This window comes from Sorex araneus, chromosome X (genome assembly GCF_027595985.1).
Source record: "Sorex araneus isolate mSorAra2 chromosome X, mSorAra2.pri, whole genome shotgun sequence".
Lineage (NCBI taxonomy): Eukaryota > Metazoa > Chordata > Mammalia > Eulipotyphla > Soricidae > Sorex > Sorex araneus.
The window spans coordinates 317765922-318054279 of record NC_073313.1 but is presented as its reverse complement, the minus strand read 5'-3'; the positions used below and the strand labels follow the sequence as shown (position 1 = coordinate 318054279).

At 41.5% G+C, this 288358-nt stretch overlaps 2 protein-coding genes and 2 pseudogenes across 2 annotated transcripts; 2 read left to right on the top strand and 2 right to left on the bottom strand.

Moving 5' to 3' along the window:
* Window positions 1–4955: 4955 nt before the first annotated feature.
* CNGA3 (cyclic nucleotide gated channel subunit alpha 3) lies at window positions 4956–52109 on the bottom strand. The gene is made up of 9 exons (XM_004609292.2): window positions 51972–52109; window positions 31271–31405; window positions 25556–25669; window positions 22659–22838; window positions 19183–19236; window positions 13275–13346; window positions 11973–12074; window positions 9859–9965; window positions 4956–7724 (listed from the first exon to the last, which is right to left on the bottom strand). The coding sequence occupies exons 2-9, from the start codon at window positions 31369–31371 to the stop codon at window positions 6319–6321; spliced, it is 2136 nt and encodes a 711-aa protein (XP_004609349.2). The 5' UTR covers window positions 31372–31405; window positions 51972–52109; the 3' UTR covers window positions 4956–6318.
* Window positions 52110–71217: 19108 nt separating this feature from the next.
* On the bottom strand, window positions 71218–269248 carry VWA3B (von Willebrand factor A domain containing 3B). The gene is given in 27 exon segments (XM_055121327.1): window positions 71218–71569; window positions 81643–81743; window positions 83794–83931; window positions 84739–84863; window positions 90126–90237; window positions 120033–120234; window positions 124818–124868; window positions 127741–127859; window positions 138930–139086; window positions 139344–139431; window positions 140754–140870; window positions 146271–146428; window positions 147444–147446; window positions 148183–148310; window positions 160423–160605; window positions 167635–167733; window positions 174072–174203; window positions 174968–175106; window positions 189386–189540; window positions 194084–194280; window positions 209132–209257; window positions 239007–239122; window positions 242557–242723; window positions 247656–247815; window positions 250296–250546; window positions 252950–253044; window positions 269053–269248. Coding segments are annotated over 27 exon segments (3867 nt in total).
* Window positions 228143–228219, top strand: LOC129400324 (U2 spliceosomal RNA; annotated as a pseudogene).
* A 5325-nt stretch (window positions 269249–274573) lies between the features above and the next one.
* Window positions 274574–274714, top strand: LOC129400313 (U2 spliceosomal RNA; annotated as a pseudogene).
* Window positions 274715–288358: the final 13644 nt, after the last annotated feature.

Sequence of the window (288358 nt, the reverse complement as noted above, 5' to 3'; positions counted from 1 at the left end):
AATGTTAAATACTGTGCCACCCTTCCAGACTGCAGCCTCAGCGCCAGCGTGGCTTTGCCAAGGAGCACACTTCCCTTTTCTTGCCTTCCCACCCCTACCCCCTGCAGCCTGCTGTGACAAGTTTTCACCAGCACAAGTGAGGTGTCTGGATGCTCAGGAAGCAAACATGCTCTATCTCCCTTGCCCCATTTGCAGTCTTCAGAACTCCAAGAGCCCCAGATGGACAGTGCTCAGGTCCTGCCAGCTGGGCGTTCCCTCATATTCCATTACAGAGAAAGAAACTTGTATGGCATCAAGTCCTCAAACACTGGGATTGATTTACTACAGCAGCGAGCATAACCTCAATTAGTACATAAGTTATTAGTTATTGCATTTTGTCTGCCAGTAGGAAAAAAATCTGGCGGTGGGGGGGAGGGGAAGGTTTCAAAAATTATGTGACATTTAAGTTGCTGTTTTGTTTGTGGGCTACAGGTGGCAGTAGAATGGTGTTCAGGGACCATGTGGTGCTGGGACTGAACCTGTGGCCCCCATGTGCAAAGCCTGTGCTCAGGCCACTGAGCATCTCTGCAGCCCTCAGCCACCTTTATGGATGAGACATTAGCACATAATACCTTTCCTGTTTATTGGTAAAGAACCTCCTTGCTAAATTTCAGCAAAATATGAGTTTAGTTCACAGATGTTCCTTGGGAATTACTCTGAGAAGGCCTAGAGAGCTTCTTGGGGGGAGATGGGGGGTAGGACTCATCTGGTTATGCTCATAGATTACTCCTGGTTCTTTGCTCAGACATCACTCATGGTGGGACTCAAGGGAACATATTCAGTGCCCTGGACCAAACCTGGGTTGACCTCATGCAAGGCGTCACCTAAACTAAAGTACCACTTCTCTGACCATACATTAACCTTAGAAGCCTAGATTAAAATGACCATCTTAACTTTCCTGCAACTTGGCTTTAATTTCGAGACATCTTCCATAAGTATTTAAAGGTATCAAGGGAAGTTCATCTTCTAATTTTGTTACACTAAAATGAAGCTGTTCCTGGCACTGTTAGAAATCACAGTGGAACATATCAGTGATCTGAGCAGGCTCCAGGACTCGAGCGGTCTAAAGCACACTGATCATAGCTGTTTTACATTCCTGGCCCGAGAGCTCCAATATACTTGCCATGCCTGGGTTCTGGCTTTCACTTTATGTTCTTCAAACTGGTTTCTTTGTTTGATGTTTGCCTTTAAGTGAGATTTTAAGTTGTTTTTTGATAGCTGGGCATATGTGCTAGATTAAAGGATTGGCTGTAGGAGCTGGAGCAATAGTACAGTGGGTAGAGTATTAGCTTTGCATGTGGCTGACCTGTTAGATCCCTGGTATCCCATAAGGTCTGAGAGCCCTGCTAGGATACCTGAGAACAACTGAGTGTTGTTCCCAAACAAAAATAAACCAAAGGAACAGCTGTACAGAGGCCTGTAGTAACATGGTGAGCGACAGGAGGTGGCATTCTGAGTGTTCTACAGCCATTGCTTTTACTGTGCCTATCCTCTGCATGGAAGCCCCCAAATGTTTCCTGGTTCCACACTCACCTTCAGTTGGTGAGAAGTGATGGCTGGAATAAAGAGGAATTGGGTGCATCCACAGGGTAACTGGGCTCTGATAATACCCCAGCAGGTTTGGCTCTGGTTGATAAGTTTCTGCTAAAGGCAGCTTTTTTTTTAATTTTTGCTTTTTGGGTCACACCCAGCGATGCACAGGGGTTATTATTACTGGCTTATTCCTGGTGGTGCTCAGGGGACCATATAGGATGCTGGGACTCGAACCCAGGTTGGCTGAGTGCAACGCAAATAACCTGCCTGCGGTGCTATCGCTCCAGCTTTGCTAAAAGCAGCTTTCCTTTTTGTTTGGGGGCCACACCTGGCTGTGCTTATACCAAGGCTTGTACCTGGCTCTGCAGTCAGGGATCACTCCTGTTTGTTTGAGAGGCTATATGGTGGTACAGGTATGCTGTTGTTTTTCAATTTGTTTACCTATTGAGTGACATGGTTGTTTCCAGGTTTTTGGTGATCATGAAAAAGATGCTATAAGCATTGAAAAACAGGTTTTCATGTCAGAATGTTTTTATTATAATGGGTAGATGCCTAGGAATATTTCATGGAATCATATGTAAGTATTGTTAATTTTATAAAATACACCAAGCTGTCTATAGAAGGAACTGTTCCACTTTGAGTTTACCTGTAAAGAATGAAAGCTCTTATCTGCTTATTTATCTCTTATCAGATATTTCATATCTGCTCAAACATTGTCAGTATCTAGCCATTCCTATATAAAATATATTTCTTTTGTGGTTTTTGAGTCACACTAGGCAGTGGTCAGGTGCTATTCCTGGCTACTCAGGAGTGATCTCTGATGGTGCTCAGGGGACTATATGTGGTGCTGGAGATTCAAACCAGAGTTGGCCACGTGAAAGGCAAGTACCCTAACCTCTATGCTATCTTTCCTGTACCATCTCCTCTTTAGTTTTTAAAAACAAAACTATCAACGTTGCTGTAAACATCTGTATACCTCTGGAACTCCTGTGGTGTTCCTACAATGTGGAGCTGGAAGGAGAATTGCTATGTCTCGAGTCAGAGCAGCTTCAGTTTGACTGGAAAAAATTCTTCTCTGCACTTGAAAGAGGCATGTTTCACTTATTTAGTTCATCACTATTTGCATCTCAACTCTTCATTCTTGTACATTCTTGTGGTATCCTGGTTAGCCCTGAATCCTAGAGAAGGAACTGCTTCAGCTTCTATTTGATAAAAATCCTGGCAAAAGTGTCTGAGATGGACCCACATTAGCCGGATAGAGTAGTTGTTATTGTATCCCTGGTCCTGCTTGAACCTGAGGGTTGGTAGCGCAGGTCTTTGGGGAATGTTTCACGGGGATTGAGCAGGCTTCTCTTTGGCTGCACCCTGCTCTCTCAGAAGTACTTTCAGACACTCTGTATCTGCTATCACCAAGATGTCCTTCCACCTGATTCCTTGTGGTCTGTCAGTGCTCAAGCTTCAAGCACTGAAACCTTTGCCATCCTGATTTGCATAAAGTCAGTTTCTGCCCCCTTGTCTTTGATCCTGCCACTTCCCACCTTTCTAGAATTCCAATGAAAGCTGCATTGGCTCATCACTGTAATCACTGTCATCCCGTTGCTCATAGATTTGTTCGAGCGGGCACCAATAACGTCTCTCATTGAGAGACTTATTGTTACTGTTTTTGGCATATCCAATATGCATGGGTAGCTTGCCAGGCTCTGCCGTGCGGGCTCCATACTCTCAGTAGCTTGCCGGGTGGAGGAATCGAACACGGGTTGGCCACGTGAAAGAGGAACGCCCAACCCCTGTGCTATCACTCCAGCCCTCCCTTATTCCCATCTTTTTCCTCTTCCAGGGGACTTTCTATTGGGCCAGGTCAGGGGTTGGGGTGGGTTTGCGCCTAACCACAGGTGCTTAAGGCCTATTCTTGGCTCTGTGTTTAGTAGTGACCCATGGTGGTACTTGGAAGAATGATGTCATGTGGTACTGGGGTTGAAACAAGGATCAGCTGCATTGCAAGGAGGGCACCTTATCCACTGAACTAACTCTTGCCCATCCAGGACTCTTTACACACACACACACACACACACACACACCCCACACACACCACAAACAACAAAGTAGCTGTCTCCCAGCATGGCCACCCCAGTGTAGAGAATGCAGGGCCTCCAGTTACAGTGACCTGAAGACCACAAACCCAGTCTCAGATGCAATAAAATGTAATTTACCAGTACTTTTAGAAGTTTCAAGTGGGCTAGAGGAAACTTTATTCATTTATTTCTCCAGGAAAACACTATAGGGTTTCCTGTACCCAAGGAATCTAACACACTGTCTCCACCTCCACAGTCTTACTGAAAGGCTGATTCACAACTCTTTGAGAGTATCAGCATTAAGCCCACTTTTCTTTCCTATTCTGGGTTTGTGAGCCACCCCCAGTAGTACTCAGGAACTATTTCTGGTTCTGTGCTTGGTTGTGATGCAGCGGTGCTCAGGGGACCAGATGTGATACTGGGAGTCAAACAAGGATTGATACCACTGCAGCCATATATACGTACCTTCCCTCCTGTACTGGCTCTAATTTCCATTTTTTCAAGTGATAAAATTCAGGTTTAGACAGGTAGAATAGCTTTGGGTACATCTGGAATAGGGTGCCCGATGCATGGAAGCCTGAATTCTAACATACATGCTCGTTGGGCATAATCAGTGGGTAAAGCTGGGGCTGTACTTATCCCAGCTGCTCCCATCTCCTACGGAGGTGTGCCTTCTGAAATGCTTAAATACCTTCCAGTGACCCTGGACAAATGACACCACAAATGACACAAGGGTTCAGCATGCTGCCCAGAACACATTCCCTGTCTTTTAATGATCTATCACTGTCAAGTGTTGAGGCTTTTGCTACATCTTGTCACATTTTGGCCAGGTACATCTCCTCCCCTGGAGTAGGGAACAGCCTCTATTACTCTAAGAAAACCAAACTTTAAAAATGACTCTAGACATCTAGAAATGTCTAGAGTCTAAATTACATTCAGACTCTAGAAATGACCCTCAGACTGACTCTTTCCTTATAATAAAATCTGAATCAGGGGCTAGAGTGATAGTACAACAGGTAGGTTATTTGCCTTGCATGTGGATGATCCGAATTTGATCCCTGGCATCCCATATAGTCCAGGGAGTGTGCCAGGACTGATTCCTGAGTACAGAGTCAGGAGCAACTTCTGAGCACGACAAGTTTAGCCAAAAAACAACACAAAACAAAAAATCTGAAGCTGGAGTCATTTGTCTTTAGTCACCCAGGTCTTTATTTTTCCTGTGCAAATATGAATGTAGGCATAATAGTTAAGGCTTTTAAAATATGTGCATTTTGAGAATACATCACTAGTTAATATTTTGCTGTTATGAGTTTAGATAATTTCTTCCTCTAATAGACCCTTTAAATTCATTTTAAAAAGTTAAAATGGCGAAGCGATTCAGAATAAACAGAAAGAACCCATATAAATGCAACATCCTTAGACAAAAATGCAGCACCTGTTGTATCAACTACATTAGGGTCCAGTCACATAGCTAAAGGACTTTAACATGAGGTCACAGACATGTCCAAACTGGCAACACCCAGGCGAGCGTTTTGTCAGAGAAGGAGACAGAAGAAGAAAGAGGGGAAGGAGGACAGACAGGGAAGGAGAATGCAGAAAAGAGAAGAGGGAAAGAAGGAAAACTGAGAAGAAGGAAAATCTGTATGTTGGAGAGTGACTTTTCTTTGGGTGATTCATAATACAGTGTAGCAAAAACTGGATCACCCTGGTCACTTCTCACAGTCAAGGAAAGTGAATATACAAACACCTTGTAAATATTAATGGGGTTCTATTTACTAGGTTGGAAGAAATCTAGGTTGTACCCTTGGCATACTTTAATGACTAGCTAAGCTCTCTAGATTCAAGAGACCATTGTAAGAGACAGTGAAAGTCCCTTCATTTCTGGGGTGAAGAGGCTATTCACAAAAAGTTAGGGTCTAAGGGTCTCACTTTCAACAAGTACTTGTGGGCTTTGCTTGGCTTAGGACCTCATCCCAACATCCAGCTTGCAACGGTTTCCCTGAACAAGCTCTCGTCCTCCACCCACATTGAGAGGGACTGCCTAAGACTTGGACATAGAGGCCCCTGAATCCCTCCAGTGAGGGCAGAGGCCTGTCTCATGGCAGCAGACACCAGGGAGTTCTGGATTTGCCCCACAGATCTGAAGTGACTCCAAAGAGTTTCCAAAGGCCATGGGGGCTCAGGCTTGGATAAACATATGAAGAGATACCAGAGTCAAAACTCTTCCCAGAATCTGTCATGTAAGGCTGAATTTGAATTACCAGGTCATATTTTCAACTTCTGTTATATTTCCCTTATCAGTAGGTGTTGGATGAGGTGTGGGGGGAAGGGGGTGGTGGTGCTACATTGCCTTCCTGTGAGAAAATAAAACCCAAATTAAAAAATTCCTCATGCCTAAAAGTGTTCTGTGCCTACACTTGCACATACTTGGGGGAGCACCTCATTTAACCATGCCTGGCTACATCCACACTTTCACACAAACCCCACATAACTTGTCACTTATCTGGGAGCGATATTGAGTCCTGCTTTCTAAAAGAGGAAACCATTTCTCCATAGGCCACACATCTTGCAAAAGGTGAGGAGAGCTGGGAGCCTGACCAAGTCTTGGGCTGTTTGGCCTCAGCTCATGGCATTGTGCAGGCTGACCTTGCCCTGGTGAAACAGATGCGCCTTTTCATTGTTCTGCAGTCTCTGTTTCCGCAGCAGGCGCCTCCCCATTGGACTGAAGCTCCCTCCCACCTGTCTTCACCTGCATTTCCAGATGGCTGAGACGTTGCTTCAGTTTCATCTGTGAGGCATTGTATTCAGCCAGGAGCCGTGCAAACCTGGTCTGCAGGATATCTAGGGAGGATTCCAGATGCTCCACTTTCTCCTCGATGTTCTGGGGGTCCTCGCCAGCTCTGGCCAGTTCTTCATCGATCAGATTGTCCTTCATCAGGATCTGCCGTCCTTTTTCCTCCAGGGCCTTCTTGGCTTCAGGGTACTCAGTGAGAGCCTCCATCAGGTCATCCTTGGAGAGGCAGAACAGGTCTGAGTAGCCAATGCTCCTGATGTTAGCTGTCCTGCGGTTCCCCGACTTGCTCCCTTTGATGTTTAAGATGCTGATCTCCCCAAAGTAGCTCCCATCACTGAGCACCACAAACTGAGTGATGCCATCATCAGCCACCACAGCCAGCTTGCCCTCCTTGATGATGTACATCTCCCGTCCAATGTCCCCCTTCTTGCAGATGTAATCCCCAGGGCTGAACACAGCGGGTCGCAACTTCAGCACAAGCTCTACCAGCAGCCCTGCCTCACAGTCCTGGAAGATCCGCACCTTTCTCAGTGTGTCCAGGTGAACGTTGATGGCGATCTCAGCCTTCAGCTTGTCTGGAAGGTTCTTGAGCACCTCCTTCTCATCTACCGTCTTCCTGTTGGCCCACAGGTAGTCAAACCAGCGGATGACCCGTGTTTCTAAGTCCTTTGTCACCTTGCGGAACTGCATGTACTGTTTGATGGAGTCGATCTTGGCCTGGAACTCAGCCCGGGAAGCGTTCATGTTGGAGATCATGGAGCCCACATTGCCCACGATGGTGGCAAAGATAAGAACGCCCACCAGGAAGTCGATGACGACGAAGAGATACTCCTCATCTTTCACAGGGGGTGGAGTCTCCCCAATGGTGGTCAGGGTCAAGGTGGACCAGTAGAGACTGTAAATATACTTCCTGGAGAGGCGCCCATACTCTGGGTTCGAGACATTTGGATAAACCCAGGAATCTGTCCCAAAACCAATGGACTTGGAAATGGCAAAGTAGATGCAGGCATTCCAGTGGATGATGATGAGAATATACAACACCAAGTTCCCAATTCTGAACATATTGGGATAGTTGGTCCTTGTCTCTGTCCTGTCAAAGAATTCAAAGAGCCGGGGGAATCTCAGTAGACGGTTGAACCTTAGTTCTGGGAAATTCATTCCCAGCTTTAAATAAGCCAGGTCCGTGGGAACCAGGGACAGCACATCTAGCTTGAAATGCACGGTCTTGATGTAATGCTTCCACAGCCTCTTTGTATCCTTGACCATCAGGCCCTGCTCCAGAAAGCCTAAAGAATGGAAAGAAATAAGGATTCTTTAATGATGGCACACAGAAAGGTACTTCATTAGTGATACCCCAAGGTGTAGTTATATGCATTTGATAAGAGCTATTTTATTTATTTATCTTAAATTTTGGGTCACCTCAGACAGTGTTTAGAGCAGATCATAGCATGGTACTGGGGTGTCTGAGATGGAATTTTAAGACCCACACTGCAGAAAATGCACTCTGCTATTTCTTATCTGGTGGTGTGCTAATATACTTTATTAAATTAAAAACACAGGTCAGTTGGGTAGATTTAAATGTGGGTTGAGTATTAGATGATAGCAAGAAGTGAGGATTAAGTTTTTTGTTTTGTTTTCCACCACACCCAGTGATATTCAGGGACTATACCTGGCTCTGTGCTGTCTGATTTAGAGCTTTCAGCCCCACTTGTCCTTTTGTGAGTGTTGAGAGGGAAAAAGGTATATTTCATTATATGAAATAGGGGACTCACAGAAGCACCTAAGGATGGAACTGGGTACCAGAAGAACCAGCTCTGCAACTGGACAGTTGGGATTTCTAGTTTCACCTTTGACCTTTGGTAGCGAGAGAGACTGGAGACTTAGATTGGTTGCCAATGGCTTGTGGTTTTAGCTGTCATACCTAAGTAATGGAAGCTCCACACCCACCCAGAAGATTCAGAGCTTCCTGCTGACCTGAACACTTCCAGGGCCAAAAGGGCAGGAGTGCCTTTGCTAGGACCTCACTCTTGGCTTCTATTCCTCTAGCAAAGGATTTGTTTATTCTTCTTTGAGGGAAGTCAAAGAAGTCACAGCACTGATCCAGTAAGTAAATGGTTTTTCCAAGTTCTGTGAGTTGCTCTGGCAAATCAATTGAAATTAAGGCCTCCAAAGGGTAGCCTCCAAAGGGCAGCTTTTTGTCCAAATACATGAGATCTGAGCTCTTAGCCGAGACTGGATTCTTGGCTGCTGGAGTCTGATGCCAGTAGAGAGTATTGGAGTTGAGTAGAAATCTTGGACTCTCTGCTGGTGTCCAGGGACTGGTTTCTTACCGGTGTGGGAAGCAGGCATGTAGGAATTAGGTCCAGGAGTCCTTTCAGTGTCCATGTACAAACAGGGCTGTAGCTGATGTCTGAGTGAGGGTGAGTGGTACTGGGACATGTAGTGCACCAGGTACATTCAGTTCTCTCTGAATCTGGTCACTCAGAGCCCCTGGATGAGCAGAATTATGTGTCCTTGGAGTAGCAGACTTCTAGGACTGGTGGAGGGCCCTTGAGCTGGGTACTAGGGTTTCTCTCAGGGATAATGCTGGGCACTGAGGTGAAAGCAGATGGTGCAGACTAGTTCTGCTGACTCGTGACTGCGGTCTTTAGGCAAACCAGCCAGCGCCTCTGTGCCTCCATTTCTGAATCTCTGAAATGGATACAATCATGACTACTCTTCTTGCCTCATGCAGCAATTCTAAGAGAATACAAGATGTGCTTGAAATGCCATGTACAACATGGAAAGCTTTTACTGTAATCTGTTTTAGATTACTTATGGTTTGGACTTATAGTTGTAAATTCCCAGAAGTGACAAGCAGGGCATCTCCCAGCTAATATATTTTGTGAAAATGAAAAAGCGGTTCCCCCAAGATGCACAGGGTGGAGCCACAGACTGAGTAGGAGTGTAGCTCCTATATGCAGCCTGAGGTCAGACAAAGGAAAGCCTCAGGCAGCCACCAAAGACTCTCCAGGGGCTAAAATGCCTCTAAAATCCATGGCGTAACGTGCCCTGGATCTCCTGACTTGCTCTGAAGGCCAACCTCAGCATTGACTGAGCTCTGTTCCACATCCCTGTGGGGGGACAGTCACAGGCAGTGTGCCCTTCCCATTTCACAGGTGCTCACGTGACACACTAGTGACCGCAGCTCAGGCCCTGTCCAGGCAGTCACTATCAGAGGGGCTAAGATACCTGCCCATCCCCACCACCATGGAAGAACCCCCCCAAACGTGTGTGACTTTCAAGATCAGAGATAGGTAATGTCCACCTGAGTGTTCTAGACAGAATCCCTGAACATATCTGGTCCCCTCATCCCGTCCTGGTGCCTCATCTGAGGTCTGTGGCAGGGCCCAGAGAAGTTCCTGGACCGGGCACACTCACCTGTCCGGCCTCGCACCAGCATATCCAGGATGTAGAGGCTGTCTGCCATATAGTCTAGGACCAGCCACAGCACCAGGTGTTCAGACTGTAGCTCATCAAAGCAGGCCCTACACAAGTGCAAAGGAGTCAGAGTTGGCACAGGCAGGGTGGGCAGGCCCAGGGCTCTGTGTGCCCTCCACTGCCAGCTGCTGGGCCTGCCCCACATCCTCACAAGGCTTGCCAAGGAAACTTTGTCATTAAATGTTTCTCCGTGAGTCTTAAGCTGGGAGTGACCCCAAAGCAAGAGGAGCTTGCTGCCCTGCAGAAAGTAGGGGGCCTCTGGAGTGGCAGCAGTTTTGAGCCTCAAAGGATGGAATCAGGAAGGGCTCCAAAACCCGTAAGACTTGCTGAGATTATAACAGAGCATGCCAAAGCATACGGCCCCTTTTCTTCATCTTTCTGCTCACTGTTTCTCTAGTATGGGCCCCAACCTGGCCCACGCTGAGGAGATCAGTGGCTGGATCCTGTGTCTTGGAAAACCTGAACCTCCTGGTCTCCTTCCAGCAACAGCCCAGACCTCACTCAGAGCCTGTGGCTTCCGGGCATCCTGCAAGCATTCGAGGAAGAGGCTTGAGCTTGCCTTTTCCTCCACTACCTGAACTCCCCACCCTACTGCTCACTACTTTCCCTCAGCAGAGGAAGAGGTGGCCCTCACTTGATGGTCCCCACCCCCTGCTGACACTTGGAGGACAGTAGGACCCTCCATGCCAAGAGTGTCCGGAGTGGCCCAAACCACACACAGCTGAGGAGCAAGGGCAATTGCTCCTCCTGCAGGCAAGTTCAGGGACTCTCCAAAAGGCGTCTGTCTGTCCAGTCAGTCACCCTGTCCTTCAGGCAGGTCCAGGGACATTCCAAAGGCGTCCATCCCCCCAGTCACCCTTCAGGCTCTAGGGACTGTTCTCAGCCAGATGCCTGTGTCCCTCCTACCTGCTTGAACTGTGTCCTTGTTCACAGTCATGCTTTGAATCATGCAGGCTTCCTTCTTCCTCCTCACAAGTGCTTTATTCACCCATTTACTTCTCCAGCTTCCCTGGGAAAGTCCCCAGCACCCCAGCCCCTCCCCAGGGAAGGGCAGTAGTGTCTCACCCTGCAGTCACATCCTAGGCCACACAAGGATCCCCAGAACCCAGGTTTCCCGCAGAAACACCATGACCTCGGCCTCTGCCTCCTCTCTGCACACCTTGCTCAGAAATTCCACCCCCTACCCCATTAGGGGACAGTCAGCGCCTCCTGTCTGCCCCGCAGACTTCTCAGAATGTTTCCCAAGACCTGCTTCCCACCGGGACCAGCAACATGCCTGCTCTGTCCTGTGATGCTCGCGACCACTGCATTTGCTCTCAGAAGCACACGCAACCCCTGCGTCTGCTCAGGAGTCCCCCGCCCACTTCTCTCACCCTCAGAGGCAATGCCTGGCACATCCAAACTAGCAGGTGTTGAGGAGAGCCCCGGATCCTTCACTTGAGCAGCTGCTACCCAGGCACCTCCCCTCAGAGCCTCCCTCAGTTTTTTTTTAATTTTATTGAATCACCGTGAGATAGTTACAAGCTTTCATGTTTGAGTTACCATCACACAATGATCAAACACCCATCCCTCCACCAGTGCACATTCCCCACCACCAGTATCACCTGTATAACCCCCCTTTCCTACCCTCCCCCTGCCCCCATGGCAGACAATATTCCCCATACTCTCTACTTTTGGGCATCATGGTTTGCAACACAGACACTGAAAGCCCACAGCCAGCCCTGCAGCTGTACTTGTTTGCTAAGGAACTTCCCAGAGCCCACGTCTACCCTCTCAGAGCAAATCTCGATCCTGTTAGCAGCTCGGGGACGCCCCAGAACAATCCCCACTTGCCCTCAGAAGAGCAGGGACTCGGCCCTGCATTTTCTTTCTGCAGCCAAAGTGGTGGCATCAGGTTGCTGAAGCCCTTCCCCATTGGGCAGACCTGCTAGAACCTCCCAGTTTGGAGCTATGGGGTCAGTCAGTGGCTGTCCAGAGGGGCCCCACACTCTGGCCTTGAGGAGCAGCTCAGCCTGGCTGCCTGCCCGCTCCACGGACCCTGCAGACGCCCCTACCTGCACACCAGCAGACACCAATTGTAGAAGACAGGCATGGCGAGGATGGTGAGCCAGTGGTAGTACATGTCACTTGAGGGATCCAGCACCATGGCAGCCTTCCTGGAAACACAACAAAGCCAAAGCTGTGTGTCACGGGGCCTCAGTGTAATCAAGCCTTTGAGACCTGGGTCAGCTCAGAGACCCTCTAGGCCAGGACAGCCCCCTGCCTGTCTCAGGGAACGCCCAAGCGGGGTCCCCATGTAGGAAGTTAGAATGGGAAGTTTGCCAGGAAGCCTGAGAGCAGAAGCTGTGTCCAGGCCCCATCCCCCACCCCCGAGTGCCCTGTGGCATTACATGCCCTCCAGGACATCAGGGATGGTGATAATGCTGCTCAGTGTGTCGCTGAGGGTGGCGGAGGGGGCTGGTGGAAACACTGATTCCAGGCCCACTTGGCGCCTGCCTTCCTGCCGGGACCTGGAGACCTGAGTTCACGCTGGGCGGGTCTGGGGTGGTTCTTGTGAGCACTGAACTAGGCACTGGGGTTTGCCCCGGGATGCCCTGCACCAGGCCCACTGTGCCCCTGCCCGCATTTTAGGCTCCTTACCAGCCCTCACCCTGGGTTCCCACAGGCCAGGTTCCTCCGGGCCGTGGGCGCCAATAATGAGGCAGCGGTAGCCCCGGGCAGGCTCTGATTTTACTCTCCGAGGATCCGTGTTGATGAGCCACGTCTGAAATGCTACATTTTCCGTGCTCGCTTCGGCAGCACATATACTGAGATGCTACTTTTCCCCAGTCTGTGGGGCCCCTCTGGCTTCCATGAGGGCCCCCGCTGGCAGGTCTGTTCTCACACCCCGAGGAGACTCTGGCCTTCCTTCTTGTCTTTGTCTAGACTCGGCCAATGCAAGATCAACGACTCTGATGGCTTCTGGAATGTTCTGGATTCCTGGCACCACTGGGCTTGGGTTAGGTTTGTGAGTAGACTGTTATCGGTTGTGTGGACAGCCACTTAGGCTGGCAAGCAATAGGGTGGGGGAATGCGTAGGTGGGCAGGGGCAAATGTTTGATCACCTGAGTGATTGCTGCCAGTAGGTATCCTTCTCCCTAAGCCTCACCCAGGCGCCCACTGCTGGGATGGGCCCCCTGCACAAGTGGACATTTCCAAGGTCTCTGGAAGCTGCTCACCTCCTGGCAGGGGTGTCTTTTCTGAGGTCTGAGTGCACCCTCTCTTGGGGCTCTGAGACTCGGGGGCTGATCTGCAGTATGGGAACACACCTGCTATGGCCACTAACCCCCCTGGAGGCACCTTGTCTCAGTACTTACTCCTCTGGTTTGGGGCAGTTTTTCTTTTTCTCATCTTCCTTTTTCTCTCTCTCCTCCTTTCTCTCCTTGTCACTGGATGATACAGGGTGACATTTAGCAGTTTTCATAGCCGAGAACAGTACCACGGTGGAGAGGCTAGACTATAGCGAGGAGAGGATGTGGTGTCGGAAATGTGTGTTTCCAGCACACGGGGATGACATGAGACTATTGATGCCTTAATTATAATTGGGTTGATAATTATAATTATTGTTCCCCAAGTGTAAGGCAAAGTACCTTGTGGAAACAGACAGCATGTACACAGAAGCATGTTTAGAGGTTCCTTGGAACATTCTAGAATGTCCTCAGCCTCTAGGAAGTCACAGTCCGGTGCTGGAGACACCTGGGGGGTCATGGGAAGGAAAGCAACCCCCCCACTGATAGAGTAGAAAAGTCACTTAGAGTTTTGGAGGTGCCGTGGAAAACTTGTTGTGTGAAGGAAAGGAGAGTCAGTTCTCAAAGGAAACCTGGCCTTGAGGAGAAAGAGTAGGGCAAGACGGACAGAGACAGGAATGTGTCCAGACTTGAAGGGCTAGGAGCAAAGGGTGGGATGTTCCTTGTATCCACCTCTGCAGGAGGGCTCCAAGGGCAGATGTCTCCTCAATGTGTGGCTCAAATTCATTTCCTTTTCCTTCTGGGAGCCTTGCACGGGTGAGGACCCTTATAAAACTCTGCTCCTAGTTCTGACAGCGCTCTTACCCACTGAATAGCTGAGGGAGACTGTACCTGACAGCACCCATCAGAGTTCTCCAAAGACCCTGGGGCTGATAAATGTGTCTCTGATTTAACACAAATTGAACAAGACCAGTATGCTTTGCATAGCATGTCATGAGGAAATAATCCAAGATGTGTGCAAAATGCATAAGGAAGATTTGTCACTGTCACTACAATAGTGGAAGGAGACTTCAGTACACCACTTTCATTGTTGGGCAGGCTAATCAGACAAAACAGAAGCAAAAGACCTAAAAGAATAACTGCAAGAACTGGGCCTAATAGACATGTTCAAGACTCTCTGTCCTCCTAAAAATTGAATACACATTATTCTCCAGTACACATGGGACACTGTCCAGATAGATCACATATTGGGACACAACTCAAACATGCACAAAAATCACAAAAACAGAAACCATACCATGTATCTCAGACTACAAAGACACAAAAATAGAAAACAATCACAAAAAGAAAGTTTAGAAAAGAAAATATTTGGAAACTTAACAGCATACTGTTAAGTAACAATTGGATCAAAGAAGAAATCCAAGAAGAAATGAAATATTTCTCTAAACAAACAAGAATGAAAGCACTAATTTCATTTAAAGGAGTCTTTAATCCGCTTTGAATTTACTTTTATGAGTGATGTGAGCCACAGTTTTTTATATGGGAGTATCCAATTTTCCCAACACTATTTATTGAGACTTCTGTTAATTCATTGCATGGATTAAAAATCTTAAGATTAGGGTGGGAGGGACGCTGGGTTTACGGGTGGTGGAGAATGGGCACTGGTGAAGGAATGGGTTCCCGAACTTTGTATGAGGGAAGTATAAGCACAAAAGTGTATAAATCTGTAACTGTACCCTCACGGTGATTCTCTAATTAAAAATAAATAAATTATTAAAAAAAATTAAAAAAAAATCTTAAGATTATATGACTCCATAAAATACATCAAAATATAGCCAGAATCTCCTAGAAATTGAACTCAGAGGTGTTTTAAATGGGATGACCACAGAGGCAAAGGCAATGAAAACAAAAATGCATCAGATTATAAAGCTTTTGCACAGCAAACAAAACTCAAACTATAATAAAAACCATATTGAATGGAAGAAAATGTTTGCACATAATAAATCAGATAAAGGGTTGATATCCAAGATCTATGAAGCAATCACAAAACTCAACAATGACAAAAGTTCAACAACTCCATCCAAAAATGGGAAAGGAGATAATCATGTTCCCAAGTAATATATACAGATGGTGCCATAAGGCATATGAAAAAGTGCTCATGTCACTTTTAATTAGGGAAATGCAAATCTAACAACAATAAGATATTATCTCACACCAGTGAGAAAGGCATATACCCAAAATTCTGAAAACAACCAGTGTTGGTGGGGATGTGATTAGAAAGAAATGTTCATCTACTGTTGGTGGGAATGTCATCTGGTTCAACCTCTATGGAAAGCAATATAGAGATTGCTCAAAAAAGTAGGAATAGAACTACCATATGACCCAGTAACACCACATTTTGCCATGTATTTTGAAAGTGTTTTGAAAGTATATATGTATACCTATGTTCATCACAGTGCTTAGTACAATAGCCAAGATATGGAAACAATCCAAATGCACAACTATGAATTAATGAATGAATCAAGAAGTTGTGGTATATATACAAGGGAATACCCTATAACTCTAAGAAAGAGAAAACTCATGCAATTTTCTCCATTATTGATGGAACTGGAGGATATCATGCTGAGTGAAGTCAGAAGGGAAGTGATTGATACAAAATGGTCTTTCATATGTGGATTTAAAGATACACAGTAAGGTAGCAACTTAGGGCCAAATGCAATAGAATTGGAGAGCTGGTCAATAGAACTGATTGTGGGGGGGGTAGTGTGAAGAATTGAACAGGAGGGTCCTTTGGGATGAGTGGAGGGAAGCAAGTACTTTGGTAGTGGGTATGGTGTTGGAATGATGAAACCAGTATTCGTCACTAACAGTATTGTAAATCACAATACCTAAAGAAAGAAAAATTTAAAAATTCCATTCCTTAACAGTCATCAGAACCTAAGAAATTAACCCACAGTAGGAAGCTCAATAAGAACCCCAAGAGGACACTTTAAATGATGTGAACAATATTTGGTCTCGTGGAAATGTTTCTAATATTTTTGCCTAGGCAAATGTAGACAAGAAATGTTTAAAATAGTAGCTATAGTTTTTTTTTTTTTTTTTTTTTTTTTTTTACTGCAGCCACAACAAATTTCCACAAACCAGGTACCTTTCAACAACAGAGTATGACTGGTGGTGCTCAGGATCACTCGGGGACCTTCCATGCTGGTATCAGAGCTAAGCCTGAGCTTTAAATTCTCTGGCCTGATTGGCCAAATATTTCCAGCAGTGGACCCCAAGCACTGTTTGGGAGCTCCCTTCCAAAAACAACTCAGGAAAAGGGGTTTTAGATGAAACCCTATCACCTAACTTGTTCTCAGGCCCCAGGGATTAAAAAGAATTCTGCTTGCCAGGAAAGGAATCGTTATTGAGCACTTATTAAGTGTTGTGTACTGTTCTAAGCACTTCATCTATAATTACATGTTTAAAATTCATACAACCTTCTATGGGCTGGAGCGATAGCACAGCGGTTGGGCTTTAGCCTTTCACGCAGCCGACCCAAGTTCAATTCCTCCACCCCTCTCGGAGAGCCCAGCAAGCTACCGAGAGTATCGAGCCCGCGAGGCAGAGCCTGGCAAGCTACCCATGCACATTGGATATGCCAAAAACAGTAACAATAAGTCTCTCAATGAGAGACGTTACTGGTGCCTGCTCGAACAAATCAATGAGCAACGGGATGCCAGTGATACAACCTTCTATTACTATAAGGTAAAACTACAACTCAGGAAACCGAGACACAAAGAGGTCAGATAATTTGCTGACGTTCACAAAACTCTTAGGCAGCCAGGTTGGGGTACGAATGCCCAACCTATATAAAATACAATCTCTAGAGCTATTCGATTTAAATGCCTAGAAAGACCTTGGAAGGCTATTTGCCACCTGTGAAGGAATATTTCTGATAATGGCATTATTCCATTGTTAAAGTGTACTTTTGTGAGTGTGTGCTTCCCAGTGTTTTTCTGTGTTTTCCGAGTATGGAGCAATAGGCATGTGTGGGTAAGCTGAGTAAGAATGAAAAGTCATTATGGTTGCTCAGGGAGAAGAGCAAGAGTCCTCATCTGTCCTCAATCCTCTGTAATCTACAGGGGCTGAGTCCCTTGACTCTTGCTGAAGACTTAAAACACCAAAACACCAGCAGAGGGCACTGCACACAAGCTAATTTGGCACACTTTTTCCTGTTTGGTGTCAGTTACAAGCTCAGCTTGCCTTTCCAGGATTTGTAGCCCTTGATTAAAAGTTTTGATCTTTCCTCTGTCTATCAACCTGCTGAGGACCTGGGAGAAACCCAGCACATCCAAAATCCAACCAGGATTTCAGAATCCACCCAACACTCCCCTAAAAGACCTGTGCAAAGAAGTTGGCTTCGACTGGAAATAGTTTGATCAGAGAAGAAATGATGTAGAACACAAGGGATGAAATGAAAATGCAGGAATGTGGTAGAATCGGGGGAAGGGTTATACAAATTATTTTCATATGGGCTGGAGTGATAGTACAGCGGGTAGGGCATTTGCCCTGCACAGGATCAACCCGGGTTCAATCCCTGGCATTCCATATGATCCTCCAGGTACCTGAGCAATCGCTGGGTGTGGTCCAAAACAACAACAAAATATAATGATTTTTGTATCTTATTCAGATGGCCCTGTTTGGAACTGTCCTCAGTTTTGTGTCTGTCCTGGGCTAAATGCCATGTAGACTCATGACCTCATCTGAAAAAGATTTATAAGAGTCCACTTGATATAGTAGTTGTCTACCTCCATTCTTGTCCACATCCCAGCCCCCAAAGAAACCAGGGATCACGAGGACCAGGTTGACGTATTTCCAGCATTGTGATCCTTTCTTGGAGGGAGAACTCAACAACAGGATAGCAAGGGGGTGTTAATATCAGGTTTGACTTTAAATCAAGAACATCCTGCAATAGCTAGTGTTAAGCAGATTAAATCAGTTCACTTTTTCTTGTGTGTTGTCATTTTGGACTCTGGACTTGATGTCCAAAATTTATGTAAACCTAATGCAACTAAAGCTATGAAAGGGAATGGCTGTATCAGAGGAGTAAGAAGAGAAAACCTTGGCTGCTGGGAAATTACAATTGTGGAGGGATGGGTGCTGGAAGATTATATGACTGAAACCCAATCATGAACAGTTTTGTAATGCTCTATCTCATGATGATTCAATAAAAAATTAAAATAAAATGAAAGAAGAAAAGCTTGGCACATTTCTCTTCCAATTGGAAGTAAAAAAAATGGACTTTTTTTTTTTTTTTTTTTTTTTGCTGGAATTAGTGGTTTTTCTCCCTAAGCTCCTCTTGGACGCTGTCTCTACCGACCACTTAGTATTTATTTATTCCAGAAAGAAGACTGGAAGATGGTACACACATGTCCATATACACAGACACACACACACATACACACACAGACACACACACACACACACACACACACACACACACACACACACACTCACAGGCTCTCTCCCTGGGCCAGCAATAGTACCTGCCAATTCAAACATCAAGCTGGTCTGCCATCTCAGCATCTGGTGATAGAAAGTAATTACCTTGGGTCATGGTTTCAAGATGCTATTCTCTGAAAATATTTATATCTCCTTTTTTTCACTGCCCTGATTATATCCTCCAAATTGGCTCAAATTGACCTTAAGACAAGGACGTTTCACTGGCACATAGATGCCGGAGGCAAAACTGCATGCTTATCCTGAAAGAGAAAACCCTCTGCTCTGTCAGGAATTCTCTCATCGGTTTCAAAATATTGGATGTTATAGCTTATAGCATTGATCTGATCCTACCGTTGCTTTCTAGATTAGAAAAGTGAGAGAAAGAGAGGAAGAGATGATCGTCACTCTCCTGTTCGTCTCTGGGATGCTTTTCGAGGAAGGAAGCTGGACTCTAGAAAGGGCTGATGGTGTGGGAGGGCGGGGAGCGGAAGAGCTAAGGAAGAAGGCAAGGCAGGCATCCTAGGGAGAAGGTACTCTGGGTGGAGGTACTCACTCCTTCTCCGAGTTGTTGTTGGCGTTGATATTGACCCTGGCCAGGGGCCAGTCACTGCAGGGAAGTGGAGAGAAAGCAACTTGGGAATCTGAACTCTGTTCCAATTGCTCAGACCTGTATTTCCCAGGTGGTTATTCTGTCCCCATCCTTCGCACCTCCCACACACTCATCTCCCTGCTTTTAGACTCACTTAGAAGACTCAGAGATTTTTATAGTCAGGGATAAACCTTTTTGTGTGTGTGTGGCTCCTGAGGTGTAGGAAATGCCTTGGGGAATGAGAGGATGAAGCTCTGGCTGAATGAACGCAGGCTGCTGAATCCATGGGATTAGCTCTGAATCCCGTCCAACAGCCTGGATTTAGAACCCACTGGATTTTATGCAGCTTAACCTTGGGTTGGGTAGGATGCTGTGTGATAGGAGGAACACAATAAATTAAACCCACACCCCAGGTGCTCTCAGAAGCTGGTCCAGCATCTTCCACACCAGAGTGGATGCTCAGCTGTGGTGACAAGCTGCCACCAGCTCTGCGGCAGTGCGACTCTGAGAGCATTCCCAGGAACACCAGCTGCTGCTTCCACTGTGCAGGGCAAAGGCAGACCCTGGATAGAGGTGGTCCAGTTAAGCGTACATCCTTCACCCTCTTCCTCCCACATTCATCTTAAAACCTCAAGGTCGTGGGTCTGGGGACATGGCTGGTGATGCAGGTGAGGTGCAGGCCTTGCATGCATCAGATGTGTCCTATCTCCCTCTCCACAAAACAAGAAATACAAAAAAAACCTGTTTAGGGGCCACCTCCCTTAATAGGTAGGAGAGCCCGCTAGAAGGAATGCTTGGAAATGTTGCTGCGTGTTGATTTAAAGCTAATCTGTGCAGTCCTGTGTTCAGAAGGAAATGGTCTAGCCTCCCATGTGCCGCTGAAGGTAACACATACTTCTGACACAGTGTTAGTACAACAGGTACAGTATTTGCCTTGCATGCAGCTGACCTGGGAGCAATTCCCAGCATCCTCTATGGTCCCCCAAGCATGGAGCACCATGAGGAGTGATCCTTGAGTACAGAGCTAGTATTAAATCCTAAGCAACAAGGGGTATGACCAAAAGATAAAAAACAGATAAAAGAAAACTAGCTGACCTTGCTGGCTGTCACTGTTGTAGGCTACGGGAACCAGTGCTGATCAGTGGTGACACTCGAGCTTGACACTCTTTTGGATGCTGAGCATGGAACCTATTGCCATTCTGATGCCTGGGCTGGCCCCTTTGACCCCCACTCCACTGCAACTCAAAATGCATGTTTCAGGGTTAAATGAATCCCCCATGAAAGTGTGTAGGAAACTTCAGCTTCCTGGGTTGCCCCTCATCTCCCAAGACCAGACCCACAGAAGCACTAAGACTGGCCTCTTGGGGGGGGGGCACATTGCTTTGCTAAAGGGACCTGGCCTGGGGAGTCTAGTTTTGTGCCACATCTGATGATGCTGGCAAAAGGACAACACTGCCATCACCAGAGTCTGAGGTGGAGGACAAGATCATGGATCCCTAAACCAAGAAACTCTGTGTTTGTCCCCAGGGAACTGTAGCCCATGGATGCCAACTGAAGGGAAATCTCTCTGCCCGCTTCTTCATCTCCAAATTTCTACCCTCTGGGTTCCTGGCTAAGCCCTGAACAGACCACAGGCCTTGCTGGCAGGATCCCTGGCTTTTCTGCACATGTTCTAGTTTTCACAGATACCTTCTAAGGTCCCTTCACAGCCCAGGGAACCCCAGAGCTGTGGCTGTCATCATATAACCTCCTGTGACATTTAGTTTGCACAGTGAATCTCCAAGGCTAACAGGTCCACAGCAAGGTGATTGAATTGGCTGCTCCAAGCATGGTCATTGTAAGACAGTCCCTCAGACATTCCTACTTTCTTATACATTGTACAATTCACTGTGTTATCACAAATTAAAATATCCCTCCCCTCTCTACCTCCCCCAAGCATATATAAACTAGAAAATTCTCCTGTATGTTTCCCATGCAATTTAGAACCTTCATATAGTCACCACCCCATCCCAGGACCCTTGGGCCCTTTTGAGATGCCCATACTTTAGCCCTCTTTGGCTTATCTGGCCCCAAAACCAGCAGCACTTTTCTCTACAGTTATACAGAGACCATCTGATCTGCTGTGACCAGGCTGGCTTCCCTGTTATATCTTAGAAATCTTGGCACTACCTAGAGAATCCAGTCAGAAGAATTATTCAAGCTCTTTTTCAAGAAAGGAGGTTCTGAGCGAGCGTCCACTTGTTTATGGGGCTGAGGTGTGTGTGGGGGGTCCCCTGTTGATCTTTACTTATTTGTGGTAGTGGGACACACCTGGTGTTGCTAAAAGCTTACTCCTGGCTATATATTCGGCAATCGCTCCTGGAGGGGCTCAGGTGACCATAGAGGGTGCTGGGGATGGAACCAAGAACAGTCCAAGGGTCATAACTCCTCATACTATCTCTCAAGCTGCCCCTCTGCCCCGCCCCCTCCAGCCTTGTGGTTCTTAATCTCTCCCAGAATGTGGATGGGTCCCTTCCCAGAAGAATGGAGAGAGCCCTAGGAATCAAATGTGTGGGTACCCCCTGAGGCCAATGGTAAAATTATGTGGGTTGGTCGTATAAGAGTTCCTAGTGATTTGACTTTTTTTAATGTCTATTTTTAATTTGTTGAGGGAACATTAGTTTACAAGTGCAACTGTTTATATGTTTCAGGGGACCAAAGCTGCCACAATGTGCTCTTCCCCAAAGTTCCAAAGTTCCTGCAGCCCTCCCCCACTGTCCATGGGACCAGTTTCCTCTGCTATGCTCTGTTCCCCTCAGGCGACCTCAGCAATGTGGTCAGAGTCCAAGGGTTTGTCTCTCAGCATCTCCCACCATGGGAAACAGAGTCTCTCTCTCTCTCTCTCTCTCTCTCTCTCTCTCTCTCTCTCTCTCTCTCTTCTCACTCTCACTCTCTCTGCCTGATGGTTGTGGGTCCCAGTGGACCCACCCAGTTGTGGTGCAGTGTGGGGTTCAGTGTTGCTGGGGACCCCACATGTGGCTGAGGACTCAACTCGGGACCTGCACACAGTGCACATGCTCTACGGACAACACTGATCTAAAATCTCATGTTTTCATTTTGTTTTAACAAGGCGCATCATATGGTTTCTCAGCTGATGCAAACATTGTTGAGATCCCTTGATATCAACCTGAAGGCACCAGTTTCAGGGAGTGCTAGAGGGAGCTTCTTGTTGGATGGGATCACTGGTCAGAGAAGGCGGGGGCTCTGCTCAAATAGTTTCCTTTCCTGCCACATTATTTGGACTTGATGGGTACTATAAAGACCATGTGTTGTTACCCCAAGACACCTTCAGTGAGTGGTTCATGGGTCAGTGCTCCAGGGCCACCCACAAGGTGCTCCCTAGCAGATTGGACAGCCAGTACTTCCAGGCCCGCGACCTGTCCTCCATGTTGGTTCCTTACCTTCTCTCTCTGTCGGGGGGCTCATGGCTGCCCACGTTTGGTTGGTCACTATTTTCTTGGCTGGACACCTCCTTGAGCTCGCCTCCCCGAAAGTGGTCTAGAAAGGAGTCGGGTCTCTGGTCCTCCTGGTGCAAATGCCGAGCAGCCCACGCACGCATGGAGATGATGAAGCGAGACAGCCTGAATGGCATAGACAGGAAGCAAGGTGGAGCTGAAGGGTACAGGAAGTCCATTGTGGGGACAGAGTGAGAACAGAGAGGACCGGCAGGACATGGTGCCTGGGTCTGGAGGCTCCAGCTGACACCGGCACCTGGGGCAGAGCTTCCTCCATAAGGCCCTACCCAGTGTGGCTTTGATCTGCTGGCACCTGCGTCCTTGCAGAAGCCCTTACTTTACAAGTGGGGCAGCAGCAAGCTTTCCTGCTTCCCACCCCGGGGTCCAGTGTGTGGAGCTCTTCAATATGATTGAGCTGTTTCCAAATGTGATGCTATTTACAAGAACCAGGGCCAGAGAGATAATACAATGGGCAAAGTGCTTTCCTTGCATCCTGTTGGCCACGGTTGGAATTCTTGGCATAGTATATGGTCCCTGAGTACTGTCAGGAGTGATCCCTGAGTACAGAGCCAGGAATAGCCCCTGAGTATTGCTGGGTATGGCCCAGATTCCCCAAATCAACCAACCAACACATAAATGAGAAGACAAGATCAGATGGATTATCTTCCCAGCCCTTGTCTTGGTGTTACATGATCTGTTTTTATTTCCAGGTTCACCCAGAAGTTCCTTTGCAACCTGCCCTCCAGAGCCAGGCATTGTCAGGTGCTCAGGCCTGACAGCACCTATGCACAGCCTCAGAGCCTGTTTCTGCTGGAGCTTTCCCTGGAAGACCTTCTCTCAGCCCCACACCTGTCTCCCTGTCTCTGCAGAAGAGTCCTAGGAAGAATGACCCAACTGTTTCTCTGTGTGTGGTTTATCTACCTGGTTTCTGCTGTCGAATAGATCCATTTACACTTGGGCAAAACAAGCTCTGAGCCCCCTTAAGCCTACTCACACCCTAGTGACCTCAGCCTAGGAAATAAGTGGAAGTTACTGGAGAAGACATCCAGTGTAGAGACACTTCCTGCCCTACCCACCACCTCCCTGGGACAACAACAGGACGAACGCTCCTCTCTGTGGTCACTCTAGCCCCTGACCTGTAGGTGGCGGGGAGATGTGGGGGTCAACCAAGGCTATGGGTTGAAGGTTACTTTCAGCCAGTGCCTGTATTTCTACTGAGCTGACAAAGCTGGAAACAGAAAAGGCACATGGAAAAAACATAAAGGCCATGAAACTGCACCCCCTGGCTCCATTTCCGTGAATGTAGTTTAGCCTGTACCATGCTCTGTGTCAGCTATAACTCTAATCTGAGTTTGTTTAACAGTGCCCTCCTCTCTGTCTCTGTCTCTCTCTCTCTCTGTCTCTCTCTGTGTGTTTTTATCCAAACACACCTGGTAGTGCTCGGGGATTACTTCTGACTCTGTGCTAAGGGATCACACCTGGCAGGCTCAGGGGACTTTACACAATACTGGGGATTTAATCCTAGTTGGCTGCATGCAAGGCGAGTGCCCTAACCACTGTATTATCTCTCTCCAGCCTGTTCTCTTCTTTGCAAAGAGCCTTAGAACAGCATTTGATTTGACTTCATTTGGGTTGGGGGAGCCATATATGGTAGTGCTTGGGCCTACACCTGGCTCCATGCCAGGAGTTCTTCTTGCCATCGTTCAGGAGGCCATGCAATGTCAGGGATAGAATCAGGCTTGGCCATATGCAAGACAAGCGCCTTAAGCCCTGTGCAATCTCGTTAACCCATGAGAGTATTTTATTCGTAAGACAAAAATACCAGATACTACTGGAAAGTCCAGCTATAATAAACCAGTGAAGGAAATGATCTATCCCAAAAACTGTGAAGAGAAACAGTTCATTATTTGCAATAATCTTAACTAAAATCTGCAGATCATAGACCATGTGAATGGTACCAGTGTTGTCTCAAAAGCGGGGTAGAAGCACACTCCACTTTAGAGTGACAAACACCCCAGCTCAGTTATTGTTTTACTTCACGGGACTCTCTTGTCTCGTGGCTAAAGTTAAACAATTTTACTTCCAAAATAGCTGTGGGAAAGGAGATCACAGCCCAGCATTTGTGAAGCACGGGTGGCAATCCAGGTAGGCACTGACAGATGAGTTGCTAGAGTGACAATCTGGAGGTGGTGCAGCTATGGCAGCTGAGTGCAAATGTCCTCTCCAGGGAGACAGAGACGAGCCTTCCCAGGCAAGTGCTCTGCAAGAAGGCCACCTCCCCTGCTCTGCAAGAAGGCCACCTCCCCACACCTTTGAGGACCTGCATATGTGGCTGTGCTTTGTGCCCCTGCAGCCCACTCCATGGCCTCTCGCTGCTGGCTGATTTGTTCTCAACCTTGTCCTGTTTTCTGAATTGTTTCATAACTAAGCAACTGACTCATTATCACCCTTTGTTGAAGCCATTTTAATTAGGGGCCAGAGAGATTGTACAGGAATTAAGACCCTTGCTTTACACAGGACCAGCCCCATTTCTATCTTCAGCATCACATAAGGTCCCCAAGCACCCCCAGGAATGACCTCTGATCACCAAGTCACAAATAGCCCCCCCAGGCTCTTGTGGATATAGACAAAAACAAGCAAACGAATATTTTATAAATAAAAGGCAGTTCGTAGACATTTCTGAGCTCAGAAATGGCCCAGAAATGGCTCATTGGTTCCCACCAGCTCTGATTCTGCCCTTTTCTTCTCCAACCCAGCCATAGCAACTTCTTTCTGAGAGGTAAGTGCCTTCTTTCCTTCTCAGTTTCCCCCTACCTCTTCCTCCTGGCTGGGGCAAGTCTTACCTGGCAGGCCCTGGGCCAGAGAAGGGGCTTTCTCTGGATCCGGCCAGCCCTCTCATCTCCATGGCGATTCCTTGCTGTGGCTCTGCTGATGTCTCCTCATGCGGCCGGTGGGTCCTAGGAAATCAAATATGCAGCAAACTAAATTGATTTTAAGCTCCTCCACCTCCTGGACACACTCAGCAATGAGATGCCAGATGCCTTGCTTAATGAGGAGAGCTGCCTCCACTAATCTCAGCCAAGGGACTGCCCTCAAGTTCAGGTTCTGCACATCTGAGTTTTAGGATAAATGTGGCCTTTCCTTTGTAGCAAGCCTGAACCTGGAAGGCAGCGTGTTTCCAGCTGTTGCCATGGGACAGATGAAAGGCAACAAGCCAACAGAGATGGTCTTTTGTAAGAGCACAGGATGGGGGCGGTCCAGGCACTTGCCATCTCAAACAGAGCAACTAATCCTGCTTGGAGAGTGCAGGAAGAGGATTCTGGTTTAGCCACAGCTCTGCATGTTGAAGTCTTTTCTTCTTCTATCTTTTTCTTGCAGTGGGGGGTGAGGTGGGGCTTTGGGGTCATACCTGGCAGCGCTCAGAGGTTTCTCCTGGCTCTGTACTCAGGGATCACCCCCGGTGGTGCTCAGGGGATCATAGGGGGTACCAAAGATCCAACATGCATGGCAAACACTCTACCCACTGTACTATCACTCCAGCCCCTGAAGTCTTGTCTTCTAAGCCTAGATCAAATGCTACCTCCTTCCAAAAGCATTCCGCCCACTGTGCAGCTGAGGGTTCCTGAGTGGGCAATTATTAGGGTGTGTGCCTGGCAGCTTTGCTGGAAGTTCTCTGGTTTCCAGCCGAGAAAGATTCCAGAATATTGTTTGGAATTGGTCTAATCTTCCATGTATTGGTTCAGTGCTTGCAAATGAAAATCTATCCACCATGCTGTTTGGCCGTATCCTAAACTCTGTCCCCTATAACACAAGCCTAACTGGGGTGGCGACCTCGCCTCCGCTACTCAAGGTTAAGAGCGTGAACATACATAGGACAAAGCTCTCAATTCCACTGAGTGCAGCACACAGGCAGAGCCGTGGGTGTGGAGCTGCCTGGAATATGACTGATGTACTGGGCCTCTTATCCTTTATTTTCTATTTTGTTTTGCTTTTTGGTTATACCTGGTGGTACCCAGGCCTTTCTCCTGGCTCTCAGTTTATGGATGACTCCTGGTAGGACTCTGGGATGCCATATAATGTGCCAGAAATCGAACCTGGATCAGCCATGTGTAAAGCAAATGCCCTACTGATGTACTATGTCTCTAGAACCTTCTTTTCTTTTCTTTTTAAAGAGGCTAATGCTTGATCTGCCTCATTAGAAGCCATTCAGGCACTGTCCTCTAGGGTTTTGTACTTCTTTCTATGAGTCTTGATGAGCCTAAGCAAGACAAATGATTTTTTTCACGTGACCTGCTTCAACCTAATCAACCTCTTAACAAGGTGGCCACAGGCTTGAAAGAGGAGGTGAGCATTAATGCAGGGAGACAGTTCTGTCTCCCCAGAGAGTGATTAGAAGTCAGAGTCCCACGCCTCTGCTGCCGAGCTGCTGATGCCCTTGGCAGCCTCCAGCAGCTGGTCTGAACTGCTCCATCTTTAGGTCAATAGGGAGCTGGAGTGGTAGCACAGTGGGTAGGGCACTTGTCATGCATGAGGTTTGATCCTCAGCACCTCATATGGTCTCTCAAATCATGTCAGGAGTGATCCCCAAGCAGAGAGCCAGGAGTAAGCCCTGGGCACCACCAGATGTGACCCATCTTCTTCCTCTAAAAAGTACTGTAGGTTCTTTCCTGCTTCCCTCCACTTCCCTATAGCAGGACTACTTCTGCTGGAACCACGTGGAACCAGGCAACTTCCTCTTGCATCTGCCTGTGTCAGTGATGAGGCCACATACATCTATGTCACACCTGGCTTCACACCAGAGTTGCCAGCATGACCCCTCTGTCCTGCCTCAAGTTCAAGTGTCTACTGCCAGCCTTTGAGCTCCCATGGTCAGCTTAGCTGACAGTTGGGACAAAGACCACCCTGATACTCCTGAAAGGTCTTTGTAGGAACATTTGTGGGCTTCTCTGCAACTGGTAAGCATAACCCAAAGTCCTAGAGAACAGCGAGAAGTTCTTATTTTGTGTATGTACAACTGACTTTTAAAAACTATTTACTGGAGCTTTTTCTTTATCTGAGTCACTGCAGGGTTAGAGACGCTTAGAATGCAGTGGTCTTTCCTTCTGACTCCATATCATCCACCAGTGAGATACACAGACTGCATATGACTTACTGATCACCTCTGGACCTCTGCTATGTGTCTCTAGCACTTAATATACATAGTGATCCTCCTATAGGAGAGAAAACTGAGGTGCAGAGAAGTTAATCAATTTACCAAAAGGACACATAGCCATATGTCCAAATTGAGATTTGAATGCCATTCTATTCTCATTTAAAGCCTGCTCACATATATTCTATAAAGTTGCCTACTCTATTTTCACATTAAGCAAACATTTAACAGGACATGAGCCCTGTGGTATGCCTGACTCTGATCCACCCAGATGCACCACGTGTACATCTTCTTCCAAGAAGGATCCCACAGAGAAACAGAAGTGATGATTTCCTGGCTTTTCTATTATTCTCTATGTGACTGACCTCCATAGCTGCTAGGTCAGTCCGGGAGGAGGAGGTGGGGGACAAGTGAGTCTGTATTTCCAGCCCTGAATCCCATCAGCTGGTGAAAAGGGACATGGGCATAATTAAGTGCTAGACTGGAAATCTTCCAGGACATGTACCTGGAAAACACCCAGAGATGAGGTGTTTTGTGACCCCCAGCCCTCCCAGTAGCTCCTCTGGCATCAAGGAGTTGGCCCAGAATCTGGTCTCTGGTTTCTGTTCGTTATGTGTGGATACACCCTGAGGCCAGATGATCCATCTGCATTAGCAGTAAAGCGATCAATGCCTAGGACAGCAGACTGGTGCACTGGTGAGGAGGGCAGAGTGCACCTCACGTTTCAAAGCAGGGCTGCTCCTAGGACTAGTGTGGGCTGAGTCAAGGAGACCTTACTGTAGGGGGAGGCAGCAGAGTGGCAGGCTAGGAGCTTGGGCTGACTCTGTATCTGACACCCATCAGTTCATTGTTCTGCCTTTTGGGAGTCATCCAAAGGAAATCAGGGACCAATCACCGATTTCTCATGGATTCAGATATTCCCTAGAGATTTAAGTCTAAAAGCACATTTAGTCTGGAAGAACCAGGAGAACCTTATTCAGTGGGAGTTCCTGGGGCTCACGGGGTCTTTTCTTCCCGTGCATCTCTGACCTTGTGTCCTATTGCCCAAAGGACACGTCTTCCACATCCACGTCTTTCCTGTAGCTGTGGATAGCTAGGATCCTCATTAAATGCCTAGTAATGGAGGAAGGAATTCAAATATCACTCAATTAGTTATTTCTCCTAGAAACTGACTGCTTAGCAGATAGATGTCCTTTGTGGGTGGGGGGGGAAGCCTGGTGTGGGGGCAACCAGAGCCACTCCTGGTGGTATTTGGGAGGCCGTGTGTTGCAGGAAATTGGACCTGGAGTCCGAAGCATGCGAGACACACACCCCATCTCAGCTCTTGGAGTTGTCACCCCAGCTCCTAAGGTGCCATTTTAAGTCCGTAGGGCTTAGGGAGAAACTGTTGGCAACCGATGTAATAGTGGAGCTCCAAATCTTCCAGGGAAATAGGGAGGCAGGAGAGACTGAGGCACCTGGCCCAGCCTGGACCGCAGCTGGATGTAGGGCCTGGATTGGTCGGGGGAGGGAGTCAGGACCTTGGTCTGTAGCTGGGATTCTTGACCCTGATGATGCCTTGAGGAAGCAGCCCAGGAAGTGGGTAATCAGCACAAACAAGATCGGCTAGTGTCACAGAACTAAGCAACTGCTTTGAAAGTCAGGACTGCGTTCAGTGTGTGGCACTCGCTCTGCTGCTCGGTGGTAGGAAGGACTTTCAGGGTGCCCTGCAGGTATGTTCTGTCTCTGAGAAAGGTCCTCCGAGAAGCGGAGCTGCTCATTGACTTGCATCTGGGGAGCAGCAAATATTCCTCTGGTGAACTGGATCATGAGAATAAACAAGTGATCTTTTAGAAGGGTGGAGACTAGGGCCCCTATTTATTTTCCTTCTCTTCCTAAGCCTTTAGTGATTGGCATCCACAGCCCTGGGCCCCATGGGACAGGGAGTGCAAGTCTCAGCCATTCCTCAATGTGGGGGCAGTGCGCCGGACCAGTTTGTTTCGGTGATAATTGCTTTGGGTTCCGCTCGGGAAGCAGCACCAAGCAGCACCAAGAAGGTACGTCTTCCACAGACACAGTACCCAATGCTCCCAACACACCTAAAACAGCTAGATTGAGAGACTGCTCTGGAATGTGGGGTACACTTCCATTCTCTAGAGCAAGTTCTGAAGTCTTTCTCTGTTATCTTCAAAATATGCCAGACAGTCTTTAAAATTGTAGCCATGAAACAGATCTAAATAAATCAGAAAACTTCAAGACATTTTAATTTGGGGTATTTTTACACATGGGCTTAACGTTTTTATCCCAAAGAAGTGCTTCATCTTTTATTTCTTTTTACTGAGAAAATTGTTCCAATCATTAAAAAAAAAAGGAATTAAAAGTGGGCTTCCAAAGTGGTGGTCAGCCCAGGGGTGGGGATGCCTCAGGTAGCAGGAAACACTTCCCTCTGAGAAAGCACTCAGCACAGACTGGGTGCTCAGTACTCTGATCTCTAAGAAATGAGACATCTGTCATCTCAGGATGCACATTTACACTCACTTCTCCTGAAAAAGTTCTAAAAGAACTGGTACTTTGAGGCACTTTGAACAACTCTGATTGTTAAAATACCATTTCTCTGGTTGTTCAAATACCAACTTTCCCCTCCTAAAATAATGACATGAAACTTATTTTTTATTGTTTATTTTTTGTTTTGGGGCCATTCCCAGTGGTGCTCAGGGCTTACTACTTGCGATGTGGTCAGGGGTTGCTCCTGGTGGATTTGGGCGGGTCATATGGGATACTAAGGATGGAATCCAGGTCAGCCAGGTGCAAGGTGAGTACCTTTCCCATTGTGCTATTTCTCTAGCCCTTAAATTTTTTTAAAAAATGAGCAACATGTCTCAAGTAATATCATTTCATTAAACATCATTTTGTGGTAACATTGATGAGAAGATACAAAATAAAAAAAGATTCTCGGTCATACAGGACCACTATGTGTATCGAACTGGGTTAGGTGGGGGCCGCATGTGATATGTCCATGTGGATCTTCTTCTCCTACACTGATTTCCTTCACATCCCATGGATGAATTCACTGAGTGTCTTCACAGTCCCATTTAGAGTGTGGGGTGTGTGAGGCCGCCCGACACGGAAGTGCTATCCTGCAGCCTGACTCTAGGATTCCCCCTTGAGGCCTTAGAAGCTTGGAGAGGCCACATCCCTCACTGACCTTGAGCTAGGGTAAGTAGGCAGAAAAAAACAAAGAATAAACAACTACAGAAGGGTTTCCTATTAGGAGCTTAGGGGTCTGTTTTAGAAGTTCTGTCATGGTTATATCAAGTTACACCTATGAACTGCTCATGGTCTTTTCCTGTGAGTATAGATCAGAATCAGGGATAACCTCTCACAAGTCTAAAAAAAGACTTGTGAGACTAAAAGAAGAAGTTTTTCTTACCTGCCAAGGCCATTTTCAAGGTGATCAAGATCTCTGTCCTTGCTCCTTACATGAGGGTGGCTTAGGGAGGAGTGAGAGTATTGGGTGCTAATCTTGGCCATCTTCTTGCTCTGTCACAGTCAGCCCAAGGTGCTACTACAAGAAGGACAAAAGGCAGATGTGTCATCATAATGGAAGGTATCTTCAGATCTATTTTACTGCACACTGAGGAGACAGACACTCAGATGTACAGTCAGCTAATCTTTGATAAGCAATAAATATGACATGAAGCAAGGAAAGCCTCTTCAACAAGTAGTGTTGGGAAAACTAGTTGGGAACATGAAAAAAAAGAACTCATACCTCTTTCTGAGTATATGCACAAAAGTTAAATTAAAATGGGCTGAAGATCTTAATATCAGACCTGAATCTATAAGGTACATAGAGAAAAACATAGGCAGAATCCCCCATGACATTGAAGCTAGAGGTATCTTTAAGAATGAAATGCCTCTTACCAAGCAAGTAGAAGCAAAGACAAACAAATTGGACTACATCAAATTAAGAAGTTTATAAGCACAGGCCTAAAAGGAAAATAAGATATATAGAGAAGAAAAGTGTCTGCCATAGAGGCAGGAGGGGTCAGGGTAGGGGTTGGGAGAGAGGAAAACTGGGGACACAGGTGGTAGGAAATGTGCACTGGTGAAGGGATGGGTGTTGGAACATTGTATGGGCACATGTGTAGCCTCTCCGCTGCTGAATGAGCATGATTCCAGAGGCCATCTAAACTAGTTTTGGTACCAGCAGCTTCTTGCAGAAATGTCTCTAGACTGGGAACTAAGCCGAGGCCCCATGCCGCCCCAGGAGGGGAAAGGTTTTTCTCTCTCCCCTTTTCCTTGCCGGGGAGCACGGCGTGGCGACCGCCATCTTATGAGGACCACTAATGGGAGGTATGAGCTTGCAATGATGCAATGTCTGGCAAAAATTTCCCTGGACTTAGTTACTAAAATACAGAAATCCAAAACCGCACGGCTGTGATAGCCGCACGACCTCATATCTCTTCATTCTCAGCAATAGAAAAGAAATTATCAAATGCTTCCTTTACAGCAGGCCTGATTCTAGGGGGGAAACTCCAAACAATAATAGTGAGCTTTTTAAAAAATATTGAATGTAACCAAAGTAAAGAGAAAGTAAAGTGAAATTTATCAGCGCCACGGGGGGGGGGGTGGCGGGCATGGGGGGAGGTAAACTGGGTTTTGGTTTTGGTGGTGGAATATGTGCACTGGTGAAGGGATGGTTGTTCGAGCATTGTACAACTGAGACTTAAGCCTGAAAGCTTTGTAACTTTCCACATGGTGATCAATAAAAAAAAAATTGTATGACTGATACTTATGGTGATTCAGTTAAAAATTTAATTATGAAAAAAATAAAATAGAAGAACAAAAATAATTAAGAAACTTCTGCTCCTCAAAGGAAACAATAACCAGAATATAAAGACAGCAAAAAAACCTTGGAAAAGTATTTTTTTCCACTATTATCTGATAAAAGAATAATACAAGACATATAAAGCACTAGTAGAACTCTACAAGAAAAATTCATTCAACCCCATGAAAAAATTGGATAAGAGATTAACAGAAATCTCATCAAAGAAACAAATGGCCAAGAGGCATATGAAAGAAATGCTTTATATAAGTAATCATCAGAAAAATGAAAATCAAAACAACAATCAGATATTATCTCACACCAGGGACTGGCACTCATCAAAAAGAATAACAACAATCACTGTTGGTAAGGATGTGGGGAAAATGCACCCCACTTACTGCTAGTGGGACTGTTGACTGGTCCAACCTCTTTGGAAGACAATATGGACATTCCTCAAAAACTAGGGATTGAGATTCCATACAACCTAAAAATTCCACTCCTGGGACTATAACCCAAGGGCCAAGAGTACAATGCAGAAAAGACATCTGCACATGTTCACTACAGCAATAGCTAATATCTGGAAACAACCCAAGTGTTCAAGAACAGATGACTGTATAAGGAAATTATGTACATATACACACTGGACTACTGCTTGGCAGTAAAGAAAAAAGATGAAGTCATGAAATGTGCTGCTACATGGATAGATCTGGAGAGTATCATGTTGAGTGAGGTAAGTAGCTATGATGATCAAAAAATAAGATTTTTAATATTTACATTCAGAAGAGACCATTTTTAAAAAATCAGGATTGTTCAATCGCAAAGAGTTTTACTAAAGTCAAGCACTCTCAGCTTGGATATTAAACTGTTATTGGTTAAAGGATAATTAGAAAATGAACTACGTATATTATTGCCCACTTACAAACGTTGTAATTCTAAGACACTGAAAGATTATCAGATGAGACACACAAATGAATCTTGAAATGGAGAGCTCACTGCATAGATGTTTCCAGACCTTGTGCCAGGCTGATTTCACCAGAGTGCCTCAGACAGGAGTAGGCGTCCTCTCTCTGCCTGCCCCCATAGAACCCCGGGCAGCCGCAAACCTCCAGATCCCAATCACCACCACTCTTATGGAGGATCTTCACAGGTTCGTCCTGGGCCCCCCATGCAAGAGAATACATCCTCGAAAAACCCAGGTATGCGGGACTGAAAACACCAGGCCTCAAGGGGTCAGGACTGGGCCGCCCCTTCCCATCTCCCAGCCCTTCTAGTGTCCTGGCTGTCACACCCACGAACTGCCTCTGGGTGCCATTCAAGCACATTAATGGTAAGAGCCTCACAAATGAGTCTTGGAACCGAGCAGCTCACTGCAGAGATGTCTCCAGACCTCAATTATTTAAAATTTTAGAATTCCAGGAGCACGTGTCCACTTCTGAAGATGCGTGACATCTCATACTTTATTTTTTTAAACTTTTTTGTTGAGTCACTGTGAGACAGAGCCTTACAGACATCTCATACTATTCATAACAAAGCAATACAAAATAAATTATCTAGCATCTGCCTGTGAGGCAGGCTTGAGTGGTGGTGGGAAAGTTCGAAATAATGGTGGTAGGTAGGTGTAATGGTGGTGGGATGGATGTTGAAATATTGAATGTGATCAATCATTGTTAAAAACTTTATGAAAATAAAATTTAAAAGTAAAAAAGAAAGTTTATCAGATGATTTTACCCTCAAGTGGAATATGAATGACTAAAGCAAATGAACTGGCAAGAAACAACAAAACTAACTTCTAGATTCTGTAAAGTATTATGTAACCAGAGGAAAAGAGGCGGGGAAAGGAGGGGAATGAGCAGGGAGAGGTCATTTTGCTTGTGGAGTGGCACTGGAACTTTGGTGGTGGAATGATAGACCAAACAAGTCAGTAAAAACAGAAGGGCTACGACTTTGGGTGGTCTTTAGCAACCATTAGTGATCATTGCTGATATATCAATCAAAATTGAAAATTCGTGATATTCAATTAATCATTTTATTGATTAGCTGACATTTTCTTTGAGACAGAGAAGCTTGGGTCTATCTGGGCATACTCAGGTAACTATATGTGGTACCCAGACAGGGTTGCTGTTGCAGTCACATGCAAGGCTTTATGTATGTATGATCTCTCTAAGCCCTGAAATTTTAAAATAAAATTTTACCTTTAAAGGTAAAATAAAATTTTACCTTTATGTATGTATGATCTCTCTAAGCCCTGAAATTTTAAAATAAAATTTTACTTACCATTGACCTGCTCAGTGGTAAGTTCATACAGAAAGGCAATAGAAGCACTTAGTTCTTGCTCTTTAAAGATAATTCTATGTCATTCAAGAGCAACCAGTGCTGGCACGGATTTGGGGAGAAAAGGACTCTCACTCATTGTTGGTGGGAATGCCAACTGGTACAGCCTTTTGGAAAAACAATATGGACATTCCTCAAAAAACTAGAAATAGAGCTACAGTATGACCCAGCTATACCACTTCTGGGAATATACTCCAGGAAGGCAAAAACACACAGCAGAAAAAATATCTACCCTTCTATGTTCATTACAGCACTGTTCACAGTAGCCAGAATCTGGAAACTACCCTAATGCCCAAGAATAGATGACTGGATAAAGAAACTATGGTATGTCTACATAATGGAATACTACCCAGACACCAGGAAAAATGAGGTTATGAAGTTTACTTAAAAATGGATGGACATGGAGAATATCATGTTGAGTGAAATGAGTGTGAAGGAGGATAGACATAGAAGGTTGTACTCACTTGTGGGATATAAAGAAACATAGTATGAGACTAATACCCAAGGACAGTAGGAACATGGCCAAGAGGACTGGTCCACGGTTGGGTGTCTGCCTCAACTGCTGGGTGAGAAAATGTTTGGGATAGAGAAGGGGCCATCATGACAATGATAGTTGAAAATGACCACGCTAGATAAGAACTGCAAACTGAGAGTAGGTAAAAGAACAAATAAACATGTACCTGTATTGCAAACCTCCCAGTACCTATATTGCAAACCATAATGCCCAAATGGAGAGAGAGAGAGAGAGAGAGAGAGAGAGAGAGAGAGAGAGAGAGAGAGAGAGAGAGAGAGAGAGAGAGAGAGAGAGAGAGGGAAAGTGCCTACCATAGAGGCAGGTTGTGTATGTGTGTTGGGGGTGGGAGTCAGGGTGGTGTTGGGAGGGAAACAGGGGACATTACTGGTGAGAAATTTATACTGGTGGGCAGATGGGTGCTGGGTCATTGTATGACTGAAACCCAATTATGAACAGTTTTATGATGGTCTATCTCACTGATATTCAATTAAAATTAAAAAAATTAAAAAGCAATGTGGAGTTCATGCCCAATTCAATCAGCTTAATCAATGGCTGAATAAATAGCAGTACTCCTACATTTAAAAAAGGTGCCTACCATTGAGGCAGATTGTGTGTGTGTGTGTGTGTGTGTGTGTGTGTGTGTGTGTGTATGTTGGGGGTGGGAGTGGGGCCTGGTAGTGTGAGGGAAAGAGGGGACATTGGTGGTGGGAAAGGTACACTGCTGGAAGAATGGGTGTTGGAACACTGTATAACTGAAACCCAGTCATATACAACTTTGTAACTGAGCATCTCATGGTGATTCAAGAAAAAAAAAAGTATCCTAAGTTCTTTAGTGACTTACCAACCTCCTTGTTTCCAACAGCAGCTAGCCCTCAGAGCTCTGGGCAAACTAAAATTAAGATTTTGAAAGCACAAAGATCTTGAGGCTCTGGTGATAATGAAGGCTACTATCCAGTGAGGACCCTGAGTGAGAGGAACTTGTGTGTCCATTATTTGCTAATCTCTAGGAGCCTCAAGAGATAACAGTGATGCGGATTTTGTAGATGAAAAAATATAGGCCTGGGTTTGTCTGACCCTGAAGTCCACAATCTGTGGTTTGTTTTGTTTATCACACTCCCTGTAGGATCTTATAAATGTACAAGTATAATTTTAAAGCACAAAAGGGAAATGCAGGCTGCGAACTATCAGGTTGACTTTAAAGTGTCTCCCAGATGGATCTGAGAGGTTTGTGAACATCTTCTTAATGAATATGCCTTTTTGAGGGCCTGACTGGGGAACTAAGGAAGATTATATTAGTTTATACATTTCATTTCCTTTGCAATTTAACTGAATCCAATGAATTTTCTTCTTCCCAATACACATATGACTTCTTTAGCACCATATATTCTAAATTTTAAAAAATTCTATATTTAGCATTATAGTCTAGTCCTGTGGGCTGGAGCGATAGCACAGCAGTTGGGCTTTCGTCTTTCACGTGGTCGACCCGAGTTCGATTCCTCCGCCCCTCTCGGAGAGCCTGGCAAGCTACCAAGAGTATGGAGCCCGCACAGCAGAGCTTGGCAAGCTACCCGTGCATATTGGATATGCCAAAAACAGTAACAATAAGTCTCTCAATGAGAGACGTTACTGGTGCCCACTCAAACAAATCGATGAGCAATGGGATGACAGCGACAGTGACAGTGATTCTAGTCCTGTAGATTATGAAGGGGAGAGAGGTGCTGAGAGATAGAGACAGGATGCAGGTCAAATGTGTAAGGGGGTGAATAATTATACCTCAGGGATCAGAGGGCTATGGAGGCATAGGTGAGGAACAATCACAATATTTAACATTATGTGACCTTGATCTTGTGTTAGTCACAGTATTATGATGCCCCTTTTTTAGTTTTGAAGATTGAAAAAATTTGGTTTATTTGATTGGGTGGAAGGAGTGGGGTCAGATCTAGCAGTACTCTCCTGACTGTGTGCTCAGGCTCCAGGTAGTGCTCAGGAGACCACACAGTTCTGGATCAAATAAGAGTTGGCTGTGTTCAAGGAGCCGTTTTAAGCATTGCACTGTCTTTCTCAACCTATGGTTGCTTTTAAAAATTAAATGCCACCCCCAGAAGTGCCCAGTGGTCACCAGGACCACACCTATGTGCTGGGGCTTGGGGGGTGGGGGGGGGAGAAAGGAAGGAAGGAAGGAAGGAAGGAAGGAAGGAAGGAAGGAAGGAAGGAAGGAAGGAAGGAAGGAAGGAAGGAGCAAAAGGAAAAGAGGAAGAGGAAGAAAGAAAAGAAAAAGAAAGAAGCACATGATACTAGGGATGGAATTGAGGGACTTGCATGTGTGAAGATGTGCTCTGCACGTGTGCTCTCTCCCTGGCCCACACAATACAGACTGTGCTCTACAGCATTTCTTTAACTTTTCCCTCATGTTTGACCTTGTGGAGAAAGAGGGAAAATTTCCTTCTACCTCTCTGGATGACTTTTAAGCTGATGGAGCAATCAAATCTGAAGCTGATTTGCAAGAGAAAAGAACAAATTAAATGACATACATATGAAGATCTTCATCTAAAGTAAATGGGGGCACAATAAGGATATACTCTAAGAGCTAAGAAACGATTAAGAACAGATTCTCTACAACAGTTTGTTTGCCCTGCCATATAGAGAGTTTTCTCTGATAAAAGGCCCTTCCTTGCTTGCCTACTTTCCTTCTCCCTTTCTCTCTCCTCCTTCCTTCCTTCCTTCCTTCCTTCCTTCCTTCCTTCCTTCCTTCCTTCCTTCCTTCCTTCCTTCCTTCCTTCCTTCCTTCCTTCCTTCCTTCCTTCCTTCCTTCCTTCCTTCCTTCCTTTCTCCCTCCTTCTCTCCCTCCCCCCTCCCTCCCTCCCTCCTTCCCTCCGTTCATTTTTGGGCTAAATCTGTAGTGCTTAGGGGTTATTACTGGCTCTGAGACTCTGAGCTCATGGATAACTCTTGGTGGGCTTCAGGGACCATATGGGATACCAGGGATTTAACTTGGGTTGGCTGTGTGCAAGGCAAAAACCCTACCCATGGTATTATCATTCTGATCCAAATAGAAAGGTTATTTCTGGCAAAAATTCAGATTCTGCATATTATCACAACTTTTAATTTTATGTTAGTTAAAGAAGTGAAATGCTAAAGTGACATATTTTGGTGGGGGCCAGGGCTGATCTGAACATACTGAAGAGACCTGGACACCAAAATAGGTCTGGGTACAACACAGCTCACCCCATTCTAGTTATTCCTGTACTCTTATTAGTCCTTTATTAACTTCAAAAGACTTGAAGGCAAAAAAACATTTCCTTTACTAAACACAAAAGTGGTTCTTTAAATTCACAATATACACTCAGGCATGGCATGAATGGAAGAGGGCATAAGAGAAATAGGTAATAACAGTAATGACACTGGCAATAATAGGATATTTACTAAGCAAGGCCCCTGCGAGTGGTGCTGTTGCAAATGTTATGGGTGGATATTAACTTACTGGATTCTCACAATACTCCTATTGATGAGTCAAATGGGACGTTTCTGTTCTACTTCAACACTGGTGGAGAATTATGAGAAAGAGAGCAAGTATGTGGCAAAAGTGGTCAAAACATGTGAAGACCTTTTATTAAAAATAAATGTGTTTCTGAAAAATATCTTGGTCCCAACTCATGACAACTAGCTTTTTACACTGACAAATTATTGCCAGGGCTGGGCCAATAGCATAACAAACAACTTGTCTTGAATGCAGCTAACCTAGAGTCTCTCCCAGGCATCCCATGTAGTCCCTGAACACCACCAGGAGTGATTTCTGAGTGCAGAGCCAGGAATCCCCCCTGAGCATCTCTGGGTATGACAGAAAATAAAAAAAATTAAAAATTAAAAAATATTGTCAAGGGAAGGCCCTGTAATTTTCTTAAATCAAGAAAATCAGCTTTAATTAAATTTGTTTTTTTTACAATTAAACATAGGAGCCAGCTTCTTATCACCATTTCAGGTCATCAGAAACATTAACATGATCATTTCCCAAGCCCTGAATGTAGTTCAGCAGAAAGAGAGGTATTGATTGGATACCCCTCTCACTACTGGGGCCTTTCTGAGTTAGATTGTTCTTGGTTATGACTCCTTCTCAGCCAGTGGTTGACAGACACAGTTATTAAGGCAGGAAGTAGGGACACAAAGTCACACGCAACAACTGAAACTCCGTGCACAGGGAAGCCTCAGAGTCTTGCGGGACCAGTGGATTTGGCCCGGCCTCTACTTTTTTTATGCAGGTTCTTCTATCTTCTCAGAAGGAGAGTATCTCTGAATCTCAGACATTTCAGTTTTCTACCACTCCATTTTCTCAGCTTTAATCTGGGCTAAGGCACTGAGACTCAGCAAATTTCCCACTAACTGTGAGGTTGGACAGCTCATTTTGTCAAATTACACTTCCAAGATTAAGCCTATAGGCTCTATAATTCCCACAAGATCTACTTGCCTTATAATGTTGCATAAAGCAGGGCTCCCAAACCTTTCCCACCAGAAACCTCCACTCCCCCGAGAAATACAGATCAAGTGAGTGGAATCACAGTTATCTCAGATCCGTGGCAGGGTTGATATTGAATTAAATTTGCATGTTCAGAAAACTTTTCTTCCTTTCTTTTTTTTTCTTTGAGGGACACTCCAGACAGCTCTCTGGTGGTTTACTCATGGTTCCATGTTTGAGGGTGATTCTGGCGGTGCTTAGGCAACTATGTGGTACCGAAGATCAAACTTGAGCCTCCTGCATGCAACGCATATGCTCAGACCTTGGTACTATACATATTGTTGTAAATTTTTTCCAGCCTTGTTATGCAAACTTCTCCCACCTCTATGGGGTCCCACAGTTTAAGATATAGGGAACTAAAGAGATAGTACAGGGGGTAAGGAACGTGTCTTGCACGTGGCACTGTATTTGGTTCCCAGAGCATCACTAGGAATGATCCCTGACCACAAAGCCAGGAGTAGACCCTGAATACTGCTGGGTGTGGCCCCCCAAAAGTGAAAGGAAGAGAAGAAAGAAGGAAGGAAGGAAGGAAGGAAGGAAGGAAGGAAGGAAGGAAGGAAGGAAGGAAGGAAGGAAGGAAGGAAGGGAAGAAGGAAGGGAGGGAGGAGGGAAGGAAGGGAGGAAGGAAGGGAGGGAGGGAGGGAGGGAGGGAGGAAGGAAGGAAGGGAAGAAGGAAGGAAGGAAGGAAGGAAGGAAGGAAGGAAGGAAGGAAGGAAGGAAGGAAGGAAGGAAGGGAGGGAGGAAGGGAGGGAGGGAGGGAGGGAGGGAGGGAGGGAGGGAGGGAGGGAGGGAGGGAGGGAGGGAGGGAGGAAGGAAGGAAAGTTGTTTCCAAAAAAGGCTTCTAATTGCTTTCTTCTCCCAACCAAACTGAGTACTCCAGGGTAGAAGTGAAAAATACCCACGATTTCACTCAGCCTGTGTACCAGTCCTCAGAGAAAGCACAAGGAACAGAATGGACATTGCTATACTCAATGCCTAGAGGTATGTTTTCAAAGTGTTCTTAAAAACCTGAGTAAAGGAACTTTCATCTGGGACAGATGGTATTGAAAAGGCAATATTGGCAGTAATGAACATCATACTAAGGAAAGGAGAAGTATATTTTCTTTTCAGTTTAGTCTGCAACTTGAGCAAAGTGACCCAGACTGCAGTTTCTTTCTCCAGCAATAAGAAGAAAACAATGCCAATGAAATCTTCCACAGCAACCCAATATATTCACAAGAAAATATGCTTATGATATTTTTGGAAGTATTTAATAAAGATAATCAATGTGATGCAAGTTATTTTGACCAGGATATTCAGTATCTTAGAACTTGGTATAAGATATGTCATTGTCTTCTCTCTCGGGTTTTACAAATATATGAGCACACATTAAAGAATAAAAAGACCAAGCCTTAAGATATATACAGAATACCTAAGGAACTTCTTTAGAACAGAGCTGAAAACCAAGGCCCATGTGATGGGACAAAATATTACAGCACAAATATAACTGAGGAGCCACATATATTTTGTAAGTGAATATGATCATATATGGATTAGACAAAAATATTGAGGGCTTCAAAATCAGAATGGAATAAATAAAAGATACTAACATTTTTTGGTAGTATATGTAAAAATAACTTTAATTAATGTTAGAACTTGAATGGCAGTGCATTTTGAGTATATATTAAAACGCGAAGATCCATGGGGCTGGAGCAATAGTATAGTGAGTAGGGTGCTTGCCTTGTATATGGCTGACCCGGATTCAAAATCCTCTAAATCCCATATGGTCCTCGGCACCACCACGAATATTTCCTGAGCACAGAGGCAGGAACCCCCAAGCACCACTGGGTGTGGTTCAAAAGTCAGAAAAAAAATCTTCAATGAAATACTAGCGATCCAAATCCAGGAACATATAAACAAAATTTTAAGGGACTAAAGAAATAGTTCAAAGGGTCAGAGCATACACCTTGCATGCTCTTGGCCCTGAGTTTGATCCTTGGCACCACATGATGCCCCAAAGAGAATTTTGTACTATGACCAGTGATATTTACAATAAGCATGCAAAATTGACTTAACATCTAAAAATCAATCAATATAACACACACTATATATTGATAGAACAAAGGGTAAAATCACATGATCCTTTCAATGCATATAAGTAAAATATTTGACAAAGCCTAGTGTACTCATTTTTGCCTGCCTGATGCAACCATTGGAACTTTGTAATGTGTATGTTAAGGTGGAAGGGCCAGGGAATGGAATGTGGGAACACTGGTGGAGGGAAGTTGAGTCTGGTGATGGGATTAGTGTTGAAATACTATATGCCTAAAACTCAACTATCGATAACTTTGTAAATGATGGTTATTTAATTAAAGAAATTTTTTAGAAGAAAGAAAAACCCAGTGCACTTTTATGATAAAAAATTAACATATGAGGACTGAAAAGATATACCCTTAGCCTGAGAAAGGACAGTGAATATAAAAGCAAAGCAAAGCTAAACTATACTTGAAAGATTAGATGCTTTCCCCCTAAGGCCAAAAACAAGACAAAAAAATCTGTTTTTATTGTCTCCAGGAAACTTTGTAATGATAGCCAGAGAAAATAGACAAGAAATTAAGTAAAAGCACTCATAGTGGAAAAGAAACAAACATGTCTGTATTTGCATATGACTTGATCTGGAACATAGAAAATCCTAAAGAATTAACTAAATATCTATTAGAATTAATAAATGATTAGCAGCGTGGCTGGATACAAGCTCAGAAAAAAACCAATTGCAGTTCTATATACTAACAAGAAATAGTAAGAAAATAAAATTTTAAAAAATTGATAGCAACAAAAATAATAAACTAGGGGCGAATCTAGACAAGGAAATGAAAGATCTATACACTGTATACATTGCTGAAAGAAATTAAAGAAATTGAGGTAAATGTAAATTTAAATAAATTAACATTTGTAGAAAAGAGGAATATTGTAGTGAAGGTTTATCTCCCAAAATTGTTTTTATCAAAATATCCGCTGAACTTTTTTCAGAGTTGACAAGATGATTCTAAAACTTACATAGAAATTCAAGGAACCTAGAATAGCCTAAACTATCTTGAAATCTTGTGAAAGAAAAAAGTTGGAAGATGGAGAGATATATAGGGGTTAAGGGTCATGCCTTCTATGCAGCTAACCCCTGTTCAAGCCCCACAATGCTGGAGTGGCCCAGCTAATCCCTGGTACCACAGGGCTCAAGCAGCACCACATCCTCAGGCCCTAGTTGGCTGAGATTCACCAGGAGCACTGCTTATAAACCCTTCCCCCAATAGAAAGAACAATGAGAAATCACACTTTCTGACTTCAAAGCCTATTACAAGCTATAGTTATTAAGACATTAATGCCTACTGGCATTAGGACAAATATAAAGCTAAATGGATTAGGGTTGGAGAGATAGAAAAGCGGGTAAGGCATTTGCCTTGCACGTGACCAACCATAATTTGATCACGACTGGTTTTGTTGGTGGGGGTGAGGAGTGGGGAGTGTTGGCCCATACTCTTCAGTGTAGTGCTTGAGGGCTACTTCCACCTGTGTGCATGGGGTTGCCCTTGTGACACTCTGGGAACCTTGTGGTGTCCGAGATGAAGCTAGGATTGTCTGTCTGAAGCACCAGAAGTGAGACCAGGAGTGATTGTCTGAAGCATCTTAACTGCTTGGAGTGACTGAAGCATTTTAACCCCTGTCCTATTTTTCTGGCCTCTAATCAGTTACTTTTTAACACAGGTAAAAAAAACAATCAAATGGAAGAACAAAATAGTCTTTTCAACAAATATTGCTGGGAAAACGAAATATTCAAGTGCAAATAATAGCCCCCAAAATAACTCAAAGTATATCATAGACTTACATGTAAGGGCTAAACTATTTAATTCTAGAAGGAAATATAGGATCAAGTCTTTGAGAGCTTGGGTAACATTTCTTAGATATGACACAAAATGCATGTTACAAAAGAAAAAAATAGACTGAGGTTTATAAAAATTTTAAAATCTTTGCATAAGCCTTTGGACCCTGCTGCGGAGCGAGCATGATGGAAGCGCCCAAAAGAGCGCCCTTGGACTCCAAGCAGCCCACTGAACTAATTCCAGCACGGGATTGGAGACCCCACGGTGGGCTGAGACAGTGGAAACCGGGCATCCCCCAATTCTTTTAACCTCTCTCTCTCAACCCCTTCCTCCCAAGCACAGCGCAGGGTCCATGGCTTTCTGAGCGCAAAATGGAGACTTTGAGCCTCTCTCTAGGTTTCTCCATCTTATGAGCACCATAAAAGGGTAAAAGTTTGTAGTGATGTTATTTCTGGTTGTACTTTCCTTGGACTTTATACAGAAACCCAAAACGCAGCGGCCGCGCAACCTAATGTCATCTTAGCATCAGCAATATGTAATGGTTCCTTTTTAATGGGTCGGACTTTTGTGGGAGATCCTAACAAGAATAGTAAGTCTTTTGCTAAAATATTGAAGGCAATCAAAGTGGTAGCCATCTCTCTAGACTGAACTAAGCTATATCCCCACGCCGGCTGAGAAGAAATATCCTTCTTTCTCGGGAAGAAACGCGGTGTGGCGTTAACCATAGTATGATGTCCATTAAGCTGACACGGACCTGGTGGCGTGGGAATGGGATACAAGGGAATAAATTATTATGTACTTGGAACAGCGGGACGCTGGTGGAATCTCCAGCCGGGGCCGATACCAGCGTATTACTTTTGGTTCCAGAAACTGCTTGCAGACATTCTACCAGACTATCAACTAAGCCAGAGCCCCACGCCTGCTGATGACGGGAAATAACCATCCTTTTCGTTTTTTTTCCCTTTGTCAGACAGCATGGCGATTACTAAACAGGCGTGAACTCGGTGGCGCGGGGCAAGGGGGAAAAAGAAAAGTTATGTAACAAACAGCGGGACTTAATATCTCTATATTCTTAGCAATGGAGAACTATCAAATGCCTCCTTGGCAATAGGACTGTCTTTTTCTTTTGGGGGGGAAACCCCAACAACGGTAGTGAGTTGTGTGTTGAAACATGGAATGTAATCGAGATAAAGTGTAAACGAAGTGAAACTTATCACTTACAAGGGTGGGGACTGGGGAGGTGGAAGGGGGCGGCAGGTATACTGGGGGGGGGTTGGTGATGGAAGATGGGCACTGGTGAAGGGATGGGTGTTTGAGTATTGTATAACTGACATAATCCTGAGAACTATGTAACCCTCCACATGGTGATTCAATAAAATTAAAAAAAAAATCTTTGCATAAAATGATACTATCCTGAAAGTCAAAAGGCACCTATGCAATGGAAGAAACGAATCTAAATCATAAACTGTTAAAGGGCTTCTATCCAGAATATAACCAGAACACCTTAAAAATCAATAATAAAAAAACCCAACTCATTAAATAATGGTCATAAAATTGTAATAGACATTTATTCAAGTAAATTATCAAAATCACATGAAATGTCTTTAACATGTTCAGTCACAGGGAAATGCAAATCAATATCACAGTGAGATGAGTCCATACCTCTTATAAGGGTTCAAAAATAAATGAGACAATAGCAGGGGCCTGGGATACAACTCATTGATTTAAAAAGAACCTTCCAAGCAATCATCTCTGATACACTGAGATGATCCCAGTAGCCTCAAGATCTGTTATCCAAATGGGGGTGGAGAAACAGACTACAGCAAATGACAGTAAGGATGTGGAGAAACTCCATTCTTCTTTCACAACTGGTGCAAAAGTAAATGCTGTAGCCACTTTGAAAACAAAAAACAGATGGTTTCTCAAAATGTTGTTACAAAAACCACATGGCCCCATAGTTTCTATGAAAAATGGTTGCTGAAGCTACAGAATTTGCATGAACATTTATAGCATCATTATTTATTTACTTTGCATTTTTTGGCTACACTGGGTGGTGCCAGAAGTTACTCCTGACTTGGTGCCTGGGGGCTGCTTTTTCGGAAAATCAGGGGAGGAGGCCTGAAAACCACTGGCTAAGTCTATTTGGTACCTTCTTCACACTAGCAGCATTATTTATAACAGCTAACAAATGGAAACAAAATAAACGACCATCAACTGATAAAAACATGGCACATTTGCGTAATAAAATGTTATTTGGATGGAATATTATTTGGTAATGTTAAAAAATACAGATATATACTCCAACATAAAACCTTGGAATATTGTGCTACGTAGCAGAGCATGGGGAGGGAAATATTATATGGTTTCGTTGTCCAAAGATGTCCAAAATAGGCAAATCTACTGAAATAGAGGTGGACTAGTGGCTGCCGGGGAAGTGTGGGGAGAAGAATAAGAAAAGAGTGATCGCTAATGAATATCACTGTATCACTGTCATCCCATTGCTCATCTTTTTGCTCAAGCAGGCACCAGTAATGTCTCCATTGTGAGATTTGTTGTTACTGTTTTTGGCATATTGAATAGGCCATGGGTACCTTGCCAGGCTCTGCCGTGCAGGTGGGATACTCTCGATAGCTTGCTGGGCTCTCTGAGAGGGGTGGAGGAATCGAACCCGGGTCAGCTGCGTGCAAGGCAAATGCCCTACCCGCTGTGCTATCACTCCTAATGAATATAGGATTTTCTTTTGAGTATTAGAAAGTCTAAAAACATAAAGTTTAGATGATAGTTATACAAACACCAAAAAAGTCATTGAAATGCACACTTTAAATCAATGACTTGTAGTATAAAATATACCAAAAATGCTAAATATAAATTCAAAAGACTTTAAATATGCAAAATTCACATTAGCTGCCTAAAGGAACTAGAAGTTAGGGACATTAGAATGATCCAGGAAGGCAAGAGTAACTGGGGCACTTTCTGTTTCTTAAAGAAGGTAGATTTCTGGGAGAAGTAACTGGGTAGTTTTTCTCTAAAAATACAGTAGACCAAATAGGTTCAGTGATCTCTGGCAGTGCCGGGCACTGTTTTGTAGTTACGAACACATTTAAACTTCGCAATACATCTAGGGGTAAGAATATTATATTGCTATTTTATTAATTTATTTTTGGTGTTGTTTTGTGTGGGGAGACACAATTGGTTTACTCCCGGCTGTGTACTCAGAGGTCACTCTGGACAGGGCTCCGGGACCATATGTAATTCTGGGGCTGACTGTGTGGGGGGCAGATGCCTTAACTTGTACTTTCTCTTTGGCACTATGTCACTATTTTAGATGAGCAAACTGAGGGGCACAGCTCCTTTGTCTGGGATTACAGCAGGTAATTTTTTCCAGAGCCTGCAAATTTAATACTTTTCTGCTCCAGAAATAATGAGGATTGTGGGACCAGTGATTATCAAACATTCTTCCATCTGTCCAATAAAGGTTCAAAAAGGCAACTCGGGCCTTTGACCATGTAAGCATTTATGCATATTTGTGCTCAGGGTTGAACACCCAGCTGATGTGGAAACAGGGTCAGAATCTGTGACTTTCCTTTTCTGTAAAGAGGAATATAAGCAAACCTAAGAATGTTGCTTCACCAAGACAGATTATTCTGGGTTAAGATTCATGCAAATTCTGTGAACTGTGTTTCCCAAGGAAGTCCCTGAATGTCTATGGGGTGGAATTCTCCTTTATCTGCAGTTTTGTAACACAAGTAAAGGGAAGCCCGCCTATGCCAGCTGTAGGTCTTCAATACTTGCCTTAGAAGAAAAATAAACATTGTTTCCAGGCACAGGAAGAGATTTGGTGGTGAAATAGAATGTATTGAAACTGGACCAAGATTATCAATTTTGTTACTTAATCACCAGAAAGAGGCCTGTCTCTTGCCAAGGAAGTGGCTTGGTCTTCAGAGCTGACTAAAAACTAATGGGACTCAGGATTCTTTAGCTCTAAGTGAAATTTCAAAATGATTGCCTTGTTATAAGAGTCAGCTGTTTGGGTGGAGATTCTAAATGGACAAAACTACCTTCCAGATAGCGCTAGAGCTGGAGAAATTAGATCTCTGTAGCCAACTCTATAGATGCTTTGCTCAGAACTCCCCCTTGAATCCCAATACACACACACACACACACACACACACACACACACCTTTCTCAGCATATGTGCACACACACACAAGCCAACAAGGCCTGGCAAGCAACCTTCCTTCCTACCTTGACAACCTGTTTCAAAAGCTTAGCTATAGGCACGAGAGGCAGAATGCACGTTCTCTTTAATTAGTTTTTGGGACGTCATTATAAAAGGAATACACAGTCATTTCAGGAAATAAAATTGTGATAATATTGAACTCAGAGTACTTGCTATATGTAAGTTTCGGTGTTATGAAATAATCCCAATTACTTATCAACAACACGGGACTGATATTATAACCATCACTTCAAGGTTACACACTAAGAATGAAATGGTTGAACAACAAAATTACCCAGTAGTAGAAAGGGGAACAAAGGATTATGGTTTTTATAGGGGCCATAGTCAATGGTGTGTAGGGGACCATGTGGTATAGAGGATCAGACCAAGGACCTTGTAAATGCTAGGGTTATGCTGTACCATTTGAGATATCTCCATTGTGAAAAGAGCCTGTCTGAGTTAATAACTATGCTGCATTATTGTAAAACAAGATGGATTCTATAAATCCAAGAAAAGAAGATGCAACTTAACTAGGGGAGAAATTTCACAGTGCAAAACTACCCAAAAAATCACTATTCCAGCTACTCCTTTGCTCTTCTCCTCTGGCAAACTCTAATAGTTCACACCAAGAATCAGAGCCTACAGTCCATTGATTACCCAACTAAGACTGGCATAATCTTTCATCTCAAGTTTGCTTTCCTAAATCCAGCATCACTGAGTTCTCTAGCAGTTTACATAACCAACTCTTATTTATTCTTCATATTTATTCACAAATTCAGAAGCACTTTAAGTGATAATTAGTGCCACGATCTCTGACATGAAGTGGGGCTGTAGTGGTGAACAAGTCAGCCTCCTTGGAATCTGCTCCTACATATCCCCAGGTCCTTCAGGATTGTTGAAATAATTCCCTTTGATTTTTTCCCCCATCTTCAGTCTCACACCTGCAGTCTATTCAAGAACTGGGGCTTAGAATGTAATTAGTGGGTGTGGGATCAATAAATGAATGAATAAGCAAAGGTTCTACTCTGATACCAACATCTTTTTGCTGTTTTAATCATGTCACTCAGAAATTTTCAAAGGTTGCCTATACTGTCCAGCATATAGCTTTAATCTAAAACTAAAGACTTTATGTAATATGCATCATATCAGGCTAAGTGAGATGCTCTGTGTAAACCAAATTATTCATCCTTTCCCTATGTGTCCTCTTACCTATTGAATACTGTTAACCAAAGCTCAAGCCAGTGAACTCTGCCCTGCCATGTACAGGGTCACTGAAAGCCTTGTGATCTCAGATTGGCAAATACTTAAGCCACTGAAACATTCCGATTTCCTGTGTTATCACAGTAGGGCTGAGCCCTGCCTTACTACTCCATACACTTCTGCCTCCACCTAGGCATATGCTTCCCCTCTTGCTCATCAGTTAAAATTCCATTCTTCCTTCAGATTTAAACTCCAAATTGACCTATCCTGGAACTTCTTTCTGTGCCTAGGATTCTGCCATCACCTCTGTTTCAAAGCATAGCACAAGCCAGCGATGTGGTGTCAGGGACAGTCTCTCACACTACAAGGTGAGAATCAGAGGGCAAAGAGGTATTCTCTTTATTTAATTCTGTCTCCCATGGGATTTAGTCTTTGGATTTGTACTCAGGAGTAGCACAGCTAGCAAGAATTAGGTCAGAGAAAAAACAATTACATACCCGGCACTTAGTGCATGTAACTTGGGGATGGAGGAAAGGAAAAAAGACTTGCTCCATCTCAACTTGGAGGCCAGGACGATTGGTAACTGAATAGAGAATTTCAGGTGAGAAGGCTGCTAGATCATGCATGTTTGCCTGTGGGCAGGCATGCATGTGTGTGTGTGTGTGTGCGTGTGTATGTGTGTGTGTGTGTGTGTGTGAGCCTGCCTTTGGGACTACAATTCAAACTCCTGCAAGAAACCACTGACCCATGCAAGATATGGGTAAGCTGCTGAAGAGACCACAAACCTGCAACTTCCAATTGCTTATTTTCAGGACACCATCGCTATAGGAGGTGGTTACCATGGCAGCTCATTAACTACTCACAGTCCTGGCTGGCAGGGAGTGAGTGAAAAAAAGAGAATAAAACAAACAAACAACAAAACAGCCCCAAACCAACACAAAAACAAAACAGGTGCATCAAAAACATTCATAGAAACAAAACAGGTGTATCAAAGGCCAACGCCCCAGTTAGTATCTGGGGGCTCTCAGGAGCGAGGCAGTTATCACAAGAACTGCATGTCACTCTCTCCCAGCTTTTCTAGCGACAGAAGGACCCCACAGATGGTTGGGTAGAGGCTGAAGAGGAAAGTGGGTGCACTGGGGCAACAGTGAAGGAAGGTGTTTAGGCCTTTTGGCCCCGACTCCTGCAAAGGCTACCACCAGCACAGGAAGACCCCACCTGGGGCCTCCTGACTTGGCAAAACTTTCAAGAATGGAAACTTACCAAAAAACTTGGTGTTGGAGGGCGGCAGGGGATTGGTCCCCTGCCCACTCCTGCCCCAGGCCCAGGGGTTCTCACAAAGGTGCCTGTGACCCCCTTCCCTGGATGATAGTCTTGCCCATTTTTAGGGTGCAGAGTCATACTGTGGTGATGGCGGGCGCTTGTAGGTGGTCTGCCGGGACCAGCGGGGTTGTTAACACGGGGATGAGATGCAGAGCTGCGATCACCCAAGGGTTTGGGGAGACCAGGGATGTTGCTTACAGTAGTGTCACCCCTCTGGAACGTGTAGCGACCCAGCCCACCGACCCACTGTCAAATTTTCGGTGCAATCCTGGGGAGACCACCCACCCCCACAAGGGTCTGTGTTTTTAGGCAGTTCGGGGGTGTGGTGGCCCCCAGGCCCAGGTTCCTGCACTTCGGCTGGAGAGGCCCCCAGGGAGGGATGAGCTTGAGTGTTGCGGCAGCACACAGCAGCACGGCTGTGCTGGGGAATTACAGGGGGATAAAGGCCGGCTGCAGGGGACCCCATGCGGGTGTGGGTGGGCAGGTGGGCGCTGAGCTAAGGAGAAAAGCACCACCAGTGACGACTGCTCTGCAGGATCTCCTGATCCTGCTGGGACCCAGAGCTTTCCCTCCGTACCCCAGCCCCAAGCGTCGGATTAAGACGAAAGGAGAAAGAAAGAGGAGAGAAAGAGGCAGATACAAAGCAAGGAGGGAAGGAAGGAAGGAAGGAAGGAAGGAAGGAAGGAAGGAAGGAAGGAAGGAAGGAAGGAAGGAAGGAAGGAAGGAAGGAAGGAAGGAAGGAAAGGAGGACAGGAGAAAGAAAAGTTAAGAAGGAAAGAAGGAAAGAAGGCTGCCTTCCCACATTGGCTTCAAGCCCTCCTCTTCAACCCAGTTGCTCTTGCAGCCTTCAGGGACGAGTAGGGTGGGGCGGGATTCCCGGAGGTGGCGCCCCTCGTACCCCGCACAGGGCCCGGGCGGTCCTCGTCGGGGGCACCGGGCTGGGCGCCCTTGCCGGAGGGCAGCCCTGGGGGCGCTTCGGGGAGGGAGGGGGGATCTAGCAGGGGCGGGGTGCCAGGGATGGGTTCGCAGCTGGACCCTTTTTTCTCTCCCCGCAGGGAGCCAGTCCAGCTGCTCCCGCTTCCCGCCCCGACGGCTCAGCCCGGCGCTGCGGGGTGGCCGCGCGCTGCGAGAACGCGGGTGCGAACCCGCGACGCGGGCTTGCGGCGGAGGCCGGGGCTCCGGGTCCCGCGGTTCCCGCTGCAGGGCCCCGCCTGGCTCCTTCGGGCTCCGGAGAGCTTCAGCACCTGCCCCGAGGACAGCGCCGGCGGCTGCCCACAGTCCTCTGCAGTCGGGTTCCGCATCTAGCGTCCTGGCGCCCCCGCGAAGCTCCCCGCCGAGACCCCCGAAACACTTACCTGCCCGAGTTCGGCGGCTCCCACGCCTCCGCGCCCGTCCAAGCTCCGACTCGCTCCGTCCCTGCTCCCGACCCCGGCAGGTCCAGGGACGTCCGGAAACCTCGAAGGCGGTGCCGGAGCCTGCGGCGCACAGTCCGGACCGTCCACTCTGGGCGGGCGCCGGAGCGGGCTGCAGGCGCGCCGGACAGGCCGCCGGCCACCCGGACGCTCGACCCACCGCGGGCGTCACCTGGACTCTCTCCCGGGACGCGTCGCCGGTTGTGTCATCCGCACTGATGAGGACGGCCTTCTGGGAGTTGGCAGCGCAAAGGTGGGAGCCCGTGTCCCTTACACTCACATGCAGTCCTCGGGCCTGGGTTGTTGGACATGCTCCCCGTGGGCTTGTTTCCCGTGTCCACAGCTGGCAAGCAGACTCCCCCAAACTGAAAGTGTAGAACCACCACTGGATTCCAATGGTCGTCGTCTGCTATTGAACCAAAGACACATAATCTCTCAGGGAGAAAATAAGTTTGTTTAACAACACCTTCACGGTCCATCAAACTCGTTTTCCCCAGAGAAGTCTCATGTCTAATAACAGGATTTTCTATTACACTGAAGATGTAAGCTCACCCCCGCCTCCTCCTCTCTGTCTCTGCTGGAGCAGAAGAGAAGGGACCCCACCTTCTGGCCTTCCACCTCAGGCTCCCTCTTCCTTATGGCTGGCAACCTTTGGAAATAAAGTCTTGAGTGTAACCCCACAACAACCTGCAAACAAACTTCGTTGTGGGCTTGTGGTCTTCATGGTATTTCCCTTATAAGGATCAAGATGTCTGTTCCTGTGGCTAACTTCAGGGGGCCTCAGTGTTTCTGAGCTCATGAAATATTTGAAGATCAAGTGTAAATTTCACTGGGAGAAAAAAAATTAGAATGACGCAATGCAAGTTACTCTCTACACCCTCATTGAAAAGAAGGGAAGCCACGTCATTTGAAAGATTTTCCCTAAAGAAAAGTATAGTATAGGGGCTGGAGCAATAGCAAAGCAGGTAGGGCGTTTGCCTTGCACGCGGCCAACCCGGGTTCTAATCCCAGCATCCCATATGGTCCCCTGAGTACCGCCAGGGGTAATTCCTGAGTGAAGAGCCAGGAGGAGCCCCTGTGATTCGCCGGGTGTGACCCAAAAAACCAAAAAAAAAATAAAATAAAGAAAAGTATAGTATAGTGGGGGCTGGAGCAATAGCACAGTGGGTAGGGCGTTTGCCTTGCACGCCGCCTACCAGGGTTCGATTCCCAGCATCCCATATGGTCCTCTGAGCACTGCCAGTAATAATTCCTGAGTGCAGAGCCAGGAGTAACCCCTGTGCATCGCTAGGTGTGACCCAAAAAGAAAAAAAAAAGAAAAGTCCGTATAGTTGTTCAGATACTAGGGATTCTGATCACAGGGAGGCAAGTATATGAAAGTGAGAAATCAAACGAACAGTTGAAGCCATGGGAATTAGAACAGTCTATTATTTGGACTTCTGAAAGAAATATGCAGTAAAGAAACAGGAGATAAAACAAAATTTTAGGAGTGTTTTATCAAGACCTTTAGAATTCGTAATCCAAAGAACCTTCAATTTATATCAGCTGTCCTACACAACCTTTTGTTTTCATAGCCCTTGTTGTCAGAAAATTCTTTATTTCCCCAAATCCCTGTAATTTATGCTACATGTTAAAGCTGCTTCCTCTTGGCTTGTCCTCAGGGAAGACTGGAAGCAGATGGTTAGTATTCTGTTGTCCAGAAACATTTCAGAGCTTCAAAAGAATCTATAATACTAATTTTAGAAAAAGTAGCTTATCATGAAATCATTTTAAAGCAGAATCTTAAAAAATACATTTCTTTGAATCATATTTCCTCCCTGAGGAAAATAAGCCCTTATAAAATTAACCCATGAGAAGCCAGGAATATTGCTCAAAAGACATCAGTCTTTTATGTGCTTGTTCCTGACATGACAAGCTCCCTTCTCATCCATCCCCCTCACCAGCACAGCCCTGTGTAGTTATTCTAGTCATGGGATCAAACTCTCAAGATATGGCCCTCAACCCCCCAACACTGCTGGGGAGGCTCCCCCAATTAACTTATGAAATGAAAAAGTTCACAGGTTTGATAAAATGAGACAAGCATGCAGGCATGTTACAGGCCCTTGGGAAATGATGTCTGAGGCAATAATTGTCACCGAAAAACCTTGTGAAAACACATAAACTGAGATTGGTGATAAGCAGAAAGAGCCCAGAGGGAAGATATTTATGAATTTACCTGCAAAGAGCATTCAGCACCTAGGTCCTGGGCTGTTAGGAAAGAGCCTAGATTTGGGCAATGTGTCTCTGAGTGGTATTGCCTCTTGGGGACTGGTCCTATTGCTCAAACTTCAGCTGATGTACAGCCAGCATATACAGCACAGTGTGGTAGAACGGTAATCTGTAGTCAAGATGCAACACCCAGGCAGCACAGGGAGTCCCCACTTGCAAGGTCTCTAGGACCAGTGATCCAGGAGAGACTAACCAAAGTCTATATAAGAATAGGGATGGCACAAGAAAAGGCTGGGAAAGATACCATTGTCTCATTCTGATGTAGTGGGTGAGACTGGGGGTGGGAGGGTCTGGTGAATCCTAGGTTGCTTCTGCTGCAATCTAGACTTACTAAGGAAATGAGAAAACTGGTAAAGGGTGGCACCAGCTGTCTGGAGTTGAGGAATAGTGGACCAAGGGAACCAGGTAAGAGCAGCTTCCCCACTGTGACTTCAGAGAGAAGGAATGAGAGGATTTCTCATAAAACCTCCACAAGGGACTGAGATCCAGTTTGGGTACTCACAGGTGAGGCTTTTGAAATCCCTGATGATATTTAGTTTTACTTTAAGTTTTAGAAAAATATCATTATGAGACCAATACACAGCCTCCTAGGATTTCCATTTTTGAAATATATTAAGGTTTGGGGCTAGAGAGATAACACTTACCTATCATGTGGCAGACATTAATTTAATCCCTGGTATTTCATGATACCCCAGCTCTGCTAGGAGCAAACCCTGAGCACAAAGTTGGGAGTAGCCCCCAACAACTGGTGTGGTCCCAACTTCCCTCTGAAATAAGATTGGTGATGTTGTTACCTGATCTGTAGTTCTTTCAAGCTATTGTGTAAATATACATTTTTTCTGAGTACATATTAATACATTTTATTAGAAAAACTAGAAAATATCAGAGAGATACAGGAGATAAGGTGCTTGCCTTGCAAGTAGTTGAGTCCATTTCTGTTCCCTGAGCACTGCCAGGAGTGCCCCTAGAGCACAGAACCATGAGTCAACCCTGAGCACTGCTGAGTGTACCCCCATCCCAAAAAGAGCTAGGAAAAGAAATGAAACTTTTGTGATTTGGACTGTATAATTATCAGATCAAAAGTAATTGCAGGGGCTGGAGCCATAGCATAGTTGGTAGGACGTTTGCCTTGCACATGGCTGACCAGGGTTAGATTCCCAGCGTCTCATAGGGTCCCCCAATCACGGTCAGGAGTAATCCCTGAGTGTATGATCCAGGAATAAGCCCTGTGCATCTCTGGGTGTGACCAAAAAAGCAAAAAAAAAAGTAATTGCAGATTTATTTGGATCTAATATTTGTAAATGATGTTTGAAAGGCACAAAAATTGTGCCCATAGGTGGGTAACAGGACAGTCACGTCTGTCTGGGGGCCATATGGTGTTCAGTGTGTAAAGACAGGTAATCTGATAAGGAGATTAGCTGAAGAAGCAGATGATAAACAGAAAAGCAACAGATAAGTCCAGTTTTCTGTAAGGGCGAGGATGAAAGCTTGCTCTGGCAGACAGTCTAGACGGTACATGATAGGCAGCTTCTAGAAATGACTATTGGGAAACAAATTATGCAGGGCAGAGAAGATTCACATGGGAAACTAGAATGTATCCAGGAGCTTCTGCTCTTAGCACAAAATTATCTGGGGTAAAAGGCCATAAGGTAGGGAGATATTAGGTTTAAAAAAATTTTGGGAGGGGGAGTTTGGGTCACATCTAATGGTCAGATCTTACTTCTAGCTCTGCCCAGGGAACAGTCTTGGCAGATTCACTAGAGATTGAATCTGGGTCAGCTGTGTACAAGGCATGCATCTTACCTGCTGTACTATTTTGATTTCAGTGGATACTGCTCTTTGTGTGTGTGTGTAGGGACCTGGTGGTGCTCAGAGCTTACTCTGGCTCTGTGCTCAGGAATCACTCCTGGCAGGATTTGGGAGATAATATTGGGTGCCAGAAATTGGACCTGAGTTGGCCATGTGCAAGCGAAGTGCCCTACCCATTGTATTATCTCACTGATTCTGAGATGCTGTGTTTTTTTTTAGGGTCACAGTAGCATTGCTCAGTTCTGGCTCTGTACTTGGGAGTTACTCCTGGTATTGCTCAGGGGACCAAATGGGATGCTAGAGATTGAACCCGGGTTGGCCACATGCAAGGTGTGTGTACATAACTCTTCAGACTTGAAGATCTATAATTTTCCCCCAAATATTAAGAGCCCAAAGAGAAATTTATGGTACTATGTATCTGGCTGGAAACCTTTGCCTTTCCCTAGCCCTAACCTAACTCTAATCCAAACCTTACCCTCTGTAGTATCACCCCAGTCCCTTGAGATGCTGCTCTTAAGGTTGTTTTGAAGAAGATGGTGGCATGTTTTCCCCTTCACCTAATTCTGTCAGAAGAACAAAAGGAATATAAATTAGTAAGACTTGAAGAGTTATAATTTTCCCTCAAATATTAAGAGCCCAAAGATAATTTTGTGGTACTATGAATCTGCTTGGAAGCCTTTGCCTTTCCCCCTCCCTTTCTGGATCACCCTCCAACCACATCTCTGCTCCCTGATCACCATGTAATTTCAATCTTTTATCTCTTTTAAGATGCAAATTGCTTCAGGAGGTAAACTGTGATTAAAGAATTAAAAGTTTCTGATGAAAAATGATTGAGTACATTTGATGACCATGAATGCAGGATGATGTGGATTTAGTCATGACTAGAGGGATCCGAAGAACAAGGGTCAAGGGGACAGACTCTGAACATTGAGGGTAATTAACACCTCTCATAACAGGGCATGATTCTGGCCCAGAGAAAATCCCTTGGACTTTCTCCTAAATCTAATGTTTTCATTTTCAACCTACAAAAGGACAATCACTTTTGTTAAAGCTGCCACGTGTTAGATGCAGGACTATTTTAGTGGGTTGAACATGAGTATCATCAAAAGAGTTTGTGAAAGAAGCTGATGTACTTTGAGATTTAGCACTACTCAGGACAACATTTTTAAATCAAGATCTTTGGTATAGGGAGATCGTGTAGCAGGTAAAGTGCTTGCCTTACTCACAGCAAATCCTCACATAGTACCTCAAGATAGGTCATGAGCTCAGAGCACCACTGGATGTGGTCCAACTCACATGATCTTAGCTATAAGGAATGTGGTAAGTAAAATCAATAGAAATAAGAACTCGTGCCCACAAACTCATGATATTTTTATGATAGACTATATATGTACATACAAAATTTCTGTATCACTGTATCACTGTTATCCCAATGCTCATCGATTTGCTCGAGTGGGCACCAGTAACGTCTCCATTATGAGACTTGTTGTTACCGTTTTTGGCATATAGAATGCGCCACCAGTAGCTTGCCAGGCTCTGCTGTGCGGGCAAGATACTCTTGGTAGCTTGCCAGGCTCTCCAAGAGAGGCGGAGGAATCGAACCCAGGTCGGCTGCATGCAAGGCAAATGCTGTGCTATCACTCTAGCCCCTTTAACAACAAATGTAAGGTTGTGCATTAGAGTCCCCCTTACAAAAACTCAGCCACCCAAATATAGGTAGAGGAGACAGGCTGATCTCGGGCTGTCTCAGGCTGATATTATATGATCTCATGGAATAAGAAATTAAAGCCTCAGGATGTCATATCATCCCCAAAGTTGGCAAATGATGAGAAATAATGCTGACCAAATAAAAGTATACCACACAGAAAAACTGTGAACCCTGATAGCTCTTGCAACTATACCTAGATTACTTTCATTTGGTTTCTATATTTAAAGAGTTTAACATGCAGAGTTTTATATTAATAGAACTTTGTAGATCAATTTAGTCAATTGTTTTTCTTCATCTACACATGCCATTCCTCTTCCATAATAGCAATAACAAATAAACACAATTTAAAGTTATTTTTTGGTTAGATACCATATCTTGAGGAATAGCTTTTCTTTTTGCAATAGTTTTCAGTGGTTCTTGGTTGTGGTTATTAGTCATAATCATGAGCAAATGAATTATATAAGAGTATTTTACACTATTATTGACTTTTTATGTCTGTTTATCATTATTTTTTAAATGTTTTCAGTTACTGCAATAAATACATGCATAATTTCACTGTCATATTTATAAATACATGTTCTGATAATAATTATTTCCAGAAGGTTGTATTTTTCAGAAGTAAGATTACTTCAGGGACACGAACATCTGAATTTGAGAGGTTTTAACAATTTCTGTTGTCATCAATCCTTTACCAATCTTGTCATTTTTTCATCAGCATTCTATTTTGTTTTTCAAATTTCATGCATAAAGTATGCCGTAGTATAGTTTAAATTTGCACCTCAGTAAGAGGTAGTAAAGTTAAATGTTTTCTTAGGTCTGTTTATTATTTGTGTGTGTTTCCCCTTTGTGAATTATTTTTGCCCACTTAATACTATTCTTTTTAATTTTTATGAAGTTTTTGTGCAATACTGACAGAGTTCTTACTTTATTGGATGGAAATATTTCCCCTAGTCAGCTTACCTTTTCATTTGAATTATGGTGCTATTTATTCTAGAGATTTGCAAACATTTCCCTCTGAGGTTCATTCGATTCACTGAAAACCTAGAACGCACAATTTTAATCTATATACAATGTTTGCTCTTTTTTTGATGGGTTTATATGTTTTGGTGGACAGTTTTAGTCCCAATCCATATTATTTTTTTTGGAGGGGGCACATCTGGCAGTGCTCAGGGCTTACTGGAGTCTAAGGAAGGACCATATAGGGTGCTGGGGATAAAACTTGGATCAACCACATGAAAGATAAATGCCTTACTTGCTATATTCTCTAGTAGCATATTCATTTAAAAAAATTAGGCCACACCTGACATTACTAAGGCTTTACTCCTGGATCTGTGCTCAGGGATCAGTCCTAGCAGGTGCCAGGGATCAATCCCAGGTCAAACCAGTGTCCGGGGGAGAGAGAGAGGTGGGAGGAGAGGGGAAGAGAGGGTAGAGGGGAGGAGGGAAAAGGAGAGGAGAGGAGGGGTGGGAGGAGAGGAGAGAAGAGGAGAGGAGAGGGGAAAGGAGAGGAGAAGAAAGGAGGGGAGGGGAGAGGGGTAGGAGAGGAGAAAAGTGGGAGGAATGCTGAGGGTGGGAGGTGGAATTGGGTTCATTGCTGAGGGTGGGATGGAAATTGGGTTCATTGGTAGAGGGAAATGGACACTGGTGGAGGGATGGGTGTTGAATCATTGTATGACTAAAACCTGGTCATGAACAGTTTTGTAACTGTGTATTTCATTGTGATTCAATTAAAAAAATTTTAAATCCTGGGTCAAAGCATGCAAGGCAAAAACTCTGCCTGCCATATTATCTTTCCAGTCCCTCCCATATTAGTTTTTTTAACGCAATTGGTTTTATCTTAATCAACTTTAGGCAAAGTTTACTGAAATCTTTGTAACTATTTTTTCTGTAACTCTTTTAGGCAGAACTGAGAGTCTTCCTCTTATTAAAATAAAGTGCCAATTCTTGCTTTCATTCCGGGATCCTCTAGTAGAATAGCAGGTCAAATATTGGTTGTCTATTTGTCCCTTATATTTTGTCAGTTATCAATTCACTGACTCTCAGGTCTACATTAACTCTTTAATATCAGTCCAACAGAATCACTTTAAATATTTTTTTTTAACCACTAGTCCTTGGTTAAGCTCACACAACAGCTGGTGCTGAAGGGTCACTGGAACAGGAAGTGAAAATAAGACTCTTGTTGTTTTTGTGGCTAGAATGCAGGTGAGAAATGTTCCAGAGAGCTCTGTCTAGCCATATGTCCAGAGCATGGGCCCTTGATGATGCCCCAGCTCCAGCCTAGCCAGGCGTCTCTGCTCATGAGGATGCTCCATCTCCCTCGTGTTTGTCCCCTGTCCTACTGCTGCAGCTTTAGACACCAACTCAGGTTGTGAGCACCACAGCCCCTTGTCTCTTACTCACACAGAGGTCCTTGTGCAAGTCCCGGACCCTGCCTGCATTTTGGGGTTGCTTCCTACTGCCCCAAAGCAGCAGACGGTGCAGAGCAGTCAACTTCTCTGCCAACACGGTTGCATATGTGCTACAGGTATCCCAGCTCCAAGGTAACCTAAATGCTAGTTTTGGGGAGAGGTGGGTACACATTACAGGTATGTCCTGCCTGAGTGACTCTCGTTCAGTCTTGGAGTGCCAACTGTTACCCTTTTATTAAAATTTAGCATTGCACTGTAGCACTGTCTTCCTGTTGTTCATCGATTGGCTCGAGTGGACACCAGTAACATCTCCATTGTGAGACTTGTAGTTACTGTTTTTGGCATATCAATATGCCACGGGTAGCTTGCCAGGCTCTGCCGTGAGGACAGGATACTCTCGGTAGCTTGTCGGCTCTCTGAAAGGGATGGAGGAATTGAACCCAGGTTGGCCACGTGCAAGGCAAATTCCCTACCCACTGTGCTATCATTCCAGTCTAATACTATTTATATAAACGTTTTCCTATTTGAACTATTTCCTATTTACATCACTCTAAAATTTGTTTCTTGATTAAATTAAATTGATACAAATGCTCGAAATTGTTTCTCTCGTTTTCCTAGAGAAGATATCAGAAACTTTCCCTGAAAGGCAAGAGGGTAAAACATTAGGCTTTTCATTATATGGTCTCTGCCACAAAGTTCAATAGTCATTTACGCGGAGAGAGAGGGGTAGGGGGTGTTGGGGGCGAGAGAAGCTTTCAGCAAATTAGGAACTGGAGAAAGCAAGTTGATGAAAGTCATCTTGGGGAGCAGGCAGCTAATGTTAAGCTGAATCTGAAGATCAAGGACAGGAACAAGGCTGGCATGTTCAATTTTAGCACTTCTAGTACTCTTTGTGCAGAAATCCACGCCAGCATGATACAGGAAAAGAACGGCATAAAGAAAAGATAACTGCCGTTTAAAGATATCATGATTAATAGAACAATCTAATCTACAAAGGTATCAGTAGAAGTGAATTTATTAAGATTACAGAACACAAGAGAGAGAGAAATGTTATAGGAGATAAGGTACTAGCTTTGCTAATCCTGGTTTGAGTCTCAGGTACCACATATGGTCCTCCGAGCATTACCGGCGGTCGCTCCTGAGCCTGGAGCACAGAGCAGCAAAGTAATTTACACAAAGGCAAAAGTTGCTTCAGAATAAATCTAACATTGTTTAAATCTTGTCAAACACTGATAAATAAATCAAAGACGTAAATATATGTATACCATACTACGATACTGAAATCTCAGTACTTTTCATATTCCTTATATTGTGCCTCAGATTGATCTATAGAATCCGTATAATCCCAATAGAAACCTCAACAGGAATTTGGGGGGGAAGAAAAGAGAAGAAAGATAATTAAATGCAGCATATGTTCTTGGTGTAGATCCTTAAGTCTAGCATTTTTTTTCCTATTGCAGTAAAGTACATTGTGGGGAAATGTTTAATTTTAAATGTGATCTATAGTTAGGGAATTCTCATATCAGTGTTAATTTACTCGTTTTGACAATTATACTCTGGCTAAGAGAAAAGTGCTTGTTTTTAGAAAATACTTATTGAAGTCTTAGAGAAAAAGGAAAATCTAATCTCTTTGAGCCTCAAATGGTTCAGATAAAAAATTACTATGTGAATGAGAGACAAAGCCAACATGGTAAATGGTAAGTGTTAACATTGATGGGTGGAGGGTAAATGAAAACTCTTTGACATATTTAAAATTTTTTCTTAAATATTTTAAAAGGCAAGCTACCGCGAGTATTCCGTCCACATGGCAGAGCCTGGCAAGCTATCCATGGTGTATTTGATATGCCAAAAACAGTAATAAGTCTCACAATGGAGACGTTACTGGTGCCCGCTTGAGCAAATCGGTGAACAATAGGATGACAGTGCTATTTTAAAAGGAAATATGTAGATAAAATTATTAAGTGTTCAAAAATATATATCTAATGAGATATTTATTTTCAAATTATATTAACATTTACTTAGTAAAATGATGTAATGAAAAGACAGACCAGTTAACAAATGGGAAAAATATTTGAACAGACATTTCACCCAGAAAAGATAAATGGAAGACAAATATACACACGGAATTTAGTCAAGGTTATTAGTAATTACATTGTGAATGACAAATTAGAAATGCAAATTAAGCCACAATGAAATACAGCCACTAGAATGACTGATAGAAAAGTCAATAGTGCTTTACTATTGGAAAGGATGCTGAGTCATCCATACATTGCTGGTGAGAATATAAAATGATGCAATCTCTTTGAAAATCTATTTAGTACTGCTTTGGTGGTGGGAGAGAAGGTGGGGAGGTAGGGTCCAGGCCAGGGATTGAATTAAGGTCTCCACAATGGAAAACTTGAGCCCTACCACTGTGTTATATCCCTGGCCCCTATTTGCCATTTGACAATTCTATATTTTAAATTAAATTTAAGTGAGAAGTTTACAATAGTGTTTATGGTTTTGCTGCACCTTCTTTACCTGACTCTGTGTTTGGGGATCATTCCTGACAGTGACTGAGTTACTGTGACGTGTTGGGGAATGAACCCTGGTCTCCTGCATGCCAAACATGCTTGTAGCTGTTGAACTGTCTCTCTGACATCTGGCAATCTTCCTTTTGTAATTAATGGCCAAGGGTTTGGGATTATTAGTTACTCTATTCTTTTGTTTTGTTTCTCTCGATATGACAGGTGTGTAAGCATCCTGTATTTGTCTTTCTCCCTCTGATTTACTATGCTTATCATAATGAACTCCAGTTTCATTCAAGTTGCAACAAAATTTCATCTTTAATTTTTTTCTTTTTCTTTTTGGGTCACACCTGGCAATGCACAGGGGTTACTCCTGGCTCTGCACTCAGGGATTACCTTTGGCGGTGCTCAGGGGACCATATGGGATGCTGGGAATTGAACGCAGGTCGGCCGCATGCAAGGCAAACGCCCTACCCACTGTGCTATCGCTCCAGCCCCCTCATCTTTAATTTTTAATGTAGAAGTGCTGCTATTTATTCAACCATTGATTAAGCTGACTGAATTGGGCATGAACTCCACATTACTTTTTTATTCAGAATGTTAATTTTAATTTATTACTATTTTTAATCACTGTGAGATAGTTACAAAGCTCTCCTGTTTGAGTTTCAATTATACAATCATCAATCACCAAACCCTTCACCAGTGCACATCTTTCACCACCAAGAACCCTAGCATCCTCCATCCCATCCCTCCCCCTGCCTCTAATGGAAGATAGTTTCCCCCCATACTCTCTTTTGTATTGCTTGTTATGAATAGCATGATGTTGTGTGACCACAAGATTGGCTGCATGCTGTTGGAACTCCAACATTCTAGATAATTAGGGTCAGGAGAAATCTCTGCTGTGAGCTACTCAGTTCAGAGATTCTTTTGTGTCTCTCTGAATCATGGTCCTTGTTTTTATCTTTTCCAGTGAAATAAACTGTTGGCATATGCCCTGCAAGGCGTGCCCATTCGCCCGGACCACACGCCACTGGCCCTAACTGCAATTTTTGATCTCCTTCAAGATTTATGGGTGTCTGAAATAAGTCCAATAAATGAGCTTGTATAGCTGAGCAGGAGGTAGTTTGTGGGTGTGGCTCCCTCATACTTAACTTTTGGCTGTTTAAGTTTTTGGTAATCTTGACCCCAAATTGTTGGGGTCCCGCCAAAGGCACAGTGGCAATTTTGGGGTATCATGAAGTCTGAAGGCACCATCAGGCTGCTGATGAACTCTCCCCACAGGTGCAGGTTGACCAGCTGGCAGCACCATACCCCCCAAATTTAATCTTTTCTTATAGCCACATAATATTCCCTTGTGCATATATACCATAACTTATTCATCCATTAATCTCTGACTGGACATTTGAATTATTTTAATATCAGGGCTGTTGTGCTTAGTGCTGAAGAGAAATTGTACACTTACCTGGTGGAGTAAGAACAGTGTTGCTTGCAGACTCTCCAAGAACATCGGATCCACCCACAATTGTTACATTACTGAGAGACTACTGGCATACACGAAAAACACTATCAGGTAAGCACCAAACAGAGGATGACTTCAGCTGTACGGGAATGGATGTGACTAGCACATATTACACGTGCTTTTCCCCAAAAGTCTGGATCCAAAAGAGCAGAGTAGGACCTTCCTGCAGCCCCTAGGCCCCAGAAGATCCCATGTGGAAAGGCGCCACCAGCCGGTACTGACCATTTCTGGGGGTGAGACCAAATTCATTCTCTAAATTACACAAGGTTTAGGGAATTTTGAAACCCAGAGGCAAATTTGCCTAAATTAAAATTCATCTATTCTACAAATATACTAAACATCTCCTTACATATCAGTGCAATGTGCGATTTCTGCCTTGGGCAACCTGTTTTGTTCTCAGGAAAACATGGTATATTGGAAAGGCTCATGTATAAAAAATACAATTTTTAATGCATGACTTGGGGGAGAGGGGTTGACAATCATTTATACTCAGATTTACTAGAAGCAAAGATATGAAAAAGTTCTGAAATGGACAGGACTACTAGGTGGCCCTTGAAAAATTCCTGAGAGAGTTTGAAATTTTATGACATTCCCCAGAAGACCATGTATTAATCCAAAGAATGGGAGAGTTACCCAAAATAAAAGTGAAAAGGCTAACTCAAGAAGTATGAGATGGTTCAGCTTTTTGATAACTACAAAGGTTCTTGCAATTACCCAGAGAATCCTTACTTGGTGCTGCCTTCTCATCAAAGGCCACCTTGCCTGATATGTGTGCTCTCATGGGGCTCTTCCTGGGCATTCCCAGAATAACTCAAACATGATTTTTCAGGTAATTCATAGAATTCATAGTAGAAAGTAAGTCGTAGTATAGGACAGAACTGTTGGGAGAACTTGATTTGTTCTTCAGATTTGCAGTCACAGCAAAACAGCAAGTAAGAGGTTTCACTGCTGGATATGGACTTTAAGTTAAATATATGAACAAATAAAGATGTGGAAAAGGGGTCAGGAAAATAGCATTAATAATGACAACTTCTAAATGTAGATATTAAAAATATTTTCTGATCATAACTCTTTTAAAATTCCCATTTCCTTTATCATATATATATATTGTTTTGTTGCTGTTGTGTTTGCTTTTTTGGGTCATACCCAGCAGAGATCAGGGCTACTCTTGGTTCTGTGCACAGAAGTGATCCCCGGTGGTGCTTGGGTCCCGGAATTGGAACCAGAATTGCAGTAACTGCAGTGACATGCAAAGCAAGTGCTTTCCCTCCTGTACACATCTCTCCAGCTCATTTTATTTCTTTTACTTACTATAAAGTACAGCAAAAATTTTAATATGCATGGTGGGAGTGAGCATCTTTGAATAATACCCCCCACTCCCCAAAGATGAGTGTAGGATGTTTGAGGAAACTGGAGACTGATGAAGGTAAAAGAGCCATTTGATGGGAAAGTAACATAGAATCCAACTAAGCTTAACTTGCAACAACTCAGATGAGAACTTAGTATCCCCCTGGTGAGATGCAAGTTTTCACAAATTTTCTTCTACTGAAATATTTTCAGATCATTCCATTAGCCATTTAATGGTAATAAGCAATGTAAAATAAATTATTTTGGGCCTGATAAAGGGGCAGGCTTGATGCAGCAACGGGACGTGCGGGTGTTCTCAGGATGGGGGTGGTACCGGCGCTGTCCTCCGCCGAGATGTAAAACCGGCGGCCGCATGTGTACGGCCTCTCTGCTGTTGCATGACCATGGCCCCGGAGGCCAGCTAAACTACTTTGGGTACCAGCAGCTTCTTGCAGAAATGTCTCTAGACTGTGAACTAAGCCATGGCCGCCATCTTATGATGACCACAGAAGAGAGGTACGAGCTTGCAGTGATGCAATTTCTGGCAGAAATTTCCCTGGACTTAGTTACTAAAATACAGAAATCCAAAACCGCACAACCTCGTATCTCTTCATTGTCAGCAACGAAAAACAAATTATCAAATGCCTCCTTTTCAACAGGTCTGACTTTGGGGGTGGCATGGGATCTCCAAACAATAATAGTTTTTTCTTGAAATATTCAATGTAATCAAAGTACAGAGAAAAGTAAAGTGAAATTTATCAGCTACCCAGGTGGGGGGTGGGGGGTGGGGTGGGGGGAGGTATACTAAGGTTCCTGGTGATGGAATATGTGCACTGGTGGAGGGATGGGTGTTTGAGCATTGTATAACAGAGACTTAAGCCTGAAAGCTTTGTAACTTTCCACATGGTGATTCAATAAAAAAATTGAAAAAAAAAGTAAAGGGGCAGGCTTGAGAGCTGGCTGTGAAAATGGGGACAGCAGTAAAGGGAAGGTCACAGTGGTGGTAGAATTGGGGTTGGAATATTGAGTGCTATAACAAAGGCACCATGAACAACTTTGTAAATCATGGTGTTTAAATAAAGTGAAGGGAAAAAGATATTAAAGACATTAAAGACAGTTCCACTACCACCTTATTGAATAGCACATGAACTGGGTTAAATGAGGAAAAAGTCCCTTGTAGTATGATGTTTTTCAGAGCCTGCGGTGAGGGGTCACTTCTAAGGCAGACAGAGAGCACTGTGGTGAGAGGGATTGGTGAGAGAACCTGGGTAATGTCACTCACCCAAGAGCAGGAGTCAGTGTGAATCCTCTGACAGACAGTAACTGTCCAGGCCTAATATGAATAGGCAATAGCTGCTGAGTGAGGCTTCATGGGGAGTGCAAAGCAGCCCGTGAGAGATGAAAAGATGCTTGTTTGGGCTATTTAAAAAATTAGATGTGCAAAAACTTCAGTTTGGTGCCAGACAGCTCTTGAGCTAATGGACTCCCCTGCAGAGAAGAAAATAAGCCAGGGACTTTTACACAGATGTCTCCTGGGGCATATTTCTTTGGGTCATTTTTATATTTATGTTCTGTTTGAGGAAATTCTCTTCTCCTGTAAATTTGTAACGTGGTGGATCTTGATGTCAAATACAATTTCCTTTTTCTATTTAAGATGGTCCTTTACATTGGGTTGAATACTATGATCGGGTTCTAAAATTTTTACTAGTGCTCATTCACTTTTCACTGTGTGCTGTGATGGGAGGGTTGTACACTCTTGGCTACATAGTTTGCACACTAGGTTGTGGTGTCTGCAAATATAGTTATGGTGGTTTTCAGGAGTCACATACTGGTTGTAATGGGAATCAAAGTGACATTGCCATCAGGGCTGTGGTGTTATGGGAGCTAGCCAGGAGGCGGGGGGCTGCAGCTCCATCCCAAGGGTGGGCTCAGCCCGAGATTAACCTCACCTGGAGCTGTGGTATGGGCCTAATTTTTCTATAAGTTTTTGACAGAATTTACCATAACATCCCTGACATAGTGTGTGTGTGTGTGTGTGTGTGAAAAAGACAAAAATTTTAATTTTACTTTTGCTCAGTAGCACTGTCAGGTAGCACTGTAGCACTGTCGTCTCATTGTTCATCGATTTGCTCAAGCGGGCACCAGTAATGTCTCCATTGTGAGACTTGCTGTTACTGTTTTTGGCATATCCAATACACCACAGGTAGCTTGTCAGGCTCTGCCATGTGGGCGGGATACTCTCGGTAGCTTGCCAGGCTCTCTGAGAAGGACAGAGGAATTGAACCCGGGTCTGCCACATGCAAGGCAAACGCCTTACCTGCCATGCTATTGCTCCAGTCCTTTTTGCTCAGTACCTTTTTTTTAAATTAAAAAATAAAAGTAGAATCACTGTGAAATACAAAGTTGAGTTTCATGTGTACAGAGTTCCAACACCACCGCCTTCAGCACTGTCTGCTTCCTCCCACCATTGTCCCAAGTTTCCCTCCTGCCTCTGAGCCTGCCTCTATGATAAAGCACTTTCCCTTTTTTCAATTTAGGCACTGTGGTTTACAACACTGTTATTGTTATAGGATATCATGCATGTCACTTTGCCTTCTCTCAGCACCTGTTCCTTGTCCAGAATGGCCACATCCCTCTATCCATGACAAATCATATTTTATTAATGACTTGTCTATGTTTGTAACATGCCCACTAGAGTATCAATCAGAAACTGGAGGGAAACTTTAGATACACAAAATTTGTAGCTTCTGTCTTTCATTGTTTCCAAGTTTGGATTTTCCTTGGAGTTTGCAGAAGTGATAGTCTCTCAAAACTGTTTTCTGGATTCTCAAGCCAGAAAAATGACATATTTTCAGAGATATCCTCCACATGTGGTGCAGACTGTAACTTGCCTCAAGAAAATCCATAATAACAGGAAACTTACCATGTCAGAATAAATACATCTGCTTTGGGTTGTTCTCCAAAGTCTCTGAGCAGTTAGTAATCTGAGTCTTTAACTCTCAGAATTCTGGGTAAAGGGTTTACTCAGCCACACAAGGTATGAAATTTCTCTAACCCTTTTTTCCCCCTCACAGCTGGAGATGCTTAGGAGGAACTCTCAGCTCTGTGTTCAGAGGTTGCCCCAAGCAGTGCCTGGGGACGATGAAGTGCTATAGATTAAACTTGGGCCGCCTCCACCTCCTCTTTCTCCTCCTCCTTCTCCTCATCCCCCCTTCCCCTCCCTCTTACCCCTCTCCCTCCCCTTCCACCTCCTCCTCTCCCTCCCCTTCCCCATACCTCTCCCTCTCCTTCCCCCTTCCTTCTTCTCTTCCTCTTTTTTTTGGTCTGGAAGGAGGAAATTTATTGCTTTCTCTCTAGCCACCTCTGTCACCTGGGCAAAGGTTGGGGAACTCTAGGACTTGTAAGAGTTTGCAGGAAAGTAAAGTCAGTCCTAGACCTTACCAGGCCTTTTCGGTTCTTGCCTTCCTCTAAGTAAAGAATTTCAGGAGGAGACAGGTAGTGAAGTAAAAATAGGTTATATTTGAAAGTTCTGAGGGGTTTTGGGGAAGTTTTATATATATATGCATATATATACATACATATATATGTATGTATATTATATATATATATATATATATATCAGACTCTTGAGAGTAAGGGAAAGGGAGAACATGGGTTTCTCCAGAGCAGAAATAGCCCTAGTACACATCTCACTGTTAAAGTATCAAAGTACACATGTCAAGAGGTAAATGTGGGTGATGTATGTTTGGGCACAAGGTACCCAACATCAACACATGTGTTTGTGTGATACATGTGCTCAGGCAGTACATACATGTGTGCCTAACCTTCATTTTAAAATCTAGTTGCATTTTATTTACAATTCTTTGTTAAGATTTTTTGGATTATTTTTCTATATATACTTTGTTATTCTATTAGCATTCAACCATCATAGTTTCAGTTGAGAAATAATTCATATTAGGACTGTATTTCCCTACCTGTAAATTCTCATTCATATCTGCTTCTTTCAGTGTTTCCTTGCTAAAGCCATCTCTTAGCAGTTTAGATATAATGTGTCTAGGGTAGTATCACTCTACTCATCATGCTTTTGATTACTTAGAATTCTTGTATCTAGAAAAGTTTCACCACATTTTGGAGATATTTAGTGAATTACCTCCCAAAATATGTGTCCAGAGGAATAGCGCAAGGGCTTAGAGCGCTACTGGTATATGGTCATAAGTTCCAATCCTTTGACATGCGGGGAACACGATGCAGGTGGCTCTGCTGTTTGAGCCTGGCAGCTATGCTCTGGGATTCCTGTTGCCTCTCTGATTTCCAGCTGCACCTCAGCCAGGTGGGATTGCTGGTGAGCATGGCAAAATAAAAAGATGTGCAAGTGCCGTGGCCAGGAACTGCACATGTCTGAGTAGCACACAGCTCTCCGCAGAGCATCACCACCTACCTTGTGTGCTGCAGCTTAAGTGTGAGCCTCAGTGAGTGTAGCAGTGCAAGGTTAAAGAGCACACAGCTCCGTGAGCACCATGGCTGAGGGTACAAACACTGCAACCTGCCGGGGTCCCCCAGCAAGATCCACAGTCAGGTATGTTTGCAGCCCATGTCAGTCACTGCAAAAACCTCTCAAACAACAAGGAAGGAGAGAAGTGAAATATAGTAAATTTGTATTTAAGTCTCAGTAATTTGTGAGATTTAAAAAGAGAAAACAAACAAGAATCAAGTATAGATAAAAGAAAGTAGAAAGAGATAATTGGCATTTATTTACCAGAAAAAGAGAATTTGAAAGTTATTTTTGGTTAGTGAAGCTCATTTCACTAAAAAACTAACTTATTTAAGTAGTTTTATAATTCATTGCTAAAATCTGCTCAAAGAAAACAACCCAGTGACTTTGAAATGTTTCCCACGTCAGTTTATTCTGGTTCCGTGCTCAATTAGAGGTACCTACAACAAACTATAGACAAAAACAATCAGTGAGGGATTAATAAAATTGCCAGCAAATAATAAACTCAGGAATGTTCAGTTACGCAGCTATCAGACAAGCTACTAAGTCTCAATTTTCATTCTAACAGTAAGCAATCAAAGTGTCTACTTCAGAAGAGTTAATGAACTTAAAATAAGACTGCAAGCTTGGATTATGATTACATTGACTTCAAACAAATCTAAAAGCCTCTCTGTAATTTGTGAGATGCAACTTCTGGATGTGAGGAATTTACCAGAAGATCGAAAACAGTCTTTTGTTAAGACTAGGGAAAAGAATAGGATCAGGATTGGTCAGGGAGATGACACTAAGCTTCCACATAGGAGACTGAGCGGGGGAGGGCAAGGCTTCCACTCATCTGACAGGAAGGGAAGACACAGGTGAGAGCAGTCTTACCTGCCCAGGGCAGAGGCACTAGTTCAACAGTGTTGGCTGGCTGAGCTCTAAGCAGCTCTGGAGGAATGCTGACTCTCTTAAATATAAGCTGCCACTAGACTGCTTTAAGGTTTCTTGTTGAAGGTCTCAGCCCTTTGCCGCTATGGGTGGTTCTGTGCTGGCAGGGCTGGTGGCTGGAGGTGTGGCACAGAGATGGCATGGCTGCTTGACTCTTAGAACCTGGGCTGGGACGCTTCCTGGGGGAAGTGGATGTCAGTATTAGTTCAGGGTGTTAGAGTTTTTGCAGTACTGTGATCTAAACTGGCCCGGAAACTGGGGAATGATCTCAGAGGCACTATCATTGAGAGAGATTTCAGGTCGTTCTGGAAAAAAAAGTCTATTCTCTCCCACTCTGCGTTTGTGGTAGCTCCTGGTGTAGGACTCTTGGGACTTGATTTCTTGCAGATGTATGTCTGAGTCCAAGGACGCTGTCTCCTGCAGAGGCAACCTCTTGGTGTTTTTTTTTTCCTTCTTTTTACTGTTCTCATGTTTTAGCTCTTGTAACTCTTCAGACTCAACTTCTTTAAGTGGATAAATAAGTAAGGTAGAATTACTTGAGTCTGTGTCCTTGCTAGAGAGAAGGGGAGAGAGAGGGACAGAGAGAGAGTGAGAGAGAGAGAGAGAGTAGTTAGTCATGTCTTGATGGCTATACCTCCACACAGATATTCAAGCTAGGTATATGGTTGTTTCTTAGCTCTTTGTCCATTATCCTTCCTCCTATGTAATGGAAGCTCAGGATCATGTGGGCCCTTGATAGTTTGTACAGAACTTTAGTCCACTTAGTTTAATTAGACTAAAGTACATTTGGTACTTGGGTGTTTCACACAGCCTGAGGAACCTAACCTTTTGGACCTTTGTTCTCACCAGAGAAGAATTAATAGCCAAGAAATCTCAAGCACTAACCCCAATTTTAGCCCTGTATGATCAGCCTAGCCACATCAGAGCCAAATTCATTCCTGATGAAATATGAGAAAAATATCCCAAACTCCACAATAATCTTTATCCAAACTTAATTGACAAAACTAAGAAATCAGAATAAAGCCACAGAGTTGGACTTAGAATTTAGAATATATGCTGTACATCTGGTAATAATTAACAAAAGAGACATGCAATGGGGGAAAGGATTTTTAAACAAAAAGTGTGAGAACTTTTTGTTCTCACACTTGACGTGCAAAAAAGAATGGAACTGTACCATACATATACCATCCACAACAAATAACTTGACATTTAATTAAAGAATTAAATTTAAAAATCAAAACAAAAATTGTAGAATAAAATGTAGGGAAAATTTCCTGATATTAGTCCTAGCAATGTTTTTTGACCCATGACATCAAAACACAGCAACAAAAACAAAATATCAACAAAGGAGAAGACACCAAATTCTAAAGGCTTTTTTGAGTTTAAACAACAAGATCAAACTAGGTGGGGAAGAGGAAGAGAAAATGCATGCAAAACATTTTTCAGATAAAGGAGTAAAGGAATCCAAAACTCAAGAGAACAAAAATTGATTTATAATTTTATTAAATAATGGTCTGAGGACCTGAATAGACATTTTCCTAAAGATATGCAAATGGCTAAAACTTTGTTTAAAAAATGATCAAAACAACTAGTTATTGAGAAAGTCAAAATAAAAAAATCACAAAATATCACTTCACATCATTTAGAGGATTACTATAAAAAATGAGGCAAAAAAGTTGTGAAGAATGGGGCTGGAGAGATAGCACAGCGGGTAGGGCGTTTGCCTTGCACGCGGCCGACCCGGGTTCAAATCCCAGCATCCCATATGGTCCCCTGAGCACGGCCAGGGGTAATTCCTGAGTGCAGAGCCAGGAGTAACCCCTGTGCATTGCCAGGTGTGACCCAAAAAGCAAAAAAAAAAAAAAAAAAAAAAAAAAAAAAAAAAGTTGTGAAGAAAAAGAACCCCTTTGTGAGAAGATAAATTTGTAGAGCCACTAAGAAAAACCGTATGAAGATGCCTCAAAAAATTAAAAACAGAAAATCCATATGATCCAGCAATTCTACTTTTGCTATTTCAAGGAGAAACTTCACGCAACATTCATTGCACCACTATTGACAATATCTAAACAACCAAAATACATCCATAAATGAATTAAAGGGTAAAGAAAAAGTATGTCTATATATTCACAATATATATCCATTACTATACACAGTTATTTAGTTGTAACAAGGAGGGAGGAAATCCTTCCATTTGTTACAACATGGATATACCTTGAGGTTATTAAGCTAAGTGAAACAGTCAGATATAGGCCAACACATAAGTACAAATGTACAATAATGTTGAGTCTAAAAAATAAAACTCACCAACTCAGAGAATACAATGATAGTTTACACAGACTGAGGGTTTGGGGAGATAGGAAAATGTTGGTTACTGGGCAGACAAAAATATTAAAACATATTGGGCAATTTATTCAGATACACTTACTGTTCCTCAAATAAGGTACTTCTAGAATACTGCAACCTCATTTCAACCAAGCCATCACGGTACACCATCTGTGCACTTCCCCTGCTTCAAGGCCCTGAGATTAATTTAAGGACACCAGCTACCTGTTATTAAATCTTATTTTGTTTCCATAACCAGTATCTGCCACCTTGATCACCCAATCTTCATTCTGAATATCTTTTGATCTTTTCTGTTTCAGGCTGTTTGAAAGTTATCAAAGAAAAATGTTAATGGAGTGGGGAAATATTTTGTTATTTTGAAAGAACTCATCCATCATCAGTCCCTCTCTTCACAGGATCAATATTCACCACATGTGACATTTTTCAAAGATTCGGTTGATGCTTCAGGTGGTAGATCCTAAGAGAGATGAAAACATTGACCTTATCACTTCACACCCATCAGTTCAACTATTATTATAGAGGAGAAGGAGGAGTAGAAGGGTGTAGAGGAGTAGAGGAGAGAAGATGAAAAGGAGGAAAACCAAAAACAAAACTATAAAAGTAAGTGCTGACAAGGATGTGAGGAAATGGTAAACATTATGCACTGTTGGTGGGACTATAAATGGCTGCATTGCCATGAAAAACAGACAATGGTTCCCCCAAATATTACAAATAGAATTTATATATAATACAACAGCTCTATATCTGGGTGCATAAAATCATAAGAAGGAAAGAAAACAAATTATAATTTTTGCTAAAATATGAGTGAACCTTGAGGACATGGTGTAAAATGAAATATGACAAAAGGAAAAGTACTGTATGATTCCACTTATATGAGGTCCCTAGAGTTGTTGGATTTAGAGAGTTAGAAATTAGAATGGTTGTTTCCAGGGACTGAGGTAGGGAGAGGAAATATAGATTTGATGTTACATGAGTAGAGACTTTCAGTCTGACAGGATGAAAAACATTTCAGGAGCTGGATGGTGATGACTGTGGCACAAACATGTGCATGGACTCAATACCACTGAATTTTATGTGTAAAAACTACTCAAATGCTGTATTTTACCATAGTAGAAAAGTGGCCTGAGAAACAGCAGTAACACTAGAGAAATGCTTTCTGGGAGGCTATAAATACAATTCACTTTAAGTATGAGTCCTGCTCCCATGTAGTTGTGCAAACTCTGTGAGAACAGAGTCTTACAGACTCATCTGAAAATCACAGTAAAAGACAATAAGAACTACCCTGGTGATTCTGCTCAATTTAAAATTTTGGCTGCCACATAAGCACCAACAATTCCTGCTGTCTGTTTCTCCAGAGCAGCCACAGAGTGCATTATATTTTTCTTTTCAGAGTTTTCCTATGTTTCCCATGAGTTAGCCTTGGTCATCATTCCTGTTGACAACTTCAAAAATAATAGCAAGGGGCTGGAGCGATAGCACAGCGGGTAGGGCGTTTGCCTTGCACGCGGTTAACCCGGGTTTGAATCCCAGCATCCCATATGGTCCCCTGAGCACCACCAGGGGTAGTTCCTGAGTGCAGAGCCAGGAGTAACCCCTGTGCATCACCAGGTGTGACCCAAAAATCAAAAATAAAATAAAATAAAATAAAATAAAGTAAAATTACAGCAAGCAGGGAGGGAGGGAGAAGTAAAGGGTTTCTGAGGTGCACTAAAAACACCTAAAAACTGAGGCATGGGGCACAGTGGGTAGGACGTTTGCCTTGCATGCGGCCAACCCGGGTTCGATTCCCAGCATCCCATATGGTCCCTTGAGCAACACCAGGAGTGATTCCTGAATTTAAAGCCAGGAGTAACCCCTGAGCATCCTGGGTGTGACTCAAAAAAAAAAAGTGAGGCACAAGTGAGACCTGTGGCCTATCAGAAGGACAGCAGGTAAGGTTAATTTGCATTTTAGATTTGGTAAGGATGCCAGGAAGAAGAGCAGGAAGGACCAAAAAGCATGGGTGGGTTTGTGCAGCTCTCAGAAGAGCATTAGGAACATATAGGCCACATGAATAATGAGATTCTAGACAAGCAATAATGAAATAAAAGTTGTCCCCATCACATGATAGGCAAGTATTATGTTATCACATGGGAAGAGTTATAAAATGGGGAACATGCAACATTTTCACTTTTGTTATTAAGAGTGTGCCTTGTAAGAATGACTGGGAACCTCTGCATCAGACTGTTAATAGTTATCTCAGGAAAATGGATTCTAGTCTAATTGTCACTGTTTCCATATATGAAAACTTGTTTTTTTGAACTGGCAAGGAGAAACAAAACTTTTTGTGTTGAGAAAAAAATGACAGTTAAAATACTCAAAAAAGGATATATATATATATGTATATATATAAATGTAAAAAATGATTAGTTTTAAATGTGAATTATGTTATAATAGGATAAATTAATTATAGTTCTATAGTCCTTTTGCTTTAAATTTCTAAATTATAAGAACTATGCTACACAAGTTGTCATAATTACAGTAAAAGTCAGACTTTTGTATGTGTGTGTGGGGGGTGGTTTGGATGACAGTGGGTGCTCAGGGGCTACTTCTGGATTGGTGCTCCTAAGCATGTGGTGCTGGGAACTAAACCTAGGACTCTACATGTATCCAGTCATTGAGCTCTCTGACTGAGATTTTGAACAAGGAAAAACCTAGGACTCTACATGTATCCGGTCATTGAGCTCTCTGACTGAGATTTTGAACAAGGAAAAACCTTTACAGAAACAAGTAGATGCCAGTCAACCAAGGAAGTTTTCCCTTGCGGGAGAAGGGGAGTAATGGGCAGGAGCAGGGCACCTATGGATCTGTGTGAGTGCCCATCTTCACCCCTGCCCCACCCATGCACCCTCACTCTGCCGAAATGTGCTTTGTGAAAGGGCAGGTGGCCTTAGTTCCTCTGACTTCCAGCCAGAGACCATTCACTGTGAGCATGCCTAGAAAGCCACGGGGCTAGGTTTCTTTTTTCCAAAACTGAGTTATATTATATATCCTAATATTTTAGGCTACCGATTTTTTTAATTGAATCACTATCAGCTACAGTTATAAAACTTTCATGGTTGAGTTTCAGTCATACAATGATCAAACCACCCATTCCTCCACCAGTGTACATTTTCTACTAACAATGTCCCTTCCACCCTGTCCCACCCCTCCCCCTAGCTCCATGGCATACAATTTTCCTCTTACTCTCTCTCTACTTATGGGTATTGTGGTTTGGAATACAGATAATGTATTCCATCATGTTTGGTTTAGGCTACAGAATTAGTTAAATTTTATGAGGAACAGGACAAAACTCTCTCTCTCTCTCTCTCTCTCTCTCTCTCTCTGTGTGTGTGTGTGTGTGTGTGTGTGTGTGTGTGTGTGTATGCAGGCTGGGGGAAGTGAGGCTCTATGCCTCCACTGGATCTTCAGAAACAGCTGGTTCCACTGTGTGGAATATAGTGCTGGACACCGACTTTATACTATCCTTGGGTCAACACCCACCTCACTTGCTTGATTCTTGTTAGCTTGCCCAGATTCTTTCTGAGGCCATATTTCTCCCTAAGATCTCTTTAACAGTGGTATCATCTAGAACATGCAGAAGAGGAAGACATATAAGGTAGGCACCAAATAGATGTTTGATGAGGACCAAGAAACTCCTGGATTTTAACAACTGAAGATACAGAGATGGAGAGAATGATTACAACAATGCATGCAATCCAATTGACTACCACTGGCTCTCTGTATTAAGGATTGTGACATTTTATCTCTCTCCAAAGTTTAAGGGCTCCACGGCATATTGTTTGAAAAGAGACAATAGCCGTTGTCCTGCTAGATTATACAGGACTCTCAGAGATAAAGCTTATTGCAGGGATACTTGCTTTCCAGGCTTTGCTCCAGAATAGGAAATGAATGGGGTTTCTCAGGGAGCTAATGACAGAGGTTCAGTGATTTTAGATGCACAGCTCCATCTTGGGGAAAAAGAGTATAGCGACTGGATAAAACCATGGAAAGTGATTCATCTAATGTAACGTCTGTGCAGTGCTGAACTTGGAAACTTGGAACTTCAATCATCACTTAATATTGCTGATGTCAGGAAGACAATGCGAAGTGCACCGAGTGAAGAGAGGAGTAGAAAACCTCATAACTTCTCTTTGGGGATATACTTTTAATTCCAAATGATTAGATAGAAAATTACTAAGCTGCTAGAAAAGAGATAAAAAGAGGCTAATTTATGTTATAGGAATTTGGACCTATTTACAGACTCAAACTACATTTGAACCCTCGAAAAAGAGGGTCTTCACACCCATATCTATAATCACATTCTCAAGACAACAGAGTTTAAATTGACAGGAAAACTGCAAATGTGAATTAAATATACAACTGTCTGAGATAGGGAGAGGAATTAACTTTGTGTCTCATAGGAAAATGTTTTCTGGTACAGACATGCAAATTTTAACAATTACAATATTCTGTAATTCCCTAAGGCATCTTTGTGCTACAGGACCAGTTTCTATTGTACTTAGTCCTTGCACATGCCAACATCACCCCTCCATTCCATCTTTGATCAGGCTTTTCTCTTAAGTATGCTCACAAAGCTGGGAAGCCTGGAATGTTTCTGCTAACAAAGTCACTGAATTACATAGGTTGGGAGTCAAAAATTTAAAACATTCATGTGATAAAATAAAATCACAACTGCCTGTACCAGGACATTTTGTAATTGCCATGTCTACCCTGGCGTGGTTAGAATCTGGATGCTGTGTTGACACTGAGAAATCACCACCTTCAGCTATCCTATGCATATCCTGCCCTTATTAACCTACCCCATTTCTATACCTCAACAGCCTAGAAATCTGTGTGGGAAAGGTGTTATTCTCTAGAGTATGCCTGCAATTTGTCTGAACATATACTCTGACTTTAAGTAAACTACCTGAATTACTAAAAAACAAAGCCACTCTCTTTAGATTATGCTTGTATTGTGATTCTTAAATTCAGACACTGTTTTAATAAACTAGTTTCCACACATTATTTATATAGCTTGATCTTGAATTATTTTCTGTGATGATGTTAAGAGCCTGGACCTTCAGGCAGGGCTAATGGCTTATATGGGACCACATTGTTTCCCTACAACACAATTATACATCAAGGGAAGGGTACTTTGGCCTTTGGGACTCAGAGCCAATTTTAGAGGCCCACTGACTTTCCTGGATCTCAAAGTGATTAGTCCCATCTGGCTTTCCCGATATCAACACTCAGAATGTTGTGAATTTTTAAAAGAAGTAAAGCTCTCTCTAAATCAGTCTTCTTGAGAGGAACCTCAGAGGTAATTTACCTGAGCTATACTATGAAGGAGAGGAGGATGAATTCTAGCTCTAGTCATCTACTCATATTTCTTTATAATGTACTATAATTTGGATGGCATATTGTTGGGCATGATTTTGCTCTTATTTAATATTTTTCCCTTTTAAACTTTAGGCTCCATGATTTACAATACTGTTAATGGTAGGGTTTCATACATACAATGTTGTAACACCACACCCTCCACCAGAATATACCTCTTCTCAACCTACCCCTATGTTATTATTTTGAAGCACATATTCCCTGAGATAAAATATAGAGGAATCATAACACATAGAGCATTTCAATAATCATGCCTAACGAAATATTTTCTAGGGGGCTACATACCCCTTCAAGGAGCACTGTTGAACATACATTAGCATTTGCTTGTTCATCAGTTGATTATATAGTCATCAGACACATCTTGTCAGCTAGACTCTTGGCAACTGTCATTTAGAAGTGGTAAAATCTGGCTCCTTCTTTCAAGTACTCATATAGTAGTATATGGCCTAATGCAAGGGAAAAGCCCTATAATAAAACCTCTACAGAGAACAAGCAAACAAACCCTCTAAGTATGCAGAGGGCACACCTGATAAATGGCATGGCTGGAGTCCTGAAATATGGTGTGGTGGTGGCACTGCTTAACAACAACATTGAAGCACCCCAGGCAGCCAAGGGCATTAAGAGCAGTCCAGGGAGATACTACTTGGCCTAAACAACAGCATAAAACCCTAAGGAAGCCTGGTATGGGGAGAAAGCTATATTAGTATGCTAGTTTAGAAAGTAATTTAGTATGGCTAGTGGGCATAGGGCTTTGGGAAAAATATTTGGGGGTGATTAGGTATGCAGGACTGGGTTAGACCAAGAGACTAAACTCTAAGAAGGAAATGGTGTTGGGAGAAGGGTGTGCTGAAGGATTTTTAAGGTGTAGGATTTTAAGGTGTAGCAGCTGTACATGTGAGGAAGAGTGCAGCTCAAGTCTTGCAAGATGGCTGGAGAGTGGCAGGAGGAGGCCAGAGGCAAGGGTCTCAATAAAGAGTAGGTCTGACAACAGAGCCACTCAGGTCCAGCAGAACTGAGTAATAGTAGTGATTTAGGATCAGCATCGCTGGGGACTGATGGGTGTAGAGGGTGAAGGACAAGGAGAAGTCAACGAGAATTCCAGATTTATGCTTGGACAGCTCTGTCCAAGACAAAGATGGAACCTATAGGGAAGGAGGAGATGGGGCAGGTTTAAGGAAACTTGGATTTCAGTGTCAGGCTGAATTAAATTTAAGGTTATGTACAGTCAAAGGTACTGGGATATGACCAGAAATGAGGTGATTCCCAGCAATGGACAAGTACCTGCTTAATATCAGAAAAGACCACGCCCACCTCCATTCTTTCCACTCCCCTTATCTGAGGATGAGGAACAGGCTTTGTGACAACCGGTGACCTGCCCATAGTCACAAGGTCAAATGGGAGGGGTGGGAATGGGATATACACCTCCTGGTGCTTAATTCCTAGTGTTCTTGCCACTGGAGATAGCAACTATGATTGCAAGTCAGAATCACGGGGGGAGCTTGTATATATCCCATGTTAGGCCTCAATCTAGTTCTGATATCAGGCTATAAAGGCAGTCTGGGTTAGAGATGAAGATCTGATCCTATGCTTACACTAAGGATCTTGGCACAAGAGTCTTGGCAGCTACCGGTGTGGGCAAAATCAGCAGGGAGGGAGAAGATCTGGAGAGAGGAGAAACATCGGCAAGCCAGAGTGAGGGGATGAGAAAGGAGGGACTGGTTGACTGTCAAATACGACAGAGAGACCATGTCAGTGTGGCCAGAGTTCATTGGTATGAGTGTGAGAGCTCCTGAGTGGACTTTTGGAGACAGAGTCTATGGAGGGTGAGTGGGGAATTCAATACCCAGTGCTTAGAGTGTGTAAAAGAGGCAAGAGAGGGGAGAGATACAGCCATAATGCACAGGACACGTAGCAGAGAGGTAAGGAAGGTTGTAGAAGAACCCCACTGAGAGGTGAAATTTGTTTAATCAGAATCTCTGTGTGTGTGCACGTGTGTGTCATAAACATGATGTTTGCTGTTGTAAAGGACTCAAAGGTGAGGAGCTAAGGAGAGAAGCAAGAAGAATCGCGACCATGAGCAGAATCCTGGCAGTGGGATATGCCTCTAGAGCTGCCTTGATGAAATGATGTACATGACAAAAAGGGCATGTTAGAAGAGAATGTGTGTGAGGATTTCTCTACCAAAGACAACGAAAGCTGCCATTTATAGACTATCCATGAACCTTCCAAAGATATTGGAGGATGTTTTCTGGAAGTGCCCCAATCCTTTCTCAAAATCCACCTTAGCTCCAAGATCATGGCTTCAAACAGCCATCATGTCCCTTGCTGGTCCCATGGACTTGGGTTTGGTCTCTCTCCAGGTGTCATTGTTTCTTTATTGACTTTGCTTTAGCTCAGCTTCTTGATTTAATCAATCCCACTACCTCCAGTGAAAATATATTCATCATAGTCAGTGAGAACCACTCCACTTCCTGCCCCTTGCCCCCAACATAAACATTAAGTTGGACACATGCAAGCCTACAAAAGTAGAGAGTCAGACAGCTAACTGATTCCAACTGCAACTTGCCCTCACTTTTGCTTTCTAGTGTGGGTGCGTAGGAATAAAACTCCTGCAGATTCACCACTGGCTTGAATGCCTTTCTAAATAGCCAGTAAAAAAATCATGCTGTGTCTGATATTAGAACCAGACAGACAAGCAGCAGGTAGAAGGTGTAATGTTGAAGGACTAACAATCATGGTAGGATGTCATCCATTTCTGCTTTCCTCCCCCAGGATTTAGAGATCATCAGGCTCAATTCAGAAACACATTAAACAAGTGCCACTAAATAAATAAAATTCAGGGAATTCAAAGCTGAGTTTACTTACGGTATCATGTAGTCCTGAAGTGGGGGTGATTTTATGTGAGAACAACAGAGAGCATACTTGTTTTGGCTGATTTTAATAAGTGAACTCCGAGGGCAAAATTCCTGCAATAATGTTAAATTAGTTGACTTAATATAAGTCCGCAATGTTCATCATATGGATATAACACCCGAGGTAAGGCACTAGCCATTGTCCATTGTCCATTGAGGGTGACATACACACCATTTTAAACTTGGGACTTAACTTGATCATTATATTATGAATCAAGGTCATAGTGAATAAAATGTCAATCCCAGTAATTTCTCCTACATCACTTGTTAAGTTCATGTCTACAATAATATGCAGCCCTCCTAGCATATCTGTACCCCTATCCTCCTTTCCCCCAATAGCTATTTTCCTTTGCACTTTTACTTCAAACTTGGTCATCTCATTCCTAGACTTATATAACTACCACCCCTTGCCCAACACCTCAGCCCCATAAGTCTCCCTGCATTACTCCTATTGTCTACATATCCATCCTTCAGCCACTATTGTCTCTGGGGGTAAATTTCAAGGTCATTCCTGGCTCTAAGGATCCTTAGGGATCCTGTGCCAATTGTCATACATGAGCCAGACTCAGGGACATTGCTTCAAATGCTCCTTGATTTCTTTTCTCATTTCTGGCCCTGTAGCAGTCCAGAGCAGAACAACGCATCAGAATATAATAATCTCGGCTTTCCCTCTCAGCCTGCTGCTCCTGTCCCCAGGCAGCTGCAGTACTGTCAGGGGTGTGCCCTGAATTTGTGAGACTCTCCCATTCTTCTTCTATCAAGATTCAGTGTTCCGGGGTCCCTTGTCCCGATGGTCTTCGCTCTTTGAATTCTAAGATTCACTGACCATGGACCTCCTTCATGGATCTACCTCAAGCCATTGTTAAGAATTGACGGATGTTTTATTCTGACATTAGGCAGACAGGCATGGAAGTTTTGCATGTGTGTCATGAGCAAGGTTGCCTGGATGAAATCCTATTACAAACAGTCTGCAACTTAATTATTTTTGCTTCAGCTTCTGTATGAAAAATGAGAACTGTTATCATGTACCCTCAAAGGACCCTGAACATTCAATGGGTACATTCTGAGTATTCAATGAATGTTTTGTTTTGGGATCACATCTGGTGGTATCCTGGGGTTTCTCCTTGCAGTGCTCAGGGAATTATGCAGTGCTGGATTGAACCTGGGTCTCCCACATGCAATGCCTGTGTTGCAGCCCACTGAGTTATCTTTCTGGACTTAGCCACCAATATTTTGTTTGTTGTTGGTTTTCACGCACCAATTATTTTCTTGGCAAGTAAGTAGCCCATCAAATAGCATAAAGTTTTAGAGGCATCATTCATTTGGGTAACTTTAAAAGCAACTGAGAATCTTCTCTTCACCAGGGGCTACGCCAGAAGTATAAAGATTAAAGGTCTCAGTCTCTGTCTTTAAGGACCTGGAATCCTGGCAAGGAAGCCAGCAATGAATTGCAGCATACTGTTGGCAGGGAATGCCCTTGGGCAGGACAGTGTGGGCTTAGCAGGAAGCCACTCTTGGACAGTCCTTGGGGTGACATTAAGTATTTGTGGGAAGTAGAGGGAAGGACAAGCCTGAAGGTGTGAGAGCCTGGGAGCTCAGTTTGGGAAGCAATGTGCCTTTCCCTGGACTGGAAGCCATGCTCTCACGGTAGGTATGGCCAGGCTGGGACCCACTGTGTACCTCCTTGAGACTGATGAAAAAAGCATATGTGGGTCGGGATGGGCACCAGACAGTTCAGGTATAGATAGAATCATGTTTGTAAATGGAGAAACATAATTTCCCCTAGGGAAACACACACACACACACAGATCAGCAGAGAAGCTAAGGCAGAAGCAGGGTGAAGTCAGTGTGGGAATAAGTTGGGACGACACTGATGACATTAGGAATGGGAGTGGGGTAGAGTTCTACACGGCCAGTGTGGCACAAAGCCTAAAACCTGTTGGTGGAGAAATCAGGTAGCCACTGAGGTCTGACCATGGAAGGAAACAAACCCAAGTAAGTGGAGGTGGGGGTGGAGATGGATCCAGTCAGGGAAACCACTAGGCACTGCCGAGAAGGCAGAGGTCAACAGATCTACTTTCTGCTGGGGCAGGAATCTACTTACTTTCCGGTTGTTACATTTCAGAACTGTGTAGAATTTATCTTCGGCCACATTCTGATTTGGAAGTGCTATGACTATGGCGGGTACATAGAAGTCAAATCCATTGGGAGTCACAATTTTGGCAAATACATAATCTCCAACCTACAGACGAGAACACATTTCACAGCCAATGTTTGCATGCACATCATATACTCATGTAGTTTTAAAATAACCCTAACTGGCTAGCATGAACTAATACTAAACTTTTAATTAATTTTTGTGGTTAAGAGTTAACAATTTCAAAATTCTCAGCTTGTTGGATCACAACCTGGAATTTTATGATCATTCTGGGGTCATTCCATTTTAGCAGGACATCCTGGCTAATTAAGAACCTGGGGACAATTTGTAAGAAAGCGACTGGTTTTAGAAGGCACATCTTGCACAGATTGGCTGAGTTGAAGGAATCTATGAATGTTTCACAGGAATATCACAAGAGGTCTGAATCAGCGTCCTCTCTGTAGTCTGCCACTCGTCAGACTGAGCAGATCAGTGTCAGGGGAAAGTAAACAGAAGTGACCTCTTAGCAGCAAAGGTGGCAATAGACACCCCAGCTGACATCCCATGGGTGCTTTCTTCTTGCTTCACCCTCCCCCAGAAACAGAACAGACATACTCTCCTCTCTGACCTCAGTGCAGAGGTGAGGATAAGGTAAGTGGATGAGTACAGCATAGCTTTTGTGAACTATAATCAGATGTGTCCACAGCAGCTCTGTCAATGGTGGAACACATGGCCAAGTGTAACCGTGTCCTGCATCAAGATCTCACATCAGCTAACTGCAGTCTCAAGAGCAGCATTTCCTCAGTGCAAGCCCACCACAGGAAATTAATCAGACACTGAGCAATGTGTCTAACAAACAGTGGCTGCAGGTTTCTCTGTTATTAGGAAGGAATAAGATCATTGAGAAGGTACCTGGAGCAGTGGGCAGGGCATGGCGCCTCCCACAGGTGTGATGAAGGAGATGGGCACAACCTTGGTGTCTCCATACCTGAAGTCTACCAGTGCCTGGGTAGGGGTCACACACTTCCTTACAACTCCTGCATGGAATTAAATGAAAAAGGACAGATCCAGACTCTTGGTAAAGAACTTAATGTTAGTATATAGAGCTGTAAATACATAATGATGCCTGCTTGAAACTTATGTCATAATGCTCTGTTACCTCGATAAAAATGACAGGTTTCTTTTGTGAGAAAAATTAGGCAAATAATGTCCCTTCTGGTTGGTTGTGCTGAGTTACACACTTTGTTAAAGTTATTTCACATTGGTCAGCTGGGGAAGGTCAACCCGGCTTTGTCAATGTCCTTTCCCAGCTTCTTACAATATTTCTCTCACTTGAACTGCTCTTGCCTTAGTTTCCCTAGCCTCCTAAGTCCTCCACCCTTATAATCTATTTTGTCAAAGGTTTTAACATGGATGGACATTAATCTTGTCAAAAACTTTCTCTGCATCAACTGATAAGATCATATTTATCTTTCCTTTTGTTTACATAGTGTATTGCATTATCTGACTTATGTATACTAAACCATCCTTGCATCTCTGGGGTGAAACCCACTTGGTCATGGTGGATTATCTTTTGGATACAGTTAAAATTAGTTCACAGGGGCTGGAGCTAGAGCACATCAGGTAGGGTGCTTGCCTTGCACATGACCAGCCTGGGTTTGATTCCCAGCATCCCATATGGTCCCCTGAGCACCGCCAGGGATAATTCCTGAGTGCAGAACCAGGAATAACCCCCAAGCATCACCAGGTGTGACCCAAAAAGAAAAAAAAGAGAGAGAAAATTAGTTCGCTAGGTTTGTGGGGGATCTTTGCATTAACATTCATCAGGGGTATGGGCTGCAATTTTCTCTTTTTAGTAATACTCTCGGGGCTGGAGCGATACCACAGCGGGTAGGGCGTTTGCCTTTCACGCAGCTGACCCGGGTTCGATTCCTTTGTCCCTCTCGAAGAGCCCGGCAAGCTACTGAGAGTAGCCCGCCTGCACAGCAGAGCCTGGCAAGCTACCCATGGCATATTCGATATGCCAAAAGCAGTAACAAGTCTCACAATGGAGACGTTACTGGTGCCCACTCGAGCAAATCGATGAGCAACGGGATGACAGTGACAGTGATACAGTGATCTTCTAGCTTCTCCAGTTTAGTGGCATAAAGTTTTGCATAGCAAGCTCATGGTTATTATATTTCTAAGGTGTCATGTTTTTTGTTCCTTTCATCTCTGAGCTTTGCTTCTTTTCCCTCATGTGTTTAACTGAAGATTTGTCAATCATGTTTATTCTTTCAAAAAAACCAAGTCTTTATTTCACTAATCCTTTGCATTGTTTTGTCTTTTATTTATGCTCTAATGTTTATTATTTTCTTTCTTCTATTATTTTGGAATTAATTTGTTGATCTTTCTTAGATATAAGATTAGGCTATTGATTTGGACTTTTTTCATCTTTCCTGATATAAGACTGTACTTCAATGAACTTCCCTCTTAGCATGGAATTGTTATCTATATCTTTATTCTCATTCACTTCAATGAATATTTTAATTTCTTCTTTAATTTCATCTTTAAGTTAACAATAATTTAATAGTCTGTTATTCAGTTTAAAATATACTTTCCCCCACTTTCTTTTTATGGTCAATTTCCACCTTCATGACTTTGATGTCTGACAAAATATTTGATTTGATTTCTATTTTATATAACTTGATGGGTATAATTATGCCCCAGCATGTGGTCTATTCTGGAGAATCTTCCACATGCACTAGAAAAGAATGCATAGTCAGCTCTTCAAGAGAGGATCACATACGTGTCTGTTACCCCTAATCTTCTGATTCATCATTTAGAGAGCTCTTGTTTCTTTACCTATGTTCTGTCTGGTCAGTGTCAAATAGGAGAGTGAGGTGTGAAATATCCCATTACTATTGTGGTGCCTTCAATACATCTCTTCAGGTCTTTTGTAATTGTTTTAAGTGACCCTTAATTTGATGCATATATAGATAAGAATTAAGTCCTTTTTATCCCTTAAAAGTATGCAAAGTTCATCTCTATCCCTCATTACCTTCTTCAGTTTGAGTGATATTTGGTCTGATTAAAGTATAGTCATCCCGCTTTTATAATGCCATTAGCTTGTATGATTTTTTCCATTCTATTACTTTGAACCCCTCTTTATCGTGAATTCAAGTGTGCTTATTGTAAGCAGTAGGTTGAATTTTGTTTCTACCCAGTCACTCTGTTTTGACAGGAAAGTTTAGTCCGTTGATTTTAGGGAGATTATTGATATGAAAGAGTTTGTGGCATTTGGAATCCTATGACAAGAAGGTTAGTGCTGGAATAGTTGGAGTCATTCTACTTTCTTTTTCTGAGACCCTGACCATTATTAAGCCAATTCTAAACTCTAATATAGCCATTAAAGACCCAATAATATTTAGAATTTCTATTAAAATGCCAAATTTACTTTGAATCTTATTTCTAACGTATTTATTTCAGAAAAATAAGCAGTAAATTTCCCCAGTAAACTGGAACCCCAGAAAAATAGAATATTCTTACATCTTATATGCTCGTATATAGAATACAAGCATATAAGATGTATTCTATACATCTTATAGAATACATCTTATATAACACATATAGAATAGTGTTATCCATTAGCCTATAAATTACTCTTCAAATGCTTAAACCCACACCCTAAAAATATCCTAAACACATTGATCAAATTTCAAATGAAATGTCTTAGTTTTACATTTGGTTGGAAATGAAAACTCTGAAATTACATTTTTTTCCTCTTAAAGAGGCTTAGTTAATACAGAATTATTCTTTTAACTGACTGATGAATAATACAGCTTATGTAAGACCAGCCTATGGGTCTTCCTCAGTCTTCTAAGCTTTCTTTGTAGGCTCTCCCATTGATTTCAATCAATGCTTTTGTGCTGATATTCCCAAATCTACTTCCAGACAGGTTTCTTCTCCAGGCCCTTAGAGCCAGAGCTCCAATTGCTTCTCTGGGAACTTTAGCTGTTTGAAGCAATGGAGTTAGAGGTCTAGAGTCAAAAGGAAATCTATCTTGAGGCATAGATTTTTCTAAGATATCAACATCAAAGTTATGTACCTATAGTTCATCATATCCCAGACATACCTAATTTTCTTCCTATCCACACCACTACCTCTTGTAGGTACCATAGTCTACCATAAGGTGCAAGCTAAAAATTCAAGTGACATACTGAACAATTCCATACACACTTTACATAGCAACAGGACAGATTTTCCTTTCATTTTCAGGGGATTGAGGAGAATCTTTTCAAATAGTGCTCAGGGGATCAGGGGACCATTTTCTGCAATACTTGGCCAGTGGTATGGTGTTCAATGCTATGCCTCAAGTATATGGTGCTTATTGGGCCCTGCAATGCCTGGGATGCTAGGGATATATCTGTAGTTCAGGAAATACAGAATTGTAGGATTAAATTAGGTCCATCTTCCATACTATCTGGATTCCCAGAATGGTCCTTTTATTGGGAGAGAGGTACACTTGGTGGTGCTTAGGGTTTACCCTTAGTGGTGTTTGGGGCAGATGTAGTGCCAGTGGTAGAACTGGGTTGGCCCAAGAAAGGCAAGTGCCTTAACCTCTGGATTATGCCTCTAGCCTGTTTTTTTTTTAAAAAAAAAAAACTCCAGGTATAGCTGGATGTGATTCCCCAGTAAAACCAAAATTCTTAGCTAATCCATTTATGAAGTTTTATCTTATATATCCAAAGAGCTTCATTATTTTCTGACCATCTTTTTTTCTGTCACATCTGATTGTGCTCAGAGCTTACTTCTGGCTCTATGCTCAGCATTTACTATTTATTCCTGGCTCTGTACACAGGTATCACTCTTTGGTGGTGCTTGGGGACCATATGAAATGACAGGAATTGAACCCAGGTTAGCCACATGCAAGACAAACACCTTACCTGCTGTACTATTGCTCCTGCCCATTTCCCACCATCTTATATCTCCAAAGAGCCCTATTATATTCCACAATTATTCTGCATTTTGGATTTCATTCTTAATGTATATTATTTTTACCAGACATGAAATATTTTGACTCATCTCCAGATCACCACATATATTTCCCCCCTCACTATCCATGATGCTTTCATGGAACTACCTGGCTTATTTCTTCAGGATCACATGCCCCAGGAAGCCTGGGGCAAAATTCTCACATCAAACCACACTGGTCTTTCATGCTAGTATGCTGTGTGCATTCCAACCTCATGACTTTGTACTGCTGTTCCACCTGTGCAGAACTTTCTTGCTCAAGATAATCTCATGGCTTGCTCCTCCTCCTTTATGTCCTTTCTTATATGTCCATTTTTGCTGGGAGCTCTTCATAGAACCATATTTAGAACTTGGTTCTATGAACTTTTATCTTGACACTCTTGATGCCCTTTGTAGTTTTTTTTATTTATACAACTACATCTGACACAGTATATATTTTATTTTTTTGGTTTCTGTTTTCTCCCTCACTAGGATGTAAGTTCTATTAACAGAAAAAAGTTTTAGCTGTTTGTTCCTTACACTAGACAAGAACTTTTGGCATAATACATATATTCTCTATGTATACGTTACATAGCAGATGAGTAGTAATATTTTTTTGGCTTTTTGGGTCACACCTGGTGATGCTCAGGGCTGACTCTTGGCTCTGCACTCAGGAATCACTCCTGGTGCAGCTCGGGGGACCATATGGGATGCTGGGAATCAAACCTGGGTCGGCAGCATGTAAGGCAAATGCCCTACCTGCTGTACTATTGCTCCAGCCCGTTTTTTTTTTTACTAAGTAAATGAGACAATAAAGTAAATATTTATTTTTCTTCATACTTGTCAGAGGAATGACAAATATAACCTCATATTCATACCATTTTTCCTTTTCTTTTCCTTTCTTTTTCTTTTCTTTCTCTCTTCTTCTCTAGTCCGCCTTTTTGGCCTTAACAGTTGGGAACTCTGGGACTTTATCCCTGCCACCTTGGCCCCATTTCTGGGCACCCTGCATTTGGCCCTGCTCGAAGGGCACTGCTGTCTGGCGTGTCCTCATAGCCCTGCCCTCTCGACCCTGTGAGCTGGTATCCCAGGGACCTTTGCCCATCCTCTTGGGCCCACTTGTAAGCCACTTTTCACTGGGCCTGCCCTTGGCCCCTGTCCCAGGGAGCTGCTCCCTCATATAATTTTAGAAGTGTAATATAATAAAACTCATGAAATGTCAGTGTTTTGAGAAAAGCACGTTTTAAAACTTCTAAAGCCCACAACTGTATTTTTTAACAAAAGAACCTTAGAAAATAAATGTCTACCTGGAAAATAAAATCCATTTTCATCACATCGTGCAATAACTTTCTGGCCTTTGAGAGGATCCAGTTTTCTTGATTTACTCTTTTTTGATGTATTTACTGTAGATTTCTGTTGCTAAAAAGGAAAAGAGATTACTAATACTTTCTAGAAAAAACTCAACACAGAGAGTAAAAAATCACAGGTACGGTGTTGTTTGGGATTCTCTATGGAGAATAACATGCGCTCTGGAATATTTTTTCTTGTCAGGACAGGTTCTGAAAACTGAACAGATGTGAACACCACAGCACAAATTTTGACACAAAATTTTCATCTAATTTAATCAAACTTTGTCAAAAAACAGAAGATCAACCTGGAGAAGTCCATGTTCTCTCTTGAACATATATCTCTCTCTTCATATTTCTCTAAGTGAATTTCCTTATGTAAAACTACTTTGCCTCAGAAAATGGAGTCAATCTTTTCCAGAGAATTTAAACAGGATCTGAAGTCTTAAAACATAATATTCAATATGTCCATTAAATAATCTAAATTTATGTTTTAAAAGGAAGTAAATATGATCAATTCTTAAAGTTAAAACATTAATAGATTATAATACAAATAAATATACTTTACAATGTATGGGCTAATATGTTTTTATGAATGGCAAGTTATTATTTTCAGAGAATGAATTATAAAAACAAAGAATAATTGCAGAGAAAGATCATTTAAATGCACAGAGAAATGGCATATCACAAGATGCAATATGCTTTCAAATGAAGACTCTTACGAGTTGGGTTAGAATTCAAGGGTAAAGAACAGATGCATACATCCTGGGATTGATCCCTGGATACCTCTTTATCCCCACTGCTGACTACACTCCCCTCCACCTCAAGATGAGCAATAAGCTAGAGATAGACAGGTTATCTGGTTAACTTTCCACCTAAGATTAGAAACAAGGCTAATTTCCCAATAGTTGGCTCAGTGGCTTTTAATGCACAGGTCTGACAATATCAGGGTTGTGGTTTCAAACCCTTGTACTGCTGCATGTACAAAGATTATCATGACAGACTCACCATCTGCTATTCCTGGTGAGAGACCCAGAAAGATGGACCACTGGTTTGCTCTGCAAGCACAAAGCTGTGAGTGCAAACCCCAGTGATGCTTGCAAGCATTGAGGCCATCCTGACAGTTCTACTGCAAGGTTTGGTGGCGAGGGAAGTGCAAAGGGCAAGCATAATAAGCTCCTGAGTTTGGTCTGTTGGACTGCACATCAACTAGGAAGTCCTGATAGCCCCACAGTTGGGGTGCCCAGAAAAGCTTGGAAAACAAAGCAAACCAAGAAATAAAGCAAGGCACTGCCCCTTTTGATACTACATGATTTTTGAGGTTCTAGTCAGTATAGTCAGGAAAGAAAAATGAAGGTATTCAGACTGTAAAGTATAAAGTAAAACTACCTTTATTCATAAATGGTCTAATCATCTATGTGGAAAAATTCTGGGAACTCCACCCCAAAACAACCAGAATTAAGTTTAGCATGACTTTGCAATATAAAGTAAACCAAAAATAAATTTCTATGTACTGGCAATGAACAAAGTGAAAATTATATTTTCAAATGAAATTGTTCCCTGGCAGCCAAATACTTCCACACTCCACAATCACTGCCATGCCCACAGCTGGACCCCAGCTGCTCGGGAATAGCCTCATCTGAATTAATCTGTTGTAAAACTCAGGTATGCAGGTTTTGTGACTGAAATCTCCAGGTGTTCACAGAACTGGGGATGAGGTATTTCTCCCCTATCCCTGTACTTCTGGAAACCTCAACAGCCAGGCCCATGACCACGTCTGGCACCAAGTAAACTCATTAACCCATGATCCAGAGAATCATAAACAAATCTCAAAAGAGATCAACAAGTTGTAGAGATGCTTCTGGATCCCACGCCAGACTGAATAGTTCAGGGCATTCAAAGTCACCATCTAGTTAAAACTTTAACTCCAACTGTATCACCCTTTAAAAAAAAATTGGAAAACCCCGGAGTGTGCAGCTATGCAGCCACATGACATCTCAAAACTCTACATCACCGATAAACCAGGAGTACCGCACTACATTGGATGGGATGTAAAGTAGAAAGCAACCAATCTTGATTAACAAAATATAAACACACAAGGTTTATATACCTGTAGCAACATGTTAGTAATCTCTTGTACAAGGGTTTAATGGCTCCATAGTGAGATACAACAATCTTCGCATACTTTCTTCTAAGGAAATATTTTGTGATCATTTTTGATGAATTATTTATAATAAGCAATACAAAACAAATTGTTCAGGTCATTGGGAAAATTGGAAATAATGGTGGTGGGAAGGTGTAATGGTGATGGAAAGGTGTAATGGTGGTGGAATTGGTGTTGGAATATTAAATGTAACAAATCATTTTGGACAACTTTATAAAGCATGTATATAGGCAAAAAATCCTAATCTAAATTTAAAAATGTTTTCCAACCATGCCCAAAAGTCAGATCAAAATGGATTAAAGACCTCAATATCAGACCAGAATCCATCAGGTACATTGGAGACAAGGTTGGCAAAACCCTCCATGACATTAAAGCTAAAGGTATCTTTAAAGGTAACACGCCATTGGCCAAGCAAGTGGAAACAGATATAAACTAGTGGAACTACCTTAAACTGAGAACCTTCTGCACCTCAAAAGGTACAGTGACCAGAATACAAAGACATTCTTCAGAATGGGAAAGGATATTCACCCAATACCCATCTGATAAGGGGTTGATATCAAGGATTTACAAGGCACTGGTTGAACTCCACAAGAAGAAAACAGGCAACCCCATCAGAAAATGGGGCAATGAAATGAACAGAAATTTTCTCAAAGAAGAAATCCGAATGGCCAAAAGACTCGTGAAAAAAAATGCTCTTCATTAGGGAGATGCAGATCAAAACAACAATGAGATGCCATCTCACACCACAGAGACTGGCCCACATCCGAAAGAACAAAAGCAGCCAGTGTGGGTGCTGATGTGGGGAGAAAGCACCTTCACTGCTGGTGGGAATGCTTCTCAAAATATTAGAAATTGAGCTCCCTTTTGAACCAGCAATACCACTTCTGGGAATATATCTGGAGATGCAAAAAAGTATAATAGAAATGACATCTGCACTTGTATATTCATTGCAGCACTGTTGACAACAGCCAGAATCTTTAAACCAATACAGCTACAGCTGCTGGGGCTTTGAGTTCTTCAGGGCTACATCTGAGGGTGGCTGAGTAGGAACTCATTGAGTGCTGGATTTTGAGCTCAGTTCCCAATGGATTATCTTTGTCTTATTTTGCTCTGCTTTAGGTTTTGGGGCCATGCTTGTCAGTGCTCAATGGTTACTCTGGCCTTGTGCTGGGATCACTCTATCCTCTGGAAACCATCCTGGCATGTGATTGAACCCAGGCCTCCTGCACGCAAATCGTGAACTCACTTCTTACAGCCAGTAAAATTCTTTTTATCTATCTCTATCTATCTCTCCAGCCAGTCAAATTCTTTTTATTTTTTTATTTTATTGAATCACCATGTGGAAAGTTACAAAGCTTTCAGGCTTAAGTCTCAATTATACAATTCTGGAACACCCATCCCTTCACCAGTGCACATATTCCACCACCAAGAACCACAGTAAACCTATCCCCCCAACCCCCCAGTCCCCCACCCCGGCTGTGTAGCTGATAAATTTCACTTTACTTTCTCTTTACTTTGGTTACATTCGATTTTTCAACAAAAAACTCACTATTATTGTTTGGAGTTTCCCCCCCACAAAGCCCAGTCAAATTCTTTTTAAGAAGCAGCTTTTTATTTCTGGTTAGCTGGCCATAATTACTCATTTTTTGCCTCTATTTGCTAAGTGAGTGAATGGAGATAGAACCTTCTCAATCTATTCTTACAAGACAATAAGAAATAGACATGTTTCATCATATTGCCACATTGCAGAAGCAGTTTATTTTCTGGTCTAAATTTTCCATTCATTCCCCCACCTTTCTTGGCAATTAATTTACTAATTCTTGGGTTTCTCAAAGCACTCAGTCTCTTATCCAGTGTCCAGTGACATTATCGGGTTGCTTTTTTATAGCCTAGCAAATGCCTATGTCCATGATAAAAGCCCAATATAATGTTTTTCACAAGCATTTTGATGCCAAAAGTTTGCAATTCTACAGCCACATCATAAAGTATTTAATACATATTTTATGGTTTCTATAAGTCTCCACTTAAGAGATTCTCTAATTTATGAGACTATTGGCTATAAAAATTTAAATAACTGCACGTAGACTGAGTGCCACTTACTTGGGTCATTATTCAAGTTCAAACTAGTCTGGACTCTTGGAATTAGTGGGCTACTTTCTGATGCAGCTGGGTTCTGTTGCAGCCATCTATCACTTGGAGCTATATGAAAATGCTTTCCAAATTCATTAAAATAAGTGGAAGGATGTTTCATTTCCTGATGGAAACAATCAAGTCATCAGAAGCAAAAAAACTAATGGGTAAAGGAGCTCAAGATCTCTTAAAAGAATTGAAGAGTGCTCTGAAGTCTTTAGGCCTGCATTACTTGTAGTCTATGAAACCATGGACACAGATACAAACAGTCTCCTTTGGCTTGTGCTGTTTCTATAACAGGCTGCTACTCAGATCCTTTCCTTCTCATGAAATATGTGCAGTGTCAGAGTGGATGCTCCAACATCACTGCTGTCTGACAGACATTATCTGCTGGTTCCCATGCTTTCAAACAGAAGAAACCTATGCACTTATTCCCACTGGAGATTCTGGCTGCTCTACTGTATTCTAGAAAGGCCTCATAGATAGGAGGTTTGATGACGAGGCAGGAGAAATAAGACCGAATGCTACTTCATGACTGTCACTTAGGGCAATCATCACTTCTCTGAGTTTCAGTTTCTACAAAAGAGGAAACAAGGAACATGCTCTCTAATGTTCTCTAGTTCCACAATTGGGCTCAGAGTCTAGAGCTTATAGGCTTTTCAGGCCAGGCATATAGGAGGTATATAGAAGACAAAGACAGAGCATGGTATTCCTTGTTGGTAGCTTTACAGTAAGCAAAAAATGCATCAGCTAGAAATGTGAACTCAGTACAATTTTACAAACATACTCCAAAAAGAATTCCACACCACCAGTTTGTAAGTCAACTCTGACTGAAGTTTCATGTGAAATATTCTTGTTATTGAGAGAATTTAGAACCTTGATAAACAGAACATACCAAGTTAAATCTCTATGCTTAAAAATGCTTAAAAACTTTCACCTCTACATAAAATCTAATTCCCAACATCACCTTGCTTCATGCAACCAGCTTTTACATCAAAAACCAATTAATCAGAAAGTTCTAGGAGTTTTCCAGATGAGGAGTGACCTGTTACTGCAAAAAGACATCTGCAGTGATTCCAGAAAGTCAATTCCCTTTAGATATAACCCTCTCTTGAAACTTCTAAGTGATTATTATCAGATAGTTGATCTCCCTAGTTCTCTAGGTTCCAAATACCAATTGCCTCCCTAGCCTAACTGGTGAGATTATCTTCTATACATTCCTAAGCAGTCTGGAGGTACAAATTTGTGAGTCCATTGCCAAATCATTAGAGAGCTCTTCCCCGACCTCCTGAAGTGCTGTTTTACAATTTATACAATTTATCTAGAATACAATGGGCTGGAGTGATAGCACAGCCGTAGGGTGTGCGGTCAACCCATATTTGATTCCTCTGCCCCTCTCAGAGAGCCTGGCAAGCTACTGAGAGTATCGAGCCCACGTGGCAGAGCCTGACAAGCTACCCGTGGCGTATTGGATATCCAAAAACAGTAGCAATAAGTCTCACAATTAGAGTCGTTACTGGTGCCCGCTCGAACAAATCGATGAGCAATGGGATGACAGTGACAGTGACTCATCTAGAATACAATAAGGATTCTCTATATGAAAACCTTCCCTGCATTGGCAATGACAATGAATGGCATCAACAAGAGATGCTATGACTTGTTTTAATTCATTGAAATAGTGACCTAAGAAAATGCCTTTCTAAATGGTGGTAGTGTCACTCTCTTCAAGTTATTCACACACTTGAGTTCACTTGAAAGCCCATTACAGTATAAAGGACTTTGTACCCATAACTCACATTATTCGGCTTTGTTTCCAACCATTACTACTATTGGCAATAAATCGCTTCTGATTATTTCCACAATATGCAGCTTTATGGAAGGAGCATTTCATGGCTGTGCAAGAGTGACTTTGTTTTTTTCTTTTTTAATAGGACCATACCCAGTAGTGCTGGGGACTACCAGGGCTACCCAGTAGAATGTGGGGGGGCATACAATGTTGGGGATCAAACTCAGAGCCTTGCACATAGTAGGCAAGTGCTCTATCACTTATATGATCTCCCAGCATCTTCATTTTCCAATGAAAACCCTAACCGGAAAATGAAATCAACCTTATTATGATGATTACTAACACAAATATTCATGAAACCACAAACTCAGTTACTAATCTTGGTAGAACAAAGAAGCATATGACATATTTCTGGGCCTTTTGTTTCAAAATTTCAATGTAAATCAATAGGTTGTAAATAAAGATGTTCTTCTGGTGGGGTTTAAGAACTATATGGGTGGGTTGGCTCTTCTCTCTTCTCTCAGACTGGACATGTCAACCATCTTCAGAGAGGAGACCTTTGTATGTTATCCTTAATAAAATTCTACTGTCATTTCATGAATATGCCAGCTTCGTTATTGGATTCAAATTTGAGCGCTGCTCAACTATTTGTTCGAGCGGGCACCAGTAACATCTTTCATTGAGAGACTTATTGTTACTGTTTCTGGCATATCCAATATGCATGGGTAGCTTGCCAGGCTCTGCCGCGCGGGCTCGATACTCTCAGAGCTCTGGGCTCTTTTGCTGGGCTCTCCGAGAGGGGCGGAGGAATTGAACACGGGTTGGTCACGTGAAAGGCGAAAGCCCAACCGCTGTGCTATCGCTCCAGTCCCTGGATTCAAATTATCTTTTTTTTTCTTTTCCTGTGTTTCAGGCCACACTTGTAAATACTCAGGGGTTACTCCTAGCTCTGCACTCAGGAATTCCTCCTGGTGGTTTTGGGGGACCATATAGCATACCAGGGATCAACCTTGGGTTGACCACTTGCAAAGCAAATAATCTACCTGCTTTACTATTGCTCTGGCTCTTCAAATTACCTTCTCAATAAGGGGAAACTTATTTTTTCTACGGTTGAACAATCACCACTCATACCACTGCAAAATTAGGTCAATCATATAATGAAGGAAGAAGTGTAGCCCTGGCAAAACTAACCCTCAGAGCCAAATTTTTTTTTTTGCTTTTTTGGGTCACACCTTGCGATGCACAGGGGTTACTCCTGGCTCTGCACTCAGGAATTACTCCTGGCGGTGCTCAGGGGACCATATGGGATGCTGGGATTTGAACCCGGGTCGGCCGCGTGCAAGGCAAATGCCCTACCCACTGTGCTATCGCTCCAGCCCCCGGAGCCAAATTTAATACAATGGTTCATTCCACAGAAAAGAAGCACTGGTTTTCCAGGATGGAAAAAAATCTGATTAGGACAGCTGGACATGCCATCCATACCTTCAGCCATAATGCTGATTGCACTTTTTCTGAACAGTGATATCTTGCTGTTCTTAATCTTGTCAGACTTTAGAGACAAGATACAGAACATACCAAATAACATTCCCAATCTCTTTTCTTTCCTACCCCACATCATGCATGCACAGATAAAATACAAGTACATCATTAACTTTGAAGAAGAAACCCAGGGATGATGAGAATTAGCAGGGATGGAGAGTGAGAGCAAGTAATGACAGCAGTGAATAAATAAGACTCCATCTCTATGCTCAGGAGCAGGAGAATAGTTGCATGCAAGTCTCAGTTAGGAAATTAGATGGGCAATGATGCTGGTAGTAGGGATACACTCAATTAGTAATTTGCTTCTGCCTTGTCTCTAAGATTCACAGAATCAAATTCACTTCTTTGCCTGATTCACTTGACAGGTGATGCACAGCAGAGACCAAAATGGTGCCATTCTCTCATTTCATTACTTAATTTCAAAGTCTTGCTCTCAGATTTGCTCTGGTGTTTGCATTGGTAGGGACAGTGAAGTTACTAAGTGTTTAGTGCTTTTAAAGTTTCCTTTTAACAAACAACATGCTTCCTTCTGCATCAGGTATACGATGCATTTCTATAATCAAACTAGAACTAGTCATTGGCTCAACACTGAAATCGTTACTGAATGTTTATTTCTGCCCCGGATTATAACACTCTGCCTGATGTACACAATTCTCTGATTACAGCAGCTTCAACTTTCTTCACGTCCATGTTTTTGTTTCTATAGCCAACCAGAGTCTGTGGCTGCTGTAATACATGTAGACTTCAGCATCTTCTGACCTCTCCTCTCTCTAGAATGACTCATTATCAAATGAGACTATTTGTAAATTGTCTCTGTGAATAATTCCCTTTAAAACCTTGGTCAGGTGCATATGGCATCCTGGAGGGTTTCTAATCTTTATTACCTCTCCCCTCATTTAGAGTTGGAAAGGTTTCCTCCAACTTGAAAATATGCAGGGACCATTTCCCTTTTAAGCCTGAGCTCTGCAGAGAGACAGAAAAACAAGACTTTACAAGGGAAATGAAAACCAAGAAGGGTTTTCCTGCTCAGCCCGCTGCAGTCTATAAAGTGAGTAACTAGCATTTCCAGTTGTCTGCATGTTAACAGCTTATGCCAAAGAAGTGAAATACTATGTAGAATTTCCTGCTTTAGACCTACCCTTTGAGATCTTCCTTGAGCCTTCTCAAGCCTAGCATTGAGTGTTTGGGCACGCAGGGAAACTGAAGAGATCCTATGTAAGTTCTAAACTTAAGCAGGAAGCTCTAGCCAGGAAATGTGCAGAGAGAACTACTGCCAGCTTTAAGAAGTCTTGAGCTGCATCTCCCTGATGACTAATGATGAAGAACATTTTTCATATGCCTTTTGGCCATTTGGATTTCTTCTTTAAGGAAGTTTCTGTTCATTTCATCGCCCCATTTTCTGATGGGGTTGAATGTTTTCTTCTTGTAGAGTCCAACCAGTGCTTTGTATATCCTTGATATACAATGTCTTGTATATCCCTGTATAACCCCTTATCAGAAGAGTATTGGGTGAATATCCTTTTCCACTCTGTAGATTTTGTATACTGGTCACTGTTTCTTTTGAGATGCAGAAGCTTCTTAGTTTAAGATAGTCCCTTTTTTTTTTATCTGTTTCCATTTGCTTGGTCAGTGGCAAAGGATACATTTTGCTTCAGTGTTGTGGAGGTTTTACAGACCTTTTCTTCAATGTACCTTATGGATTCTGGTCTGATGTTGAGGTCTTTAATGCATTTTGATCTGACTTTTGCGCATGATGTTAGGTAGAGGTCTGAGCCCATTTAATTGCATGTAGCTGTCCAATATGGCAAGCTTAAGAAGGATTAGCAAGGAGAGGTTAATAAAATCTCAGGGACAAACTAGACTGCCAAAAAGAAGAAAGACTAAAATGACTGTCTGTACTTTCAATGCACGTATGGTGGCATCAGAAGCATTCATTGAGGACCTGATGGTGCAAGCACAGAAGATCAAGTACGACATCACTGGTCTGACCGAAACGAGAAGGCATCGATCACATCACGCCATTTTCGACACTGGAGAAGAAGTGTTCCTCAGAACATGCAACAGAGTCTCAGGCCAGTGCTGGTGCCGGCTCGAGCTCCATCGAGATTTGACCCGGGTGGCCATGCCTATGCACAGCCGCTTTGCTGCTGAACAAGCAGGATCCAGAGCCAGCTATATGACTTGGGGTTCCAGCGAGTGCTTGCAGCCATGTATCCAGACTATGAACTAAGCTTTTGCTCCATGCTGCCCCAGGAAGAGAAATGATTCCATTTCCAACTTTAATCTCCCTGGACTTAATTACTAAAATATAGAAATCCTAAAACTGCGTGGCCAGTTTATATCTTTATATCTCTTCATTCTCATCAGTGGAAAACTAATTATCAAATATTTCCCTGTCAATAGGGCCGTATACTTGGGGGATAAATTCCAACAAGAATAGTGAGTTTTGTGTTGAAATATGGAATGTAATCAAAGTAAAGAGAAAAGGAAGTGAAATTTTTCAGTTATGCAGGGGGAGTGACGGGGGGTGGGGCGTGGGATATATACTGTTTTTTTTTTCTTTTTCTTTTTGGTGGTGGAACATGGGCACTGGTGAAAGGACGGGTGTTTGAGCATTGTATAACTGAGACATAAGCCTGAGAACTCTGTAACTTTCCACATGGTGATTCAATAAAATAAATTAAAAAAAAAAGAACATGCAACAACAGAGGCATCGCTGGCATCAGTGTCAGTTGACAACAACACGAACTTGGCCATGAGCATTGATTCATTCGAATGCCTAACAACCCAAATAGATGTGGTTCAATGCCGGCAGTTTCTATCTTTATCATCTATGCACCAACATCCAACTACGATGAAGAAGAAATTGAGAAGTTCTACACGGAACTGGAGAGGTTCTATAAAGAAGACCATACCTTCTACAAGATCATTGTTGGTGATTTCAATGCCAAGAAAGGACGGAGAAGGTTGCCCTAAGAACTCCACATTGGGACCCATGGCCTAGAATGGAACGAACAGGGTGAGAGACTGTCTGAGTTCATCATGTCTACCAAGACCATCCATGGTAGCTCACAGTTCCAGAAGGCCGAATCTAAACATTGGACATGGGAGTCTCCCGGTGGACAGATCCACAATGAAATTGACCATATCATATTCAATCAAAGGTTTTGCCTGAACGATGTCGCTGTTGTCGCAAAATTCCAAATGGGATTGGACCACTGTTTCCTTTGTACAAAACTCTACTTCACAGAGCGAGGAGAAAGGTCTGAAAAGTTTAAGTTTAAGAAGAGAACTCCCAGAATGACCACCAACTGGGAGCACTTTGGCACTACTGCAGCAATGTGGGAAGATGCTATCATTGACAATATTGATGAGGAATATGATCAAATGGTTCAGCACCTCCATAACTGTGCGAAAATGCCGAGTGGGAAAGCCATAAACAGACGCCTGTCTTTGGAAACTCTCGAGCTCATTCACCAATGTGGTTTGGCATGAGCCTCAGGCAATCACAAGCTAACGTCCGACCTCGAAAAGCTGTGAAGAGAAGCGATAAAGGAAGATCTCAAAGAGAGAAGAGCAGCAGTGGTGGCCGATGTGGCAGAAACCGAGAAAAGTATTGGCAACACCCGCCTGTCCTTCGCTAACTACAAAACTAAGATGACTGCCCTTCGACATCCTGATGGATCTATCACATCTTCCAGAACAAAAATGGAGAGGATTACTCACGACTTCTACTCAGATCTCTTTGACAGTCACAACCACCTGCCCACATACTAAATTCCGTAGGATGGATAAGTCACTTCCAACGTCCTCCCTTCCAAAATCCAACATGCCATTTCATCAGTAAAGACGCGTACAGCACCCAGTCCAGAAGAGGTCAGACTCAAACACCTGAAGAATCTGCCACCAGTACTCATCAATACACTGGCTCGGCTCTTCACATGCTACCTGTCTGAAAGCAATGTTCCATCCAAATGGAAAACCAGCAGGACCGTCCTGTTGTACAAGAAGGGAAACATCCATGACATTGGCAACTATTGCCCAATCAGCCTGTTGTCTGTCATCCACAAGTTGTTTGCTCGAGTCATCCTGAATAGAATAGGCAGAACTCTAGATGAAGGACAATCATGTGAGCAAGCCGGGTTCCGAAAAGGTTCAGCACGATCGACCATATCCACACAGTGACAAGCTCATTGAAGTTTCGCCAGAGTTCAAGATGCTGCTCTGTCTAACGTTCATCGATTTAAAGAAGACCTTTGATTCTATTGAGACTGAAGCAGTCATCGAAGGCCTAGCCAAACAGGGCATTCAAACTCAGTACATCAAGATCCTCTGTGATCTGTATTATAGATTCACCACCAGGATCTCACCATTCTAGAAGGAAGTGATCATTGATGTAAAGAGGGGGGTTCAGCAGGGTGATACCATTTCACCTAAATTCTTCAGTGCCACCCTTGAGAACATCATGCGACTACTGTAATGGGAAGGAATGGGAATAAAGATAGATGGTCAGCAATTACACCACCTCTGCTTTGCTGATGACATCGTTCTAATAACACCAAACATTAGTCAAGCGGTACAAAGCTGGCCAACTTCAACCACGAGTGTGGAAGTGTGGAAAGGTTGGACTGCAGTTGAATCTCATCAAAACAATGCTCATGAAAAACGAACTAGTCCCTGACGTTCCACTTGCTCTCAATGGAACGAACATCTCTGAATGCAGCAGTTATGTGTACCTGGGTCAAGAACTCAACATAGGAATGATTTGGTGCCAGAACTGCACAGGAGGAAGAGAGCGGCATGGAACACCTTCAAGAGCGTCAAAGAACTGGTTAAGAGGACAAAGAACCTCTGGCTCCTGGCACATCTTTTTGATGCCACCGTTCTTCCTGCACTAACATACACCTCAGAGACCTGGGCCTTACGAAAACAGGATGAGAATGCTATTCTGGTATCCCACAGAGGAATTGAAAGAGCTATGCTTGGAGTATCACATTTCACTCAACTGAGTATAGCAATCCGGAGTTCTGACCTCCGTTGACGATCAAGAATCAGGGACACTGTCTCGTTTGCCAAGGCATCAAAATTTAGATGGGCTGGACACATAATGCGATTCAGAGATGAACGCTGGACTGGAGCTGTTACCAACTGGATTCCACAGGATGTCAAAAGACCACGTGGCTGCCCACCTACGACATGGTCAGACTTCTTCATCAAAACCCTGAATGAACGATTTGAGGCTCTTCCTGTTCCTGGAGCGAGCAGATACCACTGGGCTACACTAGCACGTGACAGGGACAAATGGAGTCATTACTGGCGCCTGCTCAGGCAAGTTGAAGATCAACGGGATGACAAGTGATACAAGTGATACAAGTTGTCCAGTTTTGCCATCACCATTTGTTAAAGAGGCTTTCCTTGTTCCACTTTATATTTCTTGCTCCCTTATCAAAAATTAAATGATCATATATCTGAGGGTGTATTTAAGGATATTCAATCCTATTCCATTGGTCTGCGGATCTGTCTTTGTTCCAATACTATGCTGTTTTAACTATTACAGCTTTGTAGTACAGTTTAAAGTTGGGGAAGGTGATGCCCCCTTCTTTCTTTTGCCTAAGAATTGCTTCCCCAGTTCAGTGATAGGACAGTGGTTGGGCGCTAGCCTTTCATGTGGCCAACCCGAATTCGATTCCTCCGCCCCTCTTGGAGAGCCCGGCAAGCTACCGAGAGTATCGAGCCCACGCAGCAGAGCCTGGCAAGCTACCCGTGCATATTGGATATGCCAAAAACAGTAACAATAAGTCTCTCAATGAGAGACATTACTGGAGCCCGCTTGAACAAATTGATGAACAACAGGATGACAGTGAAGAATTGCTTTAGCAATTCTTGGGCACTTCTTGAGATATCATCTCACACCACGGAGACTGGTACACATCCAAAAGAACAAAAACAACCAGTGTTGGCGTGGATGTGGGGAAAAGGGGACTCTCCTTCACCGCTGGTGGGAATGCTGACTGGATCAGCCTTTTTGGAAAACAATATGGAAGTTTCTCAAAAAACTGGAAATTGAACTCCCATTTGACCCAGCAATACCACTTCCGGGGATATATCATGGAGATGCAAAAAAAAAAAGTATAGTAGAAATGACACCTGCACTTGCATATTTATTGAAACACTATTTACAATAGCCAGAATCTGGAAAAAAAAAAAAACGAGTGCCCAAGAACAGATGACTGGTTAAAGAAACTTTGGTACATCTATGCAATGGAATACTATGCAGCTGTTAGAAAAGATGAAATCATGAAATTTGCCTATAAGTGGATCAACATGGAGAGTATCATGCTAAGTGAAATGAGTCAGAAAAAGGGACAGACATAGAATGACAGCACTCATTTGTGGAATATGAAGTAACAGAATGGGAGACTAACACCCAAAGATAATAGAGATAAGAGCCAGAAGAATCGCTCCATGGCTTGGAAGCCGGCCTCACATGCTGGGGAAAAGGCAGCTGTGATAGAGAAGGGACCACTAAGTGAATGATGCTTGGAGGGCTCACTTGGGATGGGAGATGCATGCTGAAAGCAGACTATAGACCAAACATGCTGGGCACTTACTACCTGCATTGTAAATCATAACACTTAAAAGGAGAGAGAGAGCAAGAGAGAGAGAGAGAGAGAGAGAGAGAGAGAGAGTAAAAGGTGCCTGCCAGAGATAGGTGGGGGGTGGGGTAGGGGTGTCAGGAGGGATACTGGAAACAATGTGCACTGGTGGAGGGATGGGTACACGATCGTTTTATAACTGAAACATAATCATGAAAGTTTGTAAGTCTGTAACTGCACATCATGGTGATTCATTTTTTTAAAAAAAAAATTTAAAAAGAAGTCTTGGCATATGATGGGGATGTATTTCAGCTGTATAGCACATGCCTCCTAGATCTGAGACCCTGGGTTAAATTCCCTGGCATGCATGTGCGCACACACACACAAAACACACACACATACATACACAGTCTTTGGCATTTAACCTTGCTTTGAAATCCAATGAAATATAGTGGTGCTTTCCCCCCAGTTTCTCAGCAAATAGTATAATTGGAACACCATGCAAACAGGTCTCCCACTTGTGTGCACCCTTCCTTTTCCCTCTCTGAAGTCTGCTTCCTGAGCAGATCACACAAGGGTTATCTGGCCCTACTCCTCTGCTGCATGTGGCCCCATGTGTGCTGGGAGTGTCTCCTTGGATGCACAGGAAATACTACAGGATGCAGTCTTGACAGACAAAACAGCCCCTTTCCGTGGGTCCCCTCCCCCCAGCACCACGTACCTCCAGGCCATAGGGAGTTAACCTCTAGGAAGTCAAGAGTCTAATCACAGAGTAGGAAATAGAAACTCAAAAAGCTTTTGTCAAAGGATGAGCTGGATGTGTGGGTGTTGGGAACAGCAAAGGAACTTAGATTAGAAAAGCAGTCCCCTTCCCAGGCATAAACAGCAAATTTGTAACACCTCAGAGAATACTGCTGGTTGCTCTTCTAGGGAAAAGTCAATGAAAAAAATACTGGGAAAGTTCTAAATAGCTGAATTGGAAAATTACACCAGTCTTGTGAGGTATATCCTGACTGTCACTGATGCATATGGCTGTTATCATATGATGCTGCCCTGGAGAGGAAAAGTCACACCGTGGAGCTACTTGGCCACGTTAAGAGTTGTGGACCACAGTCAGCTCTCTACCAAAACTAGAAAAAAACACCCCAAATAAGGCTAGGGCACAAAAATAAATGCTGAGCATGTAGGACAACTTTTGGAAATATGTGTGTGCTGGTCATTCTGGTTTTGTTTGTTTGTTTGTTTGTTGTGTATGTCTGTGTAAAATCTCTCTCAATATCAATGGTCTAAATGCACCAATTGAAAGACACAGATTGGAACAGTGAATTAAAAAATTGAATGCAACATTCTGATGCCTACAAGAAACACATTTGGATGGTTGGAGCTAACACAGACTCAAAGTGAAAAGCTGGAAAACAATTCTTCAAACTAACAACTCTTTCAAGAAAGCTGGGGTGGCCATACTAGTACCAGTGACATAGATTTTTTTAGGCTGAAAAAGGTTACAAGAGACAGTTAAAGCCATTTCTTAATAATCAAGGGATACATAGATCAGAAAGAAATTATATTCCTAAGTACATATACAACCAATGAGGGACTAGCAAAATACTTAAAACAACTGCTAGCTGTTAGAAAAAAGGAGGTCAAGAATTTTGTAGTTAAGTGGATGGGCATGAAAAGTTTCATGCTGAGTGAAATGAGTCAGAAAGAGAGAGACAGACATAGAAAGATTGCACTCATCTATGGTATATAGAATAACAGAGTGGGAGACTAACACCCAAGAACTGTAGAAATAAGTACCAGGAGGTTGACTCCATGGCTTCGAGGCTGGCCTCACGTTCCGGGGAAAGGGCAACTCAGAGAAGCGATCACCAACTACATTGTAGTCGAAGGCCATGTGGGGGAAGGGAGTTGCGGGCTGAATGAGGGCTAGAGACTGAGCCCAGCGGCCACTCAACACCTATTGCAAACCACAACAGCTAATTAGAGAGAGAGAACAGAAGGGAATGCCCTGCCACAGTGGCAGGGTGGGGTGGGGGGGAGATGGGATTGGGGAGGGTGGGAGGGACACTGGGTTTACGGGTGGTGGAGAATGGGCACTGGTGAAGGGATGGGTTCCTGAACTTTGTATGAGGGAAGTATAAGCACAAAAGTGTATAAATCTGTAACTGTACCCTCACGATGATTCTCTAATTAAAAATAAATAAATTAAAAAAAAATAAAACAACTGCTAACAGACTTCAAGGTGGACATTAGTAGCAACACAATAGTTGAAGACTTCAACTCTGCTTTGTCATCCCTTGATAGATCAACAAAACTAAAACTCATTAAGGAAATATGTCTTTGAAGGATGAAATGGAAAAGAGGGGACTAGTACCTATATACAGAACTTTTTATCTCCCCAAAGCCAAATATATACTCTTCTCCAGTGCACATGGGACATTCTCCAAGATAGATCACATGCTGGGACACAAAACATATCTCCATAAAGGTATGGAGGTATCTTAAGAGGATATTAAGAGAATAGAAATAGTATCAACTATCTTTTCAGACTCCGAGGCACTGAAAAATAGAAGTTAATCACTCACAGGAATGGAGAATCAAATTAAATACCTGAAAATTGAATGCTCACTACTGAACAACCAGTGGGTTAGAGAGGAAATCAAAGAGGAAATTGAAAGATTCCTGGAAACAATGAGAGTGAGCTACCAGAACTTGCTAAAAGCAGTGTTAAGAGGAAAGTTTGTAGTCTTGCAAGCATACATCAAGAAGGAAGAAAGGGCCCACATAAATAACTTGACTTCACAGCTTAAGATCTTAGATATTAAGATCTTGGGGACCCACCAATCCCCCAAATCCATTCTCTGTCCTGTCTCTGTCCTGCCCTGGTCCATTCCTTAGGTGGTTGACCCCCAAAACTGAGACCAGCCTATTTATTTTCCTTGATCATTGTGTCCTAATGCAGTGAGTCAATGGGAGCTGGAGGTAATGATAGATGAGAGATCAGGGTATGAGGAGTGGGCGCTTGGGGCCAGGGAGATTGCTCAAAGGGTTGGGTTTTGGTTATGGGTACTTTACCAAAGTAAAGTACTTTGTGCGCCCTGTCCCCCCAGTCCTGGCACCACCAAGCACTGCTGGGCCTGAGCTCTGGACGATCTGGCCTGCATGTGGGGCTGCAGTGAGGGTGTGAGTATTGCTTCGGAAATCCCTCAAAAGAAAGGCTGGAGTGCTAGTTCTCTGCCCCTTCTCGATGTTTCTAGACCTGGCTATTCTTCCAATGATTCCAGTTTTCCCAGGGCTCCTGCTGCTGTTTCTGTCTAGTTCTTGTCATGGAGTCACACAACTTCCTGTTAGTGTCAGATGATTGGGACCTCAAATCCTCTACCAGCACCTTAGATCTCACGACACCACTGGGAACAGAATATCCTCCACTTGCACTGACTGAGTGGGATTCCACCTCCTGCCTAGTCCCCATTAAGTCCTCCACACTTGGTTCTCCTTAGATGGGGAGGTCAATGACCACTTTTAAACACTTTAGAGTGGAATCTAAGCCTATGACTATGTATTCAACCTAGCAGCAGGAGATTGCTGGAATCTGGCTAGCTGATATCTCCTGGACAAAGAGGTGTCTTTAGCTTTTGAATAAAAAACCAAAATGAAACATCATCATTTTAAGAATCCCAAGTGCTGATTCCCCCCCTTCCTACATCTAAATGCCAAGACAGGAGACAGAAAAGTTTTAGGTAATATTCAGTGTTCATGTGAGTTCTTCCCTTCTTGAATTTCCTTCTGTGATGAGTGTCCCTGAACATGGTTCTCTCTCTAACTTCCCAGCTGAGACCAGCAGCACATGCACCATTTGGGTCCTCATCCTCAGAAGGTCCGCCTCTACCTGGGTCCCATTTCTTACTCTCACCCCTCAGGAACCCATCTGGGGTTTAATTTTCCAATGATGACATATGACTGAGGTTCAGGCCTGAATGTGTCTCTTGTTCCTTCTGTTTTAATTGTTTTGCCAACAGGAAATCTTTAGTGTCCCCAGAGAGCAGTTTTGAAGAGAGGTGGTCTGCCCAAGCAAACAGAACACACTGATGCTTGAATGAGTGGAATGAGCAAGGTTGAGCTAGTCTCAAAGGGTTAGAGCATAATGTTTCCCTTCTCCCTTCTCCCTTCTCCCTTTTGCAGAAGGAATAGGAAGAACTGAAAGGATGGGCTTTACAGTGCAAAGGTGGAAATCGGTCTGATTGCTATTCAGAGCAAAATACAGCTCAGTCAAAAATCTAAGTCTCCCTAAGTAACAGTCTCCTCTATAGTTTTCAAAGCCATAACCCTGTCTCATTCTAATGTTTTCAAAACCAAATGATGTCTCTTCCCTTCCATCTCTCAGTTATACCTCACCCAATCTCATATATATCTCCTCCCTTCTGATGCTCTGTTTTTAATGGTGAATCACATTCTCTACCCCATAGTTTTTCTGGAGTGGAGAATACGATTCACCATTCCTAAAGGTCAGAGATTTCATATTCTGTACTGATTACTTCAATTCTGAGAAGTAAACATGAGCAGCCAGCTGTGTAGGTACATTTCCAAGGCCTCTTGGGGGTGCTTAAGCTGCTTACAGACTAACAAGACTTTCTGCCTTCAAATTGTCCAGGTCAGTTAAGGTTACAGGTACAGAGAGTCTAGTGGATCTTTCTGGGCCTAGATTCTTTGGGATTTGCCCCAGAAAACATCTCTTATGTACTATTGGACTATTGCAATATAACATGGCTGGGGTCCTACACCTAGCTCCCAGGGAGAACTAGGGAAGGCTAATTATAATTCAGATATCTGGTGATTATTTCTACCACACTGACGTTTTGAAAGCTCAGGACTGGCTTATGATAGTGAATTCTGCAATCAGGGCAAAAAAGAGGGCTACTTTTTAAAAAAAATTGTTTTTTTAATTGAATCACACTGAGATACACCATTACAAAATTGTTCATGACTGGATTTGGATCATATCATGTTCCAACACCTATTTCTTTATTGGTGTACATTTCCTACCACCAATGTCCCCAGTTTCCCTTCAGCACTCCCCTCCCCCTAGCCCCTGCCTCTATGGAAGGCATTTCTCCTCCTCCTCCTCCACCCTTCCTTCTCCTCCTCCTCCTCCTCCTCCTCCTGCTATTCCTCCATCTCCTCCTCATCATCATCTTCCTCCTCTCTCTCTCTCTCTCCTTCCCCTTCCATTCCCCCTCTTCCTTTTGGGCTTTATGATTTGCAATATAGATACTGAAGGGTTATCATATATATCCAAAAAAAGTCACAAAAGGTTTCTCTCTACTTTATAATCACTGATCCAAGTCTTTGGCTTTTGGTAAAAGAATTAAAAATGCTGCACACACACACACACACACATGCAAACACACACACACACACACACACCAGTGAAAATAACTGCACCTGTGGTGAATTCTTATCCTAAGATTTCAAAACAATTGCCATTTTGATTCTAATGAACATTTTTCATGTTAGAAAACTGTTAGTGTATCCTGAAATCAATCAATCAATAGGACATGATGAAAATGGAAGACAATTTTCTGATAATATATCACATATGGTAAGAAGTATCATTTTTAAAAAAGAGTATAAAAATATCTTCAATTGCACAGGGCCATGAAAAGTGGGAAGAGCTCTGAAGATAAAATCAGTCAAGTACAAAGGGACTTTTCCCACTGCCAGCAACCCCCTCCCCCACCCACACATACCTCTATGGACCACAGAGGCCCTGGCCCAGAGGACTCCACTTAACAGAAACCAGTACACAAACAAAGTGTCTTATTTCACTTTGGCTTAAATTCCCACCATTTTGTTCTCAGTTCCTTCCCTATGAACATCTTTAAACAAAAGTCTTCACTTCCTATATTTACTTTCTCACTTTCTCATTTACTGACTCTGCCACCAATTGCAATTTGACTTGTAGTCCCGCAATGCCACCAAAATTATTCTGGTTAGTATCACTAATCGTCTCCCTTTTGCCAAATCAATTGGCTCCCAGTCATCATTCTTAAGACTTTTCAAAATGCATGACAAAGGAGATAGCAACAATGAGTCTATGTGGATTATTAGATGTTGAATACTCAGTGTTCTATACTGTCCTTAGCATATTGTGTACATTGTCTTCCAGTTGTTTTTTTCAGCTAAATACTTAATTTTTCCACTTTTAAAATGAGAAGTTTTAGTTTTTTAGGGGAACCAAGTAAGGTCACACAGCTAGAAAGTAGTAGCACTCTGCCTGATCTAGATTTTTTGGTTTCTAGTGTCTCTTCACTACACAGGCCCCATGTCTTCAATGCAGCTAGCAAAGTCCTAATGGGGAGGCCTGAAGGAGAGAAACAGTAATGATATCAGACTGTTTCCTGTCCGAGAGCTTTTCCTGACCATGGAATCTGATTCATGTAAGAGAGCAAACGCATATTTAGGGTTTAAGAACTTATGAAACTTAATATTTCCCACTTTGTAAATAGGAAATAAAGAACCAGAATAATTAATTTATACCTCCTTAACAATGTGCTTTTCCACAGTAGAAATGACATCTGTACCTATATATTCATTGCAGCACTGTTCACAATAGCCAAAATCTGGAAACAACCCAAGTGCCCTAGAACAGATGACTGGTTAAAGAAACTTTGGTACATCTACACAATGGAATACTATGCAGCTGTTAGGAGAGATAAAGTCATGAAATTTGCCTATAATGGATAAACATGGAGAGTATCATGCTAAGAGAAATGAGTCAGAAAGAGAGGGACAGATAGAAGGACTGCACTCATTTCTGTTGTATAGAAAAACATCACATGAGGCTGACACCCAAGGACAGTAGATACAAGGGCCAGGAGGATTGTCCTATAGCTGGAAGCCTGCTTCATGAGCAGAGGGGAGTATGCAGATGGAATAGAGAAGGGATCACTAAGAAAATGATGGCTGGAGGAATCAGTCGGGATGGGAGATATGTGCTGAAAGTAGATATTGGACCAAACATAATGACCTCTCAGTGTTTGTGCTGCAAGCCATAATGCCCAAAAGTAGAGAGAGAGTATGGGGAATATTGTATGCCATGGAGGCGGGCGGGGGGAGGGGGGAAGGGATACCGGGTATATTGGTGGTGGGGAATGTGCACTGATGGAGGAATGGGTGTTTGATCATTGTGTGATTGTAACCCAAACATGAAAGCTTATAATTATCTCACAGTGATTCAATAAAATAAAAAAATAAAAATAAAAATGTGTTTTTCATTGCTAGAATTCCAGATAAATTCAGTAAAACATTCTTCTTTTAGGTATATTTGTATGGATTTTATTTTATTTTATTTTTAATTCTTTTATTGATTCACCATGTGGAAAGTTACAAAGCTTTCAGGTTTAAGTCTCAGTTATACAATGCTCAAACACCCATCCCTTCACCAGTGCACATATTCCACCACCAAGAATCACGATATACCTCCCCCCTTCCCCCCACCTCCCCAGTCCCCCACCCCGCATGTGTAACTGGTAAATTTCACTTTACTTTCACTTTACTTTGATTACATTCAATATTTAAACAAAAAATTCACTATTATTGATTTGGAGTTTCTCCCCCCTAAAGTCGATCTGCTGAAAAGAAAGCATTTGGTAATTTGTTTTCCATTGCTGAGAATGAAGAGATATGAGGTCAGGAGGCCTCACTAGCAGCAGCATAGTTTTGGATTTCTGTATTTTAGTATTTTAGTAACTAAGTCCAGAGAAATGTCTGCCAGGAATCGCAACATTGTAAGCTTGTACCTCTCAGCTACTTTATATTCCACATATGAGTGCGAGCTTTCTATATCTCTCTCTTTCTTTCTGACTCATTTCACTCAGCATGATACTTTCCATGTTGATCCACTTATATGCAAATTTCATGACTTCATGTTTTCTGACAGCTACATAGCATTCCATTGTGTAAATATACCAGAGTTTCTTTAGCCAATCATCTGTTTTTGGGCACTCTGTTTTTTTCCATATTGTGGCTATTGTAAACAAAGCGGCAATGAACATGGAAATGCAGATGTCATCTCTACTATACCTTTTTGCCTCTCCGGGAAATATTCCCAGGAGTGGTATTGCTGGGTCAAATGGGAGCTCAATTTCTAACTTTTTGAGAATCGTCCATATTGTTTTCCAAAAGGGCTGAACCAGTCGGCATTCCCACCAGCAGTGAAGGAGAGTCCCTTTCTCCCCACATCCACGCCAACAACGGTTGCTTTTGTTTTTGGGGATGTGGGCCAGTCTCTTTGGTGTGAGATGATATCTCATTGTTGTTTTGATCTGCATCTCCCTGATGATTAGTGATGTTGAACATTTTCTCATGTGCCTCTCAGCCATTCGGATTTCTTCTTTGGAAAACTTTCTGTTCATTTCATCACCCCATTTTCTGATCGGGTTGGCAGTTTTCTTCTTGTGGAGTTCAACCAGTGCATTGTATATCCTTGTTATCAACCCTTTATCGGATGGGTACTGCATAAATATCCTTTCCCATTCTGTGGATTGTCTTTGTATTTTGGTCACTGTTTCTTTTGAGTTGCAGAAGCTTCTTAGTTTGAGATAGTCCCATTTATTTATCTTTGTTTTCACTTGCTTGGCCAGTGGCGTGTCAGCTTTGAAGATACCTTTGGCTTCAATGTCGTGGAGGGTTTTGCCGACTTTATCTTCAATGTACCTTAGGGATTCTGGTCTGATGTTGATGTCTTTAATCCATTTTGATCTGATTTTTGTACATGGTGATAGATGGAGGTCTAAGCCCATTTTTTTGCATGTAGCCGTCCCGTTTTGCCAGCACAATTTGTTAAACATGCTTTCCTTGCTCCACTTCACATTTCTTGCTCCCTTATCAAAGATTAGATGATCACATACTTGGGGGTGTATGTCAGAGTATTCAACCCTGTTCCATTGGTCTGCAGCTCTGCCTTTGTTCCAGTACCATGCTGTTTTAATGACTACCACTTTGTAGTAGAGTTGGAAGTTGGGGAGGTTGATTCCTCCCATTTTCTTTTTCCCAAGGATTGCTTTAGCTATTCGTGGGGGCTTATTGTTCCATATGAATTTCAGGAGCGCTTGTTCCATTTCTTTGAAGAATGTCAAGGGTATCCCTATAGGGATCGCACTGAATTTGTACAATGCTTTGGGGAGAATTGCCATTTTGACAATATTAATTCTTCCAATCCATGAGCAGGGGATGTCTTTCCATTTCCTTGTGTCCTCTTTTATTTCCTGAAGTAGTGTTTTATAGTTTTCATTGTAGAAGTCCTTTACCTCCTTTGTTAAGCTGATTCCAAGGTACTTGATTTTTTGAGGCGCAATTGTGAATGGGATTGCTTTTCTCAGGTCACTTTCTTCTCTCTCATTATTTGCATATAGGAAAGCCATGGACTTTGGGGTATTGATTCTATAGCCTGCAACTTTACTATACGAGTCTATTGTTTCTAGGAGTTTCTTTGTAGAGGTTTTAGGGTTCTCTAGATATAGTATCATATCATCTGCGAATAGTGAGATCTTGATTTCTTCCTTTCCTACCTGAATGCCCTTAATATCTTTTTCTTGCCTAATCGCTATTGCAAGTACTTCCAGTACTATATTGAACAGAAGTGGAGAGAGTGGGCATCCTTGTCTCGTCCCTGATCTCAGAGGGAAGGCTCTTAGTTTTTCCCTATTGAGGACAATGCTTGCCATAGGCTTGCCATAAATAGCTTTGACTATATTGAGGAAGGTCCCTCCTATACCCATTTTGGTGAGTGTTTTTATCACAAATGGATGCTGGATCTTGTCGAATGCTTTCTCTGCATCTATTGATATGATTATATGATTCTTATCTTTTCTTTTGTTGATATGATGGATTATGTTGATTGATTTCCGGATTTTAAACCATCCTTGCATCCCTGGGATGAATCCCACTTGGTCGTGGTGTATGATCTTTTTGATGAGTTGTTGAATTCTATTTGCTAATATTTTGTTGAGAATCTTCGCATCTGTGTTCATCAGGGATATTGGCCTGTAGTTTTCTTTTTTTGTGGTATCTTTGCTTGCTTTTGGTATTAGGAAGATATGAGCCTCATAGAAACTGTTTGGGAGGGTTTCTGTTTCTTCAATTTCCTGGAAAAGCTTGAGAAGGACTGGCAAAACGTCCTCTTTAAATGTTTGGAAGAACTCGCTAGTGAATCCGTCTGGACCTGGGCTTTTGTTTTTGGGAAGATTTTTGATTACCATTTCAATTTCCTTGATGTTAATTGGACTATTCAGGTACTCCCGGTCTTCTTGGTTCAGCCTTGGGAAATTATAGGAGTCGAGGAATTTATCCATTTCTTCTAGGTTCTCTTGTTTCGTGGCATAGAGATTTTCAAAGTAGTCTCTGATGATCTTTTGAATTTCATTGGTTTCTGTTGTGATGTCCCCCTTTTCATTTCTGATTCAGCTTATAAGGGTTCTCTCTCTCTCTTTCTTTGTGAGTCTTGCTAGTGGTTTATCAATCTTGTTTATTTTCTCGAAGAACCAGCTCTTGGTTTCATTGATCTTTCAGATTGTCTTTTGGGTTTCCATGTCATTAATTTCTGCTCTAAGTTTTATTATCTCTTTCCTTCTGCCTGGTTTGGGCTCCTTTTGTTGGTCCTTTTCTAAGGTCTTGAGCTGTGAAGTCAAGTTATTTATGTGGGCCCTGTCTTCCTTCCTGAGATATGCTTGCAGAGCTATAAATTTTCCCCTTAAAACGGCTTTAGCTGCGCCCCACAGGTTGTGGTAGCTCGTGTCTTCATTCTCATTTGTTTCTAGGTACCTTTTGATTTCTTCCTTGATTTCCTTCCTGACCCACTCATTGTTCAATATTGAGCTATTTAATTTCCAGGTGTTTGATTTGGTTTTCTGCATCTGTCCACGATTAAGTTTTATCTTCAGTGCATCATGGTCTGAAAAGATAGCTGGTACAATGTCTATCTTGTTGATTCTGTTGAGGTATGCTGTGTGGCCCAGCACATGGTCTATTCTGGAAAATGTTCCATGTGCACTGGAAAAGAATGTGTATTCCTTTTTTGGGGGATATAAAGCCCTGTATAGATCTATTAGCCCTCTCTCTTCTAATTCTTCCTTCAAAGCCAGTATTTCATTGGTGAGTTTTAATCTTCTTGATCTGTCCAGAGGAGACAGTGCGGTGTTGAAGTCTCCAACTACTATTGTGTTGCTCGAGATGTCCTTCTCAAGGTCTCTTAGCAGTTGTTGTAGGTATTTAGCTGGTCCCTCATTGGGTGCGTAGACATTTAGGAGTGTGATTTCTTCCTGATGTACACATCCCGTGATTAATAAAAAGTGGCCTTCACTATCCCTTCTAATCTTTTTCAACCTGAAGTCTATGTTGTCCGATACTAGTAAAGCCACCCCAGCTTTCTTGAGGGAGTTGTTTGCTTGCAGGATTGTTTTCCATCCTTTGACTTTGAGTCTGTGTTTGTTCTGGCTATTCAGATGTGTTTCTTGCAGGCAGCAGAATGTTGGGTTCAGTCTTTGAATCCATTTTGCCAGTCTGTGTCTCTTAATTGGTGAATTCAGACCATTGACATTAAGGGAGATTATTGTTATGGGATTTTGAGCCATCTTTGTGCAAGGGTTTGTTGTGCTTGTAGAGGTTGTCCTTGTCTTACAATAGCCCCTTTAGTGCTTCTTTTAGGTTTGGTTTTGAGTCTATGAAGTTCCTGAGCTGTTGTTTATCCCCAAAATAGTGTATGATTCCTTCTAGTTTGAATGAGAGTTTAGCTGGATAAAGTATTCTTGGTGAAGCGTTGATTTCATTGAGTTTTTTTCACTATATCCCACCATTGCCTTCGAACTTGGAGGGTTTCCTCTGATAGATCTGCTGTGAATCTAAGGGGTGCTCCTTTGTATGCGATTTCCTTCTTGGACCTTGCTGCTTGCAGTATTGTGTCTCTCTGGATGATGTCCATCATTGTAACTATGATATGTCTTGGGGTTTTTCTGTTAGGATCTCTTTTAGCTGGCACTCTTCGGGCGCCTTGAATCTGGATGTCTAGCTGTGGGAAGTTTTCCGCAATGATTTGTTTGACTGTGTCTTTTTCGTTGGGGTTGGTTCCCTGTGGTTCTGGTAGTCCAATGATTCTAATGTTGTTCCTCTTGAAATCATCTCCTAGGACTCTGATTCTGGCTAGAGCTATTTTGAGGTCTCTTGCCATGGTTTGTTGTTGCCTATAGGCTTCTTGCTGCTCATCTTCAAGCATACTGATTCTGTCTTCGGCTGCAGTCATCCTATTGTTGAGGGCAGCCAGAGAGTTTTTGATTTCATGTACCGAATCCTTCATTTCTTTTTGAAGGTTTTTTATTTCTGCTCTCATTTCTTCCCGTATTTTGTCGGCTGTCTGTTGTATTGTTTCTGCCAGGTCTTCCTTGACGTTGTCCATCTTTGCATTGAGTTCATTGAACATGTTGAGGATTTCAACTCTGAATTCTTTCTCAGAGAGGTCAATTTTGTAGGAAGCGCCCATTGAGGTTTCCGGACTCCTTTGATCGTCCTCTGCTTGCAATGGGGATTTTCGCTGTTTCTTCATGTTGTTGTGGTGGTATGAAAGAGGGCCCTTGAAGATGAGTATCCCTGTTTCCTTTTGTTGCGAAAAAGGATTGTGGATAGGCTCCGTTAATAGTGGTTGCCTTTTTACTTGCCGTTTGTAGAACCTGGTCTCCTACTGAGATGTTTCCTTCAATCCTTCTGTGAAGTCTTGTGTTTTATTGTCCTACTGCTTGCGAATAGCTAGGATGTTAGTCTTGGATAGGATGTTGAGGAAATTATCTGCTGCCGCGTTAGCTGCAGCCGGCTGGTAATGAGGCCAAGTCCACTTTTCTTAGGCCACGCCCCCTGTCGATTAGGCCACGCCCCTTTCCCACAACCCGGCAGTGGTCAATGGGCTGGGGTCGGCGTGCCCCGGCAGCCCGGAGAGGAGGGAAGCCCGGGGTGCTCAGGGCCACGGAGCAGGCTGGGTCTGGAAGGGCGGGTCGAGGGAGCGTCACAGACCCTCCCTGTGGAAGACAGAACGGCAGCGGCACTTGGGGTCGGCGTGCCGGCCACTCGGCTGGCAGTCCGGAGGGGAGGGCTCAGTAAAACATTCTTCTTGTTCTGAATTATAAGAGGCCTCTTAACATTCCATTAGCAACACTCTCCATTTTTACATTTTATATAAAATATACATCTAATAATGCCAGAAAAAGTTGCTGCTAGGAATCTTGTTGCCACAGTTCTACCTGTGAACATTCACAATTCAGGATCTATTACTTTACTTCTCCCACTAGAATAGCTGGGATTGGTCCACTGTGTCCTGGGCACTCTAAGTGCCCAACATAGTTCATGGTCCCTTTAAGAAACTTGTAAGAGTTTCAATAGATAGAAGCAAAAATGAGAAAGAAGTACAATACAAGGGAAGAATTTTCAGGAAGAGGGTGTTAATTCACTAACAGTCTTTGAGCCTTGGATGCCGGTGAGGCATCCAGGTGAGGAAGGAAGTCTAATGTGCCCCAAAACTTGTGATTTTTTTACTATTGTAGTTACCCAATTGTTGGGGACTAGACCAGGGCCTCACCTTTGCAAGGCAAGTCCTCTGTTACAGAGCTGCAGCTATAGTCCTAGCTCCTATATATTTGGATGGTTCCTCTCAGGGGAGGATATACAACTATACAACTACACATAATACAACTATATGGTGTACAACTCTGCACCATATTAGTGATATACTATACAAATATGCAACCATACACTATGCACTATACAACTATCACTGTCACTATCATCCCGTTGCTCATCGATTTGTTCGAGTGGGCACCAGTAATGTCTCTCATTGAGAGACTTATTGTTACTGTTTTTGGCATATCCAATATGCACGGGTAGCTTGCCAGGCTCTGCTGCGTGGGCTCGATACTCTCAGTAACTTGCTGGGCTCTCTGAGAGGGGCGGTAGAATCAAACTTGGGTCAGCTGCGTGAAAGGCGAATGCCCAACCCCTGTGCTATCGCTCCAGCCCTATATTCCAAATAATATGCATATACTATACAAATATATAGATGTATACTATATAAATATACATTGCACAACTATATATATATATAGTTATACAACTATACACTAACCACCGTACAACTATGCACTATACAATTCTTTGAGGAAGTTACTTGGTTTGAATAACATCAACAGGCTTAAGACACTTTGTGACAACAAAAGTTCTGTTTTCTGCACAAGAATTCTATACTAAAGGAAAAAATGTGATTTGCAGAGGGGAAATACCATTAAAGAAAAAACAAACAAAATACAAAAATCTTGAGGAGCAAACACATAATTTAGAGTTCAGCAAAACCAGTGTCATTCAGCTAAAAGTGAAACCAGAAAGAGGATTCTCAAAGATCAGTTATTTGGGTCTATATTCAGACTGCCATAAAGGGAACACAGGAACGTTATATAGAATTCAGAAAGGTTTGGAGGTGGAGACATAAAACATCTGGTCAGGGTTGAGGCTGGACCCTGATCTGGCTACATCAAAGTCCAGCATTTTAATCATTGCACTGTATTTCAGCTTTTTCAATGAAAAGATGTATCCTTTTAAAATCAAAATTACCTCCAGTGCCATTGGGATGTTTTGGTTTGGGGCCACACCTGACAGTGCTCATAGGCAGAACTCCAGGTTCTGCCCCCAAGAATTACTCCTGGTAGGTTCAGGGTCCAGGGACTGAGGGACTGAATTTGGGTCAGGTGCGTTCAAGGCAAGTGCCCTAACTGCTGTACTCTCTTTTGGCCCCCAAATTTACCTTGCTTTTTAATTTTTATGTCTGTTTAAAAAGCTCTCTTCTCCTGGGGTCAGGGAGCACCTGAAAAGGGCTGGGGCCCATGCACTGTGTTCTAGAACCCTAATATCAACCTTCTGCACTGCTGACAACAGCCCCAGAGTGTGGCCCCAAATCCAAAAGGTTATTTTCCCCCACAATAAAAATGACAGGTAGAAAACTTACAAAGATTTCACTCAGTATAAAAGAAAAATTTAAGTAGCATGTAGAAACAACATTTTACTTTTAAACACAGCTGGAAGATAGCACAGTGGGTAGGGCTTTTGCCTTGCATGTGGCTGACCCAGGTTCGATTCCTCCAGCCCTCTTGGAGAGCCTGGCAAGCTACCAAGAGTATTTCGCCCACACAGCAGAGCTTGGAAAGCTACCCATGGCGTATTCAATATGCCAAAAACAGTAACAACAATCTCACAATGGAGACTTTACTAGTGCCTGCTTGAGCAAATCGATGAGCAATGGGATGACAGTGCCACAGACAGTGCTACAGTGCCATTGGGATGACCTGGGTATCCCAGTTCCCCAGGGCCTGAGCATCAGCACCACATCTTCAGGCTCTTGCATTGAACCAATGTCTGTTGGTGAAGAATCGCTAGTAGGGCCTTTGGCCTCCTGAGCACGGCTTTAGGGTGCCTCCACGGCCCCCAGTAAAGCATAATCAAAAAGTCATATGACATTTTCTGTTGCTTTAACTTTCAGAAATTAGTGAAGTAAGGGAAAGAAAGAGAGATCAATGAGGCTGGGATGGGGAGTGGAAATTAACAAACAGTGCCAAGGCACTCACCTCTACCAGTGTTCTGCTTTCATCCTCTTTCTTGGCCGCCCCCTCGAGCTCCATGGCCTGCTGGATATACATTTTCCCGACTAGGATTTCATTCTCCAGCATTGACAATTCTTTCAATGAAATAGGCCAATTTGATCGTTCTAACGCCTGGTTTAAAGCTTCTTTGTTTTCCAAATACATAATTGGTTTATTTGAGTCTAATCTGAAAAAAAAAAAGAAGAGGAAAAGGAGAAGGAGAAGAAACAAACAATAAAGTAACTCAAGTAGAAAAATTTTGTTTTCGATAAGCCCTCCCAGGAGAAACAGAGTCAATGGAATATTGGGTATCAGCTGGACCACTTTCATGCCTTTTGGTTCATCAGGATGTAAGTAGCTTGCACTGAACTAGTTAAATTTAACCATCTTGCTATTTAATAGATAGTTTAGGGGTTAAGATATTTATTTTTGCAAGTGGCTATGGCTGCAGCAATGGTTCAAATCCCAGCATGCTAAGGTCACCTGAGCATCACCAGGTATGACCCCAGAGCAGAGAGCCAGTATTGGTCCCTAAGCACATTCAGGAGTGGCCCCTAAGAACTCTGAGTAACCCCCTCCCCATCCCAAATAATCATCTCTGTGAATTACAATAGGTGCTTTCCCCATTATGTAATATGATGAACTGATTTTATATATGTCTTATCACATGGATTTTGTGAGCTACTGCTTTTTAATTTTTACTTATCAAAATTTTGGGGGGGGTTGTTTTTGGGAGGAGGCACATTTGGAACTCATTCATTTCTCCTTTGGCCTAACCTTTGAAAGAACCAAAAGAGAGCTTCAAAGAGATTTCACACAACTTTGCCTAGTGTTGATTCTGATGAAGCATAGTGAAAGAAGACAAACCCAAATGTTCATTATTATTATTCTAATTCATTAGCTATTTTGAAATTCTAATAGACAAAAAATTCTGGTTTTATTGAACCATAATATAAAGACCCAAAGTCAAAATTTTTTAAGAGCTGGAGAACAGACTGGAGAAATCCAGGAATCCAAGGGAAATGAGAACCCAAATCCCAAACTCTATTCTAAATCCAATAACTTTGATGCTAGACAGTCCTGGCAGGAAATGGGTGAGACAAGAGAGATAATGAGGGGGCTGGAGCAATAGTACAGTGGTAGGTGTTTACTTTGCATGCTGCCAACCCAGGTTCAATCCCTGGCATCCCAAATGGCCCTCTGAGCACTGCCAGGAGTGATTTCTGAGCACCACCAGGAGTGATTCCTGGGCACAGAGCCAAGAGTAACCCCTGAGCATGACCAAGTATGACCCTAAAAGTGAGAGTGAGAGAGAGAGAGAGAGAGAGAGAGAAAGAGAGAGAGAGAGTGCAAATGCTAGAATAAGAGCATAATGATAGAATAGGAAGCCTGAGGGCATAATCCCCGCAGAGACTTATTTAACAATAACACAAGGACCAAATTGCCTTTGTTCTTTTACTTACAAAAAAATCCATTTAATAAATGTTTGTGGTTTACAGCATTTTAGTTCAGAGGCCTGAACAGCAGCCCTCAGGGGTTCTTTGAAGGCAAAACCCTCTAAGACTCCAGTTCTCCCCAGAGCTCAGAAATCTGGTTCTCCAAGCCTGGCCTGTTGACTCAGCGCACAGCGTCCCAGACCTCTTCTGTCTGCCCCAGACTGGGCCTGTCAGCTCAGCCCAAGCTTCTGGCTGCTCCATGGTGGAAGTTCTGTGCATGTTCTGGGCTCCAGGAACCCTATTCCTCAAGAAATCATCAGGACTGCAAGTCTCATGACCTTCCCTGAGCTCATCCGAGAAACAGGTACACTGCCTGTGGCAGGCCAGGGACCACTTATCTCAGTCACCACATTGATTTGGTGAGAATCCCAGACACTAGAAGCACTTAAGAAGTTGCACTGGAGTTTCAGATAAGTACAAAGCCAAGAAAATCAGATGCAGAAGCAGTTAAGGCTATCACAAATTCCCACTGATAATCCAATACAACACAGACTCAGAGCCACAAACACTGTTTTGAATTTGCAAGCGTGAAACCCTAATCAGTCCTCATGTTAGCTTGAATGTGAACCCAGAACCCTCACATAGCATCAGGCATAATTATAAAAAGTAGAAAAATATACCTAATAGATGAAGATAAAAAATTCGAAAAGTGTCCACACACTCCAGAAATTCTTAAACTCTCCTAGGAAGACGTCCAAACAATAATGGTATTGATACTCAGTGAAATGAAGAAATGAATGAGAGATAGCAACAATAAGTAGAAAGAGTATGACTAAATTCTAATCAATAAAGAATGAGCTGAAGAGAATAGTTGCTAAACTAAAGACATACTAGAAGGACTCAAACAAAATGGATAAAGTTGAAAATCAAATCAGTAAACTCAAAGATAAGGGAGATATAGTGACCATAAAAGAAGGGAAATAAATTTTAAAATGGAGTAAATATGAGATATATGGGACAGTATTAAGAGGAACAACATTCACATCAAATGAATTCCAGGATAAGAGGACAGAGATAAGGGAAATAGTTGCTGGTAGAAGATACAACAGCTGAGAATTTCCCAAATCCAGAGGGAGTGATATATTCCCAAACCCAGGAATCATAAACTGCCAAACAAAATAAACTCAAACAGAAGAAAGCCAAAACAAACTATAACTTATGGCAAGAGTCAGAGAGAGAGAGGCTCCTAAAACTTGCAAAAAAAATGGGCAGAAACAAATCCAATAGTTAGACGCATAGTAGATTATCAAATGAAACTACAGATCAGATGTCACCAATGCATTGAATGTAAAAGGCCACCAATCAATAATCTATCTGTTAGGTTATCACAGATCTAAAGGAGTGATAAAACCTTTTCAGACAAACAGCTAGACACTTCCTTAAAGAACACACAGGTGACAAAGCGTATTAAAAAGTACTCTTCATCACATCAAAAGGGAAATTCAGATCAAAGTGACAATGACACATAAGGTCATGCCAGTGAGAGAAATGGCTTATATTACAAATTCAGAACTTTCAGTGCTGGTAGACATGTGGCAAAATGAAGTTCTTATTCACTATTGGCTGGAATGTTGACTTATTCACTCACTAGAAAATAGTATGGAGACTTCTCAAATATGAAAAATAGAACTAGCCCAGGTGGCATATAAAAAAACAGCTGGGTAGTAGACAATGTCCAATGAAAACATGCCCATAAACTCTGACAACAAAACTGAGGTTAGCAATTTGGGTGGATATGTGGAGGGATGGGAGAGAGATGGCTAAGAAGGAACCTAGTGCGGATAGTGATGGAGAAATATATTGGCATTCTGGTGATGAGTTTGGTATAGCAACATTATACATTAAATCAAAAAAACACTAATACTAGGACTGGAGAGATTGTACAGCAGGTAAGGCATTTGCCTTACATGCGGCCAACAGGGCTTTGATCCCCAGCATCTCATATGATCCCCTGAGAACTGACAGGGTGGTTCCTGAGTGCAGAGCCAGGTTATCCCTTAGCATTCCAGGTGTGGGCCAAAAACCAAATCAATCAATCAATCAATAAAAATAAAGATCATTTCTTTAAAAATTAATATTGTAAGTCATGTACCTCAATAATAAAAAAATTAAAACCAGTATTGATGTGTATATAGAAAAATAAAACTCCAAAACAATAACAACACTAGCAGCAGCAACAGCAAAACAACCCAATTAAAAAGTGGGTGGGTAAAGAGGGTCAGAGAAGCTGCTTAAGGGACAGAGCACAGTCCTGATTGTCAGTTAGATCCTTGGCACTGCATAGTTCTCTGCTATTTGAATGGACTAGAAAGTATCATACTGAGTGAAGTAAGACAGGATGAGAGGGCCAGAGAAAGAAAAAGGTTTTTCTCACATGTAAAACATAAAGGACAAAGGAAACAACAAATGGCCAAAGGCAAATAAACCCAGAAAACTGGTGTGCAGAACTGAGCTTACTTTGGGAAGAGATAGACGACCTTGAGCCATTGAGACTCTGGTGGTGAGTATGGAGTTAGAATGGTGTATGCATGAAACTATCACTGTAAATCACAGTACCTCAATAAAAATGGGGGAAAACACACACACATGCAATGTTGGCAAGGTTGTAGACAAACAGAATCCTTATACATTGCTGATGGGCATGCAAAATGGTAAACAGTTTGACAATTTCCCAAAAAATACTCCTAGGTATATAATCAACAGAAAAGCATATCAACATAGAACCTTGTATATGAATATACAAGAATATATATATATATATATATATATATATACCAGTATTCACAATAACCAAAAAAGCAGAAGCAAACAAAATGTCCACAAGTAAAACTGTGGTATGTCAGTAAAATTGAGGTATGTGCATACAACATGTATAGATAGTTTGGCTATATGTGAACAGTGGATTGTAACATAGCACTGGGGAAATGAAATGTGCTATATGTATCATTACTGGTACATGCCACAATTTAGATAAAGCTTGGAAAAGTGGTAGGTTGTAGAACCATTTAAATACTGTTACTACTGAGCTACACATTTTTAGGTGGCTAACTATACTTTTTTGTAGGGTTTTTTTTTTTTTTTTTGGCTACACTGGGCTCTGATCAGGGATTATTCCTGGTGGTCCTTAGAGGAGCATATGTACTGCCAAGAATGAAATCTGGGTAGACTTCATGCAAGGCAAGTGCTATAACCCCTGCACTAGCTCTCTGACTCCTGGTTAATGATACTTTATATGAATTCCACTAAATTTTTTTAAAAGGGAAGAGTGACTTACTTTTCTTTTTCCTCTTGAGATAAGGCTCGCCAGACAATTTGATTCAAGCGCCTGTTTTTAAAAATTAACAATAATTCTTTAGTAGCAGTTCTTTCACTTTGTGCAAAAAAAAGGTGACCCCTAGCTCTAAGGGGCATTGCAGAGGGATTCCAACTCAGATGCCGTCACCATGGGACCACGAGACTATGTTTTGCTTAAAGAGCCCCACTAGAAGTGTCTCTCTCTCCCTCAGCATCACTGCAGAGGCCTCTTGCTTTGTGGTAACAGTGTCAAACATTACAGGAAAGCAGTTCACAGTAAGCCTACTGAAGATGGTCTTCTGCCTGTATTCTGAGCAGAAGGGGTGAATGGGTCCAAACAAGAGGATTGGGACACACTTTAGAGATCAATCAACCCGATTGTGTTTTCCAAATGAGTCACTTGGAGGGGAAGCAGAGAAAATGCTTGCTTGTCCATCACCACAAGCTGCCATGAAGATGCAAGTTCCTCACTGCAACAGTTTACAGAAACACAGAGCATCATGCTTAGGAGAGGGATGGGAAAGACTCTGTCTCTCTAGAGGAAGGGCAGCTCCTTTTCCTTTTCACTCATCAGAGGTTCTGGCTAGCTCTGTCACACCCTCACCCAGGGCAGGCTGGAAAGCACACAGAGCAGAAATTATAGTTGGGTATGACTAAGGCAACTGAGAGGGTGTTGAGCCTGGACCCATGGGCACAACTGCGGGAGGGAGGCCGAGAGGCAGTGGATATGAAGGAATCTCTGAGCTAGTCCAGCCTCTTGATTCAGGGATCTTATTTACTAGTTTCTGCATTTGTTGTAGGAAATGCAACCCTTCAACCAACTATGGTGGCTCAAGTGATAGCACAGTGGGTAGGGTGTTTGCCCTGCATCTGGCCAACTTGGGTTCAATTCCCAGCATCCCATATGGTCCTCTGAGCACTGCCAGGAGTGATGATTCCTGAATGCATGAGCCAGGAGTAACCCCTGTGCATTGTCGGGTGTGACCCAAAAAGAAAAAAAAACCCAACCAACTATGGTTGAGGGGTTGCATTTCCTGCCTTATTCACAAATCTACTTGTACTAAGAATGAACTCACTTACAAAGCAACTTATAATTAATAACCCTCTGATAACCTAATCAGCAGCCTCAGCATTTTGATGATCATTATTAGAGGTTTCTTAAAAGGGTGCCAGAGTGAGTTTAGATCAGGTGCTTTTCCTATGAATAGATGGCTGTACCCTTGACAACCAAAAGGTGTTGCAGAAAAGGGACCCAGGATCCAGCCAGTCTTGGTGATCCCCTTTGTACAACAAACCCAAATTGACACATCACTCAAAACTGCTCCCTCAATTCTTAAAATATTAAACAGGTGAACACTTTGGCACAAAGTGTAATCAAAATCTGTTTAGTCACAGTGGTAGAGAAGAAGGACATTGCCAAGTCTCAGGCCAGGAGGATGGGGTCATGCCTGAGCAGAGCAAAGGAGCAGACCAATATGCAGAACCCCCAGGGAACCCATGGAGGCAGCAGCAGGAACTCATGCTCGGCAGCCTCACTTTTCAGCACCAGAAGCAACTTGGGAGAGGCCTGTGATACGTGAGGTGGGAAAAGCCAGACTCAGGATGGGGCCGTGTGCTTCCTGTGGCTGGGAGGGACTGGAACTAGACACAGCAAAATAACAGCTGACCATAGGTGCCAGGGTGGGCAACATTTTTTTGTTTGTTTTCTGGGTCTACCAAGAGGTGCCCAGGGCTAACTCCTAGCTCTATGCTCCCTGCCCACTGTACTATTTCTCTGGTCTCTGGGTTACATCATTAACGTCTGTGTACTTCATGTCTCCTACATATGGTGATAAATGAAAGCCCAATTGTGCAGCTTCCAGAACCAAGAACAGGCTTGTTTGGAGAAGCTGGGTGTGCTTGGAGTTTAAATGCTGTGCACCAAGGATTTATTAAGAGCTGAGGGTGGGGGTGATGAGGGAACTAGAGAACGGGAACGAAGATGAGGCTGGGCACCCCTCCTGTGCAAAGAGGCACTCGACCTATCTCAGTTCTGACCAGGGACAGCTTAGAGGAAATTTTCACTGTGGTCAGCTTTTGCTTTCTTGATGTTGAATAAAAATAAAAACAAACAAACAAACAAAATGATGTTGAATTAAAATCATTTAAATAATATACATATTATTGGGGCTGGAGCCGTAGTACAGCGGGTAGGGCATTTGCCTTGCATGCTGCCAACCCAGGTTCGATTCCCAGCATCCCATATGGTCCCCTGAGCACCACCAGGGTAATTCCTGAGTGCAAAGCCAAGAGTAACCCCTGTGCATTGCCGGGTGTGACCCAAAAAGACAAAAAAAGTAAATAATGTACACATTATCTACATGAGTTTATCATTATAACTTTTTTCCTTTGAGGCCACATCTAGAAATTCTCAGAGGTTATTTCTGGATCTGCACTCAGGAATTACTCCTGGCTGTGCTCAGGAGACCATATGGGATGCTGAGGATTGAACCTGGCTCGGCTATGCACTGGGCAAGCTCTCTACCCGGTGTACTATCTTTCCAGTCCATATCATTATGACATCTTATCAGTCATATTTGACAATGCTATATGCCCAAATGATCACATTCATTCTATTTAAAGGAAAACCTTATATATCTCATGTGAACAGGAGAAGTCTATAGATTTTGAAAAGGGAAGATGGTTTCTTTTAAACTCTGTTGGACATTTTCAGGAAATGCATTTATCATGGGACCTGACACTTGTGAAGTGCCTATTTTAGTGGCAGCTGCTGTTGCTATTCTTTGTGAACAAATCTAAAATAGCTGCTTCATAAAAGAAAACTAAGCTGAAAGGAAGGGAAATGGGATAAAACAAAACAAAAATGCCACATGCATTAAAGAGCAGCAAGAAGTAATACCCACCTTTCATAACACTTAATAGCCTGTCCCACTTTTTGCTTGTAGATGTTGAGCTTGACTCCCTGGGGGTTAATTAGTGACATCTTATTTGTGTCATTGCACTTGTGCGCCGGCGGGAATACCTGCATGTCAACACCAAAGCAAAGTGTCATCTGGACTTACAGATGCCGCCAATAATATATATGTGGCTTAGAGTTTTTATGATTATAAAGTAAATGTGTAAAAAAAATAAAAACAAAAAATCTATAGCAATCAAAAAATAAATAAAAATAAAGTCAACATGTTATTAATGTAGGGAAATTAAAACAGTATCAGAAACATCACAGCTAATTCATTTCTTCCTATTTTTAAACTAAATATATTGTTTAAAATATATATAACACTAAATATATTGTTTAAACCACATATATAAAAACATGTTTTCAGAACCCAAGTCAAAAATGAGTGTTATTGCCTTGATCAGGTCTATGAGAATAAAGGGAACTGGAATCTTATTGTTGCTTCTTTGTAAATTAATAATTGGGTTAAACATCTTTTTAATATATTTATATTTGATTTTCTCTTGAAACTTACTATAATTAATGTACTTTGGTCTTCTTATCTTACAAGAGATTCTTCTACATGCCAAATTATGAAACCTTCAAGATCAATGGAACCACATCCTTTAAGAACACAGAGGACCAGAAAGAGATCTTTTCTTCCACTGCCACTTTTTACCTGATATCTCTGGGCTTGGCAATGCCTCTAACTCCTGATAAAACTCTGTTAATACTAACACTGTTTTCATATTACCTATCTTGCTTTAGTAAGATGTAAGGTTCATTGGAGCAGAAACTTTATTTGTTGCTATCTTCCTTTCACCTAAAACAGTGCTGACACATAATGAGCCCTAACAAATATTTATTGTATTTTCACAAAAATGTACATTCCATACCTAATCAACAACCAGAATGTCAATCCATCTGAGAAGAAATTAATTTTTTATAACCTATGAATATGTGTTAATTATCATATTAATTATAATTATTATAATTAGGTTGCTTAAAGATGTAATTGTCTTACAAAAGCCCAAATGCATACAGAGTGTCATAAGAAGACACCAATGAGGAAATAAAATAATAACATTTCAAACAATGAAATCATAGTAAAGGTAAATATAAAAAAAATACTTAAACCAAAAGTATAGGTTTAAGTTGTTTGCTTTGCATGTCGCTGACCCCAGTTCAATCTCCACTGCACACTGTCTCCTGATCATCACAAGGAATGATCCCCGAATCATACAGATACAGGAGTAAGCCTGAACATCACCAGGAGTGACCCAAAATATGAAACAAGAGTAGGTATTGATATAGAAATTTAATTTTGTAAGTGATAGCACAGCAGTAGGGTGTTTGCCTTGCACGCCGTCAACCCGTGTTCGATTCCTCCTCCCCTCTCAGAGAGCCCAGCAAGCTACCGAGAGGACCGCACTTGCATGGCAGAGCCTGGCAAGCTACCCATGGTGTGTTCAATATGCCAAAAACAGTAACAATAAGTCTCACAATGAAATGTTACTGGTGCCCGCTCAAGCAAATCGATGAGCAATGGGATGACTGTGACTCTATGACTGTGAATCAAGTCCCAAACATATATCAAAGATTCAGAAAACTGAAGGGAAAAAATGAAGTCAAAAGATACCAGTCAAACCCCACTGCTTATCAGACACATTAATTCAGCATGTGACTTCTAAATAATTTTTGTCAAGAGGAAGTTGCAAGAACAAGTGTGTTTAAAGGTGAACAATTTAGACTTTGACAACAATGACTTGCAGGAAAAAAAAATCATCTTTCAAAGCAGGGCAAAGTATCACAAAAACTTTAAAAGACAAAAGCAGTAACAACAAAATGGAAGAACTGGACATGTATATTTCTTGGAAAAAATACTGTCTTAGAAATCAATAAATTTACCAAATTTACCAATTATAGCTCAACTACAAGTTAACAACACAAAATATTTACCAAAATCACAACACTTCATCTAGATCGGCTTGATTCTTATCTTACTACCTTACTCAAAGAAAACCCTGTATAAATTTCTACTTCCCTCTTTTGATGACTTGGATCTCATGCTTTGCATGGCCATCATGTAATTCAGTGTGGTTGTAGTTCAGACAGGGTTCTTTTTGCATCCACTCTCATTGCTTTCTGTATGCTGATTTAGAGGAGGATAAAGTCATGCTCTAACACCTCAGTCTGTGGTCTTAGTTTTTACTATATGGTAGAATCATGAAGAAATTTTAAGACATTGTCTTTGTGATGTCAAATTTGATGTGGCTGTGAGGTCATAAGGAACATTCTCATAGGGACTTAGGTCATCAAAATCATGACCAATCATGCAAGGAAGCAGATGGGGAGGACTGTGCAGCTGAGTTTGGTAGTCTGACAGTTTGGTAGAGACAGAATAAAACCACCTTTCAAACACTTTTTTGAAAATAGTTTGTCTCTTTGATGCAAATCAAATATAACCAACTAATGAGGAATCTTTTAAAAATATTTAATAACAAAAAGGAGTCTCGAGGAATTATCTCCTTCAATCCTCCTTGAGATATTTTACCTTACTGATTTTAATAATCATGCCCTGTGTGAGACGATATTGATCAGGAAAGAGGTAAAAGGTTGGCAGCCAGTGTACTTTAGGATAATTTTAAAAAGAATAATAATGATAGTTCAATAACATTTAGAAAGGTGACTATGTTATAAAACATTTAATCTTGCTATTGAGGTAGATGCCAAGAAAGTAAATAATATGAAAAAGACCTTAAGTGATATATTTAGTTTACATAAGAAAGCTAGGCAGAATCTCCTGCCCGCCTGCCAGGCTGTCTTCATTGGGGCCCCTTGGAGGGGGAAGGGTTGAGTCTCCCTCTCTGCCCCAAGAAAACCCCGGCAGCCAATAATCTCCAGAACCCAACCACAGCCATACTCAAGGCTACTCTCCACAGGCTCAGATGAGCCTCACACATGAAGGAACCAACAGAGGAACTCAGGTATGCAGGACCTGTGACTGAAATCTCCAAGCCTGCTCTCATCATGACTGGGGCTCCTCCACTCAGACCCCCAGTTTTCCAGTAGCTAGGCAGTCACACCCACAAACTGCCCCCAGCATCATGTCATCTCATCAATGGCCAAGATCCAGAGACTATAAAAAAAAGCTCGCAGAAGAGAGTGATGCAGAATCTCCTGGAGCCTCTGTCCCTTTTGGAGAGCAAAGCAAGCTACCGAGAGTATCTCGCCTGTACAGCAGAACCTGCCAAGCTAGCAGAGCGTATTTGATATGCCAAAAACAATAACAATAATGGGCCTCATTCCCTTGACCCTAAAAGAGCCCCCAATATAGCAGCGTTGGGAAGGACAAGTAAGGAGAGGCTGCTAAAATGATTTGATGCTCTTCGTGTTCCTGAATCGAGCAAACGCCGTTGGGCTACACTAGCACTCGACAGGGATGAATGGAGATGTTACTGGTGCCCACTTGAGCAAATCGATGAGCAACAGGATGACAGGTGATACAGATGAAGAAAGCTAGACTCAAATAGAATATCAAATAGAAAATTAAAGACATTTTTACATAGCATTTGGCAAAGTTAGTTTTTAATGTTACTGTTCTTAAGTGGTAATAAAGATGTAGGAAAAAAATCTCAAAATTCCAAGCGAACTAACAACCCAATAATGAAAGAAATCATTGTATGTTAGTAATTCATGATATTAGGTATTGCTATGCCATTAAAATTTCTTTAAAAAGAATGTTTACAAGGAAATAACATGCTGAGTGAAGCAGAATACAGAAGAGAACACCACTATCACCTGTGATATACTACAGCTAAAATCTATCTGACAACATAAAGCAATGCTGATATGCAATCCTATGCATTTTGAAAATGAGGAAATGTTATGAAATTGGCATTTATATAACCATTGCTCAGCCCTGACTGAATTCACCCACTTTGCTATTTTTTAAAAAAATTTTATTGAATCACTGTGCAATAGTTATAAGCTTTCATGTTTGGGTTACAATCACACAATGATCAAACACCCATCCCTCCACCAGTGCACATTCCCCACCACCAATATACCCGGTACACCCCCTTTTCCCACCCTCCCCCTGCCTCCATGGCATACAATATTCCCCATACTCTCTCTACTTTGGGGCATTATGGCTTGCAGCACAGACACTTTCGGCATGCATCTCCCATCCCAACTGATTCCTCCAGTCATCATTTTTTTAGTGATCCCTTCGCTATTCCATCATGAAGCAGGCTTCCAGCTATGGAACAATCCTCCTGGCCCTTGTATCTACTGTCCTTGGGTGTCAGCCTCATGTGATGTTTTTCTATACTCCACAAATGAGTGCTGTCCTTCTATGTCTGTCCCTCTCTTTCTGACTCATTTCACTTAGCATGATACTTTCCATGTCTATCCATTTACAAGAAAATTTCATGACTTCATATCTCCTAACAGCTACATAGTATTCCATTGTGTAGATGTAACAAAGTTTTTTTTAACCAGTCATCTGTTCTAGGGCACTTGGGTTGTTTCCAGATTTTGGCTATTGTGAACAGTGCTACAAGGAACATATAGGTACACATCGCTAGTCATCAGGGAGATGCAAATCAAAACAACAATATCATCTCACACCACAGAGACTGGCACACATTCAAAAGAACAATAGCAACCAGTGCTGGGGTGGATGTGGGGGAAAAGGGATGCTCTTTCACTGTTGCTATTTTTTAAAAATTAAATCACTTCCAATAATTATTCCAGAACTTCCTGCCAAATTGGCCAAAAGAAGCCTAACTGAGCTTACACACAAAAATGTATAAATGGTGGAAATCCTATATGAATGATTGAATTTAGAGATAGGCTATTATAGATCTTGCAGTTGCTGGGAACTAAATCTTAAATCTCTGCTTATATACAGAAATATTTCAAGGTCTCACAGAACAAACTGGATTAAAGCCACAAAATCCACTAGCAAAATAATGTGTGAATCAGGTCAACTTAAACTCAAACATGCTATTGATTAAAGTATCGATTACATCTCATCATCTCATGTTTTTCTATCTAAATTTTAGAAAATTTAAAGCTTTCTCCCTACTTAAATTTCAGTTAAAGTGCATATAAGTAACTTAATTTGTATTGCAGATGAATATTTGCTGACTTAGAATAATGTTCACATTAGATATAAAACAGTAAATACAGTTTAAACTAATTTTGATAATATAAAAAACAAAAACACAAATAAAATAAAAAAGTTCTTACCAGAAAACCAAAAACTAATTCATCTTTACTGATTTTCACTTATCTATATTCTTCTTGCATAACAAATGTATAAACATATATTTCTAACAATTTTTTACGTTTTACTTTTTTACATTTTACATTTTTAACTTTTTAAAATGTCTTTTTACATTTTTAAAGATATCTAGTTAATTTAATTTTTATTTTGTATTAAATAACTGTGATTTACAAAGTTACTGATATTTATATTTCTAACAATTTTTTAACGTTTTACTTTTTGTTGAGTTTTAGCCATATAATATTTCAAGACCAATCCCACCACCAGTATCAACTTCCTTTCACCAGCGTTCCAAAAATCCCCTCCCCACCCTAACCCTGACCCCATCCTGCCTGTCAACTAGACAGATACATTACAAAGTTCAGTGGTTGCAGCTTAGATCTCATATTTTCAGTTTTGTTGATTCTGTGTTTGGGATATAGGGCTATACCACTCACCCACATCATCATCAGTATAACCGAAGCCCTGATGCCTGTTCAACCAATACTTTGCATTCTCTTCTTCACCCCTTGACTTTTTCCCTTCTCTGTCTTCACCTCTTCTCACTGAGGTCTAGGTTAATCTAGGCACCCCTCTCCTTTTGCTACAGTACAGTTCCTCATCCAGTATTCTATAAACTACAGATAAGTGAGATCATCCTGTGTTTGTCTTTCTTCTTCTGGCTTACTTCACACAACATGATATCTTCATTTCCAATCAAATTGCATAATTTCATCATTCCTTGTAACTACATAGTATTCCACTGTGCATATATACCATATCTTCATAATATAGTGGCTTTGGACACTTAGATTAATTTCATATCTGAGCTATTGTACTGAGTGTAGCGATGAATAACAGTGTGCATGTGTCCTTTTGAGAGAGTATTTTCCTGTCCTGGTGGTAGATGCCCCAAAGTGGAATTGCTGGCTCACATGGCAGTGCAATTCTAAGTTTACTGAAAACTCTCCAGACTATTTTCCACAGGAGTTGTACCCATTCCCACTAGCAGTAGATGAGAGTTCTTTTTTCACCATATCCCACCCAACACAGATTGTTCTTACTATTTTTGATATGCGCCATTCTCACTGGCATGAGATAGGTTTTATTTTGTTAAAATAAGCCTACCAATACAGTTATACTATGCTCAATGACACTAAACTCAAACGCAAATGTGACAAAATACTATCCACATCTTTAGCAGCACTCTTAATCTCTTTGTACCCAAGATTCGTCATCAGCTAAATGATGAGATAACTTACCACCCCTATTAATTGCAGATGCATTTTTTGGCTCTCTAAATTACAGGTGAGCTACTTTGGTAACATCAAAGGCTTTTCTTAAAAAGGGCTCATCACATACTAACTCAGGAACCTGTCCAGGACTCCTCGCAGCTGGGTGTGTAAAGGCCAAGTCTGGTTCACAAAGCCGTATGCTGAACCCAGTCTAGGTTTTGATGTCATTTTGTTCAGGACACAAATTATGATGATGCTGCTGATGATCACCTTGAGGACAGAATGATGACTTCATTAACACAAACTAATATTTTAAAATTACTTCAGCTTCTTTTAAAATTTAGGTTTTTATCAGCACATGAATCCTACCCCCACGGGTAGGATTGTTACAATGACACTGGGGTCTCATGTATGCTTGATTGTGTTGCTTGCAGGTTTCTTGACAGGTACATTTCAAAGTTTGTTGTTTATAGTTGCATCTCATGTTTTTAGTGTTCTTGAGTCTGTGCTCTTGATATATCTGCACATTTCTTAGTTGAGGTGCTAGTGAGGGGGTGGAGGGCGGGTCACACATATGAGTTTTGTGATGCTTGCATGCTCGGCCATGGCGCTCACTGTTGGTCACAAACCTTAAGCTGCAGTGCTAGCACACACCTGGCTGGGGCATGGCTGGAGTGCCAGAACTCTCAGACTGAAGAGCTGCTGGATCACGGTCTCTGCAGGTAGCAGCTCTGGAATCAAACTCTCAGCCTCAAGCTCACAAGGCAGAGTCTTTAGCCACAGAGCAATTTGCTAGCCCCTATTTCAGCTTCTTCAAAGAAATTGGCAAGAACTTTGAATTCCACATTCATCAAATAACTGACGCAGCTTTCTTCTGTATATCTTTGACAAGAGCTACAGGAAAATGATTTAGCCCAGGTCTTCTTAAACTTTTTCCATTTGTGACCTCTTCTGGCACAAGTAATCTTTACACAGTCCCAGGTATATAAAATAGTTCTATAAATTTTTTAAAAATCTTTTTAATTGGGGCCTTCCAAAACAATGCTCAGAAGGGTGGAGCCCCTTCTGGTGATTCTCAGCCAAATAGGCTGATAGTTCAATGCAACAACCTAAGGATGTGGGATTGTTCAGGTCCTGTGGTGGCAGGAATCACCAGCCACCTCAGAGTCGCTTGGGGGCCTCTAGGGCAGCATCTAGAAATGCTCAGGGACCACGTGTTGCTGGAGATAGAACTAGAGTCAGCTTCATCTCACCAGCCCCTTAGAATACATTGAAATTGTTCTGCAATCCCCAATTCAGTTATGGGCCCCACATGGTGTCATGGCTCCAGTGTAAGAAGTCGGAATCTAGTCCACTAGAACTAAAAGTGCCTGTTAACATCTTGCAGTGAAGAGCTGCGAGGGTCATACCTCTGCTCAATATTTCAGTTTCAAGGTGACAGACTTGATGCTGCTCTAGAAAACAATGAGAACTCTTAAGGGCATGTGTCCAGGAGAATAAAAGGCCCAAATATATATCATGGGTGGAACAAACAGCAGGGTACATTGTTATAGTTCTGTCCAAACTACATGGCTATGTCAGAGTAAAGGAAAAAGAGTCAATTACACTTTTTTATCAAGTGGGTTAAGAGACAAACATGTTTCCTTTTTAGCTCCATCCTCTTTTTTCAAAAAAATGTATTAAAGAAACATAGGTCTATATACAAATATAGGTATATCTCACTAACTTGGATATATTTCTAGAAAATTGTTTTTCTCCTCTGTCCACTTTGTCCTATATCTGGCAACATTGCTTATTAGTATTTTAACCTTACAAATTTGATGATCCAGAGATTTGATTATTTTATAATTTATATATTTTATAAATCCTGATTGTATATTTTATAACTTTCTAAAAGTTTATATCTTACGTTAGTCAGTTGAATAAAAAACTGCTTCCTTTCTTTTGCACTCAACTGAAAAATTCTAGGGTGGTTGGTGCTGATATACCTGTTTGATTAATAAATATAAAATATTTTTCATATAAGGGTAGAATTTTAGAACCTGGTCTCATTTTTATGAAATATTTGACTAGAGTAGTTTGATCATAAGTATATACTAATTAAAACAAAAATGATTTGTTATAATTAGAAAGTAATTATTTAATAATTAGTTATTTATTCTCAAATAATATGTCTCATGGAAAAGATAATCAATTCATACTATGCTTAAGAAATGATGCATATTCCACCCATCTCGTAAATATTTAGCAACACCAAATAACTTTAATGGTTCTAAAAAAAGAAGAAAACTTACTTAAGCTCAACTTTCTGGATAATCTTGGATCATCTCTTGCTAAGAAACTATTCTGTACCATTGAGCTAGAAAAAGGTCGATAATACCATGAATTTGTTCATATTTTTCTTTGTTTCCTATTTCTATAGAATATAGAAGATTTCCTACAGAGTATTCCTTATCCCTAGCTGTAAATCATATATAAAGGATATTTATAATATATGGAACAGTTCTTCCTGTAAGAAATTCAGAAACCATCCATGCAAGAAAGTCTAAGACGTACAGAACACTTTTGAAAGTTCAGAATATAGAATGAGCTGGAGCAATAGCACAGCAGGTAGGGCGTTTGCCTTGCACACGACCAACCCAGATCCGCTTCGTCCATCTCTCTCAGAGAGCCCAGCAAGCTACCAAGAATATCTTGCCCACATGGCAAAGCCTGGCAAGCTACCTGTGGGATTTTTGATATGCCAAAAAAAGTAACAACAAGTCTCACAATGGAAACATTACTGGTGCCCGCTCGAGCAAATCAATGAACAACGGAGTGACAGTGCTACAGCTACAGTATATTTCATAAATGCTTATGGTTTGGTTACCAGTAAGAAGTATATACTCATGTGATTTGCCTTTGGTTTTCTCCTTTTCTTCCGAACCCTGAATTTTTTACGGCAGTAAAAAATATCTTTATCTTATATCTTTATAGGACGGGTGTATGTGCAAGTGTGCTTTCACACTGAACACTACCCACATAAATCATGAAATTATATATATATCTATATTTAATAAAAAACATGTCTAATGCATTATTTCTAGAATGCTGTCATACACTACACATATTTTTCCTGAGATATACCTTTATTTCACTTTTATGCAAAATAAAATTTTATGTGGTCAATCTATAAATCTTATTTTACGGTTTCTTTCTTTGATCTTTCTTTTATGATCTATACTTCCCTACCTTTTACTTTCACTTTTGGTAAATATAGTTTTCAGTGAAACTTGGGTTTTTTAAGATTTAAAGGAGAAAATAGCACAAGAAAATTGAATTTCCAAAAATTCAGTAAATATACTCTGTCCCCTCAAATATTAATAAAAATTAATGCAAATAACAAGAAGTATCAATACACTTCCTAGAGTTCAGTGTCTTCCTATCACTTCTGAAGGAAATGAAATTTAAGTGATTAATATCTGACTAATCTGGTTGAGTTTACTGAGGTATAAATAGAACCTGCCAATCACAAGGTTATAGCCAGGGTTAGACCTGAAGGCAAAGAAATCAAAGAACCAGCCCAGAAGACCACACATGTCCTCCATAGTGAGAGTCACCCATGCTGTCACCCTGGGGTACACAGACAACACCCATATAGTTTCTCAAATGTGATTGAAAACTCCATCAATTCATCTGCTTCTTCAAGATGCATTAAATTCCAGCATTAAAAGACCAGTTGGATAAAGTTTTCATCTTTCTTTTGTTTTCTTTTTAGTTGTCTTGCTTTTAATGCTTTTTCAACTTTTATAGTGGAAAATTTCAAATATGTACACAAAGCAGACAGAAGAATAAGTCTTCCTCCACCCAATATTCTTACTATCCAAATTTAACAAGTAACAACTCACGGCCAATCTTATCTTCTCTTTTCTTCCCTCCACTACTCCCACCATCTGGACTATTTTGAAGCAAGTCCAAAACAGATTACATTTCCTTTCCAAATATTTCTACATGAGATAAGGTCATGTAAGGATATTATTTCCATTCAGTGACTGTAAAGCCTGATAAGCTCTATTTAAATCATGAAGTTGCTGTTATATTTTCCAGGAAGCACTGGCTTCAATCTTCATAAGCTTAAGCTTTTGTGTTCTTTATCCTTGGGCAGTCTGCTGAGGGACAGGCCTTCTTTGCTGCCCAATTCAGTGGAAAGTCTTTGGTACTGATTGGCATTTTTCACATTTACCCTTCCACATGCTCCCCTTCACACATACATTTTTCCTTCTGAGACTTTTATGATGGGAAGAAATGGTTGATTTAGGTAACTTAAGTCAAGGAAATATGTAAGCTCTTATAATTTCTGTTTTTCTTAGATATTGACTGATACTCCACTCAGGAAGCAAGACTAACCTACAAGGTTTTCAGACATGTCTAAAGCTCCACACAACCACTGACTAGTCATAAACTAAAAACCCAAGGAGGCCAGTTTCTTAGCCTGAAATAAAAAAAAATGCTTAAGAACCCTCTTTTCTTTTTAATTGCCTTGATAATGTTTTCCCAATAATTGAAATATATCTCTGTTGCAATTGTACAGGAAATAGAAATGGACTACTTTTGTTGGGAGCAGGTGTGGAATATATATCAAATGTGGTAGAGAGAAAATCAGTTTACCTCATGAAAGTTTGTGGAGACAAAACTCTTGCCCAGAAAGGGAACATAGGTGGAGCAGAGAGGCACTGAGGTCCCTGAGAAGACATCCTTGATGGTGAGTTTCTTGGCAACTAAACCATGGATATTGAGCCAGTCTGCTGTAGACAGACCTGAAGAACTAAGAACAAAAGACATTAAAAAATTAACAACAACAGGACTGAGCAACCGTGAGTAGGATGCTTGCCTTGCACACAGCTGACCTGGGTTCGATCCCCAGAACACATTTGGTCCCCAAATCCTGCCAGGAGTGATTCTGAGCACAGAGATAGGAGTAAGCACTGTCATCTATGGTAAAAAAAACCACAAAAAACATAAACACAAAAAAAATTGCAAAAATAAAATAACACAGCATCCCAGCAAATTTAAGGCACTCACTTTAGGTCATAATCCCCACTCCTTTCTTCAGTCACTGTTCCGAAAGATTTGTCATCTGAATATTCATTTGCCATCAGAATGCTTATTTCTGTGGAAGGAAAATGACAGCTATATAATTTCCTCACTTGTTGGATTTATATCAAAATGAAAATGGGTGCATGCTAGTTAATGGGTCATGTATCAGAGGATACTGATCTGTCAGAGTGGGGTTCTGTCAAGAATAATTTTTAATTGACACTAAAGACCAATAGGTAATCATGTTTCTGTCACTGTTGTGTATTTACCTCACACCACATATATTAAAATAGCTTCCTATAGAAGAATGAAATCAATCATTTTCCAAAATCATATAATATAAAAAATATTAACAAATGTCACCCTCATTTTATACAGGAAAGTCTTGATTGAGATTTTAGTTGCTTTATGCCTCCTTAACTGTACATAGAAAATCTTAATCCCTTTCAGGTCCTATTTAGTTGTAGATTTAAATTTTAAATTAATGTGGTGCTGACATATATTAACTTGGATTAATAAAAAAAAGAAAAGTGTCAGTTAATCACAGCATCAAGACAGAGATATTTAGAAGTGAGTTAGTTAAAAGCCTCAGAAAACCTCCTCTCCTAGGATAAATATCCTACTCATCCTATGAAACAACTTTAAGGATTGTGCTTATAACAGACTTTAAAAATACAATTGTTTAGTTGAAACCAAGGAACAGTTATATGATTAGTACTTAATAATACAGACTTATACTAAATCTTTAATTGAACAACCACAAGTGTAAAGTGGTCACTCGTCTGCTTCCACTCCGAAGGGGATTGTTTGTGTGTGTTTATGTGTGTGTTTGTCTGTGTCTGTGTATGCATGCATGCATATGAATAGGTGAGATCATCATTTATCACTAATTTGAGATATGATATTACTACAGGAATACACATTTTCAAAAAATTAGTGTTTAAGAATAGTTATTTTGTCATTTGTAATAAAAATGGGAATAGTCCTTTCTTCCTCATACTTAACCCACAAAAGGCTGACATTATGGATGAGAGAAGGGTTCATTGAATGGCACCAAGTGTGAAGGAAGGAAAGAAAAAAATCCAACTATGAAGTGTTAGATTTTTAAACACAAACCACGGGGTGAAGTGAGCATTACTGCTGACACAATACTTATCTGAGCCATGCATGTCTTAATCACCTAGCACAACTCAATGCAGATCTCACCTTGAGAAAATAGCATTTAATAAAGCAGGTAGATCTGATTTACAAGAGTTCTTGGAGTAGGAATCAATCTGGATCCATGCAAGATGTTCTCCCCAACCCACAAATGCATCTATACTCAGCTCTTTCAGAAGGCACACAGGGAAAGGATGGTCAGCCCGTGCTTCCAGAAAGAGCCCTTTTTTGGCTTGCCTTTGTCTTCTGGAGGGCTCCAGTGGCTGGAACTGGAAAGGCTGTCACTCCTCACACTGTTAGTTAAACTCTTGTTCATGGAGAGCTGATTTCTGAGCATGCTAGTTTTGGTTGATTCTGTTGGTAACACAAAAAGAGGGGTTATAGGAATTTGGAGACAATGCTCCATTAGATACAACTGTTTCCCTGTAGTCTTACAGAGAACATAGCTTTCCCAACCCCTGGAGGAGAGTCCTGGCACTGACTGAAGACCATGATAAGGAGTTGTTCCACTGATTTTTGTCTCTTGGAAAGAAATACACTTCCAAACTCATTTAGGCTGCTGGTAGAACTAAATTCCTTGCAGTTTTAGGACTGAGTTTCCATTTTCTTATTCCCTTAGACAGGCAACTTCTTTCAGCTCCTAATGTACAGACATTCATACTTAGTCTTTTCCATCTGCAAACCAACAGAGGTCCACTGAACTATCTCAGGTTCCAGGTTTCTGACCTTGTCATCAGCTGAACAAATAACTGCTTTTAAAGGGCTCATAAGAGCACAGTGGGTACCTAAAATTCAACAAAACATTATCACAGGAAAGTTTGGAGCAGAACATCTTTGGCAGAGCATTTTTGGAAATCCTGCCTACTACTAATGCTGTTCAGACCATTACTTATATCAATCTTTTTCATTTCTGGTTCACATCTGGCAATGTGACCACAGGGGTTATTCCTGACTCTGCACTTAGGAATCACTCATGTTGGTTCTCAGGGGACAATATGGGATGCTGGGGATCAAATCCGAGTTAGATATATGCACGGCAAACACCTTATCTGCTGTATTATCTCTCTGGCCCCTATTTATATTATTTTATACCTTATACCCCCCTCTTGGCTTTCTTAAAATATCCAGCAAACTCATCAAATATTGACATTTAATCTGTGCATTCTAAATAATAAGCTTGTGCCAAGACATCCTGATTAAACTTTTCACCTGAGATACATAAGCTACACCAGTTGTATATGTGTTATGGCCTACAAAATCAAGAGGTTCTAGTACCAAGGCTTTATGTAGTATCCTAATTTTCAACATGAGGGTACTTACCATCCCTTGTAAGAAATTAAAAACTGTGAAAATCAGTTAATAGTCTGAAAATTGTCTATTGCACAGGATGGTATCCATACATGTAAACAGGAGTGTTCTGTATATTATTCATTGTTTTGCTAGCCATCAGAAGAAGTCCTATCTTAGCTACCTTTATTTATTTATTTATTTTGCTTTTGGGATCACACCCGGAGATGCACAGGGGTTATTTCTGGTTCTACACTCAGGATTTACTCCTGGCAGTGCTCAGGGGACCATATGGAATGCTGGAATTCGAACCCGGGTCAGCCATGTGCAAGGCAAACTCCCTACCTGCTGTGCTATCGCTCCAGCCCCTTAGCTACCTTTATAACAAAGAATTTTAAAAGAATAAATTTTCTTGGGTACCATGTCATCAAAATAAATAAATTATCCATTTAGGAAAATTGAATTCCTTCCTGCCCCAATGATACTCTGGATAGCCACCCTGACCAAAATCAGCATGACAAAACCAACCATTTTATACAGGTGTGCCAAAACAAAAATTAAACTTTGTTCCAAAACTGTAGTAATTTACAAATACTGTAAATATTGAATAAAAACATACTTCTCTGCCAGTGAAATAAAATATGTAACTATTGACCCAGCTCTGTATAATTAGTTTATACATACACCAAACCTGACAAACAAATGTTATTGAAAAACTGAAACCACTGGAAAGAAAGTATGTGAGTTAAGGCATATGCCTTGCATATGACAGAACTTGGTTCAATTCCTGGCACCACATAGTTCTTTGAACACTGCCAGATGTGGTTCTAGAGGGCCCCACATAATCCCCAGCAGAACAAGGCCCAAAAAGTGCTGCATTCTCAAGCCCTTGCATCAAACCACTAGCTCTGTTGTCCAAGAATAACTGGGAGAGACCCATGGACCTTTTGAGAAAGGATTGGGAGACTCTCTCTTCAAAAGTTGAAACAATCCCTGCCCCAAGGACCCAACCCCAGCAGCCGAAAATCTCCAGAACTCAACCGCTGCCATGCTCACGGCTGTTCTCTACATGCTCGGGCCGAGCCTCACCCACGAGTGAATCCAAAAAAAACTCAGGTATACAGGACTTGTGACTGAAAACTCCAGGTTCAAAGGAACAGGAATGGGTGACCTCCCCCCATCTCCCCTTGTTCCCAGCAACTTGGCAATCACACCCATAAGCCACCTCTGTCTGGCGCCAGATAATTTTGCCAACAGCCACAATCTAGAGACTCATTGTCCTTCACTCGTAAGAGAGCATAAATGACTTGCCATAGCCATGCTGTCAGACCCAGCATCAGGCTGTTTCATTTGGGGCAACCAGAGGGGAGCAGGTGGGCTTCTCCCCACCCCAAGGACCCAGTCCTGGCATCTGAAAACCTCCAGAACTGCATGGCCACAAATGCAACTGTGCAACATCTCATACTTCACACTAATATTCCAAGAGTAGTGCACCACATTTGATGAGGTTTAAAGTAAAAGGCAACCAATCTTAGAAGGAAATATATTTTTATAGATAAGGTTCAACCTTTAACAACATGTTAGTGATCTCTTATAGAAGGGCTTAATGGCCTCTGGATGAAATACAACAATCTTCATGCACTTTCCCCTAAGGAAACTTTTTTGGATCATTTTCAGTGGTTTTTCATGACAAACAATACAAAATTAATTATTTTGGTTTTGCTTTGGGGCAAGGGTTGGGGTTCAGGATGGAATCTCCTGAAATATGGTGGTGGGAAGGTGTAATGGTGGTGGGATTGGTGTTCGAATATTGACTGTGATCAAATATTGTGAACTAATTTATAAAAATTAAAGAAAAAACAAAAGTTGAAACAAAATTAAAATCAAGCAGTTTTCTATTAATAGTAAAAATGCTAAGTCAAGTGAATGCAGAACTATCAGGAGGCCATTAAAATGTTTAGGATGAGTAACAAGTACCACCTCTAGAAAAACTTATTTGTTGGAATGGGTGGGCTGGACTGGCAAAAAGGACGTAGCCAGAGAAGTGTCCCACTTGGGAAAACCTTCTTATCCCCAGTGGGCCTAAGATCTTCCTCTCTTAACAGAGACACCCAGTAAAAGTGAACAGTACATTCAAGAGGGATCAAGCTATAGCACGATACCCCTTTCTAAAATTGCCCTTGGTTTTACGGGTTTGAGAATCTTCTTACCTCCTAAAAAAATCTGTGGAAACCTAAGAGTTAGTGATGGCAAAGTGATTACAACTCCTTCCCCCACCCCACCACCACTGACAGACCTCTAACTGCACCAGACGGCACCTATGGGAGCCCAATTAGTGATGGGCCAGCATAGAAACTACCAAAATAATGCCACAATGTTATGAAAATCATCAAGCCATTGAACCATAGTCCAAAAGAGCAGACTAATACTGATATACTAGCTTTAAACAGGACAGCTACTTCCAAAAATAAACGGTTTAAATAAAACCCAGAGACCCTATCATACGAGACAAAGCATTTAGGATGCTTTTTTAAAATTACCCATCATAACAAAAGCCAACAAAATCAAATCTTGAATAAGAAAAGGTGACCAAATGATTCCAACTCCAAGCTAATTTAAAAGATGAATTAATTAGCTAATGGATTTCAAAGATATTAACACAAAAATGTGTCAACAATTATCATAAATATTTTGATGCAAATAAACAGAATCCCAGCTAAGAAAAAAAAGTTACAAAATAAATTTCCAAATGGAAACAACAGAACTGAAAAAAAAACTATATTTTTGTTGTTGTTGGATGCTCTAATAATACAGTGCAGCTGACAGGATAGATGTACAAGAGAACTTGAGAATGGTAAATAAATAAATAGAACCCTGGAGGTTTTTAGAGTTATAGCAAAACTTTCAATATTCAAATAATCAGTATCAAAATGTCAAAGAGAAAGATAGTTGAACTCAACAGAAGCACAGCAAATTTGATGGGAAAGTTGCATAGGGTACTACCAAGCTACTGAGAATAAACATAACACAGAAGGCCCAACTAGCACTATCCAGCTCAGTAAATCCTCGGGCAATTACTTTAGTAACACCATTACGAAATACAATGTAGAATGACCACAAATTTATTTTTACCGATTTTTTTAAAAATTACATTTGTCATTTTGTTGTAACAAGCAATATGAAGTAAATTTGTGCCTGCTAAGGGGACAAGCTTGGTGGGTGAGAAACTGGGAACAGTGGTGGAGGGAAGACCGCACTGATGGTGGGATTGGTGTCGGAACACTGAATGTCTGAAACAACTGTACTATTAACTTTGTAAAACCTGATATTATAATAAAACCCAAAAGAAACAACAAAAATAGTGGAACTGAGAAATTGTTTTAAGAAATAATAGGATAAAACATCCCAAGTTTGATAAAAGACATGATGTACGAATTCAAAAAGTTGAAAAGAATAAACTCAAAAACAGAATAAACACAAAACATTCAGATGAAGATGCATTATTTTTAAAAAGAAGGGGAACATTTAAAAGGAGCTAGAGGGGGATGGAGGAAAAGTAGTATCAAAAGGGGAATATCAATTTTGATCATACTAAAAGAGGCACAAGAATTTTCAGCTATCTGAAGGGAAGAAAAATCAACTGCAAATTCTGAATATAGTAAAAAATGCCCTTCAGAAATGAAAAAAAAAATAAATGTGTTTCTATACAAAAAGGACTGGAGCAATAGCACAGCAGGTAGGGTGTTTGTTTGCCTTGCACATGGCCGACCCGGGGTGGATTCTTCCATCCCTCTCGGAGAACCTGGCAAGCTACCGAGAGTATCTTGCCTGCACGGGAGAGCCTGGCAAGCTACCCATGGCGTATTCGGTATGCCAAAAACAGTAACAACAAGTCTCACAATGGAGATGTTACTGGTGCCCGCTCAAGCAAATGGAACAATGGGATAACAGTGCTACAGTGTTACAGTGCTATACAAAAATAGAAAAAGATTTTTAGTTTAGTAAAAAGATTGAATACAGAAACTTTTTAAGACGAGATTAAAATGATAAAGGAAATTTTGGAGAATCAGGAAAAGCAAAGGGAAGCAAAAATGCGATACATATAATAGATTATTATCTCACCATATGATTTATAAGTAATACTTGATGACAGATAAGGATTATAACACCTTGGTCCGATAGATAGTACAGCGGGGAGGATGCTTGACTCTCATGTAGCAAACCCAGTTCAATCCCTGGCACTGGCACTCTGTATGGTCCCTGAGCCCTGCCAAGAGTAAGCCTTGAGCACAGAGCCAGGAATAATCTCTGAGCACCACCAGTTGTAGCCCCCAAACAAAACAAAACAATACAAATTTAGGCTTCTTTTTAAATAACATTGTTTTCCCCCTCCTGCTTTCTTGCATTGAAGGAAATTTTTCTTGCTTTGAAAACCAGTAATAAAATTCCAATCATGTTCACTGATACCTGCATGGAGGACTTTCTTTTTCTGAGTCTTTTTATTTGAAGTGTCCCTCTGTACTTTTTTCATATCTAGAGAGGACAGCAGCGCTGATTTAATGCCAGAGAGATGCTGTGTACATTTTTCTGGGGTCAAATCCTTAGAGGAGGTTTCTTTTGGATGCCTGTTTTGATTTAAGTAAAAAGGTAGACAAAGGGGAAAAGCACACACACAAATAAGATAACATGAAAGTTTATCAAGAAGGTAGATCAATACAATTATGTTGATGCCACTAATTTAAAGAAGTGAGCCCCTGGCTCTGTCAATATGAGTAACAGAGGAAGAATCTTCTGTTCCATGAAGAAAAGTGGATAGGGATGAAATATTGACATACATAAAAACTTGACCTTAGCCCAGTACCATTAGATATAGCTCACAGCACAACTCTCTTACAACCTAGCTGTGTGACTTGGTGACTTTGGCTGGGTATTTTCTCACCATAAACTGGAGGAAATTGGGCTATACATTGACCTCACAGAGCTGATTAACAGAAGGGAGAGCTAGCAACAAACCAGAAAACTGCAGAAATCAGTTTTTCTAACTGAAGGGCTGGCTGAACAGATAACTTTTATACAATACAGAAAAGTGAAACTCCCAGGCCAGATCATTGTGGCAAAAATCTGAGGAAGTACAGCAATTTACTTTCAACCACAGCTGAGTGGGTGAACCAACTTTTCCAAAAGCTATCATAAGGATGTATAGAAGCACAATGTCTATAGACCAAGATTGCTCTGTCTTTTACTCTTCTTGACAATATTTCTGAGCCTTTACTATGGATCTGAAAATCTCTCATTTGAACTCTCCAACCATCTTTTTTCTACACTGTAAAAATTATCTGGTAGGGGGAGGGAACTAATTCATCCATGGTTTATGAATAGTTCATACAAAATACCAAGGCAACTTCCTAACACAGCTGGTCATTTTGTCCTGAGATTTTCAGTTTGATTAAACAAAGGGGAGATAACAAGATACTGGTCCAAAGTCTGAGAGAACATAATTTGCACCAAAGTATCACCCATTTCTTTGATTCTTAGATTACTTATGCAAATTCTTTGAATTTAGAAGATGTATATGAGCTTTCCCAAACAAATACCTGAAAAAACTAATGCTAAAAAATCTCATTGCATGATACAGAACACTTACTTTTACTTATTCCATGTCCTGCCTCCAGTCATAGTAGCTTAATTTGCTGAGAGGAAAATTGGGAATTTCAATAAAGAAGAACTCCTCATTTACTTAAATGCGTTTTCAACTTCTCTCCATTTTACTTATACTCTTTTAACATATAAAGGTATCCTCTTGAAAGAATATATGTAAAGCAGTGAGAGTTGTGTATTCATGAAATATATCATTTTATAATATTTGGTGCTTTTTCAGAGTTGGTTGGGTGGATGATTTTATTTTGACTTCAAAATTAATTAGATGCATATTTGAAAATGGAATCATCTGTTTCAAATTCTGTCAACACAGCCACCATTTCAAAGATGAAAAAACAGACTCAGCAATGGATGGGTGTAGGCAGATGATCTGTCAGAGCCATACAGTGTAGCCAGACTTTCAGCAACTCCCGTCAGAGTCAAATTCTCTTCAATACCACTGCTCTTCCTGGTCATTTCTGGGATAGAGGGGCCCATCCCATGTCGGGTAGAGAAGAAACCACACTCACTACTCATGGTGCTGACCTGGATGTCATAACTTACATAAGAGAGTATGTGGCCTCTTCAAAAAGTTATTAAATTCCTTCATTGTGGTTTCTATTTTTAAAAAAAAAAATTATGTGGCCTTTTTTTAAACCAATTAAATCTCTCAAAGACTTGGATTGAGCAAATCAACTGCAGGACCCCCAACACCAGGGAAGAGGAAGTTCAGCTCACTCACTCATTTCTTTCCTTTACACTGTTGTACCACCAGTCCATCACCAAAGACTCCAAATAAAGGTCTTGCAACTTCTGCAGGTCACTGTGTCCCTGCTCCAATTCTTTAATTAAAATGGTCATATCTTCATTCTGCCAAAATGAGAAGTGAAAAAATTATGAGTTTCAAACATTAAACATTTCCAATAGAATGTCAACTCTCTCAGGAAAGGAAGACTCCAAAGAATTTCATATAATTCATATATTATTCCAGTGTAGACAGTTTTATTGATGTATAATTCACACATGATACACTGAATGCATGTCATGTGTATCATTTGGATAACTGACATTCACATCTTTGAAAACATCTGTGATCAAGAGAAAAAACATCACCCCCAAAGTTTCCTTGTGCTCCACTATAAATCTGCTCCACCTCCTCTCCTACAATCTCAAGCAACTACTCATCTGTTTCCTGTTTAGTTTTTTAGTATTTAATATAAATATAACTTTTGTTGACCTTTCTTGACTCATAAAATTATTCTTAGCTTCACTTATTTTTATTACTCTTCTACTGAATACTGAAAAATTGGTCACCTGTTGATAAATAAACATTAGAAGTTTCCAAGTTTAGGTTATTAGAAATAAAACTATGAACATTTGAGTACAATCCTTTGTATGAGTATAATCCAACATCTGCATTCATTGGGTGAAATGGGTGGTGATGTTAATCTTTCCTTTATTTATTTTTATTGAATCATCGTGAGATATAGAGCTACAAAGCTTTTCATGATCAGGTTTCAGTCATACAGTGTTATAACACCCACCCCACCACCAATGACCCAGTTTCCCTCCCGCCACACTCTCCCAGCTAGTCTCCATGGCAGGCAAATTTTTTTACTGAATCACCATGGCTACAGTTGGAAAACTTTCGTGTTTGAAATTTAGTCACAAGATGACCAAACACCCATCACTCCACCAGTGTACATTTTCCACCATCAATGTCCCCAGTATCCCTGCCCTCCCCCACTCCACTCCTTCCCCTGCTTCTGTGGAAGACAATTTCCCCCTTACTCTCTCTCTACTTAGGGGAATTATGGTTTATGGCAGACACTTTCATTCTCTCTCTCTCTCTCTCTCTCTCTCTCTCTCTCATTTTAGGAATTATGCTTTGGAATACAGGTACTGAGAGGTTATATGTTTGTTCCTTTATCTATCTTCAGCATGCAATTCTTATCCAGAGTGATCATTTCCAGCTATCCTTGTTATAGTGGTCTCTTCTCTACCCCAATTGCTTTATCCCCCAGCATTTGAGGCAGGCTTCCAACTGTGAACCAATCCGTTTGGCCCTTGTCTCTACTGTCTTTAGGTGTTAGACTCATATTATGTTATTTTATCTTTCACTTATGATTGCAGTCATTTTATGTCTGTTCCTCTCTAATTCATTTCACTTATCAAGATACTCTCTATGTCCAACCGTTTATAAGCAAATTTCATAATTTCATTTTTTTAATAACAGCTGCATAGTATTCCATTGTGTAGATGTACCATAGTCTCTTTATCCTGTCATCTGTTCTCCGGCACTGGGGTTGTTTCCATATTCTGGCTATTGTGAATAGAGCTGGAGTGAACATAGAAGCATAGATAGCATTTCTGCTGTGTAGTTTGGGGCCTCCTGGTGTATATTCCCAGAATTGATATTGTTAGATTGTATGGAAGCTCAATTTCTAGCTTTTTGAAGAATGGCATTCCCACCAACAATGAAGAAGAGTCCCTTTCTCCTCGAATCCACACATTGGGTGCTCTTGTTATTTTTTGATGTGTGCCAGTCTCCGTGGTGTGAGATGATATGTCATTGTTTTGATTTGTAATTCCCTAATGATTAGTAATGTAGAGCAATTTTTTCATGTGTCTTTTAGCCATTTGCATTTCTACTTTGAGGAAGTTTCTGTTCATTTCTTATCCCCATTTTTTAATGTGGTTGGATAGTTTTTTCTTCTAAAGTTCTACCACTGCCTTACAAATCTTGGATATTAACCTGTTATCAGATACATGTTGCTTAAATAATCTTTTCCAATCCGTGAGCTGTCTTTATATCTTAGTCACCATTTCTTTATAGGTGCAGAAGCTTCTTATTTTAATGTAGTCCCATTTGTTTATCTTTGTTTCCACTTGCTTGGTCAGCAGTGTTTTATCCTTGAAAATTCCTTTAGCTTCAATATCATGGAGGGTTCTGCCCACATTTTTCTTCATGTATCTTAAGGATTCACATTTGATATTAATATCTTTGATATTAATATCTTTAATCCATTATGATCTGACCTTTGTGCCTGACATTAGAAAGAGGTTTGAGTTTATTTTTTTTGCATGTGACTGTCCAGTTTTCCCAGCACCACTTGTCAAAAAGACCTTCCTTGTTCCATTTCGCATTTTTCTCTCTCTCTTTTCTTTCTCTTTCTTTCTTTCTTTCTTTCTTTCTTTCTTTCTTTCTTTCTTTCTTTCTTTCTTTCTTTCTTTCTTTCTTTCTTTCTTTCTCCCTTTCTCCCTCTCTCTTTCTTTCTCTCTTTCTCTCTCTTTCTTTCTCCCTTTTCTTTCTCCCTTTCTCCCTCTCTCTTTCTTTCTCTCTTCCTCTTTCTTTCTTTCTTTCTTTCTTTCTTTTTTCTTTCTTTCTTTCTTTCTTTTTTCTTTCTTTCTTTCTTTCTTTCTTTCTTTCTTTCTTTCTTTCTTTCTTTCTTTCTTTCTTTCTTTCTTTCTTTCTTTTTTCTTTCTTTCTCCCTTTCTTTCTCCCTCTCTTTCTCTCTCTTCCTCCCTCCCTTCCTTCCTTCTTTCCTTCCTTCCTTCCTTCCTTTCTTTCTTTCTTTCTTTCTTTCTTTCTTTCTTTCTTTCTTTCTTTCTTTCTTTCTTTCTTTCTTTCTTTTTTCTTTTTTCCTTTCCTTTCTTTTTTTATTGAATCACTGTGAGATACAGTTACAAAGCTTTCGTGTTTGAGTTTTGGTCATACAATGATCAAACACCCATCCCTTCACCAGTGCACATTTTCCACCACCAAAATCCCCAGTATTCCCCGCCTCATCCCCCGCCTCCCACGCCCAAGTCCAACCCTTCCCCTGCCTGTGTGGCAGGCAATTTCCACAATATTCTCTCTCTACTTTGATTATATTCAATATTTTGACACCAGTGCCATCCTTATTACTTGGAACTTTTCCACCACCACTCAAACCTGCTGAAAAGGAAATGCTAGAGAATTTGTTTTGTATTGCTTGTTATGGATAGTATATAATGTTGCACAGCTGCAAGAGCAACATCACACTTCTGGAATTCTAAAATTTTAATAATCACTGTATGAAGAGATCTCTGTAGCAAGCTGCTTGGTTCTGAGATTCATTTGTGTCTCTGGATCATGGCCGTTTAGGAGCTTTATAAGTAGCTGGGTGGCATTTTAGGGTGTCATTTCAGAGTACTATTGGGGTGAAGGGAAGGAAAGCAACCGGCTCCTGCCCTGTCCCCTGAGGCCTGGTGTTTGCCCATACCTCCTCCCCTCCCCCCTCCCCCCTCCCCCACCTACCTTGGCGTTTCATTGAGTTCTGTACCATTTCACATTTCTTGCTCCTTTATCAAATACTGGGTGATCAAATATCTGAGGGTCGGTGTCCAGATATTCAACTTTATTCCACTGATCTGCAAGTCTGTCTTTATTCCAATACCATGTTGTTTTTATGACTACCCCTTTGTAGTAGGGTTTGAAGTTGGGAAGGTGATGCCACCCATCTTCTTTCCCCAAGGATTGCGTTAGCTATTCGTGAGGGGTTATTGTTCTGTATGAATTTCAAGAGTTTTTGATCTATTTCTTTGAAAAATGTCATGGGTATCCCTTATAGGGCTAAATCTGTATAGTGCTTTTGGGGAGTGCTGCCATTTCGACAATGGTAATCCTCCTAATCAATGGGCAGGGGATGTGTTTCCATTTCCTCATGTCTTCTTTTATTTAGTGAAGTAGTGCTTTGTGATTTTCTTTGTATAGGTCCTTTACCTATTTAGTTAAACTGATTCCAAGGTACTTGATTTTTGAGGCAAGATTGTGAAAGGGACTGCCTTTCTAATATCTCTTTCTTCTATTTCATTATTTTTATATAGGAAAGCCATGAACTTTTGGGTATTGATTTTGTAACTGCTACTTTACTAAACAAATCTTGTGTTTCCAGGTCCTTTTTTTGTAGATTCTTTAGAGTTTTCTAAGTATGGTTATCATGTCATCTGCAAATAGTGAAAGCTTAACTTCTTCCTTTCCTATCTGGATGCCCTTGATATCTTTTTCTTGCCTAAACTATGGCAAGTACTTCCAGTACTAATATTGAATAGGAATGGCGAGTGTGGGCAACCTTATCTTGTGCCTGATGTTAGTGGGAAAGCCTTTAGTTTTTTTCCCTCTGAGAATAATGCTTGCTGTGGGCTTGTGATAGATGGTTTTGACTTATTTTTTTTATTTATTTTATTGAATCACCATGTGGAAAGTTACAAAGTTCTCAGGCCTATGTCTCAGTTATACAATGCTCAAACACCACCTTCACCAGTGCCCATATTCCACCACCAAAAAAAAAAAAAAACCAGTATACCTCCCACTCCCCCAACCCCCCACCCCCACCTGCATAACTGATAAATTTCACTTCATTTTCTCTTCACCTTGATTACATTCCATATTTCAACACAGAACTCACTATTGTTGTTGGAGTTTCAACACAGAACTCACTATTCTTGTTGGAGTTTATCCCCCCAAAATACGGCCCTATTGACAAGGAAACATTTGATAATTAGTTTTTCATTGATGAGAATGAAGAAATATGAATATGGTTTAGGATTTCTGCATTTTAGTAATCAAGTCCAGGGAGATTTAAGTTGGAAGTTGCATCATTTCCCTTCCTGGGGCAGCATGGAGCAACAGCTTAGTTCACAGTCTGGAGACATCGCTGCAAGCACTTCTGGGACCCGAAGTAATATAGCTGGCTCTGGATCCTGGTCGTTCATTAGGAAAGCGGCTGTGCAAAGGCATGGCCACCCAGGTCGAATCTCGGCAGATCGCGAGCCGGTACCGGCCCCAGCCAGAGACTGCCCAAGCGTCCCACTGTTTCAAGTTCAAAACATTTTTTTTCCCATGCCACCAAGTTCATACCTGTTTAAAAGTTCCATAATATGGCGGATGCTACACCATTTCCTCCCGGAGGGAAGAAAAACCAAGGAAGAAGGATCGGTTTTGACTTATTGATGAAAGTTCCTTCAACTCCCGTTTTACTGAGTGTTTTTATCATGAATGGGTGCTGGATCTTGTTAAATGCTTTCTCTGTATCTATTGATATGATCATATGATCATATGGTTTCTATCTTTAATTGATATGATGTGCTATGTTGATTGACTTGCAAATGTTGAACCATCCTTGCATCCCCGGGATGAATCCTACTTGGTCATGGTGTATAATCTTTTTGATGAATTGTTGGATTCTATTTGCTAGTATTTTGTTGAGGATCATTGCATCTGTGTTCATTAGGGATATCAGTTTGCAATTCTCTTTCTCTCTCTCTCTCTCTCTCTCTCTCTCTCTCTCTCTCTCTCTCTGTGTGTGTGTTTGTCTGTCTGTCTGTTTTTAGTGTCAGGATGATATGTGCCTCATAGAAACTGGGAGTGTTTCTGTTTCTTCAATTTCCTGTAAAAGCTTGAAAAGGATTGCCAGCAGGTCTTCTTAAAAGGTTTGAAAAAATTCACTATTTAATCCATCTGGTCTGAGCTTTGTTTCTGGGAAGACTTTGATTATGATTTCAATTTCCTTGATGGTGACAGGTCCGTTCATGTATTCCAAGTCTTCTTGGGTCAGATTTGGGAGATTATAGGAGTGCAGGAATCTCTTGATAATCCTATGGATTTCTGCAGTTTCTGTTGTAATGTCCCCCTTTGCTTTCTGATTTGGTTTATTAGGGTTCTCTCTTCCTTTCTTTGTGAGTCTTGCTAGTGGCTTATCGATCTTGTTTATTTTCTCAAAGAACCAGCTCTTGGTTTCGTTGATCTTTTGGGATTCCAATTCATTGATTTCTGATCCAAGTTTTATTATTTCCTTCCTCATGCCTGGTTTGGGCTTCTTTTGTTGGTCATTTTCCAAGACCTTAAGCTGTGAGGTTATTTATGTGGGCCTTTTTTTCCTTCCTGATCAATGCTTGCAGAGTTATAAACTTTTCTCTTTATACTGCTTTTGCTGTGTCCCATAAGTTCTGGTAGGAACTTGTCCACAAGTTCTAGGTTGTGACCTCATTCTCACTTGTTTCCAGGAATCTTTTGATTTCCTCTTTGACTTCCTCTCTAACCCAATAGTTGTTCAGTAGCAAGCTATTTAATTTCCAGGAGTTTGATTCGATTCTCTGTTTCTGTGTATGATTCACTTCTATTTTCAGTGCATCATGATCTGAAAAGCTAGTTGATACAGATTCTATCCTTTTAATATTATGGAGGTATATTTGGTGGCCCAGCATGTGGTCTGTCATCACATGTCATCTTAAAATCTTGAGATCTTGGAAAATGACCAATCAAACCAGGCAGGATAAATAATAAAAAATAATAAAAATAATAAAAAAATAATAATAAAACGTAGAGCAGAAATCACATATACGGAATGCCCCAGGTGCACAGGAGAAGAATGTATATCCAGGTTTGGAGGCTGGGAAGTCCTATGTATATTTACTAACCTCCTCTTTCCCATTTCTTCCTTCAAATAAAGTATTTCCTTGCTGAGCTTGAGTCTGGTTGATCTCTTGAGAGGTGACAAAGCAGCATTGAAATTTCCAACTACTACTGTGTTGCTATCAATGTCTTTCTTCAATTCTATAACCAGTTTTAAGTATCTTGCTGGTTCATTCATTAGGTGCACATACATTTAGGAGTGTGAGTTCTTCCTGATGTACAAATCCCTTTATCATTAAGAAATGACCTTCACTATCTCTTATAACCTTTTTGGCCTGAAGTTTGCGTGATCCAATACTAGTATGGTCACTCCAGTTTTTTGAGGGTGTTGTTTGTTGGACAATTGTTTTCCAGCCTTTGATTTGAAGTCTGTTTTCTTTGATTGTTCTGATGTGTTTCTTGCAAGCAGCAGAGTGTTGGGTGCAATTTTCTAATTCATCCCGCCATTCTGTGTCTCTTGATTGGTGCATTTAGCCCACTAACATTGAGATAATTATTGTGATGGGTATTTGTGTCATCTTTATGGAACTTAGTGTACTTGTAGAGCTTGTCTTAAAGTAGCCCATTTAGTTCTTCTTGTAACAATGGTTTGGAATCAAAACTTAGGAATGAAGTTCCTGAGTTGTTGTTTATCTGTGAATTTGTGTATTGTTCCTTCAAATCTCAATGAGAGTCTGGATGGGTAAAGTATTCTGGGTGAAGTGTTAATTTCACTGAGTTTTTTCACTATATCGCACCTTTGTCTTTGGGTCCAGCAGGTTTCATCTGACAAATCTGCTGTGAATCTTAAGGATGCTCTTTTATAGGCATATATTTTGCAATGCAGAAGCTTCTTAACTTCATGTTCACCCATTTGTTTATATTTCCTTCTGTTTGCCTAGTCAGTGGCATGGAATTATTGAAGATTCCACTAGACCCTATGCCTATGTTTTCCTCAATATAAATATGGACACAATATGATAGCTAGGTTTTTAATTCATTTTGAATTAAGTGTATGGTTTAAGAAAGGGGACTAAGTTCATTGTTTTAGATGTGATTAGTTTTACCAATACCATCTGTTGAAGAGGTAGATTTTCCATGCTCCATTTCATGCTATTAACATCTCTGTCAAAGGTTAACTTACTATATACCTGAGGATCTGTCTCTTAGTTCTATTCTAATAGTCTGATAATATAATCTTTATTTCAGCACCACACTGTTTTGCTTACTACAGATTTACAATTTAAAGTTGGGAAGAATGAAACATCCCATCAGGAAGCTTTATTTTCGATCAAGTACAACATCAATTTTTCCTCACATGATCATGTTTTTAATATCCTATTAAATCCTTTGTTCTGCCTACTTTATAACACAGAGTATTAAAGGAGTCTTCACTTATTCTTCTCTAGAAGGAGAAAAATGTAGTTTTTACATTAGGTACACAAGTCATTTTAAGTTAATTTTTTAAAAATACGGCATAAGGTATGGAGAAAGCTTAATTATTTGCACATGAATACTCAGTTGTTCAAATACCATCTATTAAGAAAAAGAGTCTATCTTATTTCCATTGAATTTCCTTTGTACCCTTGTTATTGAGAACAAATTGCTCACATTATGTGTCAGTTTATTTCTGATTTCTCATTTTGTTCATTGATTTCTATGTTTACCTTTACACTAATAAATTGTTTTACTATAGGTTTATCCCCACTTTCGGAATCTGACGGTACTGTTTGCCTAACCTTGTTTTTCTTTTTCAAGTTGTTTGGGCTTTTTTAAATCCTTTGTATTCCACATAACTAGGTGGCAATTTGCACACACACTAAAAAACCTGCTGAAATTTTTATTTGGATTGTTACAAGTGTACAGATCATTTAAAAAATAATAAGGATCTTAATACTTGATGTATATCTATGATGCTTTGTAGTCTTCAGTGTATAAGTTTTTCACATATTTTGACAGGTTTTTCCTTATAGATTTTAATTTTTAGAAACTTGCAAATAACAATCATGTTTCAGTTATTCTTCTTGCAATATATGTAGAATAAGTTAATTTTTATCCTAGACTCTTGGTAAATTGACTTACAGGTATAGGAGTTTTTGTATATTTTATTGAATTTTATACATTCCATGTTTAATGAAAATAAAGACAAGTTTTCACTCTTCTTTCCACTCTGAATGCGTTATTCTCTCTCTCCCCCAGTCGCCATAACTGTAATAATTAGAACCCCTATTACATTGTTAGCTCTTCTGGAGCAATAGCACGGTGGGTAGGGCGTTTGCCTTGCACATGGACAACCTGGGTTCAATTCCTCCATCCCTCTCGGAAAGCCCGGCAAGCTACCGAGAGTATCCCGCCCTCACGGCAGAGTCTGGCAAGCTACCCGTGGTGTATTTGATATGCCAAAATCAGTAACAAGTCTCACAATGGAGACGTTACTGGTGCCCACTCAAGCAAATCGATGAGCAATAGGATGACAGTGATATAGTGATACAGTGATTACATTGTTGAATAAGAGTAATGAAAACAGACACCTGTGAAATTTGTCTGATAACAGGGGGAAAGCAACTAATGTTTTACCACCAAATGGGATATTAATGGCATTTTTAGGTGACATTTATCAGATTGCAAAATTCATTTTATTCAGTTTGTTGAGCTTTTATTGGAAATATAAGTTAGATTCTGTCTAGGCATAAACTGAGATGACTATTACTTTTAAGTATGTTAATAGTAATAATTGCATGTTAATTTTCAAATGTTAAACCAAATCTTTCATTTGTGGGAAAAGACAAACTTGGTCTTTATTCATTACACTTGTAAATATATTATTGACTTCAATTTTTAATTTCACCTATAATTTTTGTATTAATATGCTTGAAGGATAAATTTCTTTCCTCCTCATGCCTTTTTTCCCTTCTTTAGATTTGCATTGATAAGGAGCAAACCCAGGACCTCACACTGCTACCCTGAACCCATTTAGTGAGTTCAAAAATTATATAAAGTAGTTTATGACAGATACTTTATAATTCTTTTCAAGAGGTGAGGGGGATGTAGCTCGGTTATAAAAGACATTCCTTGCATGTATGAGATCTGGGTCCCAACATCCCCCCAAAATTAATAAATCAATTAAATTAAAATTTTAAAATAAAAATCAGTTCTTCTCAGGTAATTCCAAGATCTGATTTTCTATGTTAACATCATCCAACTATCTTTTCTCCTTTGTGTTATGATTTTCTTGATTTCTTAGCCTGCTTGGCAATTTTTCTGCTATGGCTTTCTGAATATTCTGCCAATTGTGTAAGGGGTTTCCTAGGTTCACATGCCACATGTCTCTTGTGATTCCACTGCTCTGACCAATCTCTTTGTATTACTAGGTGAAGAGGAGGGACTCTAGCTCATGATAAAAGCTCTTCTTGGAATGCTTGCTCTCACCAGGTCCCTCTTGCCTATTCTTCCCATTCACTTTGGTGTGTCTAGAGGCATTTCTGTTAGAAGCTGCTGGGTGCCAAAATTAGTTATTAGGCGCCTCCAGGATCATGGTCTTTTAGGAGCAAAGGAGCAATTTGTGTGTGGCCGCTCCAGGTCTCATCTGGTCGGAGAGCACATGTGTTGCATTTTGGAGACATCTAATGTTGGCTTCCTGTTCTGCAATATATAATCTGCCATTCTTCTCTCCATGAATTTGTTTGCCTCATATATGCAATATTCATCCCTAGGCAGTTTATTTTATTAGCTGAATTCAGACTTAGTGGTTTAAAGGCAGAGCTGAGTCTCAGTTGAATCTTCCATGTTGCTCAATAACTTTCTGAACATACCAAAAACAGTTACAAATACTCTTTGAAGGTAGGGGTATTTGAATCATTCCCAGCCATGCTCAGATGCTATTCAGAGGCACTGCATTGTCCTCAGAAAAGAGCTCTGGGGGTGCTCAAGATAACAGCATGCAGTGCCAGAGATTGACCTGGATTGGTCTTGCATAAAGCAAGTAACTTACCTCCTATACCTCTTTCTGGTCTCTACCATAACTGTTTCTAATATTCTAATACTAGAGCTGTATTAGTTGCACATATGTTTAATTTTTGTTTTTTTCTTATCATTGTGATCTGTTTTAGTGTTGCTTTAAATACCTTGTGCTACTTGAATGAATGCCATAACTTATATTAGGTAGTGGATGGTTTAGTTTTCCTATAGTTTGTTGTGGCCTTCTTGTGGTTTGTTCAAAGATAAAATTAAGAGGATCAGAAGTTGTTTGATAAAGCTGTTGCCTTTAAGAGCCAACAGGCAGAACTGGAGCTGAATTTGGTTGTTTCCAATATATGCAATTAGTATATGCTTATGTATACTAATGAGTATATGGTATATACTAATTTATATATCTAACTATACCTACTATATCCAGTGGTAACAGAATTGTGAAGTTTTTTGCTTTTAGTATTAAAGCAACCATTATTTCCAGTTTTATGTGAGATCATGGCACTATTCTCTGTGAATATTCTGGATGATTCTTTCTCCAAACTCCAGCAGTTTCTTCACATGCAGGGACTCTGGCTTATTTTAGATCTAAGGTCATTCCTCAGAAAGTCAATGAGATTAAAAAATTCTGTAGGAGAGCATTCTTGCAATGCATGCTATCCAGGAAATATTAGAGACTAGAGTCTTACTTTCTTCCATTAGAAAAATGCTTAACAAATGGTCATTTGACTTATAAAATTGTCTGATCAGAAGACAGCTACTTACATCTAACTAAATTTTTTATTTCTCACAAAAATATGTATGTATAAGTATTTGACAATTTTGAATGGATCCTCAGATACTTATTACAATTACAGATTCTAGAAGTTTTATGAGATATTATTGTTGAGTTTTATTGTTGTATGATGTGTGTTTATATGTTTTTCTACATTAAAATATTAAATATTTCACAATAAAAGTTTAGGAGAAAAAAATATTTTCATTAAAATTCCTAGGTCTCAATGCCTCAATGTATTTAATAGCTTTGAAATAGAACTAAGAAACTTCATTTTTCACAAATGCCCTGTACGGTGGTTTTAGACCACATTTAGGATATTTGTATCTCTGAGGAGTATTTCAGAAGACCTGGGACCAGTTCCAGAAATATTTGGCCTGCTCTTCTGTCCAGTTCTCAAGCCATCGGTGGGGTGCTACTTAGGCCCAGTGTTGTCCAAAGGACCACACATATACTTGGGGACCATTATAACTATTATCAATGGTGCCCAAGAGACCTTGTGGTGATGGGGATCAAACTAAGGTTCTCTGCCTGTCATGCATGCACTCTACTCCTTTGAATGATTTCCTCTGCATTTGGAAGAAACTCTGGTGTGTGTGAGAGCACACACACACACACACATACACACACAGACATACACACTATTAAGCAATATGTTTGCTCAATTAAACTTTCTTTGTGGTTGTTGTTTTCCCAAAAAAAGTATTATTAACAGGTCCCCAGACTGAAATGCTCAAATAACTCAACACTCTTGTCTCAGTTCATCAAGCTGAAATGCTCAAATAACTCAACACTCTTGTCTCAGTTCATCAAGCTCTTACCTGAACTGTATCTGAAGGATAAGGTTCTTTCCTGCAAAAGTTATAACAGTGGAACTCTCCTCCAGTCAAAGAAGAAATCATTTTCAAAAATTCATTTGCAACCTCATCATAGTAATTGAAGGAAATGGTGTAAATAGGAATTTTTTTTAAGACTTTGACTTTGTCTAGAACCACTTCAGGTGGCTGAAATGATAAAATTTTTAGGAATTAGGGGAGAGAAAAAAGAGAGAGGAAGAGAGAAAAGACAGGAAAACTCTTGTTTTTTGCTATAGATTTCTAAATTTTCAACTAATAATCCCTTAAACAGTGGTGAATGGCTTCTTTCAAAATTGTCAATACAACTCAATAAGCAAAGTAAACATTGAGAATACAAAAAACTAGTGACATGCGCTCACTCTCTGAGAGCTCAAAATTTGGTGATAAAATAACCAGAGAGAATGATTTGTCTAAGCAAATATTTCAACTGTAGTTGTATCTATGTTTAGAGTCCATAATTTTATAGTATTAGGCCATTTAGACTAGTTAAGTAGTTAAACGTCATTTTGACTACATACTGTCATATCCAAAACTAGCCTTTTGGATGACATAGAGTAGAACCAACATATCTTGATGTTGCTTCCAAGTATCTCTTCACAAAAATCAATTTGTACCTTTAGTCATAAAGTCAATATGCCTCTAACAAAGAGTAAGAAGAGACATATATTAAGGGCCATTCTGTGTCCAGCTCACTAGTAGAGAAGGTATAATAGTCAAAATAATCCTCACATACAACTTGCAAAATAGTTTTGGAAGTTTCCTACCTAATAACCATACATTTTCATTCTTTTATATGTCAGGTACCTTGTCTTCTTTACATGGTAGAAATATACTCAATTAACAGCAACAAAACAAACATACAAACAAAGCTAGAACTCTGAGACTTTTTGGTCATTGGGGTGGCCATGTGGATCAGTTCTGACCAATGAGATACAAGAAAAGTCCCAGGGAAGAAATTCTTTTTCTCCAATAAAAAGAAAACTCTTACAAGAAAAAGCTAATGTGTTTTACTTTCTCCCTTAATAAACATGAACATTCTAGTTAGGGGTTGGAGTCATTAATATGAGAGATATATACAAAGATAATGGAAAATGAGATAAAAAGCAAGATTTTTAAAAATATAGACTTCAGTAGCTGCATAACCTCCAAAACTATATACTTCTGAAATTCTTACCCATAGAAATACAAATGCCTGATTTTTTCACCCATCAATTATTTGCTCTTCTGCTTTGCTCCCAATCATTTGCAGTCAGTGTGGAATCCGTGTGGTAATGGAGAAACTGAGGTTTAGAAAGACTACATTTTCCATGCCCACCAAGCTCGTAAGTGGTAGTACTAACATTCAAAGCTAATTGTTAGTATTACAGGCAATCATATCAATTTTTTCCTGGCAATGAAGCCTGTCTCATAGTGAGGATATATCTTCAACGTATGTTCAAGCCTGTCTCATAGTGCGGTATATGTTCAACAAGCATATTGAACATGTATGTTCAATAAACATTGTCTACTACCTCTATCACCACCAACAACACTATTATGGTCCAGCTGGAAACCTTCAAAAGCACTTCTAATCATCTGCTCTTTTATTTTCTTTTTGTTTCTCGGAGTCAAAGTCCCTTTCTGAAACAATTTACTGGCTCTTAATCAGTTCCTACTCTCCATTTTTAGTTCTTATTCTTACCCTTCCTCATATTTTTCCTATAAAGGCAAGCAGAATGATGAGAGAGAAAGGACTCCAGAATCATTTCTTGTTGACCTTGGGCCACTCATACAATGCCGAGGGAAGTAGTTGGCTGAGCAGCTCCCTGACAGTTGACCTCATTCAGCTACGTTTATACCTGACTCCCTTTCAGTATCTGGCTCCAGTCTGGAGCCAAGCTCTGCCCACCTCTTCTTTTCCTCTGCTTTTTCTCTTCTCTCCTCCCATCAGGCTGTAAGCTGGTTTCCTATCAGTAAGTCCTAGCCTACCTGTGCTGACTCTGTCCCTCTGTCCACTGCAAAGGCAAAGCACAAAGCCCTCTCCTGCTCTCTCTTCTTCTTTCAATCTAACTTCCCTTTCTGAGCACTTACTATGAACCCAGAATGGAGAACTGTGCTGGGCTCTCTGCTCGTTTCTTCCCAGAGACTTCTCGTTTCTTCCCAGTTGCAAATCTCAGATTAAATTCTGCTAACTGATGGAAGTTTTAGAAAGGAATTTCCTCTATGTTGACTTTCAGCTGAGATCGTTGGGAAGGGAAAGAAGCTAACATTTATTTAGTATTCACATAGTGGGTTCTGATCCCAAGGGGAATACTTTCATTTCTTCATATGTGGCCAGTATTTCATCTACTTATCTGCTCATTGACTCTCTCTCCATAAAATATAATCACTAAACATGGACACCTCATCTATCTTGCTCACCACTGTCACACACTGGGAGCAACACTCAAGCGCATCAGAGAGGCTCAATATATATTTGGAGGCTAAATTTATAGGCACATTTTCTTGCTTATTTCCAACAACCCTTGTGAGGGAGAGGGCATTCGCTATAAGCCACAGAAAAGGAAATTCACCTCAGGGGACACTTGCCCAACATCATTATAATGGGCAGTGAGGAAATAGGCTTCAAGTCTCTCTACAGACCTCAGTTCTAGAGCTACTTTACTGATTCCATATAGCTAAAATGACTGTGTTGAAATTGTGTTCATGAGAAAACATTATTAATAGCATCATAAACCACAGGATCTCAGTAAAAAGTTACTAAAAGGGAAGATTGTTGCATGTATAGTTGTGACCTCCTACCTGTTGACCAGCTCCCAGCCTTTCAGAGTATTGGCTAAAATGGCATGATGCTCAGTGAGAAGCTAGAACTGAGAAAAGGGCACAGTGGCCCCAGGATTGCTGAGGGAACTCCATTTCTGCACTGAAAATCATTCTTGTACTCATTTCCCTATGGCCTCCCAGGTCTCCTCAGTTTATAGACTCACAGCTTTGCAGGAGACTCAGAACAATGAAGTAAGCTGCTCCCCACCACAGTCTGACTAACTGAGTCTAGGCACACACATTCCAGTGGCTCTGCTGGGCTGTGGAAAACAGTGGACTCACTCCCAAGTAAGTCCTGGGTAATAAATGATCCCTAAAGTCCTTCAGAAGACCCAGGTCCCTCTTCTCTGAGACTGATTTGTATGTATCTCTCTCTAACCTCTGGTGTGGAAAAAAAGAAAGGTGAAGGTGGGAGTGTTCTCTCTCTCTCTCTCTCTCTCTCTCTCTCTCTCTCTCTCTCTCTCTCTCTGTTTTTGGGTTCCCCCCTCTGGTGATACTCAAATGTTACTGCTATCTCTATGCTCAGAAATTACTTCTGGTGGTGCTCAGGGGACAATAAGTGATCCAGGAATTAAACCTGGGTCAGCCATGTACAAGAAAAACACCCTACCAGCTGTACTATTGCTCTGTCCCCAATGGTAGTGTTTCTCTTAATTGAATAGAGGCTTGTTTGGATGGACAACTTGTCCTTCAGCATGTCCCAAAATGATCACAGCTAAAGTGTGTTGAATTGCTCCCAGCAGAGACTTACAGATGCCTACCAAAGGGCACACACTGGTTCCATGTGAACAAAAGTGAATTTTCTTAGGAACTTTTAAACTTGATTAAAGAGTGTTAGTTCTACTGAACTCTTCGCTGGGTATTTAATAATCAAGCAGTAAGTTAGACTCCATGTAAATGAATCCCAAACAGGGTCTGTGTATTTCCAAGCAGAAAGGTTTGCTGAGTATTTGGAAATAGCAATATTGACTTCAAACATGCAGGTCCCATAACATAAGTGAAAAATCAGAAACAAATAGAGATTGAGTGGTACGTCTTAACATACCACTTGACATAGAACTGAAATATCAAGCATTCATTTGCTTCTCTGAGAGAAGCTGAGAAACAATACAGGACTAGGTAGGTTCCCAGAGGATTGGATTGTGAGGTACCAGTTTGGTTCCAAGTGCTCCCCACCCCCCACACCATTAAATATGGCATTGCTGGCTTAGGCAGCAACGTGTTAGGTCAAGTGACACCCACCAACCCCCATGAATGAGCACTATAAGGGATGGTCCTGATTTTAAAAAATTGCATGTGAGGAAAAGGAAGATATTAATATGAAAATTCCTAAATAAGAGGTATTGGGGGGATTTCTTTTTCATGTTTCTGATTCCCAAAATTTTTCCTGTCCATGATTCTTCATCTTTAAGAGGACTCCAGATCATTTGAGAACCAATAAAAAATATTAACTTCACTCCAGAGAACTGTGCACATTTTGCATATTCTATTGGAAAATTCCAGGCTTTTAGAAGTTTGTGATACACAGTGGATAAAGAATCCTCCTCAACACTGCTAGCAGGAATGGTATGTGGCACAATTTCTCTGGGGACTATTTGGCAGCATCTACCACAACCCATACCTTTTGACTGTGTCTACATCCCTGAATTTATACTATAGATCTACTCACATATGTGAAAATTGATCTATGTGCACAGTTGCTTTGAAATTGTGTGTAATAGAAAGACTGAAAATAACCTAAAATGCCCATCTCTTGGAAAGAGAACTAAAAACTAGGCAGAAAGTTAAAAATTAAATATATTTGTGAGTAACACTCAACAGTATCTAAGGTATATTATAAATGAAGGTGCATAGTCAGGTGTGCAATATACTGCCATTTATATATTTTAAATCATTGTGGGGAGGGGTGGCTGGCCCACACTGGTGGTGCTCAGGGCTTACTCCTGGTTCTCTGGTGGTGCTCAGGGACATGGAGTACCAGTGATTGAAAAGGGGTCAGTCACATGCAAAGTAAGTGCCTTAACCCCCTACTATCTTTCCATCTCTATTTTATTTTTATTTTATTTTATTTTATTTTTCTGCTTTTTGGGTCATACCCGGTGATGCACAGGGGTTACTCCTGGCTCTGCACTCAGGAGTTACTTCTGGTGGTGCTCAGGGGACCATATGGGATGCTGGGAATCGAACCCAGGTCAGCTTCGTGCAACACAAATGCCCTACCTGCTGTGCTATCGCCCCAGCCTCTCCATCCCTATTTGAAAAAAAATTAAATATTTATAAATACATTTCTGCTTTCATAACAAATTATCTCTGAAAGAAGATAGATGACCAAGAAAACATATGCTGCCCCTTAGCTAGAAGATAAGAGTTTCCTGGGAAGGTGGATTTTCTCTCTATATTTTTTTGCACCTTTGAAATTCGTATGATGCAAATGCATTATGATTCAAAGCCAAATAAATAAAATTAAATATTGAGTTAGAAGCTTTATTAAATCTGTGTACTGGAGCAATGCCATTATTGAGAATGATGTTTCCGAGGAAACTGTTTGGAAAAGTTCATATTTTAGATGAACATTAGTAGAACTAAGATTGAATTATGAGCGATTTTACTTTTCTTCTGCTGCTTATATGTTTGTCTGTAGTCTATAATGTGGACAATAAAATCAATGAGTCTATTTAAAAGAAAATTACCCCTTGTTTGGAAGACTTTCAAATCAGAATTCCTTGCCCCTATCTTCTCCAAATGGCAGCCCATATTTCTAGGGTCTAATAGGTCTCAGCTTCCTCTACCAGCAATGCCCAAGCAAAACCTTCCTTCACCCTAAATCCACCAACAACAATCATTTGAAATCACGTACAAACACACACACATGGTTAAAAATATTTAAAAATAAAAATATAAAAATTTAAGAGAAGAAAGAAAAAAAGCAAAAAGGAAGCTACAAACCAGTCACCCTGGCCCTCCTTTCTCACTTGCTCTCACACTCTCATTTTACCCACCAAGACCTGCTCCTTCTCTGGCCTCATCTCTGAAGTGTTCTTTCAGCTTCATTTCTGCTGTTCCCATCTGAGATAGACCACCAGCTCTCATCAGAATCCACTTTCCCCGGCCTACTGGGTCATCTGTCTGTCCCTCTGAGGATCCCAGGTGGTAGATCCACCTCTCCGTGTTGCTGTCAGGGACATTTCCAGACTCTCCAAGCTCACTTTCAGACTCATCGCTGACTACTTCCACACCTCTGCTCCTTCTGCCCATGACACCAGTTGGGAATTTCCTTCTCCTCTTTCCAGAAACAACTCAAACATCTCTCTGTGATACATGGCCTGGTCTTCTCTCCAAGTAGCACAGTCCATCCCTCTGGGCTCCTACACATCTCGTAGCACAGGCCACCTTGATTTCTGGACCAGTTTTAAGGGGTAAGTTAATACATTCTCCAACACCTAAGCTTCTGTAGACAGGATGAGCTATTACTCATCTCTTTAACTTCAAACCTTGGTCCTAGACATGGATCATAAGCAAGTAGCATCCAGTTCCTGAATAGAAAATATAATGAGATTGAAGGGAAAATCATTCCAGATAAATTTTGTTTCCCCTAGAACTTCTCTGCTATTAATCTTACACTGCAGTAAATTCAATTGCCTTATTCTTTAAGTTCTGGACCATTTGCCTTAGGATCTCTTAAAAAAAAATTTGCCTGTCAGTTTTTCACATGCAAACACCTCACTATAAAAGCCACAGTTGATACTAATTCATTTCAGCAGCTCATTTACACTGTACTGGCCTGACAATCTCCAAGTGTTTATTGAGTGCTCAGTGCACTAGTTCTTCACCCACAAAACTCAAAACAAGATGAACAGATTCCTTTTAAACTTCAAATATTTTCTACTCAGGCAGGCTAAAGAAAACAAAGAACATTTCCCTAGGAAGACTGGCTTTTATTTAAATGACTGTTAAGTTTAAATTAGGGGTAAAACCAAGGACTTGTGTAGTGACATGTTTAGATTTAGAGTCCCCAAATGGAGTGCAAAAAATCAAAAAGAATCTCTTTACTCTCAGTTTATGATCAAATGTAAACCAGCCCTCAGCAGGGGGCTCAGTGAGGCTTTCAGGGTCTCCCTTCAAGGGGGAGTCTCCAGGCCTGTGGGGGAGGGGCAGGAATCACAGGAAACAGACACTACTCTGTTACATAAACTGCCCAGGGTGTTAGAAGACAAAGGAATTGCTCTGCCTGTTTTCTCAGCTAGTTCTGGATCCCCAAGCATAAGGAAGTACCTCTGAACAGCCTTCTGATGACAGATAACAGGGCCCTCCAAACTCAGCATTTACCTTCAAGGTAAAAAGGTGCATTCCTCTTTGCCCCCAGCTTTGAGTTACCTGATCAGGTCTCCCATCTGTCATAAGATAGATCACTTGTGTTTCTTGGTCAGCAAATGCAATTTGCAGGGCCTCCAATGTGTTTGTGGAACTTCCAATCTATGGCAACAAAAGCGAGAGCCAACTGAGCACATACATGAATCTCAAAAAAAGAATGGGAGTTTCTTTTTTTTTTTTTTTTTTTTAGAAATACAACATAAACAGCAAAGGTGCTGAAATCATCATTGAAACCCTAGTAATTCCAGACAACAGAGTTCCCACGTGCCACGAGAGCTTCTGTTCTAGGCTGGCAGAAGTGGGCTGTGGAATTGCAGCCCTAGGACAGAACCCCTTCAGGTCTTTATGTTTGTGTGTTTCTGTGTGAATTCAGTCATTGTCCTCTCAGCTCTCAGTGTTGCTCCCATGAATCTGCCTATGCAGCAACTTGTTTCACACAACCCTGATCCCTACAACCAATATACAGTGAACTGAAGTGTGGCATGATTAACAAAATACAGTCAAGAAAATGTCCAATTTGAAAATGCTGCCATGTCTGCCCAGGGACCTAGAACACTATCAGAAGGTCCCTCCCACACCCATCATGAGAAAGAGCCAAATTGCTGGTACCTGAATGTCATTATTCCCCATGGAGAGGCAAGGTCATAGGACAAGCGACCTCTAAATCCAAGAGAGAAACTTGCAGTCCAGTGAGATGTGTGCATAGGCTGCTTTGGCCAAGATGCAGCCAGATATAAGGCACAGGGGTCAGCTGGGCTGGAGAAGGGGTAGTAATTGGCAACTGTTTACTGATGAGGGAGTTAAGATCCAGAGGCTGTAAATATGGGGGACTCTGCTATTTCCTTGAAGGCATTTGTCACAAGCCCAATATCTGCTTACAGAAGAAAATGAGGGCACAGAACTGGGAATGAGGAAAAGTGATAGATGATTCCCTTAGGACCCCTGATTTAGGGAAGACAGGGTGATGGGGGGGGGGGTCAAAAGGGCAACAGGTCTTAGGACAGTGGTGAAGGTCCAGGACAGCTCTGAGCAAATAAAAGAAAAGTCCCAAACCCTACCCCATGTGGGGAGAGAAGAGTCAGGATAGGATACTGTCCAGCTCAGAAGCATAGACAAGGTACAGCCCTGGGCTCTGCCTAGTTTAAGTTTCATCAGAGATACCAGACCCAATCCACCTGCTTCTCCAAACACTGACTAGTGAGAAACTTGCAAGATACAATCTCTGAAGTGTATAAAGGGAAAACCCAAAGCTGAGGATGGGTTGGGGGCTGGAGATATAGTACAGCTTGAAATCTTGCTATCAGGATATGTAGGGCACTTGTCTTGCATGAGGCTGACCCAGGTTTGATACCCTGATATCCCATATGGCTCCTGAGCACCGCTAGGAGTAATTCCTCAGTGATAGGCAGGAGTAGTCCTTAAGCATTGCAGAGTTCCCCTCCCCTGTCTATATACATATATATACATATATATATAGAGAGAGAGGATAGAGCAGACAATGAAAAACTCAAAAACATGAATGAAAAAAAAACATATGGCAAGCAAACATCATGGTACCTACCAGAGCATCGCTGCCAAGTCTGAGTGCTCCACTGCAGGCAGAGAAAAAAAACTACATGTAAACCCTGCTCCATTCCTGATTGGATTAATCTAAAACACTCCAATTCACAAAGAGAAAACTTGCTCACTTCTGGGCATAGAAAATATTTATCTCATATTTACATTATTTGTAGTTCTACAAAATATTTACATCATTTGTAGTTCCTGTGTACTACAAATGATGTTCATCTTTCAATGTCAACAACAAAAGACATATTACAAAAAAAGAATAAACAACAACTTATGAGAAAAAATTGTACTCATTGGAAGCAAACTGAGATATAACACAGATGCTGAAACTAGTGGGCAGAAAAATTAGAAAATACTAAAATTACTGAATGCATTAAAGTCTCTAATACAAACTTGAACAACATTCAAGGCCAAGTGGGTCCTTTCTGCAGAGAGATGGAAACCAAAAGAAACAACAAAAACAATTAAAACAACAGCATAGTATTGGGGATGTGGCTCAACGGTAAAGCATTTGCCTTTCATACAGGAAGCCCTGGGTTCAATTGTCTGACCACTGCCAGGAGCAACTCCCAAGCACTGAGCTGGGGGTACCCCTGAGCTCAGATGGTTGTCTTTTAATGAGTTTATACATAGATTAAGAGCAGTCAACACAAACCATAAGGTACATTGAAGACAAGGTCGGCAAAACCCTCCACGATATTGAAGATAAAGGTATCTTCAAAGGTGACACAGAACTAAGCAATCTAGTAAAAACAGAGATCAACAAATGGGACTACATTAAACTAAAAAGCTTCTGCACCGCAAAAGATACAGTGACCAGAATCCAAAGACTATCCACAGAATGGGAAAGGATATTTACACAATACCCATCAGATAAGGGGTTGATATCAATGGTATATAAAGCACTGGTTGAACTCTACAAGAAGAAAACATCCAACCCCATCAAAAAATGGGGCAAAGAAATGAACAGAAACTTTACCAAGGAAGAAATACGAATGGCCAAAAGGCACATGAAAAAGTGCTCTACATCACTAATCATCAGAGAGATGCAGATCAAAACAACCACGAGATACCACCTCACACCACAGAGGCTAGCACACATCCAAAAGAACAAAAGCAACCGCTGTTGGAGAGGATGTGGGGAGAAAGGGACCCTTCTACACTGCTGGTGGGAATGCCGACTGGTTCAGCCCTTCTGGAAAACAATATGGCCGGTTCTCAAAAAATTAGAAATTGAGCTCCCATTTGACCCAGCAATACCACTGCTGGGAATATATCCCAGAGAGGCAAAAAAGTATAATCGAAATGGCATCTGCACATGTATGTTCATCGCAGCACTGTTTACAATAGCCAGAATCTGGAAAAAACCCGAATGCCCTAGAACGGATGACTGGTTGAGGAAACTTTGGTACATCTATACAATGGAATACTATGCAGCTGTTAGAAAAAAGGAGGTCACAAATTTTTTATTTAAGTGGATCGGCATGAAAATTTTCATGCTAAGTGAAATGAGTCAGAAAGAGAGAGACAGACATAGAAAGATTGCACTCATCTATGACATATAGAATAACAGAGTGGGAGACTAACACCCAAGAATTGTAGAAACAACTACCAGGAGGTTGATTCCATGGCTTGAAGGCTGGCCTCACATTCTGGGGAAAGGGCAACTCAGAGAAGGGATCACCAACTATAATGTAGTCGAAGGCCATGTGGGAGAAGGGAGTTGCAGGCTGAATGAGGGCTAGAGACTGAGCACAGTGGCCACTCAACACCTTTATTGCAAACCACAACAGCTAATTAGAGGGAGAGAACAGAAGGGAATGCCCTGCCACAGTGACAGGGTGGGGTGGGGGGAGATGGGATTGGGGAGGATGGGAGGGATGCTGGGTTTACTGGTGGTGGAGTATGGGCACTGGTGAAGGGATGGGTTCTCGAACTTTGTATGAGGGAAGCATAAGCACAAATGTGTATAAATCCGTAACTGTACCCTCATGGTGATTCATTAATTAAAAATAAATAAATTTATTAAAAAAAAGAGCAGTCAAGAGGGAACAGAGGACAGAGGACAGGGGGTAAGATGTCCATCTTGCATGTGACCAATCGAAGTTCAATCCCTAGCCCCCCCATATGGGTCCCTAAACCTGCCAACAGTTATGCCTAAGCACAAAGCCAGGAAAAAGCCCTGAGCACTGCCAGGTGTAGCTCCTAAACAAACAAAGAAACAAACAAAAAACAGCCAAGAAAGGAATCAGTGAATACAAGGATATTCAACTTCTCCCTGACCAAGCAGCACATTTCCACTGAACAGTAATGAGGGGTCAACAAAGAAAAGGGACCGAATTTTGAAACATGGTATCATTGTATGCCTGAAACAAAAAGAAAACAGGAGGGCTTTCCGGCCCGCGAGATCAACCCCGGAGGCAACTGAACCACTTTGGACACGAGCGGCACCCCCAAAATGCCTCCAAACTGTGTGCTCGGAGCTTCTGGCCCAGGCGCTGCCAGCGAGTGATGCAATTACCAAAAGAATTTTCCCTGGACTTCATATAGAAATCCAAAACCGCGCGGCCGCAGCCGCGCGACCTAATATCTCTTGATTGTCAGCAACGTGTAAATGTTCCTTTTTGGCAGGGCTTACCGTGGGGGGAAAACTCCAAACAATAGTACTGAGTTTTTTGTTGAAGGGTAAAAGATTGTAGCGATAGAATTTTAGGCAGAATTTTCCCTGGACTTTATATAGAAACCCAAAACCGCGCGGCCGCGGCAGCCTAATGTCATCTAATCATCAGAAATATGAAATGGTTCCTTGTAATGGGTTGGACTTTGGGGGGACCATAATAGGGTTAAAGTTTGTAGCGACGTGTAATTTCTGGCTGTACTTTCCCTGGACTTTATACAGAAATTCAAAGCCGTGAGGCCGCTGCCATGGCCGCGCAACCTATTGTCATTTAATCATCACCAATATGAAATGGTTCCTTTTTAACGGGTCGGACTTTGGTGGGAAATCCTAACAAGAATAGTAAATCTTGTGCTGAAATATTGAAGGCTACCAAAGTGGTAGCCATCTCTATAGACTGAACTAAGCCATATCCCCACGCCGGCTGAGAAGAAATATCCTTCTTTCTCAGGAAAGAAGGATAACCATAGTATGATGGTTAACCATAGTATGATGTCCATTAAGCTGACATGGACCTGGTGGCATGGGAATGGGATACAAGGGAATAAATTATTATGTACTTGGAACAGCGGGACGCTGGTGGAATCTCGAGCCGGGGCCGATACCAGCGTATTACTTTTGGTTCCAGAAACTGCTTGCAGACATTCTACCAGACTATCAACTAAGCCAGAGCCCCACGCCGGCTGATGACGGGAAATAACCATCTTTTTTGGTTTGTTTTCCCTTTGTCAGGCAGCGTGGTGATTACTAAACAGGCGTGATCTCGGTGGCGCGGGACGAGGGGGGAAAAAAATAGAAAAGTTATGTAACAAACAGCGGGACTTAATATCTCTACATTCTCAGCAATGGAGAGCCATCAAATGCTTCCTTGACAGTGGGACTGTCTTTTCTTTTTTGGGGGGAAACCCTAGCAACAATAGTGAGTTATGTGTTGAAACATGGACTGTAACCAAGATAAAGCGTAAACGAAGTGAAACTTATCACTTACAAGGGCGGGGACTGGGGGGGCGGGAGGGGGCGGGAGGGGGCGGGAGGTATAATGGGGTGGTTGGTGATGGAATATGGGCACGGGTGAAGGGAAGGGTGTTTGAGTATTGTATAACTGACATAATCCTGAGAAGTATGTAACCCTCCACATGGTGATTCAATAAAATTTAAAAAAGAAAAAAAAGAAAACAGGAGGGAACCTGAAAGGGGTTTCCCCTCTCCCCCATCCCGGGAGACTCTGGTTCAGAGTTGGGTCCCTTATTTGGGACTAAGGGGGCACCTGACTTACCCCCAGTGGTTCTGGAGGGTCATGTGGTGCTGAGGAGTGAATTCAGGGTCTTGCCTATGATTAGACATAAAGGTCCCAATACAAGATCTCTATCACCCTTGCCCCAAATCCTGTTTTAAAAATAACAAAATTCTATGGGGAACCCAGCCCATCTCAATGACAGCACAGTTCCTGCTTGGCTGACACTTAAGTCCAATAATGTCCACCTTATTCGTGGTTTCCTGTCAAGTCTCAGAGTCTTAACACAAGCACAAAAGTATTCTAAAGTTGCTTGTGATCTATATTTAAACTTTTAAGAAGTGTCCTTGCTCCCCACTGTTTTGTTTCTAAGATATCTGCAATAGATCTGTAGCTCTAGATAAAGATCTTAAAATTAAGATCAGTTCAAGACAATAAAAATAATTTCAGGACAGAAAAAAAAAACCCTTCTCAGGAGTCTGCATAAAGCAAAAAAATCATATCTTTAAATTTCTTCAAAAACAATAAAGTCCCCAAGAAATTATTCCCCTGCCTCCTACATCCTGTTGCTCCCCCACCTCCCACTTTAGTCTTAACTTCTTACTTTGGACTTTGCATCTCACTTTTGAATAAAGGCCACTGTTAAAAATAGCTGCAATCTGTCATTGAAAAAAAATAATAAGGTTCAGAAGGAGCAAGCCTGAATGTTTGAGTACAAAATATTACATTTCAAAATTTGTTTTCATAAAGGCTAAGACCTTCGCCAAGGATAGGTCTGGAAATGGGATCTGCAGTTCCACTGGGAATCAAAGTCCAACGCTAGATATTGAGGATGAGATTGAATTACTGGGAACCGACATGCCTGGGGCTCATAGCACTTTCTCAAGTGTTTCTACCCTGTGAATAAGCTCCTTGATGATAAAGCCAGGCTGCTTCTCCCAGCCCGCGCTTGTACCATACCTTAATGTCTCTAATCCAGCGCTGAGCCTGTTTCAAATTATCTTCATCTATTTCCACAAGTTTTTCCCGCCAAGCAACTGCTTGAGCATCAAACTGCACAAAATTGAATTTCCTTTTGTATTTCAGCTGTTCCTGTAGGAGACATTATAAACTCTAAAACCACTGAAATGTAAGTAAAGGCTATGACAGGTCACAGTTTGATAAACTGTAATTACTATGGTATGTATTTTTGGATCTAGAAGTTAACTATTATATTTAGTAAAATCTTTTCTAGCACAAGAGGCATTTAAATAAAATGTATACACAGTTTGCATATTAAACCTTTACATATGTATGCATGAATATATTCATGTAAGTTTATATATTGATATATTAAATGACTTTAATACTGACTTTAATAAAATAACTCTAAAAAAGAATACTAAATGCAATAGGCTTCGAGATAAGAAGGAAACACTGTCATCTTTTGGTCATCTTTCTTTGGTATGGTTTCTATTCAGTTACAGATCCTGCATCTCATCAGTCTATCTTTTTCCAGTAGAAACTAACCAAATTACAATTTCTGTTCTCTCATCTGTCAAACATCCCCTGCAACTGTTTTCCATGTTAATACTCAGAACAGTACTACTGACTCATGACAATCCAATAATACTCATTTCTGGTTAGGAAGTAGGAATTAGGAGATGTAGGAGGCACACAATTCAGAGGACCCCTTGGCATAACAAGGTCGAAAGCTGAGAACTGGAATTTCTTCAGCTGATAAATGGAAGGGTCTGAAAGAGACTTTCCTGTGGATTTTTAAATCAAACCTTAGTGTGAACCTCTCAGGGATGCAGGTGAGGGTGAGGGGATGCACTCCTGGACCCTAAAAAATGCTCCAGCCACACCCCTCTAACCTGGATAAACTGAATGATCCTGTCCTTCACCAAATCCAGTTTTCCCTTCATTGAGTGCGATGTATCAATGAGGATGTAGATGCAATTAGCACATACTTTTCCAAAGAGAATTTCACTTCTATTCTGTAGCCATTTAATCCTAGACAGAAAATGGGTTGGAAAATGGTGAGCACTTGTGCTAATGAGCTCATATTTCTCAGAACTCAATGGAACAGCTATACAAGCCAAAACTGCTATATTGTCAATACACAGTGCTATGTAACCCTTCTGGATTATTCAGTGAATTTTCTATTGGAAATTCCTACAGTCATCTTGGCTCTCTTTCTCACCACCCTCTTCCACTATCCATCATCAAGCCAAGTCAAAAAGAACTAGTAAGTTCAATAGTCCAGAAATATCACTCCAATAGAGGGTTCCAAAGCCAAAAGTAAATCACTTCCAGTCAGTCATCTAATATATTGGGAACCTCAGATGTGACTTCAGATGATTTATCCATCCAACCCTGATTACTGAAGGCCAGTAACTAATGCCAAAACATTCCTGTGAAGTTTTAGATAGTATCAAGTCCAGATCCCTTTAAAAACCAAGCACCATGTGGCTGTATAATTAGGTTTACTTCTGTAATTTATGCTCAGGATATAAATTAAGCTCAAGGCAGCATGGAAAACCAAGGTGTGAGATGAGGAAGAAGATGGTAATATGTACTTACACACACACACACACACACTTACACACACATACACACATACACACATGAGTCTGAAGTTCAACAAGGACTAGGCAACTAGAATTTACAGGAAATACTGAAGAGGGAGTTATTGCATTCCTGAACAGAAGAGAGAGGGTGAGAAGGAAAAGAGGGAGGAGGAGCAATGCATTCTGAAGAACTGCTAATGTGTGCCCTGAAGATTTGGCCAAGTAATTATCAGGGCACACATGAGAAGAAACTCTGAAGCCATAGAAAAATTTCCAGAAAAGAAGTAGATAGGTAAACTTTTCAGTTTACACAGCTCTGTGAACAGTTTGTCTTCCAAACAGATAGAAAAATCTTCAATACATAAGGCATTAGGAAGAGTGCTTACAGGCGCACAGCCTTAGTAACAGGATTACATTAGCCTTAAACTTGAGTTTCTCTAAAACTGTACAAACATAACTTAAAAGAAAGTTCCAAAGGGCTGGGAGAGAGAGATAGCTCAGCAGCAGACTATAGAGATTTTTTCCATGCAAGAGTCCCGGTTCAATCCCTGGGACTGCATATAGATAAGATCTCCTAAGCACTGCCAGAAGTGACCCCTAAGCACCAATCCTTGAAAAGCCCCTGAAAACTACTGGGTATGAGCCCCAAATACAAAAATAAAAAGAAACTCTAAAAGCATCAAAGTGATTCCAAATCATTGACTTCCATCACAATACACACACACACACACACACACACACACACACACACACACACACACATCCAGCACTCAAAAATGCAACATTCAGAATACATTCAGAATGACTGGCATCCAATCAGGTACACAAGCAGGAAAATATGATCTATTACCAGAAAAAAAATATGTCAAAGAATCACACATAAATGAAAGATTATAAGAGCTAACAAAAAAGGATGACAAATCACAATTATAAATATAATCCACATGTGTTAAAAAGGAGATCTCAGCCCAGGTCCCATACACCTGGGTTCCTCCACCACCTCCTCCATGCATGAGACTCATCCGAATGTGTGGAGGTTGCCCCTGAGCATGGCCATGGCTGGGTCATTCCGGGGCCGAGATCTCCAAGGCTGCTGGGATCGAGACTGGGCCTCTTCCACGCAGATCCCCCATTTTCCAGTAGCTAAGCAGTCACACACAGAAACTGTCCCCGGTGCCGTGTAATCCCCTCAATGGCCAACATCCAGACACTATAAAACCAAGCTTCTGGAATTGCTTTTACATTGTGGCCGTGCAACATCTAATAGCCTAGTTCTCCCTCTTGGAGATCCTGACTAGCTACTGAGAGTCTATTGCACACTCAAGAGTGCCTGGCAAGCTCCCCATGGCGATTCATATCCCAAATACAGTAATATATATATGCATATTTCTTGGAGAGCCTGGCAAGCTACCAAGACTATCGTGCCCGCACAGCAGAGCCTGACAAGCTACCCATGGTGTATTCGAAATGCCAAAAACAGTAATGATGGGTCTCATTCCCCTGACCCTGAAAGAGCCGCCAATCGTTGGAAAAGACAAGTAAAGAGAGGCTGCTAAAATCTCAGGGCTGAGTGTAATGGAGATTTACTGGTGCCCGCTTGAGTAAATTGATGAACAACGGGATCACAGTGATACAATGATATGATTAAAAAGGAGTGAGCTACAGATAATATGAGACTAGAAATAAAATCTACTTCAAAACCTGAGATGGAATATCCAGAACCATATATTCACTAAAATAAAAATAAATTCACACACACAAAAATAAAATAAATTCACAGCATGGTAGTAAGAGTACATTCGATGCTAGAAAGAAGAAAAATTCATGGGACTTGAAGAAAGACAAAACAATAGGAGAGAATTCAAAATGAAACACAAAGAGGTTAAAAAATAAACAAAACCAGAGGCCCACAGCCCAACAGCAATGAGTCTACTGTGGAATTAGAATCTAAGAACGAAGGAAATGGGGAAAGAGAAAAATATTGAAAACATTTTCGCCAAATGTTTCCATTTTTTTTTTTTGTGGGGACCACAACTGGTGGTGTTCAGGGGATCCTGGTACTGCACTCGGAAATTACTCCTGGCAGGCTCAGGGTACCATATGGGCTGATGGGGATTGAACCCAGATCAGCTGCATACAAGGCCAGAAGACTACCCACTGTATTCTCACTTTGGCCCCATCCAATTTTGTTGAAATTTTTACATAAACTAGAGACTGAAAGAACCCAGATGGGAAAAAAAATAATAAGAAAAACCACATCAAGGCACATGATATGATTACTTAAATTCAGCAATAAAAAGAAAAACCTGAAAAGTCCAGAGACAAAAATGAAAGAGAACTTTTCATTAAAACTCATGCAAGCCTCCCTGCCCAAAAATAGAGAAAGATTTTCAATGTATTGAGAGATGAAACTATAAACCTGCGCTTCATACACAGCAAAAACATCTTCCAAAAATAAAAGTAAAAAAAAAGACAAAAGTAAAATTAATTTGGGCTTGAGAGATAGTACAGTGGGCAAGGGGCTTGCTTTGCATGAAAACAGCCAAGGCTCAAACTCTGGCATCCCTTCTGGTCCCCTGAGCACTGCCAGGAATGATCGTTAAGCACAGAGTCAGGAGTAGGTCATGAGTACTGTGGAGTATGGCCCAAACTGCTACCTCCGAAGCAGTAAAAATAGTTTTTCAGGCTAAAAGAGCTGAGATAACCAATAATCAACAGACCTGAACTAGAATTTATTAAAAAGAAAAAATACCAAATTAATTTTAAATGTTTATGCATTTTTTAATATTTTGTTTTTGAGCTATACCTGGCAATGCTCAGTGATTACTCCTGGTTCTGCACTCAGGAATCACGCCTGGCAGTGCTCAGGAGACCACATGGGATTTGTGGGGATTGAACCTGGTTCAGCTGCCTTCAAGGCAAGTGCCTAACCCACTGTACTATTACTCTGGTCCTGACTTATTTGGATAAATCGTTTTATATTTTAAATCTGTTTTCACATATGGATAGTTGATAGTGGACATGAAAGTAAATTGTAGTACATCAAAGGTGAAAAGGGAAATGAAAGTTGTAAGAGTCTTCTCCTTTACTAGGGGCCACACCCGATAGAGCTCCTGGGGCTAGTCAATCTGGGTTGTGAGGGCCTGACAGTGGCTCAGTGGCCACCATGGCCACACAAGCAGTGCTAGGGGAGAAGCACTTGGTGCAGGGATATACTCAGTGGCTTCCATACTAGGTGAAGAGAGCTGATAAAACAGTCACTGTCACTGTCATCCTGTTGCTCATCGATTTGCTGGAGCGGGCACCAGTAACTTCTCCATTGTGAGACCTGTTGTTACTGTTTTTGGCATATCGAATACGCCATGGGTAGCTTGCCTGGCTCTGCCGTGGGGGCGAGATACTCTCGGTAGCTTGCCAGGCTCTCCGAGAGGGATGGAGGAATCGAACCTGAGTTGGCCACATGCAAGGCACACGCCCTACCTACTGTTTCCTACCTCCAGCCCCTGATGAAACAGTAGGGTAGATAAAGTGGCATCGTAAAAAGTATTTAAACGCAAAAAAGTAGAGGAGCTTAAAATAAGAAACAAGGCTGGAGGGACAAATAGAATACAAATATCAGTATCTTAGATTTAAATCCAAACAATTTAAAAAATCACATTAAACACAGATGATCTTGAGACTAATTAAAGAAACCTATTTAAACATAAATCTAACACAGGTAGGATAAAAGATAGAAAAAAGAGAAGACATACAAATAGACAAGAATCAAAAGTAAGGAGCTAAGCATAGTTCAGCAGGCAGAGTTTGCCTTGCATGCAGCTGACATGTTCAGTCCCTGGCACCCCTTTCCTGAGCACAGCACCAGGAGTAAGCCCTGAGCACTTATAGGTGTGGCCTAAAAACCAAAACAAAACAATAGTCAAAAGTTAAGCAGGAGGGGCTATATTTTACAAGATAAAGTGGATATTAGAACAAGATTAATATTAGAGATTTAGAGAAATATTTCCTCATAATAATGAGTCAACTTATCATGATATAGTAATCCTAAATGTTTGTGAACCTGTTAATAGAACTCAAAATAACTAAAGAAAAAAATTATGTAACTGAAAGGAAAAATGGAAGAATCCAAAACTACAGTAGGAAATTTTAATATTTTCTCTCAGATATTTGTAAAACAAAAAATTGGTAATAATATGAAAAATAATAATATCAAACAGCAAGACTTGATAAGCTTTTAGTACATTCTCTCTCCAAAATAAGAATTTATAGATTTAACCTGGTAGGAGTGCTGTCCGGAGCTACTTGGCCAAGGCTCTGGTAGAGCCGGTTTTTAGGCCCAGAACTCTGAGGGACAGGAATCCAGGCAGGCTGCGCCAATAGCAGCCAACGTTCAAGGACTCACTTGATATCCCCCTATTCAGGTACAGGCCTGATAGGGTGGTGTCCAGAGCTTTGGCTGCTAATGCAGCCGTGAGTTATACTCCCCCTCCATATCCCATAAGAAGCATAAATTATCTTCTTAGGTGGAACTTTCACTATGGCAGCCTGATCACCAAAAACACATTAGGCCATCAATTCATTAGCCCCACCTCAATTAATATTACACCAAAAACACAACAGTAACTGTGTGTGTGAAAGTCTAAACAGCACAGGTCACAGTAGCAAAGCAACGCAGAAGCCCATCAAAACTAGTCCTGAAGACCCAAGCAGTAATGAAGCGCTAGGTAATCTCTCTCATGAGGAATTTAGAAGGGAGCTACTGAGGATGCCTAGGGAGCTAAAAGAAACACTGGAACGCACCACCAATAAAATACAAGGGGATTTGAGAGCAGATATGTGGCAAATTACAAACAGAAATGACAGATCTGGAAAACCTGGTCAGTGAATTGAAAAACCTCAGTAAAAGGCCTCAGCAACAGAGTAACAGCTGCTGAGGACAGAATCAGTGAGCTCCAAGATGAAGTGCAGAGAATCTCTAGACAACAGCAGAAAATAGAAAAAAAACTCAAAATGAACCAACATGGAAATACTTTATGAGAGAAAATTGGGATGAAGTCAAGAGGGATAAACATAAGAATCATTTGAGTTCCAGAGGGACAGGAAGAAAACCCTGACGAAGAAGAGACTGTCAAAGACATCTTTGCTAAGACATTCCTAGAGCTGAAGAGCACATGCGACCAGATTCAGGAGGCCTGAAGGGTACCAGGTGGAATAAATCCAAATAAAAATACTCCAAGACACATCCTGGTGAGAATGATGAAAACCATAGACAGAGACAAAATTCTGAAAGCAGCAAGATAAAAGAAAGAAATTGCCTATAAAAAAAATCCTTAAGATTTACAGCTGACTTATCTGATGAAATCCTCAGGGCCAAAATACACTGATGGAATATAGTGACAAAACTCAATGAAATAAACGCCTCACCCAGAATACTTTACCCAGCTAGACTCTCATTCATATCAGAAGGAACAACATAAAGTTTCACAGACAAACAACAATTCAGGAACTTTATAGACTCAAAACCATGGTTAAAAGAAGAACTAAGTGGGTTACATTAAAAGAAAATAAGCCCCTCAAACACAGCAAACTTCAGCGAAAAAATGGAACAAAACATCATAACAATAATCTCTCTCGGGGCCGGAGCGATAGCACAGCGGGTAGGGCGTTTGCCTTGCACGCGGCCGACCCGGGTTCGATCCCCGGCATCCCATATGGTCCCCCAAGCACTGCCAGGAGTAATTCCTGAGTGCAAAAGCCAGGAGTAACCCCTGAGCATCGCTGGGTGTGACCCAAAAAGCAAAAAAAAAAAAATCTCTCTCAACATCAATGGGCTAAACACACCAATTAAAAGACACAAAGTGGCAGGATGGATCAGAAAATTGTACCTAACATTCTGCTGTCTGCAAGAAACATATCTGACCAGTCAGAACAAACACAGATTCAAAGTCAAAGGCTGGAAAACAATTCTACAGGAAAATAACTCCCTCAAAGAAGCTGGGGTGGCCATTCTGTATCAGACCACATTGATTTCAGATTGAAGAAGACCACAAGAGACAGTGAAGGTCATTTCTTATTGATCAAGGGATCTGAACATCAGGAAGAACTCACACTCCTAGATGTATATGCACCTAATGAAGGACCTGTAAAACATTTAAAACAACTACTCACAGCCTTGAAGAAAGACATCAATAGCAGCACAATACTAGTTGGAGATTTCAACACTGCTTTGTCACTTCTCGGTAGATCAACCAGACTCAAGCTTAGCATGGAAATACTTTATGAGAGAAGAAATGGAAGACAGGGGCTTAGTGGATATATAGGACACTTCATCCTCAGAAAGCTGAATACACATTCTTCTCAATGTGCATGGGACATTCTCCAAGATAGACCACATGCTGGGCCATAAAACATACCTCCATAAAATTAAGAAGATAGACATGCATCAACGATCTTCTCAGACCATGATGTGCTAAAAATCAAAATGAATCACACACACAAACAGAAAATCAAATCAAACACCAAGAAATTAAACAGCTCACTACTAAACAACCAGTGACTTAGAAAGGAAATCAAAGAGAAAAATCAAAAGATTCCCGGAAACAAATGAAAATGAGGACACCAGTTACCAGAATTTATGGGACACGGCAAAAGCTATGTTAAGAGGAAAGTTTAGAGCTCTACAAGCATTCCTCAGTAAGAAAGAGTAACACCACATAAGTAACCTGACCTCACAGCTTATGATCTTGGAGAATGACCAACAGAAGCAGCCCAACCCAGGCAGGAGGAAGGAAATAATAAAACTAAGAGCAGAAATTAATGAGATGAAAGCCCATAAAATGATTCAAAAGATCAATAAAACCAAGAGCTGGTTCTTTGGGAAAATAAACAAGATTGATAAACCTCTAGCAAGACTAAAAGAGAAAGGGAGAGAGAAAACCCTAATAAACCAAATCAGAAATGAAAAGGGGAACATCAAAATAGAAACTACAGATATTCAAAGGATCCTCAGAGATTACTTTGAGAAGCTTTACTCTGAGAAACAAGAAAACCTCGAGGAAATGGATAAATTCCTGGATTCCTATAGCCTCCTGAGGTTGAACCAAGAAGACCTGGTGTATCTGAACAGACCTATAACCACCAAGGAAACTGAATGGTAATAAAGTCTCCCCGAAAAACAAAAGTCCTGGCCCAAATGGATTCACTAATGAATTCTTCCAAATCTTTAAAGAGGGCTTGCTTATTCCCAATCCTTTTCAAGCTCTTCCAGGAAACTGAAGAATCAGAAACACTTTCAAACAATTTTTATGAAGTAAATATCATCCTGATACCAAAAGCAGACAGAGGTACCACAAAGAAAGAGAATTACAGGCCAATATCCCTGATGAACATAGATGCAAAAATCTTCAACAAAATCCTAATAAACAGAATCCAACGACTCATCAAAAAGAAAATATCATGACCAAGTAGAATGCATCCTGAGGATGCAAGGATGGTTTAACATTCAAGTCAATCAACATAATTTATCATATCGATAAAAAAAGATAAAACCATATGATCATACCAATAGATGTAGAGAAAGAAGTTGACAAGATCCAGCACCAATTTATGATGAAAACTTTCAGCAAAATGGGCATTGAAGGAACTTTCCTCAATATACTCAAAGCCATCTACCACAAACCCACAGCAAGCATCATTCTCAATGGGGAGGAACTAAAAGCCTTCTCTCTAAGATTGGGGACAGGACAAGGTTGCCCACTCTTGTCACTCCTATTTAATATAGTACTGGAAGTTCTGGCCATAGCAGTTAGGCAAGGAAAAAGATATCCAGGGCATACAGAAAGGAAAGGAAGAGGTCAAGCTATCACTACTTGTGGATGATATGATACTATACTTAAAAAATCCTAAATACTCTACTAAAAAGCTAGTAGAAACAATAAGTTTGTATAGTAAAGTGGCAGTTTACAAAATCAACACCCTAAAGTCCCTGGCTCACTTATATACAAATAATGAAAAAGAAGAAAGATTTTTTTAAAAATCCCGTTCACAATAGTACCTCAGAAAATAAAGTACCTTGGAATCAGCTTAACTAAAGAAGTGAAGGACCTACATAAGGAAAATTACAAAACACTGCTTCAAGAAATAAACTAGAAAGGAGCTGGAGCAATAGTGCAGCGGATAGGGCATTTGCCTTGCACACAGCCAACCCAGGTTTGATTCCCAGAATCCCATATAAGCCCCTGAGCTCCACCATGGGTAATTCATGAGTGCAGAGACAGGAGTGACCCTTGTGCATCACCAGGTGTGACCCATAAAAGCAAAAATTTTAAAAAAAGAAATAAAAGAGGACACTAGGAAGTGGGGACACATCCTCAGCTCATGGATAGGAAGTATGAACATTATCAAAATGGCAATACTCCCCAAAGCACTATGCAGATTTAATGTGGTCCCTCTCAGGATACCCTTGACATTTTTCAAAGAAATAGACGAAACACTCCTGAAATTCATATAGAGCAACAAATCTCACACGAATAGCTAATGCAATCCTTGGGGAAAAGAAGATGGGTGGCATCATCTTCCCCAACTTCAAGCTGTATGACAAAGCAGTAGTAATTAAAACAGCATGGCATTGGAATAGAAACAAACCTGCAGAACAATGGAACAGAGTTGAATATTCTGTCACAGACTCTCAAATATATTATCACTAAATCTTTGATAAAGGGGCAAGAAATGTGAAGTGGAATAAGGAAAGTCTCTTCAACAAGTGATGCTGGGAAAACGACAACTACCTGCAAAAAAAATGAATGAACTCTGACCCCTGTCTAACATCAGGCACAAAAGCCAGATCAAAGTGGATTAAAACTTCAATAACAGACCTGAATCTGTAAGATACATGGAGGAAAATGTAGGCAGAACCCTCCATGTTATTGAAGCTAAAAGCATCTTTAAGGATGAAACACCACTGACCAAGCAAGAGGAAACAAATAAAAACAAATGGGACTACATTAAACTAAGAAGCTTCTGCACCTCAAAAGAAACAGTGACCAAAATAACAGAGAGTTCCCAGGGAATGGGAAAAATTATTTTCCCAATATTTATCACATACGGGTCTAATATCCAGGATATACAAAACACTGATAGAACTCCCCCTCCCAAAAAAATAACCTCCAACCCCATCAAAAAATGGGGAGAAGAAATGAACAGAAACTTCCTCAAAAAAGATACACAAATGTCCAAAAGGCACATGAAAAAACGCTCCACATCGATAGTCATCAGGGAGATGCAAATAAAAACAACAATGAGATAACATTTCACACCACAGAGACTGGCACACATTCAAAAGAACAAAAACAACCAGTGTTGGTGTGGGTGTGGGGAATAAAGGGATGTTCTTTCACTGTTGGTGGGAATGCCAACTAGTCCAGCTTTTTTGGAAAACAATATGAGCATTCCTTAAAAAACTAGAAATTGAACTTCCATATGACCCAGCAATACCACTTCTGGGAATATATCCCAAGGTTTCAAAAGAGCACGGTAGAAATGACATCTGCACTTGTATGTTCATTGCAGCATTGTTTACAATTGCCAGAATATGGAAACAACCTGAATGCCCTAGAACAGACAACTGGTTAAAAACCTTGGTACATATAGACAATGGAATACTATGCAGCTATTAGAATTATGGAGTTATAAAATTTGCCCATAAGTAGATGGTTATGGACAGTATCATGCTAAGTGAAATGAGTCAGAAAGAGAGGGTCAGATATAGAAGGACTGCACTCATTTGTGGAATATAAAATAGCATAATATGAGACTGACACCCAAGGACAGTAGACACAAGGACCAGGAATATTGTTCCATAGTTGGTAGCCTGTCTCATGAGCTGGGGGAGAAGGCAGCTGGAATACAGAAGAGATCACTAAGTCAATGATGGTTAGAGGAATTGTTCGGGATGGGAGATGCATGTTGAAAGTAGATAAAAGACCAAATGTGATAACCTCTCAGTATCTGTATTGCAAACCATAATGCCCAAAAGTAGAGAGAGTATAAGGGAAATTGTCTGCCATAGAGGAAGGGGGAGTGTTGGAAGGGGGGGGTATACTGGGGACATGGGTGGTAGAGAATGTGCACTGTTGGAGGGATGGGTGTTTGATTACTGTATGACTAAAACTCAAACATGGAAAATTTGTAACTGTATCTCATGGTGAGTCAATTAAAAAATGTATAGATTTTTTTATCATATTCTTGGCTACAACCTATCTCAAAAAATTATTACGTAAAAATCACATGGCATTTCTCTATATAAATAAAATAAAAATTAAAAGGCTATCAGAGAAATCTACAAATACATTTGTGGAGAATGAAAACACTTTATTTAGTGAAGTAAATAGTTTTATTGGAAGGGATTTACTTAGAGAAATATGAGGATAAAGAGAGAGGTATGTATTCAAAGGATAACACAGGCTTCTCCAGAAGGGAAAAAGCCTACAATACATTTTCAAATAACCCTTTGGTCAAAGAATAAACCATGGGGGAATTAGAAAATATTTTAAGTTGAATTAAATGAACTTGTTTTAAAATAAATTAAGACAGATTTTCAATAGTTCACATCTGCAGACTGACACTAGCCTTCTGACTAGTGGTTTTAAACCCTATTAATCAGAGAAATAAATTATAAAACTTGATGTTTATATTATTAAAAAGATCTCAATTCAGTGACATAAACATCCACTTTAAGATACTTAAACCCAAATAGAAAGAATGACATAATAAAGACAGTAGCACTGTAGCACTGTCATCCCATTGTTCATCGATTTGCTTGAGCAGGCACCAGTAATGTCTCCATTGTGAGATTTCTTGTTACTGTTTTTGGCATATGGAATACGCCATGAGTAGCTTTCCAGGCTCTGCTGTGCAGGCGGGATACTCTCAGTAGCTTGCCGGGCTCTCTGAGAGGGATGGAGGAATCAGCCATGCACAAGCAAACGCCCTACCCTCTGTGCTATTGTTCCAGTCCTAATAAAGACAGTATAGAAATCAAAAGTAAGAAAAGAGAAAACTCTATATATAGAGAGAAAAATCTCTGTGAAACCAAAAGCTGATTCATTGAAAGGCTCCATAGAATGGATAACCTCTAGTCAGACAGATTAGAAAATAAACATGACATAAATAACCATGGTCATTGATGTATTTGAAGAAATTAAATTCACAATTTAAAAACCTTCCTACACCTGACCTTCTGCTTGCTGCTTCCCTATCCCATCCAGCTGATATCACTGTGCCTATTCCAGATGTGATGCAGAGTCTCTCCTTATAAGGTGAGTCCCAGCATCCCCCACACACAACCTGTGCCATAATAAGGGTCCACACCACAGCTCCCGAAGCATGGTCACTTTTGTGGCTCTGCCACAGATCCACTCAATAAATTACATGCTGCTCACAGTTATGCTTCTTGTCATTCATGACGATGTGCAGAGATGAAAGAGAGCAACCTCCAGCCTAATAACTACAAAGACACACCCCTAGCACAGCAAGAATACTAGAGAAACCAAATGGGGAAATCACACATAGAAGCCATGGAGTTCAATGAGTGAAAATATCATTATTAAAGACATAAATAACACCAACCAACTCAGTAAATCTTCAGACAATGTCTTTAGTGACACCATGATGAAGATGATCAATAAGCTGAAAGAAGCAATAGCACAGGTAACAAAACACAAGAAAGCATAAGAATCAGAATGAAAAATTACTACAAAATGAAAAATTTCTGTCAGAAATGACAGAAATAAAGAGCATAGTAAGATGTATATTTATACACACACACACGCGCGCGCACACACACACACACACAGGTACAACGGGTAGGGCATTTGCTTTGCATGCAGCTGATCCGGGTTTGTCCCCAGCATCCCATATGGTCCCCTGAGCACTTCCAGGAGTGATTCCTGAATGCAGAGCCAGGAGTAAGCCCTGAGTATCGCTGGGTGTGACCCAAAAAGCAATCACTGTATCACTGTCATCCTGTTGCTCATCAATTTGCTCGAGTGGGCACCAGTAATGTCTCCATTGTGAGACTCATTGTTACTGTTTTTGGCATATCGAATACACCATGCATAGTTTGCCAGGCTCTGCAGGATAGCTTGCTGGGCTCTCTGAGAGGGGTGGAGGAATCAAACCCAGGTCGTCCTTGTACAAGGCAAACGCCCTACCCACTGTGCTATCACTCCAGCCCAAAAGCAAAAAAAAAAAAAAAAAGGTCCTTTAAAGGATAGCAAAACTTTCCAACACTAGATTTAGAAAAGTTAAAAACAGCAATTAATCATCACAAATTGATTTTTTATTTATTTGTTTTCTTGTTTTATTTGCCATTCTGTCAAGGTTTATTAGAACAACTAATATGAAATAAATTTGTTACATGCCTCCCAGAGGAGCAGGCTAGGGGGTGAGGGAACCTGGGGACATTGTTGGTAGGCTCTTGGTGACGGAACACTGAATGCCTGAAACAATTCTATTATCAACAACTTTGTAAATCATCAAATCTTACTAAAAAGATTTAAAAAAAAAAACACTCCCTACAAAGGAAAACTCTAGGCAGAGCTAGCTTCATGAGGTGAACATTATTAACATATGTGAAGAGAAGATGCCATATGTCCGCAGTCTTGCAGAAAACAGAGAGGAAACTTCTCAGCAGCACTTTTCCCTGGCGGAAGGCAGGGGAGAACAGGCAGCAGCCAGGTGAAAAGTTTTCTAAACAACACCCCTTTCCCACACCTGAAATAGAATCCTCTCTCAATAGGAAAAGAAAAATTCAGACACAATAACTGTTTATTTTGCTTAACCCATCAACAACTGGATCTTGAGAGAAACAGGGAGATTTGAGGGTAAATGCAGTGGGAGACAGGCACCTGCAGTTTGACTTGGTAGCAGAAAACACAGACAGGGCTTTCTTTTTCAAGTGGCTCCTGCAGATTTGGTAGCAATCAAAACTGATTAGATTTACTATCTCATAGAGTCCACAGAACAAATTAGTTAATGACATCACTATTTCCACCACCTTACAAATGAGGAAACTATTGCACAAAGACATGAACTAACTGTCACTGCAAATGACAAAGTGGGGATTAAAATCCAGTTTTATCTGACCTCTGAGCCGGTGTGCCTAAATGGATTTGATCTTCATGGTTAAAAGTAGTTTAGTGACCTCAGGGAGGTGAAAACTTTAAGGTCGATCATCCTCCTGGAGATGACGTTTCAGCATTCATACACTAAGCTCGCAAGCTTTACAAGATTTTAAGAACCAGCAGGGTTCAAAGAGATCACAAAGTTACATTTAGCTGATTACACACACACACACACACACACACACACAATTTCATTGTATTCATATATTTTACAACATGAGTTTAGAGGACAATCTGAATTTTGTGTCCTACAAAACTGCAAGTCATGGAAGGAAGTGTTCTCCAGCCGGCTGGAGTGATGATGTGCAACTTTCATTATCACTCCTGCAACTGGCATTGAGGCAGCTTAGACTCTAAATCCAAACATACCCCCTTATTATTAACAACAAAGCCACTAACCAAACATTAGCTAGCAACCTTGACTTAGTATTTATTGCCCATTTTTGTCTTGGATGAATTTTACCAAGAGATCAAGCAGAACTAAATTTCTATGGAATTTCAGTCACAACTAGACTACGTTTACCCTCATAAATACACCAACCTCCTTTGGATCTGGGCCAGAACTGCATGAATTCTCTCTGTGTACCACGTGCACTTTTCCTTGGTTATGCACACATGGACCAAGCTCCCATCTTTCCAGGGAGCATGGACAAATTTACTGCAGTATTTTGCATGGACTATCTTCTTGTTGGTTTCCTAAGGGAAAGACAAATGAAAGAATCCAGTCAGAAAGTGTCCAAAGAAAAAAAGTCTTCAGACTATTCTTGCCTTACTTTAAAGAGCTTTTATTATTAATTGTCATGATAAAAAAATCTTTCAATCATTCATTTAATCAAATGATTTAATTAACAAACTTTGTCTTCCCACAGAGAGCTTTCATAACTTCCATCACTGATTTCTGAAATCTTCAAGTATTATTCTATGCCAGGCATTGAAGTGTCTCAAAAATAAAATTAAACCTGAACAAGACTGAAGAAAATCTGGAGACAGAGAACATGGACATTAAGAATGTCCTGAAGTAAAAGCATCTCTGTAGACTTTTTTTATTATTATTTATTTATTTTTAATTAATGAATCACCATGAGGGTACAGTTACAGATTTATAAACTTTTGTGCTTATACTTCCCTCATACAAAGTTCGGGAACCCATCCCTTCACCAGTGCCCATTCTCCACCACCCGTAAACCCAGTGTCCCTCCCACCCTCCCCAATCCCATCTCCCCCCCACCCCACCCTGCCACTGTGGCAAGGCATTCCCTTCTGTTTTCTCTCTCTAATTAGCTGTTGTGGTTTGCAATAAAGGTGTTGAGTGGCCGCTGTGCTCAGTCTCTAGCCCTTATTCAGCCCGCAACTCCCTTCCCCCACATGGCCTTCGACTACAATGTAGTTGGTGATCGCTTCTCTGAGTTGACCTTTCCCCGGAACGTGAGGCCAGCCTCGAAGCCATGGAATCAACCTCCTGGTACTTATTTCTACAGTTCTTGGGTGTTAGTCTCCCACTCTGTTATTCTATATACCATAGATGAGTGCAATCTTTCTATGTCTGTCTCTCTCTTTCTGACTCATTTCACTCAGCATGAAACTTTTCATGCCCATCCACTTAACTACAAAATTCTTGACCTCCTTTTTTCTAACAGCTGCATAGTATTCCATTGTATAGATGTACCAAAGTTTCCTCAACCAGTCATCCGTTCTGGGGCATTTGGGTTTTTTCCAGATTCTGGCTATTGTAAACAGTGCTGCGATGAACATACATGTGCAGATGCCATTTCGATTGTACTTTTTTGCCTCTCTGGGATATATTCCCAGCAGTGGTATTGCTGGGTCAAATGGGAATTCAATATCTAATTTTTTGAGAGTCGTCCAAATTGTTTTCCAGAAGGGCTGAACCAGTCGGCATTCCCACCAGCAGTGAAGAAGGGTCCCTTTCTCTCACATCCTCTCCAACAGCGGTTGCTTTTGTTCTTTTGGATGTGTGCTAGTCTCTGTGGTGTGAGGTGGTATCTCATGGTTGTTTTGATCTGCATCTCTCTGATGATTAGTGATGCAGAGCACTTTTTCATGTGCCTTTTGGCCATTCGTATTTCTTCCTTGGTAAAGTTTCTGTTCATTTCTTCGCCCCATTTTTTGATGGGGTTGGATGTTTTCTTCTTGTAGAGTTCAACCAGTGCTTTATATACCATTGATATCAACCCCTTATCTGATGGGTATTGTGTAAATATCCTTTCCCATTCTGTGGATAGTCTTTGGATTCTGGTCACTGTATCTTTTGCGGTGCAGAAGCTTTTTAGTTTAATGTAGTCCCATTTGTTGATCTCTGTTTTTAGATTGCTTAGTTCTGTGTCACCTTTGAAGATACCTTTATCTTCAATATCGTGGAGGGTTTTGCCGACCTTGTCTTCAATGTACCTTATGGTTTGTGGTCTAATGTTGAGGTCTTTAATCCATTTTGATCTGACTTTTGTGCATGGTGTCAGGTCAAGGTCTACGCCCATTTTTTTGCATGTGGTTGTCCAGTTGTGCCAGCACCATTTGTTAAAGAGGCGTTCCTTGCTCCACTTCACATCCCTTGCTCCCTTATCAAAGATTAGATGATCATACATTTGGGGTTGTGTGTAAGGATATTCCACCCTGTTCCATTGGTCTACGGCTCTGCCTTTGTTCCAGTACCATGCTGTTTTAATTGTTACTCGAGTTTCTGTAGACTTTTATAGTCAATTTATCTGAAACACTGAGTAAAGAGTGAGAGGCAGCTACAGTGTGACAGAGGAGCAGGAAGCAGATCCTGTAAAGCCGACTAGAAGGAAATGAGTCTGGCTTTTCCTCTGAGTGCAAAGGGAACTTTCCAACACCTTAAACATGAGAGAGTCATACTTGAAGAATTCAGAAATCAGTGACAGAAGTTATGAAAACTCTCTGTGGGAAGTTGTCCTTGGACAAGTTCTGACACCATTTTGTAAATCGAGATATAGTTGACATGTGACATTGAATTATTGAATTATTTTAGAAGTGCAACCCAGTGACTCTGTATTTGTATCTATTGTAAAATGATACCCCAATATGTTCTGTTAACATCTGTTACCACATTAGACATTTTTTGTCCATTGAGAACTTTTAAAGATCTACTCTCTTGGAGAAGTGACACAATTCATAGTTTTAAGTTTTAAAATTTCATTTCTAAAACTATATTTTCTCAAAGATAACTGGTTGTTTTGTTGGAAATAAACTGTCAAGGTCAGAAGCAAAGACTTGGAGGTCAGGTTGCAAAAAGTTGAGAAAGGGCAATAAATGAGAAGATTCTGAATTATTGAATGAGTATGATAAAACAGTGGCTGTAACAAGGGTGGGAGTATGGAGAAAAGAGAGGAGTTGGGAGTGACTTAAGTTTTGGGAAAGAAAACTAATAAAAATGAAGTTGTTATGAGAGCAACATTGAAGGGGAAGGTCAGGGTTGAGCACCTGAAGCTTTAGGTTTCAGATGTCTACTAGACATCCCAGTAACATGTAGGCACCAAGGTGAAGATCAACGAAGGACGTGAGGTTAGAGATACAAATGTAAAAGTTACTGGCATGCATGAGGTATTAAATAAGAGATATGAGGTACAATTCTCCACTTACAAGCAAAATTCTTCAAGTTGGCCCTGCAAAATCCTACTTCAAATGATCAGAAAGAATAACAAAATGCCAGAACCAGAACTGCACCTGTGTGGATCACACTGTCACTTGCTAGCAGTTATCTATGTCCAAATGGAAAGGAATTAACATTTCTAAATACCCAGTGTCTAATGCACTTAAAACAAAAATATAGTTATCTCCTGAATCAATAATTTCCTGAACTAATAACATTACTGGGTAATGGCTACAAAACCAGAAAACTGTGCTAGGGGAGGAAATACACAAATGAGATTTTGCCTGTGCTGGAACAATTACTCCATATCTTAGGATATAAGCCAGAAGGTAAGTCCTGAGTTAATTCTGCATTTTTCTAATTTAACTTTTCAATTTCCCTCATGTCTAGTCCTCATTATAAATACACAGATGTAGGAGAGTAAAAACAGCATCTCCTGGCTGAGGTATCTTCACAAGAAAGAGCCCTTACACACACACACACACACACACACACACACACACACACACTTGTGTAAGGTCTAACAACTGCATAAGGAATAACTGAGAGAATGGGGTTTCACTCATGGCAGCCACAAATATCTCACTTATGAGCTGGACTTCAGTAGGCACCTTTGAGAAAACATGAAGTAATAATGCATTTTCACTCACTCTTTATTTCCTATAAAAACTCACCTTTCCAGATCCATCTGCTCTGTACTGTGCATTTTCACTTTCACTTCACAGTGGGTACCTGAGCTGATACTGCTTTTCCAAAAAGTGTACCTTCGAGTTTGCATACTTAGAAGAGTCAGCATACTGATTTTGTTTCTTCCTGAAACGCTTTGCAGTCTTTCTAAAATTCTAAATTTGTGATCTGTCCTACACATCAGTGTTTCTCACCGTGCAGCCCACAGTGCAGCCTCAGTATCATGAGGACCATTGTAAGTGCAAAGCCTTGTGTACTGCACCATTAAAACAATTAAAATAACAACAAAATCCCTCAAAACTTTGTCTAGGAGACCCAGTCCCGGGCCCACTAAGTCATGCGTGCTGAAGGTAGGGGACTTCTATTTTAAGTTATAATCCTTCTACTGTGAGTCAGAGCTGGGATTTGAGAAGCTATATTTCTTTCAGAATCATTGGCACTAATGGAACCATAGCTTTTGCAATATCTATCTTTTTAGTGCTTAGAGGATCTGATTTTATATTTACTATATTCTAACTATAGTTACTAGATTAATGCATTTTAAGATGATAATATAAGAACACAACAGAAATGTTTGTATTGGGCATATTCACCAATAGTTTGTTTCAGCAAGGGACATCACTTTGGATATAATATGGACTAAATCCAGATTATTAATGCCTCAATTTCTACAACCCCAGTACCTGGTTTGTGTGTAATTATTGCAAAGTTCAGTTGTATTTAGAAACCAATTGAAGACTTGATCCCGATGCCTCCAGCCCCATTTGAGGAATATAAGGATGAGAAGCAGAAGCATCTTTATTCATGGAAACCCTCACTAGCCTCCTTTCATGTTCTTTAATCCTGAGTTCTGTCCTTGGCTTCAGTCTGAGGGAAACCAGGGGGTGGAGGGATAATCTATGCTCTGGTGGAGAATTCACTTACCGCACTGGTGCGCAGGGATTCATTGTCTGGTTTAATTTTTATATCAACAATTCCATCAGCATGGCGGAAGGAGCAGTCAGCCAGAACATCGTAGAATGACAGCTTTTGAGCTTTCAGGCCATATTTCTTTAGCCATTTTGTTGAGTCCCAGGTGTCCTCCATATTTGACTGGCTATCTATGGAGACAATTCCTTATTCTTGATGATTTTGATCATTTTTGGAACAGATCATCAACCAATCATATTACACAGACCACCCTGGTTCCAATCCCACCTTGGTATTTGTCAATCTGTACTCTGTTAGACCACACACATTTCAGGAAGCATGCTTGCCTGCTTTAGGATCGACAAAGAAAGTTCACCAAACTGATGGCAAGAATCTTGTACGTTTCCTCTCCCTTTGTCCTACACCTAAGCTGAAAAGCCTCATCCACAAGTGAAGATGGCTAACAAGACTGCATGTTAGGAGAGCATTAAACTTGGGATCAGAAACTCCAGGTTCAAATTCTGGCTCCATCACTTACTAGCTTGGCCAAGTGACTCAAACTGGGATAAGAGGCAACGTAATCTTGCTACAATTCGGCAGAATTTATCATCGGCAGATGGAAACCAGTACAGCAGGTTCTTAAATAATGTTGTTCAGTTCAATGTCATTTCATTATAATGTTGAGGAGAAAAAAATTAATCATCATGATACGGAACTGAATGACATTATTCAAGGACCTGCATTCTTTATACCTTATTTCTCTGAGAGTTTTCAAAAACCAATGAATGTTAAGTGATTGGTCTTCTTATGTATACCAAAGGGTTCTGTGAGAAAGGTCACATGAAAGTGCTTCCAAATGGAGAGGGGAGATGTCACTGCACTGAGATAGACATCAGTTAAGCCTGAGAAGGCAGGCATGTTGTGTCCCAGGAGCTCCTACTATCTCCCCAAATTTATCCTGACTCAGAACCTGGCCCTCAGATCAACAGATTCACCAACCTCATTTACCAATCTCTCTGTTCGGAGCCTTACTTAGGAAAACACCTACAGCAGTTCACAGGCTAAAGTTTAAACTGAGTGGTCAATTTCTTAGCCTAAGGCACATTGCCTTAGTGTTTTCAAAGGTTACCCAGACTCTTTAAGTCAGTGGTGGTGCTATGGTACGTGAGCAAACACCGTGTAAGCCAGTTCATCATAAAAGCACAAAAGCATTTGTCTAGGTGTCTTGAAACACTTACTGCCACTGAGAATGATTTAACTGTGAAACAGAGAAGGCAGCATTGGTGCCTGGAGCTGGCTTATACTGGCCCATGAGAGCTGACTATACATCACTTTTCCCCACTTCACATTTAGTTACCACTATACTACCCAAGAATGTCTGTACTGTGGAAATGACCACACATTCTGGGAGTATTTTCAGCACCCAGAAAACACAGATGTCATAAAACATATGTCACTGGATTGTTAAATATTTATTTTCTTGCCTCTGTTAGGAAGGTAGAAAAGGACTGGCATCTTTTTTTCTCCCCCGAAGCTGCATGATTTTTTAAAAATAATTATTGAATCACTGTGAGATAGTTACAATCTTTCATGTTGGGGTTACAATCACACAACGATCAAACACCCATCCCTCCACCAGTGAACATTCCCCCCATCAATCAATATCCCTGGTATATCCCCCTTTTCCCACCTCCCTCTGCCTCCATGGCAGACAATATTCCCCATACTCTCTCTCTACTTTTGGGCATTATGGCTTGCAACATAGACACTGAGAGGTCAGCATGTTTGGTCCTTTATCTACTTTCAGCACACATCTCCCATCCCGACTGATTCCTCCATCCATCATTTTCTTAGTGACCCCTTCTCTATTCCATCTTTCTTCTCCCCTCCACTCATGAAGCAGTCTTCCTGGCACTTTTAACTCTACTGGAATGAGTAGAGTATGAGGACCAGAAGGGAGTGTTGAGCAGGGAAATGACAGTTTGTTTTTGCTTTTATTTTCTGGGCCACAGTCACTGTGCTCAGGGATTACTCCAGGCTCTGTGCTTAGGGATCACTCCTGGATGTGGTACAGGGACCATAAATGATACTGGGGATAAAAACAGGATTAACTGCATGCAAGATAAGTGCCTTAATTCCTTTCCCAAGAAATGACATTTTATAATATAAACTCTCACGTGTCAATTCCACTGGATCTACAGACCTTATTTCTACTGAGATCAGTAGTCATCAAACCTACATAGTGTAATTCCCTGAGAAATCAAAAAAATACTTATTCATTAGATGCTAAATGGGATATTAAGATTTTTCAAAATAGCTTTCCAGGTGATTATACTGTGCAGCAAAGCTTTACAATTAGGGTAAGATGGGAAGTTTTGGTGAATTATGACTTGGTAAACACATCAGTTATACTTTGATAGATACAGACTCAAGTTCAGTTATACTTTTAATTTAATTTAATTTAATTTTTTGGGTTTGGGGGTAACACCCAGTGATGCTCACAGATTACTCCTGGCTCTTCACTTAAGAACTACTCCTAGCAGTGCTGGTGCAGACATATGGGATGCCAGGATTGAACCTGGGTCGGCCACATGCAAGGCAAATACCCTACCCATTGTACTATCACTTTGACCCCTATACATTTAATTTTAAAAAAAGTAGCACTCACTACATTTTGTTTAGAGAAAAATATATTACCCAGGCTTACCCATTAGTGTATGTGTAAAATAATTTGAAATTAGAATGAAATTTGAAATAAAACATTTTAGAGTCAATTACTTCTCACTAACACAAAAAGGATCAGTCCATTAATACTGTATGTGACTATTAAAGTATTATACTAGTTCACATAATATATTTATATTGGTGACATCATCATCATCATCATAATCATCCCGTTGATCTTCGAATTTCTCAAGTGGTCTTAGTAACATTTCCATTCGTCCTAGCCCTGAGATTTTAGAAGCCTCTCTTTACTCATCCTTTCCAATGGTGCCACATTGGAGGCACTTTCAGGGTCAGGGGAATGAGACCCATCATTGTTACTGGTTTTGGCATATGAATACGCCATGAGGAGTTTGCGAGGCTCTCCCATGTGGGCAGGAAACTCTCGGTAGCTTGCCAGGTTCTCCCAGAGGGAGAACTAGGCAACAAGATGTTGAGTCAGTGTGCTTCTGGGAGTTTGGTCTTACAGTCTCTGGATGTTGGACATTGGTGGGATTACAGGGCGCTGGGGGCAGTCCCTGGGGTGTGACCGCCTAGCTACTGGAAAATGGGGAATCTGGGCGGAACAGGTCCAGTCCCAATCCGAGCAGGCTTGGAGGTCTCAGTCCCGGGTCCCTCACACCCGATTTCTCTGCCGATTCCTTCATGCATGAGGCTCATTCGAACTTGTGGAGAGGGGCCTTGAGCATGGCTGTGGCTGGGTCCGGGAAGTCTTCAGGCCAAGGAAGCGCTACTCGAGGAGGGGGGAGAAACTGAAACCCACCCCCTCCGAGGGGCCCTGGGGAAGACAGCTAGGTGCGGGGGTCAGAGGCTCTCTGCATAGTTACCTATGCGAGCATTAGATAAATTCTCCTAATACTTTATGTGAACACTAATACTATATGCCTTATAGCAAGGGAATAACAAATGGCCAAAGGATCAGAACTAGAGATTTTGTCTGTAAAATTAAGCTTTCATAGAAATGGGGAGTGGCTGGGGAGAGCCCTTGGGAGGGAATTTGGCACTTTGGTGATGAGTTTGATGAAAAATAGATTTAATGAAAGTAATATTAACATTGAAAATTACAGTACCTCAATAAAAATGGCCTTTAAAAACTATATATATCAAAGTTTAGAAGTTACCAGAGGGACAGGGCGGGGCTGAGAGGGATGAGCAGAAGGGCCTTTATAGTGGCAGATGGCTCTGGATCACTGGGGCTGGGAGTGCTGACTTACACACCTACAGGGTATGAAGCTACACCCAATAAATTCCAATGATGAGTCAATGAAAAGAAATAAAAACAGATTTTAATAGAATACTTTTAAAATATTGCATACCAAAATCTTTTGGAGTTAGAACTTTTCAAAGAAGCTTATTCTTGGATTTTGAATTTAAATCAACCTGCTATCACCAGCATCTAGGGAACATCCATCTGATTCATTCATAAAACCCAGGGAGTGAGTGGTTTTCCGAGGCTCTGCTCCCAGAGTTCTCCAGCAACATTCTTGTATCGCAGTGAAACAGAACCAGGAGAATAGACCTAATCTATCAGTCTCCTTGGAGAAATCTTCTAAATGACTATTTTTCCTCAATTATTATTAGCTCTATTTTAACCTTTATATCCTCTTTATTCCTACATTATTGTCTCTCCTTTCTGATGAATGTTATATACATGGAACCCTACCACTGCAAATAAAAATAGGTGTCCTAGGAAATAAAATTTCCATTCAGTTATTTCCATAACAATATGCACTACCACATCGTTCTGCTGTGTTGCCTTCCTTTAAAACACAAGAGCCATTTATCAATTAAAAATTCAAGTATATCATAAAATATACAAAACAGCAAACCACTTCTAACAAAGGGTTTTAACAAGCCAGAAATAAACTTTCAACTCCTCCATCTTAACCCAGGACTAAGGGGTTCCGCAATTTTAAGGTTTGAGTCAATCTCCCAATTACCATCTGAAAAGAAGGTAGGGACACTAAAGAAAGTGTTTTTCAGAAAGAGGCAATCAATACACAAAAGCAGGCAGCATTGGTGCTCAGAAGCACCAAAGGAAGGAGAGAAAGGGGAAATCTTTTCATTTTTAGTGCTAATTACACTCATTAGTGGCTAAGCCTCATTTTCCCCAAGAGTGGGGAAAGAAAAGGATATCATTAGTCCTACGGACATCATTAGTTACTTCCCATGTCTTTTCCACTAGACTGTAGTTATCTTAAATAAATGTATTACATATATTCTCACCTACAGGACGTCAGATAACACCTTCAATTAGAGAGTTGTGAGCTAACAGCCTATCCTGAGTACATGTAACAGTTGTTAAAGATTTTTCTCATCAATGTCAAGAACAGATCACAGCCATTGCTGGGTCCTCTCCATCCTTTTCGTTCTCAGTACATGTTTTAATGAAGAAACTCTTACTTGGCAGTGCTTTTGAAATACTGCAATTGGTGAAAGCAGAGACACACAGGACAGTTTTATCAGTGTCCCCTCCTCTTCCAGTAAATTTCCACAGGGGATCAGAGCCATCAATGATTAATCATCACCACAACTGTCCATCTCATGTCTTTAATCTTTGTGTGTGTATGTGTGGGTTTTTTTTTGGGGGGGGGGGGTGGTCACAGCTGGTAGTACTCAGAGCTTATTCTTGGCTCTATTCAGGGATCACTCCTGGTGGTACTCAGGGATCATATGCAGTGCCAGGGACTGAACTAAGATCCACTATACACAAGGCAAGTGTCAGTGCCCATCATGCTTAATCTTATGTGTTTCTTTGTCTGAACCATATGCTAAGGAAACCAGTCTCTGAAAGTGCTTGGCATTTCCAGCGCTATTTGTCTCTGCCTTAACGAAGAGAAAGCCACATTATTTCCTCCTAATTTGGCTAACCTTTCACTGAGCACAATCCTTAGCTGAATCATTTTTCACTGATACCAGCTGTTCTGACATGCAATCTTTTTTTTCAAGATTTGGTTTCCAGAATCTAGAGTCAATAACATGAGGGATCCAGCTGTACACAAGTGACTTAAGTAAACCAGAATAAGTCCATCAATCAAGCTGATGTAAACAACATTTTATAAAGAACACCTGGACCTCTTATTCAATGACCTTCACAGACCTCAAAAAGCCCTGTGCCATACACTCAGAGATGACTTTTTAAACAATTTCTTCCTTTTTCGCTAAAGGTGCTACTCTTCTCCTAAAGTAATGCATCCCCAAATAAAACTTTACTCATTGTCAGTGATTGGTTCTCTCTACAATGACTGATAAACTGGGTTTTACTGGTAAGACAGGTACTGAGATTTCTAGTTAAGCATTCTATTCCTGGGAAGGTGATTTTTGAGTGAGAATATTTAAATCAGTAGATTCTAAGTACAGAAAATTATCACCCATATTGCTCAAGTGGGACTCATTCATTCAACTAAAGGTAATTTGGTGGAAGGGACTATACCTGTGCTCTGCACTTTTGGTGGGGTTTGAGGAACCTTATGTGGTGCAGGGGATTGAACCCAGTTCAGTTGGTTGTGGGACAAGCGCCCTGCCCACTGTACTATCTCTCCAGCCTCTCAACTGAAATTTTATTTTGCTTTTGGGCCACAATGGCAATGTTCAGGGGTTATTCCTGGCTCTGCACTCAGGAATCATTCCAGGTGGGCTCAGAGGACCATATGAGATGCTGGGGATTTTACCCCAGTTAGTCACATGCAAGGCAAGCACTTTATCTGCTGTACTATCTCTCTGTTCCTCACCAAGAAGGGGAAATGCTGATAGCAAACAGCCTTCCTGAATCCAAGCTTCAGCATTAGCTCTCCCCCGAGTCCCCAACCTGCTACATTTTAGACTTGCTGCTAATCTCACAATTACACAGGCCTATTCCTTAAATCTTTCCCACCTCTCTCTCTTACTAGCCCCTCCCTCTCTCCCCAGCTCCAACCCCCTCTTCCTCTGTCCCCAATCTTCTCTCTCTTCTCCCTCTGCTTGTGCTACACACACACACACACACACACACACACACACACACACACACACACACACACACACATACCCTCTTGGTTCTCAAGGGAAAGAACTCTGATATGTTCAGAGGAACCCAAATATGTTTATCCCTTTCCACTGAAATTTACTTGTCTGGAATCTCATTTCTGCCACGATAAGAGCATGTGGTTATCAAGGGAATCATCACCTGGAAAATAAACTAGAGCTCTAAATATGGAACTGACCTCAGAGAAAATAGAGTGCAATGGTACACACATCATCTTTGTCTGGTTTTGGTATCTGTACCATAATTGGTCCACAGAATGAGTTGGAGAATATTTCCTCCAATTCAGTGCTTTGAAAGAGTTTGTGAAAAATTTATATTAATTCTTTAAACACTTCATACAGTGCTTTAAAGACAGTCATTCACATGGAAGGCAACAGCGCTGCTAACTACTAACTCAGTTCTTACTTATAATAGGTCTGGTAAAATATTCTATTTCTTCCTCTGTCTTTTGGTTGTTTATGTCTTTGGGTTTGTTTTTGTTTTTAAGAATTTTGTCTATGTCTCTCAGCTTATTGGCATCGTTTGTTGTTCCTAGTATTTCTTCTGCACAATTGGTGATGATCCCTTTTTCACTCTTGATGTGAGTAATGTGAATCTTCTTTCTTGACTAGTTTAGGTAAGAATTTTTTCAAACTCTGACAATCTTTTAAAAGAGCCAACATTTGGTTTCTTTAATTGTCCCTATTGTTTTTGATTTGTTTTGCCTTCCTCCCCCTTTTTGGACCACACCCAGCTGTGCTTGGGACTTTCTCCTGGTTCTGCACTCAGGTGTCATTCCTGACTGACTTAGGGGACCATATGTAGTGCTAGGGACCAAAATTGGGTTGGCCACATGTAAAGCAAGTGACTTCTTTCTGCTCCTCTACTGTTTTTGTATTCTTTTTCCTTATTTTTTTCTAATATGTATTATTTTATTTCTTGTGCATGTTTTCACCTAAGTTTGTCTTTTTTAAGTAATAATTTAAAGTAGCACTGTAGCACTGTAGCACTGTTGTCCCGTTATTCATCAATTTGCTTGAGCGGGCACCAGTAAGGTCTCCATTGTGAGACTTGTTATTGTTTTTGGCATATCAAATACGCTACGGGTAGCTTGCCGGGCTCTGCCATGTAGGCGGGATACCCTCAGCAGCTTGCCTGGTTCTCTGAGAGGGACGAAGGAATTGAACCCGGGTCGGCCTCATGCAAGGCAAACACCCTACCTGAGGGGCTTTGCTCCATGCTGACTTATTTTAGTAAAAATATTTTTAAAATTTATACAGGTGGTACAGTTGTAAATTTATTTACAAGAACTGCTTTAGTTGTATCCCATAGTTTTGATAAATTGAATTTTAGATTATTCATCTCAATATATTTTTGATAGTATTTTTCTAACTTTCCTATTGATTTCTTTCACCCATTTGAATTCATTTTGAATATGCTATTAATATATACATACATATTGGTCAACATACAAGATTTTTTTTCATTATTTATTTTTAATTTCATCTACTGTCATTAGAGATCACTTTGCATTATCACATCCTTTAAAACTTGTTTTGTGGCCTGACCTGTAGTTTCTTTGGAGAATAATCTACACATATTTGTGAAAAAGTGTGCATGTATTCTACTGCTGCTGCATGAAGTAGTCTATAGAGAGTAGATTTAACTCCTTTACTATGTTGTTAAAAAACTCTTAGTTTTTTACTGTACAGTTAAAATTCTCAGGTGCTTAGCTTTTCATTCAATAGTGAAGTCTCAGTAATTATTTTTGAACCCTGGTCCTCTAAATTTTTTGTCCATATATTTTTAAGGATCTACTGTTAGGAGCATACACATTTATAATTGTATATTATTGCTAAATTAACCCTTTCATTACTAACAAATATTTTTCTTTATAAAAAGTTTAAAGGCTGATATTTCTCAAATTAGAGACATAGCCATTTCAGCTATTTGATTATTATTATTTACATGTTATCTTTTTCCATCTTTTACTTTCATCCTACTTGTGTCTTTCTGTTTTAACTATGTTTTTGTAGACAGTATACTATTGAATCCTTAGTTTTCAACCCATCCTGCCTATCTCTGATATGTAACTGAAATATTTAATCCATTTGTAGAAATTCAATAAGTTATGTGATATGATTTATATCTACCACTCTTCTATTTGTTTTCTCTATGTCTTAAATGTTTGTGTGGTTGTTGTTCTTCTGTTCCTCCACTTCATTGTTCCTCTACTGTATTCTGCACTGTGTTTAATTCCTTAGTATTTCTTTACAACATATTCATGATTTATTTTCCAAGTGGCTACACTTGGAATTACATTATATTATCACAATCTAGTATGAAATAATGACAAATTAACTTCAACCGCATACAAAAGCTTTGCATCTACATAGCTCCATTCCACTTCCCTTCCTTTTGCTGTTATATCATTATATATTTTGTACCCACAAACACAGCATTATATTATTTCTATAGGCAGTTATATCTTAAATCAGGTAATCATAAGTAAAAGTTACAATTTTACCTTCTTATTATAACTTATATAGTTATTTTCTTAATTTTTTTCTTGTAGACTCTAGTTACTCTCTAATATCATTTTATTCTGAGGACTCTATGATTTACAAGCAATAGAATACCCATTTTATTTATCTCAGTAATTTTTCCAGATAGAGTATTGTTAGCTGACTATTTCTTTCATCACCAAATATTTAATCCCACAGTCATTTAACTCTGGGGTATCTGTTAAGAAATTAGGGATAATTCCTGTAAAGATTGAATGCATGTCACTGCTCTCAAGATTCCTCTCATGGGCCTGGTGCTTTCTTTTTTGGAAGTTTACTAATTCCTAATTTTAACTTTTAAGGCACTCGCCTACTGATATTATTCTCCAGTAGTGCTGAGGTAGACTGTTGTTTTCAAGGCTTTGTCCATTTATTCTAGATTATCAAATTTATGGTTATAGAGTTGATCCAAACACTCCTTTATCATTCTTTTAATAACCATTGGATCTCTAGTTATGCGTTTGTATATTTTTCATATTTGTAAATTGTACCTTCTTTTTTTTTTTTACTTAGCTAATCTGGTTGAAGGTTTCTTGATTCCATTAGTCTTTTTAAATAACCCTGTTTTTATTTTGACTTTTCTCTATTGTATTCCTACTTTTAATTGTATTGACTGCTGCTCTGATTTGTATTGCATTTTTCCTTCTCCATATATGGACATTTTGGTTTTTAATTTTTTTAGGTGAGAGCTGGTTTTGGACCTACATTTTCTTCCAATTTCTGATTCAATACTGAAAATTTCCCTCAGATCACTGCTTCTGCTGCATTCCACAAATCTTGATAAGGTGAATTTTCATTTCTGATTACCACAATCACTTTTAAAATAGCATGGCTGTAACTTTTACATTGAACCATACCACAATATAACATTCCTGTATTCTTTCCAAATTTAGTGTATCACATCTATATAATTCTAATTGACTCATTATTATTCTCCCCATGCTGGGAGAATAAATCAAGAAAAGTTTTAACTCTGATTTGTGAAAACATGGCATGCCATTCTTATGCAGTTGTTTAGATTTTTGCTGCTTTTGCCTATTTATTTATTTATTTATTTATTTATTTTGGTATTGAAATAAAAAACTCAGTACACACAAAAAAATCTGTTTGAGTTAAACAAATTCGTCATCCTTTCCTGTGCTCTCACCACTTATTCATCAGTCATGTAAATATTCATTTAACTGTAAAGAGAGATTTAAAGGAATAAAGATATGTTGGGAAAATACCAGTTCTGAGAAGAAACATAATTTACTCCCTTGCCTCAAGCTTGAGCACTGTGACAAGCATGCAATTTGCTTGTCTAAGAAACTAGCGGTGCTCAATCCTAGATCTCATTCCACAGTCGAAAAAGGTGGGCAGGGACCAGATCATGAAGAGTCTGGTATGGGGTGTCTAGCCTTTATTTTAGATCAGTGAGAAGCAATTATGTTTCCCACTGATCTGAAGCTAGGCAGCAGTTTAGAGTTTTTCCATATGAGAATTTACTTAAATGTTCTAGTTGCAGCAGCATCCAGATAAGGGTAAAATCTCCCTAACTTTGGACAAATTCATAAATGCTTTGTGACAAAAATATCTTGTTTGGAAGCCAGTTCTGGCACACATAGTGAGTGACATGCAGAATGGCCAGATATACCCACTCCAGTGTCTCTGAACAGCTCTTGTCTCAGAAATGGCCTATATTCTCCCCTTATTTAGTAATTGATACATAAGGGTATCCTTACCACATACAGAGCTGTATGTACAAAGATGTACAAAGTTTTTCTGATGTATGATTAGGAAGTTATCTCTCATCTTAGAACTAGTTTTCAATTGCTCCACCCTACCCTGTTCTTTTACATGCTAGGTGGTGTTCAAGGGCACAGGACAAAAAGTGCCAGGGATAGAATTCAGGGTCTCACACACGCTTGACATATGTTCTACTATTTCATCTATCTCCCTGGCCCCTGTAGGTTCTTTGTGCTCCCTACTTTTGTTATTATAGATTTTTAATTCCATATTATCGCTTTGGTTGATGTGTTTTGTTAGTTTAGTCATTATTTTCGGTTTATGGTACACATCTTTAACTTGTCATAGTGTAACTTCAGTTGATATAATATAACTTCACAGAGTATAAGAATCTCCCAACAGGGTACTTTTGTATCTCTCCCCTCCTGGCTTTTATCTTTTGCAGTACTTTTTTAAACATTGTAAAACACATACAAGATAATTTGCCATTATAAGTGTTCTTATAATAAGTGTTCATTATGTTCATTATAAGTGTTCACACTGTTAAACAGCCATCCCCACCCTGCATCCCTATTGCCTTCACAGACTCCCCAACAGGCCTCCATACTCAATAATAACCCCCACACCCCAAGTCCCTGAGAACAGCTACATTATGTTCTTTCTTTTAATTTAAGAAAAAGTACTTTATCTCAAGTAAATAGAGTCAAGCAATATTGATCATTTTGTGTCAGGCTTATTTCACTTTGCATAATGTCTCCAGGCTTTTCCAAGTTGGAACATCTATGAGAATTTCATTCTTTTTAAGGCAGAATCTTGTGTATATAGTATGTATCTGCCACATTGGGTTTTCTAGACACCTGTGAGTAGACATCTGAATTATTTCCATCTTTGAAAATTATGAATAATACTGCTCTTCCTTTCCTGGGCTTTTATCACACAATATGTATGTGTGTGATATGGATGTGCATATAATAGCATCTATGGAAGAGTGTTTATTATTTTTCTCAGCAATCCTCTTTCAAAATCCATAAACAGCGGCTGGAGTGATAGTACAGCAGGGAGGACATTTGCCTTGAACGCGGCCAACCTGGGTTCACATATGGTCGAACCAGCATCCCATATGATCCCCTGCGCACCACCAGGAGTCATTCCTGAGTGCAGAGCCAGGAGTGACCCCTGAGCATCACCAAGTGTGACCCAAAAAGCAAAAGAAAAATTACATAGACAGAAAGACATTATGCACTTATCCTGTTGTTATTTCCAATGCTCTTTATTCTTTTGTGCAATTCTCTAGCTATGTTTATTTTTCTATCTAAAAGTATCATATTCTTCTTTTGCCTGAAGATTTACTTTTGTTTCCAGAATGGCTGTGCAGATAATAAACTATTCCAGCTGTTTGTCTGAATATATTTATGCCATTGCTTTTGAAAGACATTTTCATAGAATATAGAATTCTAGGTCAAAAGTCAAAGGTACTTAAAGAAAAAAAAAAGATACTGCTCCAGGACCTTTTCACTTGCAACAAGAAATGTGCTCTTATATTTATCTTTGTACCTTTGTACATAACATATCTTTATTCTTTTTGCTTTTAATATTTGCTTTATATTATTTATATTGAGAAGTGATTATGATGGCACTTGTACAATTTTCCTCAATTTATTGTAAGTGGCATTCATTGTAAGTCTTTATGTGTATGAGTGTCTGTCTGTGTGTATGCATGTGTGAGCATGTATATGTGTGTATCTCTGTAAATGCATGTGTGTGAATATGTGTGTGAGTCTGTGTGTCCATATGAATGTGGAGGTATGTGTGAGTGTGTGTCTATATATGTAGGGGTGTGTATGTTCATATTGAAACAAAGGGACAATGATACAGCACCACTGGTTCGCAAAGAAATAACAGCTTAAAGCTTTTATTGGTGCAAACGCTCTCCGTTATTACCCTGATCAAGTTGACATAACAAAATACCACAGAGCAAAGGGCCTGAACAACCTAAATGCACTATGTCACGGTGAAGGGCTGGACGGCTGAGGCAGGGTCAGGCAGCTAGAGTCTGGCACTGCATTTTGTCCTTGCCTGTGTACCACCACCCTCTCCTTGTGTCCTCGCTGTGTGTGTCCCCAATGTCCCTGTGTTCTTTCCTGTTTCCTCATGAGGCTTGTCTTCTGTGTCCTCAGTGTGGCTTCTTCTTTTTACAAGGACACCAGTCCTCACACATGAGGGCCTGGTCCTTCCCATCCCATTAACTCCTCCCAGGTGCTTTCTGCAAATACTGTCACGTATTTGCTTCCTTCCCCTCAAGAGGACAGTGGACTGTCTGAGCTCTTGCCTCTAAGTGGGTGTTGAGTGCAGTGTCACTCCCAGGCCTGATTTTTCCCCTCCTCAGGAATCGAAGTTTCTGCTCCTGGCAAAGAAACTACACCACTGGGTCCAGGCCCTGGGTCAGGACAGCCAGGTACAGGAGAAAGTCACTGCCACCAAGTATTTATCAGGTTACACAAGGTTACACATTCTCTTCCCTATTTCTCTCCATTGTAGCCCAGCCTCCTGGCTCCTCTCTCACATCAGGCCCTCTAGAGTACAGGCAGGGGACCACAGGGAATACTGTCCACAGAGACTGCCCAACTCATCTGGGAACATCCCCAAACCCTCTATCCTGGTCATATCCCAAAGGATAATATCAAAATGTTTGCTGAGGGGGTCAGATATTGGTATATTTCGGAATGACTAGGTTCCAATTCTGGCATCCTTACATATATATCTGGGCGGTAGGTGGCTCCCAAGTACTCAGGCAACCCAGGGGCCACTCCCAACAATACCCAGTGAACCAAGTCAAGTATTCAATACAAGGGCTTGTGAACAAGGTGCTGCTTGGGTTCTGTAGTGGCAGGATAGTCTGGGGATTCCACAGCCACAGCCCGCAGCAGGGGCCTCCAGACTGCACCTAGTGATAGTTGGGTCCTTGTGGTTCCAGGGATCATTTTGGGAATGGCTACGTACAAGGTATGTGCCTTGAACCCTGTGCCATCTCTCTGAACCTTCATTATTTTTAGCCCTGTGTCCCTTAACATGTTAGCTTGCCTAAGCAGAGCTTATTTTAAGAGTGGGGGAACCAGTAAGTGAGTTAAAGCTTTGAAGAGCCAAGCACGATACCTAACAGGGAAGGTATGTGTTCATCACTATTGTTACCAGAGGGACTTATAGAAGTCCCCCTTCAGAGAAAAGTTCTTTACTAACTCAAGAGTTAAAGCAGGAGAATCAGTATACTAACTCCCTAATCTGAAAAGAGAGAGCAAGTGAACGTAGATTAAGTGCATGTTTTATTTTACTTAATCTTTACCATAATCCCTTGAGACTGCTATTACTATCATCTTTTTTACAGAAGGATAAACCAAGGCTTAAAGAGATTGACTCAGCAATGGAGTTGGGAATTAAAACTAGGTCTTTTTCATTCCAAATGCAGGCTCTGAATCATCTCAGCTAGATGCCAATCCTTGGACATCCGTGCATGCCTTTGCATTGTTCAATTTTCACAAAACTCCTGCCAAGTCAGTTCTGCCAGACTTTCCCCACCCTGGATATCAGATCAAATTCCCCAATCCTTCTCTCCTCCCCTCCCAAAACCTCTACGCAGGTGGTGTCTGATCATTTTGGCCGGTTTTCAGCAAAAACTCCTGTTAGGTCGGTTTAACCAGTACCCACCACCACCACTACCACCCCAACCCCAGCCACCCATCTTGCTTTCTCGGTGATTTTCTATCCACAACCTCCCACATTTCTCCTTACCACAGGTTCTGTTTTTTCTTTCACTATGTACATGTCCACATGTCCACACATACACACACAAATACACAGAGGCATGCACACCTATTTTTACACATACACACAAATACACACACTCACATAAACCCCATGCTCTCACACACTCATTAAAACTCTGCAGGCTTTCCCCAGGAGTTCTTCACAGCTGGCTGTGATACCCTTCTTGGTCAGAAACATAGAAATAGTGCCCAAAGGTGAGAGGGCATCAGTGCCCACGAGACTCACCACAGTCTTCGAAGGACACGTTGGACTCAGGAGACTCAGACACCAGCCTCTGAACCTGAGCCAGTGTGCTGCAGGCTTCTTCCATCTCCCTCCAAATGAGAAACACATCCTCTCTGACCCCAGCTCCTATGAAGGGAAAAGCAGTGTGAGCAGCTGCTGTGCAGGCCTGAGGCCACTCAGAAGTCAAGCTGATCTGGCATATCCCTGCCACATCCCTAGAACATTTTTGGTTGCGTTGCTTTGTTTTGTGTTGTGGGAGCACACCTGGCAGTGCTCACGAGCTACTCCTGGCTCTGTGCTTGGTGATTGCTCCTTGCAGTGTAAGGGACCACACAGATCCAGGGATTTGGGATATCAAGCATGTGCTTCAGCCTGATAGAACATTTCTAAATATGCTATTTTCCCCACTAATTTCTTTCTAGGAAGTGGGAGCTAACTCCCTAAGAAAGTGCTGTCGTCTCCAAAAACGTGTTAATTTTAGGATGCAATTAATCCTTGTGAGTAAATATAGAACAGCCCATATATATATATATATTTAAATTTTTTTAATTTTATTGAATTGCCGTGAGATAGTTACAAGCTTTCATGTTTGGGTTACAATCTCACAATGATCAAACATCCATGCCTCCACCAGTGCACATTCCCCACCACCAATATCCCGGGTATACTCCCCCTTTCCCACCCTCCCTCTGCCTCTAAGGCAGACGATATTCCCCATACTCTCTCTCTACTTTCGGCCATTATAGCTTGCAACACAGACACTGAGAAGTCATCCAGCCCAGATATATAATCCCTTCCCAAGTCTTTATTTCCCTTTAATATAATGATAAGTATTTAATTTCCTTTCCTGGGAACTCTGCTGTTCCAGTTAAGGGTTAGGTTTGGAGATATGACAATTTGAAACAATGATATATACCACCAACGGTCAACATCCAGACACTATAAGACCAAGCTCCCGAAAGAGAGTGACGGAGTCTCTTGCCCCCCGCCCCCACCCCGTGCCTGGCTATCTTCACAGGAGCCCCTCAGAGGGGACGGGTTGCCTTTCTCTCCCTGCCCCAAGCACAACCTTGACAGTTGAAGACCTCCAGAACCTAGCCACAGCCATGCTCAAGGCCATTCTCCACACATCCAGACGAGCCTCCTGCATGAAGGGACCAGCAGAGGAACCCAGGTGTGCAGGACCCGGGGCTGAGCTCTCCAAGCCTGCTCGTATTGGGACTGAGCCTTCTTGATACAGACTCCTATTTTCCAGTAGCTTTGCAGCCACACTCACAAACTGCCCCCAGCGCCATGTAATCCCACCAACGGTCAACATCCAGAGACTATAAGACCAAGCTCTCGGAAGCTAATAGCCTTGTTAGTAGACATCTAATAGCCTTGTTATCCTTCTTGGAGAACCTGACAGGCTACCAAGAGTCTATTGCCTGCATGGGAGAGCCTTTCAAGCTCCCCATGGCGTATTCATATCCCAGATACAGTAAAAGATATATACATATCTCTCGGAGAGCCCGGCAAGCTACCGAGAGTATTCCGCCCACATGGCAGAGCCTGGCAAGCTGCCCATGACATATTTGATATGCCAAAAACAGTAACAATAGGTCTCATTTCCTTGACCATGAAAGAGCTTCTAATTGTTGGGAAAGACGAGTAAGTAGAGGCTGCTAAAATCTTGGGACTGAGTATAATAGAGATGTTACTGGTGCCCGCTCGAGTAATTCGACAAACAATGGGATGATATACAAACAATGGGATGATATACAGTGATATAGTGATACAGTGATATACACTACAATTAATGTATGTCACCTTCAAAACCTATCTATCAATAAAAATCTGTTTCACAAGAGGTACAAGGATGGTCTAGAGGCTCTTCCTTCACAAGAATCAGGTTCAAACAGATCACTAGTTCAGATGCTGGGGGGTTGAGGAAACAGAAGCAAAGTGAAAAGGCAGTGACTGCAAATATGCAACATAAGGGGATTCTGTGGGGGAATCTTCATAGGACCAATGTCAAGATTCTGTTTATGATATTGTCTATAATTCTATAAGTTTGTTACAACAAGGGGAAACAGGGTAAGGGGACACATGAGTATTTCTGATTACTTGTCTTCTTATAACATCATGTGAGTCTACAATGATGATTTCCACATGCATCTCAGCCACAGCCTGTTTGGCACACAAAGCTGGAGTCCCTCCAACCATCATTGACTTAGTGACCCCTTCTCTATTCCAGCTGCCTTCTCCCCGAGCTCATAAGGCAGGCTTCCAACCATGGAATAATCTTCCTGGTCCTTGCCTCTACTTTCCTTGGGTGTTTGTCTCATAAAACAATATTTTATATTCCACAAACAAGTGCAGCCATTCTATGTCTGCTCCTCTCTTTCTGACTCATTTCACTCAGCATGATATTCTTCATGACCACACACTTATACGCAAATTTCATGACTTCATTTTTCCCAACAGCTGCATAGTATTCCATTGTGTAGAAGTACCAACGTTTCTTTAACCAGTCGTCTGCTCTCAGGCACTCGGGTTGTTTCCAGATTCTGGCTATGGCTATTATGAACAGTGCTGCAATTAACATACAGGTGCAGATGTCATTTCTACTGTGCTTTTTTTGCACCCTCAGGATACATTCCCAGAAGTCGCATTGCTGGGTCAAATGGGAGCTCAATTTCTAGTATTTTGAGAAATACCCAAGAAGGCTGAACACCACATTCCCACCAACAATGAAGAAGAGTCCCTTTCTCCCCACATCCACACCAACACCGGTTGCTTTTGTTCTTTTGACTTTGTGCCAGTTTCTGTGATGTGAGATTCTCATTGTTGTTTTGATCTGCATCTCCCTGATGATTAGTGATGTAGAGCATTTTTTCATGTGCCTTTTGATCGTTCAGATTTCTTCTTTGAGAAAGTTTCTTTTCATTTCACTGCCCCATTTTTCTGATGGGACTGGATGTTTTCTTCTTGCAGAGTTCAACCGGTGCCTGTATATTCTTGATATTAACCCTTATCAGAAGGGTATTGGGTGAATATCCTTTCCTATTCTCTAGGCCATCTTTGTATCCTCATCACCATTTCTTTTGAGGTACAGAAGCTTTTTAGTTTCAGATAGTCCCATTTGCTTATCTGTTTCCACTTGCTTAGTCAGTGACATTTCATCTTTGAAGATACCTTTGGCTTCAATGTCATGAAGGGTTTTGCCGGCCTTTTCTTCAGTGTACCTTATGGATTCTGGTCTGACGCTGAGAACTTTAATCCATTTTGATCTGACTTTTATGCATGGTGTTAGATAGAGATCTGAGCCCATTTTTTGCATGTAGCTGTCCAGTTTTGCCAGCACTATTTGTTAAAGAGGTTTTTCTTGCTCCCTAATCAAAGATTAGATGATCATATATTTGAGTGTGTGTAAGTATATTCATCCCTATACCATTGGTCTGCAGATCTATCTTTGTTGCAATACCATGCTATTTTAGTTATTACCACTTTGTAGTACAGTTTGAAGTTGGGGAATGTGATTTCCCCATATTTTCCCCCCAAGAATTGTTTTAGCTATTTGTGGGGTCTTGTTGTTCCATATGAATTTCAGAAGTGTTTGATCAATTTCTTTGAAGAATGTCATGGGTATACTTGTAGGGATTTCATTGAATCTGTATATTACTTTGGGGTATATTGCCATTTTTACAATGTTAATTCTCCCAATCCATGAGCAGGGGATATGTTTCCATTCCCTTTTGTCCTGTTTTATTTCTTGAAGTAATGTTTTGTAGTTTTCTTTTTACAGGTTCTTTGCCTCCTTAGTTAAGCTGATTCCGAGGTTGATTTTCTGAGGCATGATTATGAACAGGATTGAATTTTTCATATCACTTTCTTTTCATTGTTTGCATATAGGAAAGCCATGGACTTTTGAGTATTGATTTTATAGCCTGTGACTTTACTATACAAGTCTATTGTTTCTAGAAGCTTCTTGGCAGAGGCTTTTGGGTTCTCTAAATGTAGTATTATGTCATCTGCAAATAGTGATAGCTTGACTTCTTACTTTCCTATCTGGATGCCCTTGATATATTTTTCTTGCCTAACTGCTATGGCAAGTACTTCCAGTACTATATTGAATAGAAGTGGTGAAAGTAGGCATCTTTGTCTTGTCCCTGATCTTAGAGGGAAGGCTTTTAGTTTTTTCCCCATTGAGAATAATGCTTTCCATGGGCTTGTGGTAGATGACTTTGACTATATTGAGGAAAGTTCCTTCAATTCCCATTTTGGTGAGAGTTTTCATCATAAACGGGTGCTGGATCTTGTCAAATGCTTTCTCTGCATCTATTGATATGATCATATGGTTTTATCTTTTCTTTTATTGAGATGATGGACTATATTGATTGACTTATGAATGTTAAATGATCCTTGCATCCCCAGGATGAATCCCACTTGGTCATGGTGTATGAACTTTTTGATGAGTTGCTGGATTCTATTTACTAATATTTTGTTGAAGACACCTGCATCCATGTTCATCAAGGAGATTTGCCTTTGATTTTCTTTCTTTCTTTTTTTTTTTTTGGTGTCTCTGTTTGCTTTTGGTATTAGGGTGATATGTGCCTCATAGGGACTGTTTGGGAGTGTTTCTTTTACTTCAACTTCCTGGAAAAGCTTGAAAAGAACTGGCAATAGGTCCTCTTTAAATGCTTGGAACAATTCCTGGGCTTTTGTCAAAGCCCTAGTTTTAAAAACTTTATTCCAAACACAACTTTTGAACACAAGCCAATCAAAAAGATAGATCTTCCATGGGAGGCATCACTTTTCCCAACTTCAAACTGTACTACAAAGCAGTAGTAATTAAAGCAGCATGGTATTGGAATAAAGACAGACCCACAGTCCAATGAAATACAGTTGTGTATCCTGACACAGACTCAAAATATTTGATAATTTAATTTTTGATGAAGGAGCAAGTAATATTAAGTGAATCAAGGAAAGCCACTTCAACAAGTGGTGCTAGAAAAACTGGGCAGCCCTAGAACAGATGACTGGTTGAAGATACTCTGGTACATCTATACAATGGAATACTATGCAGCTGTTAGGAAAAAATGAGGTCATGACGTTTGCATATAAGTGGATCAACATGGAAAGTATCATGCTAAGTGAAATGAGTCAGAAAGAGAGAGACAGACATAGAAAGATTGCACTCATCTGTGGAATATAGAATAATAGACTATAAGACTAACGCCCAAGAATAGTAGAAATAAGTAACAGGAGGTTGTCTCCATGGCTTGGAGGCTGGTCTCTCATTCTGGGTAACTCAGGGAAGGGACCACCAAGTAAAATGTGGTTGGAGGTCATGTGGGGGAAGGGTGATGCGGGCCGAATACAGACTAGAGACTGAACACAATGGCCACTCAACACCTTTATTGCAAACCACAACACCTAATCAGAGAGAGAGAACAAAAGGGAATACCCTGTCATAGTGGCAGGGTGGGGTGGGGGGATATGGGACTGGGGAGGGGGGGAGGGATGTTGGGTTTACTGGTGGTGGAGAATGGGCACTGGTGAAGGGATGGGTTATCAAACTTTGTATGGGGGAAACATGAGCACAAAAATGTATGGATCTGTAACTGTACCCTCACGATGACTCTCTAATTAAAAATAAACTAATAAAAAATAAAAAGAAAAACTGGGCAGCTACATGAAGAAAAAAAAAAGCTAAGACCTTTTTCTATAACCATACACAAAAGTCAGATCAAAATGGATTAAAGACCTTAATATCAGACCTGAATCCATAAGTTTCTTGAAGGAAAATCATAGGCAGAATCCTCCATGACATTGAAGCTAAAGGCATCTTCAAGGATGAAACACCACTGACTAAGCAAGTGGAAGCAAAGATAACAAATGGGATACAAAAAGCTAAGAAGCTTCTGCACCTCAAAAAAATGGTGACCAAGATACAGAGACAGCCTACGGAATGGGAAAAAATATTTACCCAATATCCATCTGATAGAGGGTTAATACCAAACATATACAAGGCACTGGTAGAACTTTACAAGCAAAAAAAAAATCCAACCCCATTAATAAATGGGAAGAATAAACAGAAGCTTTCTCAAAAAAGAAATGGCCAAAAATCACATGAAAAAATGCTCTACATCACTAATCATCACTGTCTGTAGCACTGTCGTTCTGTTGTTCATCCATTTTCTTGAGCAGGCACCAGTAATGTCTCCATTGTGAGACTTGTTGTTACTGTTCTTGACATATCGAATACGCCACGGGTAGCTTGCCAGACTCTGTCATTCGAGCGGGATACTTTCAGTAGCTTGCTGGGCTCTCCGAGATGGACAGAGGAATCGAACCCAGGTCGGCCATGTGCAAGGCAAATGCCCTACATACTGTACTATCATTCCAGTTCATCGCCACCAATCATCAGGGATATGCAAATCAAAACAACAATGAGATATCATCTCACACCACAGAGACTGGTGTACATCAAAAAGAATAAGAATAACCAGTGCTGGCATGAATGCAGGTAGAAAGAGACCCTCATCTTTTGTTGGTGGGAATGCTTACTGGTCCATTCTTTTTGGAAAACAATATGGGCAATCCCCAATAATCTAGAAATTGAGCTTTTGTATTATTACTCAGCAATAGCACTTCTAGGAATATAACCTGGGAGTCAAAAACATACAGCATAAATGACATCTTCACTTTTATGTTCATTGCAACACTATTCAAAATGGCCAGAATCTGGAAACAACCACTATGCCCAAGAACAGATGACTGAAAAAAGAAACTATGGTACATCTACAACAGTGAAATACTATGCAGCTACCAGAAAAAAAATTAAGTCATAAAATTTGTTTATAAATGGGTGGATCGATATAGAATGATTGTACTGATTTGTGGGTTGTATAAAACATATTTTGAGACTATTACCCAAGAATAGTAGAAACGAAGGCCAGAAAGACTGGACCACGATTGGAAGCTTGTCATGAGTGGTGGGGGAGAGAGAACTTTTATAATCGAGAAGGGACCACTATAGCAATGAGAGCTAGAAATGACCCGTATAGACAAGAACTGAGTGCTAAAAGCAGGTAAAGGGATGTACATAATTTTTTAGTACTTGTATTTCAAACCATAGTGTCCCAAAGGAAAGAGAGAGAGAGAGAGAGAGAGAGAGAGAGAGAGAGAGAGAGAAGAAAAGTGCCTGCTATAGAGGCAGACTAGGGTAGGGTGGAAGGAGGGAAACTGAGGACATTGGATGGGAAATGTACACTGCTGAAAGAACAGGTATTGGAACATTTAATGACCTAGACGCAATCATTAAAAATTTAGTAACTGTGGGGCTGGAGCGATAGCACAGCGGGTAGGGCGTTTGCCTTGCACGCGGCCGACCCCAGTTCTAATCCCAGCATCCCATATGGTCCCCTGAGCACCGCCAGGGGTAATTCCTGAGTGAAGAGCCAGGAGTAACCCCTGTGCATCGCCGGGTGTGACCCAAAAACAAAAACAAAAACAAAAACCTTAGTAACTGTGTATCTCACGGTCATTTAATTTTTAAATTTTTTTAAATTTTAAAAATTAAAAAAATATGTATCTTCCATACCCAAGAGATAGGAATGAAACTACATATGACCCAGTGATATCACTTCTTTAAAAAAAAAATTTTTAGGGGCCGGAGCGATAGCACAACGGGTAGGGCGTTTGCCTTGCACGCGACCGACACTGGTTCGATCCCCGGCATCCCATATGGTCCCCCAAGCACTGCCAGGAGCAATTCCTGAGTGCAAAGCCAAGAGTAAACCCTGAGCATTGCTGGGTGTGACCCAAAAAGCAAAAAAATAAACAAATAAATAAAAATTAAAATTAAAAAAAAAATAAAATAAAATTTTTAATTGAATCACAGTGAGATACAGTTACAAAGCTTTCATGACTAAGTTTCAGTCATACAATGGCCGAACAGCCATCCCACAACCAGTGTACATTTTCCACCAACAATGTTCCTAGTATCCCTCTCTCCATGCCCACCACATCCCACTCCCTACCACTGTGGTAGGTACCTTTGTTCTTACTCACTCTCTACTTTTAGGCATTATGGTTTGCAATACAAATACTGAGAGGATATCGTGTTTAGTCCTCTTAAACTTTCAGCACATATCTCCCATCCTGAGCAATCCCTCCAACCATTATTGACTTAGTGGTCCCTTCTCCATCCATTCCAACTGCCTTCACTCCCAGCAGATGAGGCAGGCTTCCAAGCCACAGAGTGATCCTCCTGACCTTATCTCTATTGTCCTTAGGTGTTAGTCTCATATTATGTTATTTTATATTCCACTAATGAGTGCAGTCATTTTATATCTATTCCTCTCTTTCAGACTCATTTCACTCAGCGTGATACTCTCAATGTCCATTCACTTATAAGCAAATTTCATGACTTCATCTTTTCTAATAGCTGCATAGTATTCCATTGTGTAGATGTACTAAAGTTTCTTTAACCAGTCGTCTGTTCTCAGGCACTTGCATTGTTTCCAGATTCTGGCTATTGTGAACAGTGCTGCAATAAGCATACAAGGGCAGATGTCACTTTTTTAATCCCTGGGATATATCTCCAGAATTGTATTGCTGGGTCATACGAAAGCTCAATTTCTAGTTTTTTTGAGGATTGTCCATATTGTTTTCCAAAAAGGCTGGACCAGTCAGCATTCCCACCAACAATGAAGGAGAGTCCCTTTCTCCCCAGGTCTGCACCAGCACTGGTTCTTCTGGTTCTTTGTGATGTGTGCCACTGTCTGTGGTATAAGATGATATCTCATTTTGATTTTTGATTTTTATCTCCCTGATGATTAGTGATATAGAGCATTTTTATGTGCCTTTTGGTCATTTGTATTTCTTTTTCAAGAAAGTTTCTGTTCATTTCTTCTCCTCATTTTTTGATGGGGTTGGAAGTTTTTTCTTGGAAAGTTCTACCAGTGTCTTGTATATCTTGGATATTAAGCCTCTATCTGAGGATATTGGGTAAATAATTTTTCTTATTCCATGGGCTGTCTCCGTATTTTGGTCACGGTTTCTTTTGAGGTGCAGAAGTTTCATAGTTTAATGTAGTCCCATTTGTTTATGTTTGTTTCCACTTGCCTGGTAGAGGTGTTTCACTCTTGAAGATTGAAGCTTGGAGGGTTTTATCATGGACGGTTCTGCCTACATTTTACCACATGTACCATATAGATTCAGGTCTGATACTAAGATCTTTAATTCATGTTCATCTGACTTTTGTGTTTGGCATTAACAGAGGTCGGAGTTCATTTTTTTGCAGGTAAGCTGTCCAGTTTTCCCAGCACCACTTGTCAAAGAGGATCTTCTTATTTCACTTCACATTTCTTGCTCCTTTGTCAAAGATTAAATGATAATAAACTTGAGCATCTCTGTCAGAATATTCAACTCTACTACATTGGTCTGCAGGTCTGTTCCTATTTCAATACCATGCTGTTTAAATTACTACTGTTTTATAGTACAGCTTGAAGTTGGGAAGTTGATGGCTTCCATCTTCTTCTCCCAAAGGATTGCTTTAGCTATTCATGGGGCTTTATTGTTCCATATGAATTTCAGAAGTGCTTTGTCTATTTCTTTGAAAAATGTCATGGATATCCTGATAGGGACTGCATTGAATTGGCATAATGCTTTAGGGAGTATTACCATTTTGATGACATAAAATCTACAGATCTATGAGCAGGGTATATGTCTCCTAGTTTTCTCTTTTATTTTTATTTTTTTAATTTTTTTTTTTATTTATTTATTTTTTTTTTGGTTTTTGGTTTTTGGGTCACACCCGGCGATGCACAGGGATCACTCCTGGCTCTGCACTCAGGAATTACTCCTGGCGGTGCTCGGGGGACCATATGGGATGCTGGGATTTGAACCCGGGTCGGCCGCGTGCAAGGTAAACGCCCTACCCGCTATGCTATCAGTCCAGCCCCTCTCTTTTATTTTTAAGTAGTGTTTTGTAGTTTTCTTTGTATAGGTCCTTCACCTCTTTAGTTAAGCTTATTTCAAGGTACCTGATTTTCAAGGCACTATTGTGAATGGGATTTTTTTTTAATATCTCTTTCTTTCTTCTCTTTCATTATTTGTATATAGGAATGCCATGAACTTCTGGGTATTGTTTTTGTAACCTGCAACTTTACTATACAAACCTATTGTTTCTAGGAGTTTTTCTGTAGGGTCTTTAGGATTTTCTTAGTATCATGTCATCTGCAAATAGTGATAGCTTGACTTCTTTCTTTCCTATCTGGATGTACTTTATAACTTTTTCTTACCTAACTACTATGGCAAGTAATTCTAGTATACTATATTGAATAGAAGTGGTGAAAGTGGGCAACTTTTTCTTGCCCCAATCTTAGAGAGAAGGCTCTTATTTTATCCTCATTGAGAATAATGCTTGCTGTGGGCTTGTAGTAGATAGCTTTGACTATACTGAGGAAAGTTCCTTTGATTCTCATTTTGTTGAAAATTTTTTCATAAATGGTTGCTGGATCTTGTCATGTGCCTTCTCTACATCTGTTAATATGATTATATGGTTATTCTCTTTCCCTTTATTGATATGGTGTATTATGTTGCTAGGACTGGAGCGATAGCACAGCAGGTAGGGCATTTGCCTTGCATGCGGCCAACCCGGGTTTGATTCCTCCGTCCCTCTCGGAGAGCCCGGCAAGCTACCAAGAGTATCCTGCCCACATGGCAGAGCCTGACAAGCTACCTGAGGTTTCTTCAATATGCGAAAGACAGTAACAACAAGTCTCACAATGGAGACATTACTGGTACCTGCTTGAGCAAAACAATGAACAGGACGACAGTGCTACATTATGTTGATTGACTTGTGAATGTTGAACCATCTTTGCATCTCTGGTATGAATCCTATTTAGTCATGGTGTATGACCAAATAGTCGTTGGATTCTATTTGCTAGTATTTTATTGCGGATCTTTGCATCTATATCCATCAGGGATATAGGTCTATAATTCTCTCTCTCTCTCTCTCTCTCTCTCTCTCTCTCTCTCTCTCTCTCTCGTGGTTTGTGTGTCTGCTTTTGCTATTTGCCTCATAAAAATTGTTTGAAAGTGTTTCTATTTCTTCAATTTCCTTGGAAAAACTTGAACAGGACTGGGAGTAGGTCTGGAAAGTTTGGAAGGCTTTTTAAAGATTTGGAAGAATTCACTAGTGAATCCATGTGGGCCAGGGCTTTTGTTTTTTGGAAAACTTTTAATTGCTATTTCAATTTCCTTGATGATGATAGGTCTGTTCAGGTATTCCAAGTTTTTTTAGGCCAGCTTTGGGAGATTATAGGAGTCCAGGAATTTATCCATTCCTTCAAGATTCTCTTGTTTTGTGGCATAAAGGTTCTCAAAGTAATCTATAATTATCCTTTGAATTTCTGTGGTTTCTGTTGTGATGTCCCCCTTTTCATTTCTGATTCTGTTTATTAGGGTTTGCTCGCTCTTTCTTTGTGAGTCTTCCTAGAGTTTATCCATATTGTTTATTTTCTCAAAGAACAAGTTCTTGGTATCATTGATCTTTTGAATTTTTTTTTTTGGTTTCCATGTCATTAATTTCTTCTCTAAGTTTTATTATTTCCTTCCTTCTGCCTGGCTTGGGCTCCTTTTGTTGGTCAGTTCCCAAGATCTTAAACTGTGAAGTTAAATTACTTATGTGGGCTCTCTCTCCCTTCCTGAGGAATGCTTGTAGAGCTATAAACTTTCCACTTAACACTGCTTCTGCTGTATCCCATAAGTTCTAGTCACTCATATCTTCATTCTCTTTTGTTTCCAGGAATCGTTTGAATTCCTCTCTAAGCCACTGGTTGTTCAGTAGTGAGCTGTTTAATTTCCAGATGTTTGATTTGAATTTGTTTCTCTGTGTGATTCACTTCTATTTTCATTGCATCATGGTATGAAAAGATCATTGATACAATACCTATCCTCTTAAATTCATGTTTTGTGGCCCAGCATGTGGTCTATCTTGGAGAATGTCCCATACGCACTTGAGAACAATGCGTATTCAGTTTTGGGGGATGAATCTCCTATATGTATATTTACTAGACCCCTGTCTTCCATTTCTTCCCTCAGATAAAATATGTTTCTGCTGAGTTTGAGTCTGGTTGATCTATTGAGAGGTGATAAAACGGTGTTGAAATCTCCAACTATTATTGTGTTTCTATCAGTGTCTTTCTTCAAGTCTATGACCAGTTGTTTTAAGTATTTTGCTTGTCCCTCATTAGGTGTATATATATTTAGGAATGTGAATTTTTCTTGATATACAGATCTTTGGATCATTAAGAAATAACCATCACTCTCTTGCAATATTTCGGCCCCTGTAGTGAGGCTGTCTTTGTGTGTTACCGTGGGTTATGGATGGGTAATGAAATGTGAGGTCTGTGTTAACTAATACTTCAAATGTAGGGTATAGATGAAGTTACCATTTCACATGGACGCTGTTGCATCTGAGCTATTTTTCTGTTAGTTATTTTAAAGGTATGCCATGAGGGGTAGATCCAGGGGTGACGCTGGGAGTCCACACACCTGATTTGAGAAGTTACATCAGTACATTGGGGGCGATGGCTGGTAGAGGAGGGCAGTTCCCGGACGAAATTCTGGGAGGCGGAGTTTCTCTTTGGGGGGAGGGGAGCCAGGTTTCAGGCTAGGGGGAGGGCATCTCTGGCCCTTGGGGTCCAGAGATGTTAGATAGGCTCACTGGGGATGACAACTAGCAGAGGATTGATTTTACTTCTTGGCATATATTCCCCAAACACAAAAACGTTAAGGATATATGCACACCTATATTCGTTGCCACACTTAGTATAATAGCCAAGATATTGAAACAACTCAAATGTCCAACTACAGATGCTGGTCTAGAAGTAGTGGTCTATATACACAATGCAATACCCAAAACTCTAAGGACAAAATCATGCAATTTTCAGCAATATGGCTGGAATTAGAGATATCATGCTAAGTAAAGTCAATCAAAAGGAATGATAGGCCAAGATGCAATCCGGGTGGCCACGCATGTGTGTGGCCACTCCACTGCTGATCCACCATGATCCGGAGGCCAGCTAGACTACTTTTGGTACCAGCAGCTTCTTGCAGAAATGTCTCTAAACTGTGAACTAAGCCATAGCCCCATGCTGCCCCAGGAAGGGAAATGATGCAATTTAAACATAAATCTCCCTGGACTTAATTACTAAAATACTAAAATACAGAAATCCCAAACAATGCGGTCGTAATAGCGGACACACAATTTCATATCTCTTCATTCTCGGCAATGGAAAACTAATTATCAAATGCTTCCTTTTCAGCAGGGCTGTTTTTTGGGGGGAAGCTCCAACAACAATAGTGAGTTTTGTGTTGAAATATGGAATGTAATCAAGGTAAAGAGAAAGTGAAGTGAAATTTATCAATTACGCAGGCGGGGATGGGGGCGGGGGGGCGGGTGTTGGGAGGTAGACTGGGGTCTTTGGTGGTGGAATATGGGCACGGGTGAAGGGACGGGTGTTTGAGTATTGTATAACTGAGACATAAGTCTGAGAACTTTGTAACTTTCCACATGGTGATTCAATAAAATAAATTTAAAAAATAAAATAAAATAAAATCGAGTACAATTTTGTTTCTAAACAGATTCTCCATTTATACGAGTAGAAAGGTATACTGATGCCTATGGTCTGTTCTGAGCTGATAACAGAACGATATTATAGCATATACTGAATGTAAAAAAGAAATTAAAAAGAACAATAAAACCACAAATATATGGACAACTAATCTACAATAAAGGACCCAAGAAAAGACTTCAATAAATGACACTGGAAAGAGCTGGGTATAGTTGCATGCAAAGGACTGAAACTAGATTATTACCTTACTCGAAATGCAAAAACTAATTAAAAATTATTGAATATAAAGACTTGAATAAGAAAAATCTGAAACTATAAAATACATGGAAAAATGCATAGGTGATAAGCGCTTTCTCTCTCTCTTGCATTTGAACCACACCTGGCTGTTCACTCATGGCTTACTCCTGACTCTGTATTCAGGGATCATTCCTGACAGGACTTGGGAGACTGTATGGAGTGCTAGGGATTAAACCCAGGTTGGCCGCAAGCAAAGCAAGTAAGTGCTTTACCTATCATTCTGGCCCCAGATGATAAACCCTTCCACATTAATCTCAGTGATATTTTGTAGCCTTTATTTACTGTATTCCAATAGCAAAAGAAGTAAAAAAGAAAGTAAATGGATGAGGCAATACCAAATTAAAGTGCTTCTCTACCATAGAAGAAAACAGCATTTAAATAAAAATATAGGGGCTAGAGAGACTACACAAGGTTAAGGTGCTAACTTTGCATTCCACTGACACCCATTAAATCCTTGGCATCACAAAAAGTCCTTTGAGTATCTCCAGGAGTATCCCCTAAGCAGAGTCAAGAATAATCCCCGAGTACCACTGGGTGTGGCCCAAACACACACACACACACACACACACACAAACAATGCATCAGAATGAACTGGAGAGGATATCTGAGATAATGAATTAATACCTACAAATAAAGAATAAAAAAAATAAACTAAGTCTGAGATAACGGATTAATACCTACAAATAAAGAATCAAAAAAAATCCCATTCAACTCAATTAAAAAATGGGCAGAGGATCTAAAGAGGCCTTTCACCAAAAATATATACAGATGGCCAACAGTTATATGAAAATATGTTCTATATTGATTGTCAGTTTGGAAAATGCAAATTCAAAAACCACAGTTAGATTTCATTATTATCAAAAAGTCAAGAAACATTAAGTGAATCTGTAAATAATGTGTGGAGAAAAGAAACTTATTGGGAATGCATATTGGAGCAGCCTTAATGTGCAAACAGTAGGGCGGTTGCACAATAAACTAAAAATAAAACAACCATATGATCCAGCAGTTCTTCTTCTGGCTATTTATTTTAAAATAAGAAAATGCTACTTTGATAACACATAAGTACCCCCAAGGTTCACATTAACCAAAATATAGAAACGACTTAAATGTTCAATGAAAGATGATTGGACAGTGAAGATGGAAAAATACACACAAGTCAGAATGCAATTCAGCCATAAAAAAAAAGATGAAATTGTAACATCTGTAGGAACATGGAAAGAGCTTAAGGACATTATGCTAAGTCAAATAATAAACTGAAAGACAAACACCATACAATTTTACTCATAAGTGAAAAAAATAAAGCAAACAAAACAAAAGCAAAAGCAAACCTTATACTTTGTACAGGTAAAAGGAGTTCACTGGTTGATGGTGGATGGTAACTGGACACTTGATAACACGTGTGGTGTGACATATACAGTGGTAAGGGTAAGAAGCTGTACGCCTGAAACTTTTACAGTGTTGTGAACCAGTAGTACACAATCTACAAAACCAAACTACACTATTGCCAAGATGGTATACAGCCTCAAAGAACACTAATGATGTTATTAAAGTAAACTGACTCCACTTCTCTGATGATAAATACCTTTTGTGTTTAGATATTCCTAAACATTTTCTCACTTCTCACCACTATTCTGAAGGTAAATTCAATCCATGACTCCTTTTTACAACTGAGTAAATAGAGCAAGTCCAGGTTCAACTCACCAATAAAGGCAGCAGGGAGGCACCCATATTAATTGACTGCATAAACTCTACTGCCTGGCTAGTTTCTGGAGAAAGGACAGATGGTTATAGGGATGCTAAAGGCCTGCCTCAAGAGTCAGGGCCCTGCTTACCAGACCTGATTTCCTAAGTCTCTGAAGCTTCATAACAAGACTTCACCAGGACTTGAAAAGGGCCGCCCCAGAAGACATTGATCTGAGGCCAACGGACTGACCTTTGGCCTCCAGGATGGAGCCAGCAGAACAGAGCTAATGTTTCTGACTTTTCACATGGTGTCATGAAGGCCAGGCAGAAGTAAAGAGACACCAGAGCCTGATGTGAGCCAGGTCAAGTGAAAGGGTATTAATAGCTGTGTTCAGAAAGAAGCCAGTGACAAGCTGTGACAGAGACAAATGGCCACCATGGCTTTGCAGCCATCAATAGCCCAAGGGGTGAAACATGAGTGTACCCAGTTCCATGCTGGGCTCTAAAAATACCACAAACTGCTGCCAAGTACAAACCATAAGCCCAGGGGACTTTCTGCCTGCAGCAGAAGCAAGTCTGCGTTCCAGCTGCTGGCTTCAGCAAAGAGGTGTAAAGTAGCAGGATTCTCTTTCTAAAATTTCAAATGAGTTGAGGCTTTCCATTTTCCCTGAACTTGTCAATAGTATCTTAACAGGTTTTGCAGCAGAGGAAAGTTTTCCAAGGCAAGAGATGTTGTCTCTTGCTGACCCACAGACGGAAGATACCAAAGGGCAGGACAACCTGATACCAACTCTTGCAGGGAGTAATTACAGTCATGTAATTTGGCAGCTAGATTCTTGAGCTAGTGACCAGAAAAAAATAAAGACTCAAAACTATCCATTTTACTAGTTACACTTTCAAACAACCACCATTGATGGATAGTGGGCATGACGACAGTGGTGAGGTGTGGAAGGTAGTAAGCAATTTTGCAATGGTGAGGTGTGTGGTAACAGTACATCACAACCAAATATTCAAATGATGTAAACATTTACTTAAACTATGAAGAACACAACCTTGTGAGCAAGGGAAAAATACAGTGTAATAAGTTCCAAACTTAGAACCTGGAGGTTTTCTTTCAAGTGAGGAGAGAAATATAGCACATGAGGTAGGGTGGCTTGCCTTGCATGCAGCCAAGCCAGTTCAATCCCTGGTACCACATATGGTTTCCCCAGGGTCACTCCTGAACCCAGAGCCAGGAATAGCCCTTTGAACTTCTGGATATGCCCCTAACACCAAAAATTTTAAAAGAAAGAATTATCTAGCCCCTATTCCTCTGGCAGTGAGGAAGAAAGGAAAGGTGTCACGCTCACAAGGTCACTTTTTGGGGCCTTGGCTGGGAACAGTCTGCCCCACTGAGGCAGAAGAGGTGGGAGGGCAAGGCTGGGAATCCCAGTGTGCACAGACCTCTAGAACTGAATTTCTCCAGTGTAAATAAGTGGAGACAAAACAACACTGAGGTATTTTGGGCTTATACATCAGGCTAGAGTAATCCAAGGTGACAACAAAAGGGGCAGAATAGGGTTTGCTCAGGTTCCTTCAGGGTGACCCAAAGAGCCTAAAGGGTGACTCAAATGCCCCTCCTCCAACATCTCAAGAGAGAGAGAGAGAGAGAGAGAGAGAGAGAGAGAGAGAGAGAGAGAGAGAGAGAGAGGCACGCACCACCACTGTGGTGTCCATTTCAAGGCTCACAGAATATGGCCATATGTCACCAAAATTGCCATTTTTTTCAATGGTTCCTGAGTCAGGCTAGTGGAACAGATAAACAAGACCCAGGTCAGACATATTCAGATGTATAGGGCCAGAGCGCCGAGTATCCGGCACAAAGCACCACTTTCCTGTCCAATCTTCTAGGTCTCACCTACAGAAATGGGGTCAGTCGCCAGAGTCCAATTCATTCATCTCTTTGTTAGCAAATGTTTGTTGAATACAGATTAGGAGGTGGGGAGGCACTGCCAGTGCTGGGAACAGCAGGGAACAGCTGGCTCTTGAGTTTGGAACACCCATAACACTTCCTCTAGCCATGAATGCAGAACATTATCCCCTCTACCAGGGGCCTCCCTTCCCTCCACTATACTCACTGACCCTAACCTTCACTCAATGCACTTCCAACTTTGCCCAGGCACTTCATCATAAATCGGCCCTCAGTGCAGTGGCATATTTTGGCCACCACCGTGACTAGTTCTTGGTCCTTTTAAGGCAGCACCCTCTCTCAGGTCACGCCATCAGACATATGAGCAGTGCACACCATTCCCTGCTGCCTGACCTTCCAAACTCCAATTCCAAAGAATGCAGAGAAGCCTCAACCAGTGATGGTGAGTTACTGTGGGGCCTTGAATCCAGTCTAATTTAATCCTTCATAAACACACTGCTCTATTTTTAGTAGGCAGCTGCACAAGACTCACTGCTCAACGGTGAACTAGGCCATCTGGCTGTTGAACACAGTGCTCTGTGGCTCTCCTGTGGCACCACGTGCCATCTGGGGTTACTGTTCTATTTGCATGGCTGGACTGTGCCTTCTGTTTGCAAACATCTCCAGGACAGGGGCATGTCTTTACTTTCTTGGTATCCTTCATAGCACTCAGCTCATGTGTCAGTTCAGTATTTTCCACAGGATGTCCCATCCTACTCTGTTCTTATTTTTCCCTATAAATAATTACCAGGCCAGAGAGATATGGCACAGGGGGTAGGTGGCTTGCCTTGAATGCAGCCAAGCCAGGTTCAATCCCTGGTACCACATACGGTTCCCCCAGTACCCTCAGGGTCACTCCTGAACTCAGAGCCAGAAATAACCTTTTGAACTTCTGGGTGTGGCCCTAACACCAAAAATTTTAAAAGAAAGGATGATCTATCATCTAATGCATTCTCTCCTCAAGGAACTGTTATACCTCATAACTGACAGCTGTCAATGTTGCCAGCAATTGTTCAAAGGGTCTGTTATAGACTCACTCATTGGAGCATGGGACTGGGTAATCTGATACTACCAGGGATGTAGCCCAAAGTAGTGACCTTTCTGAAGACCCTAGAACACTATCTTCCCACAGGCAGCAGGGAGTGATCACACAGACTCTCGGTGTGGTGCTGCTCACAGGACACTTCCATGACATTCTGGGCGAGGGAAATCCAGAAATCACACCACCCTGGATATTTGCTTCCCGGGATACACCCACAGACCTGATACCCATGCACATATATCTTTCCCCAACACCTCTGAAAACAGGGACAGATTGTGGTAACTTGCCATCAGCCCTGGTAATAGACTCCAGTTCAGCCTTAAGTCAGAAGGAGGCAACATAGCTCCCACAGGCAACATTTTCAGGGAAAAAAAAGCAACATATTCTTCACTTTTATAAAGCCATATACCATCGCTTCTCGGCCTTTTGGCTAAGATCAAGTGTAGTATAAAGCCATATACTTTGAGTTCCACAGAAGAAAACTTCCCATGACACTGAAGCTAGAGACATCTATAAGGATGTAACACCACTGGTCAAGCAAGTGGAAGCAAATATAAACAAATGGGACTACATTAAATTAAGAAGCGTCTGTACCTCAAAGGAAATGGTGACCATAATATAAAGAGAGCCCACAGAATCAGAGAAATTATTTGCCCACCACTCATCCAATAAAGGGTTAAGTTAATATTAATGAGAGAGAGAGAGAGAGAGAGAGAGAGAGAGAGAGAGTGTACTGGTAGAACTTTAAAAGAATAAACATCCAACTCATCAAAAACAGGGATAAGAAATGAACAGAAACTTCCTCAAATAAGATATAAAAATGGCAAAAAAGCATACAAAAATGCTCTATATCACTAAGCATCAGGAAGATGCAACCAAAACAGTAATAAGACAGTAATGAGATATGAGCTCACACCACAGGGACTGTCTCTCATCACAAAGGACAGCAAAAAGGAGTGTTAGCATGGATGCAGGAAGGGGGACCCTCATTTACTACTGGTGGGAATGTCAGTGGTCTAGTTTTTTTGGAAAACAATGTGGAAACTTCTCAAAAGCTAAGACTTAAGCTTTCATATGATGCAGCAACTCTACTCCTTGTATGTAAACCCCAAAGGCCAAAAACACACAATGTAGAAAAGACATCCACATTCCTAAGTTCATCGTAGCACTATTCACAATAGCCAAAATCTGGAAACAACCAAAGTTCCCATAGTACAAATGACTGAATAAAGAAGCTATGGTATATCTACTCCATGGAATACTGCTAGGTCATAAGAAAAAACTGAAGTCATGATATTTTCGCTAATACTTGGATGGATCTGGAGAATATCTTGCTGGGTGAAGTTAGTCAGAAGGAGAAAACCAGACACAGAATAATCTTTCATATGGGGGATATAAAGAAACATTATAGGGGAATAACAAATGCCCAAAGGCAATATAAACAAAGAGTGGGAGAACTGGTTTTCAGGGGGAAGCTTGCCACTGGGGAAGAGGAGTAGGTCAGGGAAAGAACTATGACAATAGTGCAATGAAGTGGCCACTCTAGAGGAGGATGGGATGTGGGAAGGTGGGAGGAAAACTGGGAACATTGATGGAGGGAAGTAGACACCAGTGAGTGACTGATGTCAGAACACTGCATTTCTAAAATTCAATCATGAATAATTTTGTAACTTGGTGATTTGATGAAAAAAATTAAATTAAAAAATAGGTTTTAAAGCAACCCAAGTGACTCTTATCTAATAAAAGTTTGTGGTATTTTAACCTATAAGTGAGATAGCCACAGGAAAAAATTAACTTTTTCCAAATATTCTTAGAGAAAAAATTTTGAATGATTTCTGGGAACAAAATTCCTGATGTTCCTACCTCTACCTTAAGAAAACCAGCCTCCAAGAGATCTTTTTCCCTTTCAACGTGCTGAGGAGTCCTAACACAACATCTAGATACCAACTTGCGGCTGTGGGTGCTAACTTTCTGCTGTTTCTAAGGGTGTTCTTAATTTTAGAAACATTTATAGTAACTGTTTCCTGGTGATAGAGAAAAGAAAAAGAGAGGGAACATTAAATTTAAACTTACTATGTCCTCTTCATGTATCAACCACAGTATAAGTTTTTATTACCTCATTTACTCTCGGACAATCCGTGAATAAAGATTGTCACTCATTTTTAAAGATCTGCAAGCTATGGTTGAGAGTGGGTAGGAACTCTCCAAGGCCACATATCTATCAAGTGGTGAAGTGAGGATTCGCCCTTGGCTCACTCTCCAAAGCCCAGCATTCTCTTCCCACACTGAAATCTTACCCTGGATAGCCTCATAGATGATCGCAATGTGAGATCTATGGAAGCAAACCCTCATCTGTTACCTATAGGTTGATTTTATTTTCCTTCGAGGGCTTATTTGGCCTACCCCACCCCATCCCCTACTTCCAGAAAAATTTCAGAAAAAAATATCATTGGAAATCTACCTTCTTCAAGTTGTACACAGAATGTGTCCCCTAATTGCACCCAGGCTGAATACTGCCCTTCTGGATCATCCCAGAAGTACCAGGGTGGAAGAGTTTTGCCTCTTTGAGAATCAAGGGGCTCCAAAACTCCTGTCTTCTCGGGACAGAAGCCACCCAGTGTGTAATGGTGCTATGTAGATAATGATGGCTGGAGATCCATATTCCCACAGCCAGGGCCTTATGTGATATTCTGGTGAGTAGCAAACCAGGTCTGCTGGTTTAGTTGTAATCTGCCTGCAATGAGCTCAGCCACCACCACAGGACAAACACAGGATAGCCATGAGGTTATACACTCTGAAAGCTCACGCAGCTAATTTAGTCTCCATATCTAACTGGGACCTCCTTGAAAACAAAGAGATGTTTATCCCCCTTTGTTACCATCTCCCAGGCACATCCTTTAGGCCTGGTAGACATTAAAAATGTTATTTCAGAAAATAAGATTTTTGAGAAGAGGAGCCTCTTTTCACATCATTGTGTCCCCAACACTCAGCACAGGGTTCAACCGTGAAATAATAAATGTAGAATGAATTTCTCATTCCCAAATCTGAGCACACTGACTTAAATGTCATCAGAAATATACACCAGATTATTTTTTCTAGTACTTCAATTTAATTTTTGAAAAACAATTGTATTTTTTTGGAGGGGTGATACCCACCAGTGCCCAGGGCTTACTCTGGTTCTGCACTCAAGGATCTCTCCTGGTGGGGCTCAAGGGCCAGATGGGGAGACAGGAATCAAAGCTGAAACAATCCCATGCAATGCAAGTACTCTATTCGCTGTACTAGCTCTATGGCCTTAATTTTTTAAATAGTTTTGAGGAACTGAGTCCCATGCTTTTTATGGTCATTCAATAAATGACTTCAACATAATTCTAAGAGATTGATTATGGGAGTGACTGGAGATCTTAGCCACCCTGGTCTTCCAGGGCCAAGAGAGGAAAGGGCCATAGCCAGGAGCTGAAAACAAGGAACCCAGGAGACAGACCCATGAAGGTTCTCCCATTGCAGAAAGCAATGGTTCCCTGCCAATAAAGAGGTGAAGGTGTGACGTAGGGGAAGAAAGGGGAGAGATGAGGTGTGGGTGGGTGGTTCTGAAGTTCTAAACTGAGACCTGGGGCAGTGGGGTGATGAAATGAGCAACTTCTCAATCAAGAAGCAGAAGCGTAATTACCATAATAAGAGTTTGGAGTTCCCTGAATAGGAAGCTTTTATTCCTTCTAAATCTCCTTCTCATTCTTAGCAAGCCTCTTAAGCACACAGAAGGCATTTAATAAGTGCTTGGTAACTGGAGGATATACTCAAAGCAGCACTAAGAAATTCATTATAAGATGGAGCAGGACTTGGGAGATAATTAAAGTCTCTCAACTTCATAGACTGTGATGTGGCAACAATTTGGAGAGTGCAGCTGCTCTTGCTCCAGCCACGAAAATAAACCAAATCCTAGGGGGAAGGAAGATGACCTCTGCGAGCACCCCCTCTGCCATCAGGTAGAAACACGCACCAATCAGGACTTCTAAATCAAAGAGGAGAATAGAATCAAAGCAGCTGTGCCAGTTTGACTGATGGGGTCAACTTCTATTTCCAGTTGGTGAAAAGGAGACTTGGTTGTTTTTCCTCTCTAAGCTTAGTAGCCAGGCCATATTTTAAAATAAATAAAATTTAGTGTCATAGTACTTTATTTTAGTTTATGCATTCTTCTCCACCATCACAAAAAAGGTTGCCATTTCTAAAGGTGGAATCAACCAAATTTTTAGAGCTGCACCATTTGGAGACTTTTTAAAAATGATGGATTAGAACTGCTTTTTCTAATTCTAACATTCTGTTGGAATGCTTTACTTTCCAGAATCAACATCTATAATAAACTACCTCCAAACCCTTGGAATAGCAAAAGAAAAGTACCAATAATCGAATGACAAGTTGTACTAAACATTTCTATGTGTATTGCATGGAAATCCTCCATACAGTCATGTTGGTGGATGTTATTATTCCCATTGTCACAACTGAGAGAATACAGCTGAGAAAGGCTAGGGAGTTTGCCTAAGGTCACCCTCATAGTCGGTGGTTGGTTTGAATCCAGGTTTGATTCCAAAGTTGATTCACATTTAGGCAAACCTGTATTTAGGAGTCAAGAATGGATCACACAGAACAAAAGGTCAAGATCACTTGCACTGTTGCTCAACATTTACTTTCCCTTCCATTTCAGTATAAGTGAGCAAACCTCCTTCTCCCATGACTGAGGAGATGCTCATGGTATTTGCTTCACCCAAAGGAAAGTTACTGGGTGTGAGATGAGCCTTAAGCATGGCTGTATGCTCTGGCTCCTACGCCTATGGCATTTGCTGTAATAAAAATACTCCCTAGATAATAGTTGTATCAAAGCAGAATGAGTCCATCTGAGATTAACCAAATTTCACTTGACCTGTGGACCTGTGATTAAGAAATAATCACTAAAATGTTGCTGCATTTGGTGAAAACTTCAAAGCGACAGGTCCAAGAGTCTCAAAAACCCAAAGATAAATGCCATTAGGATTCAAGAGGAGTCTTCACTGTATCACTGTATCATTATCATCCTGTTGTTCATCAATTTACTCAAGCGGGCGCCAGTAAAGTCTCCATTCGATCCAGCCCTGAGATTTTAGCAGCCTCTCCTTATTTGTTTTTCCCAACAATTGGAGGATATTTTCAGGGTCAGGGGAATGAGACCTGTTATTGTTACTGTATTTGGCATATCAAATATGCCACGGGGAGCTTGTCAGGCGCTTCTGTGTGGACGAGATACTCTTAGTTGCTTGTTGCCAGGCTCTCTGAGATATATATATATATATATATATATACTTTTTTTCTTTATGATGATGTGTCTTGTTTCTGCCACGTGGTCCAGGAATATGTTCACTCATGTGTGAGGCTCAGCCTGAGCTTGTGGAAAGCATGTGGAAAGAGGAGTCTTAGTGATGTTTTATTCTTGAAAAGAAGTGTTATTGAGTCTTCAGAAAACAAATGAAGTAACAGAGAGGAGATGGCAAGGATGCCTGTCAATGTTTTTGTCAACCACAGAATTAAAGCAGAACTGAACAGTGAAGTGCTGTATAAAACAGGAGGATGTGTGTACATGAACACAAACACATGCATACATATGCAAACATACATACATGTGGACATATAGCTGTGTCCATATATGCACATGCATATATATGTACACACATACATATATATATTACTATCAACCCAAAAAGTCAGCTCCATAAACTAGGAAGGTAGAGCTCAGATCGATTACCTTAACACAGCTAAGTGACAAATCCTAACCTAGTTCTTACTCCAAAGCCTCAGCTCTTGATTTGACTACAGTTGAATTCTTTGAACATAAGACAGTACCTCATTCCTCTTGGCCTCATCATATATTCTCCATAATCGATCTGAGCTCTACCTTCCTAGTTTATGGAGCTGAATTTTTGGGTTGATAGTAATATATATATGTATGTAATATAACATAATAGCAACACCTCATTATTCCCATTTTCTAGAGGACAAGGAGGCAGAAAGTGACTTGCCAAAGTCTGCCAGAACAGGGAAGAGGAGGGCCAGGAACACGCTCAGAAGGGTCCACATCTATTTAGGAGGACCGAGAGGTTGAACCCCATGGTGGAGAGGAGCGTGTGCACAGTGCTCCACAGACCAGTGAGCATCGAGGCAGGGCTAGAAATCAGCTAGTGCAGGTGGCAAAAGGTCAGAGGGCCAGTGGCCCAGTGAGCCGTCTGAATGGGTGTAAGGCTAGGTGGAACAATAAAGCCCGCTATAAGCATGCTTTTTATGCATTTCTCTTAATTTTACTTTTTAAAGTTTTCGTGCCTTTTCTTTTTATGTCTCCCCTCCCTGCTTCCCTTCTTTCATTGTTATTGTTGTTACAATGACCAGGGGTCACACACACTTGGCTGTGAAGCGGGCCAACAGGAATCACAAATGGCAGGAGACTACACTTGGCTGGTGAGAAGGTGCAGGAGTTAAACTCTGAGCTACATAATTGTTTGGTTTTATTGCTTTGCCTTTTTTTTTTAAGTGCCCAGGGTCCAACCCAGGATCTCACACATGCAAGGCCAGCACTACACTGCTGAACTACACACCTAGCAACCTACCCTAGAATATAAATAGATAAGTATTTTTAATGTCTCCTCCCCCCAGAACAATAATTGTCAAAAATGACAGGCAGTATATTAAACTATCATTATTTTAAGTTTTAATATTTTATTTATTGCCAAAGACAATTTATTATAATCTTTCCTGATTTAAAGAAAAGCAAATTCATCCATTAAAAGGCATTTTCAGTGGCTCAGTGGTAAGACACTGAATTTGTGGCCATGGGTTTGATCTCTAGTGCTGTACACAAGAAGGTATCTTTGAAACCTACTCCTCCTATCTCATATTAGTTGAGAGTTATGTTATAACAAATGAGAGGGTAAATTTGAAAATATGATGACTAAAAACTTTGGTGAGAGCTATTAATATACTCCCAAAATATTTATACTTAAATATGCAATTTCAATAGCATATTAATATAATACACATACAGGTTTCAATTTTCATATTTTCCAACCACTTAATAAGCAAGGCACAGATTCTGCATTAGAAATAGTAAATGGAAGCACATAGAGATCCGCTTTCCCTTTTACCTCATGCTCCAATATGACCGACAGCACTACTGGCATGGTGACATTTTGACCATCCTGGATTTTCTTGCATTAAAGTTGGACTTTTAAAATATTACATTATAATAGTATGTATATATTAGAATAAACACATGAAAAAGATACTCAATGTCACTGATCAATAAGTCGATGCCAAATCAAAACATGATATATATTTTATTCATACAGATCCTTTTTATTCACCCCAGAGAAGAAAGGAAAATCTGGCATGTGCTACAAAATCAATGGCTCTTAGGACATTATGCTAAGTGAAACCAACCAGTCATAAAAGACAAATACAGTAGAATTCTACTTACAGGAGGTACGGAGGTAGTGAGATTCAGAAATAGGAAATAGAATGGGGTGCCAGAGTGGGGACAGAATGGAGATTTTCCCTTAATTGGGATAGAGTTCTGGTTTTGCAAGGTGGAAGGAGTTCTAGAGATTTGTTATACAAGGATGTGAATGTACCTGCCATTGCATTTGTTATATATTTTTACTACAGCTTCTAAAACTCTTATTTGTTTTGATTAGGGGGTGGGGGTGTGTAGGATAACATAGCTTCAGGTCCAGTTTAGGTTTATTGGGTTACTCCCGTTACAGTGCTCCCATTCTGTGTTTATTTGTAACTTTTTTCTTAGTGTTCTGTTGACTTGCAAATATTGTTTTTCTCTTCTCCTTGAGTCCTTTGCATAGTTTATTCAGAGCAATGTCCTTTTTGTATGGACACAGGAAGACTTAGCAAATGCTATGCTTTTATAACCTGGGAGTCATTTGACTCTACATGATATTTTCCTCCTGGGCATCTGTTCTCTCAACCTAAGCCTCAGCTGCCCTTACTTCCTAGCACCCCAAAAGCAGGGTCCCGACAAGGGACGAGACGGACCCAGGTGAGTTGTGTGCTACCCTGGCATCGAGATAGGCCTGGCCAAAGTGCCTAATGCTTAACTATAAGTTAAGAGCTTGATCATGGACAAATGCTGTCGTGATCCAAACAGTGATAACTAGATTCAGACCCTGCTAAGGTGAGGAATGATTAATCTGGCCTGAGTGCTGTGGTCTGAGTCTGTGGCAAGATGTTGCCAGGAGAGCTGGCTTGCAAGCCTCAATGTGTCTCTTGCTATGTCCATACAAAAATAACTAGCATTAAGATGTTAATAAGTGTTTGGACTAAGGAAAGGAAAAAAACCTTAAGAGTCAGGAAGGGCTTTGGAATGCCCTGCCCTCAGAAAGGGTTTTCTTATGTTGATTTTGCTACCTGGCTAGGTGTAGCCTAGAGGGCAAGGTAGGAGAGACAAGTAGGAAGAGAGAGAGAAGCCAGAGAGGCTGGAGTTGATGCACAGAGAGGACGGAGCTGGGAGTGTGGGAGATGAGAAAGATGGAAGATTGAATAAACGGTAACTAATCAGCAACCAGCTTGGTCCTCGTTATTCCTTCGCCTGTCCTTGGGCAACGGCCGTCCTGATCCAGTCTCTGCGGTTCCAGAGCACCGAATGTGGGTGGTGAGACAGAGCTGCCCAGAGAACCCGGGAGTGCACGCGCCCCTCAGCGTGCCTTAGTTTTTTACAGGGGTGGTGGTGGTGGTGGTGGTGTGTGTGTGTGTGTGTGTGTGTGTGTGTGTGTGTGTGTGTGTGTGTGTGTGTGCGCGCGCTGATTTCATGCATGGGGTAAAACAACTATGTTAGACAATTTTAACCTTTGTAAGACAATAATCCAAAATTAAAAGAAAAAATCAACGCCGCAGGAAATTTCTTTGTGTTGCCAGGTGCATTCTCTGATCCATGGTTTTCCAAGTTCCTCACCTATAATTTCTCTTTCTTCACAATGGGAAGCAAAAGCTCTAGAGGCATCCTGCCTTTCCAAACTAGAGAGGGGCCTGAGGAAACTGATACTGAGAAGTATTTGAAATAAAAGCTAGAGAGTAGAAAGGAGCAACTGATGGAGAGGATATGGGAGGATTGCCTCAAAGACGCAGGTAGGGCTGGAAATGTGTTTCCCAAACCACATTTGGGATTTCTGAGCAGGATTTCTGAGCAGTTTCTGAGTAGGAGGGGTGGGCGTGGGACGTTGACGTGTCTGGGATACTGAGATGGTAAGAGGAGACAAGATGACATTTTCAGGTCTAGAGAACTCTCCCCAAATTCTGAACGTATGATCTCCAAAGTGGCATCAGATTGGCAGGGTGTGCTATGAGCATTTCAGTCTAAGAAAAAATGTTTTTTTTAATCTATAATTTAATTTGTATGAGTCACAGAATTGAGAAGATGGTAGTTGCTGAAAATGTAGGCAATTGCAGTCAAATATGTTTCTCTTTATAACTGCGTTGCCAAGGAATACATCTGCCAGGATTGAACCCCACTTACAGTAACTGGCACTTCAGGGAAGATGGTGACATCTTGCATTCTGTGCAGGATTGAATCCCTGCCCACTAGGCTTAGTGTTGTAAATTACTTTCAGCGAGCATGGCCTATGAGTGGAATTATTTTCTTAGATTCACATCAATCTTTGCCTATCGGTTGACATTTTCCTGAGATTCCCTGGAGACATTCAGCTGCCATGGGTTCTACACACTGCTCTACTTTTGGTCACTGAGAATCTGAATCCACAAGGTGAGTCAGGAAAAGGTTTTCTTTTTTTCTTAATCTTTACTGAGGTACTGTAATTTACAATATTGTCAATTGTGGCTCATTGAAAATATATCAATGAACAATACATCACCAGGGTACCCTTTTCCCTCCACCAAAGTCCAAAAGGCCTCTTCCTCTCAGCAATTCTCCATCCCCCACATACTCAGTTCTGTTGCCTCTGGCCCTTTGTTGCTCCCTTGCCATGTATCTTTAAGTCCCACATATGAGAGAAATGATTCTGTATTTATTCCATTCCTTCTGATTCACTTCACTCAGCATGATACTTCTAGTTCCATCAATGTCCCAGCAAACTGCATTATTTTGTCTTTTCTTACACTGCATAGTATTCTCTTCTGTATATTTGCACAACATCTTGATTCATTCACCATGAGTGGGTTTGGGTTGTTTCCATAACTTGGCTATTGTACTAAGTGCTACGATGAACATGGGTGTGCAAATGTCCTTTGTAATTAATGGTTTTGTGTTTGGGGGGATAGATTCTAAGAAGTAGTATTACTAGTTCATAAAGGAGCTCTTTCCTACATTTGAAGAGTTTGCTGAGACAAGTCTTTCTTACTTTGCCTTCTACTATTGTCTCCAGCCTGACCTCCTAGACTGGTGACACAACCGCCTCCTGCCCATCCCATTATCTCTCTCCTGGGAGCCTTTGCAGCATCGTCACATAAACAGAGGAAACGTTCAGACAGAGATCAAGTACATCGCATCATCTCCCCTATCCCCCAAGAGATATCCCTGCCTCATACTAAAGCCAGAATCTCTCTCTTTCCATGACCGGAAATGAGCAGGAGAATTCTTGCTAGAATTCTAACAACTCCCAAGTGCCCCACACACCACACCCATCTCACCATCAAACAGGAGTTTCCTGGCCTCTTCGCTCAGTCTTTGGCACTTTGCAATTTTAGCAGCCTCCCTCCCCTCCCCATCCCCAAAGATTTCCATCTCTTGGCTTTCAGAGTAATCTTCCAGATCGATTTGCCCAAATTCCAGCTCTGTTTCTCATTCTCATTCTGTGGTCTCCTTCTCTGTACCTATTCAACTGCCTTCACATCCCTGCCATCACTTCCCTGTATAGGGAAGTTTTCAGCTCTGACAGGCTCCACTGTGGCCATGGCTAGCACAGGAAGCAGCTCAATCCCCACACGCTGTGGGGTGGGGTGGCTTAGCCCCAGAAGGAGAGCAGCAATCCTTGCCAAGAACTAGGCTCAGTTCATGCATGCCTGGGGCCACATCTCCAGAAGGTTCCTCAGTAAGTAAACATATCATTTAGGTCACTTTCCTGGGGATGAAAATGGTTGCTAGGCTGACATATTCACCATTTACATCTTTGTATCACAAAAATAATGCAAAATATATGATAGTCCACCTAGCGCTGTTCCTCCTAAAGTTCTCCTTAATGATCTGAGATTATTACAATATAATCCACACCCTTGCTTTTCCCTCCTGAGTACCTGGAGGGAGCTTTCCTTTCAGTTTCCTCTCATTCCAAGTCCTTACATGGTCACCATCCTTTATGAAGAAATCAGGAAATTCCACACACTGCGTTCTCTCTGCAAATGCATGGAATCTGAAACAGGAAGAGACAGGCCATATTTAGGCTAGTGAGTGGTATCTATTCACACACCCAAGAATATAGATTTGCTCTTCTGTAATGCTTGAATGGCATTCAGCCAGACTCACTGCTTTTCTCTGAGTCTTGTCATTGATTCCCCAAACAAAAAGGTAGGGAGGGAGAAGAGCAGAGAACCGAGAATGCATTATAACTCTTTTTGTTTTCCCCCAGTGGGAAGTGAGCACCATGGGAGGATCAAGAGGTGCCAGGGATCAAACCAAGGATGGCCTCATGCAAAGCACATGCCTTAAGCCCTATACTATCTCCCCAGCACTGGGCATGCATTGCAACTTGAACTACTGAGAGTCTTCTCTTCATTATGAGGATGAGACTGGAGACATAGTACAGCAGGCAGGACACTTGCTTTGCAAGTGGCCAACCCAGACTCAGTCCCTGACACACGTAAATTTCTCCAAGCCCTGCCAGGAGTGATCCCTGTATACAGAGCCATGAGTAAGTCCTGAGCAGAGACAAGAGTGGTCTAACATCATCTCCCAAGTATAGGCTAATTATCTCAGCCAAAATGCTATGTATTGACCCTGGGTTAATGACACACTGGCCTCTACATTTCATTCTTTTATTCCCAGGGAACCCTGTGTATTATGGAATGCTACCTGTACTCGTCAGTACAGCCTGCCAAGCTATGAATCTAATGTGGGCAACAGTGTCCACAACTCTGTGGCTCAGCAGTGAAAGTGGGTGACCACTGGAGACCTCAGGCTCACCTGTTGACTACTGGCGGACTTACTTTAACCCTACTGCAGCAAACACAAACACCTCTGCCAAGGTCTCATGAAATGACTTTTCTTGTGGGTAAGAGTCAAGGATATAACTCCTCAAAGTGGGGCCCCAGAAGCAGTGGCAACAAACTGGCAAAATACACACTTTAGTGAACCCCAAGGGATTCATAGGCATTAGAAATTTGGGGGTGCTGGTGTCAAGCGAGTAGCGGGAGAGGGGAGATGAAGGGTTAAGCGCACCCTGAAAGCAATCATCTAAAATGCAAAGTCAGCAAAAGCAAGACTTTTCTTTCAGATCTACCGCAGAGATTCCTGAGAAATGCTCCTCCAGCTCTTCTGTCTCTGCTTGTGGCTGCTCGACACAGAAAGAATCCTAAAGCCCCAGCTGGGACAGACAGATGGACAACAGATGTTGGAGAGGTCTGGGGCCCTAGCCTGGGCCACAGAATCACAGATCCTATGATTTCCTCCTTTTTCTTTTTTTTTTTCCAGCAAACACTTCAGGGGAGTATTTTCTGTTGCAGTTTCTAACCCCACGGCTGCCACCAACAGCGAGGTCCCGAGGGAGACAAGACTTCACATTGCTGCCAGCGGAGAGTTCCAGAGCTGAAGCTGTGCCTCGTCTCTCATCAATATTGATGATCTCGTCAAAAGTGGTAGTTCTCGGTGCTTCCTGTTCTGATTCTTTCTGCCTCTTGGTGGTTCCCTGAGGTTTTGAAAAGGACAGAAGGTGGCACCTCTCTCTGGGCCTGTCTATCCTCTGTCCTTGGGCACCCTTCCAATCACCAGTTGTCTTGGCAAGGACATTAACTCTTGTTCTGGGTGACAGGTCAAAGAGTCTGATCTGATGGGCTTGGGCAGAGGTGCTTGTGCCTTCCCCCCAGAGACTCAGAGGCCCCTAGGACTGTACTCAGCAATGCTTCGTGCTCAGGGGTCATGTAATCCTGAGACTGAAACTCAGCTACCCACTCCTGCACCCCCCCATTTGCATTTTAATTAAACTAGAAAGTTCTTAAGCACAGTGAGGTGCTAACTGTATTTCTCCAAGATTCCTCTATTATGTGAAATAAGACTACAATGTAAATGCAGGTCTTTGAATTATTAACAAGCTCTCAGGCAAACATTATAAGCAACTAAATTTAAGAGCAAATGCTCCAGAGTAGGCCCTGAACCTACTTCCAACAGAGGCTTAGGAATGGAGTTGCTTGGTCTATTTCCACAGGGGAGCAGGAACTGAAAAAGCAGGGAGAGAGTGCAATAGAAATCTGATTTTAAATAAGGAATCTACTTCTACTCAAATATGACAGGAGATAATTGTCATTGAAAAGATGGTTTGTTACTGGCAGTTCCTGTATAGATTAAAGTGTATCCCCAGCCCCAAATTCATATGTAAAGGTTTAACCCCCCCAAATGGACTGCATTGGGGTTTAGTGTTTGTAAGGAATAATTAGGTCAAAAGAGGTCATGAGGATGAGGCTGTTGCTTCAGGATTAGTGTCCTTAGAAACAGAGAGGCCAGAGAGCTTGCAAGCTCACTTCTCTCCTCTGCCCTTCCCTCCACTCCCTTTCTCTTCTCTCCCCTCCTCACCTCATCTCTCTTCCACTTCAAACCTATCTCTCCCCCACTCCCTTCTTCCCCTCCCTCCCCCTGCTCTCTTTTCCCACCATGTAAAGAAGACAGACATCTAGAAGCCATAAAGGGATTCCCCCAAAGAGCTTAAATGAATGGGATAGTTATTGTACTTAAAATATTCAAACACTATTTTATTAGATCTTTACTCAAAGGATCTAAAGTCCTTGAAAGAATTTCACTCTAATTAAATATATCCAAATTCAAAAAAAATTAAAAAGAGAGAGAGTCCCCCAATAGTGGAATCAGTGGGTGCCTTGACCTTGGGCTTCTAGCCTCCAGAACAGTCAGAAGTAAATTTTTGTTGTCTAAGCGACCCAGTGTGTGGCATTCTGCTGTGGCAGAGGTAGAGGCATGCCACAACACAGAACCACATGGGGAAGTGGCTAGGAGGCCAGGAGGTCACAGTACTAAGAGGAAATAGGGACAAGACTCTTCACTGCTGCTCCTGCAGGAAGCATAAAGGCTTGGGAGTGCTACTGAGTGATTTCAGTAGATGCTGAGGGGCTGGTACCTGGCCTGGGTGATTAGAGCAGGAGAAAACTGGGTCTGAGTGTGAGAATCACACTGAGTGAGGTGCTAAGGACTGAAGCCAGAGCACAGTGCAAAGACAGCAAACTTGCTCACAGCCAGGCCTGCTTTGGGCCCCAGCACCACACAGGGTTCCCTGAGGTCCCCTAGGACTGACCCCTGATTGCAGAGCCAGGAGTAAGCCCTAAGTGCTGCCCCTGGCCCTGCCATGGAGAGTGGGCCCTGGCTCAGCTGCTCTGTATGTGGAAGGATTTGGCGGGGCTCTGGAATCAATAAACATAGGAGAAACCCTACCTTTAGGGTCAACAAGTGCCAAGTCATGAAAGTATCAGAATTCCAGAGGAGGAGGAGGACTGGCAAAGGTCTGAGAAGCAAAGGTGCATTAAGGCTGTGGCCTACTAGAAGGATGGCGATCAGAGTCTAAGACACACACAGATCTTGTGGAAGCAGAGAGCCACTGGCTGTCACTCAAGCACACAGGCTGCCTACCTGCTTTGAGTCCTGGCACTCAGCTCCTTTAAGAACGCAATGGTGTCTTCCCCCCGGGCATTGAAGGACACAGTGTAGAGAGGGCCTGGAATCTCCAAAGTGCTCTGAAGAACATTCTTGGATTCCTCGGGAACATCCCCTACCACAAAGTAGTAAATGGCTTCAACCTGCAAAGGAGTGATACCAACAGTTTAACTCCCAGCAAGCCCTCGCTTTCCTCTCAGGGAAATACACTTTGGACAAACACACTTTGCTCTTTCTTGAAGAACCAAGCTGCAGCACTGCTTAATGTTTACTGCAGACACTGGGGCCAAGGTCTGAAAGTGAGATCACAAAGCCTTATTCCAAGGAGTGACTTCAGATACAGGTAGTGCACAGGAAGGCCATGGCAGGCAGGCAAGGAACAGCTGGGATAGTCCAAAGCCATCACACACTCAGCTGTGGCTCAATTCACCTCAAGAAAAGAAGGAAAAGTGGGCACAGCCCTAGTAGGCTGTTCCCAGGACAGTGCCAGATTCTGCAATGCAGATGCAGCCACCCACAGCCACAGAGAGAGGGCGGGGAGGGGGATTCACTCTCTGGTCTCATCTCACAGGCAACATGCCCCTGGGAAGTGAGGCTGCCTGACATTACAGGGCCACCCAGTACGCAGTCTCTCCCTGTGAGCCAGTGGGAGAATGGAGCAATGAATAGTTACCCTGTCAGCAGACATACACCACACACACACACACACACCACATGCACATACTACATACATACATACCATACACACTATACACATATACATGTATAATACTGCATATACCACATCCACATACATGACACACCATACTCACCACACATACATGTACACTCACGTACACACACAATACACACATAACACACACAACACAGACACACACCACACATAAATACACAAATATACCATACATTTGAGTACATGTACATACATCACACATGACACAAACACCCACAAATACACATACACATACCCCACAAACACATACTCCCTCACAAGGGAGGAGACAATCCCTGGATGCCCCATTTATTTTATTATTATTTTTTAATTTTTTATTGAGTCACCATGTGGAAAGTTACAAAGTTTTCAGGTTTAAGTCTCAGTTATACAATGCTCGAATACCCATCCCTTCACCAGTGCTCATATTCCACCACCAAGAATCCCAGTATAGCTCCACCCCGCCCCCCCACACCCTTAACCCCCCACGCCCCTAGCACCCCCACCCTTAGCCCCCCCCGCCTGTGTAACTAATAAATTTCACTTTACTTTCACTTTGATTGCATACAATATTTCAACAAAACTCACTATTATTGTTTGGAGAGTCTCTCCCCTAAAGTCAGACCTGCTGAAAAGGAAGCATTAGATAATTTGTTTTCCATTGCTGAAGATGAAGAGGTATGAGGTGACCACACTTAGCGGCCTCTCAGTTTTGGGTTTCTGTAATTTAGTATTTTAGTAACTAAGTCCAGAGAGATATCTGCCAGAAGTTGCATCGTTGCCAACTTGTACTTCTCAGTTACATTATATTCCACATATGAGTGCAATCTTTCTATGTCTGTCTCTTTCTTTCTGACTCATTTCACTCAACATGATACTTTCCATGTTGATCCATTTATATGCAAATTTCATGACTTCATGTTTTCTGACAGCTACATAGTATTCCATTGTGTAGATGTACCAGAGTTTCTTTAACCAGTCATCTGTTTTGGGGCACTCTGTTTTTTTCCAGATTCTGGCTATTGTAAACAGTGCTGCAATGAACATAGAAATACATATGCCATCTCTAATTCAGAGACAGGTGAAATGAGTCCCGGGGCCACGGAATAGTTCCCCTTCTAAGCTCAGCAACAACTCCTGTTCCGTCTTCAGAGTGCTCCTCTGCCTTCTTCCAACTCGGGCAAGTGACTAAATTTGCCTCTTCACCCGCAAAAAGGGGAGAAGGCAGTTTACCTCCTAAGTGAGCTTAAACCAGATGACTTACACTTACACATCAGTCTCAGAAAGCAAGCATCTAGGGAGAAGTGGAAGATGTATCATGTTAGCCTGCCACTCTAACACCCAGCCTAATTAGTTCCACCGGTAAGGAGACTGGTGAGGAAGACACAGCTCCTGACCACTTGAGCTGTTTCTTCAGGGATCAGTGTCTCTCTGCTCTATTCACAAACTCCTGTTATTGAACAGGAGTGGGGGCAGTTAGGAGGGGATTGAGGCTTTACTTCATCTTCAAACTTGGGGCATGAACCAAGACATCATGAAGGTTGAGACCTGCTGAGCCCAAGGGTGAGGCCAGACTAAGGGGTGACACCATGATATCCCAGCAATGATGATCCTCCAACAGGGGTTCACAAAGGATCCCCCTAACCTATACCCGACCCTGATATCTTTTAGGCCTTTGAACACAGGCACCCAGCTTTTATTATATTTCTTTTTAGTGTTTGTTTTTGTGGATCCACATGCAGCTATGCTCAGGGCTTACTCTTGGCTCTGTGCTCAGGGATCACTTCTGACAGTGCCCAGGGAACCATATGACAAGAATCAAAATGCCCGTGAGAATGTCACTCATTCCTTTCCATCAGGGAGAAACAAACTAGTAAACTGTTTTCTGCATATTATTTCTTGAGCAGTGAATGTTGCTTTTTCAGCCAATGCTTTTCTATTTCATTCCCCCAGAATTACATATTAGCAGTCTAAAATTCAGGCTTTTACTGGACTATGTGTGGGTATCATTGATCGAGTGCTCAGATTTAGCAAGGAGGTATGTTTGATCTCTCCAAGGACCTAAAATCAACATGACTAAGACAGAGAAAAACAAGGGGAGTATTTTCCAGTTTGTCAGATCAAAAGGGGGTGACATGCAAGATAAGAATGGAACAGCATATGTGAAATATTGAAAGAAAAGAACTTCCAACCAAGAATCTCTAACTAGCAAGACTGTCAGAGTGGAAGAAGGGATAAAAACATGCTCAAACAAACCATAGTTGAAATCATACTTGGAATCTAACCCAACCCTGGCAAGAATACTGAAAGGCCATATTTTTAAACGGAACCTTCAGGAAGAAGTCAAACTATCACTACTTGTGGACAATATAATATTATACTTAGAAAATCCTAAGGACTCTGCAAAAAAGCTCCTAGAAATAATAGGTTTATATAGTAAAGTAGCAGGCTACAAAATCAACACCCAAAAGTCCATGGCTTTCCTATATACAATTAATGAAATAGAAGAAGGAGATGTTTAAAAAAACAATTCCATTCACAATAGTGCCTCAGAAAATTAAGTACCTCGAAATCAACTTAACAAAAGAGATAAACAACCTATACAAAGCAAATTCACTGTATCACTGTCACTGTCATCCCGTTGCTCATCGATTTGCTTGAGCGGGCACCAGTAACGTCTCCATTGTGAGGATTATTGTTACTGTTTTTGGTATATCGAATATGCCATGGGGAGCTTGCGAGGCTCTGCCATGCGGGTGACATACTCTCAGTAGCTTGCCAGGCTCTCCAAGAGGGGCGGAGGAATGGAACCTGGGTCGGCCCCGTGCAAGGCAAACACCCTACCCACTGTGCTATCGCTCCAAAGAAAATTACAAAACACTATTTCAAGAAATAAGAGAAAACACTAGGAAATGGAGATGACATCTCCTGCTCATAAATAGGAAGGATTAACATTATCAAAATGGCAATACTCCCCAAAGCACTATACAGATTTAATGAGGTCCCTATAAGGATACCCAAGACATTCTTCAAAGAAATAGACAAAACACTCCTGAAATTCATATGGAACAATAAACTCCCATGACACAATCCATGGGAAAAAAGAAGATGGGTGGCATCACCTTCCCCAACTTTGAACTGTACTACAAAGCAGTAGTAATTTAAACAGCATGGCATTGGAATAGAAACAGACCCACAGATCAATGGAATAGAGTTGAACATTCTGTCACTGACTCTCAAATATATATATATATGATCACTTAATCTTTGATAGAGAAGCAAGAAATGTGGAGTGGAACAAGAAAACCTCTTCAACAAGTGGTGCTGGGAAAACTGGACACCTACCTGCAAAACTAAAAAAAAAAAAAAAAAAAAAAAAAGAACTCTAACCTCTGTCTAACACCAGGCACAAAAGTCAGATCAAAGTGGATTAAAGGGGCTGGAGTGATAGCACAGTGGGTAGGGCATTTGTGTGGCTGACCGGGTTCAATTCTAAGCATCCCATATGGTCCCCTGAGCCCCGCCAGGAGTAATTCCTGAGTGCAGAGCCAGGAGTAACCCCTTGTGCATCGCTGGGTGTGACCCAAAGAGGAAAAAAAAAGAGTGGATTAATATTAATATTAATATTAGACCTTAATATTAGACCTGAATCCATATAGTACTGTCACTGTCACTGTCACTGTCATCATGTTGCTTATCGATTTGCTCGAGCGGACGCCCGTAATGTCTCCCATTGTGAAACTTGTTGTTACTGTTTTTGGCATGTCGAATATGCCACAGTAGTTTGCCAGGCTCTGCCGTGTGGACGAGATACCTCGGTAGCTTGCCGGGCTCTCTGAGAGGGGTGGAGGAATCAAACTCAAGTCAGCTGCATGCAAGGCAAATGTCCTACCCACTGTGCTATCGCTCCAGCCCAAATCCATATGGTACATAGAAGAAAATGTAGACAGAACCCTCCATGATATTGAATCTAAACGCATCTTTAAGGATGAAACACCACTGACCAAGCAAGTAGAAACAAACATAAACAAATGGGACTACATCAAACTAAGAAACTTCTGCACCTCAAAAGAAAGTGACCAAAATACAGAGAGTGTTCAGGAGATAGGTGTTAGAGATCTGACTTTGGTGGGTCCATCTCTATGATTACCAGAGCTGCTATGCAGATGCCCTCAGGGGCCTGTTGCCTATGACTACCAATTTCTTCATGGTTTCTAAATCCAGAAGTAGAGAAAATTAAAGCTGATTGTGGGGTTCTTCAATGCTAATAAAGAAATCTCTATGGGAACTGGGACAGGTGCTTCTGGGAAGGGACTGAGTGCAGCTGAATGGCTCCAGAGGCCCTGGTCCGAAACAAACTCACGGTTCTGTCTTTGCCAGCTTCCAGCAGGGCGTCCAGGCAGCTAGTTGAGCTTACTGGCAGCTTGAAAGTTAATTCCTTAACCCAGTTGATGGCTGCAGCTATTGACTCTTGAGTCACACGAGTGGCATTTTCTTGAAATTTCACAGGCTTCTGAGAAACCCTGCAAAGAATCACAAGGGCAGCCATTTTGGCATCCAGAGCACAGCTACTAAGCGACCATCAAAGCCAACAGAAAGATCAGCACAGCCCCTGTCCCTAGAAAAGTAACAAGAAAATGGCATGATGTCTAAGACAGGTTTCCAAGGCAACTTTACCTCCCATAAGCTGTACTGACTCCAAAAAACAGGGACTGCAAGAGAATAAGAGATCTCACAACTGGAAACAGTGACAGGTGCTTAAAAATATCAAAAGCATTGTTATTATAAACAGGCATATTTGATTTAACTTTGACTGCCATGAAGAATAAATTTATAAAAATTCACTACATTAATACAGGCAGATCAGCAACAACTTTATTACTCTAAAATTTCATTTCGAACTCTTTATGACATCAGTTTCATTGTCCTGAGACCGTCACTGTCACTGTCATCCGGTTGCTCATCGATTTTCTCTAGCAGGCACCAGTAATGTCTCCATTTTGAGACTTGTTGTTACTGTTTTTGGCATATCCAATATGCCATGGGTAGTTTGCCAGGCTCTGCCATGCAGGCAAGATACTCTCGGTAGCTTGCCGGGCTCTCCGAGAGGGATAGAGGAATCGAACTCGGGTCAGCTACATGTAAGGCGAATGCCCTACCTCTGTGCTATAGACATTCTTATCAATTACATTTTAAAATAAAATAAATAGCATTGTTCTGAATTAAGCAATGGGGAAGCTTTTTGGTTTTTTTGTTTTGGGTTCTTTGTTTGTGATGGCTGCTCCAGAGACTAATCCCAGTTCTGTGCTTGGGGGTCAGTAGTATTGGGAGATTGTATCATACTGGGGATCAGAACCTGGGCCTGCTGAATGCAAAGCATGTGCTCAGTCTGTTGAGCCATGTCTCCTACCCTAAACATAAGTTTTTTTGGGGGGTGGGGGAGTGCGGGCAGTTGGGAGGGGATTGAGGCCATATGTGGTGGTGGTGTGCAGAGCTTACGCCTGGCTCTACACTCAGGACTCACCCCTGGTGGGGCTCTGGGGTCCATATGGAGTGCTGGAGATTGCACAGGAGTGCGCAAGGCAAGTGCCTTACCTCCAGTGTTATCTCTCCCACCCTTAAGAATAAGTTTTCAAATAAGGGAATTTTAAAATGATCCGTATTGAGATACCAGGCTTTACAATACAGTTGATCATACTTTTCACAGATGCTTCATTCCCACACGTACCCACCACTAGAGAGCCCATTTCCCTCCACCAGTGTCCCAAGGACCCCTTCTCACTCTGGTTACCCCCATGAGAGCTCAATTATCTGGACCAAAATATTCAGTTCTGATGACTTTGACCAACTGTTGTTGAATGGAGGGAATTTTTTATTAATAATCCTGGACCTGGATACATGCTAGAACCCCTAAACAAACATAGAATAGCCATTTGAATGCACTCATCTCTAAGTTTATAAATGAAAAATGACATCATAGTGTATGAATTTATAATTGTTACAACTGGATAAATCATGGACTAGATGAACCACCCTGATTTGTCCACCCTCTTTCACACACTTACCTCCTCTCTGGGAGGAGAATCCAGCTGAGACTCCATTGCCATAAGCATATTCTCCCAAGAAAGCTAATGCATCACACATATCCCTTCAATAATAAATCTAATGACAAAAGGAGATGTCTGGGGCAGAATGTGGTTAGGCAGCAGTTCCAAAGATACCATGTATTTAGCTGAGAACATTTTGTTTGGGTTTTAATTTGGGGGCCACACTGGTGGTGCTCAAGATTTTACTCCTGGCTGCGCTCAGAGATCATTTCTGGTGGGGCTCAGAGGCCAGGATCAAACCTGGGCCAGCAGCATGCAAAGCAAATCACCTCACCTCTGTACTAATTGCTCTGACCTCAAGCTGAAAATCATTTTAAAAATGAAAAAATCAGTAGGCATGTCCCCTTACCTCAGATGTTTCTGACCAGGGAGAAGCAGGCTCTATTCACATGAAAACGAACACTAAAATCCAAATTATCTTAATCTCAGAACCCAAAATAACTGATTATGAAAACTCTCAAATAGGAGAAATTCTATAAAGCCAGTTACAGGTTGTTCTGAAGAAAAGTGTCAACTTACACTTGAACTATAAACTCAGTCTGAAGAAAAGGAATTTGTGGCGAGTTTGCATTCATTATCCAAGCTAAAATCTAAACTGAGTTCAGGGATCCTAAGGTCTTCAGTAGACATTCAATATAATTCATGTTTTTATCTTTTAACCTTGCCAAAGATGGAAGAAAAGTTTTTGATAAATATTTCTAATTTGAAAACTAAGATGCTACATGCAGAGCAGGTGACTGTTCTCTGTGATATATTCATAGTGAACTTTCTACTGGAATTATATATTCTAGGAAGTAATGGGATAATACATTCTCTCTCCCGAAAAAGACGACTCCAGAAAAACGAAAATTATTTATAACATTTCCCTGATCTAGCCTCTTCCCCTGGGAACTCACCATATAAGATTGAACTTGTCGATGAGGGCCACCTGCTCTTGGAGGACCATTATCAGTGCGTCCTGGCACAGAGGAAGCTCCTGCTCCAGCATGCCACCCAGATCCAGCACGATGCTGATGCGCTGTTCCAAGATGACGCCAAAAACCTGCCTGCTTCTGCTGGTGAGCCAGGCCATCCGCTGCTTGTAGCTCTCCACAGCTTGTGTGAGTTCTTCCACAAACTGCGAGATCAGTTCTGAGTTTGCTGTCAACTTAATAAAAAGTAAGCATAAAAAATTAAAACAGGCCCAAAAAACCATGAGCCCCTGTCTGAGCACAAGGGGAAGCACAGAGCAGTTGGGGACAAGGTCACCGAGTCAGAACCTATGCCACCACGCACTATGCTGACTAACGGTTTCATGGTGCCTCTTCGAACTCCACACCATCCAGGCAGAAGCACTCCAACCTTTCAAGTGATTCTCCATGGGAGAAAATATGACGATAGGATCCATTCAAAGTGGAGCACAGGGGGCTAGAGTGATAGCACAGCGGGTAGGGCGTTTGTCTTGTACGCAGTCGACCCGGGTTCAATTGCCAGCATCCCATATGGTCCCTCGAGTATGGCCAGGAGTAATTCCTGAGTGCATGAGCCAGGAGTAACCCTTGTGCATCGCGGGGTATGACCAAAAAAAAAAAAAAAAGTAGAGCACAAGGGAGGAAAAAAGGTAAACAGAATGTGTTGAGTGTTTTTATGGTGATTTTGTTTGGGGGCCACATTCAGTAGTACTTCTGGCTTTATACTGAGGGATTACATTCCTGGAAGCACTCAGTGGGTGATATGGGGCACTGGGGGTTGGATGGGGATAGGCTCTGTGGAAGGCAGAACTTAACCCTGTCTCTGCCATCCTATAGAACATCAGAACATCCTTTATCTTTATAGCTATAGGATTATCTTGACCAAAAAAAAAAGTGCTAAGTGGTACTTTTTAAAGAATTCATAGATGAAAAGAGAGATCAGCAAAAGCAAATGGGAGTGGAGGGGGATTTCTCACTAAAAAGTTGTCCTAAATCCAACATGCCAAAAATAGCTCTGGAAATGCTTCCAAGCATGCTAGCACATGTGTCGGCATTCAAGGATGTCTCTCCACCAATTTCAGCTCTTGCTCATAACCTATTCCTATCTGTCTCCTTTAAGGGCAAGAGCCCCTGTACCCAAATCATTTGATCACCGATTATTAACACCAGTTCGAGGGGCTGCTGCTGAAAGGTAACATAAACTTGTGGGTAACTTCTTGTAAACAAAAGAAAACTATCATCCTATAGATAAAGCAAGATCTATTAGAGTGTGAAAGAGAAGAGATATAAAAAGAAACAAGGGAAAATGGATCCTACTTTTGTAAGAATCAGAAATTTTTTAATGATTTACTTTTTTAAAAACAACCTTTAAAATATCCTCAAAATGTTGAATTTCTAGGGAAAAAATATGTTTTCCTGAATACAACAGGTAATTTCACCAGTCCATGTCTTAGCTTGTACTTGTCCTCTGCCTTAAACTTGTTCTGCCCATCCACCTATTTCTTTTGAATTTATCCTCAAGCTCCAGCATCACTTTCAACAGCCCCTGAAGGCAGAATTCCTGGACCCTTCCCCAGCATTCACAGTCCTCATTGAAATTCTCGACCACAACACAGAAAACAACCTCAGAATGTGTCACACAGGGCCTATGAGGTGAACTAGATGATGAAGACACATTTTCCACAGTGCTGTGATGTGAACATGGTTCAGACTTACTGAACACGTCAACTCAAGAGTGCATGAATATTATCCCTTGGAACCTGGCTCAGAAGAAAAAGTAATACAAGGAGCTGAAGTAGAGAGTACAGGCGTTAAGGTATACAGGGATCTCCTACCTGATGGATAATTGAGTCACTCTTGAGTACATCCCTGGAGACCCTGAGCCTAGCTAGAGTGGCCCATGTGATTCTCCAGCAGCACAACCTAAAGCCCTCGCATGGAACTGATGGCCTGGTTTGCCAAAAATCACAGGAAGGAGGGTGAAGCAATAGTACAGCAGGAAGTGCACTTGCCTTGCACACTGCCAGCCTGGATTCAATTCCCAGAACCCCTTATGGTCCCCAAACTCCACCAGGAGTGATCTCTGAGATAGAGTCAGGAATAAGCTCTGAGCACTTCCAGATGTGCCCAAAGAAACAAACAAATATCCACAGGGAGGGGTCCCCAGATTTCCTAACATCAATTAGAAGACAAAAAAAAAGTAATGAAACATTTACAAATACTCAGTTTAGCAGTCCAAGTGGTACCTGACTGTCCAGAGACGTGAACAGATACCACAAAGCAATGTACTGGGTTATGTGTCTTGGATAACTGAGCTCCTGCACTGGATCAGGGTGTGCATGGGGCAGGAGAATCAGGGCTCTACTGGTGGAATAAAGGACTCTGCCGAGAGACAAGTCACTTTCTGTCCCCAAGAGCCCACCAAAGCAGCTCTCTTACAGGTTAAGCTTTCCTCCCAGCTCTAGGCTGGGACTTGTCCCTGATGCCCTGACAGAGAAAACCTTCCATCGTGCAAAACAGCATGAGTTTCTCCCCAGAGATCACTTCCAACCCTCTGCAATGTGCCGAGGGAGTTGTGCATGGAGGGAACTGACACTTACGTTGAATACTTTGCCATCCTCCACTCTACAGAACCTCGGAAACAGGCCATCTGCATACCTGGAAGCCACAGGTCTCCGCAGGGACTTCACATAATCTACATTGTTAGAAAGAAAAGAAAGAAAATGGCGCCTCAGCAAATCCTATGATTTCAAAATGCTTCCCAGTGACAACATTCTAAATATATTCCCAATGACACCAACAATTTGATTTGGACTATGTTCTTAAAATTGAAGTATTTCTAGTGCTATGATAAACTGCTTATGGCACCTTTATTAATCCTTTCATGGATGAATGAGCAAGAAGAAAAGGATTAATTTCCTGGTTTTCTGTTGTTCTTGTCCCAAACAGAAACAAGGTCAAAAGGATAACACAGAAACATGTTTGCTTTCTGCTGACTCAGGACTTAGATATAATTTTCAGAATTTCAGAATTAAACTCAAATAGTACCTCTTGAGTGGAGTTAGATTGTTGGTGAATTGAGGAAATGGGTAATAAATCCAGACTCCTCCTATAGAACGTCAAAACCATAGTCTTTATTATCAGATTGTATACTCAGTTTGTCATCATCCACTATACTAACACATAGTGCTTACTCACACTTGTACCTGTGAAATAGTTGCAACAAAATTACCAGAAATGTACTTGAGATATGACACTTCCTGAAACATAATTTTTCCTCTTCATACAACAAATAGAAGCCAAGGGCTGGAGCGATAGCACAGCGGGTAGGGCGCTTGCCTTGCATGCAGCTGACCCGGGTTCAATCCCCAGCATCCCATATGATCCCCTGAGCACCGCCAGGAGTAATTTCTGAGTGCAGAGCCAGGAGTAACCCCTGTGCATCGCGAGGTGTGACCCAAAAACCAAAAAAAAAAAAAAAACAAAACAAAACAAATAGAAGCCAAGGATAGCTATGACTTGTGGGAAAGACAATGAGGTAAGATTTCACAGAGCTACTGTTACTGTGTTCAGAGTTTTACCTGATAGTAAAAAGGGCATGGGGGGTAGGGCGTGGGGGGTAGGGCGTGGGTATGCAGTAAAAACTACAGGCCAATATTCTTTATGAATGCAGGTACAAAATCCTTAATACAGTCAATATAAATCAGTAACCAAAAGATAAAAAAGAACTATACAGTATGTCCAAGTGAAATTTTGTTTCTAATATTTTTGTTTGGGGGCCACACCTGGAGATGCTCACAAGTTACCCTGGCTCTAAACTCAGGAATTGCTTCAGATCAATATGGTATGTCTGGGTTCGAATCTGGGTTAGCTACATGCAAGGCAATCAATCACTTTACCCACTGTAGTATTTCTATGGCCCCAGGTGAAATCTTCCTGAGATACAAGTTCAATTCAATACTAAAAAACCTGTAAGAACTGAGAATGCAGCTCAGTGGTAGAGTACATGCATTGCATGTGTGAGACCATAGGTTCAATCCCTAGCACCACACAATAAGTAAAATTTTTTAATGTAATCAATAGACTAATCAAGAAAAATCATTTTTTCTCCAAATTATATGGAAGAAACATTTGAGAAGCAATTAAGGTGTTTGTCTTGTATCCCACCAAGACACCACATATGTTACCCCAAGTACTGCCAGGATTCGCGTCTAAGTGTTGCTAGGTATGACCCAAGAAAAAAGCATTAGAAAATGCTTAGGGAAAAAAAATTTCCTTCACTTCCCTTTTTCGTTATTACAAAAATTAGGGGGAAGAAAACAACAGTGATCATTTATTCATAACAAAAACTCTAAGACAACTGAAAATAGAAGGGAACTTACTCAACCTGAATTTTTAAAAATCTGCAAAAGGAGCCAGGGTCAGCTCAGCCTTTACCTATGTGAGGCAGTGAGTTCAAGCCCCAGCACCTCCTGAAGTGCTCAATGAGATCCTGGTGGCACAATAGTGGCTGAGATCTCTGGCCCCCACACCAGACAAAGTTTGTATGAGCCGCAAGGTTAACGTGTGCAGCTGCTCCCAGTGGGCAAAATGTGCAAACACAAGGCAAAAGTGTAAATTCCTGGTGAGCAACAAGGCCAGAATGTGGTCACCACCCTCCCCCTCCCCCCAGCCCACTTGTAATAACAAAAAAAGGGAAGTGAAGGAAATTCAACCAAGTCCTTCCCCCTCCCCACCCAAATCTACAGTTAACATCATTCTCACTAGTGAAAGACTAAATGCTTTCCCCTAAAATGTAAAATGAGGCAAGAATGTCCACTCTCAGCAATACTTTTCAATGTAGCACTTAAGTTCTATCCAGTATACTGCAAAGATATAAAAGTTACATAGATTGCCTTTCCGGCCCCGCGCGAGATCGACCCCGGAGGCAACTGAACCACTTTGGACACGAGCGGCGCCCCCAAAATGCCTCCAAACTGTGTGCTCGGAGCTTCTGGCCCAGGTGCTGCCAGCGAGTGATGCAATTACCAAAAGAATTTTCCCTGGACTTCATATAGAAATCCAAAACCGCAGCCTCGCGACCTAATATCTCTTGATTGTCAGCAATGTGTAAATGTTCCTTTTTGGCAGGGCTTACCGTGGGGGGAAACTCCAAACAATAGTACTAAGTTTTTTGTTGAAGGGTAAAAGATTGTAGCGATAGAATTTTAGGCAGAATTTTCCCTGGACTTTATATAGAAACCCAAAACCGCGCGGCCACGGCAGCCTAATGTCATCTAATCAGCAGCAATATGAAATGGTTCCTTTGTAATGGGTTGGACTTTGGGGGGACCATAATAGGGTTAAAGTTTGTAGCGACGTGTAATTTCTGGCTGTACTTTCCCTGGACTTTATACAGAAATTCAAAGCCGCGAGGCCGCTGCCATGGCCGCGCAACCTATTGTCATTTAATCATCACCAATATGAAATGGTTCCCTTTTAACGGGTCGGATTTTGGTGGGAAATCCTAACAAGAATAGTAAGTCTTTTGCTGAAATATTGAAGGCTACCAAAGTGGTAGCCATCTCTATAGACTGAACTAAGCCATATCCCCACGCTGGCTGAGAAGAAATATCTTTCTTTCTCGGGAAGAAACGCGGCGTGGCATTAACCATAGTATGATGTCCATTAAGCTGACACAGACCTGGTGGCGTGGGAATGGGATACAAGGGAATAAATTATTATGTACTTGGAACAGCGGGACGCTGGTGGAATCTCGAGCCGGGGCCGATACCAGCGTATTACTTTTGGTTCCAGAAACTGCTTGCAGACATTCTACCAGACTATCAACTAAGCCAGAGCCCCACGCCGGCTGATGACGAGAAATAACCATCTTTTTTGGTTTGTTTTCCCTTTGTCAGGCAGCGTGGTGATTACTAAACAGGCGTGATCTTGGTGGCGCGGGACGAGGGGGGATAAGAATAGAAAAGTTATGTAACAAACAGCGGGACTTAATATCTCTACATTCTCAGCAATGGAGAGCCATCAAATGCTTCCTTGACAGTGGGATTGTCTTTTCTTTTTTGGGGGGAAACCCTAGCAACAATAGTGAGTTATGTGTTGAAACATGGACTATAACCAAGATAAAGCGTAAATGAAGTGAAACTTATCACTTACAAGGGCGGGGGCTGGGGGGGGCGGGAGGGGGCGGGAGGTATAATGGGGTGGTTGGTGATGGAATATGGGCACGGGTGAAGGGAAGGGTGTTTGAGTATTGTATAACTGACATAATCCTGAGAACTATGTAACCCTCCACATGGTGATTCAATAAAATTTAAATTTAAAAAAAAAAAGTTACATAGATCAAAAAGAAAGAAATGAAATGTTTCCTATTTGCAAAGATTTATCTAGAATGAAAAAAAAGATCAACAAAAACAAAAAGGGTCTTAGGACTAATAAACAAGTCAGTAAGAAGTCAGGATAAAGCAACACAAAAAATAAATCTAATTTCAGGGCTGGAACGATAGCACAGTGGGTAGGGTTTTTGCCTTGCATGCAGCCGACCTGTGTTCAATTCCCAGCAACCCATATGGTCCCCCGAGCATTGCCAGGAGTAATTCCTGAGTGCATGAGTCCAGAGTAACCCTTGTGCATCACCGGGTATGACAAAAAAGAAAAAAATCTAATTTCTAAATACTAGAATTGCATAATTAAAATTACATCAAAACAAAATTAAAATTGCCATATAACATATCATTGCTAGAGAGAGAAGAGAGAGAGGGACTGTTAGAATAGTGTACATAGGTTTCTATAATAGCTATCATCAAAACCCCAAGCATTAACAAATGCTGGCAAGGAGCAGAGAAAATCAAACCTTGATAAACTGCTAATGAGACCGTAAATTGCTACTGCCACTTGGGGAAGAAGTATAAGAGTCCCCTTCAAAATAGTAGAGATGAAATGAGTATATAATCTGGCAATCTCACTTCGGGGAATCTATTCAAATGTAATGAAAACACTATATCAAAGAGATGCCTGTACCTCCATCCTCATAGCAGCATTACTTAGAACTTCCAAGATGTGGAAACACCCTAAGTGTCTATCAATGAATAAATGGACAAAGAAGCAGTGGCATGTGTACACAAGGGGTCATTATTTGGCAATAAAATAAATAAGATCCTGCCAGTTGTGGCTATGATAGAAGTTGAGAGCAATGTGTTAAGTAAAATAAGTCAGAGAAAGATTATGATATCATTTTTAATGTGAACTTATAACTTATTGAAGAGAGATCAGATTGGATTATCAGATGTAGACAAAATTGGGAGTTTAGATGAAAGGGTCAAAGGCACAAACTTTCAGTTACACAAAAATTGAGTAGTACGGATACATAAAATGATAACTTCAGTTAATATTACTGTATGGTACATTTAAAAGTTGCTAAAAGAATAAATCCTGAGCATTCTCATAAGGAAACAAATTTCCTTTCTTAATATCTCTTTAGGACTGGAGCAATAGCACAGTGGGTAGGGCTTTTGCCTTGCATGCGGGCCGACCCAGGTTCAATTCCTCCATCCCTCTCGGAGAGTATGGCAAGCTACCAAGAGTATCCCGCCCGCATGGCAGAGACTGGCAAGCTACCCGTGGCTATTCTATATGCCAAAAACGGTAACAAGAAGTCTCACATGGAGATGTTACTGGTGCCCGCTCGAGCAAATCAATGACAACAGTGCTACAGTGCTGCAATATCTCTACATGAGATGATGGATGTTAACTAAATATACTGTAGCGATTATTTCACTATATGGATAAATCATTATGCTATATACCTTACAAGAGAATCACAGGGCCCAAATGAGTGTAGGAAAAAACTGCTCTCAATCATACACTGGAAATATTACAGGGATGCATGTCAATTATCACGATCACGAAATTCCATTAATCATCAATTTCTCGAGCAGGCTCGGTAACCTCTCCATTCGTCCTTTCCCTGAGATCTTAGAAGTCTCTCTCGACTTGGCCCTCCCAATGATGTCCCACTGGAGGCTCTTTCAGGGTCAGGGGAATGGGACCCAGCTTATTACTGGATTTAGCATATGAATACACCATGGGAAGCTTGCAAGGCTGTACCATATGGGCAGGAAACTCTCAGAAGCTTGCCAGTTTCTCCCAGAGGGAGAAGTAGGCTACAGGATATGCTTCTGGGAACTCGCTTTAAAGTCCCAACACCCTCTGGATGTTGGCCGTTGGTGGGATTACTAACATCCCATAAGGTTCCAGACATCCCATATGGTGACCAAGCACTATAAGGAGTGCTTTCTGAGCATCACTGGGTGTGGCACAAAAACCATCATATCATCATCATCATCATCATCATCATCATCATCATCATCATCATCATCATCATCATCATCATCTGGTATTGGTAGGAGTTAGACACATAATAAATAAATAAAGGAGAAAACTCAGAAATAAAAGTACAACCAACTATTCTTGTTATTGTTTGGGGGGGAGGTTGGGGGGGGGCTGGCTTGGGGGCCACACCCATCAGTGCTTAGGGCTTACTCCTGACTCTGCACTGAGACCACTCCTGACAGTAATCAGGGAACCAGGATGCCAGGGAACAAACCCAGATCAGGGATCCCAGGTTACCAGGGATCAAAACCAGTCGTGTGCAAGGCAAGCACCGTGCCTACTGTCCTATATCTCTGGCTTTGAACCAAATGATTCTTAATAAAGAATGCCAGAGTAATTCGAAGAAGTAATATGTCTTTCAAAGAAAAGGCACTGGAGCAATTTTTGGTCAACCACAGTCAAGAATAAACCTGATGAGGAATTGAATTCAATGTTAGATCATGGCTGTGAAAGATGTGAAATTATAAAATATCTAACAATATAGAAAAATTATTAATATGGCTATCAAGTTTCATAAAGAAAAATCAACAAAGTGTACCTCTGTGCTTAGAGACACACTATGCTATGAAGACAACTGATAGGCTGGAGAAATGTGTCTGCAAACCATGTAGCTGAGAAATATCTCATATCTAGAATGTATACTGGTGACTTAAAACTCAACATAAAAGTCAAATTAGAGAAAGATCAAAATAGTCACAAAAACATTTATTTCACAAAGATGACATAAAGTAAATTAAGCACAAGAAAAGATATTCAATGAAACTTGAGATTAAGGAAATACAGATTTTACCTACGATAAAATATTACTCCAAAGCTGTAAGAACAGTTAAAACTCTTTTTAAAAAAATGTTATTTAGTCACCATAGATTACAGAGTTATTCATGATTGGGTTTCAGTCATACAATGTTCCAACACCAATCCCTTCACCAGTGTCTACTTCCCTCCACCACTGTTCCCCTATTTCCCTCCCAGCTCCCAGCCTGCCTTTATGACAGGCACCTTTATATAATTTTTGGCACTGCTGATTACAATACTGTTACTGTTTCATGAATAACACTTTACCACCTTTCACTACCCATACCTTCCCCAGGTTGAACTCTTCAGTCTGCCACTGTTCTAGCATAAAACAGTTAAAACTAGTAACAATATCAAATTCTGGTGAAGTCACATTTATTATCTATTGATGTTCTGAGTAATACAGTCACTCTAAAAACAGCCTGCTGAACTCTTTTAAAAAAGCATATGTTTGACATACCACCTGTAGCACTGTAGCACTGTCGTCCTGTTGTTCAATGATTTGCTCGAGCAGGCACCAGTAATGTCTCCATTGTGAGACTTGTTGTTACTGTTTTTGGCATATCGAACACGCCACGGGGAGCTTGCCAGGCTCTGCCGTGTGGGCGGGATACTCTCGGTAGCTTGACAGGCTCTCTGAGAGAGACGAAGGAATCGAACCTGGATCGGCCGCATGCAAGGCAAACGCCCTACCCGCTGTGCTATCGCTCCATCCACCTAGAAAGTGTGTTTCTGGTCATTTATTCTAAAGCAATGAGAACTGAAGTTCACACAAAAAAAATCTATAAACACCCTCTCATAGTTGCATTCTTGGTAATAGCACATTATGTATTCCAATGGGTCATTGGTTAAACTGTGATACATTCAAACCATGAAATACTACTCTCAGTAAAAAGAAAATATGTAGCAACTTGGGAGAATGAGCAAAAAATAAATTAAAGCAAGTGAAAAAGGCCAGTCTCAAAGGATCAAATACTATGGAATTTCATTTATATAAACATTTTTTCTAAACAAATAAAAAATCAGACTAGTGGTTGCCTAGGAGTTAGGATGCTGGGAGCTTGGAGGGTCTGTACATATATAAAAGTGTAAAGCGAGATCTTGTGCTGATAAACACTGTGTGTCTGTGTATTATAGTGGTTATATAAATCTACTGGGCTGGAGCAATAGCACAGCGGTTGGGCGTTTGCCTTTCACGCGGCCGACCCGAGTTCGATTCCTCCGCCCCTCTCGGAGAGCCCGGCAAGCTACCCAGAGTATCAAGCTCGCGCGGCAGAACCTGGCAAGCTACCCGTGCGTATTTGATATGCCAAAAACAGTAACAATAAGTCTCACAATGAGAGATGTTACTGGTGCCCGCTCGAACAAATCGATGAGCAACGGGATGACAGTGACAGTGATATAAGTCTACCAAAATGTTAAAAAACTCCACATAATTTTTTCAATGACAAATTCCTGGATTTGATATAATACTATAATTTTATAAAATACATGTATCCACTCTGAGGAGACTGGATAAAAAGTATGGGAATCTGAATATACTATCTTTGCAACTTCCATTCACATCTACTGTATTTCAAAATTAAAGCATAAATAAATACAGTGAAATAAAGTTAACTGAGAAACACAACTTTTTTAGATCCGTCACCAGCAGCTTGGTATAAAAGAGCTTTATAGAAATTCTTGGGGCCTGGCTAAAGCTCAGTGGTTAAAGCAACTGCCTTGGCAGCAGAGATAGAGAAGGGAACACCTAGTAGAGAATGTTGGGAGAACCCACTTGGGTAGAAAGCTGCGTGCTGAAAGTAGACTATAGACCGAACATGATGGCCATTCAGTACCTCTATTGCAAACTACAACATCCAACAGGAGAGAGAACAGGGTGGGGTGGTGGGAATTGGTGTGGGGGTGGTTTGAGGGATACTGGGAACATTGGTGAAGAAGAATGGGCACTGGTGGAAGGATGTAAATGAAGTACAAACATTAAAGTTCATAAGTTTGTAATTGTACCTCACGGTGATTCACAAATAAAATTTTTTAAAATAAATAAATAAATAAATAAATAAAGCAGCTGCCTTGGAAGCAGGGGGCCACCAGTTGGATCCCAGCACTACTACACATGCCACATGTGATCCTGGCAGCACTGCACCTACCATCCCCACACAAGTATGATCTCTGGCATGCAACAGTTGGAGTGAGCAGCAACCAACGGGGCCACGGTTGCCTACAAACCCCACCACGCGTGATAACAGTAACGATAACAGTAACGACAAAATGAGAAGGAAGGAGTAAAATCCATTAGAAAAAAAATTGAATTATATGTACATATATATATGTACACACACACTGATGGATCTTATAAAAAGAAAGAATACTGTAAATGAATAAGTCTATTTTATAAAGTGCTGTTTTCCACTCAGTCACTCCCCTCCCCTCCTCGCCTCTCCTTTTGTTTTGGAGGGATCACACCAGGTGGTGGTGCTCAAGGGACAATGCAGGGATTGAACCTAGGTCTTCTGCATGCAATGCATGTGTTCCAACCCACTGATCAATGTCTCCACCCCTCCATTCATTGTCTTTAAAAGAAAAATGACTTGCTGACTTACTGTTTAACTGAGGTGATAATGGTTAGCAAAATTGCATGTATTTTAGGGGTACAGTTTATCTCCTCTTCAAACTATGTTACCGCATCACATCCCTTACAAATGCCTTCCCACCACAGCCCATAGCTCTCCTGCCCTCTCCCCCTTTGGTTCGCTCCTTCCTGAAGTCTGTTTTCATTTGGGTAATCTGTTCTCTACTTTGCTTCTCTGTATTCACATTAGGAGATAGATTACCTGATATTTCTCATTGACTTAGCATAACTACCTCTCCCAGTACAATCCCTGTTGTTTCAAGGCAAGATTTTATTTTAAATCAAAAGTTATAACACTGGATGGGGCTGGAGCAATAGCACAGCAGGTAGGGCGTTTGCCTTGCATGTGGCCGACCCGGGTTCCATTCCCAGCATCCCATATGGTCCCCTGAGCACCACCAGGACTGATTCCTGAGTGCAGAACCAGGATTAACCCCTGAGCATCACTGGGTGTGACCCAAAAAGAAAAAAAAAATAAAGTTATAACACTGGAATATGATTTATGACAAAGTATACCAAAACAATAATACCACAGACAGGAGTAGAAGGTAAACAGAGTCATACTGTCTATAAACTAAAGTTCCCAGAAGAGAGTATCACAGAATGTCCTGACCCCATGCCAGGCTGTCTTCACTGGGTCAGCCTGGAGGGGGACGGGTTGAGTTTCCCTGCCCACCCCAAGCAGAACCCTGGCAGCTGAAAACCTCCAGAACCCAACCACTGCCATGTTCAAGGCCACCCTCCACATGCTTGGACGAGCCTCACCCAAGTGAGATCCAGCAGAAAAACCCAGATATACGGACCCCATGACTGAGACCTCCAAGCCCGCTCGGATCAGGACTGGGCCTCCTCCCTCCAGGTACCCAAATTTCCAGTAGCTTGGCAGTCACACCCACAAACTGCCCCTGGCGCCATGTAATCTCATCAATGGTCAAGATCCAGAGACTATAAACCAAAGCTCCCAGAAGAGAGCAACACAGAATTTCCTGGAGCATGTGGCCATGACATCTTATACTCTAGCCCACTTATGTATCAAAAGTAGCACACATTTGTTTGTTTTTAACATACTTGCTTGTATTCTCTTATATATAGGCTTAAATTGCTCCAGAATGAAACACAACAACCTTCACACACTTCCTTCTTATTGTGGTGGGAAGGTGCTTGGTGGTGAGATTGGTGTTTTAATATTATCTGCAATGAACTATTGTGAAATACTTGATGAAAATAAAATACTAAAAAATTTCAAAAAAAAGTCATACTGTAACAGGATACTTATGTATTATATGAATTTGAGCAAAGCTAGCTTTTGACTAACTGGGACAACTTAAGGAAATAAGCAGTTTTTAAAAAAAAAACAATAAAAATATAATGCAAAGAGGTATGCCTAGAAATTGTTGAAATTTAAATATAAAAATAAAATGGAATTAAACAAAATACTAAAAATAACTAACATCTACCCCAAGAACACAAAAACTATTCAGCAATAAAATAAAACAAAACATTTATATCTCTATGCTCATTGCAGCACTAATCACAATTATCAAAATCTGGAAATGACCCAAATCTGCAGGAACAGATGACTAGATGGATAAAGAAGCCATGGTACAATGAGAATACTAACTTCAAAATACTGATCCAAAAAAGAAAAAAAAGACAGGGGTACGGTGCCGCCAGCAGGTCAACCTGTACCTGTGGGAAGAGTGCATCAGCAGCCTGTTGGTGCCTTCAGACTTCCTGATACTCCAAAATTGCCGCTGTGCCTTTGGCCAGACCCCAACAGCTTGTGGCCAAGCTTACTAAGAAATTAAATGGCCAAGTTAGGTATGTGGGAGACACACCCACAAACCACCTCCAGCTCAGCTATACAAGCTCATTTATTGGCCTTATTTCAGAGACTGATAAATCTCGAAAAAGATCAAAAGTCAGGGGCTGGAGGAATAGCACAGCGGGTGGGGCTTTTGCCTTGCACGCGGCCGACCCAGGTTCGAATCCCAGCATTTCATGTGGTCTCCTGAGCACTGCCAAGGGTGATTCCTGAGTGCAGAGCCAGGAGTAACCCCTGTGCATCGCTGGGTGTGACCCAAAAAGAAAAAAAAAAGCCAGAGTTTGGTTCATGGGTGCAATGCAGGCGATCGGGCACACCCTGCAGGGCACATGCCAATAGTTTATTTCTCTGGATAAGATAGGAAAAAAAGCTATGATCCAGAGACACTCAAAAGAATCTCCGAACTGAGCAGCTTGCTGCAGAGATACCTCCGGACTTTAAGCCAGGCTGACTACACTGGGGTGCCTCAGGCAGAGGTAAGCGTCATCCCTCCACCTGCCTCCTAAAAACCCCAGCGGCTGCCAACTTTCAGAAGTGCAGATATACAGGTTCAGTAACAGCAAATTCCAGGCTTCAAGGGATGGGGGGATGGGTCCATACCTCTCATCCCCTGTCCGCATGGGACACTGGAGGTCATGCCCACAAACTGCCCTGGCTGCTACTTAAGCTCCTTAACAGCCATGATCCAGAGACACACAAAAGAATCTCCTAACCAAGCAGCTTGCTGCAGAGATTTCCCCAGACCCTAATTATCTAAAATTTTAGAATTTCAGGAGCACACGCCAGCTCTTGCAGCCACGCAACATCTTATGCTATTCATAACAAGCAATACAAAAGACAGTATGGGGGAGACTATCTGCCATAGAGGCAGGGGGAAGGGTGGGAAGGGGATACTAGGGACCTTGGTGGTGGAAGATGTGCACTGGTAGAGTGTTGAGTGATCAGTCATTGTATGACTGAAACTCAAACAGGAAAGCTTTGTAACTGCATCTCACAGTGATTAAAAAATATAACAATAAAAAATAATGAAATAAAAATTAACATTCTGAATTTTAAAAAGTAATGTGGAATTCATGCCCACTTCAATCAACTTAGTCAATGGCTAAATAAATAGCAGTACTCCCACATTAAAAAAAAAGATGAAATCATACGATTCACTGCTATGTGTACAAATCTGAAGAGCATCATACTGAGTGAAGTTAGTCAGAAGGACAGGAACATACACAGAATGGTCTCCCTCATATGTGATATTTAAAGAAACAAAGTTAGGAGTATAATAAAAACCCAAAGGCAAAAAGACAACAGAAACTGAGAACTGGTCTTTAGTAAGAATCTTATCACAAGTGGGGAATGATGAATAGAAGGATTGGAAGGAACTTAGATCAGTGGTGGACAGCTTGGAAACTGGCTTCACATGCTGGGAAAAAGGCAGCTCACATAGAGAAGGGAACGCCAAGTAGAGGATGTTAGAAGGACCCATTCGGGTTGAAAGATGCGTGTGAAAGTAGACTATAGACTGAACATGAAGGCCACTCCATACTTCTATTGCAAACTACAACACCCAAAAGGAGAGAGAACAAAAGGGAATGCCCTGCCACAGAGGCAGGGTGAGGTGGTGGGGGATGGGGTGGGGGTTGTGGGAGGGATACTGGGAACATTGGTGGAGGAGAATGGGCACTGGTGGAGGGATGGGTAAATGATCTGTATGACTGTATGACTGAAATGCAAACATGAAAGTTCATAAGTTTGTAACTGTACCTAATGGTAATTCGCTAATAACAATTTTTTTTAAAAAAACTTAAAAAAAAAGAACAGTGGTGGAGGGAAGTGGACACTCTGGTGAAGGGTGTGGTTGGAAGGTGTTATGCATGAAACCCTGAAAATATCCATACTGTAAATTATGGTGCCCAAAATTTTAAAAAAATAATAATTTACCCTGAAGAAAGAAGAAAATTAGGAGGAAGCAAGAAATGGGGCATTGATAGAAAATAAATAGTAAAATAGCATTGCCTAAGTCTAACTCTATCAACTATTACATTAACTGCAGAGAACCAAATACTACAATAAAAAGACAAAGTATCACACTGGGTAAAAAGAAGCTATTTAAATACAGCACCCTGCTAATTTTAAACTAAAAGAGTATAAACATGTATCTATATCAAAATTAATTATGAGGGAGATTTCATTACAATCATTCAAAGAACACAAAGAGTGGCATTTAAAATAAAGGTGGACAAAATTATTAAAATTTGATAAGTCAGCAGAAAGGAATGGACACAAACACAACTTTCCAAACCTAGATGAGTAAACAGAATACTTAAATATCCCAATGTCTATTACAAAGACAATTTCTTTTTTTCCACCAATAAAAAAACAGACTCAGGCTCAGATAAGTTTCACTGTTTGAGCTCTAGCAAAATATTTAAAGAAGACATGGTACCACTCAGATACAAATACCATGACAACACAAAATACCATGACAGAGAATATGTCTAAATTGCTTATGAGGCCAGTATAAGTGTGATGCCCATAACAAGCACAGTAAAAAGAAAAGATTATTAAATAATATCCAACACTATCACTGATGGGAAAATCTTATAATCTAAGACATTGTTATTTTATTTTAGAATAACAAAAATATTTTATTAAGACACAAGATTTACCTAAGTTTCCCGATAAGCCATACAAAATATTCACAAGCATTTTGTTGAAGAGATGTTACTACTTGACATCAAAATCACAATATAAATGAAGGCTGTGACATTTGTGTAATGTTCCCATTTTTGTTCAAACAATCAAGATTGTCCATCTATAGTGTCAAAATAAAGTTAGACTTGGCTGGAAGGCAAATTCTAAAGAACTGCTAGTTGCTTTTAACCAATGCAGTTAGATCACCATAAAAGGTGGGGAAAGGAGCCCATAACATAGAAAACTACCTTCCCGCCTCAAAAATAAAAAGCAACCCACATCCCTGCAGCTAACTCTAATTACTACCTTCATTCATCATGCTTAATACTTCAACCACAATGGGGGAAATGAATAAAAGCAGAAAAGTAGAAACGTTTCATGACAATCCAAATGTCATGCTTTCTTGCTCTTCCCATGCTTTTACAACACTGAATCAGGAGAAGACACAGATTTGCTAATATACCTTTAATCACCAAAGGATCAATGATGCTTGGGCTTTTATTCTGGAATGTTTCAAAGTTTGTGTTCATTAAATGCAAACAAACAAACAAAAAGAAGTCTTGACAGGACAGAATTGATGCATAGTTGATGATCAAATCAATAAGGCATTGCTTCTTTAGCTAACATTAGTGACTGAATTATAATTATTTGCCAAAGAAAATAAACCCACTTCAAGTTTGTTTCCTTAGACAGGAATCCCTGATTCCCACTCAAAAGATGTTCAGATGTTCAGGGCTTGATCAGCCCCTGTGGAAGGATAAATGAGGATAAGTTACTTCAGCAGAGACATGAAATAATGTTCATTGCAGATCTGTTTTTAAACACCACATTTTCAAGACCTTTCTTTTTAATTTTGTCCAGTTGTTTTGGGGTCACACCTGGCAGCACTCAGGACTTAATCCTGACTCTGTACTCAGGACATCACTCCTGGAGATGCTGAGGGAAGCATATGAGGTTCTGGGGGGTTGGACCCAGGTTGGGTCCAGTGCAAACCAAGCACCCTGCTGGCTATACTATCCCTGTGGCCCCCCTAGACTTTTCTTATTGCCAGCATAAAACAAAAGCACAAAATAAAATAGGAAAGAAGGGGCTGGAGCGATATCACAGCGAGTAGGGCGTTTGCCTTGCATGCAGCCAACCCGGATTCTATTTTCAGCATCCCATATGGTCTCCTGAGCACCACCAGGAGTAACTCCTGAGTGCAGAGGCAGGAGTAACCCCTGTGTATCACCAGGTGTGATCCCAAAAGGAAAAAAACTCAAAAAATAGATAAAATAAAATAGGAAAGAAAAGATTCTGAAAAACAGCAGTAATGGGGCTGGAGCGATAGCATAGCAGGTAGGGCGTCTGCCTTGCATGTGGCCGACCCGGGTTCGATACCAGCATCCCATATGGTCCCCTGCCAGGAGTGATTCCTGAGTGCAGAGCCAGGAGTAACCCCTGAGCATTGCCAGGTGTGACCCAAAAAGCAAAAAAAAAAAAAAAAAAAAAAAAAAGAAAGAAAGAAAAGAAAAACAGCAGTAATGGTTGTAAATGAATATTTGTTTAGTCAGCTAGTTGACCAATTAAGAATTTGCAGCAGAAATTACCCCAATTTCCTGTCTCTCTGTATATTGCTCTTTGGCACTATATGGGGTACTCCTCAGCTGGACTGCTGGACTGTTACTGACATGTTAGACAAAATGCTCTGAAAGAGTGGACTACTATCTCACACATTATCCCCTAGTCTCAAGTCCAATAATGCATTAGTAGCCGTATTTAATGCATCCAAGGAAAACCACACCCTCACACAAGTCCAGATCTCATACTGGAGAGAGGTATGACTGGCAGTTGTTGAGATCAACATTTAATTAAAAATGGGACCCTAACATAAGGCAGGCCACAAAAGGAATAGTCTCCCTGAGACCCAACTCAGTTAATACTATAACTAATTACCTCTAAAAGGGCACTGCCCCTCCCAAGGGAGAAGCATGTCATCCTCTGAGATATGAGTCAAATAATGTCTATTTGCTTTACCTCTAAAAAATAATGAAGTGTTACTAATATTTCATATGTGTAATGATAGCTGCACATCTAGAAAACATGTAGAATAAGGGTTTGTGTACAAATACTTTTACACTGGTCACACCCAGAAGAGCTGGGGTAAGAGGGCTTCCACAAGGACTAATACATGCTATGCAAAAGCTCCACCACTTGAGTGATCTCCCTCACCACCTTGCATAATCAGTTCTTACCAGTCAGGTGTGAGGTCAAAGCCAGCTCAGAGCCCTGGGGCTTTTCAGAGCCTTCAGAACTGGTAAAACTGTTTCAAGGGTTCCAAGGCAAGATGTTGGTGGGATTTCCCAGCCAGTACTGCTTTGCAAATACCGTACCTTCACAATGGGGGAATCCAATGTGTGATAAAATCTGATTCAAGGTCAATTTGTTGTTCTTCAGCCCATGGATCTGAAGCCAGTGCTTGGATGAGATGAGGCTCTGCTGGACCAAGTCTGTTTTGGTATTGCTCAGTTCCTCCTGCCTCTGCAGCTGTTGCTCAGAGATGCTGAGAGATGAACCAGCCATCTTCATCTCCACAGGAAGATTTAAGTCACAGGAAGCATCTGCAAGGGCAATTAATTTTCAATCAAATGCAAACTTCCCCAAAACCTGGAAACAGTCTAATATTGAGAAGATTGGTTTAACATGCATTTACAGTACATCTATAAAGTGGAATTTTATATCAGTTAAAAATTATAATAAAGAGGGCTGGAGTGATAGCACAGCGGGTAGGGCGTTTGCCTTGCACACGGCCAACCAGGGTTCGATTCCCAGCATCCCATATGGTCCCCTGAGCACCGCCAAAAGTAATTCCTGAGGGCAGAGCCAGGAGTAACCCCAGTGCATTGCCAGGTGTGACCCAAAAAGCCAATATATATATATATATATATATATATATATATATATATATATATATGTATACACACACATATATATAATAAAGATGGGCCAGAGAGATGGTACAGTGGATAGTGTGCACACAGCCAACCCAGGTTCAATTCCCAGCACACCATTATGGTCTCCAAGTTGCACCGGGAGTGATTCCTGAGCACAGTGAGAAGAAATGCCTAAGTATAACTAGGTGTGGCCCAAATCAAAACCAAAAAATTACAATAAGGACATCTACTTGCTGATAAAGAAGATTACCATACATATTTGTTGAGGTATCCTAAAATTTATCATGTATACATAAATATCTATCTCATACAAACACCTAGAAAGATAATCACCAAAAGTTGAAGGTCATTTTTGTTAGGTGATGGGAGTGAGTACATGTGCTTTTTGCTTTCTTAATGTTTCCATGTTTGTTTTAAAGGTTCCCCAAACGGGATTTACTCTTATAATAATAATAACACAAAGTGCTTTCATTTTGGAAAGCAAACAATTTGCCCTTAGACCTTTCCTACACATCAATATTCAATTTACAGTCACAAGTCACGTTTTCTGTCCCAAGAGGATAAGATCCTGGGAAGAAGCACACGTGGCATGCAGGAGGAATGCTAACAGGGAGCTTGCAACAGTGTGTGGGCAACTGCGCTCAGCCCTGAGGCAATACCTAAACTCACCCAGTGTACATTCAGTCCTCCGGACTTCAGAAATGGACATAAACCTTCTGGCTCATGTAGCCAGCTGTTCTGGGACATCTGTACTCATGGCAATCTGCCACATATTAAGTGCATCTAGACTTGCATAAATATAACTAATGTACCCAAGAGAAAGGAATGATCACACTGTAATGCAATCTTAATCCACCTGCCACAAACAGAGACAGGGCCTAACACCTTGGCAAAAGAGAAGTTCTCCTTATTCCATATCCAAAGTGTGCAATACATATACATTTACTCCCTAGTCTACAAAAATTTATCATAAAAATACAGGTATCCCTTGCTTTTTGGAAAGTTCCAGGCACCCCACATGTTTTGAAAGACCTACCTGAATGGCTGTTTTCAGTGAAATTTAAAGAGGACTTTCTCACACTGCTCAAGGTGTTCGAACATTGTATGCCTGAAACCCAATCGTGAACAACTTTGTAGTTGTGCATCTCACAGTGATTCAACTAAAAAATAATTTAACCCAAAAAAGTTTAAATAAATTATAAAGAGGATTTCCCCTCTCGCAACAGAGGAAGGACATAGAGGGAGGGCAACACTCTGCTTGATTTCCAGAGGCCAGTCTGGGCAGCACCAGCATATGCAGCAAGGGCAACCCTGGCCCAGCTCCTTCCCCAGAACCACCTTCTATAGACCAGTGTGAAGTGTGAATCAAACCAGTCTTACGTTTATGATAGTTTAGCCTTTCGGTAATATTTGACATGATTTAGTAGGTTACTGGCAATGGGTCTGGAAACTAAAAATATATATATAAAGTGAATATGTTAACGGTAATGTCTTCTTCATTATCTGCTGTTTCAGCTTATGAAAGTTTTTGTAAGACCATTCCATTTTCAATAAGGGGGAAACTTCAGTGCTCCCTTTCCTATTTCAAAAATTCCATATTTTCTGCTGAAAGTATCTGTGTATAAGCATTGAAAATTCTGTCTAGTGGAGAAAAAGTAAACCCAAGCTAAGGAATTTTGTGCATAGAAGTTAAATGTATTGTTATTAGCAAACACATACTTAACGTTATGTCTATTATGTGTAGTATACATTTAATCCTTCTAATACTGTATGATTTTCTCAATTTTACAGATAAGGAAACCAAAATAGAGAATGGTAAACTAAACTGCCCTCAATCTCAGAGCTGGTAAGGGATAGAGCTGAAATTCTACGTCACATTGTCCAGCTCCAGAATCTATGTGGCCTTTTACACAAGCAGCTGTGTAAATCACAGTGATTTGAATAAAAATAAAATAAAAACACAAACAGCTGCTATTTTTTTTATTTGTTTATCGTGCCCTGGGCTGAGCTTGTTGTAAATGCTATCTCACAAATTGTTGATGACTGTATGTTGCTCCCTGGTAACACTTACCTTACATTTAAGAAATCAGAAGCTTCAAGAATTTGAAGAACGTATTCATGGCTCACAGCCATTAAATGGCAGAAGCAAATGTCATTTCTCAACCACCCTAGTCTCATTATAACTAACCTCCTCAGCCTACATACCACATTCCAGTGGGACTACTTTCCAGCACGCTCTTAGGCCCTCACTGAAGGAAGACAGAGCACTAACCTTTATTCTCGGGGTTCTGGCTCTTCATTTTTCAATGTTTTAAGAATAATGTTCCCCTTCCAAAGGTTTATGTGAATTTTTAGTGTCCATAGAGCTGGATTCCAAAAGTACACACACTCATTATTGATAAAGAACTTACCTTCTTTTTATAAGGGTTTAAATTTGATGCAGTAGAATTATTTGGAGAGTCACGAAGAGTAGAAAAGTTTAGAATGAAAATTCTGTGGTTTGTTCCTCCACTTTAAGCAAGTGAGTTCTCCTCCCTAAAATGGTGGCACCACCTGTGTGCCCTAATTCCCCAGGCTACTGCAAATAGTAAACATGGTGATGCATGAGCTATACGGGAACAAGCGCTTGGTACATTGGAAAGGGCTTAACTCCACAAATAAGTTGTTTAAACATCATTCAGCTTTTGTAATTGTGTTTATTCTCTATGCCCACTTTTTATGCCAAGCACCTTTTTCAAACTCACAAATCCTTAATCATACAGAGCTATAAAGTTTGGGGTCCTCCTTTTATCTACCCTAAAATCATAAGCATGTGGACAACAAAAAGTTCAGATTAGCAAATTTTAACTTTGTTTTTTAAATCTGTATTTAGAAGAACTTCCTGCTGAAAGATATTTAAATGTATTCAATGATGTGGGATGGAACAGTAGCTGCTCTTGCCTTGCACAACACCAACTTGGGTACAAGTCCCAGCACCTCACATGGTCACCTGAGCCCTCCTGAGCACTGGGCCAAGAATAAGCCCTTAGTACTGCCAAGTATGGCCCCAACACCACCCCCACAAAGTATCCAAGGGTTCCTATATCAACAATAGTTAGTTTAGAATAAAGATTTGTGATTATTTCTTTCTCTTTTCTAAAATATTAATCCTCCACTTACATTCTTTTTATTAGAGGGAACTACATGCACTGTCTTATTAGGCCAGTTTATACAACTGTGTAACTTAAAGAAATTTTCATAAGATTCACAGGTTTTAAGTCAAGAAACACGTTGATAGAGGGGGGGAAAAAAAGAGCACTGAATCCTCTAACATGCATGCCCTAGTCTCTTTTACGCTCACTGGACTCTTTCTTGTAGGGAGAGAAGGGATTGGGTCACACCCACTTGTGCTCAGGGGTTTCTCCTGACTCTGTGCTGAGGGGACCATACATGGTGCTGAGGATTGAACCAGGATTGGCAGCATGCCAGGCAAGCACCTTCACTCCTAAATTATCTCTCCAGCCCTTTACTCACCTAACTTTAATTTTGTTTTTTGGATCACACCTGGAAATGCACAAGGGTTACTCCTGGCTCATGCACTCAGGAACTACCCCTGGTGGTGCTTGGGGGACCATATGGAATGCTGGGAATCAAACCCAGGTTGGCCGTGTGTAAGGCAAACACCGTACCCACTGTGCTATTGCTCCAGCCCCTTAATTACATATTTTTAAAACTCTAGTCGACTCTATTGGCTCTGAGAACCTATAAAATTATTCAGATCCAGCTCCTGACTCAAAATGAATACAAATGGGAAACAGAACTCATACAGAGGGGGAAAAAATAGAAGAAAAGAGATAAAGACAACTATCACACAGTATTAGGGATCATTCTACTCCAATGGCACAAGAACTGCACTTGCAGGGAAGGAATTCTGCCAATGTTATAGCGTCAAGTGACTCACAACATGATCCTTCCCACCATGGCCACCTAATTCCCCATCTCCAGACTGGTCTCGGGCAATTTTTTAAGTCAACTCTCCATCAAGGACCATTTCAAAGCCTGTCTCTTCCCTATATCCTTCCCCCAATCTTCTCTCAATCTTCTGCAACTCCCCCCATATACTTCACTTTTGCTTTGACACTTCACCAGTGCAACCTGGGCACAGCTTATTTGTCCTCCTTGGGCAGAAAAATTCAATAACAATAGAGACAAGCTATGCAGAGCAGGAATTTTGTAAGGGCACTGAGGTGAATCAATCACTAGAAATTATAACCATGTGCCACTATGTTTTGGTCCATGGAAGATGGCACATTTGACTGTAGTCCCTACATAGCACCCACATGTGTAGACTATGAGATCTAAGTTGTGTAATCACACTCCATGATGTTCATATCACACACACAAAAAAAATCCCCCTTTGGGGACACTATTCTTATAACATGGCCCTGTAGTTAAGCAAAAGTAGCTGTACTAAAAATCCTGAATTTTCAAACAAGAAAATTATCCGTAGCTCTAATAAGGTTGAGATCAGGAAGTAGATATCTTTTTAAATAAACATTATTTTTGGATGTCACTGTACTATTAGTCTGACTATTATGATGTGAGGTTTTTTAGCTCAGGTTATTATAAATTGTGAAATAAAGGAACACAGAATTAAGAAATAATAAATCCTGGTTAAGCACTGCCTTAAAGTTTCCAAAGCTACTGCAACAGTCAAAGTTTGGGGAAACAGGAAGAAATATCCAAAATAGAAAGAAGAAGTTATAAATGAAAAAAAGAAAAAAGGAAGTGAAAATATGAGTTAAAGCAGGTCCAGTGCAGTGTAGAGATGTGGATGGAGAGGGTATAGAATAAGTTTCACAAATCGTAAGATTCCAACCAAAGAAAGCAGGAATTCTAAATGCAGCCTATATTGCCAGTCCAACCAAGATGTCCATGGCTGTCCAAGGTGAATATATTCATGTAAACCTTCACACTTATCATCACTTCTCGGCCTTTTGGCTAAGATCAAGTGTAGTAAACCTTCACACTTATAAAGGCAGACCATATTTGGTCAGAGGTTAAGGGGAAAGTGCATAACTTAGAGCACATTAATTGAACTTAAATATTTGATCAACTTCTACTGCTATATTATCAACATCTAGCACTTCCTGCATCCTTGTTAGCATCTGGGAAAAAAGCCTAGGCCAGGTGACGAATGTGCATTTTGAATTATTATTATTCCAGGAAGAAAGCCGAAATAAAGTGTCATGGGTGTTTTGCTGTCTCTCTCCCTTAGGCTCCCTCCCTCCTACCATTCTTGTGCTCTTGAAGGGGGAAGGTAGGATGTGATCATCTGCTTGAATAATGTAGGTTGATGCAGAAAGACTGAAATGAACTATAGCAATAGAGTCAAGAAAAGAAAACCTAAACTGACCTATATGGGGGGTGGGCAGAAAAAGAAATCTGGGAATAGCTAGAGTACTTTAGGAGAATGATTATTGCTGAGAAGAAGCCAAGAATTTCAAAAAAATACAAAAAAAGAAATGCTACCAAGTAGAAAGTAACTCTAAGTGGTAGAATAAAAAGAGAAAAATAAAATGGGACTCAATAAGTCGATTGTGAATAGCACATATGGATGAAAGAGTGAAAGAGAACCAGAGGCCTTTCCTGGACTGGAAGCTATTGAAAGTTTTCATCCAAGCAAATCACGTTAGGCTTCTATTATCATTATATTTTCAGAAGTAGATGTCTGCTCAGGGATGCGACTCAGCTACAAAGCACAAGCCTTGCATGCATGAGACACGGGTTCAATATTGGCAAGGGATGGGGTAGAGGTAGAAAGAAATGTTTACGTTTTTTGTATTACTGCCAAAGTCCAGACGGACTTCACCTACCTTCTTACCGTTGGCCTGTGCATAGAGAAAGGGCGAGGTGTGACTGGAAAGAGTTCTAAAAAAGGAGGGAAGGTCTTCGTGGCTTGTTCTAAGGGCTGGTATCTAGGTCAAGGAGTCTGAACAAAGGTCCGGGAGTCGTATTTACACCAGTTTGCGCATTTGAAAGAGCGTGTGGGGTGAGAAGGCAGGGGAACTGGGATGAAGTGTAAAATTCTGAGACTTCGCTACGCAACCTGTTGGAAACCACGGCATCGGGGAGGTTCTAGCGTGGATGGGACGTTCCACACTTACTAGGCAATCCGTCAGATGAGCGACAAAACGGTTCCAGTTCAGCAGGCGCCCTCCCATCCTCGAGGGTCTGCCTGACCGAGAGGGAGGGCGAGGTGCGCATCTGGCAGGTGGATCAAGCAGCGATCCCCGCGGGATAAAGGTGGGCGTTTGGCGGGAAAGATTCCAACCGTTCGGTTTCTCTGTGACAGCGGCGCGGCCCGCGCCGCCCCGTGACCGGCGTCTTCGAGGTTGCCTGGATACGACCAATCACGGCGCGACTTCCGGAGCCGATCCCGCCCACAGAAGGTGCGCGAGGGGCGGGGCGCTCCCGGGCTTGGCTCGGAGACCGAGCGTCCGGGATCCCTTGGGATAGAAGAGCCCGGGAACAAGGTGTACGGTGTTGTGCCCTACCCCTACTGTTGCTAGGGGAATTCGCATCTTAGAAAAGCAAATGTGGGAGGAGCCTGTATTCGGGTCCGGGCAGCTTGTGGAGGAAGGTGCAAACTAACTTTTTAAGCATGCACAGCGTTTACCCGTGGGTGGTTTTGCTTAATTTTCATGTCGAAATTGTGAAGTCGTAATTTCGTTTTGCAGTAGAGGAATAAAGCTTTCAGAGCAGCTGTAGATCACTAACTCTGAGACTGAAGGAAATCGCTGCAGTTTTTGCAAATTGGTCATTTTGGAGGGGTCCAGGGGTGCAGTAACGAAATGTATTCTATGACTTATGAATGTTTCTACAGGCATTATTTTCTTCATTCAGCTTTATTTTAACTCTTTTTAAGTTTTACTTTACCAAGTCAGCAAAGAGCTCAAAATACATACCTATGGTGTACCTCTTACTAGGAAACACTGGTTAGCTATGTCCCCTGTTCACCAGATTTATTGGCTATAATTAATAAGCTGTGTTGTTTGAGACGTATAGGATAATTTGACTTTTATATGTTGTGAAAGGATTACCATAAGTTTGGTTAATTACCATTCATCATCTCATATAGGTAGAAAAAGGAAAAGTAAATGTTTCTTTCATGGAATGAAAACTCCTAGGGTCTGCTTTCTTAAAAGGGCTTATATATACTATCCAGCTGTGACAACTATAATCATCATATTGTATATTATATCCCTAATCCTATTTATCTTATAATTGGAAGTTTTACCTTTTAACCACCTTTAAACATTTATTCCCCCATCACTTCTTCTACCTCTTAACCACAAATCTGATCTCTTTTTCTATTTCTTTTTTTCTTTACTTCAGATTCCACATATAGTGAAACCATGCAGCATTTGCCTTTCTCTTTTATTATAAATTTATAATTAAAAAGTTTTATAGGTGTCTTTTTTTAACATATTGTGGAACCCCTGCAATAGATTTTATAACTAGAAGAAATGACTACATCATTTGTAGGTTCTGAAATTAAAGTTCTAATAAGGCAGTTCATATTAAAATTATTAATAATTTTTAATCCCCAAGAGAAAAAAATCTGGCTGTATATTATTGGCCCTGCAATGGCACCAAAAATAAACCTATTTTATTTTTGGTGTCAGTAAAGATGCTGGGAGGCAGTACAGCTGCCACACCCACATTTGCCAACACCCCATGAATACTTGCTGTTCACACCCTGCCATACTAATGTACAACTCATGGGCCACATGTGTAAGATATGTGGAGGCCCACGTAGCATCCCCAGAGCCAAGCCCTGGATCACACAGCATCATACCCAGCACTCCTGTCCCCACCTCCACTCATGCAGCCTCCTTTCCATGGGACACTCAGCCTATGCCCACAGGAAGCTGCAGGTGACTATGTTTCTGCCAATTTTGGTTATGTGCCCCTAAGTTCTTGTGAAATTATCAAACATTAGTTAAGTTGTAATTAAGTGAGCAAGTCTTACCCTCATGGGCGTGAGGGTAGGGTGTGCCATGCCCAGCAGTGCTTAGAAGCTATTTTCATCTCAGAGCTCAGAGGTTACTCCGGTGACCAGGCAGTGATGAAAATGGAACCCAGACCTCCCACATGCACAGCGTGCACTCAGCCCATTGAGCAATCTCTCTGGCCCTTCCAGGTCATTTTGAAGCAGTGCAGAGCTGATACAAACTTAAGTTCAGCCAGCCACAGGATGGTTCACCTCATTTTTATTTGTTGACTAATCTTGAATATCTTTAGCAAGAGTTGTGATAGACTATTGCAGCAAAGTATGACAAATTTGTTTGAGTTTCCATCTTAAAGATTATTTGTTAAAAATAAACTATTAATTAAAAAAAAAAAAAAGATTGGCGCATATGCTGCCTGAGCCCATGTGCTGCTTGTGCCAGGTGGCCGAGCACATGTGTCGCCCGCATCTCCCCCCTTGAGATGTGTACTTTCATGCTTTCGTGTCCAGTGCTAGGATGTGTGTAGAGCTCTCTCCATCTTTGGAGGAGCCCGTGTTCTTTCTTGAGCGCGTTACTCCTACTGGTTTTCCTTTTCCACTTATCCCTTCCTCCTTCCCTAAGACCTTCTAAATAAAGTCTGTTACTTCACCAAAAAAAAAAAAAAAAAAAAAAAGATTATTTGTATTCTACCTTCGTTGGCATTTATTGTATCACAGCCAACCAGGATAAAGCAATATCTATTCCGAGTTTACCATTCAGGACCTATATTATACTTTTTGCCTCTCTCCCATCCCCCGTAGCACCAGATTAGGCTTCCAGCAAACCTCGGACCACTCCGCTTCAAGTCCTTCAGACTCAGCTTAAACTTCTCTCTTCACAAAACCTTCTCTAGACGCTCCAGCATCCACGGTATCTCTCCACCAGTCCAGACTCAGGACGTGAATGGCCTGTGCCACACTCCTGGCGCTCAGGTGCTGCTTTGCAACAGTGCTTCCATTGTTCCTTGACCTTTGTGTTGTTTACATCGCAAGCTGAAGGGTGTTCTTGTCCTCTGAACAAGTCCATCCAAATTCAATAAAGTTGAATTTGAACCCCCTTGGGTTTCAGATCATGATCCTAATCTGGATATGAGGGTGGGAAGATGGAGAAGAAGGTTGATAAATAAAATCGGAAGGAGGAGAGCAGTTTTACCAAGTTCACCACAAAAACTGAACCCTTAACACGTCGAACAGTAAGGGAAGGGTCTTATGGATGTGGTACGTGTGTCTGGAAGAACCTGAGATGGAATTAACACAGGAGCCTCACTCTGAAACAGAAGCAAGACAGGAAGAGAGTAGAGAAGTAAATCAGGACACTGTTGAACTCTCTGTTGAACCTTGCTTGACCCTGTTAGTCCAGGTGTTTCGGCCCTGAGAAAAGCTGGTGGGAGTGAGAGAAGGCAAGGTCCAAACTGATGTTCCACTTTAATGTAATGTTCTTCATTGGATTCATGCTTTATGCTTTGGACGGTGAATGTAGGCTGCTAGGTCTCCAGTTCACATCTTTCATGAGAAGCAGAGTATTGCTGTCTACCTTGACAATGACTGTACCCAGCTTTAATCAACATTTTAATCAACATTTTAAAATAGTAACTAGAATTTATTGCATACCAATGTTCCAAGAATGATAAGCACAGCATTTCATTCATCCCTTTAAAATTTCCTGGAGGCAAACACAGTTCTCCTCATCTTCAGATCAAATAAGACAATTTTCAGGCCTCTCGGCTAGTTAATGGTGGCTCAGAAACCGGACTGAGGCAGCCTGACTCAGTATTAAGAGTTGTCTGTACTCTGATTAAATGCCATGTTGGCTCTAGTTTTCTCCAAAAGAAATTTGCTGTCATCCCAACCATATGGTGTTCATTTAGAACTAGATGTTAATGCCACCATAAAAACTTCATTGAATTTGAGTGACTTTTTAACAGATCACATTTTAATTTCAAGTAACACAAACCAAGCTTATTTTCTAATTCTCCCTCTCATTCTTTCAGTTAACCCTCACCTTTGTGACTTGGCTTTGCTTGTTTATTTTTTTATTTTTTTATTTTTTTTTTAATTTTTATTAAATCACCATGTGGAAAGTTACAAAGTTCTCAGGTTTATATGTCAGTTATACAATATTCAAACACCCATCCCTTCACCAGTGCCCAAATTCCACCACCAGAAACCCCAGTTTACCCCCCGCCCCCACCCTCTACCCCCTACTGTATAACTAATGAATTTCACTTCATTTTTTCTTTACCTTGATTACATTCCATAATTCAACACAAAACTCACTATAGTTGACATAACTCTCTCTCTTTTTTTTCTCTTTTTCCTTTTCCATTTTTTTTTTTTTTAATTTTTCCCCCTCATCCCCCTTCCTGCGCCTCATAGTATGGTGTACTCCACACCACGTTGGCCAGCGTGGGGCTTTTGCTTAGCTCATAGTCCAGAGGTGGCTGTTACATTAAGAACCTTCAATATTTCAACAAAAACTTACTGTTATTATTTGGAGTTTCCCCCCCAAGTCTGACCTGTTCAAATGGAACCCTTTCACATTGATGACAATTATAAATGTTAAGTCGCGAGGAAAAAAAAAAAAAATGTGTGCTTTGAACTTGAAACAGCCGCAGGATACAGAGCCAGCCCTAGTCGGGCCCGTGCTCGGCTCCGGCCGGCCGGGTTTTCGGCCCGGGCGCCCATGCCCCTGCAGAGTCGGTGGATGTGGAACAAGCGGGAACCAGAGACAGCTTTAGGAATTGGGGTTCCAGCAAGTGCCTGCACCCATGTATGGAGACTGTGAATTAAGCCTTTGCCCCACGCCGGCTAACGGAGGAAAGAACCTTCCTTCTTGGTCTCTCTCCCCTCCGGGAGAAGGCGTGGTGTCCGACATTTTGTGGGTCCGTTGAGAAGGTACGAACTTGGTGGCGCGGGAAAAAAAAAAAAAAAAATGTGTGCTTTGAACTTGAAACAGCCGCAGGATACAGAGCCAGCCCTAGTCGGGTCCGTGCTCGGCTCCGGCCGGCCGGGTTTTCGGCCCGGGCGCCCATGCCCCTGCAGAGTCGGTGGATGTGGAACAAGCGGGAACCAGAGACAGCTTATTTTTTTATTTTTTGATGGTGAGGTTCTGAGACCCAGAACCTCACATCAAGCAAGGTAAATGCTCTATCACAGAGCTACACCCCCGGCCCAATTATGCACTGCTTTTAAGTGAATTAGATTTAATGCATTGTAGTCTACTATCAGATCTATATATAAATTATATATCACTGTATCATCATCATCCCGTTGTTCATCAAGTTGCTCGAGCGGGTGCCAGTAACGTCTCCATTCATCCCTGTTGTGTTCAGGGTCAGGGAAATGAGGCCCATTATTGTTACTGTTTTTGGCATATCGATACATATCACTGTATCACTGTCATCTTGTTGCTCATCGATTTTCTTGAGCGGGGACCAGTAACATCTCCACTGTGAGACTTGTTACTGTTTTCGGCATGTTGAATATGCCACAGGTAGCTTGCCAGGCTCTGCCGTGGGGGCTATATATATATATATATATATATATATATATATATATATGTATGTATATGTATATATATATGTGTGTGTGTATGTATATATATAATTTAAGAAGACCTGAACAAGAATATTTTATCAAAATTAAAATTCCCTGATGTTTGAGAGTTTAAAATCATCTTCAAACTAGACACACAGCCTCAAAGCTGCCTGTGACATTGCTCCAGGGATGAACATTGAGCAGATGAAATGATACTTAGGAACAGGCCTGACTCCTGCCTTGCTTGGTCACCTTCCCCTGTAGTTTCTGGAAATAATAGGAGGACATAACCTGGATCCTGGTAGAGGCAAGGCTGCATATTCCTAATAAATTCACCCAACTCTGCGGAGGGGTGGCTTAGCAAGCCTATGTGGGCAGGACCTTGAGCACAAGGTCCTTGGCCTCTCTCTCCCTCTGAACTCGTATATTTTGCTCAGTGTAGGATGACATTACTTTGCCCTTTCCCTCCTTGCCACAAGTAGCTTGTCCCGGTTTTACCCAGAGTTTAGGCTTACCCCAGTCACACCTATCAAGGTGTTCCTGAATCTCTCCCATCCCTTTGTTTAGCTATAATCACTTCTCCATGCTCTCTTCCCCAAAAGAGTTAATCCTCGGCTTTCCCTTAATCTGACTCTGCTAATTTGCAAGGTCAGACCTTCCTAGGATACTGAATTTATATTATATAAGTTAATATTGCCTTTCTCTTCTTCTTGTGCCTTTTGAATAATTTACTTTAAAGCTATGACTGTTTTGTATAGACACAAGAAGACAATATTATGTTTTTATAACTTGGGAATTAATTGGCCTCAAATATTATTCCCTCCCGGGCCTCTGCTTTTTCCACTTAAGCCTCAGTTGCCCTCAGCTCCTAGCACCCCAAAGTAGGGTCCCCGACGTGGGACAAGAAGGATCCAGGGCAAGCGGTGAGTTATGTGCTACCCTGGCATCGAGATGGGCCTGGCCAAAGTGCCTAATTCTTAACTATAAGAGCTTGATCATAGACAAATGCTGTCATGATCCAATAGTAATTATGAAACTGGGACCCTGCCAGGGATAGGAAAGACTGATCTGGCCTGAGCACTGTAGTCTGAGATTGAGATGGCCCCAGGAGAGCAATTCTATAAGCTTTAATGCATCTCTTATTGTGTCCATACAAAATAATTAATATTATGAATTCTTATATGTTTGCTGGCTGAGGAGAAGAGAAACACATTCATGGGACTCCGCCCTTGGGTGGATCCTCCTGCTGAAAGAGAATTAAGTCCTAGGAGAAGCATCCCCTAAGGGAAAGGAACCTTACCCTATTGATGGTGACCACACCTACGTGTAGGCCCCAACCCCCTGATGCTGTGGAGATTTAACTAGGCTGTAAGAGTGGGTTGGGGGGCCAGATCCACGGGCCAGATCCACGGGGCAGATCCACTGGGAGAGATCCAGGAGAGCGGGAGAGAAGTGGAGGGAGAGAATGAAATAAACGGATCGAGCAACCAGTTTGGCCTGCTTCCTTCTTCCTTCCGTCGCCTGCCCTCGACCGACGGCACACACAGCGGTTCTGGGGCACCGGACGCGGGTGGTGAGACAGAACCGCCCGGAGAGCCCGCGAGTGCACTCGCCCCTAGGTGCTTTTTAGTTTTTTACAGCTCAGCAGCCAGCCGGGCCTGAAAGGGCTAGTGTGAACACCGATGAACACATGGGAAAAGGAACAAGAGGAGGGTCTGGTGTGTGCAAGGGAAATGGAAGGTCTAATTTGTGCTATCCCCTTACCTTTGGTGAAAGAGCCAATTGCCCAAGGGAGAGCCACACCCAGTGGATAACTTCACACACAGCAACTTGGCCTCATCAGCATCCTGGACTCTTACTTACCTAAGGAGATAGGCATGTTTGCTTTCCAAAGAATGAAAGAAAGGAAAGAAGGAAAAGAGATAGCAGGAGGAGAATTAGCATTCTCTCACTGATTAATCTAATCATAAACATTAGGCTAATCCTAGGTTAAAATGCTAACAAAATTAATACAAAGACTTTAAATCACTTTTGCAATTTATAAAAGAACATATGTGTATATACATATATATATATTTTGCTAGCAATTTCACTTTGGGGTTTTCTTAAGAACACGCTAGAATGTTTTTATAATAGCAAAGCAATAGAATCATCTAACCATACAATATAGGAATAAACTGTGGTATCAATGTATCACTATGATCCCGTTGTTCATCAATTTACTTGAGTGGGCACCAGTAACGTCTCCATTGTGAGATTTGTTGTTACTGTTTTTGGCATATTGAATACACCATGGGGAGCTTGCCAGGCTCTGCTGTGCAGGTAGGATACTATCAGTAGTTTGCCGGGTTCTCTGAGAGGGATGGAGGAATCGAACCTGGGTCAGCTGCATGCAAGGCAAACGCCCTATCCACTGTGCTATTGCTCCAGCCCAAACTGTGGTATAGTCTCATTAATTATTTGTGATAATACAGGTAGAGCTCCAAAACACATTGTTGAGTTTTTATTTAATTTACTGTATTTCACTACATAATGGTTTCAAATTTTATAATGATTTTCTTATGTTTAAAAAATGAGGTTCTACCATTATGTAAAGCATATTTTTAAATTTTATTTTTCTTATTGAATCACTGTGAGTTACAGTTACAAAAATTTCATGTTTGAGTTTCAGTCATACAATGATCAAACACCCATTCCTCCACCAGTGCACATTTTCCATCACTAATGTCCCCAGAAATCCTCCCCAGCCCCTTACCACTCCTCCTCCTCACTCTATGGCAGACAATTTCCCTCTTACTCTCTCTATCTCCCTACTTATAGGTATTACGGCTTGCAATACAGATAATGAGAGACCATCATATTTAATTCTTTATCTACTTTCAGCATATCTCCCATTCAAGTGATCCCTCCATCCATCATTGATTTAGTGATCCCTTTTCTATCCCAGTTGCCTTCTCCTCCAGCTCATAAGGCAGGCTTCCAACCATGAAGCAATTTTCCTGGCCCTTGTCTCTACTGTCCTTGGGTGTTAGTCTCATATTATGATATTTTATATTCCACTAATGAGTGCAAATGCCAGGAAGAGTATTCGCAACACTCGCCTGTCCTTTGCCAACTACAAGACCAAGATGACTGCTCTCAGACATCCTGATGGATCTATCACATCTTCCAGAAGGGCAATGGAGAAGATTATTCATGACTTCTACTCGGATCTCTTTGACAGCCACGTCCACCTGCCCACATACCAAATTCCGCAGAATGGACATGTCATTCCCAAAGTCTTCCTTTCCAAAATCCGACACACCATTTTGTCAGTAAAGACATGTACAGCACCCGGTCCAGACAAGGTCAGACCCGAACACCTGAAGAATTTGCCGTCAGTACTCGTCAATACACTGGCTCAGCTCTTCACATGATACCTGTCTGTATGCAAGGTTCCAACCCAATGAAAAACTAGCAGGACCATTCTGTTGTATGAGAAAGGAGATATCCATGACATCGGCAACTGTCGTCCAATCTGCCTGTTGTCCGTCGTCTACAAGTTGTTCACTTGAGTCATCCTGAATAGAATAGGCAGAACACTAGACGAAGGAGAACCATGCGAGCAAGCTGGGTTCCAAAAAGAATTCAGCACGATTGACCATATCCACACATTGACCAAGCTCATTGAAGTTTCTTAAGAGTTCAAGATGCTGCTCTGTCTAATGTTCGATTTAAGAAGGCCTTCAGGGGAAAAAAAAAAAAAGAAGGCCTTCGATTCTGTTGAGACTGAAGTGGTCATTGAAGCCCTAGCCAAACAGGGCATTCAAACTCAGTACATCAAAATCCTCTGAGAGCTGTATTGTGGATTTACCACCAGGATCTCACCATTCTACAAGGAAGTGATCATTGACGTAAAGAGAGGAGTTCAGCAGGGCGACACCATTTCACCAAAACTCTTCAGTGCCACCCTCGAGAACATCATGCGATGACTGGAATGGGAAGGAATGGGAGTGAAGATAGATGGTCAGCAATTACACCACCTCCGCTTCGCTGATGATATCGTTCTCATAACGCCAAACATTAGCCAAGCGGCACAAATGCTGGCTGACTTCGACCACGAATGTGGAAATGTTGGATTGCAGCTGAATCTCAACAAGACGATGCTCATGAAAAACAAACTAGTCCCTGACGTTCCATTTGCTCTCAATGAAATGAACATCTCCGAATGCAGCAGCTATGTGTTCCTGGGTTGAGAAATCAACACGAGGAACGACTTGGTGCCAGAACTGTGCAGGAGGAAGAGAGCAGCGTGGAATGCCTTCAAGAGCATCGAAGAAGTGTTTAAGAGAACGAAGAACCTCTGACTCCGGGCACACCTTTTTGATTCCACTGTTCTTCCTGCACTAACATATGCCTCAGAGACCTGGGCCCTATGCAAACAGGATGAGAACACTATTTGGGTATCCCAAAGAGGAATCGAAAGAGCTATGCTAGGAGTATCACATTTCACTCAAGTGAGAGAAGGAATCGGAGTTCTGACCTCCATCAATGATCAAGAATCAGGGACGCTGTTTCGTTTGCCAAGGCATCAAAAATCGGATGGGCTGGTCATGTAATGCGATTCAGAGACTGCCGCTGGACTAGAGCTGTTACCAACTGGATTCCACAGGATGTCAGAAGACTGCGTGACCACCCACCAACGAGATGGTCAGATTTCTTTGTCAAATCCCTGTCAAATGAACGATTTGAGGCTCTTCCTGTTCCTGGAGCAAGCAGATATCACTGGGCTGCACTAGCATGCGACAGGGACAAATGGCGACATTACTGGCGCCTGCTCGAGCAAATCAAAGATCAATGGGATGACAAGTGATACAAGTGATACAATTCTACTAATGTCTCGTATATCCTGAATCACTTGTATCACTTGTCATCCCGTTGTTCATCGATTTGTTTGAGCGAGTGCCAGTAGCATCTCCATTCATCCCTATCGTGTGCTAGTGTAGCTCAATGGTGTCTGCTCGCTCCAGGAACATGAAGAGCCTCAAACCTTTCATTCAGATCTTGACAAAGAAGTCTGACCATCTCATAGGTGGGCGGCCATGTGGTCTTTTGACGTCCTGTGGAATCTAGTCAGTAACAGCTCTAGTCCAGCGGTTGTCTCTAAATCGCATTACGTGTCCGACCCATCTGATTTTTGACGACTTGGCTAATGAGACAGCATCCCTGATTCTTGATCAACTCCTTACTCTTTCTCTCACTTGAGTGAAACGTGATACTCCAAGCATAGCTCTTTTGATTCCTCTTTGGGATAACCGAATAGCGTTCTCATCCTGTTTTCGTAGAGCCCAGGTCTCTGAAGCATATGTTAGTGCACGAAGAACGGTGGAGTCGAAAAGATGTGCCCAGAGCCAGAGGTTCCTCATCCTCTTAACCACTTCTTCAATGCTCTTGAAGGCTTTCCATACTGCTCTCTTCCTCCTGCGCAGTTCAGGTGCCAGGTCGTTTGTCATGTTGAGCTCTCAACCTACGTACAAATAACTGCTGCATTCAGAGATGTTTGTTCCGTTGAGAGCAAATGGAATGTCAGGAACTAGTTCATTTTTCATGAACACTGTTTTCCTGAGATTCAGTTGCAGTCCAACCTTTTCACACTCACGGCCAAAGTTGGCCAGTATTCATGCTGCTTGGCTGATATTTGGTGTTACTAGAACGATATCATACGCGAAGCGGAGGTGATGTAGTTGCTGACCATCTATCTTCACTCCCATTCCTTTCCATTCCAGTCATTGCATGATGTTCTTGAGGGTGGCACTGAAGAGTTTTGGTGAAGTGGTGTCGCCCTGCTGAAACCCTCTCTTTACGTCAATGATCACTTCCTTGTAGAATGATGAGATCCTGGTGGTGAATCCGTAATACAGCTCACAGAGTTCCTGATGTAATCCTGAATATTAACCCCTTATCTGATGGGTATTGAGAAAATATTTTTCCCTTTCTGTGGGCTCTTTCAGTCACTGTCTCCTTTGAGGTGCAGAAGTGAAGCATCTTTTTACTGTGTGGGCATAGGGACCAGAGGGATAGTATAGATGGTATGTAGGAGGCTTCAATCTGGGTTCGCATATGTTCCCAGAGTCTTGAGAGGGGTGATTCCTAAGGACAGAGCTAGGTGAAAGTCCTGAGCACACTAAATGTGGCCCCAAAACAAACAAACAAAAAATTGTGTCAGCATTACTGAGAAAAAACAGGGTATGAGAATTATAGTAGTCATAAATATGGTAGGTGTAGGACAAGTCCATATAGTACAGTGCATGGAATGGTGTGGGGGATCAGCAGTGATTGGACCACATCTGCCTGTGTTCAGGGCTTACTATTCCTGGTTCAATTCTCAGGGATAACTCGTAGCAGTGGTTGGGGAACCATATGTGATACCAAGAGTCAAATCCAGGTCAGCTGCATGCAAGGCAAGTGCTTCTTCCCTGTTGTACTATTTTTATGCCCAGTGCGGCACATTTTTATGTTTAAACAGACACCCAAAAATATAGATGCATTCATGTTTGTTTCTACTCACAGGTCTAAATAAAGTCAGTTGACTGCTATTAATAACTAGAAAATGTGATAATTGGGCAGGCCAGGATGATTCCTGGGCAATGAGAATTTATTTATATATTATATAGAGAAATAATATATTATCTATATTTATATATAAATATATAAATAATATATTATATATGCCCAGGTTTAGGCTTTTGCAAAACAGCAAGAAAGAGTTGTGGGCATTCTTCTTTCTACTGTGGTACATATAATTCCTGTAGAAGTGGAAGGGAGAACAGACTGCCTGGTGGATCTCAGTGGGAAGGGTACGTGGGATATACAAAGATCAGGAAAACACACACACACAGACACACACACCCCACAACTTCCCAACTTCATTTGAAACATGCAAACATTGTAATCTATCATTTTCTGGGCTTATATAGAAATGTTTTCACAGGGCTTGGATATGTGCCCAATGGTAAACTACGTGCTTTGCTACAAGTTCCATCACACCTAGCCTGAGTGTGATCCCTGTGGCACTGTTTTTGCTGATCTCCAGAGCACCCTGAAAGAAAATAGGGAAGTAGAGAAAGGGAAAGGTAGGGAGTGGGGGCAAAGAAGAGAAGAGGAGGGAAATTTACATTATAGTATAAATAAAATTAT

Bases quoted from the DNA above. Each gene is read 5' to 3' on its own strand.
- CNGA3 (XM_004609292.2), bottom strand. From the start codon at position 31,371: ATGGCCAAGATTAGCACCCAATACTCTCACTCCTCCCTAAGCCACCCT. The intron at 12,075-13,274 runs GTAAGTACTGAG...TTGTGTTTCCAG, and splicing joins AACTGCCCCAAACCAGAGGA to GAAGGCTGCCATGGTGCTGG. The intron at 9,966-11,972 runs GTAGGGGCGTCT...GCACTTGTGTAG, and splicing joins TGGTGTCTGCTGGTGTGCAG to GGCCTGCTTTGATGAGCTAC.